A 288,358-nucleotide genomic window follows, 5' to 3' on the forward strand; every position below is an offset into this window, starting at 1 on the left:
TGAGTAACAGAGTCAGTGACAGTGTGAGTGACAGTGAGTAACAGAGTGAGTAACAGAGTCAGTGACAGAGTCAGTGACAGAGTGAGTAACAGAGTGAGTAACAGAGTCAGTGACAGAGTGAGTAACAGAGTGAGTAACAGAGTCAGTGACAGTGTGAGTGACAGTGAGTAACAGAGTGAGTAACAGTGTGAGTGACAGAGTCAGTGACAGTGTTTGAGATTTGAGCCATGCATATCAGCAACTTGAGTTAGATGAGGCTTCCCGAGGTTATGTTGCGATAAACACACAAAAAGGTTTGTTTCAGTATATGCGCCGACCCTTTGATGTGTTGTCAGCATGTGCTATTTTACAGAGAACAATGGAAAGTCTATTGCAAGGTCTGCCACAAGTTGCAGTATATCTGGTTGATGTTTTGATAACTGGATTGTCAGCAGCTGAGCATCTGGCTAACTTAGAGAAGGTGCTACAGAAATGTCAAGAAGGCTGGAGTACACCCCAAGAAGGAGAAATGTCCTTTACAAGCCACTGTAGTAGCCTGTCTGGGATACCACGTAGATGCAGAAGGATTAGACTTTATGGAAGACAAAATCAGGGACATAATGGAGGCATCGGCCCCCAGGAACACACCTTACCTCAATCATTCATAGGAATGGAAAATTACTCTGGCCTTTTCTACCAAATTTGTCGCCATTATTGGCCCCTTTGCCTGTGCTATGAAAGAAGCACCAGTGTTGGGTTTGGAAGATGCACCAGAGCGAAACTTCATTGGTACATTTATCTCGCTTATTGGTGCATTTTGGCCTGTTTTAGGCAATGGTGTCAACCTGTGATGCCTCTCCATATGGCCTTGGTCAGTGTTGTCAGATCAAAATGACCTGTCGGATATGTCTCTAGAACCCTCCCAGAGACTGAAAAAGATTACTCTCAGGTTGAAAAAGAAGGCTTGTCAATGGTATATGGGGTAAAGAGGTTCCACCAGTATGTATATGGGAGACACTTTATGGATAGCAAACCACTCTTGGGTCTTATTAAAGAAGATAAAGATTATTCCACCAATTGCATCAGCAAGAATTCAGCCTTGGCCGTTAATTCTGTGTGCCTACGAATATACATTGAAGCACACATTCTGAATGTTCATGTGCTCAGTCACCTGTCTTTACCAGAGAGGGTAGCCCCCACTGCAAGAAATTGTTACGGTGCTGAGTTTCTTGGGCGTGTTGGCAGTTTCGGGGCAGCAACTCAGGTATTGGGCCTGCAGGAATCCACTGTTACTCAGTATCGCAGGATACTGAGAGCATGGGCCCGGCGAGCCAGTTACTGAAGAGATGACATCATATTGTATACGAAAGGATGAGTTAAGCTGCGAAGAGGGCATCATACTTTGAGGAGCCAGAGCGGTCGTCCCTGTACCAGGAAGGTCTGTGCCCCAGCAGGCAGCTCTGCCACCTGAAACCATGTAGCCAGCAGGGTACGGTGTTAACTGGCCCGGCAGTGAAGTACCGAGCCAGCCTATGACAGGCCCGTCTGTTATCCTCATGGAAACGGATGGCGCCGAGTTACCAGCTCCTGAGGAGATGCCGGGTATGGTGGCTTCTGCAGCAAGCACCCCAGTGGGAGCACCCCCGACAGAGGAGTTACCTCCCTCCGCTAGAAATCGGAAGCCACCCGAAAGACTGCTGGATTGAGTGCATGTGTTTAGTGTTCTAGTTATTGGGGACTAAGCTTGGGGGCTGGTGTAGCACACTGGGCTAAATCGCTGTTTTTTAAAGCAGGCCAGCAGCACGGTTCGATTCCCGTACCAGCCTCCCCGAACAGGCGCCGGAATGTGGCGACTAGGGGCTTTTCACAGTAACTTCATTTGAAGCATACTCGTGACAATAAGTGATTTTCATTTCAAGTAATTTGATTATTACCAATGTACAAAAGAAGTGAAGAGAGGGAGGGATGTGGTGTTTGTCCGCTTTAAGGGGCGGGCAATCTGCCGAGAGGGCCAGGTAAACAATCAGGGACCAGGGTGGGAATCCGAGTAAATGGGGGGGGGGGGGGGGGGTTTGTGTCTCAGTTCGATCCTGGAAGCTGATTCACAGCGATGAGGCCACCAGCTTCTGCAGTGTAGTTATATGTAAACAAATATTGCAGTTGTTATTTACCTAACCAGTGAACGGGAAACATTACATTTTATATCGAGTGTCTGGAATCAGCACATTGGGCTGGATCCACCATTTCTGAGACTAAGTGTTGGCGCCAGTGCCGACCCGTCACCGATCCTGGGACCGGTGAGGGACTAGCAGCCGTGCCGAGTAAAACTCCCGGCTCCCATGGCCAAAATGGCTGGAGAATGGCCGATTCCGTGGCTGCGTACGGCGGTGACCTGCTGCGCTCGCGCCGTAAACATAGCGCCGGCCGTGCGCGAACCCGACCTGCCTTATACTGCCCCCCTTGGCCAGCCTCTGGCCACCCCCCCACCAGTCCCGCCAGCCCTCGCGGAAGCCCCCCTCCCCCCCGGGCCAGCAGCACGGCTCCCGTCCCGACTGTGGCGGCGCCACAGCCGCCACGCTGGATTCCCGATTGCTGAGACCACAAGTGAACCTTGCCGATGGGACCTTGGCCCATCGGGGGGGGGGGGGCGGTGAATCGCGGGGGCCCCCGAGAATAGAGGGTCAGGCTCGCTAATAATATGCCAATGGTGCTTAAAAGCCGCGCACCGAGAGATGCATTTACGCCATTTTCGGGGTGTCGGAGGTTGGCGCCAAACCAGGGCCGACCGGAAATTTTCTCCTCCCAATCGTGTTTCGTGATTCTGCCGTCGGCCGATGGTGCATCCGCCCAATGTGTCTGAGGTGCTCACCGTTTACTGAGTCAGTCGAAGAGCGCACCCACCCCCTGCGGGTTTCCCGTCGGCATCGGGTGGCCACAATGGGAAATCCCATTGGCAGGGGGCAGGAACGGAGACTCTCGCTGCTGGCGAGGGTGCGCTTCCCAGGAAAACGCGGCTGGCAGATCGGAGAAATCCCCCCTCTCACCTCAGCCCTTCGTCGCCGTTTAAAAAAAAATGAAAACACATTGTCTCAAAGATCTACCACTTAAACTTAACTCTTTTCCAAATGGCCTCTGTGGAATGAAACAGTCATTACCGATGTGGACTGACTTTTCCATCCATTGCAGAACTTTCCAAGCTGATGTAAAGAACCTTTTTTCAACAAAATACCAGTGCAGGTGCGAAACTCTGATTCACACACACAAGCTGCTGTTTGAACTGTTTATCGTGACTGTTCATGGCCCCAATGCTGGCAAATCTCCTGATAATGAAAAACCACTTCAGCCATTCATCACTGCTGTAGAAAGAAGCACTTCTTAACTAAACAGTGATGTTAGCAGTGGTGGGAATGCTTTACAAAGCAATGCTGTGAAATTGTGAAATAGCCCCACTGATGAAAATTCTTGAAAAACATTTCGAAGGCTATTAAGTTAATTTTGTTTCTAAGTTCCATAAATTTGCGGGTAAAGAACAAAACTATTCCAGTCATGGTAATATTTCCTACTTTGTGGTGAACAATAGTACAAAGAAACAAAAGACTTGCATTGATGTGCAGGTTAGGTGAACTGGCCACAATGAATTGCCCCTTAGAGTCCAAAGGGTGGTGCTATGGGGAGTGGGCCCGGGGGGGGGGGGCTCTTTCAGAGGGTCAATCAAGACTCAATGGGCCAAATGGTTTCCCTCTGCACTGTACGAATTCAATGAGATTTCTACATAGTGAGCAGCATTCTCCGATCCTGCGGTGATGTCCACAGATCCGTCTGGTCTCTGCACTGCCCGGTGGGGGGCTTGCCGTGCAGCGTAAAGCCCGGTGGGGGGCTTGCCGTGCAGCGTAAAGCCCGGTGGGGGGCTTGCCGTGCAGCGTAAAGCCCGGTGGGGGGCTTGCCGTGCAGCGTAAAGCCCGGTGGGGGGCTTGCCGTGCAGCGTAAAGCCCGGTGGGGGGCTTGCCGTGCAGCGTAAAGCCCCCGGCTTTACCTGCGGACACGGCTGAAGAATGGCTGGGTCCGTGGCCGCACAAGTGCACGGCGGCCACCTGCTGCGGTTGCACCGTACAACATGGCGCTGGCCGCGCGCAACCCAGCATGCCAGATAGTGCCCCCCTGTAACCCTCCGCGCCACCCCCGGACCATCCCCCACCAGTTCCCCCAGCCCCTGCCGAAGGCCCCCTGCCAGCGGAACTGTGGCAGCGCTGGACACAGTGCACAGCCCAAACGCGAGTTCCCTGAACGGCGAGAGCACACGCGAGCGATGCCGTTGGGGACTCAGTCCATCGGGGACGGAGCATCAGGGAAGGGCCTCAGGTGACGTCCTGAGACTGTCCATATGGAGTGCGACGCACCCCTCAAGTATGCCGTTTTTGAGGGGGCGGAGGATCACAAAAACGGCACTGCCCCCGATTCCGGCGTAAACGGGGATTCTCCGGCCGAACGCCGAATGCAATTTCAGCGGCGGTGATCGGAAAATACAGCCCCGTGTCTTTGACAACCACAGAACATCTCAGCTACTGAAGTACTACAGGAAATGTGGACATTTATTTTTCTGTCCCTCTGATCCCCGGCTGCTTAATGTAATAATAAGAAGAAGAATCTTTATTGCCACAATTCAGCTCACATTAACACTGCAATGAAGTTACTGTGAAAAGCCCCTAGTCGCCACACTCCGGTGCCTGTTCGGGTACACAGAGGGAGAATTCAGAATGTCCAAATCACCCAACAGCACGTCTTTCGGGACTTGTAGGAGGAAACCGGAGCATCCGGAGGAAACCCACGCAGACACGGGGAGAAGGTGCAGACTCCACACAGGCAGTGACCCAAGCCGGGAATCGAACCTGGGACCCTGGAGCTGTGAAGCAACAGTGCTAACTGCTATGCTACAGTGCCGCCCTTGATTTTGGATTCACATGAGCACTGTCATGGGAGGTGGGTTTAGGATTGAACTTGGTTTCAGAAGTGCAATGTTGTGTCTTGAACTGAATTCATATGAGCAATTCCACAGGTTCCAGTTATAAACTGATCTTGCATTCATATGAGCAATATCACTGGGGATGTTTAGCAAAGAGTATAAAGCCTGACTCTCTTTTGCTCACTCTGAGTAAGGCACCCTGCTGCTTCTCGTGGCATATCCCTCCTCCTGTCTTCTGTGGTAATGCCCTGACTCAGCTCATTATTTTCATATCTTGTCATTCTTACCTTCTAATTGTGTTTGTGTCTCACTGTGCAGCTTTGTACCAGCTATGAACTATCGCTACAAAGAGCTGTCACTCTGATGCATGCGAATTAATCCAAGCATTTCCAATATTGCGACACCACTTAAACAAAAATAATTTATTGGCAAATCATATTGTGTGAGATAGTGTTACTGAACACTGACTGCTGACTATGACGTGTTGGCTGTAGTCCAATATTTACAGTAATTGTGTCTGGTGCAGAGCCCACGGAATATTAAATACTGTGGTCTTTGTTGACCAAATTGCAAAGTAAAATAATTGATCAGGGGTGGGTCATATTAGAACAGGCCAGGGAGTTGCTGACTGCTTCACTTTGTTATGGCCTGTGGAAGTGGGGGGTGGTGGGATGGGGGTAGAATTAAAACAACAAAGTCTGAAGAGATGGCAAATCTAAGAGAGGTGAACGAAGATTTTTTATATTACCATTGATGGAACCATCAATTCAGCGAACACGTGTAGTTGGATCTGAACAGAGGCTTTAATACACTTACAATAGAGCCAGCCTATTCATCGTTGAACTTCAGATGAAAATGGCAGGCTGGCTCTAAGGCACTGATCTTTATACATCGGTCCCAGGGGGAGGAGTCCTGGGTGGAGCCAAGGGAGGAGCCCAGTACAAACTCTCACGTACTCCCAGAGCGACTCCCCCTGGTGGTCAGATAGTGCAACTGCACTTACAATGGGTAGATAACGAACATATATACATGGAGTGATATTGGCAACTATATATAGTGTGAATCACATTCTACACAACCATCTTGTCATCGCTGTCGAAATTCCATGCCGAGTGCCGCCGATGTGCACGATCCTCTAAAGTTTCAGGACATAGCAAGAGTGGATGCCCTGGTTGTTGGCGTTCTGGTTGAACTAGTCTTTAATGTTGTCTATCTGCTTCCTTCGCTGCGGGCCACTCGCACGTCTTCTGTAACCTTTCTGGTGGTGAATCGGCACTCCAACACTTTTGCACAGCTAATATGCCCAGAGAACTCCCCTTTTGATAGTTACTGCATATACTTGTGTAAAAGTTGTGTAAAAGTTGATAGTTACTGCATATACTTGTGTAAAAGTTGTGTAAAAGTTGATAGTTACTGCATATACTTGTGTAAAAGTTGTGTAAAAGTTGATAGTTACTGCATATACTTGTGTAAAAGTTGTGTAAAAGTTGATAGTTACTGCATATACTTGTGTAAAAGTTGTGTAAAAGTTGATAGTTACTGCATATACTTGTGTAAAAGTTGTGTAAAAGTTGATAGTTACTGCATATACTTGTGTAAAAGTTGTGTAAAAGTTGATAGTTACTGCATATACTTGTGTAAAAGTTGTGTAAAAGTTGATAGTTACTGCATATACTTGTGTAAAAGTTGTGTAAAAGTTGATAGTTACTGCATATACTTGTGTAAAAGTTGTGTAAAAGTTGATAGTTACTGCATATACTTGTGTAAAAGTTGTGTAAAAGTTGATAGTTACTGCATATACTTGTGTAAAAGTTGTGTAAAAGTTGATAGTTACTGCATATACTTGTGTAAAAGTTGTGTAAAAGTTGATAGTTACTGCATATACTTGTGTAAAAGTTGTGTAAAAGTTGATAGTTACTGCATATACTTGTGTAAAAGTTGTGTAAAAGTTGACAGTTACTGCATATACTTGTGTAAAAGTTGACCCGACTTTCCCAAGGACAACGTCCAACAATCTCAGATAGAAAATATCAGTCTCGAGATCTTAATAATTTGATTTTATTGTAAATGTGTAAATACTGATGAAAATCAACACCCCAGTGAGTAAATGCTGAAACATGTGTGTTTATGTTTAAGTTCTGTTTATATTTATTAAAGGTTATGAATGGAAAACAGTGTTGTGATTATTAAAAGTGCCAGACAATTAATATGGATTCTTTATTGGTGTTTGTGTTACTTATTCCACTGCAATGGCCTATTCTTTGTTATTTAATTTGTGCCTAAATCAAGGAGGATGTCAAAGCCTCAGTAACATTACCCATCCGGTAAAGGGCCCGGTGACTTTTAGCGCTATAGATTGGTCTCAAAAAATTGATTCTTAAACATGTGTATATGCCGATTTATTGCAGGGCTAATGGTTCTAAACTTCAGAATTTTGCAGATAAACAAATGTGAACAAAGCTTCTTTGGATATCTTTAGATTGACACTTGTTCACAAATTGGCAGCCGCTCGGTGACTGGTGCTCCAGTACATGGGGTTGGAAAAGTTAGTCTGCAGCTGCAGCAGGTGATTCGGAAGGTAACCGGAGCATGGCGGGGGGAATGGAACATAAAAGTTTGGATGTCTCACTGGAGTTGCACAGGACATTGGTGCGACCACATCCGGAGCCCCGTGTACAGTTTTAGCTCTCCCTATTTCAGAAAGTCAGAAGTCTTACAACTAGGTGAAAGTCCTAAAGGTTTGTTTCAAACACTAGCTTTCTGAGCACTGCTCCTTCCTCAGCTTCACTTCCTCTTGATTCACCTGAGGAAGGAGCTGCGCTCCGAAAGCTCGTGTTTGAAACAAACCTGTTGGACTTTAACCTGGTGTTGTCAGACTTCTTACTGTGCTCACCCCAGTCCAACGCTGGCATCTCTACATCATTGGAGTTTAGATTGAGGGGTGATCTTATTGAAACATAAAAGATCCTGTAGGGATGTAGGATGAGAGGATGTTTCCCCCGGTGGGTCAGGCTAGAATAAGGGGACGCAGTTTATAAATGAGGGGTCTCCCAGTACAAAAGGTGAGAATTCTCTTCCTCTGAGAGTCATGAGATTTTAGAACTCCTTTCCCCAGAGAGCGGCGGAGACAGGGTCACTGAACATTTTTAAGGCCGAGGTAGGTAGATTCTGCTCCGACAAGGGTGTCAAAGGGCATAGGGGAGTTTGATAGGAAAGTGCAGTTCAGACCACAATCAGATCAGCCACAATCTTATCAAATGGTGGAGCAGGCTCGAAGGGCCGAATGGCCCACTCCTGCTCCTCATTCAGATGATCACATGGAGAATGGAATTGACCCAGGAAAAGGTCAAGAGGGAGTGAAAAAGTCAAGGATCATTGAAGAAACAATTAGATGCAGCAACGAAGGGTTTTTCTGGGTAATTGTGTTATTTAGTAACCCTGCCAACAATTCCCTGCCTCCTCCAGGCATCGTCTGAGACTGAAGCAGACAGTTCCAAACCTCGCACTCCGATTTGATCATCAGCTGAAAGGTCAGCCCCATATACGGCTGAATTGCGCCTCTGTACCCTTGCCCGTCGCTGCTCTGGCCTCTGCACACCTACTCCTGAAACCCTCCTGCATGCGTTTCTCCAGACTGGGCTATTCCAGCACTCTCCTGGCGGACTCTCAGCTTCCATCCTCCAAAGACTTGAGCTCAACCCAAATTCTGGTGCCTGTGTCCGAACCAGCACCAAGTCCCATTCACCCACGATGCTTTGTGCACGCTGACTTCAAAAGTGTTTCTCAGTCTGGCATCAGCTCGATTTAGAAATTTCCTGTCCTTGCTTTCAAATCCCTCAAATATTTTCAAATGGCCTCGCCTCTCCCTATCTCTGTAATCGCAGTGTGATAGCCCTCAGGAGGACCGTGGGGAGATTATTGACTGATCTCCTCAGGGGTTTGTAGGGTTCCTGCGGTGAGCGGGCGGTGAGCGGGCGGAGACCCGCCCTGCTGGGTGGGGCTTGTTGGTGGGATCTTTAAATGCAGCTCCCTGCCCCGACTGGCAGTTCCCCATAGTCCAGTGAGCCACGGCAGTGGCTTCATTTTCAGTTTCAAATAAACCAGTGTTATAATCTCCAGGGGACCCACGGGGACGACCTGATTGACCTCCCTGTGGGACAGGTGGAGTACGAGCTCCTCCGCAGAGGGACGGAGGCCCAATAGTCGGCTCATTAATTCCCGAGATAAAAGCTGTCCCGGGAAGGAACCGGCACATTCGGGTGGTCCTGGCTGGGACTTGGACTGTTGCTTGGTCGCTGTATTTCCTTTTTCAAAAAATAAATTTAGAGTACCCAATTCATTTTTTCCAAATAAGGGGCAATTCAGTGTGGCCAATTCACCTGCCCTGCACATCTTTGGGTTGTGTGTTCAAAACCCACACAAACACGGGGAGAATGTGCAAACTCTACACAGACAGTGACCCAGAGCCAGGATCGAACCTGGGACCTCGGCGCCGTGAGACAGCAGTGCTAGCCACTGTGCCACCGTGCTGCCCTTGGTCGCTGTATTTACTAACTGTGAGTTGGAAATAAACTACTTGTGACTCACCTTTTTGGGGCTTCTTGTTGACTGCAGTAACCAGTTTGGCCTTTCACCCCCACGCCTTTCACTGACTCTGCTAGCCCCACAATGCTCCGAGATATCTGATCTCTTGCAGCTCCCTGGGTTTTAACCATTCCACTATTAGTGGCCATCAGCTGCCAAGACCCTAAGCTCTGAAATTCCCTCCCTAAACCTCCCCGAGTCTCTCTTTGCCTTTTGGATGTTCCTTACAACCTGCCCCTTTGACCAAGCTTTTGGCCTTTTTCCTTAATATGTCCTCGCAGTAGCTTGGTGACCGCTAATGCTACAATGAAGCAACTAGCCACATTTCACTGTGTTAAAGGTGCTATATAAGTCCATCTGTAGAAATGCAAGCTGCTCTTGCTCTTGTGGTGCAGAGGGCCGCATTCCGGCCTCTGAGCCAGTCATGTTGAGTTCCAGTCCTACCCCAGGACCTGAAGGAAGGTGTGTTCTAATGAACCTAAAAATCTTTCCACTCTTCGCCAATGGAGGGTGTCACACTGGGAGAGAATCCCTGGTCTGCTGTGTGATGTAAAGCAATTTGGAGCCTCGACTGTCATTATCCATAGAATCCCTACAGTGCAGAAGGAGGCCATTTGGTCCGTCAAGTGCACCAATCCTCTGAAAGAGCACCCTGCCAAAGCCCACGCCCTCTGCCCTATCCATCCTTCTGTCAGGAAAAAGATACAAAAGTTTGAGGTCAGGTACCAACCGACCCAACTTCTTCCCTGGTGCCATCAGACTTTTGAATGGACCTACCTCGTATTGAGTTGATCTTTTCTCTTTTCTCTAGGCTGTTGCTATAACTGTAACATTATATTCTGCAGTCTCTCCTTCCTTCCCTATGTACGATGATGTGGAGATGCCTGCGTTGGACTGGGGTGGGCACAGTAAGAAGTACCAGGTTAAAGTCCAACAGGTTTGTTTCAAACACTAACTTTCGGAACAGTGCTCCTTCCTCAGGGGAAGGAGAAATACATACATACGGTAGCACAGTGGTTAGCACAATTGCTTCACAGCTCCAGGGTCCCAGGTTCGATTCCCAGCTTGGGTCACTGTCTGTGCAGAGTCTGCATGTTCTCCCCGTGTCTGCGTGGGTTTCCTCCGGGAGCTCCGGTTTCCTCCCACAGTCCAAAAATGTGCAGGTTAGGTGGATTGGCCATGATAAATTGCCCTTAGTGACCAAAATTGCCCTTAGTGTTGGGTGGGGTTACTAGGTTATGGGGATAGGGTGGAGGTGTGGGCTTGGGGGTATGGGTGTATGGGTGTATGGGAGGTATGGGTGCTCTTTCTAGGAGCTGGTGCAGACTCGATGGGCTGAATGGCCTCCTTCTGCACTGTAAATTCTATGATAATATATGACCCTGGCGCTGTGAAGCAACAGTGTTAACAATCGTACTGCCCTGTCCTAACCCTGGACTATAACATGTAAACGTGTACGTTACTGCGGCAACTGGGACTCCCTGAGTGAACAATAACACATTCCACCAGCCAGATACATCTGATAGCCAAATGGCGATGGGCTGAATGGCCTCTGCTCCTGCTCACTGGAAGCAGCAGCTGGGGTTTGATTGACACGGTGTAGGGGCGGGGCCCACTGAGATGGGCGGGGCCAGGCCGGTGGGCGGAGTTTATGACGAGTGAGGGGGCGGGGCCCGATCGCAGGTCGCGGGGTCCGGGCCAGGAGGCGGGGCCCGGATCCCAGGCTCTGTGGGCGGGTCCCGGATGTTGGGGGCGGGGCCCATGCTCTGGGGCGGGGCAGGAGGCGGGGCCCAGTCTCTGGGGGCGGGTCCCGGATGCTGAGGGCGGGGTCCAGGCTCTGGGGCAGGGGGCGGGACAGGGGGCGGAGCTCTGTCCGTCGCCTCTCGCTGTTAATAAAGTTGGAGCGGTTTGAATTGCCCTCTTGCCAAGATGGCGGACTATGACCTGACGATGCGGATCGCCAATTTCCTGGACCGGCACCTGGTCTTCCCGTTGCTCGAGTTCCTCTCGGTCAAAGAGGTAAAGCCTCGGGCCTCCCCCCGCGCTCGCACACACCGGCCGGGGGAGCCGGCAGCGGCCGCCAGCCCGGGCCTCTCAGCGCCCCGCACGTGAGCTAGGCCCGAGCCTGGGCCTGGAGTGAGCCGCCGGGCCTCGGCTTGGTGCCCTCGCGGTCGCACCCTCCGCGGGAGTCCCGCTCTGGAGGGAGGCTCCGAGCGTGGGGGACACTTCAGTCCAACTTCCACTCCCCCCTCTGCATTTCTGTAGCGCCTGTCTCCCAGCTGATGTCCCAAACGCTTCGCCGGAGTGGAGCCGCTGCTGCTTTTCCCACATCACAACAACCAGGTTTACACACGGAAAACTCCCCAAACAGCAGAGTGATCCTTACTGAGTTATAATTCAGGGATAAAAGCAAATTACTGCGGATGCTGGAATCTGAAACAGCAACAGAAAATGCTGGACAATCTCGGCAGGTCTGAGCCTCTGTGGAGAGGGAAGGGAGTGAGCTTCCAGTCTGGATAACTCTTTGTCAAAGCTTCAACAGTCACCCAGACTGGAAACATTTGCTTCATTCCCTCTCCGCAGATGCTCAGAGTGGCTGAGATCGTCCAGCATTTTCTGATTTTTTACTTGCGTGATGGTGACTGAGGGATAAATGTTGGCCAGGGTGCTGGGGAGAACTCAAAACATGTGCCATGGAATCTTTTACATCCACTGAACATGGGCCTTGTTTTTCATTTGTAAGATGGCACCTCTGGCAATGCAGGGCTTCCTCAGTACATCGCAGAGATGGTGCCTTACTGGGGTTTTATTAAAATTGAATGCGGCACCACACCGTTGAATACTCTGCTAAACTCGGTTGATACAAGTTGTATTGGTTGTAGCTTTAAACTTTACAGGATGGTGGGACACAGCAGCAAGATTAGGTGCTTGGGTTGTTCCATTCTGACAATTTATATAGCGCTGTTAATTTTTGAAACACTCAAGGCACTTCAAGGGTGGCATGGTAGTACAGTGGTTAGCACTTCCTTCACAGCGCCCAGGTCCAAGGTTTGTTTCCCGCTTGAGACACTGTGTGGAAGTCTGCACGTTCTCCCAGTGTCTGTGTGGGTTTCTTCCGGGTGCTCTGGTTTCCTCCCACAAGTCCCGAAAGATGTGCTGTTCGGTGAATTGGACATTCTGAATTCTCCCTCTGTGTACCTCGAATGTGACGACATTGCAGTGTTAATGTAAGCCTACTTGTGACAATAATAAAGATTATTAGATTAGTATTACTACTATAAAACTAGCGAAGATACTGAGCTTCATTACGGTGTACTTGGTCAGGAGACTGAAAGTTTGGTCGCAGAAGTGTGATAAAGAGAGGGGTAAAGAGGCGGAGGTGTGCATAGAGGCATTTCCTGACCTTGGGGCCGAGGCAACTGAAGGCACAGTCACCTTTTCTTGAGTGCCTTGGAATTGAGAATGACTCTGGTTTGATGGGTTGTGAGATGACTGAAAAATCCAGTGTGCGGTCTGCAGACTAAAAGTAATAATCTTTATTACTTTTGTTTTAAGTATGTTTTTACCATGTTTTAAACACATGGCGCCGTTGAAAGGGGAGCGTAATGGTAAGCTGCTCCACAGGTGATCGCGGGGTTAGGTTTGCCATACTCACCACTTTGAGGATCTGTGACATATAATAATCTTTATTATTGTCACAAGTAGGCTTACATTATCATTGCAATGAAGTTACTGTCAAAATCCCCTAGTCGCCACATTCCGGCGCCTGTTCGGGTACACAGAGGGAGAATTCAGAATGTCCAATTCACCTAACAGCACGTCTTTCGGGACTTGTGGGAGGAAACCGGAGCACCGGAGGAAACCCACGCAGTCGTGGGGAGAACGTGCAGGCTCCGCAGACAGTGACCCAAGTGGGAATCGAACCTGGGATCCTCGCGCTGTGAAGCAACAATGCTAACCACGGTGCTACCATGACTACCAAATGCGGGGCAAGTGGTGCTCGGAGGGGCAGGTAGATGGGTTGCTAGGAGTTTTGTGCGCTCTCTCCTCGACTTTGCCTGAGTGTGTTCCGAGCAAAGTTTCTCTGTATTTGGTGTCTTCCGGAATGAACATCTTCGATTTTGGTTGGTCCCAAGCCAGGGTTTGAGTTGGCTGGGATGTTTTTACTCTTCAGGGAAGCTTTGTGGACATTCCTCAATCATTTCCTTATCATCCTGGGAGTCTCCTGCTGCGACCAAGTTCCAAGTAGAGAAGTTGCTTCAAGCATCTCGTGTCAGGCATATGATTACATGTCCTGTCCAGCAGAACTGGTTTCATGTCTTTAATTTGAAAAGTGTCCCCAAAAGTCTCTGGATGTTGGGGGTCAGTTGAAATTTTCAAGACAAAGATCAATTGATTTTTGTTGGGTGAGTGTATCCGAGTTTATGGAGCAAATGTGGGTAAAGGGAATTGAGGTGCATGTTCGACATAATCCAGCTGAATGGTGGAGGTAGGCGTGAGAGGCTGATCATAATAATAAGAATAACAAGTTGTCAGCAATTACAGCACATATCCATGTATATTTATGATTTCTTGATCATGGCAGTGTCTGCTGGTAAAGCAGTTGGGTTGTATGGGATACCTGGCTTTGAATCCAGGAACTCCACAAACCTTGATAAATCACTGTTAGGCCTCATTTAGAGTATCCTTTACGAAGGATGTCAAGGCCCCTGAGAGGGCATAGAGGAGGAGATTTTCCAGAATAATACCAGGGATGAGGGATTTGAGGGAGAGGCGAGAAGCTATTTTTCTTGGAGCAGAAAAGGTTGACACAAGATCTTCCAAATTTTGAAAGGCTTTGATAGAGGAAGGAGGGAGAAATGGTTTCCTCTGTTAAGTGGATTGATAACCAGAGACTAGATTTAAACAGTAGAACGAGAAGGGAAACAAGATGTTTCTTCACATTGTGAAGACTAATTTGAGCTCAATTCTATTGCTGCCATTAAGAGCAGTATATCATTTTTGCCTGTAAAAGGGAGTGTATGGTCCATGGTAGTAACTACTTGCTCATTGCCTTAAGCTTTGCTGAAGTGACTAAAATAGTTATACAGTTCAATAGGTTTCCAGTAGGCCTCTGCTACCTCACCCAGGTGCCCATAGGCCCCAAGTGTTGGCATGCTATTTGTGGGGAAAATCTCACCTTGACTGAGGTCTGAGCAGTGATTTATTAAGGTTTATAAAATTCTTGTATGGAATATCCCAATTTACAAAGCACCCCATACAATTGACCTGCCGTATCAACTTACCCCGCTATCTTCAAGGACGTGCAAATGTCCATTTTTCATCCTCCCCCACCCTCATTCAATCCCGTGCCCGAACAACAGGGAGCATGGATCATGGATTGGCTGTCAGGAATGGGATGCTGAGCTGGTTTTTTTGTCCTCTTTTTGATTGGAGTGCCTCCAAGTTAACAATTTGACTGCGCTATCTGCTGCCTACCTGAATTCACTTAATCAGCCACTGATTCCTGGCGCTATGCTGCATTTGAGGTTTGCTTTGCCCACTCATCATCCGTTTTGGAAGTTGACAAATTTTGATCAAATGATGTATAGTTTCTGGGTTGACAAATTGATTATTAAGGTGGCTGGGCATCGTACTTGAGCAATGGTCTTACCAGAGTGGCAGGTGAAGTTTGAAGAATTCAGCACTAACATTTGGCACGTTTTGATTTCAGATTTACAATGAAAAGGAACTACTCCAAGGGAAATTGGACCTTCTTAGTGACACAAACATGGTTGACTTTGCAATGGACGTGTACAAGAACTTGTACCCTGATAAAGAAATTCCACAAGGTGAGTGGTATTTAATAGGTTGTGAAATTCAGGATTTAGGAAGTCAAATCTTTACAGCTCACAAGCAGTGGTTTAATGAATGAAAGCCATTCATAACCTGCCCCCTGCAGAAACATACTTGCGTGGATCAGTAGCATTTATTCCACAAGGGTTGTATTTGGGTTAGATTTGTGCATCTAGCTTAACTCTTAACTTTGCAGCTATGCAAAGATGAATTAGCCATTGTACAACCACTTCCACACGGTGAATGGAATATATTTAATGCAACGTTGTATAAATCTGCGATACTTCTTGCACCAGTTGCAGCAACCACTTTCCAACTTCAGAAGGAATAGGAAAAATGGGACATACATGCTGGAGAAGGAAACTGAACTATGTGACCAGCTTTGGAGATGACTAACTGAGCAGTACAGCATTTGGAGGCACTAATGCAGATGTAGGCATGTGTCAACCATTCAGGCGGTTGCTTTGCCCTCAATAAATGGCTGGTCCGTGAGCCATGAACCTTATGCCAACGTTGTCCTCCACTCGGCATTTTTTCACAAACCTTGTTGGAATACTGCTTGCAATGCTATTCTGTTTGGGCTTCATTTCATTGCCTTGCGACCACATGCCCATTCCATTCTTGAATGACTGCAGAGAATGGGTACAGAGACTATATTGTAAAGAGTTCACTCGCTCAAAAGCCGACAGTCTGGAGATGGCTCCCAGTATGCATCACCTGAATTATTTCCAGTCATAGTGTTAGCCTGAACACTAGAATCTTGCCATCATGGTGCCACTCAGTAACCTCACTGTAGATGAGGGAAGATTCAATATAACCTTGCACCATTTGCTGAGGAGACAGTATTCGTTATGTGAGGTGAAAATCTCAGTCACTTCGGAACACAAGGAAACTGTTCACTGTTCGAAGCTCTTCCACCATTCCATTAAGATCAAATCTGATCCGTATCTCAAATCTATGTAGCCTGTTGCTCCATACTCCTCAATTTCTCAGAAGAGATGGTGGTGCAGTGGTAACGTCACTGGACTTTTAATCCACAGACGCATTGATGCTCTGGGTTCAAACCTCATCATGGAAGCTGGTGAAATTTAAATTCATTGAATGGACTATGGAATCTCAGGAATGGTGACCATGGAACAATCATCGATTGTTTTACAAATAAACCACCTGAATCACTTCTCTCACCGTCCTTACCCCGTCTGGCCTGTTCCAGACCAACAGCACTGTGGTCGACTCGGAATAGCGAACCAGTCAGTTCAAGGGCAGTTAGGGATGGGCAATTAAGCTCTGCTTGCAATGCCTACATCCCACGAAAGAGTTAAAAAAAAAATCCCCTTAACACATCTTATCAATTTCATTGGAGGACACTTTGCGAGCCCCACATGTTATTTCAATGAACCGACAGGCTTATTGGGATAATTTGCAGATGAACCCAAACGGAGTAGCTGTTTGTCAGTATGTTTAACATAACGCTGCAGACGTTGGGCCCATTTGATAGCTAAGCGTTTACTGCTCAGTTTCTGCTCTGAAATGCACCCCCTCCCCCCCCATACCTCCCCAAGCCACCTCCCTAGAAGACTGCTCTGTCTGTGGATTGACGAGGGGTTTCCTTTACTGATTAGATATTTGAAGCCTATTGGTGGATGGAGGAAACGTATTGGATTGGGAATGTAAAAGAACATCTCGGATTTTTTGGGAGAAATATTCTATTTAAGGCATTTTCACGTATACACACAAAAAATCAGAAACAAAACAACTCAATAAACAACCCCCCCTTTGCTGTCCCCTCAATCCTACTGAAAGAAATTAATAAACAGCTTCCACCTCCAGGTGAACCCCTCTTCCGATCCTCTCAAAGTGGACTTGACCTTCTCCAGCTTCATGAATTCTGCCAGGTCGCTCACCCACAACCCCGCTTTCGGCGGCTTCGAGTCCCACCACTTCAGCAAAATCTGTCTCTGGGTTGTCAGGGAGGCAAAGGCGAATACATCGGCCTCATCGGCCCTCTTATGAAGCATCTCCATTTGTTGTGTAGATAACTTGTATTAGAAAGAAAAAGCTTATATTTATCTTGCACCACCAGATGTCTCAAAAGTATTTTCCAGCCGATTAAGTACTTTTGAATTGAAGTCATCAACATCCTGGGGGCTGCCATTAACTAGAAGCTGAACCGGACCAACCATATAAACACTGTGACTACAAGAGCAGGTCAGAGGCTGGGAATTCTGCAGCAGGCAACTCATCTCCTGATCCTCAAAGCCTGCCAACCATCAACAAGGCACAAGTTAGGAGTGTCATGGAATACTCTCCACTTGCCCGGATGAGTCCAGCTGCCAACAACATTGAAGTCCAACACCATCAGCTCACTTGATTGGCACCCCATTCCCCTTCAATATTTACTTATTCCACCACCGACACACAAAGACAGCAGTGTGTACCATCTAACCAGTGTTTAGCAAACTTATTTTCCCGTGTCCTACTTTTCCCCACTGGCTGACCTTCGGTACCCATGCCAGCTGACCTTCACGACACACGCCAATGTGTTCGCTTTAATGCAAAAAAGGGCAGCATGGTGGCACAGTGGTTAGCACTTCTGCCTCACGGCACTGAGGCTCCAGGTTCGATCCAGCTCTGGGTCACTGACGTGTGGAGTTTGCACATTCTCCCCGTGTTTCCTTGGGTTTCAGCCCAACAACCCAAAGATATGCAGAGGAGATGGATTGGCCATGCTAAATTGCCCCTTAATTAGAAAAAACAAATTGGGTACTCTAAATCTATTTTTTTTAAAAACTTTATACAGAAGGGGAGCATGCTTGGTCCTCATACTTTCTGTTGAATCAGGTTCAAAGGAGGAGAGGGCAATGTGCATCTCGGGTGCAGACTTCAGCCAGTTCCTTTGTGCCGTCTTCATCATTCTGAAAATAGAAAATCCAACCTCGCATATGTAGGTCATCGTGAAGGGCAATTGCAACAAAATACATGTTTTACTCAGCACAGGATACTCCTGGGAGACGCTACTCCAGAATGCTGACAGCCTCATGGGTTTTTGCCATGTTTTTAATGTATCACAGGTCTGGTACAGCAGCGTAGTCTTTTAATTTGGAGTCAGCTGTAAGTTAATAACTGACTCTGGGGTCTCAACTACAAAAGGACTTTTTCACCCACCACTTCTCTTTCAAAATCTGAAGCATCTCCTCTCATTTGCCAGTACTTCCCTGTATATAACACACATGGGCTTTGCATCCTTATTTGCATTGGCACAATTGACAAACCCATACCTCAAGAAATCATCATTATCCTGCTTTGTTCCCGAGTTGGAAAGTTGTGACCAGTGGTGTTCCACAGGGAGCGGTGCTTGGGCCTCTGTTATTTGTAGTATACATAAACGGTTTGGAGGAAAATGTAGCCGGTCTGATTTGTAAGTTCATGGATGACGCAAAGGTTGATGGAGTGAAAATGAAAATCGCTTATTGTCACGAGTCGGCTTCAAATGAAGTTACTGTGAAAAGCCCCGAGTCGCCACATTCCGGCGCCTGTTCGGGGAGGCTGGTACGGGAATTGAACCATGCTGCTGACCTGCCTTGGTCTGCTTTCAAAGCTAGCAATTTAGCCCTGTGCTAAACCAGTCCCTCAAATAGTCGCAAATAGTGTTGAGGATTGTCAGCAGATACAGCAGGACATAGATAGGTTGGAGACTTGGACAGAGAAATGGCAAATGGACTTTAATCCGACAAATGTGAAGTTATGGATTTTGGTAGGTCTAACATAGAAGAGAAATATACAATAAATGGCAAAACTCTTAGGAATATTGAAAGTCTGAGAGATCTGGGCGTTCAGGTCTACAGATCTTTGAAAGTGGCAACACAAGTGGACAAGGTAGTCATGAAAGCATATGGAATGCTTGCCTTCATTGGATGGGGCATTGAGTATAAAAACTGGCAATGAAAAGCTGCGGTTGTATAGAACCTTGGTAAGGCCGCACTTGGAATATTACGCACAATGCTGTTTACCACACTACCAGAAGGATGTGAAGGCTTTGGAGAGGGGGCAGAGGAGGTTTACCAGGGTGTTGCCTGTCTGGAGTGTTTTTTTTTGAAGTAATTTTTATTGAAAATTTTTAATTTTATACAAAATTGACACACCTTAGTAAAATACCGAAAATAACAATAATATTAACAATCATATACATTCGCCCCACCTCCATGAACAACACAGCATTTTAACAACAATGCAAATTAACACACTATAAAGTTACAGAGTAGACACTACAATAGTGCCCCCCCCCCCCCCCCCCCCCCCCTCCTCCCCCGGGTTGCTGCTGCTATTGACCAAGTTACCTATCTCTGACCCAGGAAGTCCAGAAAAGGCTGCCATCGTTAATAGAACCCTTGTATTGATCCTCTCAGGGCAAGTTTGACCTTTTCCAATTTTATAAATCCCGCCATGTCACTGATCCAGGTCTCCACGCTTGGGGGCCTTTCATCCTTCCACTGTAACAGAATCCTTCGGCGGGCTACTAGGGACGCAAAGGCCAGGACACCGGCCTCTTTCGCCTCCTGCACTCCCGGCTCTACCGCAACTCCAAAGATCGCGAGTCCCCACCCTGGTTTGACCCTGGATCCAACCACCCTCGTCACCGTCTCCGCCAGCCCCTTCCAGAATTCCTCCAGTGCTGGGCATGCCCAGAACATATGGGCGTGGTTCGCTGGACTCCCCGAACATCTGGGATAGGTGCTATCCTCCCCCCCAAAGAATTTACTCATCCTGGTCCCGGACATGTGGGCCCGGTGCAGCACCTTAAATTGGATGAGACTAAACCTCGCACATGAGGAGGAAGAATTAACTCTCTCCAAGGCATCCACTGACGACTCCTCCACCTCCTGCATTACCTTATAGATGTCAGACACCTTCCCCTCTCCGACCCACACCCCCGAGAGCACTCTGTCCATCGTCCCCTGCGAGGGCAGCAAAGTGAATCCCTCTACCTGTCGCCTAGCAAACGCCTTTACCTGCAGGTATCTGAACATGTTCCCGTGGGGAAGGCCAAATTTATCTTCCAGTTCCCCCAGGCCCGCAAACCTCCCGCCAATAAACAGGTCCCTCAATTTGCTGATGCCCGCCCTTTGCCACCCCCTAAATCCCCCATCCGTGTTCCCCGGGATGAACCGATGGTTGCCACCCAGTGGAGCCTCCATCGAGCCCCCTGTTTCCCCCCGATGCCGTCTCCACTGTCCCCAGATTCTTAGGGTCGCCGCCACCACCGGGCTCGTGGTAAACCTCTTAGGGGGGAGCGGCAACGGTGCCGTTGCCATGGCACCCAGGCTCGTACCTCTACATGACGCCATCTTCATTCTTTTCCACGCCGTCCCTCCATCACCCATTTACGCACCATTGACACATTGGCTGCCCAATAGTACCCCAGAAGGTTGGGCAGCGCCAGCCCACCTCTATCCCTTCCTCGCTCCAGGAACACCCTCTTCACTCTCCGAGTCCCATGTGCCCACACAAAGCTCAAAATACTGCTAGTCACTCTCCTAAAGAAGGCCCTGGGGATAAATATGGGCAGGCACTGAAAGAGGAACAAGAACCTCGGAAGCACCGTCATTTTGACGGACTGTACTCTCCCTGCCAACGACAATGGCAGCATGTCCCACCTCTTGAACTCCTCCTCCATCTGATCTACAAGTCTGGTGAAGTTATGCTTGTGAAGAGTCCCCCAGTCCCTGGCCACCTGCACCCCCAGGTACCTAAAGCTCTCCCCTGCCCGCCTAAGCGTGAGCCTACCAATTCCTTCCTCCTGGTCTCCAGGGTGCACCACAAACACCTCGCTCTTGCCTAAATTTAATTTATAACCTGAAAAGGTCCCAAACTCAGCTAGCATCTCCATCACTCCCGGCATCCCTCCCACCGGGTCCGCCACATACAGTAACAGGTCGTCGGCATACAACGACACCCTATGTTCCTCTCCACCTCGCACCAAGCCTTTCCACCTCTCTGAATCTCTCAACGCCATCGCCAGCGGCTTGATTGCCAGTGCAAACAACAAGGGGGATGGGGGCAACCCTGCCTGGTCCCTCGGTAAAGCTGGAAGTACTCCGACCTCCTCCTATTTGTGGCCACGCACGCCATCGGGGCCTCATATAGCAGCCTTGCCCATCTAATGAACCCTTCACCAAATCCAAACCTCTCCAACACCTCCCATAGGTACCCCCACTCCACTCTATCGAAGGCCTTCTCCACATCCAGCGCCACCAGTATCTCTGCCTCCCCCTCAATCGCCGGCATCATGATGACATTCAGCAATCTCCGCACATTCGTGTTCAGCTGCCTTCCCTTCACAAAACCTGTCTGGTCCTCGTGCACAACCACCTGTCTGGAGTGTTAGCTGTGCGGAGAGGCTGAATAGACTCGGAGCGTTTTGACATTGAGGGTACGTGCTCTCTGCTGCCGCTTCTGGCCAGAAGACTCCATGCAGCCTCTTATTTTCATTTAAGCGGCCGCCATTCTCAATGTAAAAGCCTGAAGTGACCGATGGCCGCTTCTCCTGCGATCGAGACCACCGAGGAAACGTCACGACTAATCGCCCCACGGCCTTCCTGACATCCGCATGTCTGGGACCTCATTTTGAAAAACCCTGATCTACAAGATGCATTGCAGCAACTCACCAAGGCTCCTTTGTTAGCACTTTCAAAAGTGATCTCTACCATATAGGACGAGGGCAGCAGACGCAAGTCCCCCTCCAAGACACACCATCCTAACTTGGAAATATATCACCGTTCCTTCACTGTCATTTGGGTTGGAATCCTGGAACTCACTTTTTAACAGCACAAACAGGTGTTCCAACACCACATGTACTTCAGCGGCTCAGGAAGACAGCTCACCACTAACTAGCTCATGGTCAATTAGGGATGGCAATAAACGCTGGCCTAGTCTGCAACGTCCACATCGCATAAACCAAGAAATAAAAAAGTCACTGTTTCAATATAGAAACTTCAGTCAGCTTGGACACAGCAAGATCCAAAGAACAGCAATGTGATAATGATCAGTAACTTGCGTTTGGGGTATGGTTGAGCTAATAAATATTGTCCAGGACTTCAAGGCACACTTCACTGCTCTTCAAACAATACAATGAGATCCACCTGGCATCTACCACTACAGCTGTAGATACTGAGGGAGATCTGCAGTGAATTTCTCCATTTCATGGTGATTCTGGAATCCATTCTCTGTGCACAGTGGGGAAGGTCCTCACCCAGTATCCATGGTGGACACTTCCACACTGAATTTGTTTTTGCTCCCGTCTCAAACCTCCCCAAGCTGAAGAGCTGTGTGGTATTCGCTGTGGTTCCCCAGCTTGTTGTTCCAATGCTACTTGCTGCTCCGTGGTTTTCTTCCTGTCGCTGAATTACTGTGGACATAGAACATAGAACAGTACAGCACAGAACAGGCCCTTCGGCCCTCGATGTTGTGCCGAGCAATGATCACCCTACTCAAACCCACGTATCCACCCTATACCCGTAACCCAACATCCCCCCCCTTAACCTTACTTTTTAGGACACTACGGGCAATTTAGCATGGCCAATCCACCTAACCCGCACATCTTTGGACTGTGGGAGGAAACCGGAGCACCCGGAGGAAACCCACGCACACACGGGGAGGACGTGCAGACTCCGCACAGACAGTGACCCAGCCGGGAAATGAACCTGGGACCCTGGAGCTGTGAAGCATTTATGCTAACCACTATGCTACCGTGCTGCCCCCCATGTGCCAGATTTTAATTCTTGGAGGCTGTGGTTGTAATTTGAGCTGCACCCTTCCCCTATGCCTGCATTCTGTGTCTGGCTTTATGGAGATGAATTCCAGTTCTAGTTGTGGACGACTGCCTTTAAGAAGCACATAATGGCTTTGTTTTCCCCATTCTTCATTTGATGGCCTGGTCTGCCGATCAGTAGCTTCTATGTATCAGGGCCCTTGTTGTAGTGTTTAATTCTCATCATTGCTGCTGCTTGAAGATGGCAGAATGTAAAGGTATTCAGCATAAAATATCCAACCGTAAAAGTGGATAATAAGCTCCAGAAGCCTTTTTTATTTGAGTCAATAAGTGCATTTCGAGATGCTGCCAGCAGTTCGAAGCAGAATTGACCCCTCACTTGACTTGGCTACACAGTCATAGAAGCACTGTAGTAAAATATTTCCATGTTCCAAGGAATAGTGAAAACCAGGAAGATGTGCATGAGTCACACATATAAAGATGTGCAATTTCTAGACGTCTGGCCTCGATACCTCCACACCGGGAAGGGGGCTTTTTATAATGTTTCGCACAAAGTAGATTTAAAAATGTGCCAGTTGAGTGCGGGCGGTGGGAGGGGGTGGGGGGGGGGGGGGGGGGGGTTTGTTACGTGTTGCTGCAGTTGGCTATTGTATTTTGGTGATTATGTATATATTTAAAGTGCCTTTATTGAGATTATTATTGTTTTTCCAAAAAAAAAGTGTCACTTGAGAAACCTTCCAAAGCACTATTTGTCCTGGTTGGCTCTTCATAATTTGCTTCTTCATGCGAGGAATTGTAATTGAATCTTTTTAATTAGCTATAAAGAAATGAGATATGCCTTCCTGCTGCGTCTCGTGCCCCCTGCGCCTCCTGCCGAGCCTCGTGCCCCCTGCCCCGCCTCGTGCCCCCTGCCCCGCCTCGTGCCCCCTGCCCCGCCTCGTGCCCCCTGCCCCGCCTCGTGCCCCCTGCCCCGCCTCGCCCCCCACCCCGCCTCGCCCCCCACCCCGCCTCGCCCCCCCGCCCCGCCTCGCCCCCCCACCCCGCCTCGCCCCCCGCCCCGCCTCGCCCCCCCGCCGCGCCTCGCCCACCCGCCGCGCCTCGCCCACCCGCTGCGCCTCGCCCCCCCCTGCTGCGCCTCACCCCCACCTGCTGCGCCTCGCCGCCCCCTGCTGCGCCTTGCCGCCCCCTGCTGCGCCTCGCGCCCCCTGCCCTGCCTTGCGCCCCCTGCCCTGCCTTGCGCCCCCTGCCCCGCCTTGCGCCCCGCCCCGCCTTGCGCCCCCTGCCCCGCCTTGCGCCCCCTGCCCCGCCTTGCGCCCCCTGCCGGACCTCGCGCCCCCTGCCGGACCTCGCGCCCTCTGCCGGACCTCGCGCCCCCTGCCGGACCTCGCGCCCCCTGCCGGGCCTCCCGCCCCCTGCCGGGCCTCCCCGCCCCCTGCCGGGAAGCCTACCCGCCACCCTGCCGGCCTCCCGCCCCCTGCCTGGCCTCCCGCCCCCGGGTGCCGGGCCTCCCGCCCCCGCCGGCCTCCCGCCCCCTGCCGGGCCTCACCGCCCCCTGGCCGGGTCTCCCCGTCCCCCCCGGCTGCCGGCCCTCCCGCCCGCTTAGACCCGCAACCCTGCCGCCGCCTCGCGCTCCCCTGCCCCGCCTCGCGCCCCCTCCCCACTCGCGCACCCATGCCCCGCCTCGCGCCCCCTGCCGCCGCCTCGCGCTCCCCTGCCCCGCCTCGCGCACACCTGCCCCGCCTCGCGCCCCCTGCCCGCCGTCGCGCCCCCTGCCCCGCCTGCGCCCCTGCACCGGCCTCGCGCCCCGGCCCCGACTCTCCCCCCTGCCCCGCCTCGCCCCCTGCCCACGCCGCGCGCCCCCTGCCCCGCCTCGCGCCCCCTGCCCCGCCTCGCGCCCCCTGCCCCGCCTCGCGCCCCCTGCCCCGCCTCGCGCCCCCTGCCCCGCCTCGCGCCCCCTGCCCCGCCTCGCGCCCCCTCCGCGCCTCGCATGCCCATAGCACAGCCCAAACACTTTCAACCAATTTTTGTGAAGTATTTCCGTTTGGAAGGCAGCTCACCACCAGTTTCTCAAGGGCATTTGGGGATTAGCAATGAATGCTGGCCTCGCCAGTTAAGCCCAAATCCCATGAATGAATTTTACAAATCACTGTTGTTGTAGTGTTTTGCATGGATATTGAGAGGAGGGGAGAGCTTCACCTAGAAATAAGTTTTCTTTCTGTGTCCCCAAATAGCTACAATTTGTGACTAATCTTTAAACAGAGCCCAGGGGACGTTAACACTTGTTAATTTGAAGACCTTGCCTTGTGTAAGTGCACATTTGAGTGAAACTGCTCTGTTTGAATCCTCAGCTCTGAGGGAGAAGCGAACCACCGTGGTTGCTCAGCTGAAGCAGCTCCAGTCTGAAACTGAACCAATTGTAAAGATGTTTGAGGATCCAGAAACGACAAGGCAAATGCAATCAACCAGGTAGGCAGCCATGAGATCACATTGCACACAAGGAATCGGAAGCACAAATGTTTTCTGTTATTATTTATCTTGCCTTCAGTTGCATAGAGAAATGAAGTTAGATGCGGGCCAGATTTCTGATCTGGTTTTAAACACATGGCACCGTTGAAAGGGGAGCGTAATGGTAAGCTGCTCCACAGGTGATCGCGGGGTTAGGTTTGCCATACTCAACACTTTGAGGATCTGTGACACATAATAATCTTTATTATTGTCACAAGTAGGCTTACATTAAAACTGCAATTAAGTTACTGTGAAAATCCCCTAGTCGCCACATTCTGGCGCCTGTTCGGGTACACAGAGGGAGAATTCAGAATGTCCAATTTACCAAACAGCACGTCTTTCGGGACCTGTGGGAGGAAACCGGAGCAGCCGGAGGAAACCCACGCAGACACGGGGAGAACGTGCAGACTCCGCACAGACAGTGACCTAAGCCGGGAATCGACCACTGTGCTACCGTGCCGCCTCGTACTTTTTAAAAAAAATATATAAATTTAGAGTACCCAATTCATTTTTTTCAATTAAGGGGCAATTTAGCGTGGCCAATCCACCTACCCTGCAAATCTTTGGTTGTGGGGGTGAAACCCACGCAAACACGGGGAGAATGTGCAAACTCCACACCGTGGCCCAGAGCCGGTATCGAACCTGGGACCTCGGTACCGTGAGAACCACTGTGCCGCCGTGCTGCCCTTAAATGTACTTTTGTACATGCCTGATATTTAGCAGTAGATAATCAAGAATGAAAACTGGAAAGGGCGATGCAGTGTTAAGCATTGCTGCTTCATGGTGTTGAGGATCTGGGTTCAATCCCGACCCATGGTCAATGTCCATGTGGAGTTTGCACCTTCTCCCCGTGTCTGCATGTGTTTCAACCCCACAATCCAAAAACATGTGCAGGCTAGGTGGATTGGCCACACTAAATTGCCCCTAAATTGGGAAAAAAGAATTGGGGACTTTAGATTAAAACAAAGAGTGAAAACTGGGGCAGAAAATTGATTACAGGTGCGAAAAATGCTTTCTGATTTGCTGATTGGTGGAGTGCTGCATTCTGCATTTACCCTTTGTGTCACAAATCCACATGTGCAAATAGTACCCCTCATCTATTTAACTCTTCCACTGCCAGAAAGGATTTTATCTGTCTCGATTCTGATGGTTGTTGGGAGATGCTGAGGGGGGGTATAGATGCTTGTCCCAGGCACAGTTGATGTGTGCTTGTTTGCCAGTGTAAGGAGTAAAGCATATGTGACTGACTATCCAGGCAAATTAAATTTATTTTTATTGAGCATGTAATATGACGTGCGATATATCCACCGTTCTCTCCGTCTATAAATAACCATGATCTGCAACAATCATCATTTCTGTAAATTGCAAACTGTTCAATACACGTTTTTTGGTTAAAAAGAAATAAACCACTGTTTGCTCTGATATCCTAATATAGTCTATTCAATAGAATTTGAATGATTTTGTTTTTAATTCTTCAGTTACATGAATTGGCTTAAATAAAATATTGAATTAATCTCTGTGAGAAGCAATGTAATCATAAGAATGAAGCCAGTGATAGCCAGTTAGTCGCCCGGCACAGAAGGAGCCCATTGAGTCCATCCTGGCGCTACAGAGCAATCCAGTCAGTCCCATTCTCTCAGCTCTGTCCTCATAACCCTGCAGGTTTACTTTGCTCAAGTGTCCATCCGACTTCCTTTCAGAATCATCTCTCCTTCCACCACCCTCGAGGGCAGCGAATTCCAGGTCATTACCACTCGCTGTGTCAAAGAAGTTTCCTTCGTATCCACTTTACAACTCTGTGCTGAAACCTCAAATCTGTGTCCCTTAGTCCTTGTACCAGCAGCTGATGGGAACAGATTTCCTTTATCTGTCAAAGCTAAATCTGTCATAATTTGTCCCCAAAACACCGCATCTCTGAAACCATTCTGATAAATCTCAAGGATCATCGCATCCTTTCGAAGGTATGGTGACCAAAAAAGGGCATGGTAGTCTTTGTGGCCTAACCAGAGCTTTGTGAAGCTTCACCATAATTTCCCTGCTTTTGTATTCGATGCTTTGCTCATTGCTCTCAATACGTCGTGCCACTTTGAAAGATCAATGGCTGCCCAGGTCCCTCTCTCCCCGCACCTTGATCTGTATTGCCACTAGTTACTCCTTTTGCTCAAATGTATCACCTCGAGCTTCTCTGTATTCAATCTACCCGCCATTGTTCTCCCCATTCTACTAGTCTATCAATGTCCAGTTTCAATTGATTGGTATTATTCTCACTGTTTTCCGGCAAGTTTGGAATTCATCAAGGCTCCCTTGGGCAGCACGTTCCAAACTCATGACTGCCATCATCTAGAAGGACAGGCAGCAGACACATGGGATCACCACCACCCTGGAGGTTCTCCAAGTCTCACACCACCCTGATTTGGAAATATATCGCCGTTCCTTCATTGTTGCTGCGTCAAAATCCTGGAGCTTCCTTCCTGACAGCACTACGGGTGTACCTACACCACGTAGACTGCAGCGGTTCATCAATACGGCGAGCCATGACCGTCTCGAGGGCAATTAGGGATGGGCAACAAATGCGGCCTAACCAGCGACTTCCAGATCCTTAAATGAGTGAATAAAGAAAATTTTGAAATTTTACTCTGTATTCCAATAGAGATCAAAATATATATATATTTTAATAAACATTTTGAGGTTTTTTTTTGGCATTGTAACAACAGCAATATAAACAATGTACATGAGACTATAAACATAGTGCAAATACCACCTCCCTCCCTAACAGGTCCCACCATTAATTAATCCCCTAATCTACGCCAACCTACCCCCCTTTCCTCTGCTGACGATTAATTTTCAGCGAAAAAGTCGATGAATGGTTGCCACCTCCGAGCGAACTCCAACAGTGACCCTCTCAGTGCGAACTTGATTTTCTCCAAGCCGAGAAAGCTAGCCATGTCCGATAGCCAGGTCTCCGACTTCTGGGGCTTTGAGTCCCTCCAAGCTAATAGTATCCCTCTCCGGGCTACCAGGGAAGCAAAGGCCAGAACGTCTGCCTCTTTCTCCTGGATTCCCGGATCTTGCGACATCTTGAAAAACGCCACCTCTGGACTTTTTGATACCTTGGACATGACATCAACAAACCCCTGCCAAAATCCCCGTAGCTTTGGACATGCCCAGAACATGTGGACATGGTTCGCTGGTCCTCCCGCACATTTCTTCCACCCCAAAGAATCTGCTCATCCGGGCAGATGTGAGCCCAGTGGAACGACCTTAAATTGTATCAGGCTGAACCTGGCATATGTTGCAGTCGCATTGACTCTACTCTACGTGTCCGCCCAAAGGCCCTCCTCTATCTCACCTCCCAATTCCTCCTCCCACTTGCATTTCAGCTCCTTGGTCTGCATCTCCTCTGATCCCATAAGTTCCTTGTAAATGTCCGAGATGCTCCCTTCTCCTACCCACCCTCTGGAAACTACCCTGTCCTGAATCCCGCTTAGTGGTAGGAGCGGGAAGGTTGACACCTGTTTACGTAGGAAGTCCCGCAGCTGCAGATACCTGAATTTGTTTCCCCTCGCCAACCCAAAATTCTCCTCCAGCGCCCTCGTACTCTGAAAGCTCCCCTCTATAAGCAAGTCCCCCATCCTCTCAATCCCTGCTCGCCGACATATTCGGAAACCCCATCCATACTCCCCGGGACAAACCGGTGATTATCGCTGATTGGGGACGAGACCGATGCTCCCACTGCTCCCACATGTCTCCTCCATTGCCCCCAGACTCTCAGGGCTGCCACCACCACGGGACTGGTGGAGTACCATGCCGGCGGGAACGGCAGAGCCGCAGTTACCAACGCCTCCAAACTGGTGCCCTTGCATGAAGCCGCCAAGATCAAAATATATTGATGTTTTTTTTTAAAAAGCAACTTGTGGCTCGAAAACAGATTGCAATGTTTGATCAATAGCCTTGCATGACAGCCGCTAAGAATTGGAGCATTTTCTGAGCCTAGACATTTTGCCTGTTGTTTTTCAGTGTAAGACAGGTAATTAAATTGATGTCCACACAATCTCTAATCCTTTTAGAACTAATGAACTGACATTTGTTCAATTATTCCACCTCCTCGCCAAACACGCAAATTTGGTTTCCACATTATAATAATCTTTGGTTTCAGGCTACTCAGCTATGAGGTGTGCACGAGGTTGGAATGAAGTATATTATAGGATCTTGGCGTATGCATATCTCTGGTTTGCACAGGGCTACAGAGCTGCCTTTTAAAGCAGACCAAGGCAGGCCAGCAGCACGGTTCAATTCCTGTTCCAGCCTCCCCGAACAGGTGCTGGAATGTGGCGACTAGGGGCTTTTCACAGTAACTTCATTTGAAGCCTACTTGTGACAATAAGCGATTTTCATTAATTTCATTTCCTTTCCTGGGTGAGCGTGTTGAGAAGTGGGGAGTACAGATTTGAAGCTTACCACTTTGAAGTCACAATCACAGACCTGCCCCTGTGCTACATACCACCAACTACTGAAACTCATTCTTTTAAACTTCAAGTCACTGAGTACAAGCTTGTTAATAGTTCTCCTGTTGCTCATTTTGAGTAATCATGCTGTAAAATATTTCTAACTGCAGAGCTTTTAAGCTAATTGGCAAAATAAGCAGTTGGGGCAAGATGAGGAGCATTATTTTTAACCCAGCGAGTTGTCGTGATCTGGAAAGTATAGCTCGAGGATGGTGGAAGCAAATTAAATTGTAACTTTCAAAAGGGAATTAGATATATAAGAGAAAAGAAAACTTAGCAGGACTGTGGCAAAAGAGCAGGCAATGGGGTGAGGGTTGCCAACTCCGGCCAAACATGTTCTGGGTGAAGTTGATGGAAGTGACTTCACCGAAACTTGTTAAGGTATCGCCAGCCGTTTTGGGGTGAGGGGGCGACTTTTCAAAACTAGCAGGTCACCCTCCGACTTGATTGAGGAACTCATTCGGCATCTGAAAACTATCCATCCAATAGAATGAATTTGGACCCTGCTAGATTCAAAAAGTAGAGAAAATAATGGTTATTCGCTGCATTAAACAGATGTGAGCCTTAAATACTGAAACTTTACAGATGCACATTGTCCTTTTCTGATCATGTTCCTGTTGACATTGCTCATCATCTCATTTTCTTTTAATTTATTTTTTGCGTGATTCAGTTTCTTTTACATTCTCTAAAGCCCTACATGGGCGGCACAGTAGCACAGTGGTTAGCACTATTGCTTCACAGCGGGCAGGGTCCCAGGTTTCCTCCCACAAGTCCCGAAAGGTGTGCTGTCAGATGAATTGGACATTGTGAATTCTCCCTCAGTGTACCCGAACAGGCGCCGGAGTGTGGCGACTAGAGGCGGTTCACAGTAACTTCATTGCGGTGTTAATGTAAGCCTACTTGTGACTATAAAGATTATTATTATTACATGTCTGCGCACACTCAAAACCCTGCTGAGGTCAAAGCTCCATGAATACATTAAAAGTGGAAAGTAAATCATGGGCGGCAAAGATTTTATTGATCGCGTAGTAAACCTAAAATCGCCACAATTCATGCCAGTGCACAGAGGTACTTGCACATTGGTAACTGAAACTCAGTGAAGAAAGTATGGGTTTCTAACCGGCATCCACTCGGGAAGGAACAATGTATGTTTCTGTGCACATGCGCAATCGATGCAGCATGCTTCAAATTGATTTGGAGAATGTGTCTGTGTGACACACTTGCCAAGAACTGAGAATGTTGGAAATGCACGATATTTGTACTGAGAAAACGGCATTCCAATCCCCCGGAATGCTCTCTTTGGCCACCGGGAGATTGATGCTGATTCCAGTAGACTCCATGCGATTCTGGGAGGACTGACAACCGTACACAGGACTAATTGGGTCACTCTTTCATGGTGCCTGCACAGGCATGACGGGGCTGAATAGTTTCCTTCTGTATTGTAAACTTTTATGGCAGTGTTAAGTTTTCAATCTGTAAATCTGCTAAAAATGTGCCCGCTTTATGAGGAATTGTCACTCTGCACTATCTTGATCAAAACCATTTTAAGGGTGAGTGGAGTCAGAAGCTTCATACGTGCAGTATCTGTGGTTAAAATCTGGCCAATGGAGTGGAGCTAATTTGATTTACTCAAGCAAAATTGTTCCATTTATCACATTTAAAACATGTGATTTTTTTTTAATGAAACAATTTTATTAATCTCCATCTGGAGAGTGTTTCAAACGCTGATAGTTTGTCCTTTAACTATCTGCTGTTCAGTTGTGACCCTGCACATCATTAATTGATGTTTCCAATTATGAGTATTGCTACTAAATGATTCTCGCATGTAGCCAAATGGCACAAAAATTATATATGTAATTTTTTATAATTATATTCGGCGTAACTTTACCGATACATTAAAGGAAGTATTTCATTGAAGTCCTGGCTCTGTGAGGTACCACCAGATTGTAGAGCTTAAGGGGATCAAATGAGAGGCTTTGGTTGTATGTTTGCAGATCAAAGTTGGAGGACAGTCTCTGTGCAAGGTGTCATTAATAGATTTGACAAGCCACATCAAATGCAGGGCAGTGAACAGCCCAGAGTATTTTCGGCGAGAGGGGTTGCAATTAGAACTAACGGTTGACTGAGCACGAGGGGGCCACAGACAAATGGGTCTTGTCCTGACTTCTTCAGTAATTGAAGACAGTCTTTGTGTGTTTTTCAAAAACAAATGTCATAGATTGTCCAGTGACTTTGACAAGATGATTTTCCTGCTTCCCTCGCTATCTGTTTCGAGTGGAATAAGTGAGCCTGTGCTATTTGGGAAATTTCTTTCAAAGACATGCATGGTTCCAGTTGCACTGCTGTAAGCCTGTTGGTGTGCCTGGCTGCAGGTAGGCTGCAAGGTGACCTCTGTGATTTCTCGCCAAATCTCAGCAGGTCTGGCAGCATCTGTAGGGAGAGTAAAGAGCTAAAGTTTCGAGACCAGATGACCCTTTATCAAAGCTAAAGACAGAAAAAGTGGGAAATGTTTATACTGTGGAGTGAGAATGAAAGATGAGTCATAGCCACAGAAACCCAGGGAAACCGGGTGCTAATGGCCACAGATACCAAGGGGAAAGAGTGTTAATGGCAGTCCCCAGAGGACAAAAGGTGTGAAAGGCCAAACAGCAGAGAAACTAACATCAGAGGGTAAACTGTGACAGATGTAGATAGGGGCTGGTTTAGCACACTGGGCTAAATTGCTGGCTTTTAAAAGCAGACGGAGGCAGGCCAGCAGCACGGTTCAATTCCCGTACCAGCCTCTCCGAACAGGCTGGTGACTAGGGGCTTTTCACAGTAACTTCATTGAAGCCTACTCGTGACAATAAGCAATTTTCATTTCATTTTTCATGTGGGGGGAGGGGAAGGGGAAGCAAAGGGGAGAAAGGGATAAGATGGGGAGGGGGGTTAAATATATATAAAGAAAGAAATGGTAAAAGACAGTTAAAGTGAAATGGGATGAAAACAAATGGGTTGAGGTGTGGTAGAGCTAATCATCCGAAGTTGTTCAATTCTATGTTTAGGCCGGCAGGCTGTAGCGTGCCTACCCGGAAGATGAGATGTTGTTCCTCCAGTTTGCGTTGAGCTTCACTGGAACATTGCAGCAGGCCAAGAACAGCCATGTGGGGATGGGAGCAGGGTCTTTTGTTACAATGGCAAGCAACAGGAAGGTCAGGATCCTGAATGCGCACAGACCGAAGATGCTCAGCAAAGCGATCCCCCAGTCTGCGTTTGGTCTCTCCGATATAGAGGAGACCACATTGGGAGTAGCGAATGCAGTGGACCAGATTGAAAGAGGTGCAAGTGAAATGCTGCTTAACCTGGAATGAGTGTTTTGGGCCTGGGATGTTAAGCATGGAAGAGGTAAAGGGGCAGGCGTTACACTTTTTGCAATTGCATGGGAAGGTGCCATGGGTGATGGGAGAGGATTTGGGTGTGGTGGAGGAGCAGTGATTTCTCAGTCTGACCAGATCCTGTTCTCAATCTTATCAGAGGAAATAGAGGTTAGGAATTACAGTGTCAATCAACCTATCCCATGCTCATGTGTCCAGGAGTGGTGCTGGAATTGAGTGGTTCCTTTCAGTTCTATACTCGTTTTGGTTGACTGCAGACAAATTGGGTTCTTCCTGACAGTCAGCCAATTTCGTAAAATAGGAATATAATGGGAGAGGAGTGGACTCTAAAAAGAAGGATGAAACAATCCGGGAGAAGGGTGAAGTGAAAGGGCAAATGTATTGGGAAATGGGATAAAATGAATGAAACTAACTGGGTGGCAAGTGCATTAGAAAGCAAAGCAAATAACCCCTGGACACAGATCATTGACATTCTCATGACTGAGATTGGCAGCTTTTTAAAATAAATTTTTATTAAAGTTTTCATTTTATTAAACACAAATAAACAAATCCATACAAAACAATACCATTTAAAAACCCCTACCTTTGAGAAGAAAAAAGAAACCCCTGATCCCCTTATTAATCATGAAGTCCCCTTATTCATCAAGAACACCAGATTTGTGTTTGAGGTGCTGTTACCTACAGGGCTACAGACCCAAGAGCTGGAAGGTGGAATTAGACAGAATAGTTCATTCTGAGAACATAAGAACTAGGAGCAGGAGCAGAGAATTTAGCCTCTCGAGCCTGCTCCACTGTTCAATACCGTCATGGCTGATCTCATCCTGGCTTCAACTCCACCGTCCTGCCCGTTCTCCGTAACCCTTCAATCCATTATCAATTAGATCTATTAGCCTAACTCCTCAAATTTACTCACTGTAATCCCAGCATCCACCGCACTCTGGTGTAGCGAATTCCACAGATTCACAACCCTTTGGGAGAAGTAGTTTCTCCTCAACTCCATTTTAAATTTGCTGCTACTTATCCTGAGACGATGATCTCTTGTTCTAGAATGCCCCACCTCTCGTTCTAGAATGCCCCACAAGAGGAAGCATCCGCTCAATGTCTACTTTATCCATACCTTTTATCAAAAGCACCTCAATTTGATCTCCCCTCATTCTTCTAAACTCAAGAGAGTATCAGCCTAAACTGTTAAATCCCCCCTGTACAACAAACCCCTCATCTCTGCAATCAACCTAATGAACCTCCTCTGAACTGCCTCCAGTGCCACTACATCTTTCCCTCAGCTTTTGGTGTCTCAACGTATTGTCATAGCCATTCTGTATATGGCACATTCCAGCGCATCGATTAATCTGCTTGCCTTTAATGCACTCGCATCAATGTTTTACACTGTCCAATTTATTTGGCTGTAACTCATTTTAAAGACAATCAAAATGAAGTTTTCTGAAAGGTGCTCCCATCTCTTAAAGTGGACAGTGGTAGCTGGGAGCGGAATGAAGCTCCGCTTTATGAAGAGATATCCAAACTTGAAAAGCAACGAGTAAATAAAAGGTAAAGTTAGGAGAAACAATGGGAGGAATGGAGAGCTGACAAATGACTGGTGATCATTTATTAAAATACTCTTCTTAACTTAAAGTATCTTGTATGCTTATTTTAATATTTCTGGTTTTGTTCGGAAATAAAGTTGCGATTTGAGTAGTTTTATTAAATTAATAATCTTTGGTTCCAGCTCACGCACTGTAATGCAGAAATTTACATAGTAAATTTAGCAATATAGGATGTCTTTGAACGTGCTAGCAATCCAAGGGTCAGGTCCTGTGTGTGTGTAATATTCTTGGAAATTGTCTGGCCATAACTGGTTTTATTTGGATGTAAGCCCATTAGAATCTGGTTTGAGACTTCCCATTTGCTTCACTTGTTCCGGTTCTAAAAGATGGGAAGCTTTGCTGCCATCACTGGGAGCTGAATGCAAGCCCATTCCCAAAGGTCAACCATTAACCCTTTGTACATGGCAGTCTGTATGGTACATGTCTCTGAACTCGCTGCTGAGGAGGTGGTGGAAGCAGGGACGATAGTGACGTTTAAGGGGCATCTTGACAAATACATGAATAGGATGGGAATCGAGGGATACGGACCCAGGAAGTGTAGAAGATTTTAGTTTAGACGGGCAGCATGGTCAGCACAGGGTTTTTAAAGGTTAATGGGGGGGGCTGTTGAGTTACTTACTGGTATAGGGTGGATACGTTGACTTGAGTAGCGTGATCATTGCTCAGCACAACGTCGAGGGCCGAAGGGCCTGTTCTGTGCTGTACTGTTCTATGTTCTATATGAGGCGCCCAGAATCATAACCGGGTGAAGTAATTATTTTACTTAATATACTATGCGGCCCTTTAAAATTGTGAATTTCTGAATGTGGCCCTTGCACGGAAAAGTTTGCCCACCCCTGCCATATGCCTTCTTAACCACCTTATAGACCTGTTCTGCTGCCTTCAGGGATGTGTGGACGCAATCCAAAGATTCCTCTGTACTTCCTAGCGTCCTACCTTTCATTGTGTATTCCCATGCCTGGTTAGTTTTCCCGATGTTTACCAAGAGAAAATGGCTCTGTCTGCCTCACACTGCACAGCAGGAAACAAGACATTTCAGATCATGATGTATTTCAATTAAACATTGTCACATGTATTGTCTTGCTTTCTATTCAATTTGGTTTGTTTTTAGCTTTAAAACAGTGGCACTACTTCACTTTAAAACACTTGAGGTGTTCCTTTATTTGCCCATTCCAGTACACAATCTTCCAATTTTTTCAAAAACATCGTTTTATGGATGACTTGCTCAACAAAATGTGGTTTGATTGATCAGTACCTGGATAGTGCTGCTGTGTCTGAAATGAAATCTGTGGACAGTTGAGTTGTCTCAGTGTGTGCTTGGGGTGGGGGGCGGCATTGCATCAAAGCACAGCTATTTAAATTTATATCATAAGTTGGGAGGAGGAACAGATTGTGCTGTTGGGAGAAATGAATATGAAGCTCTTCAGTGCCTGTTTTGATTATTAAAATCATAGCTGGACTGAAATTAAAGCATTCTGTTTTTTAGTATGAAGTGGTAGTGAAATTGGTTTTGAATAGTTAATGGGTTTGACACTGAGAGTGTGCTGAGTTTAACTTACCCTATTCAATTAAATGATTTATGGCTGCAGCCTTGGTTCGTGGCTCCATCTCTGCTGATAGTCTACTCCCTCACGTGGCCTGATTTGGCAGCTCCTCCAAGCCAGTTCTCTTGCTGATGTGCTGAGTGCTCGTTTCAACATGTAAGAAATAAATGATATGCTGAAGCACGCGTTTCTTCAATACCTGATTTTAAAAGAATTGATGTGATTTCCTCCTTCATTTGTGTTGAAATCACTTTTTGGACTGGTGTGTAAAATTCCAGATCCACCATGAATTGTCCTGCAGGTCAGTTAGTTCATTATAGATATTACTTCAAAAAGCCCGGTGATAATGACATTACAAGCTGTTCACTAACATTTTCCAGTTCGGCACCAGAAATATCCTCCGTTGATGTCTTCAAATCTGAATTTGAATTTAGTGCTTCCTGTGTGGAGCTGTACAGGATACAAAATCGAAGGCTTGAAAGAGTTAGCTACAGCTTTCATTAAAAGCCACTGCCGCAAGTTCTGGATTTACTTAGCCAAGTCTTTGAAGGGTAGAGTGCTGTTAACAGTGACAGTTTGGTGATTCAGTTTAGGAAGTCAGAGCAGAAGATTAGCTGCTGCAGCCCGAGTTGAGAATATTGTGCCGTACTTTCCAACTCCATAAATGTCTAATTCAAAAAGATTACGGGTGTAGAAATGTTCTTCAAAAAGACAGAGTCTGAACTTAAGGGTGTAAGTTCTGACTGTGAAGGGGCAATCTATTCAAAACTGTCATGTGCTAATACTTAACCTGCACTTTTGAATGTCGTGGCCTTTTATATAAAATGTACAGAATATTGTGCTGCATACAGTTGAAAAGGTTTGGGGTTTCACGGAATGCAAAGCTGAGAGGGAACTCCAGGCAGTAGATGGAAGCTCAGCCTCACTGTACCCCCAGCTCCCCCAGTGTAGCTGCCAACTATTAGCGACAGATATCTGTCCTGCCAGATAAATTAATGGTTCTCTTGAACTAAGTCTGTCCCAACTTTTTTTCAATTTTACTCATTTAAAATGTAACTTTCTGCTTTGGCTTAATTTGTAACGGTGATGTGGTATTATCGACATTTAATATTTTCATGGCTCCACGAGGTTTCTGTTTGACAACCTTTTTTTCTACACCGTAGTGCTTGAACCTTTTTCCTTGCAAATCCCCACCCTTATTCTTGTTGCTGTTTCTCTTGCACCTCTCCGGTGCAAATGTTCATCTTGTGAGGAAGTTTTGTACATCGCTTCCGAATATGCTCTGCCCAGTGTATTGTAAAACCTTGGTGGATGTATTTCATGGAGGACAGGATGCAGTTTGTATCTCGAAGTTTGTATCTCGAAGTGTTATATTTACTGTGCCTCCTGGCTCCCTTTCAAAACATCCTTCACCAGTTCAGTTTGTATTAGTTATATGTTGCTATTTGCACTTGATCACTATCCTGTGTAACATTGTGTTGTTATATTTGCCATTGCCTGAGAGATTTCTACCAGTAATCTAGCCATTTTCTGTTTTGTTGCAACATCTGCCATTTCTGCTCTTCCTATGTATGTTGTTTGCACATTTGATGAGTTAACACGCATAAATCCACGTTTCACTACTCTGAAAAGCTTCACTGTAACTTTATAGTTCTCGCATATGTTTTCTTATTTTAAAAAAATATTTTATTCAGGTATTTTCATAAAACAAACCAAAGCAGAAGCAAATTCGTACAAAATAAATAAGCAACATCCACCTGCCCACCATCACCCCCTCTCTCCTTCTCTCTCTCTCTCTCTCTCTCGCTCCAACCCCCCTCAATCCTCCTTAAAGAAGACAACAAACTTCTTCCACCTCCGAGCGAACCCATCAGCCGACCCCCTCAGGATGAACTTGACCTTCTCCAGCCTCAGGAATTCTTCCAGGTCGCTCACCCACAACCCCACTTTTGGTGGCTCCGAGTCTCGCCACCCAAGCAAGATCCGTCTCCAGGCTATCAGGGCGGCAAAGGCCAAAACGCCAGCCTCTCTCGCCCCTCGGACTCCCGGGTCTTCAGACAGCCCAAATATCGCCACTTCTGGACCCGGGGCCACTGTCAACCCCAACACCTCAGACGTTACATTCGCAAAGCCATGCCAGAACCCCTTCATTTTTGACATGCCCAAAACATGTGGACGTGATTCACGGGCCTTCCCAGTCACACCTATCTTCTGCCCCCTCAGAAAACATGCTCATACCTGCAACCGTCATCTGTGCCCTGTGAATTACCTTAAACTGAATGAGGCTTAGCCTCGAACATGACTAGGATGCATTCACCCTCCGCAGGGTCTCAGCCCGTGTACCAGTCTCCACCTCCCCACCCAGCTCCTCCTCCCACTTCCACTTTATATTCCCCACTGGAGTCCTCCCAATCCATCAGCTCCTAGTAGACCTTGGGACACCTTCACATCCCCTAACTCCTCCTTCGACAGCACTTTATCCTGCAACCCCAAGAGCGGTAACCCATGAAAGGACGGCACCTCTCTCCTCACAAAATCCCGAACCTGCAAGTACGTAAAACCGTTCCCCCTGGGCGGCCCATACTCTTCTTCCAGATCCTCCACATAAACAGGTGTCCAAACCATTTGATTCCCACCTGCCGCCAACCCTGAAACATCTCATTCAGTTACCGCGCCCCCTGCCGGTGCATACCTATGATTGTCACAAATCTGTGCCCACACCGAGGCACCCTCCAGTCCCAAATGCTGCCTCCGCTGCCACCACCACACCCTCAAGGCCAACACCACCATCGGGCACACGGAGTGTCTGGCCAGTTACAACAGCAGAGGCACTGTCAACTCGATCCCTTACAAGAAGCTGCTTTCATCTGCCCCCACATCAACCCACCCCCACTATCTATTTCCTGACCATGGCAATGTTCGCTGTCCATTAGAAGTTCCTTAAATTCGGCTCTCCCCCCCCCCCCCCCCCCCCCCAACGCGCGCGGGGTCTTCCCAGCCCACACGAACCCAGAAATCAGCGAATTGACCTTTTTAAAGAACGACTCTGGGTCAAAGATCGGGAGATTGAAATACCGATGGCGGCATCGTAATTTTCGCTGTCGGCGCCGGTCCTGCCAGCGACAGCAGCAGCACATCCCACTACTTAAAATGCCCCTTCACCTGCTCCACCAGCCAAGTCAAATTCAACTTCAGCTGCACCCAACCCCGCCTCACCCAAAACTCTTATTTTTTAATCAATAAATCCATTTCCATTGTCTTCCTCTATATTTCTTTTAATTGGAAGCCATTCATGTGGACCTTAAATTACTGAAAATCCAAGTAAGCCCTTTTTGACAGACTGCACTGCAAAACACTCACCTTCCCGTACCAACCTCCCCGGACAGGCGCCGGAATGTGGCGACTAGGGGCTTTTCACAGTAACTTCATTGAAGCCTACTTGTGACAATAAGCGATTTTCATTCTAATTCAATTTTGTTTGTTAAATGTATTTATTGTCAGAATAATTTCAATTGCTCTACCTATTAGATTTGATGCCCTATTAAAATATAGTGCTGCATTCACTTGTATCCAATTATGCAGGAAGCCTGCTTGTGTCAAATGATTCTGATGTGACAATAGCACGTACCCTACAAATGTCCTTCCCAATCTGCTACAGATCACTAAAATAGCTTTTAATCTTAAATTTCCCGAGCTTATTAACAGCCTTTGTTTTTGTTGGCAACTGAAAGACAATGCTTTCCAACCTCTGAGTTCTTGGAATGCATGAAGGATATTCAGTTACAAGTCCAATTGCAAAATATTGCGGATGCGAGAAATACTTAATGCTGTTGTCAACCTTGGTGGGGCAAAACTCATCTTGCTAATTGCTATTACCCCCGAGAGCAAGAAAAACCTTCCCTTTAAACAAATTGCGTTTGAAGTATTCATTAGAAAGAGAATCAAACATTGTTGCCTCACTGGGAATGTCGTTCTTGTTAGAAGCATCATTCACAGCACAATAATGGCACCTTTTGGGCATTGTGCGTCTGAGCATTACAGTGTCAGTCCATGTTTCCTTTTGCTCAAGAATGCCGCATACTCCATTGTCCAGTTACGTTCAGCACATTGTCCATCCAGTTCATTGTGGTTACATATTGCAGGAGAGAAACTGAATGGTCATGATGTTAGTCTTCCAGTGACAAAATATAGGAAGCAAAGGGTAATATGTAATAGTTTGAGCCTCGGCGGGGGATGGAGAAACTAAACAACATGGCAAACAAGTGCTTGAATGATGCAGTACAGTCAGATGATTGGATGAAGCACTAGAACTTGATGCTATTGCAAGGTACCAATACACTATACCCATTGCAAAATCTCAGCTAACTGTTGAATTCTGTACAGTTGCCAATAAAGCTCTGAACCGTTTGGTGCAGATCTCAACTAAAACGTGCTCGGAAACCGATTGAGCATCCCGTAAATGCAGCGGCGAAAAATCTTTTTTCCTCAAATTTTCTTTCCCCCTGGCCTTTCATTGTAAAGAAGTACATTTGCAAGGAATCAGCATGCGATGAGCAGGGTTCGGGATAAAATGTGTTCATCAACTTCAACTCGTGGGCAGATAGTCACATGCTGAACAGGTGGTCCTCATTTCCTTTTTCATGTTTAGAAGATATTTATAAATTACATACTGGGATGCATATGGACCAAACTCCTTACAATGTAGAGATTCTAAAACAAATAATAGAACGATGACAGCTATTTTATGTATGGCAACCAGTTGTGCCCATCCGGTTGTTCTTGCTGTCGTTAAAGGGTAATTGGGTGCCTTAAGCTGCTTGGGCGTTTGAAGTTAAGTCCTTGTATAATTGTGCTTCAGCTAAGGAGCAATGCCACAAGGTTGAAGTAAATTGACTTTGAACTTTAATGGGTGTTCTAGAGTTATTGCACTGACGATGCCTGACTGTATGGAGCTCTCTAATTAATATAAATTATAACTTATTCACAATTGGTTGCTGGTTGATTAGCATAAGTTAAGGAAAATGTAATTTCCCATAGTGATGTTAATAGAAAGATGTGATTTTTTTTTTGAATAAATAAGCCTGGTTAAATGCTTCAAGTTGAAACATAATTGAGTCAATCTTCCAAGTGGATCAGAAGTTTAAACAAATAAATATGGTCGTTTGAACAAATCTGTACTTGGGCAAGTGTTCATAAAGCTGTTGAGGATGAGGGCTAAAGTAGCATGGCCCTATTAGGTTACATTTTCTTTGCTAGTACATGCCAGTGCATATACTGAAATCAGGGTAACTAGAGATTTATTTGCATCTTTGCAATGAGGCCAAGTGATATTTTCAACTTCTTGTCTAGTTTAATTTTACTTTAAACTCCCTAATTCAGTGCAACATCAATTTTTCACTGGCTTATTTGGTCTATTAAAAATTTAATTTGAGTGTTTTTCACAATCCTGGCCTCTTGAGCATATCCATATTTCTGCAGCCAAGCAATTATCTCGTCACGTAGCTCAGTTCAAAATTTTGTTTGGGCTGAAGAGTTGAACGAGGAGAAGTTTTATGAAAACTGAAATAGCGAACCTTATTTGAAATCGGTTTAGAATAAGGGGCGGCGCAGTGGTTAGCACTGCTGCCTCACGGCACCGAGCTCTCGGGTTCGATTCCAGCTCTGGTTCACTGTCGGTGTGGAGTTTGCACATTCTCCCCTGTGTCTGCGTGGGTTTCAGCCCACAACCCAAAGATGTGCAGGGTAGGTGGATTGGTCACACTAAATTGCCCCTTCATTGGAAAAAAATGAATTGGGTACACTAGATTAGAAAAAAAGAAAGAAATGGGTTTAGAATGATGTCTTGTTACCATCATTACACTGCACAAAATCATGGATTCAGTTGTCTTTGGCTTCAAATGTGTCACGTCTGCAGGGTAAACACTTGCCAACCTATTGTTTAAATCCATATGAAGTGAAAATAGCTTCCAAAAAAAATTACTGAAGCCATTAGAATTTGGATGACCACACCCACATGTTCTGGGCCTGTCCCAAACTTGCTGGGTTCTGGGCAGCCTCCTCCGAGGCAGCCTCCCCCCGAGGCAGCCTCCCCCCGAGGCAGCCCCCCCCGAGGCAGCCTCCCCCCGAGGCAGCCTCCCCCGAGGCAGCCTCCCCCGAGGCAGCCTCCCCCGAGGCAGCCTCCCCCGAGGCAGCCTCCCCCGAGGCAGCCTCCCCCGAGGCAGCCTCCCCCGAGGCAGCCTCCCCCGAGGCAGCCTCCCCCGAGGCAGCCTCCCCCGAGGCAATGTCGAAGGTTGTGGGGGGGTGAGGGTGAAGCCATGCCCAATAGTGGCAATCTTCGGGATATCGGAGCAGCCAGACCTACACGTGGGGAAGGGGGGCCAACGCTCTTGCTTTTGCTTCCCTAATGGCACGCTGCAGAATCCTGCTCGGCTGGACAGCACCACCCACAGCTGCAGACTGGCTCGCTGACCTTTCGGAATGTCTCCAACTGGAGAAGATTAAGTATGCCATCCGAGGGTGGGAGGAAGGCTTCGTGGATACTTGGGGGCAGTTTGTTGGCTTGTTCCCAAACCTATTCCAGGCCAGCAACAAGGAGTAAGTTGAGAATAAAAAACCAAGAAGATCTGTAACCAAAGGACTGTGCAACCCGGAGGGAGCGTGGGGGGGGGGGGGGGGAGAGATATGGAAGGAGGGTGGGGAAACCGCAAAAGAGAAGAGGGGGGAGGGGGTAAACCCTCTTTCCCTGAAGATAAAGCAAAACACAGCTGAAGGGAGGGAGTGTGGGGGGGTGGGGGTGGGGGGGGGGGGGGGGAGAGGGGAGGGGGGAGGGGGGAGGGAAGGGAGAGTGTGAAGGAACTATAGACCGATTCAGAGGGCAGCGAAATGTCTGTAGGGTCAATTAAACAAAAGACAAAATAAACCTTTCTGTGCAATAAAGTAAATTAGCACGGGTGAGAAAAATGTGATGTGTATATATACACAATTGTTTATGAATATGAGAAATTGCCAATAAAAAGATTTAAAAAAAAAGAAGTTGGATGGGAAAGCTCCAAGACCTGGAGTTATACCCAGTGCAAAGGAAGATGGGTGTTGGAGGTCAATCATCTCAGTCCCAAGAGTTCCTTTGGGCAGTGTCCTGGGCCTAATTGTCTTCAGGTGCTTCCTCAATGACTTTCCTTCCATTGTACGGTCAGAAGTGGGGATGTTCGCTGATTACAGTGTCCAGGTCCACCACTTGGACTACAGCAGTTCAATGAGGGGGTTCACCACCATCACCTTCCGAGAGCAATATTTTGACATGGGCAATGAATACTGGTCTTGTTGGTGACATCAGCGTTTTCTCCTTGCACCTGAAAGACCAGACTTAAAAGAAAAACACAGTTCTGGAAAAGGAAATTCAGAATCTTAGTGACAATACTGCCCATTTCATGTTCTGATAGTTCACATGTGCGAAGCCCTGTGTAGATCTGCCTTTCAGGCTGGAGTTCTCAATTTTCAGTACTTCTGTGAATACAAGGAATTTTTATCCGCTGTGGGAAAAGTTTGTGAGAGAGGTGTTTTGCCCTGCTCTTGCAATAGTCAATATACCAAGAGAGCAAGCCAAAAACTTAGAATTAACAGAAACATATGAAGCAAAATTCTGGATAGATATAATTGCAAATGTCTGTTGTGCACGTGTAGCTGTCAGTCACAATTACTTTTTTGTACGCTGCAGATAAAATCATAATAAAAGAGGAAATGCACTTAAGGTTGCGGATTATTTGAGTAATAGATGAATGCATTCACAGGAAGGTTGCCAATTTGAACCCTGAGTTAACCAAGGGATCGATTGGATTGTTGGCCCAGGTGCCTCCCGGTCAGGGAAGCCAAAGTTGTCGGCAATTCTTGTTGCTGACCATCCCCTCCTGCATTGGTGGAAGCTGGCTGGGGGCATGATGAGTTCAGTCAAATTACATTTTCTGCACAAGGTTTTACAGAACAAATAGTATTGAAGTGACAATTGAGAAGACAATTATTCAGTTGTATGGTTTGCACCGAAGCTGTCAGAAGGTGGCACGGTAGCACAGTGGTTAGCACTGTTGCTTTCCAGCTCCAGGGTCCTGGGTTTGATTCCCGGCTTGGGTCACTGTCTGGGCGAAGTCTGCACGTTCTACCCGTGTCTGCGTGGGTTTCCTCCGGGTGCTCCAGTTTCCTCCCACGAGTCCCGAAAGATGTGCTATTGGGTGAATTGGACATTCTGAATTCTCCCTCCGTGTACCCGAACAGGTGCTGGAATGTGGCGACTAGGGGATTTTCAGTAACCTCTTTGCAGTGTTAATGTAAGCCTACTTGTGACAATATTAAAGATTATTATTATGTGCTGAAGAAGATAAAAGGGAACAAAAATGATTTGTAAAGGTTTTCATGATTCTTTATCCAAACAGATTTGACCTCTTTAGTCCTCATAGTCATACAGCACAGAAAAGGCCCTTTTGCCTATCGCGTCTGCGATGGTCAAAAACAGCTACCTAACTATTCTCAACCCATTTCCCAGCACTTGCCCCATAGCTTTGTATGTCTTGTTATCGCAAGTGCACACCAAAATACTTCTTAAATGTTTTAAGGGCCGATGCCTCCACCACCCTTTCAGGCAGCGGCAGCGAGTTCCAGACTTCCACCACCCTCTGGGCAAAAACGGTTTTCGCACATCCCCTCTGAACCTCCTGCCCCTTATCTTAAATCTATGCCCCTTGGTCACTGATCTTTCCACCAAGGGGCAAAGTTTCTTCCTGTCTACTCCATCTATGCCCTTCAAGATTTCATACATCCCAACCAAGTCTCCTCTGACCAAGGGAAACAATCATCTCTCTTCATAACAAACACACTTCAGCCCAGACAACATCCTGGTAAATCTCCTCTGCACCCTTTCCAGTGCGATCACATCCCTCCTATACTGTGGATTCCAGACACAATACTCTAGCTGTGGCTGAACCAACGTTTTATACAGTTGCAACATAACCTCCCTGCTCTTAAACTCTTTGCCTTGGCTAATAAAGGCAAGTGTACCATACTGTATTCACCTGCTGTGCTACCTTGAGGGACCAGTGTACATGCACACCAAGGTACCTCTGATCCTTGTGCTTTCCAGGGTCCTGTCGCTTATCATGTATTCCCTTGCCTTGTTTGTCCTACTCAAATACATCATCTCACACTTATCCAGGTTTAATTCCATTTGTCACTGATCAGCTCATCTGACCAGCTCATCTATATTCTCCTGTAATCGAAGGCTATCCTCCTCACTGTTTACCACCCCACCAATTTTCATATCATCCGCAAACTTGCTGATTGACCTTCCTACATTCGTATCTAAATCATTTATATAAACCATAAATAGAAAGGGCCCCAACACTGATCCTTGCGGAACCCCACTGGACAAAGACTTCCAGTCAGAAAAACACCCCTCGACCATCACCCTCTGCTTGCTGTCGCTCAACCAACTTTGGATCCAATTTGCCAAATTTCCTAGGATCCCATGGGTTCTTCTTCCGCTATCAGTCTCCCATGTGGGACTTTATCAAAATCCTTGTTGAAGTCCAAGTAGATGACGTCAAATGCATTTCCCTCATCTACACACCAGGTCACCTCTTCGAAAAATTCAATCCAGTTGGTCAGACACGACCTCCCCTTAACAAAACCATGCTGACTGTTCCTGATTAATCCCTGTCCCTCCAAATGCAAATTTATTCTGTCTCTCAGAATTGCTTCCAGTAGTTTCCCCACCACTGTGGTTAGACTGACTGTCCTGTAGTTTCCTGATTTATCCCTTCCTCCCTTCTTGAATAATGGTGCCACATTGGCTATCCTCCAGTCCTCTAGCACCTCTCCTTGGCCAGAGAGGAATTGAAAATTATTGCCAGAGCCCCTGCTATTTCCTCCCTTGCTTCACTCAACAGCCTGGGATACATTTCATTTGGCCCTGGAGATTTGTCTACTTTTAAACCTGCCAGACCACTCTGAACCTCTCGGTCTATGTTAATCTCTTCAATTTTATTCCAGTCCGTCTCCCTGATTTCTATACCCACACCGTCCCTCTCACGAGTGGACACTGACGTGAAGTATTCATTTAGAACTCTACATACATCCTCCGACTCCACAGGCAAATTACCACTGTGGTCCTTAATAGGCCCACTCGTTTCCCTAGTTATCCTTTTACCCGTAATATACTCGTAAAACAACTTGGGATTTTCTTTTATTTTACTGCCAGTATCCTTTCATGTCCCCTTTTTGTTCTCCTAATTTCCTTTTTAAGTTTCCTCTTGCACATTCCATATGCCTCTAGGGCTTCTGCTGTTTTACAAAGAACAAAGAAAAGTACAGCACAGGAACAGGCCCTTCGGCCCTCCAAGCCTGTGCCGACCATGCTGCCCGTCTAAACTAAAATCTTCTCCATCCTGGGTCCGTATCCCTTTTATGTATTTGCCCCTTAAATGTCACTATAGTCCCTGCTTCCACCACCACCTCCGGCAGCGAGTTCCAGGCACCCACTACCCTCTGTGTAAAAAGACTTGCCTCGAACATCTCCTCTTAAACAGCATGGTAGCATTGTGGATAGCACAATCGCTTCACAGCTCCAGGGTCCCAGGTTCGATTCCGGCTTGGATCACTGTCTGTGCGGAGTCTGCACATCCTCCCCGTGTGTGCGTGGGTTTCCTCCGGGTGCTCCGGTTTCCTCCCACAGTCCAAAGATGTGCGGGTTAGGTGGATTGGCCATGATAAATTGCCCGTAGTGTCCAAAATTGCCCTTCGTGTTGGGTGGGGTTACTGAGTTATGGGGATAGGGTGGAGGTTTTGACCTTGGGTAGGGGGTAGGATGCTCTTTCCAAGAGCCGGTGCAGACTCGATGGGCCGAATGGCCTTCCTCTGCACTGTAAATTCTATGTCTATGTCTATATGTAAACCTTGCTCCTCACACCTTAAACCTATGCCCACTTGTAATTGACCCCTCTACCCTCGGGAAAAGCCTCTGACTATCCACTCTGTCTATGCCCCTCATAATTTTGTAGACCTCTATTAGGTCGCCCCTCAACCTCTGTCGTTCCAGTGAGAGCAAACCGAGTTTATTCAACTGCTCCATAGCAAATGCCCTCCATACCAGGCAACATCCTGGTAAATCTCTTCTGCCACCCTCTCTAAAGCCTCCATATCCTTCTGGTAGTGTGGCGATCAGAATTGAACACTATTCTCCAAGTGTGGCCTAACTCAGGTTCTATACAGCTGCAACATGACTTGCCAATTCTTATACTCAATGCCCTGGCCAATGAAGGCAAGCATGCATATGCCTTCTTGACTACCTTCTCCACCTGCGTTGCCCCTTTCGGTGACCTGTGGACCTGTACACCTAGATCTCTCTGACTTTCAATAGTCTTGAAGGTTCGACCATTCACTGTATATTCCCTACCTGTATTAGACCTTCCAAAATACATACCTCACATTTGTCCGGATTAAACTCCATCCGGAGTTTTGAGCCCTCGATATCTGCCATAAGCCTCCCTTTTTCTCCTTATTCAACGCTGCATATCCCTCAAAATCCAGGGTTCACTGGATTTGTTGGTCCTACCCTTTTTCCTGATTGAATGTGTTCCACTGTTCTGTCACAGATTTACCTCAAAGTGTCTGCTCCCAGTCCACACTGACCAAATCATATCTGATCTTATTAAAATTGGCCCTCCCCCAGTTTAGAATTTTGATCTCAGGCCCATCTTTGTCCTTCTCCATAACAATCTTGAACCTAACAGAGTTATGATCACTGCCTGCAAAGTGCTCCCCCACTGATAGTTCAACCACTTACACGGCTTCGTTACCTAAAAACTGGCTTAAAAGGTTCTCTTGGATGCATTTGAAGAATTCTGCTCCCTCTGTACCTTTCATGCTATGACTACCCCAGTTAATGTCCGAGAAGGTGAAATCCCCCACTATCACTACCCTATTACTTTAACACTTATCTGAAATCTGCCTACATATCTGCTCTTCTGTTTCGCTCGGACTGTTAGGGGACCTATAGAACACTCCCAGCAATGTGATGCTCCTTTTTGGTATTTATGTTATACGCATATGGCTTTCGTTGAAGAGCCTTCTAAGATGTCGGCTCTCCTTACTGCTGTAATTAATTCCCTGATTAAAATTGTGTCACCCCTCCTCTTTTACCTCCTTCCCTGTCTCGCCTGAGGGCCAATCCTGCCCCTCTCAACCATGTCTCAGTGACAGCAATGACATCATACCCCTATGTTTTAACTTGTGCCCTCAATTCATCTGCTTTGGTTGTCAGACTTATTGCATTAAAATAAATACCATCCCATCGTGCCAAACTCCCTTGTGACTTAACTGGTCTAGACATTCTATGCCTTTCAGATTCCCTTGATGTCTCTTCTAATTTTGGCTTATTTTCCCCTGTTTCCCTAATTTTTCCCCATTGGCTAATGGGGGAAACATGATTTAAAAGAAAAATTGGTCAAGTCCTAATTTACCCCTGGATGCTTCACCACTTCCTTATACCCAACATGCCTAGCTTTTGAAAGCAAATTTAAGGTGGAAAATGAGATGCATTATCGTATTTTTATGAGTGGACAGAGATCACAGGTGTACAGTGTTGACCAAAATGCTCATGCTCCTGCCACAAGTTTCCCTTGACAAAGGATTGACCTCTTCAGTTCGAAACATATTTCTGCGTGTTGGAAGCCTGTTTATTCTACATCCATACACATTGTATGATTGCACACATTTAGTTGTTTTGCAGGATTGGCTGGAGTTCAACAGACTGCCAGCCAAAGCATACTTTCATAGTTAACCCAAATGTGGTGCAATAATGAAAAACAGACCATTATGTTTTGATTTGAGAAAACTTAAATGTCGATTTGGGCTGATTTGAAATGGCATCAGTCTCTAATCCGTCTTGGCATTTGTGAATATATGCATGCACATGTACAGGGTGAGTATATGGTGAGCTTGTTCTAGTTTCCATCTGCACATATCCAGTATAGGATAATAGTCAATTCCAAAAACTGTTGATTAATGCACTATTCTTGGTACCAATGAAATATTGCACGTTTTTGCACCACCTTTTTGTTCCTTTAAACATTCCAGGACATGTTTCCTGCAACATCCTTCAATTGTAAATAATTGTTAAATGAATGTGTGCTTTCAATCACTTAAAATCTTTATTTTCTAAATAGGGACGGACGCATGCTGTTTGATTATCTAGCAGAAAAGCATGGGGTAAGTTGGCATACGTTAATTATTGTAGATATTTAATTATTGAGTTCAGAATGATTTTGTCGTTCAGCTGTTATGGAATGATGGAATTGTTCAAACAATGGATTAGCGCTCCTCACCTTAGGCTTTCCCCAAGCCTCTGCCGGATGTTTAAAAAAAAATTAATTTGCGGGATGTGGGCGTCGCTGGTTCGGCCAGCATTTATTGCCCATTCCTAGTTGTCCTTCAGAAGATATTGGCGAGTTGCCTTCTGGAACCACTGCAGTTCTTCAGGTGTCGGTTCACCCAGAGTGCTGTTAGGGCAGAAGTTCCAGGGGTTTGCCCCAGCGACAGTGAAGGAATGGGGATATATTTCCACGTCAGGGTAGTGAGTGACTTGGAAGGGAACCTGTTTGCCCAGGCTTAATTTTTAATGGTGCCAGTCAATTATTTTGTCACAAACTACCTCACTAGTTTCAAATAATTCACCTTAAATATATTTTCGGATGAAATGGAACTTGACTTGATGTAACAAAGCTGCTCAATTGTTGAATCTTTAAAACTGATGAAGAATAGTTATTCCCAAAATTACACATCCTTGGTATAATTTACATCAAATTGTATCATTTGTGTTAATTCTCCAGTAAGAAAGATAGCATCATAAATTGAAAAGTCTTTCTTCCCTCCAGCTTAGTTTAAAAACAATCTTTCTTCTTTGAAGTTTCGCCAGGAATATTTGGACACCTTGTACCGATATGCTAAATTCCAGTATGAGTGTGGCAATTATTCGGGAGCAGCAGAATATCTCTACTTTTTCAGAGTTTTGGTGAGTACCGTTTCCTACAGGTAAATGATGCTTGGTGCTTGAATGTCTGGAGGCTCTGATCAGGTCTTGTTGCCCATGATTAGGAGTATGTTTTTTCTTACAATAATATTTATTATTGTCACAAGTAGGCTTACATTAACACTGCAATAAAGTTACTGTGAAAATCTGTCGCCTGTTCGGGTACACAGACGGAGAATTCAGAATGTCCAAATTACCTAACAGCACATCTTTCCTGGGTTCGATTTCCAGTTTGGGTCCATGTCTGTGTGGAGTCGACACGTTCTCCCCGTGGCTGCGTGGGTTTCCTCCGGGTGCTCCGGTTTTCTCCCACAAGTCCCGAAAGACTTGTTAGGCGAATTGGACATTCTGAATTCTCCCTCTGTGTACCCGAACAGGAATGTGGCGACGAGGGGATTTTCACAGTAACTTCATTGCCGTGTTAATGTAAGCCTACTTGTGATACGAATAAAGATTATTATTATTACTAACATTACAACAGCAACGACACTGCAAAGGCTGTAAAACACTTTAGAGCATCCTGGGGTCATGAAAGGCACTATAGAAATGCATGCTGTCTCAAAATATTTGTTTCCAAATTGATGGGAAGCAGGAGCGAGTGTGAAGTGTGTATAATGGGGTGGGGGGGGGAAAGAGGAGAGAGGAGGGTGTGATGGGGCCTCCCGTAAGAAATGTATATGCAAAATATCCAAGCACTGCTCTGGGTATAAGCAGTAACAACATTCCACATGAGGCAGAAAGTCAGCATAAATGGTAAATACAGACAAAGTCTTGACACCTGATCGGACACTTGAGAACTTTCAGTGCTTCTGGAGGATTGAAGTCAATGCCAGTGTGATGTAATACAATCCTGGATGTGAACCAGAATTTATAATGTAATAATTTGAAATAGAAGCTTGAAATATGTTTCTGAGGAATTGAAAATTGATTTCTCTCTTGACTTTCTGCATCAAATGACTTCAGCTCTCTTTTGTGGACAAGAGTAAATTTAGATGGAGAAATAAAATCTAATGTAAATAACGTTTTTCTTGGGACCACGTTATTATGGGGTGGGGAAGTGGGGGAGGCGGTTTGTGTAAGTGTAAACATCAACCTCTTGTGAATATAACACTGTTGGTTGATTAATGAGTCTGTCACTTTAGAATGACTCGAGTAAATGCTGGAAGCCATGATCTCTATAAAACTTTATAGGCATACCCACTGAAAATTCGTCATTGCATTAATTCATCTGCAATAGAATGGTTTTACCTGCATCCCGTGTACATAATTGCAGTGAAGGTCCTCCTGAGGTTGCTGTTCGTGTTAGTGTCTTCCAATCTCCATCCCTGAGGCATTTTTTAGGAAGATGAATGCGGTGATCTCGGGTTTTATATGGGCCGGGAAAGCCCAGAGGGCAAAGATTGTCCTTCTTGAGCGGGACGCGGGGAGGGGGGCTTGACCCTTCCAAACTTTATTAATTCTACTGGACAGCTAATCTATCGATGGTTAGGAAATGGGTAGTGGGGGAGGGGTCGGTGTGGGAGCAAGTGGAGGCGGTGTCTTGAAAGGGCACAAGTCTGAAGGCTGTTCTCACTGGCTCGGTACTCCACAAGCCCCGTGGTAGTGGCAGCCCTGAGAGTGTGGGGCCAATAGACGAAGCACATGAGACTGGAGGGGGCGTCGGTGTGGTCACCAATCTGTGATAACCACTGGTTTGCTCCAGGGAGACTGGACGGGGAGTTCAGGAGCAGTCAGCAGGCAGAGATTGAGAGATTTGGGGCTCTCTTCATTGAGGAGGGTTTCCCGAGCTTGGAGGAGCTAGAGGAGGAGTTCGAGTTGCCAGCGGGGAATGGTTTCCGGTACTTGCAAGTGCGGGATTTTGTCCGGAGGCAGGTCCCGGTTTTCCCTCGCCTCCCACTAAGGGGGTTGCAGGATAAGATGATAAAAACAGGAGTTGGGGAGGGGAGGGTCTCGGAAATATATGAGGAACTTTTGGAGTGGGAAGGGGTTCTATTTGGGGAGATGAAGAGGAAGTGGGAGGAAGAGCTGGGAGGGGAGTTGAAAGTCGAGTTATGTGAGAAGGCCCTGAGGAGAGTCAACGCATCCTGAACGTGTGCCAGGCTTAGCCTGATCCAATTTAAGGTGGTCCACAGGGCTCATAAGACTGTGGCCCGGTTGAGCAGGTGGAGGACAGTTGTGGGAGGTACGGGGTAAGCCCAGCGAATCATGTACATATTTTCTGGGCGTGTCCGAGGCTGAGGTTTTTATGGCAGGGATTTCCAGATGTCATGTCAGAGGTGGGTGACTCCGAGTCCAGAGGTGGCAATATTTGGAGTGCTGGAAGATCCCAGGGTGGGGGGGGGGGGGGGGGGGGGAGGAGAGAGGCTGATGTTTTGGCCTTTGCTTCCCTGGTGGCCAGAGATGGATTTTGCTGGGATGGAGGGACTCAGAGCCTCCAAAGTCAGGGGTTTGGGTCAGTGACATGGCAGGGTTTCTTAGGCTAGAGAAAATTAAGTTCACCTTAAGGGGTTCACTGCAGGGGTTCGCTCCCTGAGAGGGGTGGGGGGGAAAGGGGAGGCATGGAAGTGACAATTAAGGGCAGGGAATCTAATGTATGGGTTGTTAGGGCCTAGGGCTGGGGGGAGTTGGGTATGTTATTGTGGGGTTTCTGTGTGTGTTGGATCTCTTTGTTTAAAATGTTAAAATTATAAATGCCTCAATAAAATGTTTTCTAAAAAAAAAAAATAATTGCTATGAAGTTGGGGGTAAGCTACTTGTGTGATTGCTGTGTTTTGGTGAAATCTTAACAGCACAAAGCAGAGTTTGTCAGTTATCTGCCTTGGTGTTCAAGTTCAGAAAGACAAATGTATCAATAATTAGTCATGAGCAGCATCTTTTTCTTTGTGTTTTTCCAATTTTATTGACTTGACGTGCGCATTGCCACTGATTGCATCTGTGGAGTATTGTACAGCTTGCTATATTTAAAGTCACTGTGCTGAACTAATCATTTGCTAATTCACGGCAGGAAAGGCAATATCAGTAGTTTAAGAAACAAATACACAAAAGAAACTGTAAGGCTTTAATTTGTCGAAACCAAGTCCCTCTGGCGCAGTGCCATGTGGAGCCCTGCAGCCGTTAATCAAGAAAAGTTAAAACGTTTTGTAAAAGTTTGGGTTCTGAATGTGCTAAATTATGTTGTGTCACAGGCAGGTTGAAACGCACAGTAGTGAAATTTAATTCCAGCAATCTGGCCAGCACTTAATAAGCTTTTTACTGATCAATCAGAATTACCGCGTGACCCCCCCCCCCCAAACTGCTATCTTGCACTGGAAAAGCAAACCGATGGGACTGTCGCCGATGCTGGCTTTGGGTAGTTTCCACGTTTCAGCGATTGTTTGGTTTGCCCCACCAGTTATGTAAGGGAACAAGCTCATTAAGTTGAAATAATTTACAGCATTTTCTTTCCTTTTCAACAGGTTCCTTCCACTGACCGGAACGCCCTGAGTTCACTCTGGGGGAAACTAGCATCAGAGATTCTGATGCAGAACTGGGAAGCTGCGATGGAGGATCTAACACGACTCAAAGAAACCATTGATAACAATGTAAGCACCTATCACGTGTTGCATACTTTCTCCCAAGGTTCAGTTTAGTCAATTTATGGTAGCATAGAATCCCTACAGTGCAGAAGGAGGCCGTTCGGCCCATTGAATCTGCAACCATCGTCTGAAAGAGCACCCCACTTGGGTCCATTCTATCCCCGTAACCCCACTTAATTTTGGTTACTAAGGGGCAATTTAGCATGGCCAATCCACCTAACCTACACATCTTTGGACTGTGGGAGGAAATGGGAGCACCCGGAGGAAACCCACGCAGACACGGGGAGAAAATGAGCAGTTTTCAAATTACAAAATGAGTGTATCAATATGCTCAGTATCTTGAGTGTGTCTCATGCAAATGGAGTTATAAAATAGATTTAACCTGCAGATTAAAAGCTTGTTTCATTTCTTTCTCCTAGTCTGTCAGTTCTCCACTTCAATCTCTTCAACAGAGGACATGGTTAATCCACTGGTCACTCTTTGTCTTCTTCAATCATCCAAAGGGCAGAGACAATATCATTGACCTCTTCCTCTATCAGGCACAGTAAGTATCCCACGCATGCGCACGCACTATTTTTCATTGTTAAACTTTGCACGCTACAACGTTTAGCACTCCAGCAATGGAAGCACCCTTGTGGGGGATCTAGAAACAGACAGCACGGTTTAAAAATAAGGAATTTCGAATTTAAAATGGAGATGAAGCGGAATTCCTTCTCTCAAGCGGGTTGTTAGTCTTTGGAATTCTCTTTTACAGGAAACGGAGGAGGCTGGCTCATTGAATATATTTGAGGCTGAATTAGACAGATTTCTGATCGACAAGGCAGTGAGGGTTCTGTGGGGGAGACAGGAAAGTGGATTTAAGGCCACAATCAGATCACGCATCATTTTACCGAATGTCGGGGCATGCTTGAGGAGCGAATGGCCTACTATCATTCCTGTTTATTATGTACTTACGAAGACTGAAAGTCATGCTTATTCCTTTCTTGTTATTAACATGTTCTCTAGTTTTCCATTGCAGCTTGGTGCTTTTTCACCCAGGAACTGAAAGACTATTATGTTGGCCATAACACTTGTCATGTGGCCATGTATTGTTTTGTAAAATTGTATTGAAGTCTGGGAAAAGTGGTTCAGCACCAAGTATGTTAATCGTAGTCACAGTAGCTTATAACTTGCAGCATCTGCAATTTGAGGCCTTGCAAGCGTTATGAGCTTCAGCGCTTGTAAACATTGGTTTGTTATTGGGATCGTGGCTGGTTTGTTAGACTCTTAATGGGGGAATATTTCAAATCGAGTCACAATTGTTAATGGAGCTCCCTTTTCTAAATATCCTCTTTTTAAAAAAAATAATTTTTATTAAGATTTTCAAAAAATATCAAAAACAGAAAATAACACCAAGAAAACAGTATTAACAACAAAAAAGAGAAAAAACACAATAACCCCCAAAACCAAACCCCCCCCCCCCCCGCCCCCCCAGCCACCCAGCCACTACAAAAAGAAGAAATAGGCAAGCACCCGGCATATTCAATAAACACATGTACACACTTCTCGCTCTCCTCCTCCCCCCCCCCGGGTTGCTGCTGCTGCTGCCGCTAGCCTCTTTCCCTACCGTTCTGCCAGGAAGTCCAGGAAAGGCTGCCACCGCCTAAAAAAACCCCTGTACTGATCCCCTCAGGACAAATTTCACCCTCTCCAATTTGATGAACCCCGCCATATCATTGATCCAGGCCTCCATGCTTGGGGGCCTCACATCCTTCCATTGAAGCAAAATCCTCCGCCGGGCTACTAGGGACGCAAAGGCCAGAACACCAGCCTCTTTTGCCTCCTGCACTCCCGGCTCCACTGCAACCCCAAAAATTGCGAGTCCCCAGCCTGGCTTGACCCTGGATCCTACCACCCTCGACACCGTCCTTGCTACCCACTTCCAAAATTCCCCCAGCGCTGGGCATGCCCAGAACATATGGGCATGGTTCGCTGGGCTCCCCGAGCACCTAGCACACCTGTCCTCGCCCCGAAAAACCTACTCATCCTCGTCCCGATCATGTGGGCCCTATGTAGCACCTTGAACTGTATGAGGCTAAGCCTCGCACAGGAAGAGGAGAAATTCACTCTCTCCAGGGCATCCGCCCACATCCCCTCCTCGATCACCTCACCCAGCTCCTCTTCCCATTTACCCTTCAGTTCCTCCACCGAGGCCTCATCCACCTCCTGCATGACGTGGTACACGTCCGAAATCCTCCCTCCTCCAACCCAGACCCCCGCGAGCACCCTGTTCCGTACCCCACGTGGGGGCAGCAGAGGGAACCCCTCCACCTGCCGCCTGGCAAACGCCCGAACCTGCATGTACCTAAACATGTTCCCCGGGGGGAGCCCAAACTTCCCCTCTAACTCACTCAGGCTCGCAAACCTCCCATCCACAAACAGGTCCCTCAACATCCTAATACCTACCCTGTGCCAGCCAAGAAACCCGCCATCGATGCACCCTGGTACAAACCGGTGGTTCCCCTGTATCGGGGACTCCATCGAGCCCCCAAACTCCCCCCTATACCGTCTCCATTGCCCCCAGATTTTGAGGGTAGCCGCAACCACTGGGCTCATGGTATACCTCGTTGGAGGGAGCGGCAACGGCGCCGTTACCAGCGCCTCCAGGCTCGTGCCCACACAGGACGCCATCTCCATCCTCTTCCATGCTGCCCCTGCCCCGTCCATTACCCACTTATGCACCATCGCTGCGTTGGCAGCCCAATAGTACCCACAGAGCTAACCCTGCCCCCCCTCCAACAACACCCTTCTCACCCTCAGAGTCCCATGCACCCATACAAATCCCGTAATACTCCTGTTGACCCTCCTAAAAAGGCCTTTGGGATAAGGATGGGGAGGCACTGGAACAGGAACAAAAACCTCAGGAGCACCGTCATCTTGACTGACTGCACCCTGCCCGCCAGCGACAGCGGCAACATGTCCCATCTTTTAAACTCCTCCTCCATTTGCTCCACCAGCCTAGTGAGGTTAAGTTTGTGTAGGGCCCCCCAGCTCCTAGCCACCTGGACTCCCAGGTACCTAAAGCTCCTCCCCGCCCTTTTTAGTGGGAGCCTACCAATCTCCTCCTCTTGATCCCCCGGGTGCACGACGAACAGCTCACTCTTACCCAGGTTGAGCTTGTACCCTGAAAAGCCCCTAAATTCCCTAAGAATCTTCATCACCTCCGGCATTCCCCCCACTGGGTCCGCCACATATAGCAACAAGTCATCTGCGTATAGTGACACTCGGTGCTCCTCCCCACCCCGCACCAGACCCCTCCAATTCCTCGACTCCCTCAACGCCATGGCCAGGGGCTCAATTGCCAACGCAAAGAGCAAGGGGACAGGAGACACCCCTGTCTCGTCCCCCAGTACAACCAAAAGTACTCCGATCTCCTCCTATTCGTGGCAACGCTCGCCATCGGGGCCTCATATAACAGCCTCACCCAACTGACAAACCCCTCCCTGAACCCAAACCTTTCCAGCATATCCCACAAGTACCCCCACTCAACCCTATCAAAGGCCTTCTCCGCGTCTAATGCTACCACTATCTCTGCCTCCCCTTCTACCGCCGGCATCATTATAACATTCAGAAGCCTACGTATATTGGTGTTCAGCTGCCTTCCCTTCACAAACCCCGTCTGGTCCTCATGAACGACCCCCGGCACACAGTCCTCTATCCTTGTGGCTAAGATCTTCGGCAACAGCTTGGCATCCACATTTAACAATGAGATTGGCCTATATGATCCACACTGCAGGGGGTCCTTGTCCCGTTTAAGGATCAAGGAAATCAACGCCCGTGACATAGACCCCCCGTCTCCCTTGCCTCGTTGAAGGTCCTAACCAACAGGGGTCCCAGCAGGTCTGCGTACATTTTGTAAAATTCGACCGGGAACCCATCCGGCCCCGGCGCCTTTCCTGACTGCATGCTGCCTATCCCTTTGACCAGCTCCTCCAGCTCAATCGGCGCCCCAGCCCCTCCACCTGCCCCTCCTCAACCTTCGGAAATCTCAGCCTGTCCAAAAAGCGCCCCATTCCCCCCCCCCAACCCCACCCCCACCCCCACCACCGGGGGCTCGGACCGGTACAATTCCCCATAAAAGTCCCTGAAGACCCCATTAATGTCCACCCCCCTTCGCACCACATTTGTTCCCCTATCCGTCACTCCACCAATCTCCCTGGCCACGTCCCGCTTACGGAGCTTATGCGCCAGCATCCTACCCGCCTTCTCCCCATATTCGTACACCGCTCCCTGTGCCTTCCTCCACTGAGCTTCCACCTTTCTGGTGGTCAGCAAGTCGAACTTGGCCTGAAGGTTACGCCGCTCCCTCAGCAATCCCTCCTCCGGAGCCTCCGCGTATCTCCTGTCCACCCTCACCATCTCCCCCACCAACCTCTCCCGTTTCTAAATATCCTCACAAGTCCAAATTTTATAGTGATGATTTAGATGTAAACCCGAAATCTAGCTTGCTACATTCCCTTTATTGAGCTGCTAAGATTTTAACAGTTTAATGAAAATCAATCAGCTGACATCCTCGTGGTGACTTGTGAGAATTGCAGATTTCTGCAAGTGGCACCAGCTGGCAAGCCATGCAGTCGTGGAGCTCTGTAATAATCATGCATCAAGCGGCAGCAACTAATGTGATAAACGTCCAGGATAGAAAAAAAATCAGGAGAAGGAAGAAGGCTGTTGGAGCTGATCAGAAAACAGTTGGAAGGGATGGTCTACGAGCAGAGTTTCCATAGTTGTCATCCAACAGAGCGGTTTAGAAACTAAAGTCATGGAATTGGATCAGGTACTTGTCCAAAGTGTCCCCAGTGTGCATACCGTGCCATTTTAAATTCACAAATTTGTTTGAAGTTACTGGGCACATGTGCCTGGCGTAAAATGTCGACTCCTGATTTAAGAGTACAAAGTGAAAATATTTGGATTTTAGATTGCAGTTTGAAATTGTCTTCAATTGTTTGGTAAATTTAGTGAAGCTGGGATGGAATGTGTTTTTAAACTTTTTTTTGTCATGTTACTTTAAACTATATCCAGATCTTCAATCAGCTTGCCCTGCTGGTTGGAAGCAGTGCTTCCAATAAATGTTGAATTTTACTGGGTGTATTTGTGGCCCAGTACATTATCTATAAATGGGTTGTTGCTGATCGATTATATGAAGTGGGAGTTATATGAAATGAAAATCGCTTATTGTCACGAGTAGGCTTCAATGAAGTTACTGTGAAAAGCCCCTAGTCGCCACATTCCAGTGCCTGTTCGGGGAGGCTGGTACGGGAATTGAACCGTGCTGGTGGCCTGCCTTGGTCTGCTTTAAAAGCGAGCGATTTAGCCCAGTGTGCTAAACCAGCCCCTATGAGTTATGAGGGATTGTCGGCATTTTTCCATCTACGCAAGCTGATGGAGGTGCCCCAAGTCAAATCCGTTGGGGACAGGATCGCCTCGTGCACTTTTGCTGGTTGCCGGAGACACCAATCCACAAGAAGCCACAAATGGGGTGTTTGAGGTGGTTATTCACTGCCAATGTGAGTTGTTGTTTTGATGTTGGTGCCTGTTCCCAAGCAGCTGTAGCTGCTGAACATCATGGTGTTTGCACATCTGCTCTCGGGTAATTTCGCCATTGCCGGTCAGCTAATATTTCTCCCCCAATATCCCCATATCCCTCGATGTCTTTGACATCCGGGACCACAGTGATTTCTGTCTTGATCATGTTCCACACCCCTCTGAGGTAGAGAATTCCACATGTTCATCACCCTCTGGGTGAAGAAATTTCCTCCTCTGTCTTAAATGACCTACCCCTTATTCTGACACTGTCCCTGGTTCTGGACACACCAGCCAGGGGGAACATCCTATCCACATCTACCCTATCACGCCCTGTAAGAATTTTGCAGCTGTTCTTGTGATTTTTGTCCTTTCGCAGGATGCCCGCTATGAGGGATAGTTTATGGCATAGATGTACTAAATGGTAGGTTGTGATAGGTACAAATGGTAGATACAAAATAGAACTTTTGGAGAATTATGACAAGTTGCATGTTGGTTGGCAGAGTTTGAAATTTTGCGGGAGGTTATGAGCATAATTATACTGCTATGATTATACTGAGGCTGCACTGAATGTGAATTGTTCACATACACAGGAAGACCTAGCCAACATTCAAGCTTGGACTGAAGTGACCAAAAGTATTTGTGACACACAATGCCAGGCAATGACTATCTCCAACAAGAGGGCATAACGACCTCTCCTTAACATTCTTGAACTGCTGCAGTATGTTTAGGTACACTCACTGATCTGTTCGTGGAGGAACAGCAATGTAATTCCAGCCAGGATGCTGTGACTTGGAGGGGATCTTACAGGTGATACTGTTCCCATGCCGTTGCTAGCCTTGTAGCTGTTAAGGGTCAAGAGTTGGAAAGCTTCTGTCAAAGGATCCTTGGTGAGTTGCTGCAGTGATACGCACTGCTACCACGTGTGTCGGTGCTGATGGGAATGGATGTTGAAGGTGGTGAATAGGGTACCATTCAAGCGGGGCTGCTTTGTCCTGTGCTCTGAGCAGTTTCCAACTTGAAAGATTAGAAGTTTGCTTGTTTCAAAGCCAGATAAAAAAGAATATTTGAGAAGCCTGATTGATAATTGCTGAATGAGCAACATGCAAGCAGGGGCCTAAATCATATAATTCTTTGGTGTGCAGAGCTTCTGCAGTTTCAAATTAATTGTCCATCTTCAGGCAGTGTGAATGTATGCGCATGGCCTGCGTATCTGATTGTTGAAAGGGATCTGTTGGTCTTCAGTTAATCAAGATTTTATCGAGGACATGTGGGAAGCTTTCTAATGTAGACCACATGAGTGCTAAACGCCTACTGCAGTGCATGGTGTGGATGAATCCTGTTCAAATTACAAGATGTCCTGCCTGTTGCAGGCTGTTCTAATTTGCCCTTGAGAGTGTGTCACTGATTCTTAATTGCTCCCCCGTTTCCTGCAGTGCTCTTTTGGTAAAGAAAATTGCTTGCTTATTTTATCTCCACTTTTGGCTCTCAGGAGGTGTTCTTTTTTTGTGTGTGCTTGGCCTGTGGCATTTTAAATGCCACTGCTCTGTGCTCGTTAAAATGGAATTGAATTAAGTCGTAATGATCTTGTAGCTGTTTCATGTAATCAGTGAGGTTGGATCGAGTGCATTGCTGGGTCCAGGGCTTCTGCTTACAAGCTGGTAATGTGTAGTTTTGTTAAAAAGACATTGTCCCCATCTGGCTCTTTCCGGGACTCTACCAAAAACATTTTGAGCATGCGGGGGGCGGGGGGGGGGGGGGGACTTTTTAAAGCTCCTACAGTGAAGTTTCTGCAAAACATTTTCTGGTGCACACTGATTCTAGTTACAGTCGTTTGCTCATACAGGACTTAATTATTACTTGGGGGAAAAAAGGATACATTTTTTGTGGAAGGTTTTGGTCTTGCACTTATCAAGACAATGTAAGGGAAAAACAGTTTATTCTGTATGAGAAGAGAATGCTGATTGTTTGGCAAGTGGGCTCTGATTAGTAGAAGCATTGCTCTAGAGACTGCACCCATTAGTGACTGCCAGCTAACTGCCCTGCGTTGTTTGAAATTTAAACCAAGCAGCTTTGACTCTTGATTGGTCATGGCATTGTTCTGAGGGCTGAACCAGTGAAATGCTGTCACTTTCTGTCAGCTGAAGCAAGCACAATGCACATACGTGTGCCTTCTGTCTGCAAAAAAACAGAGCCCTGTGTGTTGATAATATATGTAGCTTCCAGGACACACCGCAAGCCTGATTGACCATCTTAAACTGGCTATCAGTGTAATTCTCAGCACACAGAGGTTTATTTGGCAAATGTTGTCTAATCGCGGAATCACATCTGAAGATTTGTAAGCATTGGCTGGTTGTGTAGGGTCTATACTTTGCCCATTGAGACGAGTGGAAGGGACGTGCAGTTTGATACGATCCGCCAGTCTTTGGGATGTATGATCTACATACCCAGAATCTCTCTGACACTGAAATTCACACACCATATTACTCTTGTGTGACAGACGGGATGTCTTTTTGGCTTGACGGCAGCATCCTGTTAGTGGTGAATATCACTCGTGCTGCTGCATAGTAGCAGTGTGAAACAGCTAGCTTCACCTGTTGCTCAACTATTTGTGTTAGTTTACCCTTCCAGTGTAATCTGAGGTAGACTGAGCACATTTCAGAGCCAAAGTGACAGCCTTCTGTCTGTTGACGGGTTTGAGGTATGTAGCACAAAGTGATCAGGGAGCCATTATCCTGCTTTGATCTCTATTTCAGCATCAAGCTGTACATGGTGAACAAATGGATCGGGTCCTATTTACGAGGTCGCTAATAAGGCCAATCTTATATTGCGTGGAACTGTAAGAATCCCAAGCCTGTATTGATCAGTGAAGGTGGGCTTGCGATAGACTGTGGTAAAGAACCCCTGGCAGATTTCTCATACGTCAAGGAAAGTGAGTTCATTTGACTGCTCCATTTCAAATGTGAATTTGAGCGCAGGATGGAGCCCATTACGGCACGTGAGGAAATTATTACCTGCTGCTGTGGATTCAAATGCAGAAGACTTATCATCCACATTTCGGAAATTAGCAAAAGGTAGGAGGCTAGTTGTCATTCCGTTGGAAGACTTGTTTCTCATGAAACCCAACAAAGATGTTGGCGAGATTTCCCTTGCATCGCATTTTTGTGAATGCATTGAAGAGTGCAAGGCAAAAACTTTGCCAAAAATGCTTCTCCTTTCCAGCAATAATTCTAGCTTGTAAAAAAGTGTGTGCTGTGCAAAAACTATTTGTTCTCCTTAAACACAGCACAAGAAGTAGGAGTAGACCACATGACCCATCGCGTCTGCTCCACCATTCAATAGAATCAGGGATGATCTTGGGCCTCATTCCACTTTACCGCCTGCTCCCCATATCTGATAATTCCCTGAGGCACCAAAAGTATGTCTGCCCCCGCCCCAGCCTTAAATATGTTCAATGATAGAACATCCACAACCTTCTGGGTTAGAGAATTCCAAAGATTCACAAGCGTTTGAGTGAAGAAATTTCTCCTAATCTCAGTCCGAAATGATCGGCCCCTTCATCTTGAGGCTGGTTTTGATTTCCCGATCAGTGGAAACAATCTCTCAGCATCCACCCTGTCAAACCCTTTCACAATCTTGTAGATCACCTCTCATTCTTCTCGACTTCAGAGAATATAATCCCAAATTACTCAGCCTCTCATCATAAAACAACTCCCTCATCCTAGTGAATCTTCACCTTATCACCTCCAATGCAAGTGTTTTCGTTCTTAAATGTGGAGATCAAACTGCACAAAGTATTCCAGATATAATCTCGCCAAATCCTGTACAACAGTGTTCCTCTTCTCTAACCCCTTTGCAATAAAAGCCAACATGCATGCTTTTTGCCAATTGCTTGCCACATCTGCATGTTAACTTCCTGTGTTCCTTGTACAAGCACACTAAATCTCTTTGAACATCAACACTTACAAGTTTCACACCTTTGAAAAAAAATTCTGTTTTTCTATTCTTGCGACCAAACTGAATAACGTCACACTCAACGTTATACTCCATCTCCCATCTTGTTGCCCACTCACTTAACCTGTCTATATCTCTTTGCAAACTCTGTGTGCTCCCCACAGCTTACCTTCCCACCTGGCTTGGTACTATCAAGAAAGTTTGATACATTACTCTCCGTCTCTGCAACCAAGTCATTAATATAGATTGTAAATCGCTGAGGCCCTTGAATTGATCCTTGTGGAGAGATTTAAAGGGAGATTTAATAGAAACATTCAGAATTGAGAGAATTTGAAATATTATAGGAGCAACTGTTTCTATTGGGAAATGGACCAGATGTGGAATATTTCAGAAATTTGGCAATAGAACCTGAGGGAGACGTGGAAATTTTGTTATTTGCAGCGAGTTGTTATTGTCTGGAATGCACTGCCTGAAAGGTGCTGAAAGTAGACTCAATAGGAACTTTCAAAAGGAAATTGAATCAATACCTGAAAAGGCAAGAATTTACAGGATTTTTAGAAAAGAGCAGCAAAGAGTGGGACCCAATTGAACAGCTCTCGCAAAGAGCTGGCACAAGGACGATAGGCTGAACTGTCCCTGTGCTGCATGATTCTAATATTACAAAAGATCAGTCTACCCAGAAGAGATGTGAATTCTCAAGAATCAGAAGAAAGAAATCATATTTTGGTTGACATTTTCAGAGCATCATAATACCAGATAAGTGGGATTGAAATGTAAATGAAATGAAAATCGCTTATTGTCACGAGTAGGCTTCAATGAAGTTACTGTGAAAAGCCCCTCGTCGCCACATTCCGGCGCCTGTTCGGGGAGGCTGGTACGGCAATTAATGCTGGCCTACCGTAGTCTGCTTTAAAAACCAGCGATTTAGCCCAATGTGCTAAACCAGCCCCAGTTGGATGACAAACGGGTTCAATATTCCGAAATGGAGTAAAACCAGAGTCAAATCAATTTGTTTAACTTCCACGGTGGGGATTGTGCTTGGGGACATTGTGTTGGGTATCACAGAGTATAACTCCTCCTGCTTGTGAAGTAAAATTGAGCATTTGAAGTAGTCAAACCTTACTCTAAACCTTTTACCTTTGGCTTGTCTGAGAATGATTTGGAAAAACAACCGCTTAATTTGAGTGGCGGAGAAGACTATTGGGGAAATCTGGCCAGACCCAGACCCCATAGGGCCCTAAAGCTGATGCAATTGCCTGAGAATTGCCCTGAGAGGTGGTTCTCCCAAGCTGGGTGATTGCTTCACAATGCGCAGTAACAGCTACGCGTTTCTCTCTTAGGACTATTAATTCAAACTGCAGGCTTGTCCAAAAAAATAAAAAACTAGGAATAGAAAAGTTCTGAAAGGGTGTACCAGGATGCACAATCAAATGTATAGTATACCGAGTCTTGCTGTGAAACGTCATTTGTTATGGTATTAATGATTACAACCGTTGTCAACATTAGATCTTTTGATTCCTGAGAAAGTAAAACCAGTGGCCAAAACGATGCACGAAAATTGAAGAAATTTTCCTCTCAGCTAATTAGTTTCAAGTGTGCTGGAAATTTGCCCAGGATTTGTGATGTACCAGTGGGAGAATGGGCAAGATGTGTGTGTGTGTGTAGCCGTGCAGTGTATTAATTAGACTCTCCCGGTATATTGGTTCAGTTGTTAAGGTGAGAAGTGACACAAATTTTGAGACCTTTGTACATTTGAGTGCATATTCAGGGAGGTTCTGAGGCTGTTGGGCAGCACGGTAGCACAGTGGTTAGCACTGTGGCTTTACAGCGTCAGGGTCCCAGGTTCGATTCCCCACTGGGTCACTGACTGTGCGGAGTCTGCACGTTCTCCCCGTGTGCGCGTGCGTTTCTTCCGGCAGCTCCGGTTTCCTCCCATAGTCCAAAAGACGTGTAGGTTAGGTGGATTGGCCATTATAAGTTGCCCTTAGTGACCAAAAAAAAGGTTTGATGGGGTTATTGGGTTACGGGGATAGGGTGGAAGTGAGGGCTTAAGTGGGTTGGTGCAGACTTGATGGGCCGAATGGCTTCCTTCTGCACAATGTTCTATGTTGTACCTTTAGATGTACTGATATATTAGTTTTATATTGGTAAAAGGGTCCAGTAGTTCCATTGCTCCAAACCTGCCCCAAATGTGTGAATAGTAGAGGAACTGCAAAGTGCGAGAGGCTGTGCACTTTTGCTGAGGGCTTCCCTTTAAGTTGGATGATGGTTGAGTGTTTGGTTGTCCTCTCTAAATACCTCCATATTTTAGGGAAGGATCATCCATGTTCTATTCTGGTGTCATGTCTAATTGCAGCTTGGAGGTGATGGGCAATTTGAAGTGGCAGGTTGTTTTCCCTGTGTGGGCCCATGACTGCTCTGCAGTATTCTTTGTTCGTTGGTGAGTTGAGTAAACCCCCACCCCCAAGCCTTACGGTATCTCTCTGAAGCTTATGCATAGAATATCTACAAGCGAGCCTCATGGTGCTTTTGCCCTGTTTTCTTTTCCTTGAAGGCTGTAATTCTTTGGGTGCCTCTCCGGAATCACTGAGGTGGGATGAGCAACTCATTTTGTAGAATGCCATGGGCTCGGATCAGAAGCATATCCGAGAGTTATAGCCTCGCTGTTCTCTTGCAGATTTAGTTGAATGAGTTCTGTGGGTATTGCTGATTTATTCTGTGTCAACATAAGATGAAATCTTTGTGTTAGAATTTAGTTGGCTTTAATTATATGAAAAGCAGATTGTGCTTTTGATGAAGTTTAAATTTGGTAAGTTTCCTTGATGTAAATAGCAGTATTGCTGCTTCGTTTGAAGCGTTTGGTCCACTCCATTGTTTAGGACTGTCTTTTTGATGTCGGTATGTGAAATGTTTGTATCTTCCTGTTGATGGGATATTTCCGTTTTAAACATTTCCTGTCTCTATGCATGAGTTCTGATTGGAGAAACCCTGAAGCAATGCTGATTGGATGGTCTCACACTGATGAAACAAGTCATGTGGTTAACAACAATCAATCACATTCTCACTCCGTTCGCAGTCAAGCTCGCCTTTTCAGCTTTTAGCCTTGAGTTCTGGAGCAGAGTCTGACTGGAATCAAAAAGATTCACCCTGTTTCTCTCCCCACAGATGCTGGCAGACATGCTGATTTTTTCCAGCACTTTTTGTTTTTAACTGAGATCTCTGGCATCTGCAGTAGTTTGTTTTCATTTCTCTATCAGTCCCTGACCTTCGTCCGAGAAAACATAATGTGCAACAAAGGGATTGCCAGCTCTGCAAGCAAGTGCTGAGACCATGCTGCCTAAGACCAGCCTTTAGTGCTGCCCCTAACTCCCACCCATTCGAGACATTGAACCCAGTCTGCCTCTTTCAGGTACACTCTTTTACAACTGGCGACGAGACCTTCACAGGTCCTCGCATCTCTCTTTGGATAATGTTGGAGAAAATCAACATGCCTGAGTCCCGTGGAGTTTGTCTGGGAACCTCGTGGTTGAACAAGTTGTAAATATCTGGATTTAAACTCTGGAAGGGATGCTGTCGAGGAATTTTTCTTTAGGAATTCTTTCAATACCAATTTAACTAAATGAGAGTCCCCACAAAAGGCTACGTTTCAAGAGGTCAGCCTTGCTGTGCGATAGCAAGAACTTTCAATTCTTGCATAAGGAGTGGCAGCTTGCATTTCTATAATGTAGGAAGTAACATAAGGCACTTCACAGAAGCACAATCAATCATAAGTTGACACTGAAAGGAAGGAGGAGATTCTAGAATATGGAACTGAAAGGAAGGAGCAGATTCTAGAATATGGAACTGAAAAAGGAGGAAATACTAGAACGTGGAACTGAAAGGAAGGAGGTGATATTGAACATGGAACTGAAAGGGAGGAGGAGATTCTAGAACATGGAACTGAAAGGAAGGAGGAGATACTAGAACATAGAACTGAAAGGAAGGAGGAGATTCTAGAACATGGAACTGAAAGGAAGGAGGAGATACTAGAACATAGAACTGAAAGGAAGGAGGAGATTCTAGAACATAGAACTGAAAGGAAGGAGGAGATACTAGAACATGGAACTGAAAGGAAGGGGGAGATACTAGAACATGGAACTGAAAGGAAGGAGGAGATTCTAGAACATGGAACTGAAAGGAAGGGGAGATTCTAGAACATTGAACTGAAAGGAAGCAGGAGATTCTAGACCATTGAACTGAAATGAAGGAGCAGATTCTAGAATATGGAACTGAAAGGGAGGAGGAGATTCTAGAACGTGGAACTGAAAGGGAGGAGGAGATACTAGAACATGGAACTGAAGGGAAAGAGGAGATACTAGAACATGGAACTGAAAGGAAAGAGGAGATACTAGAACATGGAACTGAAGGGAAAGAGGAGATACTAGAACATGGAACTGAAAGGAAAGAGGAGATACTAGAACATGGAACTGAAGGGAAAGAGGAGATACTAGAACATGCAACTGAAAGGAAAGAGGAAATACTAGAACATGGAACTGAAAGAGAGGAGGAGATTCTAGAACATGGAACTGAAAAGGAGGAGGAGATTCTAGAACATGGAACTGAAAGGAAGGAGCTACTAGAACATTGAACTGAAAAAGGAGGAAATACTAGAACCTAGAACTGAAAGGAAGGAGGTGATATTGAACATGGAACTGAAAGGAAGGAGGAGATTCTAGAACATGGAACTGAAGGGAAAGAGGAGATACTAGAACATGGAACTGAAAGGAAAGAGGAGATACTAAAACGTGGAACAGAACGGAAGGATGAGATTCTAGAACATGGAACTGAAAGCTTGGGCTGAGGTATGTTTTGGAGATTTTCTTTTCCAAGAAGGAAGAGGGGAGTTGGATTTAGGACAGTTTTAGGGAATTATTGGATGGTGGATGGTTGCCAGTAATGGGCTGAAGGCAATGAGAATCGGAAGAAAGCAAATTCCCAAGAGGTTGTAGCCTGGAGATCAGAGATAGGGAGGGGATTGGCCATAGAGCGATTTGAACATGATATAAGTTTTAAAAGCAAAGCATTTGTGGACCGAGAGTCAGTGGGGGTCAGCGAGCGAAAGGGTGATGGCGAATGGAATGCGGCTTCTACTGCACCCCAATGCCCTCTTCTGACCCCCTCAGAGCGAACTTAATCTTCTCCAGCCGCAGAAAGTCGTACAATCCCCCTGCCTGGCTTCCACCCCTGATGGTGCCTCTCACCTCCAATTCAAAAGGATCCTTCACCAGGCAATCAGGGAGGTGAAGGCCAGCAGTTCCGGCTCTTCCCGAAACCCCAAAGATTGCCACTCAGCCCCCGCTATCCTACACAGTGTCCCGATCACCGCCTCTCAAAAGCTCTCCAGCTTCTCGTAGCCCCAGAACATGTGAGCAGGATTTGCTGGCCCCCGCCCACACTTCTCAGACCCATCTGTCACCCCTTTGAAGAACCCACTCATCCTTGCCCGAGTCATATGCACCACCTTGAACTGAATCAAGCTCATCCTCGTGCAGGAAGAGGTTGAGTTAATGAACCCCATTTCTAACTATGCAGACATGGCCTACAGATATACATAGAAGGTAGGAGCAGGAGGAGGCCTTTTGGCACTTCGAGCCTGCTCTGCCATTTATCACGATCATGGCTGATCATCCAACTCAATAGCCCAATCCCCCTTTCTCCCCATAGCCTTTGATCCCATTCTCCCCAAGTGCTATATCCAGCCGCATGTTAATATATTCAATGGTTTAGCATCAACTACTTCCTGTGGTAATGTATTCCACAGGCTCACCACTCTTTGGGTGAAGAAATGTCTCCTCATCTCTGTCTGAAATGGTTTACCCTGAATCCTCAGACTGTGACCCCTGGTTCTGGACATACCCATCATTGGGAACATCTTCCCTGCATCTACCCTGTCTAGTCATGTTAGAATTTTATAAGTCTCTTGTTAAATATTGTCTTTGAGGAATATTTTAGTCATTGTGTTTCATACGTTATCCAAGTGAATCTATTACTTGGTGAGCATTTGGTCTGTATGTTGATGGACATGAAGATCTTTGATATTCTGTGGGATGCTTGTTAAATTTGGTAAATTGCTACAAATGAATCCATTGCTAATCTGAGGCAGTACATCCCATTGATGTGTAGAGTGGGTGAAGCTTCAGGCTTGTAGGGCACCGGGCCACTACAGGAGCTGTTGCTAAACTATGCAGTGGAATCAATGGCTATTCAAGGTGGTTAGTCTGTGGAGGGGTGCAGTGCTATTGTTGAGGAGGAGGTGCTCATTAATTTTTTTTGGTTAATCTTTTACAGGGTGTGGACGTCAATGGCTAAGCCAGCATTTATTGCCCATTCCTAATTGCCTTTGAAAGGTCGTGGTCATGGGTTGCCTTCTGGAGTCAGTGGGTGACATGGTGGCATAGTGGTTAGCACTGCTGCCTCACAGCGCTCGGGACCTGGGTTCAATTCCGGCCTTGGGTGACTGTGTGGAGTTTGCACTTTCCGCATCTGCGTGGGTTTCCTCCCACATTCCAAAGATGTACAGATTAGGTAGATTGGCCGTGCTAAATTTCCCCTTTGTGTCCAAAGATGTACAGGTTGGGTGGGGTTGCAGGGATAGGGTGGGTGCTCTTTCAGAGGGTTGGTGCAGACTCAATGGGCAGAATGGCCACCTTCTGCACTGTAGGAATTCTATGGATTCTGTGTACTGCTGTCCATGTGGTGTAGGTACACCCACAGTACTGTTAGGGAGGGGGTTCTAGAAGGGTTTTAGAAGGTACTGTCTAAGGGTCATTGGTCAGTTCCTGCAGTGCATCTTGCAGATGGTACACACGGCTGCCACTGTGCGACGATGGTGGAGGGAGTGAATGTTTGTGGATGGGTTCCTAATCAAGCGGGGCTACTTTGTCCTGAATGGTGTCAAATTCTGAGAGTGTTGTTGGAGCTGCACTCATCCAGGCCAGTGGAAAGTATTCCATCACACTCCTGAGCTGTGTCACGTAGATTATGGGCAGGCTTTGCGGAGTTAGGAGGTGTCGCAGCAGGATTCCTATCCTCTGATCTGTTCTTGTGGCCACAGTATTTATATGTCTGTCCAGTTCGGTTTCTGGGCAATGGTAACTCCCCCAGGATGTTGATAGTGAGGGATTCAGTGATGGTAATGACATTGAATGTCAGTGGGAGGCAGTTACGTTCTCTCTCGTTGGAGATGGTCCTTTCTTGGCATAGCTGTTATTTGCCATTTATCAGTCCCAGCCTGAATGTTGTGCAGGTCTTTCTGCATTTGGATATGAACTGCTTCAGGTACTGAGGAATTTTGACTGTTGCTGAAAATTGTGCAATCAACAACAAACATTCTCACTTCTGATCTTATGATGGAGGAATCGCCATCGAGTCAACTGAAGAGGTCTGTGCTGGGAACACTGCCCTGAGGAACTCCATCAGCTATGCTGTTGATGTGAGCACTTTGGTTGTTCAGGTGCAATGTAGTAATGTTGCACCTGCATATTTTTGGCCTGCAGCATTTTGATATACTTCAAGTTATCATTTAGTTTTTAAAAATGTTATACAGTTCAGGATGCAAATAGCAGAGAGGAACTGAATGTCATTGTTCTTGTCTCGGTTTCGCAATTATGAAATGAGCAGGAATTCTCTGATTTTCATCTCCTGAATAATTAAGGGAGAGACACAATAACTTTTATTTAGCATATTTAACATTCCAAGGGGCTTCACTGGAGCATTATAAAAGAAAGTGTGATGCTGTGCCACAAAGGGAGACATTGGGTCCGAAGACTTGGTCAAAGAGAGGTTCTGAGGAGTATCTGGAAGGAGGAAGGAGAGGTATGGTGAGGGAATTCCAGGGCCCAGGCAACCGAAGGTGTGGTCACTAGTGATGGAGCAGTTACAATCAGGGGTGTATTAGAGCGCAGGTCTCCTGGAGGGTTCTGGGGCTGGCTGAGGTTACAGAGATAGGGTGGGGTGAGGCCATCGAGGGACCTTGATAAAGATGTTCCCTGAACGGAAGCCAGGGTAGATCAACGAGCACAGGGGTGGTAGGAGTATGGGTCTTGGCATGAGTAGAGATACGGGCAGCAGAGTTTTGGATGACCACATGTTTATGGAGGATAGAATATGGGTGATCATTCAGGAGTGTGTTGGAATAGTCCAGTCCTGAGGTAACAAAGGCATAGATCAAGGTTTCAACAGCTGTGAATTTTGTGGTCAATGAATTTAAACATTGAGTTGGTGAAAAGGAAACGTTTTATTTCTACTCAGCAGCAAAAAGATCAAAAGGCATCTGAGGTTTTATCCTTAATGTGCTGCTCAAATATAGATCACAATATTAGAACGAGGATTTGGCAATTTGAAGGAGGAGGTTGTGATGGTAAAATTAAGATGAGAACGGACGGGAGGATTCTTGAGTGGGGCATAAACATCGGCCTGGACTGATTGGGCTGATGTTTCCCTGCCATGTTCCTATTTAATCAGTGGTGCATCGCGCCCTTGCTGGTTGTTTGAATGAGCTTCCCGTTCAATCCCACTTCCTTGCTTTTCCACCATAGCCGTGCAGTTTTCTACCCTCCAAGTATTTATTCAATTTTCTTTTCAGAAATTACTGTTTGGTGAATAGATGAGAGGAAATAAATGGTCTGGGGGGGGGGGGGGGGGGGGAGTCTCGGCATACTGAATATCAGGTTAATATGAAGTACATATTGTCTTTGTTGCTGCCAGTTTTGGGGACCTGTGGATTGATCCCCCTTTATGATCTCCAATTTTTGCGTTTAAGAAGGTAAAATGGATTAACTTGTGGACTTATCATAAGAATATCAAATTATTCAAACAACTTAGGCAGTGACTCTGAAAATTTCCAATTGGGGCTGGTCTGATGTGTAAAGGTATATCAAGGGATAAATTATTCAATTTGATCACTTCAATGTTTGTAGTTTTAAAAAGAAAATACAGGATTCATGCACGTTTCAATTAATTGATGAAGATTGCAAAGGAAGTTTCAATGGACAGTGGATTTGAAGAGTGTTCCACTTAATTTTCTTCAGCTAAAAAAAGGACGGTGCTGGAGTTTGCCATCTTCGCAATATTTTATAATTCATTAATAAAGCTATACATAACTGATGGACAAATAGTTTTCTCACTTGCATTGCAAAGATGCAAGAAGTAGTGCTTTTGATTTCAACTATCATTTATATAAAATAGGTTGAGAGAGCAGACTGCAGTGTTGCTATTGGTTGCACTCTTACCTTTGAGTCACAAGGTTCTGGGCCTAGTATCACCCCAGGGCTTGAGTGCAAAAATGAAGTCTGATGCTCCAGTGCAGCACTGAGGGGGTGCTGCACTATTGGGAGATTGCTGTCTTTCAGACAAATTCAAACCAAAACCTCATCTGCCTATTTGGGTGGATGTAAAAGATCCCGTGCCATTACTTCAGAGAACAGGGGACTTAACCCCAGTGTCCTGGCCAATGTTTATCTGCTCAGTTAACATCACACAAAAATAGATCAGCTCGTCATTATCACATTACTTGTTTGTGGGAACTTGCTGTGTCTATGTTAGCTATCCCGCTTCCTACATCACAACAGTAACTGCACAGCAAGAATTCCATTGGCTGTGAAGTGCTTTGAACCGTCCAGTGCTCATGAACAGTGCCATGTAACTGCAATTCCTTGATCCCCATTCTATCATGGGTCGGATTTCCAAAATATATATTTGGGCGATGAACAGTTACAAGTGTCATCAATTTTTGTTGTAATTAAGTTTTGCTGGAGCAGTAAGGCTGCTGCCATTAATATTGAACCCATTCACTTGCTGTTTCAGCCTGGTCTAATCGTCAGTGGCCGGGGAATATGATTATCCCAAGCTGAACAGTGTTCGAGGTCTCTGACATTGATCAGAATACTACACAATTTTTTGCTTTCAATATTAGACCCCAATGATCGGACTTAAGGTGTGTGTGTGTCCTTTCTATTTAAAAAAAAAAAATGGCAATTATATTAATTTCCATGTTTTGATTTAAATATGAAAGAAGATGAAACTTGGAACTGTATTATTCTTCGATTTATTTCATGCCTTTATGGCTGCAAAGCATTTCCAGGCTCTTCGTAGAAGTGGAAGCAATGGCATAGATGGCAGGGTAAAGGAGGGAAGCATTAATCAGGGTGACCGAAAACTGTAATCAAGTTGTTGGGGTAAGGGAATGGTCCTAAATCAGGAGATTTTGGTGGTGGGGTGGTTACAGGCAATGTTTTGTAGACAGCAGTGTGGTGTTAAGGGGGAATGAGGGGTTCTGCTTGCAGGCCAGGGGCATTGAAAGGGGATTATGTAACTCTGGCTGTCCTTGACCTGTTTATGTGCTGTCATTGCATTTCAATGCCAAAAAGTCTGTGCTGCTAGAGTGGCTGCATTATCACCTGATTCGACTTCTGTGTCTCATGCAAGGAATGCATTCGAGGTTTGATACTGAGACTCAAGATAGTGATTTGACGGTAAAGTAATACCTGAGAGTAGGCATTAAAAGCTGAGTGAAACCAGCTTCAAAGGCAATTAGTGGCAGTGAACAGTCCACAGCTGACCTGTAATGTAGGTACTAATATGATAGTTGATGTATTTGTAATTGAATACAGTACTAGTTGGATATTATGTCATATCTTTAGCTAGAGACTTGGGTCAAACTTATACATGAACTTTTCATTTGGACTCTGTTGAGATTTTCGAATCCGTTTTCTCACTACAATATTGTACTAGAAATAGATGCAATAAGTGCGTCATTTAGGTTATAATATTGATGTTCTTCCAGTGTACAAAGTATGTGGTTTAGATAATGTGTCTGAGCTAACATCACTTGAGTGCAGGTTCAGTGCAATGACTTAGATGTCAAGAAATTTGTTAATGTAAAAAAAATATATATAAAAGAGGTCAGTTATTCAGGTTCCTTCAGCTGACATTGAATGGACATAGTTCTGAGCATTATGGGCTGATGTGGTTCTTGGTTCTAGTTCTATAATCCCATTTCAATGCTGCTGGTTTGGAAGGAGAACCCTCACATTTTCCTCAATCTCATTGTAACCCCAAGCTGTTCCTAATAAAACAGTACCTGTGATTTCAGGCTTTTGGAATTCCAGCTCTTCTGTCAAAAACATGACCGGCTGAGTGTCTTCGACGGCAGATGCCATATTCTGTTTTTGGGGTTAATTAATTCTTCGAGTCAGACATGGGTACAACCACTATGCCAAACTGACCACCCATTTCTCAAGTGAACTTTACTGATCAGTGTAAAGAACCTGCCAAGGAGAAACGAAACCAGAAATTTGCTAACGGCTCTGCTTTAAGCTTTTTAGCTGACTGATAGGACAAGCTTTTTTTTTCCAGATACTTTAATAAATGGTGTTGGAGAGCAAGAAAATTGTCTTTTGCATCACGTTTGATTCCCTGCCACCCCAGCCCCAAGGTCCTCTACGTCCAATGCGAAATATCTCACTTCAGCATGTAGACAGCATGGGTGTACAGCTGAGAATTGCTGCTGGTTTGGTATTCTCAACTGTAATACTCTGTGGAATTTACAGCATTTTCTCTGGGTGGTAGCAGAAGTTGTTCCTCTGAGATTTCTGGTTAAAGTGCTGCTCAGCCTCGAATGGTTCAGGAATTTAAAAAAAAGTTTGTATATCTTAGTATATTTGGTATATATGTGTATATGTATATACAGTAAAACGGGATAATTGGTAAAGTGCAGTGTCTGAGGAGAATCATAGTTTTCAGTTTAAAAACTGCAGGTTTAAGTAGGAACAAAGCATGAGGGGTTGGGGGGGGGGGGGGGGGGTCCCCCACTCTCCTAAACTTACTCCTGTTGTGTGGATTAAACCCCACCAAAGTTCATGTGTTTCGCACGCATCCGTGAATCAAAAGCTTGCTCTCGACGATTGTGGAGTAATAATGTCCCGTAAAAGTGCAGGCTTTTGAAACATCAATCAAAACACTTGGGGCACAAGTGGATGATTGCAATCTTGGTGGGAAATGTGTAGCTTTCTCCTTCAATTAAATTTTGCTTCAATAATTTTTCTCATAAAACGATCAGTTCGAAATTAAAAATTGGCAGCTGCAAAAAAAATTTAGATGAAGGTCAGTATTTTCACTGTGGAGTGTGGTACTGTTGTTACATCAATGGGGGAAATACTATCAAAAGTCTGTCCTGGGCATTTACACAACATGATGGAACAATTTGGCTTTGTTGACTGCGGAGTTTTGAATGGAAGAGATGGTGGGCGAAATGTTTTAAATGTCAATAATTGGCAAATAGCAAAAGAACAACTATTCTAGAACATTCTGACTCGGCCTGTAAGGGAGAAGAAAATTGACCCTGTCAGTGAGAAATAACATTTAGTACGCAAGTTCTGTATTTTCTTTTCTGTGCGAACATCATGTGTTGCGCATTATATACACACAGGCTTTCGTTGGGATTGTAGGGTGATAAAGTCGTACCATATTTAGCTTTACCAGAGCCAAGCTAATCGCATATTCTGCAGGGGCAGTACAAATTGTCACCAAAAATTGTAACTTGAAGCTGTAGTGACTGTACCACATATACATTGTTGCTGGATCTCCAGAATGGAAGTGTGGCTTTATTCAAAAAGTAAAATCCCGCAGGCACTAGAAATTTGAAACAAAAGCAGAAAATGCTGGGAATATTGAAGATGAGGCAAAATTGTTCCCGCTAGCAAGGGGGTTGGTAATGAGATTTAAACGAAAATAATTGGGCTGAAGGACTAGAGGCAAGATAAGATATTTTTTACCCATTGAGTGAGTTGTTGTGATCTGGAAGATGCTGCCTGTAAGGGCAGTGGGAGCTGATTCAATAATAACGTTCAAAAGGGAATTGAATCGACACTTGGCAGAACAAATGTGTCGGACCACAGGGAAAGCGCCAGGCTGAGTGGGACTAATTGGGTAGCTCTTTCATAGGGCTGCAGGATGGGCTGAATGGCCTTCAGTGCTGCATCATTCACTGAATGGGGCAGGCAATGAGGTTGAAAGAAAGTAGCAGAGTTGGTTTTTCAGATAATCCTGGAGTCTAATCCGTTTTGGGAAAGGATCCACAGCTGAAGCATAAACTCGCACTGCTTTCCTAATTCCACTGCCAGGTGAGGAAAGGTGATTTTTACAAACTTGAAGGCTGTTGTGGAACAAATGAAGAATTCAGAAGTTATGTTTGGTCATGATTCCATGTTAGTAACCACGTACTACAACAGTGTGCACTTGGGTTTGTCAGGTGTTCCTGATGTGGAGTCCTGTGTGGCAGTACCGTGTGGCAGCACGGTAGCACAAGTAGATAGCACTGTGGCTTCACAGCGCCAGGGTCCCAGGTTCGATTCCCTGCTGGGTCATTAACTGTGCGGAGTCTGCATGTTCTCCCCATGTCTGCGTGGGTTTCCTCCGGGTGCTCCGGTTTCCTTCCACAGTCCAAAGCTGTGCAGGTTAGGTGGAGTGGCCATGATAAATTGCCCTTAGTGACCAAAAAGGTTAGGAGGGGTTATTGGGTTACGAGGATAGGGTGGAAGTGGGGGCTTTAGTGGGTCGGTGCAGACTCGATGGGCCGAATGACCACCTGCACTGTATGTTCTATGTTCTTTTCTCACTGTGCTTTGTGCTGTATCATAAATTCCATTTTGAAGCAACCAATACATTAGGCAAGTCTACAGTTGCTTAAAATGAAAGCTAGTGACAGTGGGAGGGTTGGGTATAAATATTTTGGTGCCACTCATGTACAATGTACTAATCCTGGCCGGTTAAGACTTTTGTTATTTATGGGAGGAAAGAGCAGACTATTTGCGATGAGTAAGGCTTGTTTTTGTAAAGGACTCCTCCTGGCAGGTTGCCAATGGATCAGCATTGATCAAATACACATTGAGGTTGGAGCATTCCATCTACTGCTCAGCTGTTACATGTGGAGCGGCCTTGGAACTGTAGTCAGAGCTCTTGAATCCTGAGGATACCATTAATTCTGTTTCACAGTGTGAACTTGCAGGGGACAATTTGGGTATCTATGAGAAAGGCAGAGTGGGCTGTATGTAGAACAGGGAACTTGAGAAAAATCTGAGAGTGCCACTGTACAACTTGTTCATTAAAAGGAACTTCTGCAGTGTCTGCTGACTTTAGAAACTTGCAGCACAGGAGAAAGCCATTCGACCCATCACACCTGTGCCGGCAGCAGGGGCTGTGCCGGCAGCAAGGGGCTGTGCCGGCAGCAAGGGGCTGTGCCGGCAGCAAGGGGCTGTGCCGGCAGCAAGGGGCTGTGCCGGCAGCAAGGGGCTGTGCCGGCAGCAAGGGGCTGTGCCGGCAGCAAGGGGCTGTGCCGGCAGCAAGGGGCTGTGCCGGCAGCAAGGGGCTGTGCCGGCAGCAAGGGGCTGTGCCGGCAGCAAGGGGCTGTGCCGGCAGCAAGGGGCTGTGCCGCTGCTCTGTGCCGGCAGCAGGGGCTGTGCCGTCTAGTTCCACTTTACAGCTCTTGCTCCGTTATCCTTCGCATTACCAGGTTTCTGTTTTAAACACCCTGAGGATTTGTACCTTTACATTCCTTCCAGGAAGTGGGTTCCAGACCCCACACCACCCTCTGGGTGAAAAGATTCCACTGAACTGCCCTCTAACCCCCCTGCCAATTACTTGAAATTTCAGGTTTGTTGACCTCTCGGCTTAGGGAAATAGGGTCCTTCCTATGTATTGGGTTCCTCGTAGTTTTATGCGCTTCAATTACATTTCCCCTCACCTTTTTCCATTCGAAGGAAAGTATGCTCTTTCCTGGTAACTCCATTCCGGGCAAGAGCCTCGATTTGCTGCTCTGTAGCCACTCTGCTGTGATCACACCCTTCCAGTGAAGAGGTGACTAAAACTGCCCATCTGCGCTAACTCAAATTTCTTGTTCTCTATTGCTGGAAATATTTCACGATGATGAATATATTTAACACTGCTGCGAATGAGCGTGCCCCAAATCTCTGGTAATAGGCACACGCTCTGCTTCGGGTCCTCCCAAACTGCTGATATGAAGTTAACCTGTGTCACTGAGTCAGAGAGAGAAAGTTGGACTAATTGCTAAAATATTATTCTTGGATTACTGGCTGAGAAAGGTCTGCATTGCAAGAGGAAATTAGGCCCATTTCAGCACCTGAGTGAATTATGGAAATTAGCATGTTAATGTGGTTTTTGAAGTACATTTATTCTGTGGTCTGTGTCCATAACTAACAGTGCTATGGTTACACATGTTGGTCTCTGGTGTATTTATTTTTACCATTTGCCCTCATTAGGCTGTTTCTCCTACTATTTACCACATCCTTCCTCAGTTGAGCCGGGAAGGAGTGGCTGAAGTGAACAGCTCACAGTGCAGCTGGGTCATTGATGTGTGAGGCACCCTTTGTGTGGGGTAGGAGTGACTCCACAAGTCTCCATTCTGTGCACATTGTGCAGTTCACAGTTTTTCATCTAGTAACCCCAAGATTGATGTTGTTTGCCTGTGCATTCCAAACAAGTCTAATGACCGTCAGGTGAACCTGGGTCAGTGGCCCTGTGAATTTCACTTCATTAAAAAAAATAATTGGCGGTGTCCCTGTGATGTACTTGAAGCCTGGAGTCTTGTGAGCAGATCTGTGGGGAGGCGGTGGCATAGTGGTATCATCACTAGTAATGAGGTTCAAATCCTGCCAATGCAGATGGTGAAATTTGAATTCAATAAAAATCTGGAATTGAAAGTCGAACGATGACATTGAAACCATTGTTGTAAAAACCCATCTGATTCAGTGATGTTCTTTAGGGAAGGAAATCTGCCGTCCTTACCTGGTCTGGCCTACATGTGACTCCAGACCCACAGCAATGTGGTTGACTCTTGACTGCCCCCTCAAGGGCAATTAGGGCTGGGCAATAAATGCTGGCACAGAAACGGGACATAAAATTGATTTATCTTTATCTTCCTCTCTAGATATCTGAATGCCATTCAGACGATGTGTCCACACATCCTTCGTTACCTCACCACAGCAGTCATCACCAACAAGGATGTGCGAAAACGCAGACAGGTCCTGAAAGACTTGGTGAAGGTCATCCAGCAAGTAAGTTCTGCTCATTCATTCCTTCTTCACACACAATTCCCTCACTTTTCCAGTGGCTGCAAACAGTGAACTCCTTCTGTTTCCCCTGATCCTCGTCCCTCCCTTTTGAAATCCAAGCTTATCGCTGCCTGATGATAGTTTGCAACTCCAAACATTCTGAGTCGCCTTAGTGCTCTCGTGCACAGTAGCTCAATAAAAACATTATTCAGAATTGTAGCCAGCTGCAATCTTGGGCAATGATATTTCTTCAGATAATGACGCTCCTAGTTATTGGACAAAAAGATATCGCAGTGTTGTCAGAAGTCGCTGTTTTTTTGCCTGACTTGTACTCAAGAACCAGCTGTTGCACAAACTGCATTAGCCTGGCAAAAAGCACTCCATTAGAGAAAATCTGTCAATGCAACGTAAGGCACTTCAGTGATGTACTGAGTCAAAGTCCTGAGTAGTCATGTAACTGGAGGCTGAGAGATGGGCTTTAAGGACAGTCTTAAAAAGCCGGGGCCCTCATGCTCTCTCTTCATTCACCTTTAGAATCTCGGAATCTGTCTATTTCCGTCTTAACTGTATTCATGACTTGGCCACCATAGCCTTCAGAGAAAGCCACAGGTTCGCCACCCTCGGTGAAGACATTTCTCCCCATTTCAGTCTTAAATGGCTTTCCCTGCATCCTGATATTGTGACCCCATATTCTAGACCCCCCAGCCAGAGGAGACAACGTTGCTGCATCCAGTGTGTCCGGCCCTGTCAGAATTCTATCATTTTCAAGCTCACATTTATCCACATTATACTGCATCTGCCATATATATAAATCACCTTGAAGCCTCTTAACGTCCTCCTCACCACTGACATTCCCACCGAATTTTGTGTCATCAGCAAACTTGGAAATATTACTTTTGATTCCCTTATCCAAATCATTGATGCATATTATGAATAGCTGGGGCCCAAGCACTGATCCCACTAGTCTCTGCCTGCCACCTCGAAAAAAAAACCATTTATTCCTTCTCCCTGTTTCCTAGCTGCTACCGATTCTTAATCCATGCCAATATTTTATCCCCCCCCCCCCCCCCAAAACCCTTGTGCTTTAATTTTACGACTAACTAACCTCGTAAGGGGACTTCATCAAATGCTTTCTGAAAATACAAATACATCACTTCCACTAGTTCACCCATATCAATTCTACTAGTTACGTCCTCATCCAACATGATTCTTCTTTCATAAATCCACGTTGACTTTGTCTAATCCTGTTGATATTTTCTCAGTGTCCCGTTATGACATCCCTCATAACGGCTCTAGCATCTTCCCTGATGGTAGGCTAACTGGTCTGTAATTCCCTCTGGTGTCCCTCCATTTATTAAGTAGCAGGGTTAGCCTCCAATCTGCGGGATTGTTCCAGAATCGAGAGAATTTTGAAAGATTAAAACTGGTTTATCTGCTATTTCCATGGTCACCACCCTTAGTACCCTGGGGTGAAGATTATCAAGCCCTGGGGATTTATCCACTTTCTAATCGTCATCGCTTGGTCAGGTGGGGCTATTTAATTTCTGGAACAGCCAGTATTGGGGAAATGAGATGTGGCCATACTTAAAATGCAACAGATGTAACCTGAAAACTTTGCAGGGGCATTCCTTCTGTATGTCTGCTTTGAAACATTTGGAACAAAGAACAAAGTGTAGATTTCGGAATTCAAGAATTTTGTGTCTCAACAAAATATCCCGCTGAGTATTGTACTTAAAACCACATTGCCATTCTCAAAATAAGTAGCTGGCATATTAGAAGAATAATGGCGTTTCTCTCGTCCCCAGTGGAGATGCATGAATATTTTAAATTTCTTTTACGACTGAAGATACAGAATACATCTCTGGTGAGAAATGGGGGCCCTCCTTTGAAAAGGAAGGATGTTTAATCCCAGAAGACAAACTGATCTCCGCATTTCAAGTGTGAAATTCCATTTCTCTCCTTGCTTTCTGATGCTGCAGCTTTTGCGGAGCCTTCAAGCAACTCTTAGGGATGGTGTAGTAGAACAGTGCAGCAATAAGAGAGCCAGAAGACTTATGCCCTTCGTTGTGATCTTGGGGATGACCTTGTTTCAATGTTTATTGCCCAGTCACTAACTACAGGGAGGAATTTCATACGATTCATGCCCCATCCAACCCCTGACACATTTGACAAAGAGTCATCCAAACTCAACGTCGTTCCTATTTCTCGCCACAGATGGTGTCAAGCCTGCTGAGATTGTCCAGTATTTTATGCTTTTGCCCCTAATACATTCCCTGCCTATCCCCATCACATCTCAACCCACCCACCTTGTTCTGTTTCTGGCCTGTTAATTACCTTCCTCCTTTAGCAATCCCTGAATTGCCAATTTAAACCCGTGTTTATTACCGAGTTATCCAAAGTGTTACTGTTCCTCAATTCTTCTGCTCTTTTGTTTTGTGATTTATAGAAAAAGATTGAGGTTGTTGAATGTTTTTGATATTTTCATCATAACCAGGCAGTATATCATCTGCAACATGCCTTCTTGTCTGTGGTGTAAGGGCAGCACGGTAGCACAAGTGGATAGCACTGTGGCTTCAGAGCGCCAGGGTCCCGGGTTCGATTCCCCGCTGGGTCACTGTCTGTGCGGAGTCTGCATGTTCTCCCATTGTCTGCGTGGGTTTCCTCCGGGTGCTCCGGTTTCTTCCCATAGTCCAAAGACGTGCAGGTTAGGTGGATTGGCCATGCCAAATTGCCCTTAGTGACCAAAAAGGTTAGGACGGGTTACGGGGATGGGGTGGAAGTGAGGGCTTAAGTGGGTCGGTGCAGACTCGATGCGCCGAATGCCCGTCTTTGCACTGTATGTTCTATGTGTACCTAGATCATATGATAAGCTGAGAGTTATCATCTTGTGGGATGCTCTGAATGTTTCCAAGTGACTCATGAAAAAAAAAAAGAAAATCGCTTTATTGTCACGAGTAGGCTTCAATTAAGTTACTGTGAAAAGCCCCTAGTCGCCACATTCCGGCGCCTGTCCGGGGAGGCTGGTACGGGAATCGAACCGTGCTGCTGGCCTGCTTGGTCTGCTTTAAAAGCCAGTGATTTAGCCCAGTGAGCTAAACCAGCCCCATGCCCACTGGCTAAAACTAATGGTGAAATGTATTTACAGCTTAAATTATACTAATGGAACAATGCAGGGAGTATAAAGCAAAAATAAATTTGATGAATAAGGAGATTAATGCGCTTTGTTATTTCTTGTGCAGTTTAATAAGCGGTCGGACTTTTAGATCAAAGTATTCAGTAGATCTGACCGATGCATTGTTGATCATGGGTGATCTGAAATGTTCAGCATGTCAGTCCATTGTGATGCCCCAGCCAGATATAAAGCCTATTGTAGCAGTAATACATCTGTAATGGCCACAATGGCGAGGAGTACTGTCCATTGTGCCAGTGAACTCGTGTTCACACATGATCAGGACCGTTCATACTTGCTAAAACCTGCACGATACATAATTTAACTAGCAATTTAAAACATGCCAAAATGAATCAATTTGGCATCTAGAACATAGAACATTACAGCGCAGTACAGGCCCTTCGGCCCTCGATGTTGCGCCGACCCGTGAAACCATCTGAAGCCTATCTGACCTCCACAATTCCATTTTCATCCATATGTCTATCCAGTGACCACTTAAATGCCCTTAAAGTTGGCGAGTCTACTACTGTTGCAGGCAGGGCGTTCCACACTCCTACTACTCTCTGAGTAAAGAAACTGCCTCCGACATCTGTCCTATATCTACCAGCCCTCAATTTAAAGCTATGTCCCCTCGTGTTGGTCATCACCATCCAAGGAAAGAGACTCTCACTGTCCACCCTATCTAACCCTCTGACTATCTTATATGTCTCTATTAAGTCATCTCTCAGCCTTCTCCTCTCTAACGAAAACAACCTCAAGTCCCTGAGCCTTTCCTCGTAAGACCTTCCCTCCATACCAGGCAACATCCTAGTAAATCTCCTCTGAACCCTTTCCAAAGCTTCCACATCCTTCCTATAATGTGGTGACCAGAACTGCACGCAGTACTCCAGGAGCGGCCGCACCAGAGTTATGTACAGCTGCAGCATGACCATGTGGCTCCGAAACTCAATCCCCCTACTGATAAAGGCTAGCACACCATATGCCTTCTTAACAGCCCTATTAACCTGGGTGGCAACTTTCAGGGATTTATGTACCTGGATGCCGAGATCTCTCTGTTCATCTACACTACCAAGAATCTTGCCATTAGACCAGTACTCTGCATTCCTGTTACTCCTTCCAAAGTGAACCACCTCACACTTTTCCGCATTAAACTCCATCTGCCACCTCTCAGCCCAGATCTGCAGCTTATCTATGTCCCTCTGTATCCTATAACATCCTTCAGCACTATCCACAACTCCACCGACCTTCGTGTAATCTGCAAATTTACTAACCCATCCTTCTACACCCTCTTCCAGGTCATTTATAAAAATGACAAACAGCAGTGGCCCCAAAACAGATCCTTGTGGTACACCACTAGTAACTGAATTCCAGGATGAACATTTGCCATCAACCACCACCCTCTGTCTTGTTTCAGCTAGCCAATTACTGATCCAAACCGCTAAATCACCTTCAATCACATACTTCCTTATTTTCTGCAATAGCCTACCGTGGGGAACCTTATCCAACGCCTTACTGAAATCCATATACACCACATCAACCGCTTTACCCTCATCCACCTGTTTGGTCACCTTCTCAAAAAACTCAATAAGGTTTGTGAGGCATGACCTACCCTTCACAAAACTGTGTTGACTATCGCTAATCAACTTGTTCTTTTCAAGATGATTATAAACCCTATCTCTTATAACCTTTTCCAACATTTTACCCACAACCAAAGTAAGGCTCACAGGTCTATAATTACCAGGGTTGTCTCTACTCCCCTTCTTGAACAAGGGGACAACATTTGCTATCCTCCAGTCTTCCGGCATTATTCCTGTCGACAAAGACGACATAAAGATCAAGGACAAAGGCTCTGCAATCTCCTCCCTGGCTTCCCAGAGAATCCTAGGATAAATCCCATCTGGCCCAGGGGACTTATCTATTTTTACACTTTCCAAAATTGCTAACACCTCTTCCTTTTGAACCTCAATTCCATCTAGCCTGGTCGACTGAACCTGCGTATTCTCCTCGACAACATTGTCTTTCTTCAGTGTAAACACTTGACGAAAAATATCCATTTAACGCTTCCCCTATCTCCTCTGATTCCACACACAACTTTCCACTACTATCCTTGATTGGCCCTAATCTTACTCTAGTCATTCTTTTGTTCCTGATATACCTATAGAAAGCCTTAGGGGTTTCCTTGATCCTATCCGCCAATGACTTTTCGTGTCCTCTCCTTGCTCTTCTTAACTCTCCCTTTAGGTCCTTCCTGGCTAACTTGTAACTCTCAAGTGCCCTAACTGAGCCTTCATGTCTCATCCTAACATAAGCCTTCTTCTTACTCTTGACAAGTGCTTCAACTTCCTTAGTAAACCACAGTTCCCTTGCTCGACAACTTCCTCCCTGCCTGACAGGTACATACTTATCAAGGACACGCAGTAGCTGTTCCTTGAACAAGCTCCACATTTTGATTGTACCCATCCCCTGCAGTTTCCTTCCCCATCCTATACATCCTAAATCTTGCCGAATAGCATCGTAATTGCCTTTCCCCCAGCTATAATTATTGCCTTGCGGTATATACCTATCCCTGCTCATTGCTAAAGTAAACATAACCGAATTGTGATCACTATCACCAAGGTGCTCACCTACATCTAAATCTAACACCTGGCCGGGTTCATTACCCAGTACCAAATCCAATGTGGCCTCGCCCCTTGTTGGCCTGTCTACATACTGTGTCAGAAAACCCTCCTGCACACACTGCACAAAAACTGACCCATCTATAGTACTCGAACTATAGTATTTCCAGTCAATATTTGGAAAGTTAAAGTCCCCCATAACAACTACCCTGTTACTCTCGCTCCTGTCGAAAATCATCTTTGCGATCCTTTCCTCTACATCTCTGGAATAATTCGGAGGTCTATAGACAACTCCCAACAGGGTGACCTCTCCTCTACTGTTCCTAACCTCGGCCCATACTACCTCAGTAGACGAGTCCTCAAACGTCCTTTCTACCGCCATAATACTGTCCTTGATTAACAATGCCACCCCCCCCCCCCCCCCCCACCCCCCCCCCGCCTTTACCATCTTCTCTGTTCTTACAGAAACATCTAAATCCTGGAACCTGCAACAGCCATTCTCTTACCCTATTGACTCTCTATCTCCATTTTACAAATGCATGAGGAAATTCAAGCTATTTCATAACTGGAGGAAACAACATAGAGAAATCTTCCCATTTTGTCTCAAATCTTTGTTGCAATATGAAAAGCATCCGGTATAGCTGTAAGAACTAGATTGGATTTAGTAGCTGAGATACCGTTTCTTGTCCAAGCATTCTCCCTGACCTATTGCTTGCAGTAGCTAGTGGAAAGAGTTGGTCGTGAAGCAGAGATATATGGATGAGTACAAAAGTGAGAGAGAAATGAGAACTCGGCAGTCCGGGCCTAAAGTTGGCTATCATGATGCAGCTGGTAGTGTTGCTTTCTTAAGTATGGAAGAAATTAAGGAAGCTTGCTGTGATTTTAAACCTTAAAAGTTAAGCATTAGGCATTTGCTTATCTAAAGGGGAAGGTGAAAAGTCTTTTAATTTAGTTTGCACTCCAGAAAGCTTTGTTATACTCAGGCATTCAGTGGTATCGAGATTGCCAGGAGTTTATTGTACTGGATTGATTTCAGGTACCCCGGCAAGTGTCACACAGCAGAGTATTCTATAATGGAGATATCCTGTTTGAAAAGCGATTGCGAGAAGGTTGATCTGTTGAATTATGTTTTGTGCAGTTTCATCTTCAAGATTAAAGCTAGGGTATGGTTTGATTGCTCTTTGGATTGAAGATATCCTGTATTTGTATTGTTATGCAATAGTGAACATGGAAGAGGTTGAAGGACCCGTTTTCTGAATGTTAGTAATGCTACTTGCAGAACATAGCATTTTCAATTAATTTCCCAATTGCCAGACCTGTGCCTTTGAGTCTTGGTGACATTGCTTTCATTACATGCCTATCAAGCTTTATATTATGTGCAGATAGTATATCAGAAATGGCGAAAGGGTTAGAAAACAATACTGTCTGCGTTAGTCAATCTGTTCTGCAGCAACTAAAGTATTAAATTATTTGGGTAATATTACAAGAAATAATGTGTCCTCATTACATCACTTGTGTTATTGTGCTGATCCCCTGTAACATCACACTTCTGTCCTTCACCTTCATCTGATGCAGTATTCATCAGCCGTTTGTTAGATCATTCTCCCAATATTTTCCAGTTTAAAATGTGGCTTTGAATCCCATATGTTTAAAATATTTGACCACGATGCCTCGATTGGCTGACAAGTTAAGAACACATACATGTGATTTTATGTGGACTATGCAACCTTTTTTGCCCTCTTTGCCTTTAAATTGATGTGTGTCATTTAAATCCAATTAATCCCAAACCTTTAAACCTGACCACTTTCATGCCTTAATGCAATTTGTATAGTGACTACATTTTTAGAAATTGCAACATATTGCATGGCCCACCTGCAGCCCAAACTGAGAGCTCTATAAGCAAACCAAGCATTGGATTGCTGCCATGTGGTGTTTATTATCATCTGCAGCCATTTCGTTTGTAATCAGTCCAGAAATTGTGATAGCCTTACTGGATTATTGTGATAATTGTTGTGATAGTCTGACTGGAACCTGTTTTTAAATTGCTTTTGCATTTGCAAACCCAGCAATAATCTTAGCATAGTTATATTGGTATGCTTGTACCTTCTGTTTTTAACATATGAAGGGGCTGGTTTAGCTCACTCGGCTAAATCGCTGGCTTTTGAAGCAGGCCAGCAGCATGGTTCGATTCCCGTACCAGCCTCCCCGGACAGGCGCCGGAATGTGGCGACTAGGGGCTTTTCACAGTAACTTCATTGAAGCCTACTCGTGACAATAAGCGATTTACATTTCATTTCATATGAATAGGTGAGCAAGCTCACCTGGTGTCACTGTGGATAAATACATTGATGATAGAGGCTGAACTCAACAAGTGGGATCTTCTGTTTGATCCCAGCTCCGCTCTGTTAGTTGAAGTCCAGAAAGTCACATTCTGCTGGATAGGCAAGAGAGAAATTTGAGCCAAGGATCCTGGCGCTGATTGCTGTCCAGTGACACTAGCTGAAGAGCACACGCCTGTAGGCATAGGACGCAGGTGTTATGCTTTTGTGCTTTCTAACTTCATAAGTCTTGGGCGCCCATGCTTCCCAAGGACATGCTTAAAAGTGCCCACTTGATAAAGGGTTGCTGGTGCCAATGGAACCAAGTCAAATGGGTTGTTGCCTTGAGGAGGAAGTTGAGGTTGAGTGTAGCAAGAAACCCGAGAACAATTGAATCATTGTCAAAATGACAATCTCGAGAGAGAGAGAGAGAGAGAGAGAGAGAGAAATACGACCATGAGCATTTGACGTTGAAATCTACCTAACTCATTTTTAGCAACCTGGAGAACTGAATGTTAACTTTCTGTTTAATGTGAAAGTTTAGGATACAAGATATAGTAGTCTTTTAACAAGGGTGGAATAGGTTAGATACCAAATTACATTTAAGCAATTGCTAATTCAGTTAAGTGTTTTTGGTCAAGTGGATCTGTGAAATTCGTTGTTTATGTGAGTTTTCTCAACCTATTTTCCATCAGCCACTAAATGGCACAAATCCACCTGGGAAGGGGCCTCACGGTAGCATGGTGGTTAGCATCAATGCTTCACAGCTCCAGGGTCCCAGGTTCGATTCCCGGCTGGGTCACTGTCTGTGTGGAGTCTGCACGTCCTCCCCGCGTGTGCGTGGGTTTCCTCCGGGTGCTCCGGTTTCCTCCCACAGTCCAAAGATGTGCGGGTTAGGTGGATTGGCCATGCTAAATTGCCCGTAGTGTAAGGTTAATGGGGGGATTGTTGGGTTATGGGTATACGGGTTACGTGGGTTTAAGTAGGGTGATCATTGCTCGGCACAACATCGAGGGCCGAAGGGCCTGTTCTGTGCTGTACTGTTCTATGTTCTATGTTCTATGTTAAGTGTATTAGAATTCCAATCCATGAATTACTATTGAAGCCCAACTCTGATTGATGAACCGGTTCCATCCTTGGGCACTGCATTTGGCACCAACCTCCAGACTCGACCAGCACTTGGTGGAAGGTGTGGTTGCACTGGCCTGCTATTCATCCTTAAATTTAATAATAATAATAAAGCTGATACAAAAACACACAGTTGGGAGAGGATATTGAATGAAGTTTGCTGCAGTGCTGTTTCTTGTGGCTCTATTCTCTTTAACTCAAACTATTTTCAGGTCTCAGACTGGAGTTCGTTTTTTGGACATTACTGTTTCCACAGACATGGAGAAAGTGTCACTGATTTTTATTGCCAGAAAAAGTGCGGCTAAGTTAAATGTTCCAAGTCCAGTTCTTCTTGGATTTGCTGTTTCTAACTTCTGAGCACCGCTGATTCAATGTAGATCGTATGCAAGATAAAAACTTTCTATTCTCCCAAGTGCAGTATTTAGTTGGTCATATGATTTTGTTCCCAGATGAAAGGAGAAAATGCAAATCTGAAATGAAAGCGAGAGTAAATTTGGAAATCAGCAATTGGTCAGTCAGCACCGGCTGAGAAAAAACACAGATTCTGATGTTCCGCATGTGCACCCTTTATTGGACAAGCAGCATTGCAATTCTCCAGGGTGTCATTAACCCATCCATTCTGCTTCAGTTGCATCGTCAATTAAAGTCCCTGTATCATTACTGTGGCTGTAGAGTGTTGGTATTGATGGTTAAAAATCTAGCACCACCAAATGCCCACTCCTGCCACCTACACCCCCTACTCCCCCCAGTGCTCTTTGGTATGCTGTTGTAAGGGTCCTTCCTGTTGATTTCTTCTCCAACAACTTTACTTTGCTGTCATCATTTTGATCAAGGATGCTTAATGAGCATATACCTTTTCCGTCAAGCAAAGAAGAAAGGAATTCAAAAGTTAGAAAAGAGAACATTGTGCTAGCTTTGGAGCAACAGAACTCAGACTTTGTGGCACCCAAGAGATGGGGTGGGACTTGATTGGATTGGTTGGCTGGTGGCCAATGAATTGGCCAAAAGGTGTATTCTGCCCAGTAACAGGTGGTGATTGGATCCTTCCTCTTGCTCATGCTGTCTCTCTCGCCTCTCTCTTTTTCTCTCGCTCTCTCTCACTCGCTCTTGCTCTCTTTCCCCTACTCTCGTGCTCGCTCTCTCTCGTGGCTCTCCCTCTCGCGCTCTCTTTTCGTCTCTTTCCCTCTCTCTTGCTCTCTCTCGCGCTCGCTCTCTCTCGCGCTCGCTCTCTCTTTCCTCTCCCCCCTAAAACAAAGACTCAACTTTTATTTATTACTTTCACCCTCTTTTCCCCTTTGTCGCGTGTGTATTGAGGGTGAGGGCAAGTTAAAGTGGAGGATTAGGATTTAGATAACAGTTGACCAGTTGTATTTGCTGCATATTTATTTATAGTTCTTGTTACAAATAAAAAGTAATTGTGTTTAAATTTACAAACCCTCATTTACAATTATTGTGCAGCCAAGTGCATGGTAGCACAGTGGTTAGCACAGTTGCTTCACAGCTCCAGGGTCCCAGGTTCGATTCCTGGCTTGGGTCTCTGTCTGTGTGGAGTCTGCACGTTCTCCCCGTGTCTGCGTGGGTTTCCTCCGGGTGCTCCGGTTTCCTACCACAGGTCCTGAAAGACGTGTTGTTAGCTGAATTGGACATTCTGAATTCGGCCTGAATTGCCGGAATGTGGCAACTAGGGGATTTTCACAGTAGCTTCCTTGCTGTGTTAATATAAGCCTACTTGGGACAATAATAAAGATTATTATTATTAAGACTGAATTTTCTAGGATTTATTGGTTAATTTAATTGTGTTGCGACTCAGGGTATGGGGGGCTGGAATTGACCGTTCCTTAGCCCGGGGTGTCGTAACGCTGGACCCTGCTTTGATCTATGTTCTATAAAGCCTTGCTTGTTCCCACTTGAGCCCAAGCTCTCTGGACTTGAGTTTGTGTTGCTTTGTTTTTTGGGGGGTGGTATTTGTCAGGCAAACCAAAACCATGTGAGTTTCTTAAACACGTGTTGGACATTTCAGCCTAGCTATGTCAGAGTATAGATTTTGGCTTGGTTTTATGAAAAAACACTCATGGAATTGTTTAGCAATTACTTTGTCAGCTTAATTCAATTTAGCTATTTTATAATTTATGTTTTTATCCGATGTCAAAAGTAAAAGTTGACATGTTTTTTAAAAACGCATTTTCAAGACTAAATAAAAGTTTTAAAATGTTTTTAAATTTGGCATTTGTTCACTTCCTTGGATTATAACATCCTTGCTATGGAATATACTTAAACTGCTTTCTGATACTTTTTTATTTCTTTGCCTTGCACTTAAAAGGGAGTATTGTACTCAACAGTTGTCTGACTTATTGTAATATAGGAACTATGATCTCACTCTCTGCAATGAGTATTGATGGAAATTTTATCCTTTGGTGCCTATTAAACATCCAAGCGTGTTGCTTTAGTGTGTCAGACACAATCGCTGTTGTTTGTAACTACTTGAGCAGTCCACTTTCCTTTTCCCTGACTCATTCCAATCAGCTGCTGACTAACATTGTACGGAAGGGGTGACTTTTTGGACAAGTCTAGCATGAATCAGGACCTTTTATTAGTATATTTTTTTTGCAAATAACGCATCAAAATACTTCACAGCAGAACAAGTATTACTGCAAATGTAAGAACAAGCAACACAGGATAACTTCAGAACAACAGGCTTTTTTTTCAATGTTTAAAAAAAATAAATTTAGAGTACCCAATTATTTTTTTTCCAATTAAGGGGGAATTTAGCGTGGCCAATCCACTGACCTTGCACATCTTTGGGTTGTGGGGGTAAAACCCACGCAAAAATGGGGAGAATATGCAAACTCCAAACGGACAGTGACCCGGTGCCGGGATCGAACCCAGGTCCTCAGCACCGAGATACAGCAGTGCTAGCCACTGTGCTACCGTGCCGCCCTCAGAACAATAGACATTATCAACTAGTGCCTCTTGTTTAAATACAAGATCATTCAGAACGTGGAGGTTAGAGGATAAGACCATATAAATACGATAGGAAATTACCTCAGGCTGCACACCTTTATGGCGAAATCAAGACTAACAAATGGCTGATGGGAATTTTTGCAGGACTAGGTCAGACAGGAGCAGTGCTCCGAAAGCTCGTGTTTGAAACAAACCTGTTGGACTTTAACCTGGTGTTGTAAGACTTCTTACCTAGGTCAGACAAAGCAGAGCATATAAATTTGCGACAGGGGACCGCAGTTTATGGAATTCACCAGACTTGGAATTGATCACAAATGTCAGGAACTTCATAGGAATACACTTCATAATTAAATTATGCCAGTTTTGAATTGAAGAATGCTTGTTGCTGATCGAGGAACAGAGGACATTGTTATGGCCTGCAAAAGTTAGGATGTTAAACAGCCTTTCTTCATTCTCCTATCTGCAAGACCCAGCATTAGGAACAAAGGGTCAAATTCCCGTGTCAAATATCCTCTCAAGCTTCTTAACTAACACTGGACCAATAGGACTGAACTTTAACACAGTCCAAACATGGTGTATATAATCACCTTCGGCTACGAGGCACTTTAGGCACATTGGGGATACAGCAGAATCAAACCTGTGTCTCAATCGCGGCGTGATGTGCAAACACTGCAGTACCTTGAACTGAGTCTCCTTCATTCTGTTACATACCAAACCTTTATTGGCATAATCCCATATACTTCCCCATGGCTCCTCATCAATATGAGTTGCCACATCTTTTTCCCAAGACTGCCAAGTACCCAATGCACTAACATCGGATCTCGAACACAAGGTATCATGAAACTTGCGAACTAACTGTTTCAGCACCACATAAATCAGGATTTTTCCCACTGGGCAAATCGAGGAGTTAAGACACGTGATTGGCTTATTCAGATAAAGTCTCGAGTTGCAGGTACTTAAAAAAGGAATGCCTCAATATGGCAAGTTGTTGACATAGCTACACAAAGGATGACAGGGAAGCAACACTGAACATATTTCCCAACCTACTAATGCCTCTATCTCCTCCAAGGATTGAATCCATGGTCTGTAAGACCTGGTGGCAGGCCCAGGCTGCCCTGAATGGGAGAAAGAGTGGGTTAGTTTAGATCTTCCTTCTAGTTGACTTCTGCTCCCTCTTGAGTATCAATAATAATTTCACACCTAGCAGAACCTGTCCCCATAAAACAATGAGATATGCAAAGGGTAAATCGACTGGTCTGCTTCAATATTGAGCCAAATGGAGGCAGGGCCCTTCCTAACCCAATCCCTTATAAGCCTAACATTCTTTTTTTTTTTTTTTTTTAATTTTTTTATTGGAATTTTTTGCAGAAAATATAACAAAAAGTATAGCAAAAAGCGGTAATATGCAACTTACAGCCCCATAACACCCACAATTCCCCCCATACCGTAACATCACATGTATCACATTCCCCCACCCCCCCCCCCCAAACAAGAGAACTTAACCATAAATTAAAATTAGATAAATCAAATTTAAATAAAATAAGCTAACATAATCAACGCCCCCCCCCCCCCCCCCCCCCCCCCCCCCGGGTTGCTGCTGCTACTGTCCCAGTACCCTATCGTTGAGCCAGAAAGTCGAGGAAAGGTTGCCACCGTTTAAAGAACCCTTGCACCGATCCTCTCAGGGCGAATTTAACCTTCTCAAGCTTAATAAAGCCCGCCATGTCATTGATCCAGGTCTCCACGCTTGGGGGCCTCGCGTCCTTCCACTGTAGCAAAATCCTTCGCCGGGCTACTAGGGACGCAAAGGCCAGCACACCGGCCTCTTTCGCCTCCTGCACTCCCGGCTCTACCCCAACCCCAAAGATCGCGAGTCCCCATCCTGGCTTGACCCTGGATCCCACCACCCTTGACACCGTCCTCGCCACCCCCTTCCAGAACTCCTCCAATGCCGGGCATGCCCAGAACATATGGGCATGGTTCGCTGGACTCCCCGAGCACCTGGCACACCTATCTTCACCCCCAAAGAACCTATTCATCCTCGTCCCAGTCATGTGGGCCCTATGCAGCACCTTGAATTGGATGAGGCTAAGCCGCGCACACGAGGAGGAAGAATTTACCCTCTCCAGGGCATCAGCCCATGTCCCGTCTTCGATCTGTTCCCCCAGTTCCCCCTCCCACTTCGTTTTCAGCTCCTCTACTGACGCCTCTTCCTTCTCCTGCATAAGCTTGTAGATATCGGATATCTTCCCCTCCCCGACCCAGACCCCCGAGAGCACCCTGTCACTCACCCCCTTCGCGGGGAGCGCAGGGAATCCCTCCACCTGCCGTCTAGCAAATGCCTTTACCTGCAGATATCTAAACATGTTTCCCGGCGGGAGCCCAAATTTCTCTTCCAACTCCCCCAGGCTCGCAAACCTTCCGTCGATAAACAGGTCCTTCAGCTGTCTAATGCCCGCTCTATACCATCCCCGAAATCCCCCATCCATGTTCCCCGGGACGAACCTATGGTTCCCCCTTAACGGAGCCTCCATCGAGCCCCCCACTTCTCCCCTATGTCGCCTCCACTGCCCCCAAATCTTGAGGGTAGCCGCCACCACCGGACTCGTGGTATACCTCGTGGGAGGGAGCGGCCACGGCGCCGTTACCAGGGCCCCCAGGCTTGTATCCCCACAGGACACTCTCTCCATCCGTTTCCATGCTGCCCCCTCCCCCTCCATCACCCACTTACGCACCATCGACACGTTGGCCGCCCAGTAATACCCCGAGAGGTTGGGCAACGCCAGCCCCCCCCCATCCCTACTCCGCTCCAAGAAGACCCTCTTCACCCTTGGGGTGCCATGCGCCCAAACAAATCCCATGATGCTGCTGGTCACTCTTTTAAAAAAGGCCCTAGGGATAAAGATGGGCAAGCACTGGAAGAGGAACAAGAACCTCGGGAGAACCGTCATTTTGACGGATTGCACTCTGCCCGCCAGCGATAGCGGCACCATGTCCCACCTTTTAAATTCCTCCTCCATCTGTTCCACTAGTCTGGTGAAGTTAAGCTTATGAAGAGCCCCCCAACTCCTGGCCACCTGCACCCCCAGGTACCTGAAACTCTTCACTGCCCTCCTGAAGGGGAGCCTCCCAATTCCCTCCTCCTGATCTCCCGGGTGCACTACAAATACCTCGCTCTTTCCTAAGTTCAGCTTATAGCCCGAGAAGCCCCCAAATTCCGCTAACAGTTCCATCACCCCCGGCATTCCCCCCTCTGGGTCCGCCACATATAACAGCAGGTCGTCTGCATACAGCGATACCCGGTGCTCCTCCCCCCCCCGCACCAGACCCCTCCACTTCCCTGACTCCCTCAACGCCATGGCCAGCGGTTCAATCGCCAGTGCAAAGAGCAGGGGGGACAGGGGACACCCCTGCCTGGTCCCACGATAAAGCCTAAAATACTCCGATCTCCTTCCATTTGTGACTACACTCGCCATCGGCGCCGCGTAAAGCAGCCTCACCCATTTGATGAATCCCTCCCCAAATCCAAACCTCTCCAGCACCTCCCATAGGTACCCCCATTCAACTCTATCAAACGCCTTCTCTGCATCCAGCGCCACCACTATCTCCGCCTCCCCCTCCACTGCCGGCATCATGATAACATTGAGCAGTCTCCGCACATTCGTGTTGAGCTGCCGCCCCTTGACAAACCCTGTCTGATCTTCATGAATTACCTCTGGCACACAATCCTCTATCCTGGTAGCCAGGATCTTCGCCAGCAACTTAGCGTCTACGTTAAGGAGTGAAATAGGCCTATATGATCCGCACTGCAAGGGGTCCTTATCCCGTTTTAGGATCAAAGAGATCAGTGCCCGCGACATCGTCGGGGGCAAAGCCCCCCCCTCCCACGCCTCATTGAAAGTTCGCACCAGCAGGGGACCCACCAGGTCCGCATATTTTTTGTAAAATTCTGCCGGGAACCCGTCCGGCCCCGGGGCCTTACCTGACTGCATTTGCCCGATCCCCCTGACTAGCTCCTCCAACTCTATCGGCGCCCCCAGCCCCTCAACCAGCCTCTCTTGAACCCTTGGGAAACATAGCCTGTTCATGAAGCTCTCCATCCCCTCTCTCCCCCTCGGAGGTTCCGACCGGTACAATCCCTCGTAAAAGTCCCTAAAGACCCCGTTTACTTCTGTCCCCTTCTGCACTACATTTCCACCCCCATCCTTCACTCCCCCAATTTCCCTAGCCGCATCTCGCCTACGGAGCTGATGCGCCAACATCCTGCTCGCCTTCTCTCCATACTCATATACCGCACCCTGCGCCCTCCTCCACTGTGTCTCCGCCTTTCTGGTGGTCAGCAAGTCAAAATTGGCCTGCAACCTGCGCCGTTCTCCCAGCAACCCTTCCTCCGGTGCCTCCGCATATCTCCTGTCCACCTCCAGAAGCTCTCCCACCAGTCTCTCCCTCTCCTTCCTCTCCTTCCTTTCCCTGTGGGCCCGGATGGAGATCAGCTCCCCCCGGATCACTGCTTTCAGAGCCTCCCAGACCATCCCCACCTGGACCTCCCCCGTATCATTGATAACCAGATACCCCTCAATGCTTCTCCGAACCCTCTTACACACCTCCTCCTCCGCCAGCATCCCCACATCCAGGCGCCAGAGCGGGCGCTGGTCCCGCGCCTCCCCCATCTCCAGATCAATCCAGTGCGGGGCATGGTCCGAAATCGCTATGGCCGAATACTCGGCATCCTGCACCCTCGGGATCAACCCCCTGCTCAGGACAAAAAAGTCTATCCGGGAATAAACCCTATGGACGTGAGAGAAAAAGGAATACTCCCGCGCTCTCGGTCTCCCAAACCTCCAGGGATCCACCCCTCCCATCTGGTCCATGTATCCCCTCAGCACTTTGGCCGCCGCCGGTCTCCTACCCGTCCTTGAACTGGACCGGTCCAGTGTGGGATCCAGCACTGTGTTAAAATCTCCCCCCATGATCAGGCCCCCTGCCTCCAGGTCCGGGACGCGGCCCAACAAGCGCCTCATGAAGCCAGCATCATCCCAATTCGGGGCATATACGTTCACCAGCACCACCTTCTCTCCCTGCAGCCTACCCCTCACCATGATATATCTGCCCTCCTTGTCCGACACCACCTCAGCCGCCTCAAACGCCACCCTCTTCCCCACTAGAATCGCCACCCCCCGGTTCTTTGCGTCCAATCCTGAATGATAAACCTGCCCCACCCACCCCTTCCTCAGACGGACCTGGTCCGCCACCTTCAGGTGGGTCTCCTGGAGCATAGCCACGTCCGCCTTCAACCCCCTTAGATGGGAGACCACCCTGGTTCTCTTAACCGGCCCGTTCAGCCCCCTCACGTTCCAGGTAATCAGCCGGATCAGAGGGCAACCCGCCCAGCTCCCCTGCCGACTAGCCATAGCTTGGCAGATGTTCGCCCCAGGCCAGCATACCCCGCTCGACCCGTTCCCCATGGCGATAGCGCCTCTCCTCTTCCCCCCCGGCCCTCATCGGCTCCTTCCTAGTCGTTCCAGCAGCAACCCGGTATCCCCCCCCACCCCCCTCCCCCCCCCAGGCTAGGACCCCTCCTAGCCGCGACGCACCCTCCATGGTACTTCCGTGAGTCAGCTGACTTCTGCTGACCCCGGCAGCTCCCGCCAAAACCTATCCCCTCCCGGCTTGGGGTCATCCCCCTCTTGCCACACCTCCTTGGCATTATTGCAGCGCGGGAAAAAAGACCCGTAGAGGCCCCGCCCCCACCGCAAGCTCCACCCCCCGCCCCGCAGCGCGGGAAACCAGAGGAAAGCCCGCGCTTTCACAATGCCACACCCCATCCTTCTGACGCAGTTCCCCAAAATCCAGTTTCCCCTCAATCCCCAGCCCCGTACAGAAGAGAACATATAGAACACAAACCCCCAACACTCCCCACCTACCCCACAACCATACCCAACAGACAAACCCACCCGTAAACAGAGCAAAAAGAAAACCAGCATACATAACACACATTTCGAAGTTGAAAAAGTTGAAACAGTTGGAACAAAACAGCCACAGCGGAAACAACGCCGGCCAAAGTATGTTCCCAGGCCCTAGTTCAAGTCCAGCTTCTCCGCCTGTACAAAGGCCCACGCCTCCTCCGGGAACTCGAAGTAATGGTGCCGGTCCTTGTATGTCACCCACAGGCGCGCAGGCTGCAGCATTCCAAACCTGACCTGCTTAGCATGAAGCACCGCCTTCGTCCGGTTGAACCTGGCCCGCCGCTTAGCCACCTCCGCACTCCAGTCCTGGTAGATCCTCACTACCGAATTCTCCCATTTACTGCTCCTCTCTTTCTTGGCCCAGCGCAGCACACACTCCCGGTCACTGAATCGGTGGAACCGCACCAGCACCGCCCTCGGGGGCTCATCTGCCTTGGGCCTCCTGGCCATCACTCTGTGCGCTCCCTCGAGCTCCAGGGGCAAATGGAAGGACCCTGCTCCCATCAACGAGCTCAACAACGTGGTCACATACGCCGGGAGATCCGACCCCTCCAGCCCCTCCGCCAGGCCCAGGATCCTCAGATTCTTTCGCCTCGTGCGAACGTCCAGCTCCTCCAAGCGGTCCTGCCACTTTTTATGAAGTGCCTCGTGCAACTCCACTTTCCCAACGAGGACCACGGCCTCCTCCTCTCTTTCAACGGCCTGCCGCTGCAACTCCCGAATAGACTCCTCCTGTGCCGCCTGGGTCCCAAGCAGCTTGGTCGCAGTTGCATTCATGGAGTCCAGCAGCTCAGCCTTCAGCTCAGCAAAACAACGTAGGAGCGAGGCCTGTTGCTCCTGCGCCCACTTCCACCAGTCCTCGGGTGTTGCGCCGGCCGCCATTTTGTTTTTCTTCCCACGTTTTTTTTGGGGCGTTTCTGCAGCCTTTTTCACCATATAGTGTGGGGCAAGTTCTTCCAGGCACCTTCCCCCACCGGGATATGTAGCAACAGCACTGTTTGGGGCCCTCAAAACGGCCCAAAAGCCCTTAAATAGCGGGGAGCGCCGGCCGCCATTTTGTTTTTTTTTCACCCGTTTTTTGGGGGGCGTTACTGCAGCCTTTTTCACCAGATAATGTGGGGCAAGTTCTTCCAGGCACCTTCCCCCACTAGGATGTGTAGAAACAGCGCCGTTTGGGGCCCTCAAAACGGCCCAAAAGTCCCTAAATAGCAGGAGTGCCGGCCGCCATTTTGTTTTTCTTCCCCCGTTTTTTTGGGGGAGTTACTGCAGCCTTTTTCTTCTTCCCACTCCAGGTGAGCACCATATAGTGTGGGGCAAGTTCTTCCAGGCACCTTCCCCCACCGGGATGCGTAGAAACAGCTCCGTTTGGGGCCCTCGAAACGGCCCAAAAGTCCCTAAATAGCAGGAGCTGCCGAATGTGTGGCTTAGCTCCGCATAGCCGCAACTGGAAGTCTCCCTTATAAGCCTAACATGAGAGGCTAATTTGTATCATCTAATATTTGGATACCCAAAGCCCCCATGGAACTTGGGAGTGAAATGAAAAATGAAATGAAAATTGCTTATTGTCACAAGGAGGCTTCAAATGAAGTTACTGTGAAAAGCACCTAGTCGCCACATTCTGGCGCCTGTTCGGGGAGGCTGGTACGGGAAGTTGCAGCTTGGCGGACTTTAGATGAGGCTTCTTATTCCAAATAAACTAATCATTCCATTAATCTCCTTTAACACTCCAGCAGACAACAAAATTGGCAACATCTGCAAGGGATACAGCAATCTAGGCAACTTTCACCTTAACTAAAGCAATCCTACCCGGCCATGATAACGGCAGGGACGACCCAACAGGTCAAATCCCACCGTGTCAATGCAATCAACTGAGGGAAGTTTTAAAAAAAAATAATCTTATTTGCAAACAAGTATCAAAGCGCGTTACGACAAATAAACACTCGGGAAACATACTTCCCAGCAATCAACTATACAGTATGTACAAATTTTTCCCCCTTTCTCATCCCCTCGTTCCCGCAACGAAACAGCTCCTCAAACACGGTCACAAACATCCCCTACCTTTTCTCAAACCCCTCTGCAGCGCCCCTTAACCCATACTTTATCTTCTCTAATCGCAGGATGTCGTACAGGTTACCCAACCAAGTCGCTACCCCCGATGGTGATGCCGACCGCCACGCCAGTAAAATTCGCTGCTGTGCAAACAGAGAGACAAAGGCCACGAAATCGGCCTTCCTCCTCTCCATGAGCTCTGGCTTCTCTGAAACCCCAAATCTCGCCATCAAAGGGTTCGGATCCTCCACCTCCAACTGAGGGAAGTTGGCCCCATAGATTTTTGAAAGGGGGGTAATTTCAACACCCAAATATGTAAACCGCAATGGGGGCCACGTAATGAAAAAATTGACAAGACGGGGGAGGTCCACCCGTTAACTCTCTCACCGGCTTGGCTTCCGACTTTGTAAAATGAATCTTATAAACCAGAGAAGGCACTAATTTATAATAGCGAGGACTGAAACATCCAACTTTGACACAAACAGTAGCACATTGTCAGCATAAAGCGTGATCTTGTACTGCTACTCCCCACTGCTCAACCCTGATATCAGGGGGTCCTGCCTATAGCCACCGCTAGTGGCTCTATGGCCTGCACAAACAAGGGGAACGGGGAGCCTCCTGGCCTTGTCACTCTCTGAAGGCTAAAGTTCTCAGATCTAAGGCCATTTGTGTGCACTGCTGCTAAGAACCTACAGCACCTGAATCCAGTGTTCAATGCCCAACCCAATCTCAACAGTGTGTAAATTAGATATTTCCATTGCTCTCGATCAAAGGCTTTATCTGTGTCCGAGGAGATCATCAACCCATCCAACGCCTGGTTCTGTAAAGCTTGGATCGCATTCAGCAACGATCTGACATTACTAGAAAAGTGACCCTTTATGAACCCAGTCTGATCCTCCTGAATGATCAGTGGAAGAATTCTGCCTTGAAAATCAGGGAGATATTTGCCTCCCGAAGTATTGTGGTAACAGACTTGCTTTGAAGGATGACCGTACGTACCAACCAGTGGCACTATTAGCAGGACCTTAAATTCCCTGTAACACTCACACCCAAAGCAATCTGACCCAGGGGCTTCACCTGTCTGAAACTCCTCACTTCTTGAGATTTGGAGTATTAAGGGCCAGACAGCGATCCTCCAAAGCCCGAGGGAGCTCGAGGCAATAAAAAAAGCTCGTCAACTTGCCCATACTTGTCAACACTTCACCAGACTGGCCCAATTGACTTAATTCAGCATAAAACCCCTACATGTCCTATTAATATCTTTGGTTTTCATTAACCTATCACCCCTAGAGTTTCAGATAGAGAGGATAGAATCAGCCCTCTTCTTTGTCATAATGCTAAAGAGTTAGGGGAAGAAAAAAATCAACTTTGCCATTCTGTAGTTAAAAGTAACTTTGCTGAACTTTATAAATTGTTTAGAATTTGAAGTGTTGGTAATAGCCAACAATTAATTTGTGTGAGTTTTTACTGTAAGAACAGCCTGTTAATTAATCTCAATGAGTTTCTTATGAACTAAATCAATTGATTTATTTTGTCCTTAATAGGTCTGAAAAAGAATCAATTATATTCAAAAGAACCTTGTACCATGCAACGTGTGACATGCCAAGTGCAATATTTCGATACTGCTCTCTAGTTTTGGAAGTTTAGTCTAAAGTCTGCTTAGGAACATATAGGATTACCACTGGTAAATCTAAGTAATTTCTTGGTTAACCACTTCTTTTTCCAAGTGCCTCCTCAAATCAATTCATTTCTCAATTGTTTTTTTCAGGAATCTTATACTTACAAGGACCCCATTACAGAATTTGTGGAATGCCTATATGTGAATTTTGATTTTGATGGTGCTCAGAAGAAGTTGCGAGAGTGTGAATCGGTGAGTTGTTTCTTTCAGTGTTTGTTGCACGGTTAATCTTGCGTACATACTGCACAATTCTGACCACTACCATGAAAATTTTGCTGTTGACAATAATGTATCCTGTTTAAAAATTGCATCTTTCAATGACAATACAAAAGTTGTTTTTTTGGATTCAGGAAATGCATTAACTCACCTTTAGCTTTCTTTTCTCTAACTCTCCCAAATGATTTGGCTGTGGTGCCAGTGGCTGTACTTGCCAGACACATAGAATCCCTGCAGTGCAGAAGGAGGCCATTCAGCCCATTGAGTCTGACCCGATCCACCAAAAGAGCACCTTACCTAGGCCCAAGTCCCCACCCTATCCCTGTAACCCCACATAACCTTTTGGACACTAAGGGGCAATTTATCATGGCCAATCCACCTAACCTACACATCTTTGGACTGTGGGAGGAAACCGGAGCACCCGGAGGAAACCCACGCAGACGGGGGGGGAGAAAGTGCAAACTCCACACAGACAGTCACCCGAGGCCTGAATCCTGGGTTTATGGGACGTAATTCCTTCAGTTTTATGGTAATGCAAGTTAATTGTCAGCTTAATTGATAAACCCGTTGTCATCAGTTCCTTAAATCAAAATAAATTTCACGCACTATTTGATACATGAGAATTCTTTGGTAGAAGGTTAGACTGCCTCACAGAGCCTAGCGGTGAAACGTACCTTCCAATGCAAAGGAAAAGATTGCACTTCGGTTTACTGGGCCTGGTAATGGCTGCACTGGGGTTTACTGGGCCTGGTAATGGCTGCACTGGGGTTTATTGGGCCCGGTAATGGCTGCACTGGGCTCTACTGGGCCCGGTAATGGCTGCACTGGGCTCTACTGGGCCCGGTAATGGCTGCACTGGGCTTTACTGTCCCCGGTAATGGCTGCACTGGGGTTTACTGAGCCCGGTAATGGCTGCACTGGGGTTTATTGGGCCTGGTAATGGCTGCACTGGGGTTTACTGGGCCCGGTAATGGCTGCACTGGGGTTTACTGGGCCCGGTAATGGCTGCACTGGGGTTTACTGGGCCCGGTAATGGCTGCACTGGGGTTCACTGGGCCCGGCAATGGCTGCACTGGGGTTCACTGGGCCCGGCAATGGCTGCACTGGGGTTTATTGGACCCAGTAATGGCTGCACTGGGGTTTATTGGGCCCGGTAATGGCTGTACTGGGCCCGGTAATGGCTGCACTGGGGTTCACTGGGCCCGGCAATGGCTGCACTGGGGTTTACTGGGCCCGGTAATTGTTTGCACTGGGGTTTTCTGGGCCCCGTAATGGCTGCACTGGGGTTTTCTGGGCCCCGTAATGGCTGCACTGGGGTTTTCTGGGCCTGGTAATGGCTGCACTGGAGTTTACTGGGCCCGGTAATGGCTGCACTGGGGTTTACTGGGCCCGGTAATGGCTGCACTGGGGTTTTCTGGGCCTGGCAATGGCTACACTGGGGTTTACTGAGCCTGGTAATGGCTGCACTGGGGTTTATTGAGCCTGGTAATGGCTGCACTGGGGTTTATTGAGCCTGGTAATGGCTGTACTGGGGTTTACTGGGCCCCGTAATGGCTGCACTGGGGTTTATTGGGCCCGGTAATGGCTGCACTGGGGTTTACCTCCAAATTGTCACTCTCATTTTCAGTATGACATTGTTTATGTGCAGGCTTTTGGGTGAGGAATTTAACTGGGGCCCTTCAGCCCTCTGAAATGCCCTTAATTATAATCTAGCCCATCCCTCACTGTGTGCTTGTTTGGGATCGTTCTTGTCTGGATGAGAGCTGAAATTTAGCACTGGGAATTTTTGAATTATGATTGGAATGCAGTAAAAGCTGGCATAATTCATCCAGACAATATTTAAAGAAAGCCATACTTGAGATTGGGTATTGCTGGCAGTGTTGTTAGTGATTGTCCATCCCTGGCTGGTTCTCCGGAGGTGCTGGCGGGCTGCCTTTTTCAACCGCAGTCATTCATCTGGAGTAGGTGAAGCAATATTTCACAAGGTGGGGGGGGGCCTTTGGTTAATGAATATCTTGGTTATTGAAAGTCATTGGAATTTGATTTTGCAAATGGCAGGCTCAGAAGCGTAGTCACCAGTGCCATAATGACTGTGAATAAGATCAAAAGAAAGACAGTTTATAAAAAAGATTCTTATGCCAGTAAATAAAGCCCCAGGCAGTTCTGCTTTTAATGCTTTTGAGTGCTGAGTTTATGGATTGTTAAGAATTTTTGGTTTTCCAAAAGTGCAGAGCCAACGCTGAGTGAAAAGAATGTGATTCCACGGACTCCAATCACTGATACCTAAATATTTAAATATAGCGGGGCAGCACGGTAGCATTGTGGATAGCACAATGGCTTCACAGCTCCAGGGTCCCAGGTTCGATTCCGGCTTGGGTCACTGTCTGTGCGGAGTCTGCACATCCTCCCGGTGTGTGCGTGGGTTTCCTCCGGGTGCTCCGGTTTCCTCCCACAGTCCAAAGATGTTCAGGTTAGGTGGATTGGCCAGGAGGACAAACCAACTGCCATGATAAATTGCCCTTAGTGTTGGGTGGGGTTACTGGGTTATTGGGATAGGGTGGAGGTGTTGACCTTGGGTAGGGTGCTCTTTCCAAGAGCCGGTGCTGACTCGATGGGCCTAATGGCCTCCTTCTGCACTGTAAAATTCTATGATATTGAATAAGATGCAAGGAACCAAGCTCGTGCTGGGACTGCCATACCAGCCAATAACCTTTGCTACAATCTGCAGCTTGTAATTCCAACTACAAAGCATAACATTTAACACGTCTCATCCACAAGTCACACCAGTAAGAAATAAAAACTTCAGAATAGTCACGTTTTGCTGTCACCTCCGAAACAATATTGGCTTGCAAACCAAATGAGTGTGTTCTCTGGCTGTGGCAAGTGTGGTAGTTTTAAGGGCCTCAGAGGTGACACCAGGAGGCAGATCGTTGAGTTATTGAGATAGGCTAGAAAGCTGAATTTATTCTCGTTAGGGCAGGAAAAAGATGCAATGTTTGCAAAAATAATGAAGGAAACTTGTATTTGTTTTGCTTGATGAAACCATTCGAACAGATTGTGAGCCGAGGATAAGCTTCACATACTTGTGCACTGAATTAGTCTAAAATTGAGTGTGTTCCTCTTCTGCAAGGAGTCAAAAAATGGGCTGGTGATTGGCCCATTTTAAACCATCAAACCTAATCGGAGACATCACAGTCACTTCATTGCGATGTAAGCCTACTTGTGACAATAAAGATTATTATTAGTGTGCTGTTTCAAGGCAGTTGTTTTGTCCTCCTGGCCAATGAATGGAGCCATGCAACGTAACCACAATGTCGCTGGAGTGATCTTGCAAAGGTTTATAACCTGGAGGTGACTTACCACCAGTGGTCTGATTTAAGTGATTTGAATCACATAATATGGTCCCCAAAACACAGGTTCAAATCCTGAAATTATGAGTGTCACTGACACGGTTGGCACATATTTGCCCTCCGGAAGCGCGCTCCAATTTTTTTGGATCTAATTATGATAACTCTGCTATCAAGATGTCAAAATAACATACCTAATTTAATGGCCAGAATGGTTTAGAAAAATGTGCAATAATCATTACAAACTTGCTGAAAAGAAATTGGGAATTAAAAAAGTGTATATTTCTCCCATTCTCTTGACTTCATTATGCTCCAATAAAAAGGCTGAGATTTTTTTTTTGACCACTGCGCTGGTTCTGAAATTCCATTATTCCCAAACGCTGGGAAGTTTGGTTGCTTTTCTATCTTGTTGTTTGTTTCTGCGCAGGTCATGCAGACTGGCCATGTTTCCATTACTCAGCACATCACTCACTTTGTGGTTACGCACAGGCACAGGTGTTCCGATTTAGGCTGTTGTCGAATAAATCCTAACAGCGCTAAGAAAGAATGGAGAAAATAATGACAGATGCTGGAAATGTGAAACAGAAAGTCCGCTTAGCCTCTGGAAAGAGTTGATGAATTGATGTTTGGAGTGTGGATGCTTTTGCCAGCACAGTTCAGCCTGCCCCGCTGAGTGTCTCTGTGACATTAAGAAGAAGCCTTTCCAAATCCTTTCCGACCCTTCAGAACCGTGAAGTTCAAAAAGACTAAACTGAAACTGATGAATTTAGTTGCCAGTTGCCTGGGCATGGTGGGTAGGGTCATAGCTGAGAAGCTCCTGTGTATAATAGATGGGTTGTGGAGCAGCAAAAAGTTAGTTTGGGGGGATGAGTGGGAGTGATGAATACAATGTCATGAGTTGCAATGCCCAAGTGAATGTTACCCATTTGAACCATTGCTTTAACTACCGTGACCGAACTGATCAAGAGTATCCTTCCTATATCCCCACTGTCATTCCCCCTCCCCTTACCACACAAAGTAAAGTCTGCAGTGCTGGGGTGTGATCTGTTCTCAATGACATTTTAAAAGTTCTCTATTTTTTCCCCAATAAGCATAAGCTACACAGCAGTAAGTCTACTAAAGTTCGCTGCTTTTAAAAAAAATTTAGACGGTGATACGTAACCCTGTATGGTCCTAAATAGATGGCAAGTTGGAGCCTTTTCGTCGGCTGTTTCATTTGTGAATAGTGCAAATCCTGATGTCTGGGTTTGCTCATTTTCTTCGCGTCCACGTGCATCACAACACATTGTCGTGACGAACTCACCCCAGTGAGCAACTCCCAACAAACCTGACTTGGCTGTTGTACTTGGCTGGACAAATTGATCAAGTTAAAAAGCCTGTTCCAAGCTCGACGACAGGATCACGACGATCCAGCCTGCTGGGCGACAAGTCCTGGCTGCTGGAGTATCAAACTCTGGTTCGTTCCTGCCACAAAGGCACCTTCGTGTCCAACCTGGCATAGCAGTACCCCTTCCACTGCCATGGCCCAACATAAATAGTGCAGGAGTGTGCGATGTGTTCATGGCAGCAGTGCTGTTGGAGACTGGTATTTTTCAAGTAGCAATGGCATAAATGTGGCTGGCACAGAGTTTGTGGGGAAACGATTGCATGGTCTAGGAGACATGGATGGAGGGAATGGTGACAGTCGGGAGGTGGCAGAGGAGAAATCTGAGGTTTTGAATCATCAACATGCAGTGTACAACAGGAATATAGTGAAAGCCGAGAGTCGCTTTTCTCCATTTGAGCATACAATGGCCCTGCACATCCAAACAGTAAATTCAAGCAATATGCCAATTATACTTGCTGCAAGTTGAATTATTTAAGTGCTGCAGCAGTAAATTGGGTGTTTGAGCACTTTACACAGCTGGTTCGTATTAAAGGCTGCATCGTAGTGGAATAGTTCTAGTAAATGTTAAAGTTAAATATTTTGTGCCATAATTGTATTGTGCTACATTGTGTTACATTATATCACAGGCTCGTAAAATACACCCAGCCAAATATTTTCTTCCATTTAATATGTACAGGCTGCTGTTTTGGCATATGCTGCTGTATCATACGATGTGCAAGTAATGGTGCACTTGTTTTACTACCATAAGTAAGCTTTTGGAGGGATTGGTACAAATGGGATGTCAGCCAGCAGGGAGAGATACAAATGCCGTAATTTCATCTCTTGTCAAATGGCATCGTCATCAAAGTGGTTTTAGAAACCCAAATAGAACTGGATTTTGGTCTTAAACTTAACACCATGTATTTATTGTCTAGTTTAATTTTTATTGGAAAATGACATTTACTGTTCTTGTACTCCAGTGACCTTGAACTCGGTCCAACTCCTGTGTACCTCTTTTGGTTTGATATTTTAGCCTATTTCCAGCTGCCAGGTGTCAGTTTAATGTGCTTTAAGGTTATTATTGGATATATGGATGCTTTGTTTTAGATCTTGTGATCAGCAAACAGTCAATGTACCTGTTTTGTCAGTTTCTCTGAATTGTTTTACCTGGTTACTACCGTTTGTGAGAAAACATTGCTCATTGAAACCCGAGTTTGTCAGCTGGTTAACTCTGGGTACATTTTGGTGGAGTATTCCACTTTAACTACGTACAGTGGTCTCTGGCGCTCATGTAAAGAAATGCCCCATCTTTGGTCTTGCTTTCATTGCATCATGAGATTGTAACTGTTTTATCCCCCTCTGCTCTTCACTTGTTTGTTCCAGTTGAATCTTTTGATTGCTTGCTGGGATACGGTTTCGTAAGTAAAATCAGAAAATACTGGAAACCACTGCAGCACTTAAATAATTCAATTTGCAGCGTCTATAATTGGCAGATTGCTTGGATTTACTGTTGGATGTTCAAGGCCTCTGTGTTCTCAAGTGCAGAAAAGTGACTCAGCTTTCAGTATATTTCTCTTGCAAAACATATGCTGGTGACTCAAAGCCTCAGATTTCTCCTCTCAACCTTCACTCCACTCTCCCCATTCATTGCATCAGTTCTCCCAGTCCCGGGAATCACTTTTCCACAAACTTTGCATCATTCGCCAATCCCATTGCTACTCAAAAAATGCTGGAATATGTGGGCGCAGTGCCACGGTCATGTCTAGCAGGTCAGGCAGCATCTACGAAGAAAACTAGGTAGAATTAATGTTTCAGGCCGAGTTTCTTTGAGATCATCTGTAAAATCAAAGACCTAAAATGTTGATCCTCCCCTCCTCTTCTCTGATGCTGCCTGACCTGCTGAGTATTTCCCTTGCTTCCTGCTTTTAATTCAGTTTTCCAGCATCTGCAGTATTTTCTTTCCTGTTTTGTAGTTTGTGTCGTGTGTACCGGTACTTTATCCAACTGGTCATCCTTCATATGTATTTATGCAGCCAACCCGTTATGTCCGTACAGAAGTGCATCCAGCAACCAACACTGAAGCCATAATGTCGCCCACTCCCCCTTTGTTCAACACAGACCTGCTGATTCCAGTTGTAACACCCCTACTACTACCGGACTGAGGTCAGCCAGGTCAGAACCTAGAACCGTCATCAGGTGAATGAAGAGGTGGGTTCCACAGACACATATATAGACAAATTCAGTGATGCAAGATGGACTTTGAATGCAAATCTTTGCAGGTAATTAAGTCTTTACAGGTCCAGACTAGAGAGAGGTTATTATTGAATATAACCTGGTAAAACCTAGGTTAAAGAGGTGTGAATTGTCTCAAGCCAGGACAGTTGGTAGGATTTCGCATGCCCAGGCTAGATGATGCGTGGGAGGGGGTGGGGGGTGAATGTAATGCGACATGAATCCAAGGTCCTGGTTGAGGCCGTACTCATGTGTGCGGAACTTGGCTATAAGTTTCTGCTCGGCGATTCTGCGTTGTCGCGCGTCCTGAAGGCCGCCTTGGAGAACGTTTACCCGAAGATCAGAGGCTGAATGCCCTTGACTGCTGAAGTGTTCCCCGACTGGAAGGGAACATTCCTGCCTGGCAAATGTCGCGCGATGTCTGTTCATCTGTTGTCGCAGCATCTGCATGGTCTTGTCAATGTACCACGCCTCAGGAAAGTGGTACATTGGCGAGACCATGCAGACACTGCGGCAACGGATGAACGGACATCACACGACGTTCGCCAGGCAGGAATGTTACCTTCCAGTCAGGGAACACTTCAGCAGTCAAGGGCATTCAGCCTTTGATCTTCGGGTAAACGTTCCCCAAGGCGGCCTTCAGGACGCACGACAATGCAAAATTGCTGAGCGAAACTGATAGCCAAGTTCCGCACACATGAATATGGCCTCAACCGGGGCCTTGGATTGATGTTGCATTACATTCATCCCCCACCATCTGGCCTGGGCTTGCGAAATCCGACCAACTGTCCTGGCTTGAGACAATTTACACCTCTTTAACCTGTGATTATCCCCCTCTCCAGTCGCTCTGTTTGGACCTGTAAAGACTTAATTACCCGCAAAGACTCCCATTCAAAGTACAATTGTGCATCATTGAATTTGTCTATATATGTGTTTGTGGAGCCCACCTCTTCATTCACCTGAGGAAGAAGCTGCCCTCTGAAAGCTAGTGATTCAAAATAAACCTGTTGAACTTTAACCTGGTGTTGTAAGAGTTCTCACTGTGCCCATACCAGTCTAACGCCGGCATCTCTACATCAGAGAACCTTCATGGCAGCTGTGAGCTGGTACAGTTCAGTGTATAGAACTTTTCCTTCAAGTTCTAAAGTGATTTATGAGGTTTGGACTATTCTATTCAGCATTTCTCCATTACAGATGTAAGAGGGCAAAGTTAAATTAGCAAACAAGGTTTGCAAGCGTTCAAAACAGATTGTGTTTGGTCTTGGTAGACACTTGCCAGGTCTACACGTAAATTTGTGTGTCAGTCATGGCTCAGTTAGTAGCACTTTCACCTCTTGAGTCTGACGTTGGAGATTTGAACGTCGCTCCAGGATTTGCGCACATAAATCTAGGCTGGTGTTCCAGTGTAGATGTTAAGAAATTGGAGTGCTGCACTGCTGGAGGATACATTTTGTCGATGAGAAAATAAACCAAGGCCTCGTATGCACCCTCGGCTGAATATAAAAGGTTCTTTGTCGCTATTTTGAAGAAGGGCAGGGCCTAAGATTATCCTTCTGTCAACATCACTTAAACAGATGGTCTGGTCATTGTCACATTTCTGTTTATGGGATGTTGCTGTGTGTAAATGGATTGCTCTGTTTCCCAGCGTTACAACATTGACTAAATGCCAAAAATTATTCTTTGGGTGTAAAGTGTTTTGGGACATTCTGAGGTCATGAAAGGTGCTATAGAAATACAAGACCTCTTTCACACTCAATCTGTTGTAGAAATATTTCCTTGCCCCATCCAAGAACAATTTGCATCGATATAGCATCTTAACACGGTGGCACAGTGGCTAGCACTGCTGTCTCACGGCGCCGAGGTCCCAGGTTCGATCCCGGCTCTGGGTCACTGTCCGTGTGGAGTTTGCACATTCTCCCCGTGTTTGCGTGGGTTACGCCCCCCCCCCCCCCCTCCAAAAAAAAATATGTGCAAGGTAGGTGGATTGGCCACGTTAAATTGCCTCATAATTAGAAAATTTGAATTGGGTACCCTAAAGTTATTTTTAAAAAGATATAGCGTCTTAACATAAAGTAACACGAGCATTATGAAATGATATTTAACAGCCAACGACAGGTCTAAGGAGCATCGTAAAGGAGGAGTGTCGTGGGGGAGGTTTGAGGATGGGACCCCAAAGCTTGAAGGACAAGGTAGCTGAAGACACAACTGTCTATGGTGGAGCAAATCAAATCCCGCATGGTCAATAGACCAGAATTGGGGCAATGGAACACAGCGAGTCTTTTGTTTTCTGTTAAAAGTCATTTAGGTTTAATATTCCTGCCAGAAGTCGAGTTTGCAGAATGAGAATCTTGGCATTTTGGAAGCAGGGCAGAAATTTCACAGCAGGAATAAAATGTTTTTGTGAAACATATGGAGGCAATAATTAAATTTTCTCTCCATGCCTGACTTAAGTCATATATTCCTCTATTTGGTAACTAAATGTGTGGAGTCCAACCAGCATTAATGTTTTAAGGCCATATTGATTTGTGCTCCCGGCATATTGTGTTTCAAGCTTTCCATATAATATTCAATTCTGTTTTTCAAATTACCTTCATGTGATTGTGTTGCGGTGCAATTTTTGAACTGTTAACAACCTTATTGCAAGTACGAACTTTCAGCTACTCAATCTCCTATTGTAATGAGCAAAAGCAGTTGAGAGCAGATATCTTAATCTGAACAAGGTTCACGGGCAGGAAGAGTTGAATTGCAATTTTCTCAAGTTCTCATTTGTATTTTATTCTGATGTTTAGATTATTGTTATAAATTCCAGAATCCATATTTTTAATGGGAACAATCTCTGCAAACTTGCCAGCCTCTTTAGAACCCAGAGCCATGAAGCTAAAGCCAAAACAAGCAGGGCACTCTGCTGTGTTCAGAGGGCAGTTTATTGTAAAACCAAATATCCAACAAAGATCGATGCCAATGCCTGTGTTCCACACCAGTCTCTTCCCATCCTAGTTCCCGTCTTTGCAGGAACACATCATCTATTTATCTCTCCCTCATGCTTATCTAACTTCCTCTGAAATGAGCCTGTGCTATTTGCCTTGCGTAATGCTGCCTCTAATGTGTGCATGTGCTTGGCCTTGCAGCAGTTGTGAAGGTACCAGGCACGATGTTCACCAGCTGTCCATTTTAGACCTTTACATTTGAGATGCATTGGAGTAAACATGGTATATGACAAAGAAAATTGAGGGATAATTGGCCTCACTTAACCATGTGGTAGTAAGTTTCACACTCTCACCTGTCTTGACTTTCCACTGGATTTATTAGTGTGCATCTTTACAGTCCCTAGCTCCTCTGATCAAGGGCATTCAGCCTCTGATCTCCGGGTAAGCGTTCTACAAGGTGGTCTTCAGGACACATGACAACACAGAATTGCTGAGCAAAAACTTATAGCTAAATTCCGCACGCATGAGTGCGGCCTCAACCGGGATCTTGGATTCATGTCGCATTACATGAATCCCCCACCATCTGGCCTGGACTTGCAAAATCGTACCAACTGTCCTGGCTTGAGACAATTCACACCTCTTTAACCTGGGATCACCCCCTATCTCTGCTTCTGTAATGATTTGATTACCTGCAAATGCTTGCATTCCAAGCATTGTCTGGCATCTCTGATTTTGTCTTTGTAAATGTTTCTGGAACATACCCCTGCATTCACCTGAGGAAGGAGCTGCGCTCCGAAAGCTCGTGTTTGAAACAAACCTGTTGGACTTTAACCTGGTGTTGTAAGACTTCTTATTTTGGAGATCACTGACACTGTCCTGCAAATGCTGGTGCCTTTTTTGAATGCGTTTACCGATATATGTAAAGGTTTTGTCAGGATTGAGCTGTCTGCTAAAGTGTGGAGAGTTGACCACGTATTCAGCTCTTTTTAATAATTGGAAACTTGGAACTTAAAAAAAAAATTCAGGAGATCTAAACCTTTTGAAACTCATTGGACCATTTGCACATATGATACTGTTATCAATTCCTGTTGATTTTGTGCCTCGAGTGAGATAGGCAGTGCAAAATTGTTTCGCAAAATGCCATACTGCCAAATCTCCTCCCATGTTGGAGCAGTTTGGGTGAGACACTGAAGAGCTGCCAGCACCTGTGGAAAATCACTCCGCACAATAATAATAATCTTTTGTCACAAGTAGGCTTGCATTAACACTGCAATGAAGTTACTGTGAAAATCCCCTAGTCGCCACATTCCGGCGCCTGTTCGGGTACACAGGGAGAATTCAGAATGTCCAATTTACCTCATAAGCGCGTCTTTCGTGATTTGTGGGAGGAAACTGGAGCACCCGGAGAAAACCCACGCAGACACGTGGAGAACGTGCAGACTCCGCACAGAGAGTGACCCAAGCCGGGAATCGAACCTGGGACCCTTGCGCTGTGAAGCAACAGTGTAACCACTGTGCTGCCGTGTCGCCCGAGGAGGATAGAGTGGGAAAAGCACCGTTTTCCTGATTGTTTTCTTTCCAACTGCAGAAAGATGGGATATATTTTGTACTTCCGCAATCACTGAATGCCCAATGATATCATATACTGGTGATGCACAGATAACATAGCATAAGATTAGGGGAAAAGAAGCTGATCTTAATTATTAAACTATCTATACAATACTTCTGTTTGCTTCCTAAGAATAGTTGCCATGTGGCAGATAATGTGATTATCCCCAGAAACAAGTCTATTTAATCTTGAATACACAGTCTGAGAAAACATGTAACTGGAATGTATGGTAAATCAAGAAAGTGATTGATGCATTTTTCTATTTTAATTCAATGTAATTGTCGCTCTAACTTATAGTGAATTGAGCTGATTTTAATTATGATAGTAGTTAATTATTATGCTGACGAAAGATGAAAGGGGAAATAATAATGGGGCTGTTTAGCTCACAAGGCTAATCGCTGGCTTTGAAAGCAGACCAAGGCAAGCCAGCAGCACGGTTCGATTCCCGTAACAGCCTCCCCGAACAGGCGCGGAATGTGGCGACTAGGGGCTTTTCACAGTAACTTCATTTGAAGTCTACTCGTGAAAATAAGCGATTTTCATTTTCATTTTCATAATGCTTTCATGATTCTCCTTTTCTAAAATTGGCTGAAAGAGCTGAGTGAATCAGGTAGATTAATGGTTGTTTCCGAGATTCTTTGTGGTGTTTGTAAGCAGATTACTAAAGTTCAATGTGGCAAATGATCATTATGTAGTGGGGTGTTTGATTCACATCTGTGCCTTCATGTGGGGTGAGCAGTATTTTATGGGCATATCAGAGCCTCTATTCACTTAGACAATATCGTGCTTCTATTCAGTTTCCAAAAAAATAAATGGCCTCTATGAGCAAGCATCTAATTTTTGTTATGAAAGTACTTTAAAGGCTTTGACTGTTTAAGCGTTTGGGTATTTTAATGAATCATCTTTGTCTGACTACAGAGTAATGTCGTTACAATTATACCCTTTGCACACAATGTTAATTGTTGACAGCTATTCATTCATGAGCTGCAGTTCAGTAGTGCGCACGCTCTGGTCTATTTATGGATCATTTAAACCAAAGATGTTTGGGAGTAATTATCCAAAATTAGACCCAAAAATATGAAATGAGATATTTGTACGTGTCAGACCCAGAGGCGGCCATTCCATCCATTGAACTTTCTCTTCCACATTAGTCATGGCTTATCTACCTCTTCCTCCCAACTCCCTGCCCTTCATATCCTTGAAGATCATCGCCACCCAAATCAGTATCCAACTATATTGTCAGAATCTCGGGTGGTGCCGCAACCATGGCATAATGTGGCATTACATCCTACATTCATGGATCCTCCTTTCTTGGGCCTAATCTCTTATCTTAAAAGTCGCAGTTGAGTTCATGGCATCGCATCTGTGGGTCAAGCTGGGATGCAAGAGAGAGGATAATTTGAGCGAGATGTGCAGATGTAATTCTGTGTTTAAAGTCACAAGTTCTGCCCTTATTTTTCTAAGTAACTGGATTTAATATTTATAATTAGAGTGAAAGTGACAGTACTTTGCAAATCGCAGCGGTAGAGTTGACGGAGTTGGAACATGCTATGTGAGCTGAAAGTGCCTTCACGGGCAGGTGGATGTAATTACTGTCTGACTAGTTTACAGCTGCAATGTCAGGTGATGAATGGAGGTCTGGCATGGGCACTATTTCTTGATCTTGTGAAACAACTCCATTTCACTTTCCAATACCTGCCGGTTAGCTACCATGATGTGGAATTTTTTTCCTCCGTCACGCTGTGAAGTTCATCGCTGTTGAGGGACACAATGACAGTATAATGTCTGCTGCTAAATTACCCGGAAATCTAGAGTTACGATGCATCTGACTGGGCTCCAGCACTCGTGGCCCTGATGCCATTGTTTGAAATGGCAGGGGTCATTACTTTGCCCGTTGGTTCTCAACTGATAATCGCAGGTGTAAATCGAAGATTCGGCCTTCCATATGCTCATGTCCTCTTCCAGATAGTTGCAAATTGTGATTAAAATGTTTTTCATGATTCTCATGGCTCTACACCCCATCCTCTGTAACTGCACCCCTGGCTCCTCCCTTCAAGTCCTGTAGCCAACAATAGCAGGAGTGAGGAATTGAGGGAGCTGGAGTGAAGCCAGGGTGAGGGAGGGAAGAGAAATGGAGGATCTGGGGCAAGGGTGTATAAATCTCCAAGGGACAGACCCCAACAAACATTTACTGTTCCAAAAGTTTTAAAGCCTGCCTTAAATGTTTGGAAATATTTTTAAAATAATTAATTTGGCTGAAGATTGGCCTTGAGAGGAATGTCTTTAGTTTGCTATTGGGAGGCATGGCTTCACCTGCAGTACGACGTGCTGGAGACCCTTGCTGCTTGGTCTTGATGATGGGTCCCTCCTGCAGGAAAAAGCAGTCTTCACATCAGCCCGCAGAAAAGGTAAGTATGGATTTCTCTGGACAGTCAGTGCCGAGCGATGTGTCATTGCTGCTCAGAGCATAATCCAGGCCATTGACTGGTACAGCTGAGCTCCTAAGTCTTTTTGTTCTTCTACTACCCTACTTACACAGTATTCCCATTACACATGTGGTAATGCAAAAAGGCACCTGTGATCTACAAGCTTACTCACTTTGCGACTTTGTTCTTTCTTTGACCATTCATTATACCTTCCAGCCCACCATCGGCACATTTGCTCACGATCCTCACTTTTTTTTCAAATTCACTTGATTTAGATTTGCAGTGAGAAGCTAGGCCTCAGCACCACCTGAATTTGCTGGTCAATTAGTATTTACTTTAACTGGTTCTGGTGGAGGCGCTGCAACATCTTGCATTTGCACCTCCCAGTTCCTTAACCTGTAGCACAGAAAGTCTAATCTGTAAATTATTGACAACCCCTACCACTGTCCTTTTCAAAGCAGGCATTGTCCATACTGTAGAGATTGGAGTTGCAGCACCAGTCCCTATTTGTCCAATGTTCAGCACTTCCCTTGTCAGCATCTAAACTTTAACCAACCTGTTCACGGCACCAGCCTTTCGGCTGTCAGTCCACCGGGTGGGAAAGGTTGTTTTTGGGGCCAGTTTACCTCAGTTGGCTGGAGAGCTGGTTCGTGATGCTGAGCGAGGCCAGAAGCCCGGGTCCAATTCCCGTACTGGCTGAGGTTATTCATGAAGGCCTCACCTTCTCAACCCTGCCCCTCGCCTGAGGTGTGGTGACCCTCAGGTTAAATCACCGCCAGTCAGCTACCCCCCCCCCCCCCCCCCCCCTTCAAAGGGGAAAGCAGCCTATGGTCATCTGGGACTATGGCGACTGTGCTGTTATGCTTACTAAAGTTGTTTTCAGTTGCTTACTGTTGACTCATTGCAACTGCCCAGAATTAAAACTTGGAGTTAAATGGCACATGGCCACCTCTTGCTGTAACCAATTCACATTGCAACTCACTGCACTATTTCCCCAGTTGACCATTTGAACATCAAGGGACTCTGAAAAGCTGCTGTGGTTTTCCATTGTAGGTTCAGCACTAATTGGAGGACAGCGCTGTGACTAAAATATCCCTCAGCAACACTTCACAGAGTGATGCAGTGAAACAAACTACTGGTGCAGCAGCATTCTGGAATAACCAGTTCAATAGTGGCCGCACCTTCCCAAGGAGAAAGTGCCTGACTGTTATTGGATGCATGGGTGGCCCTTGCTTCCTGCTTTCTGATCAGTTAGGGAGCAGCTGAGTCTTGAATCCAGGGCCAGCTGGTTGCTGCAGCAGTTGCTATTGAAGTCAGCAGACATTCTTGCCTAACTTGCTGTCACTTTTAATTCCGAAATGTCTTGAGCAGTGCTGGTAAGCTAAGCACTTGCTGACAGAACCTGCTCTTGCTCCTGGGTTGGGAGATGGAAGAACAATGCTTTACAACAGACCACCAATCAAAATTAAACTGTCAAAGATACAAAACTGACACAGGCTGATTTGCTGTTACAGGGAAAGGATTTCCGGCACAGCCTGTGATTTTAGGCACGTTCAGCTGTGTCAAATCACTTGCTGAACCCAACAGAGCATCGGGTAAGTGTTTCACTTGAAAAGAAACATGTTTGGAGTGTGGTACCAAAGTATGTTCTACTTTGGCTCTCGGTGTTACTTCAGTTGAAAGTTTAATTTGGAATCCTTTGATAGTGACTGCTGGATTTACCCCATATTTAAAAAATAGACAAAATAGTACCGTATGCCAACTGTGGCACAGTTAGTAGCCCTCTTGCCTTTGAGTCACAAGGTTCTCAGTCTCCCTTCCAGGGCTGACAAAAGGCTGACAACTCCAATGCCGTTTTAAAAAAAAGTATTTTTATTGAAGTTTTCCCATTTTAACAAACAACAAAACCACAGGAATGGTACAGATCAACAAAAGTGTTTCAACTGAATTAGATACAGAATGTGACAGGAGAGCAGCTGTATAGGACCGTGGGTCACATTTGGAATATTGTGTTCAATTCGGGTCGCCACACTACCAGAAGGATTTGGAGGCTTTGGAGAGGGTACAGAAGAGGTTTACCAACATGATACTGGGCTGGTGGGCAGCACGTGGCGCGGTGGTTCGCCCTGGGACTACGGCGCTGAGGACCCAGGTTTGAATCCCGGCCCTGGGTCACTGTCTGTGTGGAGTTTGCACATTCTCCCCGTGTCTGTGTGGATTTCACCCCCACAACCCAAAGATGTGCAGGTTAGGTGGATTGGCCACGCTAAATTGCCCCTTAATTGGAATAAAAAATAATTGGGTACTCTAAATTTATATTAAAAAAAACTGTTGCCTGGTCTGGGGGTGTTAGTTATGAGGAGAGGTTAGATAAACTAGGATTGTTTTCACTGGAACCACGGATAGTGGTTTACAAATTAGGAGGGGCATGGAAAGAGTGGCGAGTCAGATTCTTTTTGCCAGGGTCGAAATGTCAATTGCGAGGAGACATAGGTTTAATGTGTGAGGGGCAATTTTTAGAGGGGATGTGTGAGGCAGATTTTTTTACACAGAGTATACACTGAACTCGCTGCCAGCGGAGGTGGTAGAAGCCGATACGATGGTGATGATTAAGAGGCATCTTGATGAATACATGAACAGAGGGATACGGACCCCGGAAGCGTAGAAAGGTTTAGCTGTGGAGGGCTGAAGGTCCTGTTCCTGTGCTGTACGGTTCTTTGTTCAATGTGGTTGACATACCATCCAGCCAGCCCCTCTCTTCACTAACCGCACGAGTGCATTGCACCAGCCCCACCGACACTGGAAAAATCATGTCAACCGTAACCAAGGAGAACACACTGTCAAAGAGAGGAAGAATTGTCCAGACACTCGTTAATTGGAGTCTAGGCAGGGGTGGGGCCCCCCCAATATGATGATGGGAACCCCCCCTTAACCCAACAGACCAAATCAGGACCCGCAACAGCACACTGGGCATTCGATAAAGAGAAGAGCCCCCCACCCCCTGCAGGGGAGGAATGCCCTAATTTAAAAAAAAAAATTTAGAGTACCCAATTAGTTTTATTTTTATTCCAATTAAGGGGCAATTTAGTATGGCCAATCCACCTACCCGACACATCTTTGGGTTGTGGGGGTGAAACCCATGTAGACACGAGGAGAATGTGCAAATTCCACACGGACAGTGACCCGGGGCCGGGATCGAACCTGCGTCCTCGGCGCTGTGAGGCAGCAGCGCTAACCACTGCGCCACCGTGCCGGCCGGAACGCCCGAATTAAAGATTATCAGGCACAGACTGGCACTGTATGCCATTGCAAGGGGAATACTAGGGTTGGAGCAGCCATGCCTCAACTGAATCAAAGACACTGCCTCCCCATGGAAGACCCGCTACAACAAGGAGGGCACTCGGGAAGCCACTAGGTAAGACCACGTGGAAGAGGGCAACTCACTCCTCCAACAAGCCTGCCATCATCCTGATGTCGACAGCATGGCTGAGGTGTATGCCTGCTTGCCAGTATATCCAGCATTACAGGCTGGGCCTCACTCCAGCCACCTCCAACTACCTGCATTAAAGGAGGATTCTCCCATCACCAAAATCCAACCAGGATCATCCAGGGATGTAGTGCAAGACATATGGGCTTTGAGGCATTTTAGATGTCATGGCTGTGAAAAGTGCTGTGAAAAGTCTTTTTTTTAAATTTAGACTTGGCTTTATAGTGAAACACTGGAATACTATAACAAAATGGTAATTATTTATTCTGTGCATGATGCATTGAGTCATTAGGTACTCGGGCCTGTTTCCATCAAGTTACTTATTCTATTATCCTGTGTCCTCTAGCTAATGTGTGATCATTTCTTCCTCTGAGACTGGACCCGTATTCTCTTGAGTTTAGAAGAAAGAGGCAACCTCATTGAAACATCAATTTTTACAGGGGTCTATAGTGTAGTTGCAGGAAGGAAATTTCCCTGGTTTCCCTGTTGGTGGGAGGGGGCTCTAGAATCAGGGGACACAGTCTCAGAATAAGGGGTGGGCCATTTAGGACTGAGATAAGGAGGAATCGGGCAGCATGGTAGCATTGTGGATAGCACAATTGCTTCACAGCTCCAGGGTCCCAGGTTCGATTCCGGCTTGGGTCACTGTCTGTGCGGAGTCTGCACGTCCTGCCCATGTGTGCTTGGGTTTCCTCCGGGTGCTCCGGTTTCCTCCCACAGTCCAAAGATGTGCAGGTTAGGTGGATTGGCCATGATAAATTGTCCTTAGTGTTGGGTGGGGTTACTGGGTTGTGGGGATAGGATGGAGGTGTTGACCGTGGGTGGGGTGCTCTTTCTGGGGGCCGGTGCAGACTCGATGGGCCGAATGGCCTCCTTCTGCACTGCAAATTCTATGAATTTCTTCAGTCAGAGGGTGGTGAATCTTTGGGATTCTCTGCCCCAGAGGCTGTGGTGGCTCAGTCATTAATTATGTTCAAAGCAGAAGTCGATCAATTTCTAGATATTAAAGAGGTCAAGGGATTAGGGGTAGTGCAGGAAAATGGCATTAGGTAAATGATTATCCATGCTCTAGGTGAATGGTGGAGCAGGCTTGAGGGGCTGAATGGCCTATTGCTCTTTGTTCCCATGTTCCGAAGTGTGAAACTTGTTTTTCATCTTCGCCTCTGTTGTGTAAAACAAAAGTCTGCTGAGAGCTGCTTTGTCAATTGTTTGTTTGTGGCCTGGGTAAATGGTGATAAAAGCAACCACCATTCTTATTTTCTCCAGTTAAACCAATGGACTTTCCAAATCAGGGGGTTGAGAAAAGTTTGCTGCCGTGCTGGGACTGTAGATAGCACTGTCGAAGGGTAGAGTTGGTGCAAATGGCCTCATTCTGCACTGTAGGGATTCTATGCTATGAATAAATTATGATTGGTGCTGCAGGGGCAGTGTTTGCCTTGGTGGATCTCCGGCACTAAGGTTCACTTGGGGGTGGGGGGAGAGCTATCATTTTAGCAGGTGGTACACTACTGACTTAACCTTGTGTCACATTCACGCCTGTACAATTGTACCAAAACTCATTCATAAGGTCATGTAAAAAAAATACTTGACAAATGATAAGTGGTAGATGGCACTGATGGAAAGCTTTAGCATTTTCTGAGTAAGCAAATTTGCTTGCATTTTTAATTTTCTACCTCGATTCATATAGATATAGTGCATCAATACATGAATGTCTTTGGAACGCTACCTTGCACCTGGCTCCTTCCATAAATGTGATCAGCGTGTTTTAGCAAAATCTGAGTGGTTGCATGCTGTGCCACTGAGGCAGGCTCTCCATTCGAAAGCAAAATGCTCCAAACATCATGATGGTTGGCCAGTAGCTGTGGAGAGGACTGGTCAGGTGAGTTTGCATTTCCCAACCTCTTCAAAGCTTCTTCCAATTTGAAAAAGAGCTGCACTTGAAAGACAAATTCTTGTCCTCTCTGGTGTTTCAGCATTTTCTGTTTCTGTGGATAGTGATGTTATCTTTGCCACCAGAGTTCTTTCTGATGAATTTCAGATTTGTGTTCTTCACCCTTGACCATTCGAGTCCTGCCTGAGCTGCAGAGGCCATGATGAATTGCTCGAGTGCTTTGGGTGCACTTGCACCACCTGCTTCCACTTGTCCCATTTCACTACTCAATACCTGGATTCTGTCATTACTATGTTATTTCCTAATACCAGAGCACAGAAACATCAAACTGATGTAGTCTCCTCAAGGCAGGTCCATTGACCAGTTGTGCTGATGACTGGCGAACAACATGGCCATAAACGAAGCTCTTGGACTCTTGAATAAAGCTATCCAGAATCTCCTGCTAGTGCGCAGCAGTCACTCTCCTAAGCACGATTGGTAATGCTTCTTTTGAACCTTACTTCCCTGAAAAATCTATCCAGAAAGGTGGCTAATTGGATAAGATGGTTTTGATGCTCGAGACACCATTCCTAAAAGAGTTTTACTGGGCCCTCTGGGCTAATTTTGTCCATGTGGAAGTAACAAACTGTGACTTCAGCTAGTGCAGTCCGTCAGTCTTTGGTGATGACTTCTTTGACCTCAACAGTAAACATGAAATGCTGCTCTGTTTTTGCCGAAATTTCTACTCTTGCCAATTTTATTAGGGGCTGAGATGGCGCCGTGCCCCGGGCACCTGGCATCGTGCACCTGGCATCGTGCACCTGGCATCGTGCCCCGTGCACCTGGCCCCGTGCACCTGGCCCCGTGCACCTGGCCCCGGGCACCTGGCCCCGTGCACCTGGCATCGAGCCCCGTGCACCTGGCATCATGCACCTGGCATCGTGCCCCGTGCACCTGGCCCCGTGCACCTGGCCCCGGGCACCTGGCCCCGTGCACCTGGCATCGAGCCCCGTGCACCTGGCATCGTACACCTGGCCCCGGGCACCTGGCATCGTGCACCTGGCACCTGGCCCCGTGCACCTGACCCCTGGCACCTGGCATCGTGCACCTGGCCCCGGGCACCTAACCCCGTGCACCTGGCCCCGTGCACCTGGCATCGTGCACCTGGCATCGTGCACCTGGCCCCGTGCACCTGGCTCCTGGCACCTGGCCCCGTGCACCTGGCATCGTGCACCGGGCACCTGGCATCGTGCACTTGGCCACCTGGCCCCGGGCACCTGGCATCGTGCACCTGGCCACCTGGCCCCGGGCACCTGGCCCCGGGCACCTGACATCGTGCACCTGGCACCTGGCCCCGTGCACCTGGCATCGTGCACCTGGCATCGTGCACCTGGCATCGTGCACCGGGCACCTGGCATCGTGCACCTGGCACCTGGCCCCGTGCACCTGACCCCTGGCACCTGGCATCGTGCACCTGGCCCCGGGCACCTAACCCCTGGCACCTGGCCCCGTGCACCTGGCCCCGTGCACCTGGCATCGTGCACCTGGCCCCGTGCACCTGGCCCCGTGCACCTGGCATCGTGCACCTGGCCCCGTGCACCTGGCTCCGGGCACCTGGCCCCGTGCACCTGGCATCGTGCACCTGGCCCCAGGCACCTGGCATCGTGCACTTGGCCACCTGGCCCCGGGCACCTGGCATCGTGCACCTGGCCACCTGGCCCCGGGCACCTGGCCCCGGGCACCTGGCATCGTGCACCTGGTACCTGGCCCCGTGCACCTGGCATCGTGCACCTGGCATCGTGCACCTGGCACCTGGCATCGTGCACCTGGCACCTGGCACCTGCCCCCTGGCATCGTGCAACTGGCATCGTGCACCTGGCCCCGGGCACCTGGCATCGTGCACCTGGCCACCTGGCCCCGGGCACCTGGCATCGTGCACCTGGCTCCGGGCACCTGGCCCCGGGCACCTGGCATCGTGCACCTGGCCCCGGGCACCTGGCATCGTGCACCTGGCACCTGGCCCCGTGCACCTGGCATCGTGCACCTGGCACCGTGCACCTGGCACCTGGCATCTGGCCCCGTGCACCTGGCATCGTGCACCTGGCCTAAAATCAGCCTAGGTCACTGCAGAAATCCGAGAATAGGATTTGAACCCTTAACCGTCTGCCTTCGAGACACGAGTGTTCCTCTCTGAGCCATGGCTGAAGCTTATACATAGGAACGGAGCAGAACCCCTTCAGTAAGATTACTGAGCAGCCAGGCACTGGGCCATGACTTCACCTGAGGATGTTGAATTGGTATCGGGAATTAAATGTTAAATTACGGATAGTCCCTGAGGGCTGAGCACGCCACCTGGGATCTTGCTTTGTAAGTCCAACATGCCCAGGTTGACAACATCATTATTCAATTTTTACGACAGTACAGTGCCTGTGCATTAGTGTCACGTTGGTATTTAACTTTTGTTCAATTTAAGTGTTTTGCAATGGTAAGATATAACACGTGTTGAGTTTGATCAAATCTGACGCCGAGCATATGGGCTGCACTCCCTGTTTAGATATTTCACTTGTTTATCAGTCCGTTTTGGTGATGATTCCCTGTGTTAACAACAGTTTGGTTTCCGTCAGCATCAACTTTTATTGAACACAGCCCACGACGGCACTGCAAAGAAATGATTAAAAGATGTAAATTTTGCATTTAATCTCAACAATAACCCAAGGAAAGAAGTCCCATGCGTTGTTTTCGAGCTTTGGAGATCTGCTTACAAATTTGTTTTTGCTTTGTTGCTCGAACTATTCACAATATACATTAGTGATTTGGCTAAGAGGACCAAATGGAATATTTCTAAGTTTGCTGATAACACAAAACTTGGTGGGAATGTGAGTGGTGAGGACGACGTTAAGAGGCTTCATGGTGATTTCGACAAGTTGAGTGTGGGTAAATACATGACACATGCAGTATAATGTGGATACATTGGGTGGCATGGTGGCACAGTGGTTAGCACTGTTGCTTCACAGTGCCAGGGACCAGCGTTCGATTCCCGGCTTGGGTCACTGTGTGGAATCTGTACGTTTTCCCCGTGTCTGCGTGGGTTTCCTCCGGGTGCTCCGGTTTCCTCCCACAAGTCCTGAAAGACGTGCTGTTAGGTGATTTGGGTGATTCTGAATTCTCCCTTTGTGTACCCAACTGCATGGCAACTCGGGGATTTTCACAGTAATTTCATTGCAGTGTTAATATAAGCCGATTTGTGACACTAATAAAAATTATAAATGTGAAGCTATCCACTTCGGATGGAGAAACAGAATGGCAAAGTATTATTTAAATGGTGATAGGTTGGAAAACATTGAAATTTCCTGGGTGTTTTATACACGTGTCACTGAAAGCAAGTACAGCAAGCAGTTAGAAAGGCAAATTGTATGTTGGCCTTCATTGCAAGTGGACGTGAGTACAGGAGTACGGGTGTCTTACTGCAGCTGTGCAGAGCCTTGGTGAGACCACACCTGGAATAGTGTGGACAATTTCCAGAGAGGGAGTGATTCCTGGGATGGCAGGATTGTTCTACGAGGAGAGATTTGGTTGATTGGGCCGGTATTCACTGGAATTTAGAAGAATAAGAGGGGATCTAATTGAAACGTGTACAATTCTGACACAGCTGGACAGACTGAATGCTGGGATGTTGCTTCTTCTGGCTGGGGGTGGGGGATAGAGACTGTGATGAGGAGAGGTTTCTAGACTCCAAAGGAGTCCGGGTGTTTGGGGAGAGTGCTGGAGTATGGTGCTGTGATGGAGGATCACCCACTTTCTGTTGAATGACAGCCAGCTCAAAGGGCTGAATGACCTACTCCTAATTTTGTTTCTGTTGAGTTCTTGCTGATTTCCACTTTGTGCCTCCAACACACTGCAGTGCCCAGAAACCTTTGATCAACCATGTTGATCCTATGTGAAACGTTCATTATTTTTCCCTGATGTTGTCCAGTGAGCATCATTTACTTAAAAGTTCATTTAGATATATTGCAGCCTGGGACAACTACAGCAAGAGCGGGTTTTAGAAAGTAAAGGGGCGCTATCTTGCTAGTTTAATATGAGGATTGAACATTTTCTATTTCATCTCCATTCCCATTCCAGGTACTTGTGAATGACTTTTTCTTGGTGGCCTGCCTTGAGGACTTCATAGAAAATGCCCGACTCTTCATCTTTGAGACGTTTTGCCGCATTCATCAGTGCATCAGCATCAGGTACAAACATTTCCCAATTTCTCAATTTGTGCTGCAGCAGCTTCTTAGAAACGAGCATCTTGTGGCAAACTAAACATTTGAGGGGTTCAGAGGTGATTCCTTGGAAACGGGTCCCATCCGGATCCAAGGCTGGGAAGTCTACTAGCTCCAGAGTGAAGAGATCAGATATGGTTTACAATTAACTTGACGTGTGGTAGTGCTCTTGAAATCGTCTGTGTATAAATTTTGTGTTCAGGTTAATCTTAGCTCCCAATATTTGCATACAGCTGTGATTGTTAGTTCTGTTCAAACCTTGTTTTAATATCTATTTCCAACTTGGGGATTGAGTGGAATTTTGGAGTTTGAGAGAATTCATGGCTTGGATTTGAAGTGAGGGCCATGTGCTGATTCCCTGCTCTTTGATGCACCTGCCCTTTATTTGCTGTCTTGATATTGTTTGATATGAGTATGCGTTTGAATGAAATATGCTGTTTCAGTTACTTCTTGGCTCCCTTTTCCCCTGAAGCTGATTTAAGAGATCAGCTGGCACATGTGTGAAGTTGTTCTCTAACCAGTAAAATGCTTGAAATTGATGATTGCGTGACTTTCATGGTATTTGATGGAGTGCATTTTGGATGTTCTTGTCTTCCTAGTTTGAGTTGAAAATATTTTCTTGTAATTTGGCCTTTCAAGTTAGGAGTTTCCATAAATACAATCTGTTCAGCAAGTACAGATTCCCTTTGCCGCTGCAGTAGATTGTACTCAGTTACTCATGATCAGAATGGGTCGCACCATGCTCTAATAAGAGGTGTAAATATGTGTACATCCTAGCTAACTTTGATATAATTAAACCTTGTAACCTGTAATACCCAAGAAAACCAAATCTGATCTCGAAACTCTTTGTGACTTGGTGATCAGGACGTCTTGATACAGAATCAAATGTTACAACCACTATGCAGCCCAGTTTAACCGAAGCATACTTCTCTCCTCCTCACCATGTGAGAATTAGAGAATAGTTAAATAATTGTATTTAAACCCCCAACTCTGGGAGGCAGGGTGGCGCAGTGGTTAGCACTGCTGCCTACGGTGCTGAGGACCGGGGTTCGATCCCGGCTCAGGGTCACTGTCCGTGTGGAGTTTGCGCATTGTTCCTGTGTTGGCGTGAGTTTCACCCCCACAGCCCGAAGATGTGCAGAGTAGGTGGCTTTGGCCACGGCAAATTGCCCCTTAATTAGAAAAAAATACTTGGGTACTCTCAATTTATCAAAAAAGGAAAAAAACAACTGCATACCTGAAAAGAATGGTGCATATCTCTGGCTTACTATTTACCCCTTTTAGAAGGGATAATGAAGATGTTTCAAACGAAAATGTGGGGGAGCGTGGGAATCAATCTATGTTCTAAATGTTGGAATTTTGCAGAATTGTCCTTTAATGCAGCTGCCCCTTGTTTCCCGCTGATGTAATTTGTGGCGGGCATGCATTTGAATGAAATGAGACTACTGTTTGAATCCTGTAGGCTCTATTTTTACTTGGAACTGATTAAGAAGTGTGGCTGCTTCCAATGTGCTTGTGACTTATTTGTATTAGTTGGTGTAATACAGTTGCTGGTCTGGTTCAATATTGGAAGCAGATTTCCTGAACTTAACTATGTTCTACAGCACAGGATGCATGCAGTATTTGAAGTCTTTTAAGTAGTGACTATTAAGCTAATGCTAAACATACACGTGGAGTCACAACTATAAATTGCCTGATGATACAAATAAAAGTGGATTTGATCTCCCTTGTTGACCATTTTCCTCGGGCAGAAAGCATTTCAATTCTAAAATGTTAGGAGCAAGATATAAAAATGGGAAGCTTCAAACTTAATAAAAGTCTGAATGATTTGTTTGGAAGCAAGTGGGTGACAATATGACTAGATAGGATAAAATTATGTGCATTGCTAACCACACAGTTGCGGGGGAGGATTGAGGGAAAGGGGGGGATGGTGAGGACTGACATTTCCGAAAGAGAAAACAGCCAAGAAAATTGTCACAAGATTGAATAGAAAAGAGTCTCTTCTGTTCTGCACAGCACTCTGTGCAGCCTTTCACAGCCATTGAGACGAATCCGAGCAAACGGATTATTTTAATTTTACACAGGTGATCCAAGCCCTGTGATGTCTGTGTCCATGCGCCTGAGATGATCATTGTATCCTGTTTGTTAATAAAAGTTGGAGGTACCAGTGGAAAGATTTCTGCTCTTAGTCTGTCGCGCTTGGAATTGCTGGAGTAAGGAAGCAGTAGCATGCTTTTCAGGATTGGATTAAAATTTCTGACGGCTTATTTATTCCTTTGGATTGTTACAGGTGTCAGCCAGCACCTATGTCCAGTAATTGGGTAAATATGTAAATGGCCCATGGGCATGGTTAGAAGAGCTTTTACTGAACTTGCACAACTGTGGTCAGCTGAGCAATCCTCGCTTCAGAGGTATCTTTTTGGAAAGATTTGGAATAGATGGGGTTCTTGAGATATTTAGCGATGATGGAGTTCCCACTTTGTGATGGTGTCCATCGGAAGGATAAGATTTTCAGTCTTTCTTATGCCTCACAATGCAGATGAGCCTGAGCTGGTCACGATGTTTTATTGCGAATAATTGGCTGTCTGACCAATAAGAGTCTTACGCCTTGTGTTTAACCAAACCTGCCTGGGACATTTTGGGACTGGAATTCTGAATTATGTCCCATCCATCTTTCAATTCCAGCTGTTCTCTTCAGGCACATTTAAGTTAAAATCAGCGTCTAATTGTTTGATGTGGAAGTTTTGTCGATTGAAAATCGGGTGCGAATTTCATGGTGCAGGTTTGAAAAGGCCAGCATTAGCATCAGATGAAGTCAAGGCACTGGAGAGTGTGCACAAACCTTCAAACAACTGACCGTACCAAGAAGCACCTGCCCGGCCTGTGGCAGAGTCTGCAGATTGTGTTGGATTTACCAACCACCTCTGAACTGGAGCGACAGCAAGTCATCCTTGATCCTGAGGGACTGTAAGAGCAGATGAAGAGAGAAGACAAAGGATTTTGCATATGGCATTATTTACAGCTTGGTTTGTGCCTAGGGCGTGGGAGCAATGTTTTAACTGTTCACCTGGCCTGTCTCTTTATGACCACAGTTGGGTTCGCAGTAGGAATCCAGATAGTTGCTTGTAAATTGATGAAAGCAATTAGGGCTCAATTGTGGGTTCCTGGGCAGAAGGTTCATTTAAAGGGATGGTTTTCTGTCTATAATAGTGAGTGATGAAAGTGCATAAGCTTAAAGCCTTTGTGTAGATATTAACAGGTCCTTCTTTAGCACATTCCAGTATGTATCCAGGACGTCATTGCAAAGGAAAGAAGAGGGATCCACACTTGTAAGAAATCTCTTAAAACAATGGCATTTTGTTTGGACCCTGGAAATTTAATTGTGTTTCCTTATCCGATGAATTTGGATAAATAACAGTTAATTCTCCAGCCGTTTAACTTAAGATTTTATAAGATGCTAAGAAAGATAGAAAATTGAGACCTTCCCAGCCAACATTTGAAAAGTACCTTGTGTTGCAAACTGCTGCAAATGGCAATTTTTTTTAGCAGTGAATGACCTCTTCTTGAACTGGAAGAAATGGCGTTTTATAAGACCTGCTTTGTGCTGTTCTGCAGAGACCACAAGGACACTATTAGTCATTTATTTTCCCAGAGTTAAATGAATGAATACATAACATAAAGTTTTAGTCTCACGTAATTGTATGTTTCTGATGTTAATGTGTGTTTGTGAATATCTGTGCACCAGGCATTGACTGCATTGAGTAAGTTAGGTGTTGGCAGAACCTGATTGCGACAGTATATTGGATGGTGTATATCATGCAGCACCTCCGCAATTTTGACAGCTGGGATTTCGATAATCTTGCCCTGATGGTCGTTGACTAGTGCTGAATTGTAAACGGCAAGTTAAGGGATTACATTAAGAACTGTAAATGAGCACATTCTCCTGTGTCTGCGTGGGTCTCACCCCCACAACCCAAAGTTGCGTAGGGTAGATGGATTGGCCACGCTAAATTGTCCCTTAATTGGGGGGGAAACATTGGGTACTTTAAATTTATATTTTTAAAAAATCTGTAAATGAACCGCACAAAAAAAAAGTTGTACACAGTGGGTGCAAGCAAGCAGGGTTTTGAACAATTTGGAATAGATTGAGGACCAAGTTGTTTTGAGTCTTAATGAATTAACTCAACTTCAAGTGGTATTCCTCAACATCAGTTCGTAGCCAGGGGTTGAGTGCACATTGTGACAGTTGACAGAAGTGTGCAGGCAAAAATAGTGCATGTTGGAAATAAGGTTAGGGTGTAGGAAGTGTGTTCCACACACAATCTCCAATAGTACATGGTTTTTGATGGTCCACATTGTCCTGTTTGGCCGGTGGGTTGATTTGTTGGCGGAGTCTGATGCACCTGGAGACACTCGGGGCACATGAAGGACGAGACTGCGCAATTCATGCAGCTGTGGTGGCAGGGCAGCGATCTAAAACAACAGTGGAAGAGCAGGAGAGCCCAACAACAAAGTTACTCTAGCTGGAGGCGTCGGAGGGAAAAGTAGAGAAGGGTCGTGTGGGAGGCAGGGTCAGTGGCTTGGGCGAGGGACAGGAGGGAGTTGGTGGAGAAATGAAACTGCAGCTGGTGAGGGGAGCCCAAGAAGGGTTACCCTTGCGGGAGGGATTGGAAAAGGTGACAGGCAGAGGAAGCAGGGGAGGATGGAATAGGATGACGATTTAAACAAGAACTGTTGCAATAAGGATACTAAATTCATTATAAATGCTTTGCAGATGTCTGCCTATTTTTAGAATATGTACATTGATAAAGCATGTAAACCATCTGCCTCGAAATTCTCAAATAGTTGCCCTTATTGCCAACATGTTCATTGCAGAAGTCCAGTAAATAAGTTTCTCTTGCCTGATGAACATCTTCCACTCATAATTTCAAAAGTTTACAGAAATTCTCAGATAACCCAGAATGGAAAATGGAAAAATGACCACTTCCTCTCCTCATTTTGCACATTCTTTCCTCTGTTCTTTCTCTAGCTAATAAATTTATATGAATACTTCTATTCCCTGCTCCGAAAACAGCCTGAAAGAATGCTTTAATGTTCTGTGTCCTCCTGCAGTGCTTCTAAAATGATGACAGTGTAATACTGACACATCCAGGGATTGAAACGTTTTTGGGTGTTACCGAATATCATAATTTATAGGATGGACTGTATAGGCATCATTCAAATCTGAATTCAAGTTTTAATTCAGCATACTACTGAAATTTCATTGACAAAGATCAAGATTAGCAACATATGCAAGTCTCCTTTTTAAAGCAGCACAGTACAGCTTTAAGAATCCTGCCATTACTGTGTCTCAGAGGCTTGCTTTTTGTAAAGGCAATCGTATTTTTTCTGTTTTGCTTTCTGGGTTATCAGTGAATTGCTGTCAACTTGTTAGCTTAGCCGTGGGAGATTTCCAGTCGACACATGCGTGTGTTTGTGGAAGGCCTTTTCTGGTTCACATTAATTTAGCACATGAAAATAAATCATTTCGAAGGGCTGCGATATAATTCTGTCTTTAATGAGCTTCTGTTAGCACTGATTTGGACATCTGGTTCATTTCTTCAGAGTAAAACCTGGTCTTGAACAGAAACACTCAGCATCTGAAACATGGTTTCTCCGCATTGATAACACCCTGTTAATCAAACAGTGCTGTGAGAAAATCAAGGAGAACTATTTTAGTTGTTTTATCTTCGCTACTTTCCACACTCAGCTATCTTTGCACATTTTCACAAGTCTTTAACCTTGTGAGTCAAGTTTGTTTGGTATGGACTAGTGGTCTACTATGTCCTACACAACTAGAAAACAAATCTGTTTACTTTTGCTTGACAGCTAAATGCTGGTAAGAGCTTTTAGGAGAGCCGCTTGCTATTTAGGTGCTGCCGCAGGATCCTTTAACCATTCAACTGGGCAGGTAAAGTGCACCTCCTTTTATCAGGAGAGAAGGATGCCACCTCCAGCTGTGCGGCATTCTCTCAGTGCAGCTCTAAAGATTACATCCTCGGACCTCAGAGAGACGCACAAATCCCTGTTGGGAAAGTAAGCCGGCTACCATAGAAGCAAAGGGACTTATGGGCTGTGTCGTGCATTTGAGATTTTGCTTTCAAAGTAAGCATTGAATTTTCAGTTGTTCCATGGAGCACCTTGCTCTTTGTACTGTGAAGGGTACTTGAAATATCATACTGCAGTTATCAGCGAGCTGACCCTGGTCCTGCCAATCATCTCATCGATATGGAAAGCCTTGTGCACTTGTGTGTCCATATTCTTTCTTTTAATTATTGTGAGAAATAACAGTCGGTTCGAGTACAAGGATTGCTCAAATCTCAAGGCTTGCTGAATAAATTTACTTCCTTGTAAGGAGGTAAAGTGTTTGTTGTGATACAATATTCATTTGAGCTATGGAAGGCTGTCATGTTTTCTGCACAGGGGTGAATTCTCAAGAAGCTGGCTAGATAGTGTACTGTTGACCCACAGGGCTTGCGGTGAAATAGGCGATAACACTTTGGCTCTATATCGAGAGGTATACAGATATATTCTTCTATCGCATGGTGCAATGATTGCTGTCATGTGGCTTTGATGTAATCGGCTGATAATTCTGTGGTAAATTTTAGACACCCTTGTGTGAATATGTTCAAGTTTAGCAGGAAAGCTGAGGAAAGTGAGCATTTTATCATAGAACCCCTTTGAACTTGGTGAAAATTCTGCTTTATAATTACAGCACGTAATGGAGCCTAAAGCTCCGTGGTTTGCTATTCATTTATTGTTAGCACAGCTTAAATTGCAGCAAATCTTGCAAGGCCATGTGAATAAATGTTTTTAAAAGGGCGGGGGGGGGCTTAAGCTAGGCACTGCAAAGCTGCAGTATGGAAAGAAACAAAGATTTATTTTATGCTGCAGACACTTCCCACACTTGAATGATATTTTGTGATCAGTGCAAGTTGATATGAAAGCATCCTAAAGGGAACGGGGTAATTGCTAAAATGATGCCATCACAAGTCCAGAAGAAAACACTATTACCCCTTATTATCGGCCGAAAGAAACACCGGCAGTTTGACAATCCGCTGGGTTCAGTGTTAAGCCTCATGGAATTTGGTCCTGTTTATATCGAGTGGAAAATCTGTATTCCCAAAACTAACACTATCTGGTCCTAATAGGGCTGTTCAGAAAATGGAGACCTCCAGCCCATGAGAAACCAGTGCTGACAAGTTTGTGAGCATGGTTTGGCATGAGTGCCAAAGTTGGGGTACCCTAGCTGTCCATCTGCAAAACTTGGTCACCCCTTCCTCATTAACATTGATCAGCCTGGAATGGTTGGGCCATTAGAGCTTTGGGGTTGTTGGTCTGACTCTGCTGCAGTGATTCAAGTCATTGAAAAGATGATAAAAGCATGTTTGTTGTGAATCTTTGGTATGGGATGCAGACGGAGTTGTAATTTTGAACCTTGTGCCTTGCTACAACTGGTGCTGTTGTTTGTCCCCAACAACACTGACTTGCATTTATATAGAGTCTCTCAATGTAGTAAAAAGCCCCAAGGTGCTTAATTGAAGTGTAATCCGATAAAAAATGAGGCTAAAAACGTTGTTAAAGAGAGAGATTTTAAGAAGCATCCTTCAGGAGAAGTTCAGGAGGGAATTGCAGAACTTCAGGCCGAGGTAGCTTAAGATATGCCTGGATACGCTGCAGTTTTAGTGGAAATGCTGCTAAGATTCTGAATTGCTTCACAACTTACACACTTTAGCCCTGGAAGTTTGTATTTGTGCCCGAGCGAGTGTGCTGTTCCACATGTTTGTCGTTTCCCAAAATTGCTGCAGTGTTGCCAGTTACTAAATTTAAAAGGTATGAGGTATTCCTTGATTGTTTACTGTTGGTACTCAAAATGTCATCATACGTATGGTCTGTGAAAGAGATTTAAAAAGAAAATAAATTCCATGTAAGTTTATGCTTGAGCAACTTTGGGTTGGCTATTGTGGATATGGCTGGCAAAATGCAGTCATTCATAGCTCAAATTCAGCTACCTGATCAGGAACAAGAGTAGGCCATTCAACCCTCAGAGTGTGCTCCACCATTCAATAAGATCATTGCCGTGCTGTGTGAGGGTCCTTCCTGTTTATTCCCCTGTTTCCCCTTTTGTTTATTTTTGCCGTTACATTTTTGATCTGTGAATGATTAGTGGATTAATCGACTCATTCTAGCCTTCGTAAGGTGTGCTCGGTACACCACTTTCAGCTGGAAGAGACTCAGCCTCGCACAGGACCAGGTCGAGTTCACCCTCCTCAGCGCCTCAATCCCAATCTCTTCCTCTAAGTACGGACCCAGCTCCTCCGTCCATTTTGCCTCAACAGAGCCTGTCTCCTCCCCCATCATCCGCTGGTATATACCCAACATGCTGGCCACCTACCAACCAGAGCAGATAAGATCCTCTTGAGCAAGGTAGAAAGTTGCTTCATTAGAAAGGCTGAAAAGTACTTTTTGACCAAGCAGCCCACCAGGGATAGTGAGACACCATCCCATCTTTGCAAGTGCACTTTGACTATTGCCACCAGATTAGTATAATTTAACCTCCGGAGTTTCCCCCAGTCCCTTTCTATCGGGACACCCAAATACCGAAAGTGACTTCCAGCTAAGCGGAACGGCACTCTCGTAAACCCCTCGACCCACCTCATCAACCCAATCGCCAAGTATTTACTCTTTCCTGTATTTATCCTGTAACCAGAAAAGGCCCCCAAACGCTCCAAGATTCCCATAATGTTATCTGTTGACTCCTCCGGATCCCTCACAGATAATAGTAAGTTGAGGGCGTAGAGCGAGATCCTGTGTTCCAGCCCACCTCCAACTATTCTTCCCCATGTATTCGAGGACCTCAAGGCCATGGCTAGTGGCTCTATCGCTCGCGCAATCAGCAAACGGGACATCAAACATCTCTGGATGGTACCCCGGTAAAGACGAAAGAGGTCGGAGATCACTTTGTTCGTGCAAACACTGGCAAATGAGGCTGTACACAACAGTTGGACCCACAGTACAAGGCCCGACCCAAATCCAAATGTTACTAAAACCGCAAACAGATAATCCCATTCTACCTGGTTGAATGCCTTCCTGGCGTTGAGCGAGATTATGACCTCCGGGACCCTCCCCTCCCCTGGAATAAGCACCGCATTCAACAGTCGTCTCACGTTCGCTGTCAGCCTTCGCCCCTGATGCAACCCATTTGACCTTTCCCCACCATTTCTGGCAGACGAGGTTCAAGTCTGAACAGCAACACCTTAGCTAACAGCTTCGCTTCCACATTTAAGAGGGCGATTGGACGATATGACCCACAGCCTAAGGGCCTTGTCTTTTTTCAAGAGCAGCAAAATCGATGCCTACCTCAGTGTCTGTCACAAAGCGCTTTTCTCCAAGGAGTCCCTAAACATCCCGAACAATAGACGAGCTAATAGATCCATGAATTTTTTATAAAATTCCACCGGAGGCCCGTCAGGCCCTGGTCCCTTCTCCGACTGCATTAGTTACATCTGCTTGACCTCATCCAACTCCAGCAGAGTTTCAAGGTCCTCGTGCAATTCCACCTCCACCTTGAGACACTCCAACCTTTTTTTTAGAATAAATTTAGAGTACCCAATTATTTTGTTTTCCAATTAAGGGCCAATTTAGCGTGGGTAATCCACCTCCCCTGTACATCTTTGGGTTGTGGGGGTGAAACCCACGTAAACACTGGGAGAATGAGCAAACTCACATTGACAGTGACCCAGGGCCTGGATCGAACCTGGGGTCCTCAGCACCACGAGGTAGCAGTGCTAACCACTGCACCGTGCCACCTTAGGGCACTCCATCTCCCCCAGGAATTGCATTATATCTTTCCTATCCATCCCGTGGAGATTCCGACCTGTATAGGTTTTTGTAAAAATGCTTGGATAGCTCATTTACCTTTTCCTGATCTGAGACCAGCACCCCCATCCTGTGTCCTAATCTGGGTAATCTCCCTCTCGGCCTCCTTTTCCTCAGTTTAAAAAATATATATTTTTAATAAAGTATTTGCAAAATTTTTATAACAATAACAAAAGCAATAATAATAACATAAACAACAACATGGTAAAATAGACATTTCCCACCCAACCCCTTCTGTGCATCCCTCAACCATATTGCACCTACCGCACCCACACCGCCCCTCCCCCTCGGATTGCTGCATCTGCTGACATTTTAATTTTCCCCGAGAAAGTCGACGAATGGCTGCCACCTCCGAGAGCACCCCAGCATTGACCCTCTCAAGGAAACTTTATTTTCTCCAGCCTGACAAACCCAGCCATGTCATTGTCCCAAGTCTCCACACTCGGGGGCTTTGAGTCCCTCCACATTAAAAGGATCCGTATCCGGGCTACCTGGGAGGCAAAGGCCAGAACGTCGGCCTCTTTCACCCCCTGAATCCCGGATCTTCTGACACTCCAAAGATCGCTACCTCCGGACTCGGTACCACCCGCGTGTCTGGCACCCTGGACATTGCCTTAGCAAAACCCTGCCAAAACCCTCTAAGCTTCGGACATGCCCAAAACATGTGGACATGGTTTGCTGGGCTTCCCGCACACCTCGCACATCGATCTTCTACCCCGAAAAACTTGCTCATCCTCGCCGCTGTCATGTGAGCCCGGTGCACCACTTTAAACTGTATTAGACTGAGCCTGGCAGATGATGAGGAGGAATTAAACCTGCTTAGGGCGCCCACAGACCCGCCTCTAACTCTCAACCTAACTCCTCCTCCCACTTGCCCCTCAGTTCCTCCACCGGGGTTTCCTCCGCCTCCAACAACTCCTGACAGACATCTGACACCTTCCCCTCCCCCACCCAGGTCCCAGAGACTGATCTATCCTGTATCCCCCGTGGCGGCAACAGCGGGAAAGCCAACACCTGTTTCCTCAGAAAGTCCCGCACTTGCGGATATCTGACCCCATTCCCCGGCGGCATCTTGAAGTTATCCTCCAGCGCCTTCAGACTGGGAAAACTCCCGTCAATGAATAGACCTTCCACCACTCTAATTCCTGCTCTCTGCCAGCTCCGAAACCCGGCATCTATCCTGCCTGGTGCGAACCTGTGGTTATTGCAAACCGGGTTGAGACTGACACACCCTCCACCTTCTTATACCCATTGCCCCCAGATCCTCAATGCTGCCACCACCACCGGGCAAGTGGAGTAAGGGGCCAGCGAGAACGGCGGAGGTGCCGTTACCAATGCTCCCAAACTGGTGCCTTTGCATGACGCTGACTCCAACTGCTCCCATGCCGACCCCTCCCCCATTACCCACTTCCTAATTATCGCTATATTCGCTGCCCAGTAGTAGTTGCAGAAGTTCTGTAGTGCCAACCTGCCCTTCCCTCGACTGCGCTCCAACAACATTTTCTTTACTCGCAGGGTTTTATTCGCCCACACAAAGCCCGAGATAATCTTGTTCACCCGCTTGAAAAAGGCCTTGGGGATGAAGATGCTCCTTTTCCTCAGTTGATATGCCAAACAGTTGATATGCTAAGAGCCATATTCGTAAATAGCTCCTTTAGCTGGCCTCCACTGTCGTACTGCCCTATCAGCAGTGAACAGAGTAAACTGCGTTTGCAGCTTTTTCCTCTCCACGAATAGTCCTTGGGATGGGTGTCACAATCTACCGCTATCATATTGTTTACTAGTTTTCCCCACTCCCTTCTTGTCTCCAGTTCTACATGGGCCATAAAAGATAAATTTCTCTAATTGCAACCTCCAGTGGTTCCCACAGTACCACGAGAGAGACCTACCCATTGTCACTGTTCAAAATATAATCCTGGGTAGCCCAAGATCCTTGTACAGAATCCAATGTTCGCCAGCAGACCCACATCCAGCCACCACCCCTGCCGATGCCCCCTGCCCATCCCCAACCCCACATCCACCCAATGTTGGGGTATGGTCAGAAATGACTACTGCTGAGTACTCCAATTTCTTCACCCCTGCCATTAATGATCGGCTTGTGGCAAAATAATCAATCCTGGAATAAACATTGTTTGCTGAGGGTGACTGAACCGCCAAGGGTCCGTCTCTCTGTTTAAGCCCTAAACTGAGGAAAGCCCCCCCCCCCCCACCGCACCTCAACAACTACTAAGCCCATAAAGAAGGAAAATCATTTTTAAAAAAGAACAGCGGAAACGAGCCCATCCAAACACCCCCACCATTAGCCCAACTCAACTGGTAACAACATGAACAATAAAAGCTGTAAAATATGAATATCCCAACCACTCACCAGCAACCCTCAAGCCGTGTCTAGACCACAATCTTTTTTTAAGATTGTACTTTTTCCAAACATGTAAAAAAAACAGCAACATGTACAAACACTCTCCATAAACTCACAGTCCACAGTTTGTACAATTTCTCCCCTTTTTACCCCCCTCTTGCCCTTCCCCCGCCCACGACGAACAGTTCCTCAAACATCGTCATGAACAAACCCCCCATGTCTCAAAGCCCTCCACTGACCCCCTTTTCCAACCGGTCCGGAGAAAGTTGTCCCCCAGAACCCCAAGCCAGGCTGCCGTCCCGGTGACCTATCCGGCCCCCAGTTCAGCAAGATCCGCAGTTAGAGTGGCGAAGGCCACAACATTCACCCCCTTCTCCTCCAGCAGCTCTGGCATTTCCGACACCCAAGGATCACCACCATTGGGTCCAGCCTGACCTCCACCGCCACAATCTTCTCTAGTGTCCCAAACACCGCTTCACAGTACCTCTCCAACTTCTCGCAACCCAAAATCAGGTGTGCATGATTCGCTGGCCCCCGCCCACACTTCTCGCACCCATTGGCCACCCCTTGGAAGAACCCACTCATCCTCGCCTGGGTCATATGCATCCTGTGCGCCACCTTAAACTGGATCAAGCTTGTCCTCGCGCAGGAGGAGGTTGAATTCACCCTATGCATCGCCTCGTACCACAGTCCCCAGCCTATTTTCCCACCCTCCCATCTGATCCTGTCCCTCACCAACTCGCTCTCCCAACCACACGCAAATGTTCCCAATTCTACCCTCCCTCAATTCATCCAGAGCAGCAGTTGCTCTAACAGGATGTATTCCAGCAATCTGGGAAACGTTCCCCACTCCTTTCGCACAAAGTCCCTTGCCTGCATATATCTCTAATAGCTCGGAGGCAGATCTTGCTCGGGAGGAGGGTATCGGTGCCGCTTACGGCGTTGGCATAGCTAGGGGAATTGTCGGAATTCCTGCATTTGTACATCATTCGGAGATGGCGAAGCGGTTCTATTCGAGGTGGATGCCGTTCATTGCCTTTTGTTTTCTTTTTTAAAAATTTAAAGTACCCAATTTATCTTTTTCCAATTAAGGGGCAATTTAGCGTGGCCAATCCACTTACCCTGCACATCTTTGGGTTGTGGGGGCGAAACCCACCCAAACACGGGGAGAATGTGCAAACTCCACACGGACCCGGAGCCGGGATCAAACCTGGGACCTCGGCGCCGTGGGGCACAGGGCTAACCATCGCGCTGCCCTCATTGCCGCCTTTAAGGAACAGCTTATCATTAGCAAATAGTGGGGGATGGGGGGGGTTCTTTGTTAATCCTGGTTAGGTGGGGCTGTGTGGGGAAATATTTTTATAAAAGTTGTGTAAATTTGCTAGACTATTCTGTGTGCTGTGATTGAAACATTTTTCTGAATTTGGATATTGAAAAAGAAAAGAATGATTGGTTAATTCTCCTGTGCTGTGGCTGCAGTGTATCTGGGGCTGGAATTGACCGCGTTTGCCCGCTGCTGCTCCATTTCCCTTGAAAGTCATGATGTATATTGAACTCGCCTTGAAAGTTTAATGCAACACCCACAGGAGGAGAGTGTTCCATATTTGCACTCTGCCCTTGTGTGAATTCGTGATTTTACTCCTGGGAGGCCTGGCCCGAATTATTGTGCCCTTTTTTCCCTGGATTTCCCATGAGAGGAATTAGTTTCCCCTCCAACTACCCGATGGAATCCTCCATCATTTTACTCACAGTCAATTCGATCACCCCGTGATAATTCTGTGCTCCAGAATGTAGGTTTATGCTTCTAGCCTCACAGTCTGCTCCTTGTAGCCTCTGAATATTGCTACATTCTGCAGTGTACCCCTTCCAGTGCTTGTGTATCTTCACTGAGAGGCAGTGCGCATAATTGAACATCATGCTCCCAGTGAGGCCAGGCCAAGGCTGGGTACACCTGAAGCAGAACTGCTTCTGCTGCACATTCCAATAGTCTTGAGATTAAAATCAATGTTCGATTGGCCTTTTCGCTGGGTTTTTGTACCCGTGCACTAGCTCTTGCATGGACACCTAAATAGTTTCTAGCCTCACTGTTATGAAATCACTCTGATTCGTTTGCCAAAGTGAATGACCTCACATTTACCCGCATTGATCTAATTTACACAATTGTGCCCACTCACTGTCAAAGTCCCTTTGTGACATCCTGCTCCCGCATGCCCTGCTTGGAGTGTCCCGCAGCTTAATGGCATCTGCAAAGCTGGATATTCAGCGTTCCATATTTCATTCTTCCTGTGTCTAAGTCATTGGTAAATATGGTTCAAGGTTGAGGCCACCGTTCGGATCTGTGGGGAATACCAGTTATCACATTCTGGCATCTCAATTGGGAAATTGGGATGATTGGGAAAGTGCTGTTCGCTACACTGCAGTCTGGTCCCCTCGCTGCTTCACCATAATGTCATAGAATTTACAGTGCAGAAGGAGGCCATTCGGCTCATCGAGTCTGCACCGGCTCTTGGAAAGGGCACCCTACCCAAGCCCATACCTCCACCCTATCCCCATAACCCAGTAACCCCACCTAACACTAAGGGCAATTTGGACCCTGAGGGCAATTTAGCCTGGCCAATTCACCTAACCTGCACATCTTTGGACTGTGGGAGGAAACCCACGCAGACACGGGGAGAACGTGCAGACTCCACACAGACAGTGACCCAAGCCGGGATTCGAACCTCGGACCATGGAGCTGTGAAGCATTTGTGCTATCCACAATGCTACCGTGCTGCCCTTGTAATCTTCTGTGTACAATTGATTGAGAAATTGAGTTCCTTTTCAAGATCATAAGATTTTTTTTAATGTTTCTGGGAATTGTATTTACATTTTTAAAAACATTTTTGAGAGAAATTATTGCTGGAAGCAAGGTTTTTTAAATTAATTCATGGGATGTGGCCGTTGTTGGCCAGGCTAGCATCCCTAATTAGGCCCATCCCTAATTGCTCTCAAATTGCTCTCCAAGTGTGGGGAGCCACTTTCTTGGATACAGCTGTGTCTTGTGAGGCCATTGCAGAGGACAGTTAAGAGTTAATCGCATTGCTGTGGGTCTGGAGTCACCTGTAGGCCAGACCGGGTAAGGACGGCAGATTCCCTTCCCTAAAGGACATCAGTGAACTAGATGGGTTTTCTGACAGTCTGGTAGTTTCATGGTCACCATCCCGAGACTATCATTATAATTCCAACATTTATTTAATTACCTGTGTTAGAATATCTCAGCTGACGTGGTGGGATCTGAGGTTATGGTTTCCTAATATTCGACATGGCCTGTGGATTACAGTCAGGCATCGAAACCACTGTCCTTTGTGCAAAAATCTCAAGATTTTGCCCGTCAGGCTTACTAGAACTTAGTTTGAAAGAATGCCCAATGGATATAATTTATTTTGATTTAGGGAAAATATTTGATACAAGTTCTCTACATCAGAGTTATGAAGATAATGGGTTAAACAGCTGGCTTGTAATGCAGAACAAGGCCAGCAGCGCAGATTCAATTCCTGTACCAGCCTCCCCGAACAGGCGCCAGAATGTGGCAACTAGTGGCTTTTCACAGTAATTTCTTTGAAGCCTACTTGTGACAATAAGCAATTATTATTATTATTATTATTATTATGCCACTTGTACCAGTGCGGAATAATTGATCAGAAATTAAGCAAAATAAATCCTAGAATCTCTACAGTGCACAAAGAGGCCATTCGGCCCATTGAGTCTGCGCCGGCCCTTGGCAAGAGCACCGTACCTAGGCCCACGCCCCACCCTAGCCCCATGCCCCACCCTATCCCCATAACCTAGTAAACTCATCGCTTCTCGGCCTTTTGGTTGGCTTTTTGGAGCAGGCAAGGAGCTGGATTAGGGGTTTGCCCCTGTCTGAGCTCTGGCTTTGTAACTCAGAAACTCATCTAACCTTTTAACATGAGGGGACATTTTAGCATGGAAAATTCAACTAACCTGCACATTTTTGGACTGTGGGAGAAAACCGGAGCACCCGGAGGAAACCCACGCAGACACGGGGAGAAAGTGCAAACACCACACAGACAGTCAGCCAAGGCTGGAATTGGACCTGGGACCCTGGTGCTGTGAGGCAGCAGTTAAATAGAATTTACAGTGCAGAAGGAGGCCATTTGGCCCATCGAGTCTGCACCGGCTTTTGGAAAGAGCACCCCACCCAAGATCAACACCTCCACCCTATCCCCATAACCCAGTAACCCCACCCAACACTAAGGGCAATTTTGGACAATAAGGGCAATTTTATCATGGCCAATCCACCTAACCTGCACATCTTTGGACTGTGGGAGGAAACCGGAGCACCCGGAAGAAACCCACGCAGACGCGGGGAGGATGTGCAGACTCCGCACAGACAGTGAACCAAGCCGGAATCGAACCTGGGACCCTGGAGCTGTGAAGCATTTGTGCTATCCACAATGCTACCCTGCTGACCACTGTGCTACCCTGTGGATGCTGGAATCTGAAATAAGAACAGAGGACGCTGGGTATTCTCAGCAGGTCTGCCAGCATTTCCCAGGAGAGAAACCGAGTTCTGGACTGTTTCGAGTGGTGGACGTTTTGTTGGAGCTGAAAGTCAGGGTCTGATGAAGGATCTGTGATTCAAGTCATTAACTCTGTTTCTCCTCTTGAGAGATGCTGGCAGACCTGCTGAGGTCTCCCAGCATCCTCTTGTGCTCAGAAGAAATTTGTTGGATTAGAGCAGTGTTTCTGCACGCTGGTCAATATGAAGACCTTTAAATTACTTTCTGCTGAAGGAGTACTCAGCAGTAAATATCTTTCAGTAGAATACTCTCCTTTCAAAAGCTCATTATCCCCATTATCCTTCACTTCCCCCTCGCTCCCGGTTGGTTTGCCTGTTGAACCCCCCTGACTATAAATTACCATTTTCCTTCGCTTGTCCATCTTTGTAAGCAGGCAGTAAAACCAGCTGCGTGCACAGAGACATACTGACATTGGTAGCTCAGGTGACAGTCCCTCACATGACATTCAGGAACTAGCAGGCCAGACTCGTCTCCACTTAGCTTCAGGACCCTGAGTTTGCAGAAACTTGTACATCAAATGTTGATTAAGCCTGTGGTTCGTCGTCTGCCCTACCCTCAAAGGACCCAGGTCCCCTCCCCAAAGTGCCCACCAACAGATGGGGGAGAATGATCAGACTGCTGTTTCAGTGATGAAGCTTGACCACTCATAGCATTGGGATTGCTAAATAGTGTCCTAGCTACAGCAGAAGTTATTTTTTAAAAAATAAATTTAGAGTACTCAATTCTTTTTGTTTTCCCAATTAAGGGGCAATTTAGCATGGCTACTCCACCTACCCTGCACATCTTTTAGGTTGTGGGGGTGAAACCCACGCAAACACGGGGAGAATGTGCAAACTCCACACGGACAGTGACCCGGGGCCAGGATCGATCCTGGGACCTCCACACCGCGAGGCAGCAGTGTTAACCACTGACCACCATGCCGTCCCTCAGCAGAAGCTATCTGACTTGCACTTAAATGGAGAAAGGGGACAGCACTGCTTCCATAAACAGTGTAGTTAGTTAAATGCTTTGAGTAAGAAAGTAATTGTTTTAATATGGCTTTTAAGGAATTGTGTAAATATGCCAAGGAGCACAGTATTCTCCAGTCCATAGCACAGATTTGAGAGCTGTTCTGTGATCACGCTAATATGCTTAATTGCAAATAAAATTGTTCTTTTTCTGGCAGGCATTATAATCAGATTAAGTGCCTTTTAAAACTTAGGAGAGCTGTGTGGTTGAAATGAACACATCCCTTGAGTTTATAACTTAGCCCAAACATATCAGCAGGCTTTAATGTGGAAGCAGATTCAGAGGGTGGGGGTGGAATATAAACGCAATCCCACAAAAATTTTTATTGTGAGATGGAAAATGAAGTAGGCTACCATGCATTGAGGCTGAATATTGGCACATGCTGAACCATAGATCATTCAACATCATGATTCTCAGAAGCAGATTTCATACCTCAACCCCAGCAATAAAATATGGTAAGCCAAGAAATGTGTTGGCCTCGGAGCTGAGCTGAACCTGCTGGTCATTCAAAGATATCTCTGGATGATCCTAAAGTTATTGTTGCCATTAACTGTCAGTTGTACTTTGGTGGGCGAGGAACTGGGTATTTATTCATTTAACTCCATTGGTAGCCGCCGATCAATCAATTATTTCATTGCCAAGATTCCTTTGGATTTACTCCCACTTTGTGGGTCTTCCCAAAACTCAGCTAGATCATTCATTCTGAGGGAAAAAATAATCTGCAAACAGAATGACGCCTGCTGTTAGCTGCTCGAGAGGCATTGCTGGCATCTGTGGGTGCCAAGGCTGAAGACAGATTTGCTGTTGCATAGGAGGTTCAGATCCAAAAACCCGTCTAAAATTAACCCCGCCCGTGCAAATCTAGAATTATTAGATGGAGGGATTATTGCATGTCCCTGGCAAGCTTGGAGTTTTTAAAGAATAACTTCAGACATTCCTAATTTTGTTTCGGACTGGAGAAACTTTGTCAAATGCCCCCAAAATGATTTACCATCTTTCCCCTTTCTCCGTCAATTTGTCCACAGTTTCACTGTTTGTCAGGCCCGTCTCCACAAATTGGCTACTGCATTTACCTACAGATCTGATCCATTGGCCTTCGGAAACCTGAGGTCTGGCACCATCTGTGGAGAGAGAAAGAGCGTAAACGTTTCTAGTCCAATATTACTCCACTCAGCTGATACTATCCTCTCTCCACAGAGACTGTCAGACCTGCTGAGATTGTCCAGCATTTTCTAATCCCCCACCACGCCCTCACATTCCAGCATCCACAGTAATTGCTTGAATATTTGAGCTGTTACTGTTGGGCCTGTGATCTCGATACTTGTTCACATACACTGTGCCTGTAATGTTGAACCTACCTGTGCATCTATTGGTGGGATATTGAGAAAGAAAGCAATGTGTGTATGCCTGTTTTCTGACTTTTGAAACTCCTTTATTTCCTTCAGTTACTGAATGAAGAACATTTACCTTTAGCTGGGTGGTAGTACAGAGCCCGAGTGTTTGCTGAAAAAAGAGACATGCTGTCAAAACTTTGTGACTTGCAGTCACCAGGACAGAGTTGGAATACTATCAAATTTCAATGGGAACAGCAACTCGTGCTGCATGAGTCCCTCTGCCCTGGGGCTGTGGCCACTTTACTTACCAGCAAACAGTTACCCTCTAGTACATTTTTGATGACAATGCCTTGACTGATCCAAGTCATTGTGCTGCTCTATCTTTATTTATTCATTGGCTATAGGTGTCTCTGGCTAGACCAGCATTTGTTACCCACCCCCAATTGTCCTCGAGAAGGTGGTGGTGAGATGCCGCCTTGAATCGCTGCAGCCCATGTGGTGTAGGTACATCCACTATGCTGTTAGGGAGGGAGCTCCAGTTGCTGACAAGCGTTTACTTTCAGTAAGCAATACTTTAACTTTACTCAAAACATCCCAAGAGGTTAGCACAATTAGCGACTTTTGGGGGGGGGGGGGGGGGGGGGGGGGGGGGGGGGGGGTGCAATGACTTCTACAGATTAAGGCTTTATGAAGACATTTCTTCCTCTTTTTATACCGTGAGGATTCTGCCATAGGTCACAGTTTGTGAAGTGCAATGCATGTGCGATTGTAATTGGCTAGCCCACTGGTTTTGCAATATTTTCATCAGAACACACGGCTCCAAAACATGGGGCATGTCTGGCACACTCCAACCAATACTGTTAATGTGTAATTGTTAAAAGTTACTTGTTTCTCAGGGAATCACTTCTGAAGCATTAAAGCACTTAAATTGCTGTCCTTTTCATGTTTAACTGTTCAAATGTGGCCTTTGAAAGAAGGAGCTTGCATTTATTCAGTGCCTTTTCCATCCTTCGAACGCCCCAAGTGCTTTACAGCTAGTCCTGATCTATAATGTAAACCAATGCGACTGCCACTGTGAGTGATATCGGAGATTTAGGAAACATCGGGAGGGATGAGACGAGAATGATTCCTAGCTTGAAAACCCTTTGTTGCTTGGGCCTGAGCTGGGTCTATTTACTACAGATCAGTGCAGACTCTGAAGTGATCTGATAGAGATCTGTGAAAGAATTAAAGAGCTGAATTGTAGCCTGTTGAATGGATCATTTTAAATGATCTATTCAAATTGTGGCAGGGGGTGGGTGAGGCAGCGGTCTAGGAGGGAACATGCTTTTAAGCTGTGTAGAAATGAAAATAGACTGGACTTTGGGGAATTCTTTTCCCAGAGAGTAGTGACCTTTAGTGGTATGTTACCTGCTGGGTCCTGACTCCGCCTTTAAGAGGGAGCTGGGCAAGTTGGCTGGGCCAATAATTTCACGATATAGAAATTAAGTGGGTTAGCAGAGAAAGGTCCCCATGGTCACTGCAAACTCCTGAGATTTTTATCCCTGTATTAATGCTGGGATTTTTACATTTTTCTTGCTTCTCTTGGGTGATGATGTGGAAGCGATGGAGTGGAAAGTATTTAGTCCTGAATACGGGGTGAGCATAGAGGACCAGCATGTTTGTCATTTTGAGTGCCTATTTCCCAGTACCAAGGAAATGAATGACCAGATTGCCTGTGTCAGTCAGTATTGGGCGAGGGATAAGTGGTGGGCAGGATGCTGGGAATACTCCAGACTTTCTGTATGCACACATGTTCTTGATCAAGTTTACTCTTGTGAATTTTTCGCACTTCCCATAAAATCACAGAGCTCACTGATGTCTTCCGTTAAAATTCAGCTTTACTTATCCATGCTGTAGAATTTGAGTGTGTATTTAAAAGCACGATGACGCTTCATAATTGGGCCTGTTGGTTTCAGTTTGGTGCGTGCAGCAGCAGAGTTAATTGCGATGAGAAAGTTACTCGACTTCTGAAGAAATTTAATTGCAGGAAGTAGTGGGGAAAGTGCAAGGTTCTTGGTCTGTGGCTTTAGTGCGTGCTATTTACTGGCAGGTAAACGTAGACTGCTGCTGCAGGAGAATGCCAGGAGTTCCTTGAGACTTGCAGTTGATGGTAGACTGGGATTTATGTGTCCCTGAAACTAGCCACACAGCAGCAGGATATGCAACAAGTTTATTGAAAAACCACGGGAAGCACCATCTGCATTTGTGATGCTTACTCAAAGGAATGCATCTTGGATTTTTCTAAAGGAATAAAAATGACACACCTCAGTTTAGGCAGCGAATGTGGTGGAGACTGGCCTTTGAGTCTGGACTTTAATGGTACCAGTCAGAGCATTGACCACTGCAGGTCACATTTACAAAGCATTCAAATCTCTCTGATCTCTGCTTGTCCCTTCAGGGTCAAAGTGATATAGCAAATTGAATATCTTAACAATGCAATTACTAGGAAGCATTCCTCGAGACCGATTTTTCACTGTGGTTCATTTTGCGTAGCATACGAGAAAACTGGGGTTGCCAAGTTTAGAGTGAACCCTCCTCTGGTGTTGTCTCGTTACCTGTTTCAAGCAGAATGCTGCAGAAAGTTGGTGCTGGCTGTTTTCATAACATACCAAGCAGCCAGCGACGAGTGTGAAGGGCTGCTGGACCTGAACTGATTAAACTCCCAGAACCAGTCCAGAGTGTGTGGATAAAACTTGGAATTTTTATTAATGTTTTCCGTTTCCCCATAGTAAGGGAGTGAATAATAGTTCCCGGTGACCATTAATAGAAGTTGCTGACATCTGATTTATGGTATACAACTAAAGCAGCTGCCCTATGGCTCCCCTGCAAGTAAAAACACTCTTAACGTGTTTTTCATCAACAGAAAGCAACATGCGAAAGCTCCTGCCTGGTTCCAGTACTCCACCTCATTAATGGGGCTCTTGTAAATGTTGAGGGCTGGTGTTTGGGTTTTATAAACAGCGATAGAGAATGCGCACACAACAAAGTAATGGGAAATTTGTAACACCTGATATTATTCAGGCAAATGTGCTGTGCAGTGCTTTGGGCATCCCAGTGTGAAAAGACTGTTTTAAATTCATACAGAGGATAAAGCCCAGACTCATCAACTCCATACTCCCACAATGCCTTGATCCACTGCAATTTGTACACCACCACAACCAGTCCACAGCAGACACCAACGCCCTGGCCCTACACTCATCCCTGGAGCATCTGGACAACAAGGACTCCTACGTCAGACTCCTATTCATTGACTACAGCTCCGCCTTCAACACCATAATCCCAGCCAAGCTCATATCAAAGCTCACCAAAACCGAGGACTTGGCTCTTCCCTCTGCAACTGGATCCTCGACTTCCTGACCCACGGACCATTATCAGTAAGAATAAACAACAACACCTCTTCGACGATAGACCTCGATACCGGGACCCCGCAAGGCTGCGTACTCAGCCCCCTACTGTACTCCCTATATACACACACGACTGTGTGGCAAACTTTGGCTCCAATTCCATCAAGTTTGTTGATGACACGACTGTAGCGGATCAGATCTCTGGAACTAGAAACCATTGTAATAAAAACCCATCTGGGTCACTAATGTCCTTCAGGAAGGAAATCTGCCGTCCTTACCCGGTCTGGCCAACACGTGACTCCAGATTGACAGCAACATGCGTGACTCTGAACTGCCCCTCAAGGGCCTGAACAAATAAAATAAAAAATTAAATTTGTCGCTGAAGGAGGAAAGAGATTAGGAGAAATTTCTCTGGACGGTGAATTTGATGTGAAATGTTTTGCTCAGTGAGTGGTTACGGTAGAGATCACTGCACCTTTTCAAGTAAAGTTAGATAAATATTTGAAAGAATGGACAGTTGAAACAGGGCAACAAGAAAAGTTTGGGATTGGTCCACCAAGCAAGCCTCTCCCTCCCCTCGCGCCTCTCCCCTCCCCTTGCGCCTTTCCCCTCCCCCTCGCGCCTTTCCCCTCCCCCTCGCGCCTTTCCCCTCCCCCTCGCGCCTTTCCCCTCCCCCTCGCGCCTTTCCCCTCCCCCTCGTGCCTTCCCCCCCCCTCGCGCCTTTCCCCTCCCCCTCGCGCCTTTCCCCTCCCCCTCGCGCCTTTCCCCTCCCCCTCGCGCCTTTCCCCTCCCCCTCGCGCCTTTCCCCTCCCCCTCGCGCCTTTCCCCTCCCCCTCGCGCCTTTCCCCTCCCCCTCGCGCCTTTCCCCTCCCCCTCGCGCCTTTCCCCTCCCCCTCGCGCCTTTCCCCTCCCCTCGCGCCTTTCCCCTCCCCTCGCGCCTCTCCCCTCCCCCTCGCGCCTTTCCCCTCCCCCTCGCGCCTTTCCCTCCCCCTCGCGCCTTTCCCCTCCCCCTCGCGCCCTTCCCCTCCCCCTCGCTCCCTTCCCCTCCCCCTCGCGCCCTTCCCCTCCCCCTCGCGCCCTTCCCCTCCCCCTCGCGCCCTTCCCCTCCCCCTCGCGCCCTTCCCCTCCCCCTCGCGCCCTTCCCCTCCCCCTCGCGCCCTTCCCCTCCCCCTCGCGCCCTTCCCCTGCCCCTCGCGCCTTTCCCCTGCCCCTCGCGCCTCTCCTCTCCTTCTTGCGCCTCTCCCCTCCCCTCGCGCCTTTCCCCTCCCCCTCGCGCCTCTCCCCTCCCCTCGCGCCTCTCCCCTCCCCCTCGCGCCTCTCCCCTCCCCCGCGCGCCTCTCCCCTCCCCCTCGCGCCTCTCCCCTCCCCCTCGCGCCTCTCCCCTCCCCCTCGCGCCTCTCCCCTCCCCCTCGCGCCTCTCCCCTCCCCTCGCGCCTCTCCCCTCCCCCTCGCGCCTCTCCCCTCCCCCTCGCGCCTCTCCCCTCCCCTCGCGCCTCTCCCCTCCCGTCGAGCCCCTCCCCCGTGCCTCCCCCTCGCGCCTTTCCCCTCCCCCTCGCGCCTTTCCCCTCCCCCTCGCGCCTTTCCCCTCCCCCTCGCGCCTTTTCCCTCCCCCTCGCGCCTTTTCCTCCCCGCGCGCCTTTTCCCTCCCCCTCGCGCCTTTTCCCTCCCCCTCGCGCCTTTTCCCTCCCCCTCGCGCCTTTTCCCTCCCCTCGCGCCTTTCCCCTCCCCCTCGCGCCTTTCCCCTCCCCCTCGCAGCCTTTCCCCTCCCCCTCGCCCCTTTCCCCTCCCCCTCGCCCCTTTCCCCTCCCCCTCGCCCCTTTCCCCTCCCCCTCGCGCCTCTCCCCTCCCCCTCGCGCCTCTCCCCTCCCCCTCGCGCCTCTCCCCTCCCCCTCGCGCCTCTCCCCATCCCCTCGCGCCTCTCCCCTCCCCTCGACCCCTCCCCTTGTGCTCTCCCCCCCCTCGTGCGTCCTCCCCTCCCCCTCGCCCCTCTCCCCACCCCCTCGCACCTCTCCCCACCCCGTCGCACCTCTCCCCACCCCCTCTGCTCCTCTCCCCACCCCCTCGCTCCTCTCCCCTCCCCCTCGCTCCTCTCCCCTCCCCGCGCCTCTCCCCTCCCCCTCGCGCCTCCCCCACCCCCTCGCTCCCTCTCCCCTCCCCTCGAGCCCCTCCCCTTGTGCGTCTCCCCCCCCCTGCGTGCTCGCCCTCCCCCGCGCACCTCTCCACCCACCCCCTCGCACCTCTCCCCACCCCGTCGCACCTCTCCCCCCCCCCCTCTTCCTCTCCCCACCCCCTCGCTCCTCTCCCCTCCCCCTCGCTCCTCTCCCCTCCCGCGCCTCTCCCCACCCCCTCGCTCCTCTCCCCACCCCCTCGCTCCTCTCCCCTCCCCGCGCCTTTCCCCTCCCCCTCGCCCCTTTCCCCTCCCCCTCGCGCCTCTCCCCTCCCCCTCGCGCCTCTCCCCTCCCCCTCGCGCCTCTCCCCATCCCCTCGCGCCTCTCCCCTCCCCTCGAGCCCCTCCCCTTGTGCGTCTCCCCCTCCTCGTGCGTCTCCCCTCCCCCTCGCACCTCTCCCCACCCCCTCGCACCTCTCCCCACCCCGTCGCACCTCTCCCCACCCCCCTCGCTCCTCTCCCCACCCCCTCGCTCCTCTCCCCTCCCCCTCGCTCCTCTCCCCTCCCCGCCCTCTCCCCTCCCCCTCGCGCCTCTCCCCATCCCCTCGCGCCTCTCCCCTCCCCTCGAGCCCCTCCCCTTGTGCGTCTCCCCCCCCCTCGTGCGTCTCCCCTCCCCCTCGCGCCTCTCCCCACCCCCTCGCACCTCTCCCCACCCCGTCGCACCTCTCCCCACCCCGTCGCACCTCTCCCCACACCCCCTCGCTCCTCTCCCCACCCCCTCGCACCTCTCCCCACCCCGTCGCACCTCTCCCCCCCCCTCGCTCCTCTCCCCACCCCCCCTCGCTCCTCTCCCCTCCCCGCGCCTCTCCCCCTCCCCCTCGCGCCTCTCCCCCCTCGCGCCCCTCCCCCTCGCGCCCTCCCCCTCGCGCCCCTCCCTCCCCATCGTGCCTCTCCCCTCCCCATCGTGCCTCTCCCCTCCCCCTCGCGCCCTTTCCCCTCCCCCTCGCGCCTTTTCCCTCCCCCTCGCGCCTTTTCCCCTCCCCTCGCGCCTTTCCCCCCCCCCTCCGCGCCTTCCCCCCCCCCTCGCGCCTTTCCCCTCCCCCTCGCGCCTTTTCCCCTCCCCCTCGCGCCTTTCCCCTCCCCTCGCGCCTTTCCCCTCCCCCTCGCGCCTTTCCCTCCCCCTCGCGCCTTTCTTCCCCTTCCCCCTCCCCTCGCGCCTTTCCCCTCCCCCTCGCTCCTTTCCCCTCCCCACGCGCCTTTCCCTCCCCCTCGCGCCTTTCCCTCCCCCTCGCGCCTTTCCCCTCCCCCTCGCGCCTTTCCCCTCCCCCTCGCGCCTTGTCCCCTCCCCCTCGCGACTTTCCCCTCCCCCTCGCGCCTTTCCCCTCCCCCTCGCGCCTTTCTCCCCTCCCCCTCGCGCCTTTCCCCTCCCCCCTCGCGCCTTTCCCCTCCCCCTCGCGCCTTTCCCTCCCCTCCGCCCTCCCCCTCGCGCCTTCCCCTCCCCTCGCGCCCTCCCCTCCCCCTCGCCCTTCTCCCCCCCTCGCGCCCTCTCCCCCTCGCCCCTTCCCCTCCCCCTCGTTGCCTCTCCCCCATCCCCTCGTGCCTCTCCCCTCCCCTCGAGCCCCTCCCCTTGTGCGTCTCCCCCCCCTCGTGCGTCTCCCCTCCCCCTCGCACCTCTCCCCACCCCGTCGCACCTCTCCCCACCCCCTCGCTCCTCTCCCCACCCCCTCGCTCCTCCCCCCCCCCCCTCGCTCCTCTCCCCTCCCCGCGCCTCTCCCCTCCCCCTCGCGCCTCTCCCCCCTCGCGCCCCTCCCCCTCGCGCCTCTCCCCTCCCCCTCCCCCTCGCGCCTCTCCCCTCCCCCTCGCGCCTCTCCCCCTCCCCCTCGCGCCTCTCCCCTCCCCCTCGCGCCTCTCCCCTCCCCTCGCGCCTCTCCCCTCCCCCTCGCGCCTCTCCCCTCCCCCTCGCGCCTCTCCCCTCCCCCTCCCCCTCGCGCCTCACTCTCGCGCCTCACTCCCTCTCCCTCGAGCCTCTCCCTCGTGCCCACCCCGGCACTGCCCCTCTCCTTCCCATGATGCTCCTCCTGTTTCTTTCTCACCTCTGCCCATTGTCTCCAAGTTCATCATATCCACAATCCCACTAAATTCCTTATCACCCAGATTCCTCCCTGATCCCATGCTAGCTGACATTGTAAATGATCTCCTTTCGTCTGAGACTGTCTCCCTTCATTTCAAAGCTACTGTGACTTCTCTTTAGTTCCCACATCACTTTTTTTTAAAATACACTTTTTTAACTCTGGTATTCTCATTATGTGTTTTGGTGGTTAGCTGGTATTACCAGTCACACAAACACTAACCTGGGCAAGTAGAAGTGTTAGTCCAACAATACTTAAACTTAAACATTAACCATCTGTTGGTCGAGATCATTTTGTTTTACATACCTATTGTTGCAATTCACATGTGGCAAGTTTGCGATTTTGTTTGTGAGGAAGTAACGAGCTAAAATCCTATTCATTGGAGTGCTCTTGGTTTTATCCTTTGATTATACAATTAAAGGTTTTTCATTTGCGAGGACAAGGTGAAGACCTCTAACCACTTGTGTGGAGCCATAAATTATGGAATTGTCTGGTTTAAGATGTTCTTCTTTTCTTCATTGCAGTATGCTCGCAGAGAAACTGAATATGACTCCTGAAGAAGCAGAGAGATGGATTGTCAACTTAATCCGAAATGCACGGCTGGATGCAAAAATAGATTCAAAACTGGTGAGAGGTTTTGTGTTTGGATTGTGTGTTTGGCCCGGGCAAAATGTGATGTATCGTCAGCAAATGCTGGAGTTACGAAGGCTGAGAGTTCTGACCTGAACTGAGTATTTGAACTTGTGGCATTCGCCTCCAGAAGATTCCTCAGCTGCTGATCCCTCTGTTAACTACAAGTAGGACATTTTATTAACACACAGGGGGACAACATTTACAGAGGCTGTTTACTGTCGGCAGCATACTGCTGTGTGGCAGGGTGGCCACAGTATATACCAACCAGCTGCATTTATATAGCACCCTTAAAGTCTTCATATCACCCAAGGCCTTTCAGAGAAGTGCCATCAGTGTGCGATTAGTGTTTTTCATCTTCTGTCAGTCCACAGCAAAACTTTTGTTTTCCGACACGAGAAAAGGTTAAACCGTAAAACTGCGCGGAGATGCTTTATGAGTTAGGAGCGCAGGAAGTGGGGGCAGGAGGAGGTGAAGCAGCCCCTCTTACCAGCTCCTCTATTCAATAAGACCATCGTGGAACTTCTGTATTGACTCTACTATCCCACCCTATCCACATTTCCCTTGATTCACCTCTCGATATACTCGGGGACTGAGCATCTGCAACTCTCTCTAGCAACAAAATCACAAGCCTCTGAGTGGCAATGTTTCTCCTTAGTTCAGTCCAAAATAGCCGACCCCCCCCCCTATCGTAAGAACTATGAGCAGGAGTCGGCCATCTGGCCCTCCGAGCCTGCTCCGCCATTCAATGAGATCATGGCTGATCTCCCCCTGTGTGCGTGGGTTTCCTCCGGGTGCTCCGGTTTCCTCCCACAGTCCGGAGATGTGCGGGTTGGGTGGATTGGCCATGCTAAATTGCCCGTAGTGTCCTAATAAATGTAAGGTTAAGGGGGGGGTTGTTGGGTTACGGGTATAGGGTGGATATGTGGGTTTGAGTAGGGTGATCATGGCTCGGCACAACATTGAGGGCCGAAGGGCCTGTTCTGTGCTGTACTGTTCTATGTTCTATGTTTTGTGGACTCAGCTCCACTTTCTGGCCCGAACACCATAACCCTTTATTCTCCAAAAAACTATCTATCTTTATATTGAAAACATTTAATGAAGGAGCCTCAACTGCTTCACTGGGCAAGGAATTCCATAGATTCAGAACCCTTTGGGTGAAGAAGTTCCTCCTAAATCCAGTCCTAAATCTACTTCCACTTATTTTGAGGCTATGCCCCCTAGTTCTGCTTTCACCCGCCAGTGGAAACAACCTGCCCGCATCTATCCTATCTATTCCCTTCATAATTTTATATGTTTCTATAAGATCCCCCCGCATCCTTCTAAATGCCATCCGAGTACAGTCCCAGTCTACTCAACCTCTCCTCGTAATCCAACCCCCTCAGCTCTGGGATTATAATCGTGAATCTCCTCTGTACACCCTCCAGTGCCACTACGTCCTTTCTCAGGTAAGGAGATGCCGGCGTTGGACTGGGGTGAGTACAGTAAGAAGTCTTTTAACACCAGGTTAAAGTCCAACAGGTTTGTTTCAAATCACTAGCTTTTGGAGCACCTGTTTCACCTGAGGAAGGAGAAGTGCTCCGAAAGCTAGTGATTTGAAACAAACCTGTAGGACTTTAACCTGGTGTTGTAAGACTTCTCACTGTCCTTTCTCAGTTAATGGGGTATAATGCGGGGAAGTGTGAAATTAGTGACTTTGGGAGCAATAATGGAAAAGCAGAATGAGACCAGTAAACATTGCTGTTCCAAATGATCCTGAGACATTGGCCCAAGTCTCAATACTCCAACCAGGCAAAGTTACTTCTCAGCTTCTATCCTGTGTGGTCTCACCAATGCCATATAGAATTGCAGCAATAGAGGCTAATATACCTTTCCTCATTTCTTCCTATGAGTCTGATTCACATACAAGGACTCCCAAATTCCATTTGGAAAATCAATGTTTACTGGACTCATTCTGCTTTTCCATTGTTCCTCCCAAAGTCGCTAATTTCAGACTTCCCTGTATTAGACTACCATTTGCCAACTTCTTCACCAACCAGTTAAATAGTCTGTGTTCTTTTGCAATGTCTCTGCAGCCTCCTCACGATTTACTTTTCCACCTAGTTTTATATTGACAGAAAACTTGGGAATGCTGCGTTTGGTTCCTTTATCTAAGGAACTGATGTAGTTTGTAAATAGTGAGAGTCGAGCCCTGATCCTTGTGGCTCTCCATTAGTTGCACCTTGCCATCCGAGAAATGATCCATTTATTCCTACTCTGTTTCCTGTCGGTTACTCCATGCTGATCCTTAACCCCAATCTTGTGAGCCTCCATCTTGTGTTATTTCCTTACGACTTCCGAAGGAACAGATTGCAACAGCACCACTTTTCATCGCTTCCTCGTCCTAAGCCACCTATGCAGTTTCAATCGTCTTATTTGTGGCTCTCATCAATAGCTGTGAGAGTGCATTGCATTTTTATTTCAGCTGACTTGTCATCAACTCTCCTTCATTTTCCTCAATCTCTCTGATGACAGTAGTGTTGAGTGTTATCCAGCACAATTTGGGAAAACTGGGGAAATAATATAGGTTTGCACTTTTGGAAAGAGTGGGGGTGGAAAGAAGAGTGAAGACTTTCCATCAGATTGGTGGCTAGTGTTGAGATAACCATGTGACCTGAACTGATGTCGAAATAACGAGATTACCCTTTTCAATGCCATGGACTCCCAAATTTAACCGCAATGAGTTTCCAAGCACACAATCCACATCATCATTAAGACTGCCTATTTCTACCTCGGCAGCATTGTCCAACTTACTCTCTGCCTCAGCCGATCTGCTGCTTAAACCCTCATCCATATCTTTCTGGTCTTTAGACGTGACTATTCCAGTGCATTTCTGACTGACCTTCCGGGTTCTACCAAAGACTGGAGGTCGTCCAAAACTCTTGTTACCTGGATCCCAAATTACACACATCAAACCACTGTACTTGCTGATGTCTGTTGGCTAGTGGCTAACCAATGCCTCAATTTACAAATCCTGATCGTTGTTTTCAAATCCCTCCATGGCCTCACCACGTCCGATCTCTAACATCCTGTAGCCGTACAAATCTCCACGGTTATTGTGCATCTCCAAACCTGGCTGCTTGAACATCCCGGATTTTAGTCATTCTACCACTTGGCAGCCGTGCCTTCAGTTGCCAAGGCCCCAAATTCTTGAATTCGCTCCCTATACCTCAGCTTCTTCAAGGCGGTCCTAAAACATACCACTCTAACCGGGCTTTTTGTTGTCTCCTTGTGTAGTTCAGTGTCAAATTTTGTTTAACTACTTTCCTGTGAAGCACCTCGGGGTATTGTATGACATTAAAGATATTTTATAAATATAAACTCACCATTAAATAATTTGTTACAGTGGAGGCTAACATATTAAAGCCGTTGGGTGCCCCATATTGAAAGGATAGGTTTTGCTTTGTGACCTTTGTACAGAAAGCAAAGGTCCCTGCAGTGCCGAGGAGCATTGCCAGGTTCAGCCTCCATTTTAGTTGAGTGGGCCATCAAACCAAACATTAGCAAACCGAGGCTTTCACACACGCTTGATTCCGTGTTTGAGATTAGAACAGAAATATGAACTAATTTCTCTGTCCGCAGATGCTTTTCTTCCAAGTTGTTAAAATCCCTCGACCAACTTTGGTTCCTTTTAGTACACTGCATCAAATTATGAGCAAACCGCTGAATATTTCCAGTGATCGTAACAACCATTTTTTATTTGTAGGGCCACGTCGTCATGGGAAACAATGCTGTGTCACCCTATCAACAGGTTATCGAGAAAACAAAGAGCCTCTCTTTTCGGAGTCAGATGTTAGCGATGAACATCGAAAAGAAAATGAATCAAAACAACAGGACAGAGGTGAGCGCTGTTATCTGCTTTGAACATAGCAGGGCCCACAAAAAGCACCTATATTGAGCTGACGTACAGCCGGAAGAGCAAAGGCTCTGCTATGTTACACTAAATTTGGTAAATTGCAGTTAGTTACCTACCCGTCTTAAACTCGAGGTTTGACCCCATTTTGTGACCTCTAATATATTAGCATTTTTGGAGAGTGTTAGATTTTTTGGGGGCACTCGGTGAATTATGCGATATGGGGATAGTGGTAGGAGATGGGATTAAGGTAGAACATCCATGATCTGATTGAAGTTGGAGCAGGTTCGAGGAGCTGGATGGTTTACTCCTCCCATTTCTTACGTTCACAACTGCGAATATTTGTAGACCACAAAACATCCAGCATAATAGTTACAAATAACAACTAATGTAAGAATAAGTGTCATTTTAAAATTGTCTTCAAGGCCCTGGCCAGCCTTCCAGTTATGCTGAGTCCATTGTCAAAATTATGCAGCAGGAAGAGTAAAGGCTTTGGTATATTACACTTCAGTTTGGGAATAGAGTGAAGTAAATTGCCACAAATCTAAACTTGGTCCTTTGAATTTACAAATGGCATGTAATGCCAGTAAGCAGATTTTAGATTTGTCTTATTCTCACTCGAGCAAGAACCAGATGACCTTGTATTCCTAAAGAATTGGATAAAGGGTCTTAAACAATTTGCAACACAACACAACAACTAGTGAATTTTAATTCTTCTTGCCATTTACATTTCTCGGTTCATCAGTTGAAGCTTTTTACTTGTACCCATTTTGTATTTAGAAAATCAGTGGAAGGGCAAAATTTAGTCTGATGTTATACTCTCTCGTGCGCATGGAGTGGCCGTAGTATTTCACTCCTGGGAGGCGGATTGGAGAGAAATGAACTACCACTGGGGCATGAGGACACTGCAGGTGGAAACTTTCAATTTCAGCGATACAAATTTGCCCCCCTTTTTGATCGATGCAGGGTTTTTTTTAAGAGCCCGCACGGTTCAGTGAGTTGTTTTCCTCTGCCTCCATTAGGGTAGCATGGTGGTTAGCATAAATGCTTCACAGCTCCAGGGTCCCAGGTTCGATTCCCGGCTGGGTCACTGTCTGTGCGGAGTCTGCACGTCCTCCCCGTGTGTGCGTGGGTTTCCTCCGGGTGCTCCGGTTTCCTCCCACAGTCCAAAGATGTGCGGGTTAGGTGGATTGGCCATGCTAAATTGCCCGTAGTGTCCTAAAAAGTAAGGTTAAGGGGGGGGTTGTTGGGTTACAGGTATAGGGTGGATACATGGGTTTGAGTAGGGTGATCATTGCTCGGCACAACATTGAGGGCCGAACGGCCTGTTCTGTGCTGTACTGTTCTAAGTTCTAAGTTCATCCAGAAAAGTTACCACTCTTTTTTTCTTTCTTCCTTTTCATTTGGCTATTGATAATGCATCTAGAGGTTAAAGCCTCTGGAAACCTGTAGCGTTATTTACCTAAAGATTTTCCAGAAATGCTGAGCTCAGTGCACCTCTCTGGCCATATTAGCAGTTACTGGTTGTGTCTGGTTCCAATAAGCAGCAACAAAGCTGAGTTTCATAGTTATGTAAAGTTGAATTTGCTGTGATTGGATGTGCAATGCAAAATGAAGTAAGTGTCGCTATAGAAAGTTCATCCAAGTTACTTGGGGGAAAGAGGGCTCCTTATGTTGCGTGTTAAAATGGAAATTAGAATGTGCTTACATTTTAATGAACGTTAATATCTTTGGTCTGCCTATTTAGTGGAGCTGTATCCGCACCCGTTTCAGTTTAGCAAATCTGATGGGACAGTGACAAGATTCCACGCCAGTGAGGATAGAGAATTGGCCGTGATTGATTAAACACTGGTGTCAGACTGTTGTTTTCCTTCTCGTTGTTCTCTGTCATGACGGGAATATAGCACGGGGTTCAAGAAAGCATGTGAACAAGCTGTGCGTCCACAAAACAACCTCCAGCTGTGCTGAGAAGGAACACACTTTGCCACGTATTTTTCCAGTGCAGCCAAAAAGGGGCATTGCTCAACTGCACATCCGAAGAGCTTGTAAATACAGCTCTTATCCGTTTGTTCAATCTTCGCAAGCCAATCAGAAGGCTGACATCCGAAAGCAAGGCAGTACCCTGCAACACTATCTGTTATATAAGCGTGGACTTTCCACAAGGAAGGACTTTCCTTCATTTTACTTCATTCCTTCCTCAGTATTGTATACGGTTTGTCTCTTTTTGCAGCCATTTTTGAGTGTTTCTGAAGTTTTGTTCAGTGCTTTCGACTTCTATCCGGTCATCAGTATTAACTTCAAATTGCAGATCATACTTTGTGCCTCATTTATTGAGACAGAGAGAGAAATGTTAATATTCTTGACCTTTCTTTCCGGTTTGAAATTCAGTTGCGTTGTGTATTTGACAGAGCTTGGTGATGCCAGCTTGGTGATGCTTGCTCAAATTCTTGGCTCTGTTCAGAATGCACCTAAAAAAGAAACAGAAAATCCTCAGCAATTTGCTTTGCTTCCTGATAGCCGAGGGGTATCGTGATCCGCCTTTCCAGAAGGCGCTAAATAACATCCTAGGCTTCAAATTCCAGATAAATTGATGAAATGTTAAATAATAATAATCATAATAATCTTTATTAGTGTCACAAATAGGCTTACATTAACACTGCAATGAAGTTACTGTGAAAAGCCCCTAGAAGCCACATTCCGGCGCCTGTTTGGGTACACAGAGGGAGAATTCAGAATGTCCAACTTACCTAACAGCACGTCTTTCGGAACTTGTGGGAGGAAACCCACACAGACACGGGGAGAACGTGCAGACTCCGCACAGACAGTGACCCAGCCGGGAATCGAACCTGGGTCCCTGGCACTGTGAAGCAACAGTGCTAACCCCTGCTACCGTGCCAACCAAAGAACAAACAGTACCATTTTTACAGTAATCCTTAAGCTTGTCCATATTCTTAAGAGATAAAAAATAATAGTCTGGACAGCTAAGCTAAGAAGCTGATACTTATCTCAATATTTATGGGTGCTGTTTGACCTGATTTATTTCTGAATTAAACAAAATCCCTTTCTTCTGAATAAAAATGGAAAACTGACTAGAACCAGATTCAAGCGAGCATTTTATTTTATCTTAAAACTACTAATTTAACCATAAATGAACAAACCTCATGATGCTTGTATTTGAATTGAGTGGCTTGGTCTCTCCCCCCCCCCCCCCCCCCCCCCCCCCCCCCCCCCCCCACCCTTAGAGGTCAAAGAATGCTGTACCTGTGCGGACTGTGACGTTAATTTATTTTGATGTTTTGGTGCAGATGAAGTGTGTCTATTGAATGTTGTCGCAAGTATGGCTCTGTGTTCACTTTGAAGCAGCTAAATGATTCAACCCAAACGTTTTCTCCTCTATTGTTAACTCTGCCCTTTTCGTGTAATTGAGAAAATACATTCGTAAAAATCTCAAATCTGCAATTTCCAGGAGTGTCTGTTGCTCCTCAACCCAAGAGGATATAGATGTGTAGATCATGGCCCGAGGGCACGTCGCCCATTGTGTGTACCCATTCGCCTCAGAGCGGTGATCAATTTGTTTTTGGTTTCACACTTTAATCATGTTTCTGTTTCTTGCCCATTGAAGAATCTTGTATCACATGTTTTGTAGTCCAGACAAGGAAAGGCCCATGTGCACTAACCTCATTTTTTTTTAAACTGCATCTGTCCTCCACTTCTTGCCCAACACTTAGAAAAAGAACACACAAATACATTCGGGTAATGTCAGAAATACCTCTTCAAAGCACCAAAGACGATGAGTGAGGCTTTGATTATTAGCCAAACTCTTACTTTCATTTTGCTGTAAGTTCTGCTCTTTCCCGGGCATGAGGCCAGTGCCAATTTGTGACCCATTTGGCAACGATTCTTGACATCATGAAATTAGTATTTTGTCAAAAACCTAATTTCTTGTAAAGGGGCTGTGCTGTCACACGTGGCGTTGGGTTATGTATTTATGTTATGTAGCTGCAGGCACACAAGTCAGTAATATGTATCGGGTAGGCAGCTTTAATCTCTGCTCTATACTTTGTGAGGACTGCACTATCCGAATGTGGCGACTAGGGGCTTTTCACAGTAATTTCATTTGAAGCCAACCTGTGACAATAAACGATTTTCATTTCATTTCATCTTCAAAATATTCCATTCGAATAAAAGGCTTGAACTCTAGGCCATGCAACTGTTTTCCATAGAATGGTCTTCAATATTTAGAGTTTAGAATACTTTTCTCTCAGTATTGCTCTGCTCATAATCCTTTCTCAAATAACTGGGTTGCCAAGAACCTGATTGAAGTTTTGCGCCCTGAGCAGTCTTTGCAGAAATATTAATTGAGTGGCGCAGTTAGCCTGCTCGATAGGGTACCAGTGGACGAGGTCACTTGGATGGTTTCTCTTTAACAAGTTTGTTTATTGGGGAAATGAATAGTGCAAGCAGGCAGCACGGTGGCGCAGTGGGTTAGCCCTGCTGCCTCACGGCGCCGAGGCCCCAGGTTCGATCCCGGCTCTGGGTCACTGTCCGTGTCGAGTTTGCACCTTCTCCCCCTGTCTGCGTGGGTTTCGTCTCCACAACCCAAAAGATGTGCCGGGTAGGTGGATTGGCCACACTAAATTTCCCCTTAATTGGAAAAAACCGAATTGGGTACTCTAAATTTATATATAAAATAAAACAAAATTTAAAATGAACAGTGCAAGTTGGTAACTTTCTCGGAAAAAGAGGAGGCCATTCATCTGTTTGAGCCTGTCCTGCTAGTCACGCAGTCCGTGGTTAATATGCATCTCAACTCCACCACCCAACTCTACTACTGTTATTCTTGCCTCTGGGAGGAGGAAAATGAATGAGAGTTATATACCGTGCCTCTTTCAGAGGCCACCTTGCTTTGTAATGACGGCTGCACTTCATTTTAGGACATGCTAATGTCACAAAAGACGCTGTGGAAATCTATGATCTATTTCTTCTCTCATCTAGTGACAAGTTGCAGAGTTGGATGGACGAGGTGGAAAGGGGTTGCTTGCCCTTGGTCATAGGCAGATAAACAGTTGCAGCTGCTATTTCAGCAGCTCAGTTGATAGTGCAGTTTTACAAAGGGCTCATTTCAATGTATCGGTCTTGGCTGTGATGTTATGACCACTTGGGGAGATTGGATCTCAAGGAAGTAGTTATACTCAAACTAACCATGTATCTTGCTGGGACTGACCGTGGCAATTTCATAAAAAAATACGCCAGGTTTAAACACCTCTCATCACCCCCTGCTCCCTTTAATAATAATAATCGCTTATTGTCACAAGTAGGCTTCAGTGAAGTTACTGTGAAAAGCCCCTAGTTGCCACATTCCAGCGCCTGTTCGGGGAGGCCAGTATGGGAATTGAACCCGCGCTGCTGCCTTGTTCTGCATTGCAAGCCAGCTGTTTAGCCCACTGTGCTAAACCAGCCCCGATAATTAGATAATGACGTTTACTCCTTCAGTGATCATATACCTTGATATTGGATGATACAGTATGTTTTGGGGGGAGTTGGCCAGGAGTCCCTAAGGAAACTTCTGAATATTAAAGATGTGGGAAGGATGAACATTCTGGTGCTGAGCCTCAATGGAAATTAATTTTCCTTCTCTCTGTTTTCTTGTCTTATTGTTTGAGACATTTCAGACGCCACTTCCAAGTCTCACACCATCCTCACCTGGAATTACGTTAAAATTTTGACCCAGTGATGGCAGAGGAACTCCCTCCTTAACCACACTGAGCATCTTCACCCCACACTGAGCTCACCATCTCGAGGGCAGCTAAGCTTGGGCAATAAATGCCAGCCTTACCAGCGGTGCGCGTATTCGGACGGTACCCCGTCACCTACAATTGAAAGTGACCCTTCTAAACCAACTTGTCATGATTCTTCTGTGCCTGCCTGATGTCTCTTTCATGTCCTTTGGTATAAATCAAAGAATTATCTTGAGACTGTAGTGTGGTACTGGATGTAAGAGATCCGGACCTGTATTGTAAGCTTTTAACAGACACTCTTGACACTGATTAGAATGTAATACTGACATTCCAGATCCACAACTTGTGTAATTTTACAGCACACAACCTCAAGCAGTTGTTTTGTTTTGCGCCTCCCCTGAATGTTTGCAATTGTGCCAGATGTGTCAGCTTGTAAAAATAGTCGCCCTGCTCTTAAATTACTGCATTTTAGTACCAAGGAAGTATTGAACGTCGTTAAGAAATGGGTTTCATGCATCACTTTGCTTTAATATGGGGATTTCTAGATTGAAAACAGCCAAGAAGTGAGTACGCCCCGCTCAATCTTACTGCATTCCCCTTGTATCTCACATTGATTCTAATATTACTCCATTTCCTGAAGCATTAATACTGATGAGAAAATCTTCACCGACTTATTTGTGTTCGTGTCTTAGACCTCTGGGTGGGGGGGGGCAATATCTCAGGAACTCTGTAGAAACCTGCAGTGCAGAAAGAGGCCATTCAGCCCATCATACCTGCACTGGCCCTTGAAGTAATTATTGATTCCCCTGCCCTTTTTCCCTCAACCCTATAAATGTTTATTTTTCAAGTAATCACCCAATGATAAGTTAGTGTTGAGTCTGCTTCAAATGCATTCCAAATCATCAGAGCTCGCTGTGTAAAATTGTAAAATAAAATTGTCATCTTTCCATTCCACCATTTTCTGGCATTCAGCCTTATCCTGGAACTTTTTACTATGGAATATTACAGGTTTAGAGGAGCGATGGTTGAATTTAAAAAGTAAATGGAGTGATTGGACTCGGCTGATTTACATAAGTTATTTGAGGTGGGTAGGAATGGTCGGGAGTATGACTATAAAATCGTTAGATCAACAGATTGGTTATTTGACAAGTAGTGTTTCTCTTTGCCGAGCCAGAGCTCTCTGGAATAGATTACTGAAGCATGTGATGGAGCATGCAATCGCTGACATTCCATTAAAAGACAGCTTGTTATGATCTTCAGAGAACACTTACAGTTGCTGGTTAGCTGGGGTTATTGCAGTTTGCTTCATCGGCAAGAGTCCATGGGGGATTTTCTTCCTTCCTTCTGAACTGGTCAGTAGTTTATCTCCTGTCTTTATTTGTTAATGCAAAATACTGCAAATGCTGAAAATCTGAAATACAAATAGTACTCAGGCCAGGAAGCAACTGTGGAGAATTTCCGACCAAATTGGAAGATGTTTGAGATGAGCAAATCTCCGACGTGTTCTTTGGCCGCGCGTTAAAGTGTAGAATGGAATTGGGTGTCAGCGGCCCACTCACGATGGATTTCATCCTTCCCTACCACCTCGGCTGAAATCCTGGTTTGTTCATATCCATCTGCTTGTTAGATACCCAAGTTCTTTTTGTGGGGTTATCCAGGAGAAACATCAGAAAGATGGATTCAAAAAGCCACCTTGGGAATGAAGGTCCCATCTACAGAGAAGCCAAGAGAGGTGGATGTGGGACAATTAGCCAAGTGGTGGTCAGAGAGAGGGAGAGAGAGAATGCCTAATTGAGAGATGAGTGAGCAGATTGTACGGAGGCTGATTGCGAGTGAATACAGAGGCGCTGAGTGAGGTTCGGGAAGAGGAACAAAGTTCAGTGGAACTTGGGGCAAAATATTTTTTTTTTTAATGGGGTGAGGAAGCGACTACTGCTCCCAAAAGCATTGAAGGTAATTGAGTGATTGTAACTATCTGAATCTACTGGAAATAAGTTTTTTTCACTCCAAAGTGCAAGGTGAAGGTGCCATATAAAAAAGATAGAGGCACTGGAAAAGGTGCAAAAGAGATTTCCTCGAGCTGCAAGGATATAATTATGGGTAAAGATTGAGCAGGCTGGAAGACTGTTCTCATGCGAAGTGAAGACTGATTGGTTACCTAATAAAGGCCGTAAGGATTATGGAAGATTTTGATAATGGACAGTGCTTCCTCTTGTGAGGAAGGGCAACACTAGATGCCATCAATACACCATCATCTGCAAGTTCCCCTCCGAGCCACGCACCACCCTGACTGGGAAATATATCGGCCGCTCCTTCACTGTCACTGGGTCAAAATCCTGGCACTGCCTCTCTAACAGCACTGTAGGTATACCTACACCACAGGGGCTGCAGCGGTTCAAGAAGCTCACCACCACCTTTTCAAGGGGCAATTAGGGATGGGCTATAAATGCTGGCCCAGCCAGCGACACCCACATCCTGTGAGTGAATAAAAAAATAAGACGGTCAGTAATAAAACCAGTCGGGAATTCGGGAGAACCAACTTCACCCAGAGAGTGATGAGAATGTGGAACTCGCTCCCACAGGTTGGTGAACAGTGTCGATACATTTCGAGGGAAGCGAGAGAAAGGGATAGGACAATGCTGACGGGGTGAGATAAAGGGGCAATGGGGCCAGTTCAAGTGGAGCATAAATGGTAGCACGAACTGATTGGGCTGAATGGCCCATTTCTAAATTCCACGTAATACGCCCATGAAAGGATCGTTACTCATGATTAAAGACTTGAAGAGCGAAGAAGTATGGTCAGCTCTCCGTGTTTATACTTGTGCAAATTGAAACTTGTTTAGTTGTTACATGGTTGATGGTGGGTATGGAGGTGTGGACCTTTTTCCTCATGAAGGTTTATAAGCTCCGTACCTAGTGCATTTTTAGATTCCAGACAGTGACGTTTATTAACAAGTTAGAACTAAACCTCTCTGAAAGACCACTGCGAGCATGTGGTAGTAATTTTGCACTTGTTGTGATTGCTACATCAGTCCTGCAACAGCTGGTTCGCTGAGCAGTGTTCCTAACCTTTGACAGAGTGCAAAGACCCTTTTGTATATTGTAAATTTTACTGAAATGAGCAGTTTTCCTCGGCTTTAACAGTGCTGTGCGCTGACTTAATTCATGCAGTGTATGGGTGCTACCTGATCAGAGCAATATTGACCAAGTGTAGTGGAACGGTTGGGGTGGTTTATGGCATTGTGTGAAGAAGCACTGGTTAAAGCTAACATGGGAATAGTACAATGAAAACATCCTTACAATCCAAATCTGAACTTTTGATGAAGAAGTTGGGACTATTCTGAATTGGGTTTAGTTAAATATTTATCCGTTGTATGCGGTGATTGTACTGTGAAAGATTTTACATTTATTTCTGCCAGTCTCATTTTTGGTCCATTCTAATTGAATTTCTGTCTGTGATGGAGATTGAAAGTAGTGGAGTGACACAGACTGTTGGCATAATTCCGGCCTGGAATTCTTACATACATGCAATCTCATACTGAGTGTCCTCTGCTGCTGTTGCACCATGATGAAACTCTGGCCATTCGGCCACTCAGTCCAAGGTCAATCATTGCCATTAATCAATAATCTTTATTGTCACCAGTAGGCTTAAATTAACACTGCGCTTGTTCGGGTACACAGAGGGAGAATTCAGAATTCTCAGCTGGTACGGGAATTGAACCCGCGCTGCTGGCCTTGTTCTGCATCACAAACCAGCTGTCCAGCCCACTGAGCTAAACCAGCCACCTTTTTTTTAAACCTGGCCTCTGTCGAATTGTGCCTGTGGAACCAAAATCTCCCAACTTGTGTAGGCCACAGAATGCATTTCCAGACCAACTCATTAGAAATGTGAATTCTACAAGTGTGTAATATTTCAGGTGAAATGTATTCCATTTACAAAACAGCGACATCACTCTGAATACCATCGTGTGAAGGGCCCGCCTTCTCAACCCTGCCCCTCGCCTGAGGTATGGTGATCCTCAGGTTAAATCACCACCAGTCAGCTCTCTTTCCCCCCCCCCCCCCCCCCCCCCCCCCCCCCCCCCCCCCCCCCCCCCCCAAGGGGAAAGCAGCCTATGGTGACTTTACTGTCATGAACAGAGGGTTTGTTCATGGCACCCACACAGCGTTGATGGAAATTATGTTGGAATAAATTGTGTGTAGGTTTCTGTTGCTATCCAGTATTTCTGCTTGCTTCAAGCTGCTTTACCTCCAGTTTTGGGATTTTACTGACTGGTCTACCCAGATTTCCCAAGGCCACACAGCTGCCAGCTCTGTGATCGTGGCTTTCTGCAATTGCAACTCTGGGAACAGTTACAAATTGCCCAGCGGAGTTGCCTTTAGCTCCGACAGGGGATCAGACACGAGTTAGATGAGCTGTTTCAGTTAACCAGCAAGGTCATCCCAAATGGTGGATGATTGTCGCTGTGCAGGAAAATTTGCCCCGCTTAAAATTATTCAGAATTAGTTTGTAAAGCCAATATTCTGCCAGGCCAGTGTTGTGGAGGAATTTAAATGCTACCAGGGCAGGGGTTAAATTTATTTCTTCACTTTGATTAATTTAATTCATTTCTGTTTCGATGTGTTAGGTGCAAGTCTTTTGGGGAACATTGCCTCATTGAGGGGAAGAACGCACAGTTTTGTGGGGAGCAAACTCTTGGGGCTGTAGTCCAGCTTGTGTCTCGCCAATGCTGTATTAAATTGCAGAATGCATTTTTTAAAAGTTTACAGGAACATGGTGGGTGAGTGAGTAAAGATACAGTTCAGCATGATCTGACTGAACGGTGGAACAAGCTCGCCGTGCTGAATGGTCACCTCCTGGTCCTCGGGCTAAAAACTGTGGCCACTTGGTGCCACAGCCAGGTGATTTGTCCCATTTCAGCAGGACTTTGCAGAATAGTTTGGTTCCGTTGGTAAGCTGTAAAAAGTGTTTGAATTCCCATTTTAGGAGGCCGAGAAACAGTCTGATGGAGTTCAGCTAAAAGCACTTGAAATTATGATGCTTCGCACTTCAGATACTTAATAATTTAGTTGTTTACGGGCATCTGTTTTTTTTTGGAACTCTGTGGCAGTATTAAACATAGAGTAATGGCTCCTCGGCATTAAATGGGGCACAGATTTCCTTATTCAGTAAGCTACAATTGGAGTCTAGAAGCATGACAGACAAGGTCTTAAACACTGAATATGTTCAATTAACAAGACGCCAATGCTTATCTTGTGCTAAATAAACCTGCTGCGTTTTTCCTAATAGATTTGATTTCACTCTTGTTTTGCAGGCTCCCAACTGGACCACGACAGACTCTGGTTTTTACTGAAGGAAATTACAAATCTCTGCAGATTGAAGATCAGATCAGAGTTGTTTTAAGTTCCATCTTTAACAACTCTTTTTTTTAACAACGTGGACTTTGTCACATTTTGGAATCCATATCAGTGGATAAAATAAAATGTCAACTTTAAAACATTGCAATCTCTTGTTCTTTATTTAAGGGCTATTTGTAGTTCTGTCGATCTGTTATCACTCAATAAAACTTGCTCTCGTAGTGTTAGCATTCCCCGGGAAATCACTGTTGTATTAAGTAGCGGTTATTGGATAGGCACATAGGGCACACCAGAATGACAGGGAGTGGGATAGCTTGATCTTGGTTTCGGACAATGCTCGGCACAACATCGAGGGCCGAAGGGCCTGTTCTGTGCTGTACTGTTCTATGTTCTATAAGTGAGTGATGTTCTGCTAATTGCAAAAGCTGATGAATTGCACCTTGTGAGCATCAAGAGTTGGTAGAATGTGTCTTCTTCAAGATCAAGTGTGTGAAAAATGTATGGTTGGCTACTCTTAAAATATGGCTTTAGGCAGGAATTCAGGAGCAAAAGCAATTTAGCAATTCAGGTGATCTTAAAGGTCTGTAAGCGAAGTGCATAGTTTCAGTGAATAAACACAGCAGCTGTTACCTAGTGCTTCCTTCGCAAAGTCACAGTTTCCTATTAAGCAATCAACTACTGTATTCACATTGCTCACCAGTCTGCTGGTACAGTGGGGAGTCTTATCAGCATTAACATGCTCTGACCTATCATCCGAAAAGTAATTATCTCCAGAGTTTCCTTTTGTGTTAATGTGGCTCCTCAGTTGGTCGTACTCTTGACTGTGAGTCAGATGATTGAGATCAAATGTTCTCACTCCAGAGACTTGAGCACAAAATTCTGGCTGAAACTCCCAATGCCATTCCAAGGGGGTGCAACACTGCCAGAGGTGCCGTCGTTTGGACCATGTTAAACAGAGGCCTATCTTCTTGGCTGGATGTTAAATTATACTGAAGAAGAACAGGGGAGTTCTGCCTGGCATCCTGGTTAATATTTATCCCTCAAGGTCAGTCAAACAGATGATCTGATCGTTATCTCTGGGGAATGGGCAGACATGCGGCAGGGAAGTGTGAAGTGATGTATTTTGGTAGGAGGGACAATATAAAGTAAAGATGTCATTCTAAAGGTGATGCAGTAGCAGAGGGACCGATAATAGATAGAGAGAGGCATAGAATGAGGAAATGATGTTGAACATGTATAAAGCACCTGAGTATTGCGCCAAGTTCTGGGCAGTATGCTTAGGAAGGATGTGGAGACATTTGAGGGTTCCGGAAAGAATTCCGAGCCGGTTTCCAAGGATAGGAGAATTCATTTACGTGGGCAGGTTGGAGGTCATTGTACGGTTCCACAGAAGGAATGGACCATGGAGCATCAGGACAGAAAATGGGACGGTCACATCATCAGGATCTACTAGGATGTTGGTGCTGAACTGGCAAGGAAGAGGGCAGCGTTCAACAAGGCCAAAGTCGCTCTGTATCGGGGGGGGGGGAGACCTTTGGTAACCTACGAGTCGAAGGACTATTTTGTGGCACTGGAAGAGGCGGATGCCTTTGTTTAAAAAAAAAAGGTGGGCTCGGTTTGAGTTAATTGTGTGTTCTTGTGAGGGTTTTGATTGTTGAGGGGAGAAAGGGGTGTTGGAGTGCTTTGTATATATGTGCTGGTATTTTTTTTGTTCTTGGGTGGGATGATTGTTTTACATGGTGGTGGGGCGTTTAATGTTACGAGGGATGTTGGTACATGTATTATGGTTGTTACAGGAAATTTATAGCTCCTGGTGGGAAAATGATTTTCGAAGGGGTTTTGTTTTACTCTGTGTCCTCGGGGCGGGCAGTAGTTTTTCTTTTGTTTATTCCCTGGATGGGGTTATCCTGCTCACAGTGAAGTCAGCGAGCTAACAGGAGCCAGGTGGTGGGAGTAGCTGCAGCTTTTCATACCAATTTAGTTTGGGATAATGAGCTTAGTGTTTTGTTGGGGGTAGGTGGGAGGGGGGGTATTGTTTGTTTTCATATTACCAATATGAAAATTTGGGAGGGATTTGGGGGCGGGGTGGGGGGTGAGGGTTAGTTTGCTGATGATTGGCTTGCTGGTGGGTTTAGTGACCACCTTGGGTGGACCTTGTGCCTGTACTCTCTGGGTAGTTGCTTGACATTCCCTTTTAGTGGAAATGGCGCCTCCGTGGGGGAGGGGGGGAGCCCCCAATTTGGTTGGTCACCTGGAATGCAAGGAGGTTGGGTGGCCCGGTGAAAAGTTTGAGGGCATTTGTTCACCTGAACAGTTTGAATTCTGATGTGTTTTTGCAGGAGACTTATTGGGGGTGAGGGAGCAGAACCGGTTGAGGAAGGGGTGGATGAATCAGGTATTTGATTCGAGCTTCGACAGTAAGGCTGGGGTGTGGTGATTTTGATCAATAAACTGCTTTTCTCAGTTGCCAAAACCATGGCGGACACCATGTTTTCTGCCATTGAGGAATATGTCAGGTTTAATAAGAAAGAGTCTGTCTCGCGCTATTATGGGAAGACCGTAAGGTGGTTATTAGAGGGGAGATAATCTATAAGGCACATATGGAAAGGACTGTGTGGGGTGGAGAGGCAGAGGCTGGTGGATTCTGTCCTTGAGGTGGACCCGCAGTACTCGCTTGACCCTACCCCGGAGTTGCTGGCGAGCAAGCAAAAGCTGCAGACAGTTTAGACGGCCGTCAACAGGTAAGCCATTTACCTTTTGTACAGGTCCCACCCTTATTGACCCCCTGCTCTAATCTAAACTACCCCCCCCGGTCGACTGGCAATTAATTTTCCGCGAAGACGTTGATGAATAGTTGCCACCTCCGGGTGATCCCTAACAGTGATCCTCAAGGCAAACTTGATTTTCTCCAAACAGAGAAAGCTAGCCATGTCCGATAGCCAGGTCTCCGACTTCGGGGGCTTTGAGTCCCTCCAAGCTAATAGTATCTGTTTCCGGGCTACCAGGGAAGCAAAGGCCAGAACATCTGCCTCTTTCTCCTCCTGGATTCCCGGGTCTTTTGACACCGAAAATCACCACCTCTGGTCTCAGCGCCACCCTTGTTTTTAACACCATGGACATGACATCCGCAAACCCTGCCAAAATCTCCTAAGCTTTGGACATGTCCAAACATGTGGACATGGTTCGCTGGTCCTCCCGCGCATTTTGCGCACCTGTCTTCCACCCCAAAGAATCTGCTCATCCGGGCCACTGTCACGTGAGCCCGATGAACAATCTTAAATTGTATCAGGCTGAGCCTGGCACATGTTGCGGACGCGTTGACTCTACTCAACATGTCCACCCATACACCATCCTCTATCTCTCCTCCCAGCTCCTCCTCCCACTTGCGTTTCAGCTCCTCGGTCTGCATCTCCTCCGACCCCGTCAGCTCCTTATAAATGTCAAGACGCTCCCTTCTCCTACCCATCTTCTGGAAACGACCCTGTCCTGAACCCCCCTCAGCGGTAGGAGCGGGATGGTTGACATCTGTTTACGTAGGAAGTCCCGCACCTGCAGATACCCGAATTTGTTTCCCCTCGCCAACCCAAACTTCTCCTCCAGCGCCCTCATACTCTGAAAGCTTCCCTCTATGAACATATCCCCCATCCTCTCGATTCCTGCTCTCCGCCATATCCGGAACACCCCGACCATACTCCTCGGGGCAAACTGGTGATTATCACAGATTGGGACCCAGACCGATGCTCCCTCTGCTCCCACATGCCTCCTCCATTGGCCCCAAACTCTCGGGGCCACCACCACCACTGGACTGGTGGAGTACCGTGCCGGTGGGAACGGCAGAGGCACCCAGACTGGTGCCCTTACATGAAGCCACCTCCGTATGCACCCACGCCGACCCCTCCCCCACCACCCACTTCCTGATCATGGCTATATTAGCCACCCAGTAATAGTTGCTAAAATTTGGCAGCGCCCGCCCGCCCTCTCCCCGATTCCGCTCAAGCATTACCTTCCTTACTTGCGGAGTCTTGCCCGCCCAGTCGAAGCCCGTGATCACTGTTGACCCGCTTTAAAAAGGACCGCGGAATAAAGATGGGTTGACACTAAAATACAAATAGGAATCTCGGGAGGACCGTCACCTTCACCGTCTGCACCCTCCCAGCCAGAGACAACGGAAGCACGTCCCATCTCCGAAAATCGTCCTTCATTTGGTCCACTAGCCAGGCCAGATTCAATTTATGCAGCCGGTCCCATCCCCGCACCACTTGGATGCCTAGGAACCTGAAGCTTCCCTCTACTAACCTAAACGGCAGCTCTCCCAGTCGCCTCTCCTGTCCCCTCGGCTGGACCACAAACATCTCACTCTTTCCCATATTAAGCTTATACCCCGAAAACCGGGCAAATTCCCCTAGAATCCTCATGATTTCTTCCATCCCCTCTGTTGGGTCCGAAACGTACAGAAGCAGATCATCCACATAGAGTGAAACCCTGTGCTCCACCCCCCTCCCCCCTGGACCAGTCCTCTCCAGCCCCTTGAGGCTCTCAGAGCAATTGCCAACAGCTCTATAGCCAGCGCAAACAACAATGGGGAGAGGGGGCATTCCTGTCTCATCCCTTGGTGAAGTCTAAAATAGTCCGATGTTGTCTGATTCGTCCGTATACTTGCCACAGGAGCCTGATACAGCAACGTGACCCAGTCAATAAAGCCCGGCCGGAATCCGAATCGTCCCAGTACCTCCCACAGATAATCCCATTCTACCTGATCGAAGGCCTTTTCCGCATCCATTGCGATCACTACCTCCACCTCCCTACCTTCCAGGGGCATCATGATCACATTTAACAGCCGTCTTACATTGGCCACCAACTGCCTACCCTTAACAAACCCCGTCTGCTCTTCCCCAATAACGTCCGGAACACAATCCTTGATCCTGGAGGACAAAATTTTGGCCAGCAACTTGGCATCTGCATTCAACAGGGATATCGGCCTGCCGGACCCACACAGCTCCGGGTTCTTATCCCGCTTCAGAATCAGCGAGATCGTGGCCTGAGACATCATGGGGGGCAGTTCCCCTCTCTCCCTTGCCTCATTGAACATCCTCAACTACACCGACCCCAATATCCCCGAGAACGTTTTATAAAACTCCACTGGGTAGTAACATCCATTTTAAACGGTTATATTGTTAAAAATGAAAAGCCTTCAATAAAAATGCATATTTTTAAACGTTCACTGCTCCGAGGGGAACAATCCCAGATTCTCTGGTGCTTCACTCTTGTAAATCAATGGCTGATTATATCCAAATGTGCCAAAGGAGTAACTGAAACCAGCCACACAGAGCAAAAGGCCAAATTGTGTGGATGCTGGATATCTGGCAGATGGAGTTTAATGCGGAAAAGTGTGAGGTGGTTCACTTTGGAAGGAGTAACAGGAATGCAGAGTACTGGGCTAATGGCAAGATTCTTGGTAGTGTAGATGAACAGAGAGATCTCGGCATCCAGGTACATAAATCCCTGAAAGTTGCCACCCAGGTTAATAGGGCTGTTAAGAAGGCATATGGTGTGCTAGCCTTTATAAGCAGGGGCATTGAGTTTCGGAGCCACATGGTCATGCTGCAGCTGTACATAACTCTGGTGCGGCCACACCTGGAGTACTGCGTGCAGTTCTGGTCACCACATTATAGGAAGGATGTGGAAGCTTTGGAAAGGGTTCAGAGGAGATTTACTAGGATGTTGCCTGGTATGGAGGGAAGGTCTTACGAGCAAAGGCTCAGGGAATTGAGGTTGTTTTCGTTAGAGAGGAGAAGGCTGAGAGGTGACTTAATAGAGACATATAAGATAGTCAGAGGGTTAGATAGGGTGGACAGTGAGAGTCTTTTTCCTCGGATGGTGGTGACCAACACGAGGGGACATAGCTTTAAATTGAGGGGTGAGAGATATAGGACAGATGTCAGAGGCAGTTTCTTTACTCAGAGAGTAGTAGGGGTGTGGAACGCCCTGCCTGCAATAGTAGTAGACTCGCCAACTTTAAGGGTATTTAAGTGGTCACTGGATAGACATATGGATGAAAATGGAATAGTGTAGGTCAGATAGGCTTCAGATGGTTTCACAGGTCGGCGCAACATCGAGGGCCGAAGGGCCCGTACTGCGCTGTAGTGTTCTATGTTCTATCTGGAGTATAAACGGATGCTGGAAATCCTCAGCGAGTGAGTCAGCACCTGTAGAGAGGGGAGGACAAGATGAGCGACCTGCCAGCGATAGGGAGGAACAGGGTTGGGGAAATGGGGTGGGGGATTGGGTAGATAATTAAATGATGGCCCTCATTTTGGACGTTGCTTCCACGCTTCAGGAAGTATATCAGAGGGTGGGGAGGAGGTTGACCTGAATTGTTCCAGGGATGAGGGGCTTCAGTTACAGGGAAAAGTTGGGATTGTTCTCCCCTGAGCAGAGAAAGTGGAGATTTAATCAGGTGTGCAAAATAATGGAGGGTTTTAATAAGAGTGAAAAGGGAGAACTCTTTCCAGTGGCAACAGGGCCGGGGTGGGGGTCAGAAGTCACGGGTCTAAGAACCAGAGGGGAGATGAGGAATTTATTCCACTTGGTGTTGCCCAGGATTGGGCTGGAATTGCTAGGAATTGAAGGTAAATCTCCAGAATACTGCTGCAATTTGCAGATAAAAGAAAAGCCTTTCATTTATTTTTTTTGTCTGCAAGTTATAAAAAGATTAGAGGATGACAGGCTGAGGAAGCTCCTTTTGGTTGCTGCACTGACGGTGTAAAATCATCCAGTTGTGTAATGAATCTTTTCATTTTCTGATTGACCGTGGAGAGGTGCTTGGGGGGGGGGGGGGGGGGTGGTTTGAGGGTGGGTGTACGAGGGGAGGTGATGGCGCAGGGGTAAAGTCACTGGGCTAGTAATCCTCTGGAGACCTGGCTTTAGATCTCACCAGGGCAGATGGTGAAATATGAGTTCAGTAATACCCTTTAGGGAAGGGAATCTGCCGTCCTTACCCGGTCTGGCCTACATGTGACTCCAGACCCACGCTGCAATGTGGTTGACTCTGAAATGGCTGTGAGCGAGCCACTCAGTCTGAGGATGGGTCCACAAATGCCGGCCCAGCCAGCCACGCCCATATCCCAACAGTAGGTGGGTGTGGGGCTGTTGGAGACAGGAGGACATGCAATGAAAACTCCAGGAACACATTCCAGTTGAGTTGGCGACTCAACGTGCACTTCCTGGAAGGGTGGTGGACACAGATTCAGTGGTAACTTTCAAAAGGGAACATTTGAAATGATCTGTGGGAATGTGGAGAAAGCAGGCGAGTGGAATGATAGGGGGAGCTCCTTCAAAGAGCCAAGGCACTTGCGATGGCCCAGATAGCCTCCTGTGCCGATTGATTCTGTGAACCTAGGTATGGCGAGTGATAAACAATATAGTTGAAGCAGAATTGTGGGACTTATTGTTTGATGTTAAGATACAAGAAGAATAAGAATAAGCTTTCATGATCTGAAGCACTTCACCTTGTTCATGACTTCCCTTAAGTTTTATTTGCTGAGAGTGTTGCCTTCGCCCACTCAGAAGCAATGACTGTAGGTCTGAATGGAGGACTCTGCATCTTGCCAACATAGTTTGGAAAATCGGTGCCCTGCCAGCCTGTGATGGTACGAGTACGCCACACTCTGCCATAAGGCTTTGTTCAAATCAAACAGATTGGGATCTGTATAAATACACATAGAACACCACCTTGTCATTTGGCAGCTGCACACATTAGATGCAAAGGGATCGATCAATTGTTCAGGGAACTGATCTCACCCTGTCAGCAGTCGATGCGATGACATGGGAACTGGCACAATCGAAGGTGCACGAAAATGTCAAAGGGATGTTTCCACCCCCCCCCCCCCCCCCCCTCCCCCGATTGGGACAAGTCAAATTAGGAGTAACGATCTCCGAATAGGACGTTGGCCAGTTAGGATTCAGATGAGGAGTGTTGTGAATCTTTGGAATGATCTACCCCTGAGTGATGTGGATGGACAATTGTTGAGTATACTGAAGATTGAGATTGATAGACTTCTGTCTCCAAAGGGATAACAGGATATGGGAATCAGGTGGGAAATGGAACTGAACTGGAAGATCTGATTGAGTGACGGAGACTGGGAAGTGTCAAATAGCTGTCACCAGTTCTTATATCTTGCATTCTCAAGGGAATGCAAAATAAAATCATACAATCATTCAACCATGGGCAGCACGGTAGCACAGTGGTTAGCACAATTGCTTCACAGGTCCAGGGTCCCAGGTTTGATTCCCGGCTTGGGTCATTGTCTGTGTGAAGTCTGCAAGTTCTCCCCGTGTCGGCGTGGGTTTCTTCCGGGTGCTCCGGTTTCCTCCCACAGTCCAAAGATGTGCAGGTTAGGTGGATTGGCCATGCTAAAATTGCCCTTAGTGTCCGAAATTGCCTTTAGTGTGGGTGGGGTTACTGGGTTACAGGTGGAGGTGTGGGGTTGGGTATGGTGCTCTTTCCAAGAGCCGGTGCAGACTCGATGGGCCGAATGGCCTCCTTCTGCATTGTAAATTCTATGAAACCCTTTGAACCATACAGACATTCCGGTCAATCTGCTATGTATCTCGACTGTGGTCTTTTTTCCACCAATTGGTTCTGTTGCGTATCCTTGTGTTGAGTGAGGCAGTTTTGGTCGATTATAGAAATAGATACGTTTTACAAGACCTTCCCTGACCTCTGCAAGATTCCCCCTGAACACTTTGCAGCCGATTAATTCATTCTGAAGCGTGGTCACTGTTGCAAGGAACGCAACAGCCAATTTTAAGCACAGCAGGATCCCACAGACAGCGATGATCTGTTTTTGTGATGGTGGTTGAGGGACAGATATACTGGGAGAATTCGCGTGGCCTGATTCTACCCTGTGCCATGGGATCATTTCTCTCCACCTGAGGGGCCACAATGGATATTCAGTCTGTGAAATGGCAGCACCCTCTGATGGTGCAGCATTCCTGTACAAGTAGGTTTTGTACAATTCGGCGCCCAGAGAAACAGAAAGATGCAAATACACTTGGCTGAGGAAGGAAAGATGTTAGGGGAAAAAAACAAGAATTGGGTTGTGATTCATTATTCTTGCTAATTCGATGGAACATGTGTGATCGATCTGTGTAGTTTTATACTGTCGTAAAGCCCCTTTAAGAGACACTCCACACCTCAAAGAACAATTGCCATTAATATTGCCTGTAAAAGGAGTGAGTTCGTTTGAATTTGCTCTTTTCTTAAGTCTGGAACATTACTCAATTCTGATGCATGACTTTTACCAGATGACTGATAAATACCAAAGAGCGGGGAAGAAACTGACTTTAACGCATTGTTTTTACCCTTGTTGGTAAAGCGTTTTAATATTAATCCCTTAAAGGATATAACTCAACACTGAATCAACATATAGTAACGAGTATAAGATTGAAATAGGCAACTCTCACTGACACTTACTTGATTTGATCTTTGGAATACTGTCATGATGTAGGAGGCCAAAGAAAACAGTGTACTTTAGAAATACAGTAACAGGCACAGCACACAGCTCATGGTACGGAATAGGATTCGCTGACCTCTTTGCTCTCCCTTGATTCAAATCATTTACCATTTAACATTGCGGCTGAATTATGATTCCCCAAATCACGTAAAGGGCCTTTGCCTGTGTGAGTGATAGTGAACCCTTAGCACTAAAGAGGCTGTTTTTAATCAAACGAACCTTTGAAATTATGCATATTATCTCATATATTTACATCAAGGACTTGACCATTGTAATTCTTCTCAAATACTTTTCATATTTTTGCATCATCTAAGAATGGTCTGCTTCCCATAAATCGTTTACCCCCTGGAGATAAATCCTGACAGCTATCGTTTATAATCCTAATTGAGATGACACGCACCACATTCTATTCACCATTTTACTTTCAGCTTGCCAAACAAATTTGAATATTGTTTTAATAGATTACACTGAGGAATATCAATATCGCAGTCACGCTGTGGGATTGCAGATGAGTGGCACAAAAATGGGCTTGTAATTTAAAAAGAAAATCTGGATACACTTAACTAAGTAAATTTACTTTGGCACCAGTTTGCATTTTACTAAACTCCTTCCCAGAGATGTCATGTTATACTGTAATGGCTTTAGAAATAAGTAATGGAATCATCGATACAGCAGATAGGGATAATGAATAATTTATTTCGCTCTCAACTAATATGTTTATATCAACCTGATATTCTAAATCCATTAAAACTTAACTGTCACTTCACCCTGCTTGAAGGAGCAAGAAATTCTCAAATCTAGAAATTAATAGCTATTCTTATGGAATCTCACAAGAATACACACAACACAGAAGAAGCATCTTTGGCCCAATATGTCTGTCCTGGCCCTTTCAAAGGGTAATCCACTTTGTCTCACATCCCTATTCTTTTCTCATTATCTGTACGATTTTAAAGTGTTTATTCAATTCCCCTTCAAAGGTAACTATTGTGTCTGTACCGACCACTCCCGCAAGCAGCTTTCTACACATCCTCACCACTTGGTGCATGTTTCCTCCTGTCATCTCTGGTTCTTTTACCAATGACTCTAACTTTATAGTCACCGACCCTTCAGCCACTGGAACCAGTTTATCTCCATTTACTTGGTCTAAACCAGTCACGATTTTGAACAGCTCTATCAAATATCCTCTTAGCCTTCTCTGCTCCAAGGAGATCGTTCCCAGCCTCTCTAGTCTATCCACCTAACGGGAATCCCTCACCTCCAGAACCATTCTGGAGTAAATCCCTCTGCACCCTCTCCAGAGGAAATCTTCAAGCTCTCCTCATGCCCCCCTCCAGCTGGAGCAGAACGAGTATTACGCCCAGGCTTAGGCTAACGTCCTGGCTTAGCCGTGATGCCATGTGTTTTGTTAATCTGTTCTGCCAACTTCAATGGTTTGTGGGCAAACACTTGAGTCTCTCTTGAGCTTACACCCCCTTTAGAATTGTAACATTTATCAGATATTGTCTCTCCTCCTCCTACCCCTAAATGTGCCAACCAGAACATTTTATGCTTTGCATTTCATCTGCTGTGTTTGTCCATTCCACCAGCCTTTACTATTAAAGTCCAGACTGAGTAACCTTTATAAACACTTCACCTGACAGCTAGTGGGCAGCACGGTAACACAGTGGTTAGCACTGTTGCTTCACAGCGCCAGGATCCCAGGTTCGATTCCTGGCTTGGGTCACTGTTTGTGAGGAGTCTGCACGTTCTCCCCGTGTCTGCGTGGGTTTCCTCCGGCTGCTCCAGTTTCCTCCCACAAGTCCAAAGATGTGCGGGTTAGGTGGATTGGCCATGCTAAATTGCCCGTAGAGTCCTAAAAAGTAAGGTTAAGGGGGGGTTGTTGGGTTACGGGTATAGGGTGGATACGTGGGTTTGAGTAGGGTGATCATGGCTCGGCACAACATCGAGGGCTTAAGGGCCTGTTCTGTGCTGTACTGTTCTATGTTCTATGTTCTAAGTCGCGAAAATGTGCTATTAGGTAATTTGGACAGTCTGAATTCTCCCTCCGTGTACCCGAACAGGCGCCAGAATGTGGCGACTAGGGGCTTTTCACAGTAACTTCATTGCAGTGATAATGTAAGCCTACTTGTGACAATAATAAAGATTATTAAAAGATTATTAGTCTATAATTAGGTTAATGAAAGAAAAACTTGCATTCTGATAGGACCTTCCATGATCTTCCGATGTTCCAAAGTACTTTACACCAATGAAGATCGGCCGATGGTATTTTAGGGACAGGTTTTGTCCTGAAATCTACCAAGTCAACTTTTCAGAATAATTTCCATGAATAATTAATTAAATGAGGGCCACTAATTATCATGTGCAATCTGCCTGGAGCAGTTTTTCAGACACTCAGTCATCAATCTCAATATTTTTCAATGATTATGTTCAGTGTCATTAGCACAGTTGTATTTGTTGCTAATTCAGAAATAAGGAAGCAGTTGGAAAGGTTATGATTCCTGCAAATTGTTTAGATACTCCTTAGTTACTCCTCGAAGCCAACTTGCATGGAAAAGGTCAAAACACACCATAAGTAACAAACTAGAATCATAGAATCCCTACAGTGCACAAGGAGGCCATTCAGCCCATTAGGTCTGCACCGACCCTTTGAAAGAACACCCGACCTAGACTAATTTCCCCACCCTGACACTGTAACCCCACCGAACCTGCACATCCCTGGATACTAAGGGGCAATTTATCATGAAGATCCACTTAACCTGCACATCTTTGGACTGTGGGAGGAAACCGGAGCACCCGGAGTAAACCCACGCAGACACTGGGAGAACATGCAGACTCTGCACAGACAGTGATCCAGGTCCCTGGCACTGTGAGACAGCAGTGTTAACCCGGGTCCCTGGCACTGTGAGACAGCAGTGTTAACCCGGGTCCCTAGCACTGTGAGACAGCAGTGTTAACCCGGGTCCCTGGCACTGTGAGACAGCAGTGTTAACCCAGGTCCCTGGCACTGTGAGACAGCAGTGCTAACCTGGGTCCCTGGCACTGTGAGGCAGCAGTGTTAACCCGGGTCCCTGGCACTGTGAGACAGCTGTAATAACCCGGGTCCCTGGCACTGTGAGGCAGCTGTATTAACCCGGGTCCCTGGCACTGTGAGGCAGCAGTGTTAATCCAGGTCCCTGGCGCTGAGAGGCAGCAGTGTTAACCTGGGTCCCTGGCACTGTGAGACAGCAGTGTTAACCCGGGTCCCTGGCACTGTGAGACAGCAGTGTTGACCTGGGTCCCTGGCACTGTGAGACAGCAGTGTTAACCAGGGTCCCTGGTGCTGAGAGGCAGTAGTGTTAACCCAGGTCCCTGGCACTATGAGACAGCAGTGTTAACCCGGGTCCCTGGCGCTGTGAGACAGCAGTGTTAACCCGGGTCCCTGGCGCTGTGAGACAGCAGTGCTAACCCGGGTCTCTGGCACTGTGAGACAGCAGTGTTAACCCAAGTCCCTTGCACTGTGAGACAGCAGTGTTAACCCGGGTCCCTGGCACTGTGAGACAGCAGTGTTAGCCCGGGTCCCTGGCACTGTGAGACAGCAGTGTTAACCCGGGTCCCTGGCACTGTGAGACAGCAGTGTTAACCCAGGTCCCTGGCACTGTGAGGCAGCAGTGTTAACCCGTGTCCCTGGCACTGTGAGGCAGCAGTGTTAACCCGGGTCCCTGGCACTGTGAGACAGCAGTGTTAACCCGGGTCCCTGGCACTGTGAGACAGCAGTGTTAACCCGGGTCCCTAGCACTGTGAGACAGCAGTGTTAACCCGGGTCCCTGGCACTGTGAGACAGCAGTGTTAACCCAGGTCCCTGGCACTGTGAGACAGCAGTGCTAACCTGGGTCCCTGGCACTGTGAGGCAGCAGTGTTAACCCGGGTCCCTGGCACTGTGAGACAGCTGTAATAACCCGGGTCCCTGGCACTGTGAGGCAGCTGTATTAACCCGGGTCCCTGGCACTGTGAGGCAGCAGTGTTAATCCAGGTCCCTGGCGCTGAGAGGCAGCAGTGTTAACCTGGGTCCCTGGCACTGTGAGACAGCAGTGTTAACCCGGGTCCCTGGCACTGTGAGACAGCAGTGTTGACCTGGGTCCCTGGCACTGTGAGACAGCAGTGTTAACCAGGGTCCCTGGTGCTGAGAGGCAGTAGTGTTAACCCAGGTCCCTGGCACTATGAGACAGCAGTGTTAACCCGAGTCCCTGGCACTGTGAGACAGCAGTGTTGACCTGGGTCCCTGGCACTGTGAGACAGCAGTGTTAACCCGGGCCCCTGGCACTGTGAGACAGCAGTGTTAACCCGGGTCTCTGGCGCTGTGAGCCATAAGAACATAAGAACATAAGAACATAAGAACTAGGAGCAGGAGTCGGCCATCTGGCCCCTCGAGCCTGCTCCGCCATTCAATTAGATTATGGCTGATCTTTTGTGGACTCAGCTCCACTTTCCGGCCCGAACACCATAACCCTTAATCCCTTTATTCTTCAAAAAACTATCTATCTTTACCTTAAAAACATGTAATGAAGGTGCCTCAACTGCTTCACTCGGGAAGGAATTCCATAGATTCACAACCCTTTGGGTGAAGAAGTTCCTCCTAAACTCAGTCCTAAATCTACTTCCCCTTATTTTGAGGCTATGTCCGCTAGTTCTGCTTTCATCCGCCAGTGGGAACAACCTGCCCGCATCTATCCTATCTATTCCCTTCATAATTTTAAATGTTTCTATAAGATCCCCCCTCATCCTTCTAAATTCCAACGAGTACAGTCCCAGTCTACTCAACCTCTCCTCATAATCCAACCCCTTCAGATCTGGGATTAACCTAGTGAATCTCCTCTGCACGCCCTCCAGCGCCAGTACGTCCTTTCTCAAGTAAGGAGACCAAAACTGAACACAATACTCCAGGTGTGGCCTCACTAACACCTTATACAATTGCAACATAACCTCCCTAGTCTTAAACTCCATCCCTCTAGCAATGAAGGACAAAATTCCATTTGCCTTCTTAATCACCTGTTGCACTTGTAAACCAACCTTCTGTGACTCATGCACTAGCACACCCAAGTCTCTCTGAACAGCGGCATGCTTTAATATTTTATCATTTAAATAATAATCCCGTTTGCTGTTATTCCTACCAAAATGGATAACCTCACATTTGTCAACATTGTATTCCATCTGCCAGACCCTAGCCCATTCACTTAACCTATCCAAATCCCTCTGCAGACTTCCAGTATCCTCTGCACTTTTCGCTTTACCACTCATCTTAGTGTCATCTGCAAACTTGGACACATTGCCCTTGGTCCCCAACTCCAAATCATCTATGTAAATTGTGAACAATTGTGGGCCCAACACGGATCCCTGAGGGACACCACTAGCTACTGATTGCCAACCAGAGAAACACCCATTTATCCCAACTCTTTGCTTTCTATTAATTAACCAATCCTCTATCCATGCTACTACTTTACCCTTAAAGCCATGCATCTTTATCTTATGCAGCAACCTTTTGTGTGGCACCTTGTTAAAGGCTTTCTGGAAATCCAGATATACCACATCCATCGGCTCCCCGTTATCTACTGCACTGGTAATGTCCTCAAAAAATTCCACTAAATTAGTTAGGCGTGACCTGCCCTTTACGAACCCATGCTGCGTCTGCCCAATGGGACAATTTCTATCCAGATGCCTCGCAATTTCTTCCTTGATGATAGATTCCAGCATCTTCCCTACTACCGAAGTTAAGCTCACTGGCCTATAATTTCCTGCTTTCTGCCTACCTCCTTTTTTAAACAGTGGCGTCACGTTTGCTAATTTCCAATCCACCGGGACCACCCCAGAGTCTAGTGAATTTTGGTAAATTATCACTAGTGCATCTGCAATTTCCCTAGCCATCTCTTTTAGCACTCTGGGATGCATTCCATCAGGGCCAGGAGACTTGTCTACCTTTAGCCCCATTAGCTTGCCCATCACTCCCTCCTTAGTGATAACAATCCTCTCAAAGTCCTCACCTGTCATAGCCTCATTTCTATCAGTCGCTGGCATGTTATTTGTGTCTTCCACTGTGAAGACCGACCCAAAAAACTTGTTCAGTTCCTCAGCCATTTCCTCATTTCCCATTATTAAAACACCCTTCTCGTTCTCTAAAGGACCAATATTTACCTTAGCCACTCTTTTTTGTTTTATATATTTGTAAAAACTTTTACTGTCTGTTTTTATAGACAGCAGTGTTAACCCGGGATCTGGCACTGTGAGACAGCAGTGTTAAACCGGGTCCCTGGCACAGTGAGACAGCAGTGTTAAACCGGGTCCCTGGTGCTGTGAGACAGCAGTGTTGACCCGGGTCCCTGGCACTGTGAGACAGCAGTGTTGACCCGGGTCCCTGGCACTGTGAGACAGCAGTGTTAACCCGGGTCCCTGGCACTGTGAGATAGCAGTGTTAACCCGGGTCCCTGGCACTGTGAGACAGCAGTGTTAACCCGGGTCCCTGGCGCTGTGAGGCAGCAGTGCTAACCCGGGTCCCTGGCACTGTGAGACAGCAGTGTTAACCCGGGTCCCTGGCACTGTGAGACAGCAGTGTTAACCCGGGTCCCTGGCACTGTGAGACAGCAGTGTTAACCCGGGTCCCTGGCACTGTGAGACAGCAGTGATAACCCGGGTCCCTGGCACTGTGAGACAGCAGTGTTAACCCTGGTCCCTGGCACTGTGAGGCAGCAGTGTTAACCCGGCTCCCTGGCACTGTGAGACAGCAGTGTTAACCTGGGTCCCTTGCTCTGTGAGACAGCAGTGTTAACCCGGGACCCTGGCACTGTAAGACAGCAGTGTTAACCCGGGTCCCTGGCACTGTGAGACAGCAGTGTTAACCCTGGTTCCTGGCACTGTGAGACAGCAGTGTTAACCCTGGTCCCTGGCACTGTGAGACAGCAGTGTTAACCCGGCTCCCTGGCACTGTGAGACAGCAGTGTTAACCGGGTCCCTTGCTCTGTGAGACAGCAGTGTTAACCCGGATCCCTGGCACTGTGAGACAGCAGTGTTAACCCGGGTCCCTGGCACTGTGAGACAGCAGTGTTAACCCGGGTCCCTGGCACTGTGAGACAGCAGTGTTAACCCGGGTCCCTGGCACTGTGAGACAGCAGTGTTAACCCGGGTCCCTGGCACTGTGAGACAGCAGTGTTAACCCGGGTCCCTGGCACTGTGAGACAGCAGTGTTAACCCGGGTCCCTGGCACTGTGAGACAGCAGTGTTAACCCGGGTCCCTGGCACTGTGAGACAGCAGTGTTAACCCGGGTCCCTGGCACTGTGAGACAGCAGTGTTAACCCGGGTCCCTGGCACTGTGAGACAGCAGTGTTAACCCGGGTCCCTGGCACTGTGAGACAGCAGTGTTAACCCGGGTCCCTGGCACTGTGAGACAGCAGTGTTAACCCGGGTCCCTGGCACTGTGAGACAGCAGTGTTAACCCGGGTCCCTGGCACTGTGAGACAGCAGTGTTAACCCGGGTCCCTGGCACTGTGAGACTGCAGTGTTAACCCGGGTCCCTGGCACTGTGAGACTGCAGTGTTAACCCATGGAATGTGGGGTCGAGGTTACAATCAGATCAGCCAGGATCGTATTGAATGGCGGGGCTGGCTCGAGGGGCCGAGTGGCCTAATCCTGTTACAGGTTTGTATGTTTTATATGTTCATATGTAAACATTTTCTCTACAATCTGCAATTTGCAGCAATGTTTTGCAATGATGCGCCAGATAATAGCTGGGACCAGAGTGACTGGGAAAACCTATCTGAAGTATGATGCCTGTTACACCTGCTATTTGTCAGAATTGAACATGAAAGCTCTGGTAATTAATCCACTGCATGTTATGACATTGAGTCTGAATCTTGCACCCTGCAATGCTGTCCCATTTACCCGTTATCTACCCAACTATTCTACCTGTGGTGTCAAGATTTAATTTTTAAAATTGCATCAAATGGTGTATACATTATCAAAAAAGATTTTTGCTGATTACTTAAGGACAGCAACACATTGGAAATCTTGGATGGCGTTGCATAAACCATGTTGGTTTGCTTTTGCCATTTGTCACATTGCCTGAACCTTGTTACATGTTTGAAGTGTGTTGTTGGGTATTTTTCAACGCAGGAACTACAGAAATTGCCTCTTGTTTTGCCTGGAGGGGAAGCAGGGTTTGCTGGTGTCTCCAAGATTGAAGATTGAGGGAAAGGTGGGGAGAGGAAGATGAACGAAGGTGGTCTCCTTCTATGCTGTTTATTTTCTGATTCTGTAATCACATTAACTGAGTTGTGACCCTGTGGCTGAGTGAACAGCACTCTCACTGACACCCCCACTGACACCCCCCCCCCCCCCCCCCCACCCGTCAGGCAGATATGAAGATCTTGTAGCACTATGTGAAGACAATATGTGAAGACAATATGTGAAGACAGTGAAGACAATATGTGAAGACAATATGTGAAGACAGTGAAGACAATATGTGAAGATATATGTGAAGACAGTGAAGACAATATGTGAAGACAATCAGATATTCTGGGACAGTACTGAGGGAGTGCTGCACTGCCTTCCAGATTAGACATTAAACTCAGGCTCTACTTCCGTGCATGTAAAATAAACTATGGCATTTTTTTTGCAAGGGGGGGGGGGGGGGGGTGGATTAAGAGTGGGGGGGGGGGGGGGGGTCTCCCGGGTGTCTTAGCCAATATTTATCCCTCAATCAACACCGCAAAAAAAAGATTATAGTTGGTCGTTATTGCATTGCTGTGTGTGGGATCTTGCTGTGCACAAATTAGCGGACGCATTTCCCACATTTCAACAGTGACTACACTTCAAAAACACTTCATTGGACGTAAAGCACTTTGAGGCATCTGGTGGAAAGTTCAATATAAGTTTTTGGTGCTCTTGATTTGCTATTTTTTTTAGAAGTAAGTGACCATTCTGTGCTTTGGGGGGTAGTGTGGAGTAAAGGGTTAACACCAAGAGCAGCCGATACTGCTGTAACCGCTGATGTATCCATGATACAGCCGGCACATGATGAAGCGACGGCGATCTGGTGGGAAGGAGAAATACAACCCGGTGTGCAGTTACTGAGACGTTTATAGATCTGTAAATAAAACTTAGCAATAAGAGCCTGTTGTGGCATTCTTAGGGTAGCACGCAAACAAGGAAGAAACCCCATCTAGATCGCAAACCCAAGACAAAAGAGACACAACCACAGAACCTGGCTGTGATAAGCTGATACTTGGTCTCCTGAGAGTACAGAAGGACTGATGGGTTGGTGTGTGGGGTAATCATGGATTTCCCACAGCCCAGCGATTGGTCCTAATTCATCAAGAGATGGTCAAACCTGCTTTCAACTGTTGACATACAAAATATACAGTTCAGGCAATGTGACTGTCAGACAGAGAGAGAGCGTTCCCCAGATTAAGCGTTTGAATTCTGTGGAATCCTTTGGATTTATCCAGCATCGGTTCATCTGGAAACACCAACCCTGGAGTGTTGACATTTCAGTATAAATCCGGTATTTGAGTTTAATAGACCACCTTGTCAGCCTCATTCGTTCGAAAATAGCCATCCAGCATTCTCTGCATAGCTGAACTAATTCTTCCAGCGGTGTTGTCTGTGAGCAGGCATACACGCTAAAACTGAACAGGTTATAAATTATTACATTAATTGCAAATGTCAATGCTGACTTTTTGTAGATCTGGGCCTGGGACTTCACAATTTAACATAACGGCATTCAGGTCTTATCTGTCCAGAGTTAAGGAGGTAAATCATGATCAGCAGAGGAGAAGCCAGTGCAAACATGGAAAGAGATGCTGATAGAATACAGATGGAAAATGCTGAGAAGGAAAAATGGTGATGCCAATTAATTTGGCTTGGATTTCAAGGGACATAAGACAAGGATGAGGCCATTCAGCACCCCCCCCCCCCCCCCCCCAAGACTGTATTACCATAACCGTAGATCATAGTTGGTCTGTATTCTAACTCCATTTAGTCGGTTGCATATGTTCCGAGATATCTTTACCCAACAATGACCTATTGATCTCGCACCTGAAGGCTCCAGCTGACCGTCAGCACTCAGAATCTTTCAGGAGCGAGGGCTCCATGTTTGCGTTCCCGCTTTTTTCGAGGAAGTGCTTCCTGACATCCTGCCTGGACGACCTGGCTCAGGTTTTGGGATTATTCTGGATTCCCGCAGCAAAGCAAATAATTTCCCTGTCTTGACCCTATCAAATCAAAGGGGCCTCACGGTAGCATGGTGGTTAGCATCAATGCTTCACAGCTCCAGGGTCCCAGGTTCGATTCCCGGCTGGGTCACTGTCTGTGTGGAGTCTGCACGTCCTCCCCGTGTGTGCGTGGGTTTCCTCCGGGTGTTCCGGTTTCCTCCCACAGTCCAAAGATGTGCGGGTTAGGTGGATTGGCCATGCTAAATTGCCCGTAGTGTAAGGTTAATGGGATTGTTGGGTTACGGGTATACGGGTTACGTGGGATTAAGTGGGGTGATCATTGCTCGGCACAACATCGAGGGCCGAAGGGCCTGTTCTGTGCTGTACTGTTCTAAAAAAAAAAAAAAAAAAAATCCCTGCATCAAATCATCCCTCATCCATCTGATGCCAAGGAAATGCCAGCACAGTTTATGCAATCTGTACTCATAATTAAAGCCCTGAATCATTCCAGTGAATCCACTTGATAATAATAATCTTTATTAGTGTCACAAGTAGGCTTACATTAACACTGCAATGAAGTTACTGTGAAAAGCCCCTAGTCGCCACATTCCGGCGCCTGTTCGGGTCACATTCAGAATGTCCAATTCACCTGACAGCACGTCTTTCGGGACTTGTGGGAGGAAACTGGAGCACCCGGAGGAAACCCACGCAGACACGGGGAGAACGTGCATGTCATGATAAGCAGACACACACATAATGATATATAGGGAGGCACAGACAAGCAGCTAATGGACACAGAGAACAGGACATGACCAATAAGCAGGCAGGACACTCAGGGGTGGGATCTGACTATAAAGGACACAAGGCATTGACACTCCATTTCTTTCCACTGATGAACATCTAGAGCATGGGTGGGCAAACTACGGCCCGCGGGCCGCATGCAGCCCGCCAAAAGTCTTTATGCGGCCCACCAAGGTCAAGTCATAAAAAAAAAAATTTTTTTTTAAATTAAAAAATTGTTTTTTTTATAAGGTTAATGGGGGGGGGGGGGGGCTGTTGGGTTACTGGTATAGGGTGGATACGTTGACTTGAGTAGGGTGATCATTGCTCGGCACAACATCGAGGGCCGAAGGGCCTGTTCTGTGCTGTACTGTTCTATGTTCTATATGAGGCGCCCAGAATCATAACCGGGTGAAGCGCCATTTTTGAAAAGTAGAGAAAAAGAGGGCTAAAGGCAGGATGCCGCCGGGGGAAGCGCTGAGGTATATGCCGCACGCTAATTGGTTACAACCGGGACTATTAATTAATATACTATGCGGCCCTTTAAAATTGTGAATTTCTGAATGTGGCCCTCGCACGGAAAAGTTTGCCCACCCCTGACCTAGAGAGTCAGTCAAGGTTGTTGTTACAATCTCACACCTCCACCACATGGCTAAGAGCTAGTCTGGTTCAGTCAGACAGAGTAACCACACTTAAGTTAGCAGAGAGTCGAACTCATAGAGAACTGTGGTTGCTGTTCAATAAACGTGATTGAACTAACTTCAAGCTCTGGAGTATCTTTTTGAACTGAGCTGCATCCAGTTGCAGCCAGTGTTATACCAGTGTTCCTAACATGACATGGTACCAGGTGTGGAGTATGTCGTGTTAGGTACACTGGTATAAAGTTCCATGTATAAAGCAAGGCTGTAGTGAGGTCAGGAGCTGAGTGACCCTGGTGGAACCCAAACTGAGCGTCTGTGAGCAGGTTATTGCTGAGTAAGTGTCATTGATGTACAACCCCTTCCATCACTTCGCTGATGATGCAGAGTAGTGTTATGGGCCAGGGTTTAAAGAACCCCAAAGTGTATCATGGAGTTCACCTGACCCATAACTTTAATAGATTGTGGTATGGGGAGCACACGGCCCACTCTACAGGTGTGGTACAGCAGAAATGGAAAAGTATTTTTTAAAGCAAAACAATGTTTATTCTATGAACTCAAGTTAACCTTTTTAAAACATACAGTGAACATCTTAGCAACCATTAATTCAAATACAACCCCCAAAGAATACAACACTAAGTAATCCTTAATAACTTCCCAAATAACATCCAGAAGACAAAATAAACACCTTTCAACAGAAGCACACTAGGTTTACATTCACTACTGAGAACATTTATAATTCTGAATTCATCAAATGATCACAGATAGTATTTTCATGGCAGAGAGATCTAACCTGCTCTGTCTGGCTTCAGCTCCAACACTGAAAACAAAACTAAAGCACACCCTGTAGCAAACAGCCTAAAACAAAAGTAAAAAACTGGCAGACAGCCCAGCTCCATCCACTCTCTGACATCACTGCAGAAGTAAACACCCATTTCTTAAAGGTACTCTCACTATAGATATTTATATACACACCCATTTATAAACCCATTTCTTAATGTACTCTCACATGACACCTCCCCTAAGGAAAAAAACCCTTCAACTTCAAGATAGTTTCATTTTTCACCTTTTCACTATCCTTTAAGGAATGCACACAATAAATATACATGTTTGTTTAAATAAAACACACGCAAACAGGTACAATAATATAGTCCATTTTTGTTCTTCTTCCTTCAACTGAAATCCTTCCTGATTGACAGTCTCTTTGAACAAGAAGGACTCTGCACGATCCGTCCATTTCTCTACGCCTCGGTATTTCTCTTTAAAGTCATACTTTAGTTCAATCTGATCGCAGAGTCCCTTGCAATTCTCCAACACAGAAACATTGGTTATGACAGTTTTCAGGCCGTCAAATGCCTGTTGAAAGTCTGTTGTCCACTGGAATTTTCGTCGTTTCTTCAGTAAGTTCAGTAGTGGAGCAATCACACTACAAAACCTTTGCACAAATGTTCGATCAAATCCATTCATGCCAAGAAATCGCATTATTTCCCTTTGTCTTGAGGGTATCGGATCTCCTCAAGGAAAGTGACTTGGGCTTTTCCAAATTCACTTTTGGCTCACTTTACCACCAAACCCGCCTCCTGAAGTCAATTGAATAACTCCATCAGATGTTTCAAATGTTCTGTCCCTGTCTGGCTGAAAATGACCAGATCATCGATGTATACCGCACAATTGGGTAATCCTGAAACAATTTTGTTAGTGAACCGTTGAAATGTGGCTGGTGCGTTTTTCATGCCAAATGGCATAACTTTGAATTGGTATATACCATCTGGAATCACAAAAGCTGAAATCTTCTTCGTCCTTTCAGATAAAGGTACCTACCAGTAACCTTTAAATAAATCCAGTTTGAAAATAAAAGCTGATTGTCCCACTTTCTCAATGCAATAGGGATAGGACGAGAGTCCGTTCTTGTAACTGCATTAACCTTTCTATAGTCCACATGCAACTGTTGGGTACCATCTGGTTTTGGTACCATCACTATGGGTGAGCTCCATTGGCTGCAACCCACTTCAATTATGCATTTTTAAGCATACTCTCAATCGCTTTGTTAACCTGCACTAATTTTAAAGGGTTAAGTCACTATGGATGTTGTTTGATTGGAACAGCATTTCCCACATCTACATCATGTATAGCCATTTTAGTACTTCCCAATTTATCTCCACAAACTTGCCCATGTGATATCAATAACTCTTTCAGGACAGTCCGTTTTTCCTCTGGAAGGTAACTCAACAATTTATCCCAATTTTTAAGAACATCTCATTTTCTTGAGGTACGTCAAATTCAGTCATCTGGATTTGGTTCGACACTTTGAGTTAGAATCATTAAGACCTCCTCCTTTTTCTCTCCTTCCCTTTCAAAGTAACTTTTAAGCATATTCACATGACACACTCAGTGAGTTTTCCTTCTATCCGGCGTTTTTACCACAAAATTCACCTCACTTAATTTCCTTTCAATCTGATAAGGTCCACAAAACCTTGCTTTTAAAGGTTCACCTACCACTGGTAACAATACTAAAACTTTATCTCCACTGGCAAAACTACGAACTTTGGATTTCTTGTACACTACCCGTTTCATCACATTGTGTGCAACTTTCAAATGTTGCCCAGCCAATTCACCTGTTCCATTTAATCGTTCCCTAAAATTTGATACGTAATCCAATAATGTAAGTTCTGATTTCTCTCGCACCAATTTTTCCTTAATCAATTTAATGGTCCTCTTACCTCATGACCAAAAATTGGTTCAAAAGGAGTACATTTGGTTGACTCATTAGGTGCATCCCTAATTGCAAACAGTACGAATGGAATTCCTTTATCCCAATCCTCTGGATAATTGTGACAATAAGCCCTCAACATTGTCTTTAATGTCCAATGCCACCTTTTTAACACTCCCTACGATTCTGGATGGTATGCAGTTGGTTTAAATTGTTTTATTCCTAAGCTATCCATAATGTCTTTTAATAACCTGAAGGTAAAATTTGATCCTTGATCCGATTGTATTTCTCTGGGTAGTCCATATATAGTAAAAAATTTAAGTAACTCCTCCACAATCTTTTTAGCTGTAATATTACAAACTGGAATGGCCTCTGGAAATCTAGTAGACACATCCATTATAGTCAAAATATATTGATTCCCACTTTTTGTTTTTGGAAGCGGTCCTACGCAATAAATTAGGACCCTTGTAAAAGGTTCCTCAAATGCTGGAATGGGTATTAAGGGCGCTGGTTTTATCACTGCTTGAGGTTTCCCTATCACTTGACATGTGTGACATGATTGACAAAATTTAACTACATCTTTAAGTAGTCCAGGCCAATAAAAATATTTTTGTATTTTAGCTTGAGTTATCCTTATTCCCAAATGACCTCCCACTGGTACCTCATGTGCAACTCGCAACACCTCCTTTCTATACCCTACCGGCAATACTACTTGATGAACTTCTGCCCATTTTCCATCCGGCTGCATATGTACAGGTCTCCATTTTCTCATCAAGACATCACTTTTACGGTAATAACATTCTGGTATACACTCAGATTCCTCTTCCGTGTATGTTTTCTGATACATCTGTTTTATTTCTACATCCTTCTGTTGTAACTCCGCCACTTTTCCTGAACTAAAAATATCTGCCTCATCCGCCACCTGTTCTTGTTCTTTTTTCAACCATCTGATCAAAAATCGTTTCTGATAATTGCACTTCAACTTCATCTTCACTCTTTGATTTCTTCTCTTGTCTTAACCTGCGACTTTGCAAACTTATTACTACACAATCTGGATAAATTCCAGGATATTTATCCTTCAACACTTCAGTTGTCTCGTTCTCCACTGGCTTATCAACCACCGTAGGCATTACCCCCACCTGCGACCCAGCTATATCATTACCCAAGATAAACTGTATTCCTGGACAAGATCATTTATCTATTACAAAAGGAAAAATGCTGGAAAATCTCAGCAAGTCTGGCAGTATTTGTAGGGAGAGAAAAAAGCTAACGTTTCGAGTCCGATGACTCTTTGTCAAAGCTAACAGACAGAGAAAGTGGGAAATATTTATACTGTGGAGTGAGAATGAAAGATGAGTCATAGCCACAGGAACCCAGCAATGACTCATCTTTCATTCTCACTCCACAGTATAAATATTTCCCACTTTCTCTGTCTGTTAGCTTTGACAAAGAGTCATCAGACTCGAAACGTTAACTCTTTTCTCTCCCTACAGATGCTGCCAGACTTGCTGAGATTTTCCAGCATTTTCCCTTTTGTTTCAGATTCCAGCATCCACAGTAACTTGCTTTTATCCAGTAGTTTATCTATTACTCCTACTACCTCTTCACCACTCTTCACTGGACTTTCCAATCTTACTTTATATAATTGAACATTACTCATCTCATCCTGAATTCTACATATTACCACCTTTTCTGGCAACATTCTTTCCAAACTACATAAATCCTCATCTCTTACCATTAAGGATTGACTAGCTCCCGTATCTCTTAAAATTGTGACTTCTTTACCTGCTCCTCCTGATACACATGAGTAAACTTTACCCACACATGTAAATTCTTTAAAGAGATCTGGCACCTTCTTATCGATCACCTATTGATCCGTCTGTACAATCTTTTGCACCTCCGTTGCTTCCCTTGGGCTTTCCTTTACCACTTTAACAAACCCCACTGTCTTATCCTGTTTTACCACATCAGCCTTCCCAGTGCTTTTCTTCAACCACCAACACTGTGACTTTACATGGCCTAGTTTATTACAGTGAAAACATTTGAAACTTTTCATTTCTTTTCCACCCTCCTGGATTTTAAAAAAAAATCTGAGCTGCACTCTCCTTATTGTCTCCCATCAGATCATCTTTGCCTCCACCACTTGAATATTTCTCATGTCCCCAGTTTCTATCCCTCACAGGCTGAAACTGATGTCAGAAACCAAGCTTTGATTTATGAACTAATTCATAATCATCTGCCATTTCTGCTGCTAATCTCGCAGTTTTAACCCTCTGCTCTTCCACATAAGTTCTCACTACATCAGGAATTGAACTTTTAAACTCTTCCAAAAGTATAATGTCTCTGAGAGCTTCATACATTTGGTCTATTTTCAAATCTCTTATCCACCTCTCAAAATTACTCTGTTTGATCCTTTCAAACTCCATGTATGTTTGACCAAATTCTTTCCTTAAATTTCTAAATCTTTGTCTGTAGGCTTCAGGCACTAGTTCATATGTACCTAAGATGGATTTTTTCACCTCCTCATACGTCCCAGATACCTCCTCCAGTAGTGATGCAAACACTTCACTAGCTCTACCTACCAGCTTTGTTTGAATCAGCAATACCCACATGTCCTGTGGCCATTTCATTTGTGTAGCCACCTTCTCAAATGAAATGAAAAAGGCTTCTACCTCCTTCTCGTCAAATCTTGGCAATGCTTGGACATATTTAAATAGATCCCCACCAAGCCTTCGACTATGAAGCTCTTTCTCATTATCCTCATCACTATCATCCAACTGTATCTTTCCTTTTACGCCTGCCAATTTTAACTGACTCATTTTTCATGGCCATTTTCTGAAGTTCAAACAGTCTCTCTTTATCTTTTCCCTGATCTGCATCTCCCTTTCTCTTTCTTTTTATTCTGCTAGGGCTATTCTTTCTTTTGTCCTTTCTTCTGGGGCTGGTTTAGCTCACTGGGCTAAATCGCTGGCTTTTAAAGCAGACCAAGCAGGCCAGCAGCACGGTTCGATTCCTGTACCAGCCTCCCCGGACAGGCGCCGGAATGTGGCGACTAGGGGCTTTTCACAGTAACTTCATTGAAGCCTACTCATGACAATAAGCAATTTTCATTTTTTCATTTTTCATTTCTTCTCTCTCCTTTTCTTTTTCCTCTCTCTCTTTCTTTTTCCTCTTTATTTCTTTCTCTCTCTTTCTTTTTCCTCTCTCTCGTATTCAAGCTGCTTTAATTCTTTCTCATGTTCCATTTGTTTAATTTGTAACGAATATTTGCCTTTTCCAATGAGTCAAACTGTATCTCAGGCAACTTTAAATGCTGAGCCACCACCATAATTACCTCATCTTTTCGCATTTTGTCAGGTAATGTTAACTGCAATGTAATTGCCCAATCTAACAGTCTGCTTTTAGTCTCTGTCCGTAAGGTACTGTGTGTGACCGTCTCCACCCCCAAAAACGTCAGAGCCTCTGAAAGAGCCATTGTCCACAACACACTCCCCACTTAAACTAGAATACCACACCTGAAAGGCAACCACAATATGCTCATCCCTCACTGTCTTTAATTTCACTAAGCCAATCCAATAGATAGACTTTTATCCCCCTCAAGCCCAAAATTTGTTATGGGCCAGGGTTTAGAGAACCCCAAAGTTTATCATGGAGTTCACCCGACCAACAACTTTTAATAGATTGTGGTATGGGGAGCACACGGCCCACTCTACATGGGTGGTACAGCAGAAATGGAAAAGTATTTTTTAAAGCAAAACAATGTTTATTCTATGAACTTAAGTTAACCTTTTTTAAAAATACCGTGAACATCTTAGCAACCATTAATTCAAATACAACCCCCAAAGAATACAACACTAAGTAATCCTTAATAACTTCCCAAACAACATCCAGAAGACAAAAGCAACACCTTTTAACAGAAGCACATCAGGTTTACATTCACTACTGAGGACATTTATAATTCTGAATTCACCAAATGATCAAGGGATAGTCTTTCCATGGCAGAGAGATCAACAGTACACCTGCTCTGTCTGGCTTCAGCTCCAACACTGAAAATGAAACTAAAACACACCCTGCAGCAAACAACCTAAAACGAAAGTAAAAAGCTGACAGACAGCCCAGCTCCACCCACTCTCTGACATCACTGCAGTAGTAAACACCCATTTCTTAAAGGTACTCTCATCTGACAGTAGACTGATGGTAATTGGCTGGGTTGGATTTGTCCTGTTTCTTGCACACAGTACACACCTGGGCAGTGTTGCACGTTGCTGGGTAGATGCCAGTGTTGAAGTTGTGCTGGAGCAGCTTGGCTAGGGGTGCTGAAAGTTCTGGAGCACAAGCCCTTGTTTTAATCCTGGGTCTGTGAACGCAGCTCCAGATTAATCGAAACCTGATCCGTGTACACACGGTTCCAGATTTGTTAATGACAAAAGTTAAGTACAGATCGATATTAAATCGGTTTTTATTTAATGATATGTATTGTGAGTGACAATGATGCTGGACCCATAAGAGTTTCTAACTCTGTCTGCTTAAAGGTCAGTAACTTTCAAAAGTTGGTTGGCTGATGGGGGGGGGGGGGGGGGTGAGGGGGTTAATCTGTGATGGTTCTGTGCCCCCTGTGGAAGTGCAGGATTTGAGGAGGTGGCTTTGGGAGACAGGGATGAAGAGGGGGCTGGTTGCTGTGTGTGTGTGTGTGAGAGAGAGGATCTGTGAATGATTCAGGCGGTAGGACCCCGCGGAAAGCGAAGGGAATGTCAGAGAGGAGTTGGTGTGAGACGGGAGCACAGCACCCCCTGGAAGTCCTCAGTCTATTTTGCACCTTGTAAAATAAAAAGAGGAGCTTTTCTCTCCCCCCCCCCCCCCCCCCCGGCCACTTGTCTGAGGTGCTGCCACAGTTCCCAGCGTCATCCGTGGAGCGGTTACAAGAGGGAGGGTCAGAGAGATTCTCATGTTGTGCAGTGGGAAGGTAGCTGTGGGATTGCAGCCTGGAGCCCTGACAGATCAGCAAGTGGACACACCGAGGCAGCAATTAGAGCAACTTCACAGTCCATGGGATCATGTCCTTGTATCTGTCACCCACGCCTCATCTTTACTGGCTGATGTGAGCAGCATTGAGAAGGTGTACCTCACCCCCACACCCACCCCTCCACCACCCAACCCCCAGGTAAATCAAATCAAACTGATTTATTGACTCGATTGCAATAGATTTTTTAAATTTCCTCTCTCTCTCCCCTCCTGTCGTTTTCTTTTTTTAATGTGTGATTTAATCCCACCCCCAAGTATCTGTTTCGGTGCAACAGTGTGTGGGGTGGGGAGGGGTGTTGTCTGATTGATGTATTTGCTGGGGAGGTGGGTGAGCTGTGTCTCTGGAAGCAGTTTGTTAATGATGTGCCTGCTGGCTGGGGTTTGCTGGCCACGCTGAGAGTTTGGGTGTGTGTGTGTGTGTTTCAATGTGATTACTGATAGCTGCTGATCTTCTTTCCTTGTCTAGAGGCTGATTGAGCTCCTGTCGCTCTGAAGATGTGGAGGTGGCAAGTGGGCAGATTGCTGACTCCCCGCTGCCCTGTGTGAGGGTGAACCCTGCCCCTACCTCTGTCCCTATCTCTGTCCCTGTCTCTGACTCTGTCCCCACTCCCTGACTCTGTCCCTGTCTCTGTCCCTACATCTGTCCCTATCTCTGTCCCTATCTCTGTCCCTGTCTCTGACTCAGTCCCCACTCCCTGACTGTCTCTGTTCCTGTCGCTGTCTCTATCTCCTTTTCCGCCCCTATCTCTCTCTCAATCTCTATCTCTGTCCCTGGCTCTGTCTCTCTCTCTGTCTCTATTTCTGTCTCTCTCTCTGTTCATTTCTCTGTCTCTGTCTCTACCCCTCTGGCCAGCGGAGCTGGTGCACTGTGGAAACTCCCCTCTCCCCCCTCAATCTCCTCACCTTCCTCACCCCCTCTCCCCCTCTCCCCCTCACCCTCCACACCCCCTCTCCCCCTCACCCTCCTCACCCCCTCACCCCCTCAATCTCCTCACTCGCCTCACCCCCTCACTTCCCACACACCCCTCACCCCCTCAATCTCCTCACCCCCTCACCCCTCTCCCCCTCACCCCCTCCCCTCCTCACCCCCTCACCCCCTCTCCCCTCAATCTCCTCACCCCCTCACCCTTCTCACCCCCTCTCCCCCTCACCCTCCTCACCCCCTCACCCTCCTCACCCCCTCTCCGCCCTCACCCCCTCAATCTCCTCACCCTCCTCCCCCCTCTCCCCCCTCACCACCTCTCCCCCTCAATCTCCTCACCCCCTCACCCCCTCTCCCCCCTCACCCTCCTCACCCCCCTCACTCCCCTCAGTTATTGCTGCCATTCTGATTTGGACCCTCCCTGGAGCGCAGAGGGAGCGAGCCCGCGGTGCACAGTCCGATCCCACTGCACAGATGCATTTTCGACTTTTCCCAGTGGCGCTGGTGTTGCTGAACTGTATGGAGAGTGTTCAGAGCGGCAACCCCCGGGGCAGGAGGAACAGGAGAGGTTAGTACCGGTACCGGGAGCGGGGGGGGGGGGGGGGGGGCACCCAGTCTAAAGCCAGCCTGACTGGACCAACACCCCAAACCTGGGCAACTTTCCTTAACAAAGGTCGGCGATTATAAATCAAAAAGGGTATTTTTCCCGAACGAATCCGGGTAGATGGTGTGTGTGAGGGTTTGTGTGTGTGGGTTTGTGTGTGAGAGGGTTTGCGTGTGTTTGTGTTTGTGTGTGTTTGTGTGTGTGAGGGTTTGTGTGTGTGGGTTTGTGTGTGAGAGGGTTTGTGTGTGAGAGGGTTTTCGTGTGTGAGGGCTTGTGTGTGTTTGTGTGTGAGGGTTTGTGTATGAGAGGGTTTGTGTGTGTGAGGGTTTGCGTGTGTGTGTGTGAGGGTTTGTGTGTGTTTGTGTGTGAGGGCTTGTGTGTGAGAGGGTTTGTGTGGGTTTGTGTGTGAGGGTTTGTATGCATTTGTGTGTGAGGGTTTGTGTGTGTGAGGGTTTGTGTGTGTTTGTATGTGAGGGTTTGTGTGTGTTTGTGTGTGTGAGGGTTTGTGTGTGTGAGGGTTTGTGTGTGAGGGTTTGTGCATGTGAGGGTTTGTGTGTGTTTGTGTGTGAGGGTTTGTGTGTGTTTGTGTGTGTGAGGGTTTGTGTGTGAGAGGGTTTGTGTGTGTGAGGGTTTGCGTGTGTGAGGGTTTGTGTGTGTTTGTGTGTGAGGGTTTCTGTGTGTTTGTGTGTGAGGGTTTGTATGTGTTTGTGTGTGTGAGGATTTGTGTGTGAGGGTTTGTGTGTGTGAGGGTTTGTGTGTGTGAGGGTTTGCGTGTGTGTGTGTGTGAGGGTGTGTGTGTGTTTGTGTGTGTGAGGGTTTGTATGTGTGTGTGTGAGGGTTTGTGTGTGAGGGTTTGTGTATGTGTGTGAGGGTTTGTGTGTGAGGGTTTGTGTGTGTGAGGGTTTGTGTGTGTGAGGGTTTGTCTGTGAGGGTTTGTGTGTGTCTGTGTGAGACTCTTACTGTGTGTGTGTCTTTGAGACTGCGTGTGTGTCTGTGTGAGACTCATTCTGTGTATGTGAGAGAGTCTGACTGTGTGTGTGAGACACAGACTGTGTGTATGTGTGTCTGTGAGAATATGTGTGTGAGAGAGAGACTCTGACTTTGTGTGTGAGTGTGTGCGTGTGAGATTCTGACTGTGTGTGTGACTCTGAGTGTGTGTGTGACTCTGACTTTGCGTGTGCGTGTGTATGTGAGATTCTGACTGTGTGTGTGTGTCTTTGAGACTCTGATTGTGCGTGTGTGCGTATGTGAGACTGTGTGTGTGTCTGTGTGAGACTCTGACTGTATGTATGTGAGACTCTGACTATCTGTGTGTGTGAGTCAGTCTGTGTGTGAGACAGTGTGTGAGAGTCTGACTGTGTGTGTGAGACACTGACTGTGTGTGTATGTGTGTCTGTGAGACTCTGACTGTGTGTGTCTGTGTGAATCTCTGACTGTGTGTGTATGTGAGACTCTGTGTCTGTGTATATGTTCGAGACTGTGTGTGTGTCTGTGAGACTCTGACTGTGTGTGCACGTGTGAGACTCTGACTGTGCCTGTGTCTGTGAGACTCTGACTATGTGTGTGTGAGAGAGTCTGACAGTGTGTGAGTCTGACTGTGTGTGAGAGAGACACTGATTGTGTGTGTGTGTCTGTGTGAACCTATGTGTGTGTGTGTATGTGAGACTCTGACTGTGTATGTGAGACTCTGACTGTGTGTCTGTTATGAATGTGAGACTCAGACTGTGTGTGTGTATATGAGACTCTGACTGTGTGTGTGTGTGTGAGACTCTGACTGTGTGTGTGTATGTGAGACTCTGACTGTGTGTGTGTGTGAAACTCTGACTGTGTGTGTATGTGTGACTCTGACTGTGTGTGTATGTGAGACCCTGACTGTGTGTGTGTATGTGAGACTCTGACTGTGTGTGTGTGTTAATGTGAGACTCTGACTGTGTGTGTGTGTGTGTGAGACTCTGACTGTGTGTGTGTGTGTATGTATGACTCTGACTGTGTGTATGTGTGTGTGTGAAACTCTGACTGTGTGTGTATGTGTGACTCTGACTGTGTGTGTATGTGAGACCCTGACTGTGTGTGTGTGTGTGTGTGTGAAACTCTGACTGTGTGTGTATGTGTGACTCTGACTGTGTGTGTATGTGAGACCCTGACTGTGTGTGTGTGTGTATGTGAGACTCTGACTGTGTGTGTGTGTATGTGAGACTCTGACTGTGTGTGTGTGTGTATGTATGACTCTGACTGTGTGTATGTGTGTGTGTGTGTGTATGTGAGACTCTGTGTATGTGTGAGACTGTGTGTGTGGGAGAGTCTGACCGTGTGTGTGTGTGTATGTGTTACTCTGACTGTGTGTGTCTCTGTGAGACTCTGGCTGTGCATGTGTGTATGTGAGCCTCTGTGTGTGTGTGTATGTGAGAGGCTGACTGTGTGTGTGTGTATGTGAGCCTCTGACTGTGTGTGTGTGTCTGTGTGAGCCTCTGACTGTGTGTGTGTGTCTGTGTGAGCCTCTGACTATGTGTGTGTGAGACTCTGTGCATATGTGAGACTCTGTGTGTGTCTGTGCGGGACTCTGACTGTGAGACTCTGACTGTCTGTGTGTGTGAGAATCTGACTGTGTGTGTGAGAGACACTGACTGTGTGTGTATGTGTGTCTGTGAGACTCTGACTGTGTGTGTGTGAGACACTGACTGTGTGTGTATGTGTGTCTGTGAGACTCTGACTGTGTGTGTGAGAGACACTGACTGTGTGTGTATGTGTGTCTGTGAGACTCTGACTGTGTGTGTGTCTGTGAATTTCTGACTGTGTGTATGTGAGACTCTTACTCTGTGTGTGTGAGAGAGAGAGTCTGACTGTGTGTGTGTATGTGAGACTGTGTGTGTGTGTGTATGTGAGAGAGACTCTGACTGTGTGTGTATGTGAGACTCTGTATGTGTGAGACTGTGTGTGTGTGAGGAAGTCTGACTGTGTGTGAGAGCCTGACTGTGTGTGTGTCTGTTTGAGACTCTGACTGTGTGTGTGTGCCTGTGTGAGACTCGGACTGTGTGTGTGTGTGTGTGAGACTCTGACTGTGTGTGTGAGACTCGGACTGTGTGTGTGTGTCTGTTTGAGACTCTGTGTGTGTGTCTGTGAGACTCTGACTGTGTGTGTGTGTGTGTGAGACTCTGACTGTGTGTGAGGCTCTGACTGTGTGTGTGTGTGTGTGAGACTCTGACTGTGTGTGTGAGGCTCTGACTGTGTGTGTGTGAGACTCTGACTGTGTGTCTGTGAGACTCTCACCGTGTGTGTGTGTATGTGAGACTCTGACTGTGTGTGTCTGTGAGACTCTGACTGTGTGTGTGTGTATGTGAGACTCTGACTGTGTGTGTCTGTGAGACTCTGACTGTGTGTGTGTGTATGTGAGACTCTGTGTGTCTGTGTGTGTATGTGAGAGTGTGACTGTGTGTATGTGTGTATGTGAGTCTCTGACTGTGTGTGTGCCTGTCTGAGACTCTGACTGTGTCTGTGTGTCTGTGAGACTCTGATTGTGTGTCTGTGAGACTTTCACTGTGTGTGTGTGTGTGTGAGACTCTGACTGTGTCTGTGTGTCTGTGAGACTCTGATTGTGTGTGTGAGACTCTGACTGTGTGTCTGTGAGACTTTCACTGTGTGTGTGTGTGTGTGTGAGACTCTGACTGTGTGTGCGTGAGACTCTGACTGTGTGTGTGTGACTGTGAGACTGTGACTGTATGTATGTGTCTGTGAGATTCTGACTTTGATTCACAGAATCCTAGAATTCTTGCAGCACAGAAGGAGGCCGTTCGGCCCATTGAGTATGTACCAGCCCCCTGAAAGAGCACCCTACCCTTGCCCACTCCCCCGCCCTATCGCCATGACCCAACCTAATGTTTGCACACTAAGGGGCAATTTAGTGTGGGCAATCCACCCAACCTGCACCTCTTTTGCCTGTGGGAGCAAACCACAGTCATGGGACGTGTGGGTGGGCTGGGCTGGGGCAGTGAGGGTGGAAGGCGGTGGTTTTGGACGGTGATTTGGGAGGGTCGGGTCAATGGTATTGGGGAAGTTCAGATGAGCACGTGATCATCAGAAACAGAAACCAAGGAAAAGAGCGAATATGCCGGGTCGGGATTATCATTTTCAGAATCTGTCAATGATTCCGAGAGTTCCGAGGACTGTCTGACCCGAGCTGCAGAGGGTTGGGGCCGGAAACACAGCAGTGCGGGGGGGGAGGGTGTGCGGGGGCGAAGGCACAGCGGGAGTAGGGGTGTGGGGGGGCACAGTGGGGAGTGGGGGTACAGGGTGGGGGACACAGTGGGGAGTGGGGGTACGGGGTGTGGACACAGTGGGGAGTGGGGGTACGGGGCGGCACAGTGGGGAGTGGGGTTACCGTGTACGGGGTGGGGGGCACAGCAGGGAGTGGGGTTACGGGGTGGGGGCACAGCGGGGAGTGGGGTTACGGGATACAGGGTGGGGGGCACAGCGGGGCGTGGGGTTACGGGGAACGGGGTGGGGGGCACAGCGGGGAGTGGGGTTACGGGGTGGGGGCACAGCAGGGAGCGGGGTTATGGGGTACGGGGTGGGGGGCACAGCGGGGAGTGGGGTTACGGGGTACGGGGTGGGGGGCACAGCGGGGAGTGGGGTTATGGGGTACGGGGTGGGGGGCACAGCGGGGAGTGGGGTTACGGAGTACGGGGTGGGGGGCACAAAGGGGCATGGGGTTACGGGGTTACGGGGTGGGGGGCACAGCGGGGAGCGCGGTTATGGGGTACGGGGTGGGGGCACAGCGGGGAGTGGGGTTATGGGGTATGGGGTGGGGGGCACAGCGGGGAGTGGGGTTATGGGGTACGGGGCACAGCGGGGAGTGGGGTTACGGGGTGGGGGGCACAGCGGGGAGCGGGGTTATGGGGTACGGGGCACAGCGGGGAGTGGGGTTACGTGGTATGGGGTGGGGGGCACAGCGGGGAGTGGGGTTACGGGGTACGGGGTGGGGGGGCACAGCGGGGAGTGGGGGTATGGGGGGGCACAGTGGGGAGTGGGGTTACCGTGTATGGGGTGGGGGGCACAGTGGGGAGTGGGGTTATGGGGTGGGGGCACAGCGGTGAGTGGGGTTACAGGGTACGGGGTGGGGGGCACAGCGGGGAGTGGGGTTACGGGGTACGGGGTGGGGGTATAGCGGGGCGTGGGGTTATGGGGTATGGGGTGGGGGGCACAGTGGGGAGTGGGGTTACGGGGTGGGGCACAGTGGGGAGCGGGGTTATGGGGTACGGGGTGGGGGGCACAGCGGGGAGTGGGGTTACGGGGTACGGGATGGGGGCACAGCGGGGAGTGGGGTTACGGGGTGGGGGCACAGCGGGCAGCGGGGTTATGGGGTACGGGGCACAGTGGGGAGTGGGGTTACGGGGTACGGGGTGGGGGGCACAGCGGGGAGTGGGGTTACGGGGTACGGGGCACAGCAGGGAGTGGGGTTACGGGGTATGGGGTGGGGGGCACAGCGGGGAGTGGGGTTATGGGGTACGGGGTGGGGGGCACAGCGGGGAGTGGGGTTATGGGGTACGGGGTGTGGGCACAGCGGGGAGTGGGGTTACGGGGTACGGGGTGGGGGGCACAGCGGGGAGTGGGGTTATGGGGTACGGGGTGGGGGGCACAGCGGGGAGTGGGGTTACAGGGTATGGGGTGGGGGGCACAGCGGACACAATCTCATTCAGATTGTCATAAAAAACTGATTAATTAAGAAATCTGTTGTCCTCATCTGGTCTGATATAAATCTGAACCAGACCTACACTCAATGTTCACAACCCTTAACTGGCTTATTCAGCCCAACGTTAGAATTAAATTGCCCGATGGTCTAAGGCAGATCTCCAGCATCTGAGAGTTGGGCAACATTTCTTTACAAAGTGTCTTCATCTGTACATTAGTCTGAAGGTAGCTGTGCACCCAGAGGGCTCTCCTACCCACAGCTCCTGCTGCCAGGCTTGGGGTCTGGAACCTGGGGTCACCTGTCGCTGTTACTGCTGTAACCACTTGTTAAATGCCTGAAGGTGCTTCACTGGAGCACCTGTCCAAGATATTTAACACTGAATGGATTATTGGGACAGGTGACCAATAGGTGATTGAAAAGGTTCATGTTTAAGGTGAAGATACAGAAGTTTCGAGAACATTCTGCGGCTTAGGGCTGGCAGGGGTGATAAGGTGAGGAGGGGTGAGATAAGGAAGGGGTTTAAAAACCAGGATAAGAATGGTTCAATTTGAAGCATTATCTGGTTGGGAGCTGGTGTAGGTCAGTGAACACGGACGTGACAGTTCAGTGGGATTTGCAGCAAGATAGGGGTACCAGCCTTAGAGATTTGGAAGTTTGTGGTGGAAGGCAGCCCAGGACTACGTTAGGATGTTCAAGCCCAGAGGTAACAAAGGAATGAGTGAGAGTTTGAACAGCAGATGTATTGAGGAAGGGGTGAAGTCAGGAAGTGTCACCAAGGTGGAAGTAGGCAGACTCAGCGATGCTGCGGCCATGTGGTCAGAAGCTGCTATAATCGTCTCCGATCTTCTTGTTTCTCAGATGCTGAGAATGTAGCAGATTGAATACAACGTGAAATGATCCATTTGGGAAGAGCTGTTTTCCTGCAGCTCCTTCATTTCCATAGCTCCTGTCACATCTTCCGGATGTCCCAAAGGGCAGTGTTTGATCATGTTTCACAGCCAATGAAATCACTTTGAAGTGTGGTCACTGTTGTAATGGGGGAAAGGCGGCAGTCAATTTAGCCACAGCAAGATCCCACACACAGCAATCTGATAATGACCCAGATAGTCTGTGATGTTGGAGGGTTAAATATTGACCAGGACGTGGGGGTAACTCACATGCTCTTTTTAACACAGTGCTGCGGAACCTCTCCTGTCCTCCTGGGGTGGGGACTTAGATTAAAGATTCATCTGGAGAGTTCCAATGACACTTTGGCAGGAAGAATAGAAACATCAGAGTTGATAAAGATGGGGAGGGACAATGGGAATATCGGCATTCAGAAGGAGGTGGGTGTCTGTGTACACGAATCACCGGAAAGTTAACAAGTGATCCAGAAAACAAATTGTGCGGGATTCTCCAGCCGGCCAATGGGGTTTCCCATTGCGGGCATTCCCACACCGTGGGGAAATTCCCCAGCAATGGATGCGCTGCCGGCGCCATGGGAAATGCTGCCAGCTGAGGATTCAGCCAGATGTATATTTCTCTTTATTGCGAAGGGGTTTAGAGAGAGGACGTCTCTTTCTGGAGGTGTACTTTGAGACAGCACCTGGAGATTTGGACCGTCTGAGAGGGAGCAACACAGGGTCACCACACTGTTCCCTGCGATGGCAGGATTGCCTTGAGAGGTTGAGTAGAATTAACTTGTGTTCCCTGGAGTTTGGAAGAGAGGAGATCTGATTGAAACAAATTAGAATGTTTGACGGGGTAGATTCTGGCAGGTCCTTCCCTCTTGACTGCAGTGATTGGAACGAGGGGCAATTTCAGAATAAGGGGGGTCAACCATTTAAATAAGTGTCAGGACTGAGATTTCTTCATTGGAAGAATTTGTGAAGCTGGAATGGAGAGTTCTGGATGGGCAGTCTTTGAGCATGTTCAAGTTTGGAAAGATTTGGCAAGGGGCTGAGAGATTGGATCTGAGAGAGTCAGTCTGGTGTGAGCTGGATCCTCCAGTCTAGAATAATGGTTGGTGAAACGGATTATGTATGCGAAGGAGGGGCTGTGCTATGTCCTGTGGGGGACGGGGGTGGGGGGATTGAGTGTTGTGCCCTCTGGGGGTGGGGGGGGGGGGGGGGTTGAGTGCTGTGCCCTCTAGGGGTGGGGGGGGGGGGGGGGGGGTTGAGTGCTCTGCCCTCCAGGGCCCAGGGGGTGGGAGGGGTTTTTGATCGTACACCCAGTGCTCAGCATGTCTGACCATTGCAGCCAATGGAATACAGTCAGAAGAGTAAAGGACAGGAGGCAGGATGAGACGTCCAGATTGTTGGCCTCTGGTTAGATTTCAGCCCAGCCAATGTGATCCAGGGAGTTCCCAGAGCTGGAACTGGTGCAGAGAAGAGTATTCATTGTGAAGCTGATGGTATTGAAAATAGTTTCTACAGCGAAGGAGCAAACAGTGTCAAATTGTAGAGGAAGTTTTGAGCACATTGGGGCCAGATTGTGGTTACAATAATTCCCATTTGGTGTTTGACCAGAGTTGCTCCTTCCCACATTCCTTCTTTCTGGATTTGTATGGTTACGAACTCCAATCTCTCCTGTGGTTGTGTGAGTAGATGGTGTAATGTTAAACTGTGTTTTAATGTCATCCTGAACCAATGGCTTCAAAATGAACAAAGATTTCGAAAATGTTATTTATCAAAACTGTTTGTGCATTTCTTTTTTTTTAATGCCAGCTGGGAAGTAAAACTTTAATTTTACACTCCTCGGGTTAAGCTGGATAATTGCAGCAGAATTCAAGGCACAACTATACGATATACAACTCTGGTATACAACTCTATGGTGCACACCTTTATGATGTTCAACTCTCTGGTGTACAACTCTATGATGTACAACTCTATGGTGTACAACTCTATGGTGTACAACTCTATGGTGTACAACTCTATGGTGTACAATTCTATGGTGTACAACTCTATGGTGTACAACTCTATGGTGTACAATTCTATGATGTACAACTCTATGATGTACAACTCTATGGTGTACAACTCTATGATGTACAACTCTATGATGTACAACACTATGGTGTACAACTCTATGATGTACAACTCTATGATGTACAACACTATGGTGTACAACACTATGATGTACAACTCTATGATGTACAACACTATGGTGTACAACTCTATGATGTACAACTCTATGATGTACAACACTATGGTGTACAACACTATGGTGTACAACTCTACGGTGTACAACTCTATGATGTAGAACTCTATGGTGTACAACTCTATGATGTACAACTCTATGATGTACAACTCTATGATGTACAACACTATGGTGTACAACTCTATGATGTACAACTCTATGATGTACAACACTATGGTGTACAACACTATGATGTACAACTCTATGACGTACAACTCTATGATGTACAACACTATGATGTACAACTCTATGATGTATAACTCTATGATGTACAACACTATGATGTACAACTCTATGATGTACAACTCTACAATGTACATTCTACGGTGTACAACTCTATGCTGTACAACTCTATGATGTACACCTCTATGCTGTACAACTCTATGCTGTACAACTCTATGATGTACAACTCTATGATATACAACTCTATGGTGCCTTCTTCATGTCTGAGGGGAGAAAGTGCAGTGATTTATTGGGAATCTTCTGAGCTGTGTTTTTGCATTGATGAAGCCGTTAATATTGGAAGAGTGAGGGAGACTGTGTGAGATTTTGATTCAAAGACAACTATAGTGTGACTCCCTAAGTGGTGATTTTAAACACACTCAGTGGGGATATTGTGCTGTATTGCTGTTGTGCTGAATGTAATGTGGCTGGACAGATTAAATGAATGAAGTGCAGTGGTTTAACGAGCATTCCGTTCCAGCTTATATACTTCCCATAGTTTGATCCCCAAAAGGGTGAAACTGAAGTTATGCTTCAGTTGTCGATATATCACCTACCCCTTTTGATAAGTGTGTAACACAGACTGAAATTAAATAGCCTGCGGATTTGTCAGCAAACAATTCACTAATGGACTGTGACATTTCCACCTGCTCATCGGATATATTAAACTTAAATCCTGTCGAACATTCTTTACGCCAGATTGATTGCATCTTGTAGGAAATATTTTAAAACCCGAGGTCAAGGTTCTGTACTTTTGAAATAAATGCTACTAATCAGAGTACTTCAGGATATTGTCTCTAGGAGGCAGTGTTTCTTGTACAATAAACGTCCGTGTGACCACTCCATGCTAGTCTGAAACTTTAATGCAATTAGTACACATTTAAAAAAAGATTCAATTGGTAGCACTTCTCAACATGGACTCTGATTTACTTTGGCAATCTGACATCGAAATGTAAAATTGTTTTTTCAAGATTTTAAATTAAGGAGTTTGCGGTGGATCAAATATTGGGTCCTAATTGGTTTGAAACTTGTGTATATTTAACAACATGCAAACTATTTTGAATACCTTTTTTTCCCTCTAGTGGTTGGCTTTATTGCGATCAGTAGGACTCACTCTGGGGTCACAAAGCTGTGGTTTCGAGTCCCACACGAGAGACTTGAGTACATCATTCAGGCTGACACTCCCAGTGCAGCACTGATGAGCTGCTTAGTGTCCAATGGTGAGGCACTGACCTATGGAGTTAGTGTTTGACCAATGCAGCAGGTTTGGTGAGATATGCTCGGCCGTGAGAGTATATAGTCAGACAAATATTCAACCACTTTTCAACTGCCTAAAGATTGTCTTTAACACGGTCAGAATGGTTTCTCATGGGCAAATGAGTGTCTAGACGGCAGCAGTCCCAACAAATTGATGGGACGATTATTGGGACTGGTGTCCGACAGAACCGGCCGTGACAAAGCCCCATCTGTGCAGGACATTTGAAAATGGAATAGTGATTGAAGGCCTTGAGGAACCAGTTCAATAAACAGAAATGAACACTGTTTTTGCATCCATTCCCAGAAGATTACGGGTTAGTGAATGAAGTTTGTGCCAAATCCCTGATTTTAATTAAAATAATTGATGTGGGCATCATTGGCAAGGTTAATTACTTATTGACAACTCTTGGTTGCTTTGAGAAGATGGCGGTGAGTGTTAAATAGAATGAATGGTTGACTAGACCACTTCAGAGAGCAGTTTCGAGTCACTCATGTTTGTGAATGACGGGAGTCAGACAGGCCCAGACTGACCAAGGATATTGGATTTCGTCCCCTAAAGGATATTTGTGAACCACTTGGGGTTTTCTGACAGTCCAATAGCTTCACGGCCACTTTTACTGAGACCAGCTTCCAGATTCAAATTCCCAAAATGCCACAGTGAGCTTTGAACTTACATTTCTTTGAGTTACTGCTCTGTGTGGGAGGAGGGGAGGGGGAGGGATGAAGACAGTCTGTGGCTTGGAGACAGTTGCCAAGAACGGGTTTCTTTCCCGGCTGCTGTTCTTAGGTTCCTTCCCAGTTCTTTCCCAGTACACTTGTAGATTTGGTTCCCAAACTCGATAAGGAGAGACTTTTCCACAACACCTTACCGGACCTTAGGACGTCCCAACGCACTTTACGGTCAATGTGGTACTTTTCGAAATGCAGTCAGTCAGGATGTTAAGAAGGTGTAGGGTTCGGCTTCAGGTGGCGGCTATGAAGGAGTAGGTCGCACATTTGGTGGCTCCCGCTCGGGTCGGACTGTTGGACCTTTTCCCCCGATTTTTTACCGGACTTGATTTGGAAAAGTGATGGTAGAGATAATTGTTGATTGGATCCCCACATCGGTGCATGGAGAGGAGGACTAGAAGTGCTCGCAAAGGAAGAAGCAGACGAACAGAGAAGGCCTGGGCTGAAGCTGCAGCAGGAGACAGCATGGCAGACGACCGGAGTCCTGGCTTGTCGACCCAGCGGTCAACGGAGCAGCTGATGCAGTTTATCCAGGAAGGCTTCGGCAAGCAGAAGCAGGAATGCTTGGACCCAATTAAGGAATCAGTTGCGCGGCTGGAGCTCAGATTGGATGCCCAAGATCGGGCGATCCAGAAAGTAGAGAAGGCGCTGGCTGAGCAGGAGGAACATCAAACTGCGGTGGAGTTGGAGGTGGGGATGCTGAGAGACCAGCAGAAGAAGCTCCCGGAGAAGGTGGAGGACCGAGAGAATAGGTCCCGCTGGCAGAACTTGAGAATCGTTGGGCTCCCGGAGGGGTCCGAAGGAGCGGACGCTGGGGCAGACATAGCGGGCATGTTCGAGAATTTGCTGGGGGATGGGAGGTTCTCGAGACCCTTGGAGGTGGACAGGGCTCACAGAGCGCTCGGGAGGAAGCCACGAGTGGGGTACCCCCTGAGGGCAATGGTGGTGAGATTCCACAGGTATTTGAATGAGGAGCGTATTTTACAGTGGGCGAAGCAGACACGGAGCTGTAAGTGGGACAACAGCATCCTGCGGATCTATCAAGATCTGAGTGTGGAGGTGTCCAGGAGAAGAGTGGTGTTCAATCAGATAAAGTCGACCCTTTTAAAGAAAAATGTGAAGTTTGGACTGCTGTATCCGGCCCGTCTCCGGGTCACATATGAGGAGCAACGTTTTTATTTCGAGTTGCCTGAGGAAGCGATGGATTTCGCGAGAAGGAAAGGACTGGTGGCGGATTGAGGACTTTGAACTTTGCTGCAACGTTCACGTTTTCAAACAAAGTTTCTTGTTTTTCGTTCGTTGGACGTTATTTGTAATGCCTTCTGTATTGATTTGGGGGCAGTTGCAGAGCTGAGTGAGTAAAGTTTACATTTGCACTGATGGGGGATAGAGGTGTGCTTGTTTCGATGCTGGATCTTCTGTTTGATCTTTTCTTTGTTTACTGTTTTTTTTTCTGAGGCAATTGTGATGAGACTGTTTTTTTGTTTGAATGTGTGTATATGAGCGGGGGGGGGGGGGGGGGGGGGCGGGGGGAACAATATGTTGGAGAATGTCTGGCACCAGGGGCGGGGGCCACCAAGCTAGCTGGGCGGTGTAGCTCACAGAAGCGCAGTGGGGGGTGAGCAGATGTTAGGCTTATCGAAGTGGTTGAGTTACATTGTGCTGTTTCCAGGGGGTGAGGGGGAAAAATGTTCTGCTGACGAGGGAGGGACTTTTGCTGAGGGACAGAGAGGAGGTCAGGGGCGGAGGTGCCTGGGGGCGGGCCAGTGGAGGCTTGGGGGGTGGAGACTGGCCCAAGAAAGGTGATAGCTGATCAGGGAAGGGGGGGAGTAATGAGCCCCCCAACTAGGCTGATCACCTGGAATGTTAAATGGGCCGGTTAAGAGGGCACGCGTGTTCGCGCACTTGAGAGGATTGAAGGCGTACGTGGTAATTCTACAGGAGACGCACCTTAGAGTAGCAGACCAGATTAGATTAAGGAAGGGACGGGTCGGACAGGTTTTTCACTCGGTCCTGGATTCGAAAACTAGAGGGGTCGCGATCCTGATTAATAAGCGAGTGGCGTTTGAAGTGAGAAGAAGGGAAGAATAGTTACGGATGTGGGAGGCCGGTACATTATGGTCAGTGGGAAACTGGAGGGGGTGCAGGTGGTGTTAGTAAATGTGTATGCACCAAATTGGGATGATGTGGAGTTTATAACGAGGATGCCGGGGAAGATACCGGATCTGGATTCGCACAGGTTGGTCATGGGAGGGGACTTCAACACAGTTATTGACCCTGGGTTAGACCGGTCGAGTTCAAAGACGGGTAGAGTGCCAGCAATGGCAAAGGAGCTAAAGGGATTCATGGAACAGATGGAGGGGGTGGACCAGTGGAGATTTGGGCAGCCGAGGGTGAAGGAGTTCTCCTTCTACTCACACGTATAAAGTGTACTCCCGGATCGATTTCTTTATTCTGAGCAGGGCTCTACTGACGGGGCTGTGGACACGGCATATTCGACGATTACAATCTCAGACCATGCTCCGCACTGGGTTGACCAGGTTAGTAAAGACAGTAACCAGCGCCCGCAATGGAGGTTAGATGTGGGACTTTTGGCTGACGAAGGGGTGTGCGAGCAGTTGAGGAAATGTATTCAGAACTACCTGCAGGTCAACGACACGGGAGAAATTTCAGCAGCGATGGTCTGGGAAGCACTGAAGGCGGTGGTCAGAGGGAAGCTGATCTCGATACGGGCCCATAGGGAGAAGGTGGACAGGGCAGAGACGGACCGACTGGTAAAGGAGATACTGTACTACAGATCTGTAGGAGGTATGCGGAGACACCAGAGGCAGGGCTTTTTAGGGAACGGCGGAGACTACAGGCGGAGTTTGGCTTGTTAACCACAGGGAGGACGGTGGAGCAGCTGCGAAAGGCGAGGGGGGCGATCTATGAGCATGGAGAGAAGGCCAGCAGAATGCTTGCACAGCAGCTTAGAAAGAGGGAGGCAGCCAGGGAGACAGGGAAAGTAAAGGATAAACCTGGTTGGAGATTCAGCAGGGGTGGGTAAGGCGTTTAAGGAGTTTGACAGTAGGCTGTATAGGTCGGAACCCCCAGCTGGGCCGGAGAAGATGAGGCACTTCCTAGGGGGCTCAATTTCCCGAATGGACGGGGAGCTGGTAGAAGGGCTGGGGGCCCCGATAGGGTTGGAAGAGATAGCGGAAGGTCTGAAGGCCATGCAGTCAGGTAAAGCCCCGGTACCCAGTGGAGTTCTATAAAAGGTTCTCTGGGATATTGGGGCCGCTGTTGATGAGGACATTCAGTGAGGCAAGGGAAAGAGGGGTGCTGCCCCCGACGATGTCAGAGGCCATGATTTCATTGATTCTGAAGCAGGACAAGGACCCGGAGCTGTGTGGGTCCTACAAGCCGATATCCCTGTTGAATGTGGATGCCAAACTGCTGGCAAAAATCTTGTCCTTTAGGATTGAGGATTGTGTTCCGGACGTTATTGGGGAGGACCAGACGGGGTTTGTTAAGGGCAGGCAGTTGGTGGCCAATGTAAGAAGGTTGTTAAATGTGATCATGATGCCCCCGGAAGGTAGGGAGGTAAAGGTAGTGGTCGCAATGGATGCAGAAAAGGCTTTTGATTGAGTAGAATGGGAATATCTGTGGGAGGTACTGGGATGGTTCGGATTTGGGCGGGGCTTTATTGACTGGGTCAGGTTGCTGTATCAGGCTCCTGTCATGAATAGGACAACATTGGACTATTTTGGGCTGCATCGGGGGACAAGACAGGGATACCCCCTCTCCCCACTGTTGTTCGCATTAGACATAGAGCTGCTGAAGCGCAAGTGGGAGGAGGAGCTGGGAGGAGAGGTAGGGGATGGTCTATGGGCAGACGCGTTGAGTAGCGTCAACACGTCCGCAACATGTGCCAGGCTCAGCCTGATACAATTCAAGGTCTTTCACCGGGCACACGTGACAGTGGCCCAGATGAGCAGATTCGTTGGGGTGGCAGACAGGTGCCCAGAACGTGCGGGAGGACCAGCGAACCATGTCCACATGTTCTGGACATGCCCAAAGCTGAGGGGTTTCTTTTTTTTTTAAAATAATTTTTATTCAAATTTTTCAATAACAAATTTTCTCCCAACAGTAAAGTAAACAAGGTGTGGAACTAAACAGAAAAATAATTATTCGCGTCCCTCCAGTTACTAGAGATGCAAAGGCCAGGGTACCGGCCTCTCTCGCCTCCTGCACTCCCAGCTCCGATGCTACCCCAAAGATCGCGAGCCCCCAGCCCGGCTCCACCCTGGACCCGACCACCTTGGACAAAGTCCCCGCCACCCCTTCCAAAACCCCTCCAACGCCGGACACGCCCAGAACATGTGGGTGTGGTTCACCAGGCCTCCCGAACACCTCCCACACCTGTCCTCCCCCCCAAAGAACCGGCTCATCCTGGCCCCAGTCATGTGCGCCCTATGCAGCACTTTCAGCTGAATTAAGCTGAGCCGTGCGCAAGAAGAGGACGAGTTCACCCTCCCCAGGACATCCGCCCACGTCCCCTCATCAATCTCCTCCCCTAGCTCCTCCTCCCACTTCGCTTTCAGCTCCTCCACCACGGCCTCCTCCTCTTCCTGCACCATCTGATAAATCGCCGGGATCCTCCCCTCACCGACCTACGTCCCCGAGAGCACCCTATCCTGCACCCCCCTAGGCGGCAGCAGCGGGAACTCCGCCACCTGCTGCTTAACAAACGCCCTAATCTGCATATACCTGAAAGCATTCCCGGGGGGGAGGCCCCACTTCCCCTCCAACTCCTCTAAAGTCGCAAACTTCCCATCGAGGAAAAGGTCCCCCATCCGCCTGATGCCTGCCCTATGCCAACTCAAAAACCCACCATCCATTCTCCCTGGTGCAAACCGGTGATTGCCCCGTATCATGGCCCCACACTGAGGCCTTCACTTCCCCCAATGCCGTCTCCACTGTCCCCAAATTGTGAGGGGAGCCACCACTACCGGACTCGTAGAATACCTTGCCGGGGGGAGCGGAAGCAGGGCCGTCACCAGTGCCTCCAAACTCGTACCCACACAGGACGCCACCTCCAGCCTCTTCCATGCGGCACCCTCCCCCTCCGTCACCTACCTGCCCAGCAATACCCACACAGGTTAGGCAACGCCAAGCTGCCTACCTCCCTGCCTCGTTCCAGGAATACCCTCCTCACTCTCGGGGTCTTCCACGCCCACACAAATCCCAGAATAGTCTTGTTAACCCTCTTTAAAAAAGCCTTCGGGATCAATATGGGGAGGCACTGGAAGAGAAACAAGAACCTCAGGGGCACCGTCATCTTAACTGATTGGACCCTACCCGCCAAAGAGAGTGGCAGCGCATCCCACCTCTTAAACTCCTCCTCCATCTGCTCCACCAGCCTCGAAAAGTTTAGCCTATGCAGGGCCCCCCAGCTCCTAGCTATCTGGACCCCAAGATATCTAAAGCTCCTCTCCGCCCTCTTCAACGGGAGCTCTCCTATCTCCCTCTCCTGATCCCCCGGGTGCAGCACGAACAGCTCACTCTTCCCCAGGCTGAGCTTATAGCCCGAAAAATCCCCAAACTCCCCAAGTATCTTCAGCACCTCTGGCATCCCCCCCGCCGGATCCAGCAATGTACAGCAGCAAATCATCCTGCGTACAGCAACAGTCAGTGTGTCCCTCCACCCCCCCCCCCCCCCCCCGTCCCCCCCGCACAATCCCCCTCCAGTTCTTCGAATCCCTCAGCGCCATGGCCAAGGGCTCAATCGCTAACGCGAAGAGCAGGGGAGACAAGGGGCACCCCTGCCTCGTCCCCCGGGGCAACCGAAAGTCATCCGACCTCCTCCCATTCGTCACCACACTCGCTACCGGGGAGCTGTACAGCAGCCGCACCCGGCTAATGAACCCCTCACCAAACCCAAACCTCCTCAGCACTTCCCACAGGTAGCTCCACTCCACCCTGTCAAAGGCCTTCTCCGCATCCATCGATGCTACTATCTCCGCCTCCCCAGCCGCCGACACCATCATCATAACATTAAGAAGCTGCCGTACATTGACATTCAGCTGCCTCCCCTTCACAAACCCCGTTTGGTCCTCATGGATAACCATCGGGACCACATCTTCCACCCTCCTGGACAGTATCTTAGCCAACAACTTTGCATCCACGTGAGGAGCGAAATCGGCCTGTCAGACCCACACTGGAGGGGGTCCTTATCCCGCTTCAGGATCAGTGAGATTATTGCTCTAGACAGCGTCAGGGGCAAAGCCCCCCCCTCCCTTCCCTTGCCTCATCCAGGGTCCTCACAAGCAGCGGGCCCAGCAGATCTGAAAACTTCTTATAAAACTCCACCGGGAACCCGTCAGGTCCCGGTGCTTTCCCTGTCTGCATGCTCTCCAGCGCCTCCATCAGCTCCTCCAACTCGATTGGGGCCCCCAGACCCTCCACCCGCTCATCCTCTACTCTTGGGAACTCCAGCCTATCCAGAAAGCGATCCATCCCGCCCCCATTCCCTAGTGGGCACCGCCCGGTACAGCCCCTCGTAAAAGGATCTGAACACCCCATTAATGTCCCTGCCACTCCGCACCAAGTTCCCTCCTGCATCTATGACTCCCCCTATCTCTCTCGCTGCCTCCCAAATGCGGAGCGTGGTCAGATATGGCTATCGCCGAATACTCTGCCCCCACCACTCTCGGGATTAGCGCCCTGCTGAGAACAAAAAAGTCAATCCGGGAATAAGCCTTGTGGACATGGGAGAAAAAGGAGAACTCCCTACCCCCCCCCCCCCCCCCCCCCCCCACCCCCCCCCACTCCCCCCCCCCCCCCCCCCCCGGCTTCCAAAACCTCCAAGGGTCTACCCCTCCCATCTGATCCATGAACCCCCTCAGCACCGAGGCCGCTGCCGTCCTCTTGCCCATCCTAGACTTCGAACGATCCAGAGCTGGATCCAACACAGTATTAAAGTCCCCTCCCAAGATCAAACCCCCCGTCTCCAGGTCCGGGATCCGGCTCAACATTCGCCGCATGAAGCCCGCATCGTCCCAGTTGGGGGCGTACACATTGACCAGAACCACCCGCTCCAAGCCTACCACTCACCATTACGTATCTACCTGCACTGTCCGCCACCACACTCGACGCAACAAACTTGCCAACTAAGATCGCCACCCCTCGATTCTTCGCATCAAGCTCCGAGTGAAACACCTGCCCCACCCAACCTCTTCTCCTCACTTGATCTGCCACCTTAAGGTGCGTCTCCTGGAGCATAGTCATGTCCGCTCCCAGCCCCTTCAGGTGCGCCAAGACCCGAGCTTAGGGGATTTTGGCAGGGGTTTGCGGATGTCATGTCCACGGTGTTAAAAACAAGGGTGGCGCTGAGTCCAGAGGTGGCAGTTTTCGGGGTGTCGGAAGACCTGGGAATCCAGGAGGAGAAAGAGGCTCCTTTGAAAGAGGCTACCAGGGAAGCCTTTGCTTCCCTGGTAGCGGAGACGGATACTATTAGCTTGGAGGGACTCAAAGCCCCCGAAGTCGGAGACCTGGCTATCAGACATGGCTAGCTTTCTCTGTCTGGAGAAAATCAGGTTTGCCTTGAGAGGGTCACTGTTAGGGATCACCCGGAGGGGGCAACCGTTCGTCAACGTCTTCGCGGAAAATTAATCGTCAGCAGAAGGGGGGAGGGTTAGTTTAGCTAAGAGTAGGGGGTTAATAAAGGTGGGACCTGTAAGGGAGGGAGACGGCTTTTGCACTATGGTTATAGTTTCATGTACATTGTTTGCTTTGTTGTTGTTGTAAAACCAAAAATACCTCAATAAAACGTTTATTAAAAAAAAGGTGTATTGTGTTGGCTTTCATTGAGGGATTGAGTTTAAGAGCCGCGAGGTTTTGCTGCAGTTTTATGAAACTCTAGTTAGACCACACTTGGAATATTGTGTCCAGTTCTGGTCGCCTCATTATAGGAAGGATGTGGATGCTTTGGAAAGGGTACAGAGGAGATTTACCAGGATGCTGCCTGGACTGGAGGGCATGTCTTATGAAGAAAGGTTGAGGGAGCTAGGGCTTTTCTCACTGGAGCGAAGAAGGCAGAGAGGTGACTTGATAGAGGTGTACAAGGTGATGAGAGGCACGGAGAGAGTGGATAGCCAGAGACTTTTCCCCAGGGTGGAAATGGCTGTCATGAGGGGACATAATTTTAAGGAGACTGGAGGAAGGTATAGGGGACCTGGGAGGGTGCAGCAGTCCCTTAGTACTGCACTGGACGGAACTGCCAGCTGTGTCCCATTCCAGATACCTGAACCCACAGTCACCTGATTCCAAGATGAGAGTGCTGTGCACTGCGCTGCACGCTGAAGAATCTTCCTGGGTGAGCTGCAGCCTGGAGGCCTGTCCAGTTAACGAGAATCAGGCAGATTGGGGCCTGACCCTAACCCTAACCCTAACCCTAACCCAGAACTGTCTGCTTTGGAGGGGGTGGAAGTCTTAGCCAAATGAGAGATTTTAATCCATCCCATGGTGTTAGTTCTATTTTTGTGGTAAAAAATCGCATTCAGGTATTCAAATATCTGGAACGGGACAAGGCTGGTTGTCTCGTCCAGCGCAATATAGAACAAGTGACTAAAATCTTGATCAGGGATACGCTTTATGGGCCCTTTTCAAAGGCAGGATGAAAGGTGGTCAGGCAGATTCCTCTTTGCCGTGTGCAGTAGCCACCAATTAGGCCGGGCAAGTTTCTGCAGCGGCTAAATGGAACTCCCTGAGCCCTCTGCTGAGTTTTGCCAGGGGGCTCTCTCCATGGACATGAGTCATTGATTGGGGGGGAGGGGGGCACCCTGGGGAGGGGGGGCACCCCAGCCACAGTCCGGGCTCCCTATTAGGTCCCATTGACGCTGACACGCTACACAAGGACCCCATCCCCGTGCAGAATCGGTTGAGCGGTTGTTGGTGTGGAGGTTGAAGCCGGCTGGGTGGGTTGTGGGACCTGTGATGAGGAAGTGGTTTGAAATCGCTGTCTGTTGGTTCTATTCCTGCTGCCAAAGGACCTCCACTGTTGTCTTATATAACAAAATGTATTCAGCCAAAATTCTTCATTGTACACAAACAACAACATTACAATAACTACCCAATCACACAAACCTCCTCTCCCCTCCCCCCTGACCGTGAGAGAAAAAAGGAAGATAAAAAAGCCAAACCTTAAACAAAATACAGAACCAGCAACCCCTTTCCCCATCTCCCCGCCCCCTAACAGTTAATGGGGTAACCAGCTCCCTGGAAAAGGAGGTGAAGGACAGTCACCTCGAGTAAACCCTTCCACCGACCTCCTCATGGTGCACTTCATCGTCTCAAGGTGCAATAACTCCATCAGGCCCCCCAGCCAGGCCGAGGCCCCAGTCTGTACCGGGGGACACTCTTAACCAAACATATAAGGAGGTGAAGCTGACCCTGTGGACAGCCGTACGCCACACACCCACCTCAAAAACCCAACCCAGTTCACCCTCCCATTTCCTCTTTACCTCCTCCAACCACGCCTGCTCCATCGCCAACATCTGCCCATAGACCTCCAAAATCCTGTCCTCCGTTAAATTAGCCAAGGACAGAGCTGCTATGATGGTCTTAGCCTTGAAAGCTGGTGTGATGGGAGGGGAGCAGTAGGTGGATTGGTAAGGTGCTTGCATAGCGGCGGGCTTGGATTAATGTAAACTTTCTCCAGGAGCTTTCTTGTTGCTAGCTCTCTGATCAGGGGGATGATACACACTGTTATGTTGAGCTGGGTATTGACAAGATTGGTTTGGGATGAGCTGTACCAGATTGGTACACTCTGCAGACGATGGCAAGAGCTGAGATCCTTAAGGTCGGAGCATCTGCACCCCACGAAGAGCCGGCAAGTTTGCTGAGGAGGTTGTTTCGCGGTTTGGTCTTTGCTGCTGTCTGGCTCAGATGTTTTTTTGTTTCACGGCGTTCAGTCAAAGGTAACACCAAGATAAACGGGATGTTGTTTGTGGCTCAGTCTCTTGCCATTCACAGAGACGTTGTTCCCTCTTGGTGCTGCCACTGTGGAGGTGGAATAGACTTGAGACTGTGCTGCTGCTGTGCTGCTGCTGTGCTGCTGCTGTGCTGCTGCTGTGTTGCTGCTGCTGCTGTGCTGCTGCTGCTGCTGCTGCTGTGCTGCTGCTGCGCTGCTGCTGTGCTGCTGCTGTGCAGCTGCTGTGCTGCTGTACTGCTGCTGTGCTGCTGCTGTGCTGCTGCTGTGCTGCTGCTGTGCTGCTGTACTGCTGCTGTGCTGCTGCTGTGCTGCTGCTGTGCTGCTGCTGCGCTGCTGTGCTGCTGCTGCGCTGCTGCTGTGCTGCTGCTGCGCTGCTGCTGCTGTGCTGTTGCTGTGCTGCTGCTGTGCTGCTGCTGTGCTGCTGCTGTGCTGCTGCTGTGCTGCTGCTGTGTTGCTGCTGTGTTGCTGCGCTGCTGCTGTGCTGCTGCTGTGTTGCTGCGCTGCTGCAGTGCTGCTGCTGTGCTGCTGCTGCTGTGCTGCTGCTGCGCTGCTGCTGTACAGCTGCTGTGCTGTTGCTGTGCTGCTGCTGTGCTGCTGCTGTGCTGCTGCTGTGCTGCTGCTGTGCAGCTGCTGTGCTGCTGCTGTGCTGCTGCTGTGCAGCTGCTGTGCTGCTGCTGTGCTGCTGCTGTGCTGCTGCTGTGCAGCTGCTGCTGTGCAGCTGCTGCTGTGCTGCTGCTGTGCTGCTGCTGTGCAGCTGCTGCTGTGCTGCTGCGCTGCTGTTGTGTTGCTGCGCTGCTGCTGCGCTGCTGCTGCGCTGCTGCTGCGCTGCTGCTGTTGCTGTGCTGCTGCTGTGCTGCTGCTGTGCTGCTGCTGTGCTGCTGCTGTGCTGCTGCTGCGCTGCTGCTGTTGCTGTGCTGCTGCTGTGCTGCTGCTGTGCTGCTGCTGTGCTGCTGCTGCGCTGCTGCTGTTGCTGTGCTGCTGCTGTGCTGCTGCTGTGCTGCTGCTGTGCTGCTGCTGCGCTGCTGCTGTTGCTGTGCTGCTGCTGTGCTGCTGCTGTGCTGCTGCTGTGCTGCTGCTGTGCTGCTGCTGCTGCTGTTGCTGTGCTGCTGCTGCTGCTGCTGCTGTGCTGCTGCTGCTGCTGCGCTGCTGCTGTTGCTGTGCTGCTGCTGTGCTGCTGCTGTGCAGATGATACCATGTCTGGCCAGAGTTGGCCAGCTTTGCAGCATCCTTCTTTCGTGTTGCCTCTGGCCAAGAAAATGTCTGAGCCGAGGTATTGTCAGCAATGGACGAACACCGGAGACACATCATTTAGAGATTGAAAAGAGCCGGAGTGAGAGCTGGGGAAATCCGGTTGGATTGTTTCCTCCAGGCACTTGTCTCATCGTCCAAGGTCAGCCTGAACTCAGAGTAATAACTCAATGGCATCAGTAAGGCACCGAGGGAGGAGATTTTGACAATGAGATCAGTGTGCCCTTGTTGTACACCGCAGTGAGATTGAGACAGAGAGGGCCTGTTTTGAGGTTATTTTCAGATCCATTGTCAATAAAGGTTGTCAGGGCAAGGAGATGATTGCATGTGCTTCGTCCTCGCCAAAAGCCAGCTTGTTCCGCTTTTAAGATTCCTGTCCCCCCCCCCGGGGGATTTAGCAAGATTGAGAGAAAAATTGGAGTCTTCTTGGCTCTAGGATCTGTTGATGATGGAGTGAAAGGAGTGTGAGAGGCCAGAGCTGAAGGAGCAACGAGTGGTTGGAGGAGGTAAATACTCAGGTCAGGGTGAGGCGGTGAGGAATTGGAGCGTGAGTTACTATTTTATATTGGTCCCTTGTGTGGCCTGAGACAACCTTGTGAGGGAGCTATGGGATGCAAGGCAGACCGATATTGCATCTCCAAGCTCCGTATCTTATGTTGATGGCATTGTTAGTACCCAACTTTCCCAGGCTCTGGTGCAGCCATTACCTTTTTGCAAGTGTTGCCGGTCGACCTGCCTGGGAGTCACCCCTGCTTCACACATCACCTTGAACCAGTCAGACAGGATGGTGGATATCCTGAGGGTGAAGATACTTTCTTGCATCCAGAAGCTCAGCTACTGTCCAGGTCACCTGATCTTTCCCCCTGCCCACTGACTGACCAGAGACCTGCATTGAAGAAAGATTTTGGAATTAAATATTCTGTCTCAAATAGAGAGAGCTTGGGCGGAATGCCCTGTTCCTGAGGGCACGCTTTTCCCGAAAGGACTCGAAACGTTGGCTCTTTTCTCTCCCTCCAGATGCTGCCGGACCTGCTGAGATGTTCCAGCATTTTCTCTTTGGTTTCAGATTCCAGCATCCGCAGTAATTTGCTTTTATCTCGTCTTCTTTACCTTCATTTCTATTCTGTCATCTTGGGAGTGCTGGATTTGTTTGTTCTACCTTTCCCTTTCGAGGGAATATTCCTTGACTGTGCCCTAATCATCTCTTCTTTGAAGGTAGCCCCTTGTTCAGCTACTGTTTTCCCAGTCAAGTTGTTTGTCCCTGATGCAATCTTACGCCATTGAAGTTGTCTTTCCCCTAGTCAGGCAGATGGTGATACTATGAGTGGCACAGTGGGAATGCCATTGGACCAGTTATCCACAGGCCTAGGCTAATGCTCTTGTGAAGACATGGGTTCAAATTGCACTATGGCAGCTGGTGCAATTTAAATTCTTCAATGAATCTGAAATTTTACAAATCCACCTGGTTCACTAATGGGGGAGGAAATCTGTCATCCTCACCTGGTCTGGCCTACATGTTAAGCGGGGTTACTGGGTTACGGGGATATGGCGGGCGGTGTGGGCTTGGGTAGGATGCTCTTTCCAAGGGCCGGTGCAGACCCGATGGGCCAAATGGCCTCCTTCTGCACTGTAAATTCTATGATTCTCTTCTATGTGACTCTGTGGTTGACTCTGGCTAAACAAGCCCATTAGTTGTATCAAAAGGCCATAAGACGTAGCAGCAGAATTAGGCCATTCGGCCCATTGAGTCTGCTCTGCCATTCAGTCAGATCGTGACTGATCTGATGTCATAATCTTCATCTCCACTTTCCCGTCTTATCCCCATAACCCTCGATCCCCTCACTGATTAACAATCTATCTCAGCCTTGAACATACTTAACGACCCGGCCTCTACAGCTCTCTGCGGTAAAGAATTCCACAGATCAAAATGAGGCTGAGCAGGTGACCCAGCATCAACCTGGCCCCCCACAGCCCAGTCAACCCCGCAAAGCCCACCTTGGTAACATTTGGGGTTTTGCTCCAAAACTGGGAGAGCTGTCCCACGCACTAGTCAATCAATAGCCTGACATAGTCACACTCACAGAATCACAGCTTCCAGACAATGTCCCAGACATTGTTCCTGGGTATATCTGACAGGACAGATTCACTCCGAGATGGCACAGTGGTCCCATGGCATCATCTAGATCAGGAAAACCCCTGCCACATGCCACCCCTCACTTTCCTTAGCTGATGAGTCAGTGCTTATCACAAAGGGCACAGAATGTACTCTGGGTGGGGACTTCAATGTTCATCACCAAGAGTGGCTTGTTAGTACCATATTGGCAAAGCCCTATAGGACATAACTGCTGGACCGGGATTGTGACACGTGGGGAGGAAATCAATAAGAGGGAAAGTCTTCCACGACCTTGTCTTCACCAATCTACTTGTCGTAGATACATTCCAATTAAGGGGCAGTTTAGGGAGGCCAACTCCAAAACTGGAGTCAATGGAAATTGGGGAAAACTCTCCGCTGGTTGGAGTCATACCTGACACAAAGGAAGATGGTTGTGGTGGTTGGAGGTCAATCATCTCAATTCCAGGACATCACTGCAGGAGTTCCTCAGCGTAGTGCCCTCGGCCCAACCATCTTCAGCTGCTTTATTAATGACCTCCCTTCCATCATAAGGTAGAAGTGAAGATGTTTGCTGCTGATTGTTGAACACCACTCATGGCTCCTTCGATCTTGAAACTGTCCATGTCCCCCATGAAGCAAGACCCAGACAACATTTGGGCTCGGGTTGCTAAGTAGCAAGTCACATCCATGCCAGGCTGTGACCATCTCGTCTGACAGGAGAATTCACCCACCTTCCCTGGACATTCAATGACATTACCATTGCTGAAACTCTACCTCCCCCTCCTCCCTCTCTCCCCTCGACCCACTTCAATATCCTGGGGAGGGGTGGGTACCATTGACTAGAAACCAAACTGGACTAGCTGTGACTACAAGAGCAGGTCAAAGGCTGGGAATTCTACCAGGAAGATCTTACCTCCCGACTCCCCAAAGCCTATCCAGCACCTACAAGGCGGGAGTCAGGATGGTGATGGCTACCCTGGGTAACTGCAGCTATAAAATAGCCAAAGTTTCACTATGACAGCATTAGTCGGTTACCTTGGTTGGGGCCGGGGGAGGCTGTATGGTGGGGGGCTTTATCTTGGGGGCAGAATAATTGTCTTGCACTACAGAAACAAAATGGCAATAATTTCCACATGTATTTCCACATAATGCTTCACAGCTCCAGGGTCCCAGGTTCGATTCCCGGCTGGGTCACTGTCTGTGTGGAGTCTGCACGTCCTCCCCGTGTGTGCGTGGGTTTCCTCCGGGTGCTCCGGTTTCCTCCCACAGTCCAAAGATGTGCGGGTTAGGTGGATTGGCCATGCTAAATTGCCCGTAGTGTAAGGTTAATGGGGGGATTGTTGGGTTATGGGTATACGGGTTAAGAGGGTTTAAGTAGGGTGATCATTGTTCGGCACAACATCGAGGGCCGAAGGGCCTGTTCTGTGCTGTACTGTTCTATGTTCTATGTTCTATGTAAGTTTGAGCCCAATGCAGATGCTGATCTCTCTGCCTTTCTCTAACCCTTCGAGGTCTCCCTCAGTCCAATGTGCATATTCTATAGTTGCATCATTTTCTAACTTCTGTTAATAATCGAGCTGACACAGCAGGACACCCCTGTCATCATCGGTCTGCTATTGTGTTTTGTTGTAAACCCTCCTTCCCTCCTCTGCACGCGGTGCGATCGGGTCCTTGGAAAAAAAACTCTTGGCAGAAATGGTTACGCTGGGGGAAATAGCTTTGTTTTTGGCGTGCCAGCGAAGCTAGTGATGGAACCCTCTCCCTCTCGCTCGCTGCTGTGCATCACCCACTTCAATCTCGCACATTTGGACAGGAATTAAGATCGAGAAACTGGAACCACACTAACTTGGCAGCTGTGCTTCTTGTAAAAATATTGTTTCAAGTCGAAGTGAGTTTTATGCTGTCATGTTCAGCATTGGCGGAAAGTAATTCCTGGCTTGGCGCCAGCGTTAAATTTGTGGTGGGCAAATTGAGTATCAGATTGTGAATTGGCACTGACGGTGAGTGTGGGAATGGCCTGTGGGTCAAACTGCTTCCCCCTGGCTTGTTGGGCTTGATTCCAGATTCTGGGTGTCAGACTGCGATTATATGAACTTGTGTTTGCAGCAAATACTGACCTTGTAGTAAGTGTGAGTGCATTCTCAGAGAGGTGTGTATGTGTGCGTGTATGTGTGTGTCTGAGTGTGTGTGTGAATGTGTGACTCTGTGTGTGTCTGCGTGTGTGTGTGTGTCTGAGTGTGTGTGTGTGTGAATGTGTGACTCTGTGTGTGTCTGCGTGTGTGTGTGTGAGTGAGTATGTGTGTCTGTGAGTGTGTGTATGTGTGTGCCGGTGAGTGTGTGTTGTGTTTGCGTGTCTGTGTGTGTGTGTGAGTCAGTGTGTGTGTGTGTCCGTGATAGTGAGTGAGTGTGAGTCAGTCTGTATGTCTGTGTCTGTGATATTGAGTGTGTGTGATTGTGTGTGTCTGTGATAGTCAGTGAGTGTGTGAGATTGAGTGTGTGTCTGTGATAGTGAGTGAGTGTGTGTGTGTGTCTGTGATAGTGAGTGAGTGTGTGAGATTGAGTGTGTGTCTGTGATAGTGAGTGAGTGTGTGTGTGTGTCTGTGATAGTGAGTGTGTGAGTGTGTGTGCATCTGAAGCTCATCACTTCCTGTCCCACTATATTGCAGAGCTAACTTCCAGAAATGATCCTTTCAAACTCTCTAAGATGTGTGTTTGAGGTCTGATAAGGTGGTCAGATGTTTTAAGTTCCATTCATTCCTTTGCTCCCCAGTCGTGAGCTCCCATCTTCCTCAGGTTTCTCTCCCATCTTCCCTCACCTCCAGCCCCCACCCCCCCCCCCCCCCCCTTCCACCTCCTCCTCGCTGGACCCTCTTCCCACCAATCCAGCCTCCCCCTCTTGGCCCCCACGTTAATCCAACAGCTTTCTCTCTTCAGGGGCCGGGGTCTTCAGGGGTTGGGGCCCACCCTCCCCTACCCTCCCCTACCCTCCCCCACCCTCCCTCCTTTAAACTCTGTTATGACCCTTCCTCACAGAACACAATCCGTGACCCCTCTGTCCCTGCAAACTGCCACCCCACCTCCAGCCTCTCCCACCATCCCAGACTCCCAGAGTGTGTTCTCACATCCCAAATTCTTTTACACAACTCCATGTTTGAATCCCTCCAATCAGGTTCCTGCCCCTGTCACGGTACCGAAACAGCTCTGGTCAAAGTCACAACAACATCCAGTCTGTGTCTGTGACAAAGGGGAACTTTCCCTCCTCGGCATTCTCGCCTGCCTTTCTGAATGGCCGACTGCCCCATCCTCCTCCAACATGGTCCCACCGTCACCCAGCTGGGAGGGACTGCTTTCACCCGGAGCCATTCAACAGAATCACAGCCAGACAGAGGCAGGTTTACACTGAAACGCACCAGGGCCTCTGCATAGGGCACTGACCAATGTGGCGGCGTTGAGGGGGGGGGGGGGGGGGGGGGGGGGGCTGGTAGCTGTGGGCAGTTCTCGGGCACCAGTCAGTGTTGTGTTATGTAGTTTGGAATAACACAGGCTGCCACTTGGTGCAGTTTTAAGTAAAAGATGCTCCAGACTTTGAAATGGGTTCAACGTGCTTATTGAACTATTAGCGCAGTTCTCAATGTGTTTGACTCTCTGTTAATCTAACTGTAGTAACTCAGTCTAACTGAACCAGCCTTGCTCTAAGCCACGTGCTGGGTGTGATGCTGAGGGTACACCCTGTCTCACTCTGTAGATGTTGGTGTGTGGAAAGAGGCGGGGTGTGAGTGCCTCATACCTTTTATAGTGAGATAGCACCCCTGAGTGTCCTGATTGCTCATTGGTCGTGTCCTATTCTAAGTGTTCATTAGCTGCATGTTTGCATATCATGACAGTCAGAACCTCATAGCTCTGCATTTTCTGATTGGCTCATTGTTGAGCCAATCAGCAGGCAATGCTGAGCGGCTTCAGACTCTGGTCGGTCGAGTCCCATTAGACCGGGGTAACACTAATCCAGAATGGTTAGGTCACTCAGAGGGAGAGAGGCAGCAGGGAGAGGGAGAGGGAGAGGGAGAGGCCACTCGGAGGGAGGCAGAGGTCACTCGGAGGGAGAGAGGCAGCAGGGAGAGGGAGAGGCCACTCGGAGGGAGGCAGAGGTCACTCAATGGGAGAGAGGCAGCAGGGAGAGGGAGAGGCCACTCGGAGGGAGGCAGAGGTCACTCGGAGGGAGAGAGGCAGCAGGGAGAGGGAGAGGCCACTCGGAGGGAGGCAGAGGTCACTCAATGGGAGAGAGGCAGCAGGGAGAGGGAGAGGGAGAGGTCACTCGGAGGGAGGCAGAGGTCACTCGGAGGGAGGCAGAGGTCACTCGGAGGGAGGCAGAGGTCACTCGGAGGGAGAGAGGCAGCAGGGAGAGGGAGAGGTCACTCGGAGGGAGAGAGGCAGCAGGGCGAGGGAGAGGGAGAGGCCACTCGGAGGGAGGCAGAGGTCACTCGGAGGGAGGCAGAGGTCACTCGGAGGGAGGTAGAGGTCACTCGGAGGGAGAGAGGCAGCAGGGAGAGGGAGAGGTCACTCGGAGGGAGAGAGGCAGCAGGGAGAGGGAGAGGGAGAGGCCACTCGGAGGGAGGCAGAGGTCACTCGGAGGGAGAGAGGCAGCAGGGAGAGGGAGAGGGAGAGGCCACTCGGAGGGAGGCAGAGGTCACTCGGAGGGAGAGAGGCAGCAGGGAGAGGGAGAGGCCACTCGGAGGGAGGCAGAGGTCACTCAATGGGAGAGAGGCAGCAGGGAGAGGGAGAGGCCACTCGGAGGGAGGCAGAGGTCACTCAATGGGAGAGAGGCAGCAGGGAGAGGGAGAGGCCACTCGGAGGGAGGCAGAGGTCACTCGGAGGGAGAGAGGCAGCAGGGAGAGGGAGATCTCCTGAGTTTTTGCGAGAGGAGCAGCAGTTCTCTCGATCTGGACCCGGTGCAGTGGAGGGCAGGCCATTGTCGGGCAGCCAGCAGCGAGGCAGGTTGTCGAGTGCAGTGAGATGTGAAGCCCCGGTGATCGAGGGGAGTGGCAAGGCGGCTCGAGCCCCGGGCCAGGGCTGAGGAGAGCTGGGCAAGTGATGCCAGAGCTAGGTAGCCTGAGCCAGCAGCAGGGTGAGGTTGTTGCGGAGAGCAGGGGCCACTTGATCACATGGGCGGGATTCTCCGTTAGCCGATTCCAAAATCGGGAAAGGCGATCGGGCGGAGAATCGGTTCCGACGCCAAAATCGCGGCCGGCGCCGATTTGAAGCCAAATCGCAATTCTCCATCACACCGACAGCAGGGTCAATCCGTTCCAGAACACATGTACAGTAAACACCGTTTGCCCATCATTAGAGGGCCCGGCCAGGTATTCTCCGGGGCCTCCGCGATTCTCCGGCTCCGATGGGCCGAGTTCCCGGTGGCGCGGTTCACTTGTGCTTTTAAACATCGTGAAACCGACGCGGCAGCTGCTGAGGGAGAGAGAGGGGGGGGGGGGGGGTACGGACCGTGTCCAACATTGCCATAGTCTGCTGCCAGTTGTGCAGCTGGCTGGGCGGGGGGGGGGGGGGGGGGGGGGGGGCGGGGGGGGGCTTCTGCCAGGGCTGGGGGCAGTAGTGAGGGGTGGGGGGAGGTGGGCTATGGGGTCAGGGTGGACGGGCAGGGAGCACCATTGCTGCAAACGGCAAGGTAGCCAAGCAGCTGTTCACACCGCTGACAGCCCACTGTGAATGTAGGGTCACAGATAGTACGGGTGTCTCCCCCCCCCCCCCCCCCCAGGCCACTCCCCTGGGTCCCTCTGGCCCCAGCCGACCCATCAGCTGTATGGGCGCGCTCCAGCACAACCAGTGCCATCTTGTTGGTTGGGTTGAGTGTGTGTGGGGAGTGTAATGTGGGTGTGAGGCTGGGATGAGTGTGTGTGGGGAGTGTAATGTGGGTGTGAGGCTGGGATGAGTGTGTGTGGGGAGTGTAATGTGTGTGTGAGGCTGGGATGAGTGTGTGTGGGGAGTGTAATGTGTGTGTGCGGCTGGGATGAGTGTGTGTGGGGAGTGTAATGTGTGTGTGCGGCTGGGATGAGTGTGTGTGGGGAGTGTAATGTGGGTGTGAGGCTGGGATGAGTGTGTGTGGGGAGTGTAATGTGGGTGTGAGGCTGGGATGAGTGTGTGTGGGGAGTGTAATGTGTGTGTGCGGCTGGGATGAGTGTGTGTGGGGAGTGTAATGTGTGTGTGCGGCTGGGATGAGTGTGTGTGGGGAGTGTAATGTGTGTGTGCGGCTGGGATGAGTGTGTGTGGGGAGTGTAATGTGTGTGTGCAGCTGGGATGAGTGTGTGTGGGGAGTGTAATGTGTGTGTGGGGCTGGGATGAGTGTGTGTGGGGAGTGTAATGTGTGTGTGAGGCTGGGATGAGTGTGTGTGGGGAGTGTAATGTGTGTGTGCGGCTGGGATGAGTGTGTGTGGGGAGTGTAATGTGTGTGTGCGGCTGGGATGAGTGTGTGTGGGGAGTGTAATGTGTGTGTGGGGCTGGGATGAGTGTGTGTGGGGAGTGTAATGTGTGTGTGCGGCTGGGATGAGTGTGTGTGGGGAGTGTAATGTGGGTGTGCGGCTGGGATGAGTGTGTGTGGGGAGTGTAATGTGTGTGTGTGGCTGGGATGAGTGTGTGTGGGGAGTGTAATGTGGGTGTGAGGCTGGGATGAGTGTGTGTGGGGAGTGTAATGTGGGTGTGAGGCTGGGATGAGTGTGTGTGGGGAGTGTAATGTGTGTGTGCGGCTGGGATGAGTGTGTGTGGGGAGTGTAATGTGTGTGTGCGGCTGGGATGAGTGTGTGTGGGGAGTGTAATGTGTGTGTGGGGCTGGGATGAGTGTGTGTGGGGAGTGTAATGTGTGTGTGCGGCTGGGATGAGTGTGTGTGGTGAGTGTAATGTGTGTGTGGCTGGGATGAGTGTGTGTGGGGAGTGTAATGTGTGTGTGCGGCTGGGATGAGTGTGTGTGGGGAGTGTAATGTGTGTGTGCGGCTGGGATGAGTGTGTGTGGGGAGTGTAATGTGTGTGTGCGGCTGGGATGAGTGTGTGTGGGGAGTGTAATGTGTGTGTGGGGCTGGGATGAGTGTGTGTGGGGAGTGTAATGTGTGTGTGAGGCTGGGATGAGTGTGTGTGGGGAGTGTAATGTGTGTGTGCGGCTGGGATGAGTGTGTGTGGGGAGTGTAATGTGTGTGTGCGGCTGGGATGAGTGTGTGTGGGGAGTGTAATGTGTGTGTGGGGCTGGGATGAGTGTGTGTGGGGAGTGTAATGTGTGTGTGCGGCTGGGATGAGTGTGTGTGGGGAGTGTAATGTGGGTGTGCGACTGGGATGAGTGTGTGTGGGGAGTGTAATGTGTGTGTGTGGCTGGGATGAGTGTGTGTGGGGAGTGTAATGTGTGTGTGCGGCTGGGATGTGTGTGTGTGGGGAGTGTAATGTGTATGTGCGGCTGGGATGAGTGTGTGTGGGGAGTGTAATGTGTGTGTGCGGCTGGGATGAGTGTGTGTGGGGAGTGTAATGTGTGTGTGCGGCTGGGGTAAGTGTGTGTGGGGAGTGTAATGTGTGTGTGTGGCTGGGATGAGTGTGTGTGGGGAGTGTAATGTGTGAGTGCGGCTGGGATGAGGGTGTGTGGGGAGTGTAATGTGTGTGTGCGGCTGGGATGAGTGTGTGTGGGGAGTGTAATGTGTGTGTGCGGCTGGGATGAGTGTGTGTGGGGAGTGTAATGTGTGTGTGAGGCTGGGATGAGTGTGTGTGGGGACTGTAATGTGTGTGTGTGGCTGGGATGAGTGTGTGTGGGGAGTGTAATGTGTGTGTGTGGCTGGGGTAAGTGTGTGTGGGGAGTGTAATGTGTGTGTGTGGCTGGGATGAGTGTGTGTGGGGAGCGTAATGTGTGTGTGAGGCTGGGATGAGTGTGTGTGGGGAGTGTAATGTGTGTGTGCGGCTGGGATGAGTGTGTGTGGGGAGTGTAATGTGTGTGTGCAGCTGCAGCTTGTCAGCCTCCCGAGTGTCAATCCCAAACCCGGAGAATCCGACACCGTTTCTCATTGGAATGGATTGTGTTCCACGTGGCGCCGGTGCGAGCCCTTCAATGGTAACGGAATCGGACCCGGTGCGGCACCGGTTTTTCTGTTGTAAAAGTCCACGGATTCTGTGTTGGCGTCAACACAGTCTCTGAAACGGAAAACCCCGACCCATATCTTTCAAACTTTAAACTTCCATCCATGCCAAACTTTCGCCAGATTAAAGTTCAGCCCTTGGTCCCATAACACTCTCATTGGAATCAGCATTACTGTTTGAATGATATGGCAGCACATGAAGTGTGACAAAAAAATTCTGGCGAGAACCAGGGTATTAAATTCTAATAAACACAGTAGTGATTCTGTACAATGTGGAGATGCCTTACAGATTAAGCCCCTCTTGAACAATTATATTTTCATAACTCAGTAATAGTGAAATCTGCCACCTTCAGAGTCTTTGCCGTCCTCTCGTATCGATGAATTTGTGCTTGTAGTTATAGAAAGTGTAATGGAGCGTAAAGGTGTCTGTGTGAAAGTTCACATTGTGTCCAACTGACTGCCGACATAAACATTACCAACACACAGAAAAACACCAACGCTAAGGAACATTGAGGGGGGGGGGTGTGATGTCATTGGAGGGGTGTGACATCATTGGAGAGGGGTATGATGTCATTGGGAGAGGATGTGATGTCATTGGGGGACATGCAATGTATTTGGGGGAGGGTGAGATGTAATTGGGACGGCCGTAATATCATTAGGGATGGTGTGATATTATTAGGGAGAGGGCTGTATTGTCATTGGGCGAGAGTGCGTGTCATTGTGGGAAAGGCACAATCTTATTGGGGAGGTATGTGATGTCAATGGGGGGTGGGCGTGATGTCATTGGGAAGGGGTGTGATGTCATTGAAGAGGGGCATAATGTCATTGACGGAGGGTGTTATGTCTTTGGGAGAGTGGTGTGATGTCACTGATGGAGGGTGTTATGTCATTGACGGATGGTGTGATGTCATTACCAGAGGGTGTGATTTCATTAGGGAGGGTATGATGTCATTGGGGGAGGGTGCAATGTAATTGGGGAAAGATGTGTTGTCATTGGGAGAGCGTGCGTGTCATTGGGGAGGGAGCCTTGATGTCATTGGGGGAGATGCATGATATTATTGGGGAGGGTTGTGATGCCGTGATGCCATTGGGCCGAAAGGTGTGACATCATTGTGGAGGGGCGTGATGTAATTGGGGAGAGTGAGATGTCATTGGGATGGTGTGATGACATTGGGGAAGGGTGTGATGTCATTGGGGAGGGTGTGATGTACTTGGGGAAGGGGTGTGATGTCATTGGGGGAGGGTGTGATGTAATTGGAGAGGGTTTTATGTCATTGGTGAAGGGTGTGACGTAATTGAGGGAGGGCGTGATGTCATTGGGGGAGGGTGTGAGGTCATTGGGGGAGGATGTGATGTCATTGGGGAGGGTGATGTCACTTGGGAGGGTGTGATGTCATTGTAGAGGGTGTGAGCTCATTGGGGAGAGTGCGATGTCATTGGGGGAGGGGTGTGGTTTCATTGGGGAGGGTGTGATGTCATTGGGGAGGGTGTGATGTCATTGGGGAGGGTGTGATGTCATTGGGGAGGGTGTGATGTCATTGGCTGGGCCAGCTTTTATTGTGGATATCTAATTGATTTCAGGAAAGTGCAGTCTGTGTGGTATAGGTGCACCCACAGTGCACATTTTCATCAGCGGTTTGATTAAACTGAGTGTTTTGCTGGACGAGTCAACCACGTCATTGTGGGTCTGGAGTCACGTGTAGGCCAGACGGGGTAAGGACGGCAGATTTCCTTCCCTAAAGGACATTAGTGAACCAGATGGGTTTTTATGATCATTTTGAATGAGACTGGTATTTTATTCCAGATTTATTTTTGTAATTTATATTTTACCAATTGCTATGATGAGATTTGAACTGTTATATCCGGAATATTGCTCCTGTAACCCCACAATGCGACACCCTCTGTGTTTCTGTCCCCAGTGGTGGTGGCTCTGTAACCTGGGTCTGGCTCACTCTGTTTTTGTACCAGGATCTAGCCGATACCCTGGCTTGACAAGGCATCTCGTTATCCCAACGTTGAACTCTGCAGATTTTTATCATTACAAATGTTGGTCTGTGAGAAAGCTCTCGCCAAAAAAAAAGTTCAAAGGGGTTTATCAGAAACTGATATGAAGTAGAGTTTCGCAGCTTCTTGTTACAATGGTATGTTTTAGTTCTAATCTGAGTTGCTCGCCCAAGACCTGAGTCGTAAACCTAATTCTCAAATCCTAAAATCCTTCTTAATTCTGGGTAACATTGCAAATCACTGCGACATGTTCAGATTTCACAAGTATGTGTTAGGATTTGCAGTAAGTAACTGTGAGTGGAGAGAAACATGCTTAAAGTATCAACTCGACATATCTGCGCTTGCTTTGTTACTTAAACAGTAGACAAAGGCTCAAACAAACTGTCTTGCTTGTCTTTGCGTTAACGTGTGTTAATACTTTGAAATTGTGACAGTTTTCCATACTTAGACGATATTGCATGTGTAAAACATTGTGAGAGTTTGGGAAGTTAAATATGTGAATGATTTATGATGGGAAGATGAGATGCTAAGTCCCCTTTGGAGAACGTGGGTATGTGAGACCACCCCATTACGTGACTTTGGAGAGGCTGCCGTGCCCTATCTTTGAGATGTCTTCTTGTTTCCCTTTTGTCACCCTGGCAATTGTTTGGGGGTAACTGTGGATGAGTAACGACCTTTTTGAGTGGGTGTGACGCTCAAGGTTGAAGCTTTACAGTATAGGTTGGTCAGCAGGGGTCTCTGATAAATTTGTGGTCTCTCGGCTGCATTTTTTAAATTTGGAAAGATACTTGTTGAGATCTTAATGGGACCTGAACCATGGAATGAACTGCATCTGAAAAGTGTGAGAGGTGGTATATGTTCCCCACCATCATTTTAAACAGTAATGTGAACAAACTGTCCTATTTATTCAAGGTTCGTATAAGTGAACAGATTGGTTCTTTTGTGTAGAAGTCAACATTTGAGTGTTGCACTTTTATTTCCTCCATTACAATAACTACATATCAAAACAAACTGACATAAAAGCAAAATGCTGGATAACTCAACAGGTCTGGCAGCATCCGCAGAGAAACAGAGTTAACGGATTGGGTCCGTGCAACTCTTCAGAACTGAACAGAGTGACAGCTCAGCGCGGCTAATCCACCTAACCTGCACATCTTTGGACTGTGGGAGGAAACTGGAGCACCCGGAGGAAACCCACACACACACGGGGAGGATGTGCAGACTCCGCACAGACACCCGAGGCCGGAATTGACCCCGAGGCAGCAGTGCTAACCGCTGTGCCACTGTGCCACCCGGGTCCCTGGTGCTGAGAGGCAGCAGTGCTAACCACTGTGCCACTGTGCTGCCCGGGTCCCTGGCACTGAGAGGCAGCAGTGCTAACCGCTGTGCCACTGTGCTGCCCGGGTCCCTGGCACTGAGAGGCAGCAGTGCTAACCGCTGTGCCACTGTGCCACCCGGGTCCCTGGTGCTGAGAGGCAGCAGTGCTAATTGCTGTGCCACTGTGCCGCCCGGGTCCCTGGCGCTGAGAGGCAGCAGTGCTAACCGCTGTGCCACTGTGCTGCCCGGGTCCCTGGCACTGAGAGGCAGCAGTGCTAACCACTGTGCCACTGTGCCACCCGGGTCCCTGGCGCTGAGAGGCAGCAGTGCTAACCGTTGTTGGAAAGGGAGGTGTGTGGTCAGGTGGAGCAAAAAGGGAAAGTGTGGGATGGGTTAGAGGGCAAGGAAGATTAAATATGCAAGATGTCAAGGGAACAAAAGATCACTTGAGGGAAAAATGTGGTTGTTTAAGCGAGTTTTAGTTAACACCTTATCAACATCAGGGGAGAAATGGGAAGCAATGAAGTTGGACACGGTGAAGCAAGCAAACGGAATCCCTGTTGGAGAGGAGCACAATGTCAAGACATATGTTTAAAAATATTTTTATTCAAATTCTCAACATTTAAATATTTTAACAAGAATACACAATCACCACCCACCAAACCCCCCCCCCCCCCCCCCCCCCCCCCCACGCCCCACCCCTACCCCTGATAGCAACCGGGTCTCCCAAATGTTAAACAGCCCAATCTCAGAACAAGTTTCACCTTCTCCAGACACAGGAACTCCATTCAGTCCCCCAGCCACACACCGAGGCACTGGGGGGGTAAAGCTGATCTCCACCCCAACAGAACCCGTCTGTCAGTAATCAATGAGGCGATGGCTAAGACCTCTGCCCCGCTGCCATTTGCTGCTCTGGTAGGTCTGACACCCCCAATATGACCCCAGGGGACCCGGCTCCAGTCCCACATGCAGGACCTTGGACATGGGGCTGAAAAACCACCCCCAAAATTTCTCCAACTCGAAGCAGGACCAGAACGTGCGGACATGATTGGCTGAGTCCCTTCCACACCGTTTGCAACTATCCCCATCCCCTCAAACAGCTGACTTATCCTCGCCCTCGCTAAGTGTGCCCTATACACCAACTCCAGCCTCGCACACGAGGTCGAGGCATTGACCCTTCACAGCACTTTGCACCATAATCCTTCTTCCAGCACCATCCCCAACTCTTCCCCCCACTTGGCCTTAATCCCTTCCATGTTCTTTCCTGTGTAAATGCCCCAAACATTCCCACAGCTTCTCACAGACAGAATTTCCCCCAAAACTGGGTGCCAAGGGGCTAAAAAAGACAGTGCTCTGGCAGGAGCCACCAAACACGTAGCTTCCACCTCAACGTTATTCCCGGAGGTTCCCAGCTGAGTGTCATACTGAGGGGGTGCTGTTGGAGGTGCTTTTTGGACATGTGAATGTGAAAAGATCCAACAGCAACTATTTGAAGAGCAAGGGAGTTCTCCTGGTGCCTTGGTCAATATTTATCCATCAACCAACTAAAACAGGGCAGCACCGCGGCACAGTGGTTAGCACTGCTACCTCACAGCTCCAGGGTCCCAGGTTCAATTCCGGCCTCTGGTGACTGTCTGTGCGGAGTCTGCACTTTCTCCCCGTGTCTGCGTGGGTTTCCTCCGGATGCTCCGGTTTCCTCCCACAGTCCAAAGATGTGCAGTTAGGTGGATTGGCCATGCTAAATTGCCCCTTAGTGTCCAAAGGTTAGGAATAGAGATCGGGCTGGGGATTGGGCCTGGGTAGGGTGCCCTTTCGGAGGGTTGGTGCAGACGCGATGGGCCAAATGGTCTCCTTCTGCACTGTAGCAATTCTATGATCATCTAGTCATAATCAGATTGCTGTTTGTGAGATCTTGCTGTGCACACATTGCCTGTTGCGTTTCCTCCATCACAGCAGCACTTTGCTGTGTTCTGAGGCTGTGAAAGGTGCTGTGGAAATGCCAGTCTGTTGTATCCTTCGGCTTTCTCACTCGATTGCCCTTGTCCTGAGATCGTCCCGGGAGCACGGAGACAAACTTGCCAGAAAATATTACTGCTCTCTCTCCCCCAACCACTGTGAGAGGCCGGTCCACTTTTAATCACTTGGCTGTCTTGTAACCCCATCTGGTCAGGTGTGCTGAAGGCGGACTGCGGACTTCTGAATTACTCATGTTGGATGTGTTGATGTACGTATTTAGAGTGGGTTGTTGTCAGTGTGTGATCAGCAAATAACTCTCACGCATGAATGTAACGGTAAAGTCTCAACGTGCTTTGACAGCTGAGCTTTTTCAAGATTCCTTTCATGCTTTGAACAGGCTTTGTTCAATTCCTCATGTAAATTGCTGTCCCTTTAATGGCCAATAACAAATAAATGACATTTCCCCCAGGGGGGTCACAGTACAATAGCCTTTTGCTTGGTATAATCCGAGTCTTATTTAGTGAAATAATATTAGTCTGTGCTACTTAAACATTGGGGCTTTAAGGGCAAATAAGAAAAATATTTAAGGAGATGAACTGAATGTGTTTGAATATAAACACTGCCACCTGACCAGGATCAGTGTTGCTGACACTTGACTTGATCTGGAGTTTATACTTGGGATTTTTTCCTGTTTGAGCATCTGCTGATGTTCCTCTGCTTTTTTAACCGTTGGTTACTGGCCTTCACACCTCCCTCCCACCAGCCGCGTTTGCTCTCGATGTACAAGTTAATCTTTTCTAAAAAGAAGTTGCTTTATTTTCTTTCTAACTCTAATTTTAAATTGCCCTGCTTGATTCTCTGATCCTTTAAAAAAAAATCCTGACTGTGTTTAAATATGAAACCTGACAGATACCCCCTTTGACTTCAGCTGAATCAGTTTATCTCTGTTTTCCAGTAATTCAGTATTTGGGGGACTCCCTCGGACTACCTCGACACGATGGGGTAACTATAATCTCATCATTGCTGATCAGAAAAGCCTTTCTTACTGAGCCTCACTTCTGATAATAGACCGCTGTCACATGGATACTAGTTAATGGAGATCCTGAGCTGATTTGAGATCCTGGGCTTGTATTTAAGTGTAAAAATCAGCAAAAAAACCCAATATTGAACTTGATAAAACCGCCAGTTGGTCTTTCTTTGTATCAACTATCATTATTTGGCAATCCATCAGAGTCAACATGGTTTTAGGAAGGGTAAATTGTGTTTGATTAATTTGCTAGAGTTCTTCAAAGATGTAACAAGCCAAGTGGATAATGGGGGTCCTGTAGATGTATCTGGTCTTCTGGAAGGTATTTGATAAGGCACCTCACAAAAGTGGGGTGATTCTCCGAGCCCCGCGCTGGGCCGGAGCAACCGCGCCACGATGCCGGAGCACGATTCTCTGAGGTGCGGAGAATCGGCACCATTTGCGCCGGCGAATTTTGGCACGGTGCTGGCTGCGGGCTGCTGCAATTGGCGGGGCTGCCGATTCTCCGGCCCAGATGGGCCGAGCGGCCGCTCCGACACGACAGAGTCCCGCGGCGCTGTTGACCCCTGGTCGCTGCCAGCGGGAACTCTGCGGGAACGCTCAGGGGGGACGGCCTGTGGGGCGGGGCCTCCGATGGGGTTTGGCCCACGATCGAGGCCCACCAATCAGCGGCCGGCCTCTCTGTCAGCGGGCCTCCTTTCCTCCGCCGGCAATGTTATAGCCCTGCGCCATTTTTGTGCAGGGCGGCCTGTGGGAGGACGGCCACTGTGCATACGCTAGTTGGCGCCTGCCCAACTGTGCATGCGCGGGACCCAAGGCATTGCGTCTTTTACGTGGCGCCGGGTCTCCAACGCCGCGCCGAGGCCCCGCCCCCGCAAATCACGCCACGCCCCTGCCAGCCCCAGGGAGGCCCCAGAATGGGGGTCTGGGAACGGTCGCTGACCCCGGAGTAAAACACTCCGGTTTTTACTCCGGCATCGGCACTTAGACCCCCGTTGGGAGAATCCTGTCCAAGGTTAATACGCAAGGTAAGATAGCATGGGTTTAGTGATAATATATTAGCTTGAATAAAGACTGGCTAATTGACAGGAAGCAGAGAGTCAGGATAAATGGGTCTTTTTCTAGTTGGCAAGATGTAACTAGTGGGGCGCCATAGGGTTCGGTCCTCTGGCCCCAACTATTTACAATCTATATTTCGTCAGTATTCACTCAGGAAAAAGATAATGTTGTGGAGGAGAATGCTGAGACCCAGGCTATTAGAATAGATGGCATTGGAGGGGAAGAGATCCGATATCTACAAGCTTATGCAGGAGGTGGAAGAGGCGTCAGTAGAGGAGCTGAAAGCTAAGTGGGAGGGGGAACTGGGCGAACAGATCGAAGACGGGACATGGGCTGATGCCCTGGAGAGGGTAAATTATTCCTCCTCGTGTGCGCGGCTTAGCCTCATCCAATTCAAGGTGCTGCATAGGGCCCACATGACTGGGACGAGGATGAGTAGGTTCTTTGGGGGTGAAGACAGGTGTGTCAGGTGCTCGGGGAGTCCAGCGAACCATGCCCATATGTTCTGGGCATGCCCGGCACTGGAGGAGTTCTGGAAGGGGGTGGCGAGGACGGTGTCAAGGGTGGTGGGATCCAGGGTCAAGCCAGGATGGGGACTCGCGATCTTTGGGGTTGGGGTAGAGCCGGGAGTGCAGGAGGCGAAAGAGGCCGGTGTGCTGGCCTTTGCGTCCCTAGTAGCCCGGTGAAGGATTTTGCTACAGTGGAAGGACGCGAGGCCCCCAAGCGTGGAGACCTGGATCAATGACATGGCGGGCTTCATTAAGCTTGAGAAGGTTAAATTCGCCCTGAGAGGATCGGTACAAGGATTCTTTAGGCGGTGCAACCTTTCCTCGACTTTCTGGCTCAACGATAGGGTACTGGGACAGTAGCAGCAGCAAACCGGGGGGGTGGGGGGGGGGGGGGGGGGGGGGGGACGTTGATTATGTTTGCTTATTTTATTTAAATTTGATTTATTTAATTTTAATTTATGGTTAAGTTCTCTTGTTGGGGGGGGGGTGGGGGGAGTGTGATACATGTGATGTTACGGTATGGGGGGAATTGTGGGTGTTATGGGGCTGTTAGTTGCATATTACTGCTTGTTGCTATACTTGTTGTTATATTTTTATATTTTCTGTAAAAAATTCCAATAAAAATTATTAAAAAAAAAAAGAATAGATGGCATTGAGGTGCGTAGGGAAGAAGTGTTGGCAATTCTGGACAAGGTGAAAATAGATAAGTCCCCGGGGCCTGATGGGATTTATCCTAGGATTCTCTGGGAAGCCAGGGAAGAGATTGCTGAGCCTTTGGCTTTGATTTTTATGTCATCATTGGCTACAGGAATAGTGCCAGAAGACTGGAGGATAGTAAATGTGGTCCCTTTGTTCAAGAAGGGGAGTAGAGATAACCCCGGTAACTATAGGCCGGTGAGCCTCACGTCTGTTGTGGGTAAAGTCTTGGAGAGGATTATAAGAGATACGATTTATAATCATCTAGATAGGAATAATATGATTAGGGATAGTCAGCATGGTTTTGTGAAGGGTAGGTCATGCCTCACAAACCTTATCGAGTTCTTTGAGAAGGTGACTGAACAGGTGGACGAGGGTAGAGCAGTTGATGTGGTGTATATGGATTTCAGTAAAGCGTTTGATAAGGTTCCCCACGGTCGGCTATTGCAGAAAATACGGAGGCTGGGGATTGAGGGTGATTTAGAGATGTGGCTCAGAAATTGGCTAGTTGAAAGAAGACAGAGGGTGGTGGTTGATGGGAAATGTTCAGAATGGAGTTCAGTTACGAGTGGCGTACCACAAGGATCTGTTCTGGGGCCGTTGCTGTTTGTCATTTTTATAAATGACCTAGAGGAGGGCGCAGAAGGTTGGGTGAGTAAATTTGCAGACGACACTAAAGCCGGTGGAGTTGTAGACAGTGCGGAAGGATGTTGCAGGTTACAGAGGGACATAGATAAGCTGCAGAGCTGGGCTGAGAGGTGGCAAATGGAGTTTAATGTAGAGAAGTGTGAGGTGATTCACTTTGGAAAGAATAACAGGAATGCGGAATATTTGGCTAATGGTAAAATTCTTGGTAGTGTGGATGAGCAGAGGGATCTCGGTGTCCATGTACATAGATCCCTGAAAGTTGCCACTCAGGTTGATAGGGTTGTGAAGAAGGCCTATGGTGTGTTGGCCTTTATTGGTAGAGGGATTGAGTTCCGGAGCCATGAGGTCATGTTGCAGCTGTACAAAACTCTGGTACGGCCGCATTTGGAGTATTGCGTACAGTTCTGGTCGCCTCATTATAGGAAGGATGTGGGAGCTTTGGAACGGGTGCAGAGGAGATTCACCAGGATGTTGCCTGGTATGGAGGGAAAATCTTATGAGGAAAGGCTGAGGGACTTGAGGTTGTTTTCGTTAGAGAGAAGAAGGTTAAGAGGTGACTTAATAGAGGCATACAAAATGATCAGAGGGTTAGATAGGGTGGACAGTGAGAGCCTTCTCCCGCGGATGGAGGTGGCTAGCACGAGGGGACATAGCCTTAAATTGAGGGGTAATAGATATAGGACAGAGGTCAGAGGTAGGTTTTTTACGCAAAGAGTGGTGAGGCCGTGGAATGCCCTACCTGCAACAGTAGTGAACTCTCCAACATTGAGGGCATTTAAAAGTTTATTGGATAAGCATATGGATGATAAGGGCATAGTGTAGGTTAGATGGCCTTTTGTTTTTGACTTCCCATGTCGGTGCAACATCATGGGCCGAAGGGCCTGTACTGCGCTGTATCATTCTATGTTACATAGAATTTACAGTGCGAAGGAGGTCATTCGGCCCATCGAGTCTGCACCGGCTCTTGGAAAGAGCACCCTACCCAAGGTTAACACCTCCACCCTGTCCCCATAACCCAGTACACCACCCAACACTAAGGGCAATTTTGGACACTAAGGGCAATTTATCATGGCCAATCCACCTAACCTGCACATCTTTGGACTGTGGGAGGAAACCGGAGTACCCGGAGGAAACCCACGCACACACGGGGAGGATGTGCAGACTCCACACAGACAGCGACCCAAGCCGGAATCGAACCTGGGACCCTGGAGCTGTGAAGCGATTGTGCTATCCACAATGCTACCATGCTGCCATGTTCTATGTTCTATATTAATGATTTGGATGTAGGAACAGAAGGTTCTATAGTCAAATTTGCAGATGGCACTAGAATAGGTGGGATAGTAAGTTGCAGTGAAGAAATAAGAAATAGATAGGTTTGGTGAGTGGCCCAAAATTTGGCAGGTGCTCAACCATTTTGGTCGGAAAAGTGGAAAAACATATTATCTAAATGGAGAGAACCTTCAGAGTGCTCGGTGCAGAGGGATCTGGGTGTACTTGTGCATGAATCACAGAAAACTAGTATGTAGCTATAGCAGGCAATAAGCAAAGCGAATGGGATTTTGACCTTTCTAGCTAAAGGTATAGAGTATAATATAGGGAAGCTTTGCTGCAACTGTACAGGCATCGGTCAGACCACACCTGGAGGACTGTGTACAGTTTTGGTCCCCTTATTTGAGGAGGGATGTAGTTGCATTAGAGGCAGTTCAAGGGAGGTTCACTAGATTGATTCCAGAGATGAGGGTTTGTCGTATGAGAGGAGATCTAATTGAGGTATATAAGATGATATAAAGTATTGACAAAGTAGACATAGAGTGGATGCTTCCTCTTGTGGAACATTCTAGATCGAGAGGTCGTAGTTTTAGGATAAGGGGCAGCAGATTTAGAACAGAAATGAGAAGAAACTACTTCTCTCAAAGCGTTGTGAGTCTGTGGAATTCACTAATTCAGAATGCAGTGGATGCCGGGACATTGAGTAAATTTAAAGAGACAGATTTTCAATTAGTGATGGGTTGAAGCGTTATGGAGAACGGGCAGGAAAGTGGAGTTGAGGACAGGATGGGGTCAGCCGTGATTGTATTGAATGGCGGAGTGGGCTCGAGGGGCTGAATTGCTGACTCCTGCTCCCAGTTCTTATGTTCTCGTGTTCTTCAGAATGGAAATGGTGGCTGGGTTTACAATGCAGGTTGTTGTGTGAGCTTTCTAATGAAGGTGATATTTTCATGGTTGGAAAATACAAATAATGAGTGAGCATTTGTATTGTGTTAGCTCTCATGGTGCTTTTTGCATTATTCACCGTGATTCACCTCACTGCTAACCTAATCTTATGGAGTGATGAGTCGCATTTACCAAGCTTATCTTGTTATCTATACTGGCAGTGTCGATACCTTTCAGCTGGTGACAGGGAGGAATTAGAGTGATTTATCCGCACAATCCTTGGAATTGCTAGTACAACCGACATCATTAAACAAAGCAAATGATTTATATAAAAGCACCTTGTAGCTTTGGTCTTATTCTCCGGATTATTGATCAAATTGCCGACAATGAACAGCAAAATTCTACTTTGATGTAACCATTAAGGGACTGGATCTTTGACAATGCTGATAAGGATAAACCACCAACTCAATGTCAACCAAAGACTGTTAGAAACAGACAGCAGGTAAATCCTCACCGGCGGAGGTAATTGACACATTTGTGGTTTGGGTGTGGTGGAATTCTGTTTGGAATTCTGATGCACATCTGAACCTAAACAGGGCCATTCACCCCACACTGACCTGCTGAGTGTTTCCAGAAACGTCCGGGGCTGGATTCTCCGTTCCAGCGGCTAAGTGCCGGCTGAAACTGAGAATTTTCAGGCACTTTGCGACCCCAAAATCGCCGCCAGATTTCATCGATTCCAGGACCGGGGAGGGGCTAGCAGCGACGCCAGGTGAAACTCCCGGCTTCCGTGCCAAAAATGACCGGAGAATGGCCGGGGCCCATGGCCGCGCATGCGCACGGCGACAACCTGCAGCAGTCGTGCGTAAAACTGGCGCCGGCCGTGCGCAGACCCATCTCACCAAATTCGGCCGCACAGGCCACCCCCTGGCCATGTCTCAGCAGTCCCCCCAGGAAGCAACCCCACCCCCAACCAGCAGCCGCCACGGCAGGTTCCAAACCACACGTCAACCGCACAGTCGGGGGCGGAGCATTGCAGGGGGGGGGAGGGGAGCCTTCCAATGACGTGCCAAAGCCATTCCAACGGTGTGCGGCGTGATGATGCCATTTCGGAGGGGGCGGAGTCTTCAAAACCAGCATCTAACCGGCACCGCCCCCGGTTTGTTTGTCGGAGGGGATTCTCTGCCAGATCGCCAATTATGATATCGGCGTCAGGCAGCGGAGAATTCCACCCTCGTCTTTCATTCACATTCTGGACTGTAACAATTCTGTGATTCTCCTTCTGAATGAGACTACGCAATGAAGATGTTATCATTGACACAACTTACAGCTTCAAACTATAGATTCTGAGATTCGAATCTCCATTTCTCCGAACTTTGTAATGCTGCTTTTCATTCAGGTTGTGTCATTGATTCACATGAAAGGTAAATGAAGATGAAAATGCCGGGTTTGAATAGTGAGAGGCTTGATCTCCTTTGGTATGAAGCATGTGGACCTTTTGTGAGGCTGGTGAAATAACTGGGGCAGGAGGTACGGATGGGATAATGACTATTTTGTAATTTAATAGATTTGAGACATGGTAAACTGTCAGCCAAAATTACAACTCTCCATGATTTAATTAAAAGATATAGTGAGACTAATTAGCTGGAAATCCTTTGAACATTTTATTCTCGGCTGTAATGTCTTATTTAATTGTCGGAGTCCAAGTGGATGGAAACATGCGTTTGTGTTTTTTGAGATCTTCACCCTGAAGATGGATGCAGGGTGGAGGGGGTAGGGGGTGTGATAGAAGTTGGGGTGGAACGAGACTAATGTTCAGCATGGAGCAGTCGGGCCGAATGGCCTGCATTGTAAACTCTATGTAATTCAGTCTTCATTTTTAAAATCTGATCTTGTCTTTTTTATATTTCTATTATAAATTCCTATGTCAACATTTGTTACGGAAACTTCTGATGATAAATATGTCACGTTGCAACTGTGTCCCCCCTTTTACAATAGCTGATTTTGCTAGGCTGCCTCTCCGTCTCAGAGTTAAGGTTACATTTTCAGTTCAATACTGGTTCCAGGGGCTGGGATTTGGGGTTTTTGTTTATTAAGTTGTTTGTATTTAATGTGAAGGACTAGTCTAGAGGGTCCCAGGTTCGATTCCCGGCTGGGTCACTATCTGTGCGGAGTCTGCACATCCTCCCCGTGTGTGCGTGGGTTTCCTCCGGGTGCTCCGGTTTCCTCCCACAGTCCAAAGATGTGCAGGTTAGGTGGATTGGCCGTGATAAATTGCCCTTAGTGTCCAAAATTGCCCTTAGTGTTGGGTGGGGTTACTGGGTTATGGGGATAGGGTGGAGGTGTTAACCTTGGGTGGGGTGCTCTTTCCAAGAGCCGGTGCAGACTCGATGGGCCGAATGGCCTCCTTCTGCACTGTAGATTCTATGATCAATATCACGCTGCGCAGTGGGTCTGAGGGATGGAGTGCTGCACGGTGTGAGGGAGGGAGGGCTGCACGGTGTGAGGGAGGGAGGGCTGCACTGTGTGAGGGAGGGAATGCTGCACTGTGTGAGGGAGGGAGGGCTGCACTGTGTGAGGGAGGGAGTGCTGCACTGTGTGAGGGAGGGAGGGCTGCACTGTGTGAGGGAGGGAGTGCTGCACGGTGTGAGGGAGGGAGTGCTGCACTGTGTGAGGGAGGGAGGGCTGCACTGTGTGAGGGAGGGAGTGCTGCACTGTGTGAGGGAGGGAGGGCTGCACTGTGTGAGGGAGGGAGGGCTGCACTGTGTGAGGGAGGGAATGCTGCACTGTGTGAGGGAGGGAGGGCTGCACTGTGTGAGGGAGGGAGTGCTGCACTGTGTGAGGGAGGGAGGGCTGCACTGTGTGAGGGAGGGAGGGCTGCACTGTGTGAGGGAGGGAATGCTGCACTGTGTGAGGGAGGGAGGGCTGCACGGTGTGAGGGAGGGAGTGCTGCACTGTGTGAGGGAGGGAGGGAGGGCTGCACGGTGTGAGGGAGGGAGTGCTGCACTGTGTGAGGGAGGGAATGCTGCACTGTGTGAGGGAGGGAGGGCTGCACTGTGTGAGGGAGGGAGTGCTGCACTGTGTGAGGGAGGGAGTGCTGCACTGTGTGAGGGAGGGAGTGCTGCACTCCGTGAGGGAGGGAATGCTGCACTGTGTGAGGGAGGGAGGGCTGCACTGTGTGAGGGAGGGAGGGCTGCACCGTGTGAGGGATGGAGTGCTGCACTGTGTGAGGGATGGAGTGCTGCACTGTGTGAGGGAGGGAATGCTGCACTGTGTGAGGGAGGGAGGGCTGCACTGTGTGAGGGAGGGAGGGCTGCACTGTGTGAGGGAGGGAGGGCGGCACGGTGTGAGGGAGGGAGGGCTGCACTGTGTGAGGGAGGGAGGGCTGCACTGTGTGAGGGAGGGAATGCTGCACTGTGTGAGGGAGGGAGGGCTGCACGGTGTGAGGGAGGGAGGGAATGCTGCACTGTGTGAGGGAGGGAGGGCTGCACTGTGTGAGGGAGGGAGGGCTGCACTGTGTGAGGGAGGGAGGGCTGCACTGTGTGAGGGAGGGAGGGCTGCACTGTGTGAGGGAGGGAGGGCTGCACTGTGTGAGGGAGGGAGTGCTGCACTGTGTGAGGGAGGGAGGGCTGCACTGTGTGAGGGAGGGAGGGCTGCACTGTGTGAGGGAGGGAATGCTGCACTGTGTGAGGGAGGGAGTGCTGCACTGTGTGAGGGAGGGAGGGCTGCACTGTGTGAGGGAGGGAATGCTGCACTGTGTGAGGGAGGGAGTGCTGCACTGTGTGAGGGAGGGAGGGCTGCACTGTGTGAGGGAGGGAGTGCTGCACTGTGTGAGGGAGGGAGTGCTGCACTGTGTGAGGGAGGGAGGGCTGCACGGTGTGAGGGAATGAGTGCTACACGGTGTGAGGGAGGGAGTGCTGCACTGTGTGAGGGAGGGAATGCTGCACTGTGTGAGGGAGGGAATGCTGCACTGTGTGAGGGAGGGAGTGCTACACTGTGTGAGGGAGGGCTGCACTGTGTGAGGGAGGGAATGCTGCACTGTGTGAGGGAGGGCTGCACTGTGTGAGGGAGGGAGTGCTGCACTGTGTGAGGGAGGGAGTGCTGCACGGTGTGAGGGAGGGAATGCTGCACTGTGTGAGGGAGGGAGGGAGGGCTGCACTGTGTGAGGGAGGGAGGGCTGCACTCCGTGAGGGAGGGAATGCTGCACTGTGTGAGGGAGGGAATGCTGCACTGTGTGAGGGAGGGAGGGAGGGCTGCACTGTGTGAGGGAGGGAGGGCTGCACTCCGTGAGGGAGGGAATGCTGCACTGTGTGAGGGAGGGAGGGCTGCACTCCGTGAGGGAGGGAATGCTGCACTGTGTGAGGGAGGGAATGCTGCACTGTGTGAGGGAGGGCTGCACTGTGTGAGGGAGGGAGGGCTGCACGGTGTGAGGGAGGGAATGCTGCACGGTGTGAGGGAGGGAGTGCTGCACTGTGTGAGGGAGGGAGGGCTGCACAGTGTGAGGGAGGGAGGGCTGCACTGTGTGAGGGAGGGAGTGCTGCACTGTGTGAGGGAGGGAGTGCTGCACTGTGTGAGGGAGGGAGTGCTGCACTGTGTGAGGGAGGGAGGGCTGCACTGTGTGAGGGAGGGAGTGCTGCACTGTGTGAGGGAGGGAGGGCTGCACTGTGTGAGGGAGGGAGGGCTGCACTGTGTGAGGGAGGGAGTGCTGCACTGTGTGAGGGAGGGAGGGAATGCTGCACTGTGTGAGGGAGGGAGGGCTGCACTGTGTGAGGGAGGGAATGCTGCACTGTGTGAGGGAGGGAATGCTGCACTGTGTGAGGGAGGGAGGGCTGCACTGTGTGAGGGAGGGAGGGCTGCACTGTGTGAGGGAGGGAGGGCTGCACTGTGCGAGGGAGGGAATGCTGCACTGTGTGAGGGAGGGAGGGCTACACGGTGTGAGGGAGGGAGGGCTGCACTGTGTGAGGGAGGGAGGGCTGCACTGTGTGAGGGAGGGAGTGCTGCACTGTGTGAGGGAGGGAATGCTGCACTGTGTGAGGGAGGGAATGCTGCACTGTGTGAGGGAGGGAGGGCTGCACTGTGTGAGGGAGGGAGGGCTGCACTGTGTGAGGGAGGGAATGCTGCACTGTGTGAGGGAGGGAATGCTGCACTGTGTGAGGGAGGGAGTGCTGCACTGTGTGAGGGAGGGAATGCTGCACTGTGTGAGGGAGGGAATGCTGCACTGTGTGAGGGAGGGAGGGAATGCTGCACTGTCTGAGGGAGGGAGGGCTGCACGGTGTGAGGGAGGGAGGGCTGCACGGTGTGAGGGAGGGAGGGCTGCACTGTGTGAGGGAGGGAGGGCTGCACTGTGGGAGGGAATGCTGCACTGTGTGAGGGAGGGAATGCTGCACTGTGTGAGGGAGGGAGGGCTGCACGGTGTGAGGGAGGGAGGGCTGCACGGTGTGAGGGAGGGAGGGCTGCACGGTGTGAGGGAGGGAGGGCTGCACAGTGTGAGGGAGGGAGGGCTACACGGTGTGAGGGAGGGAGGGCTACACGGTGTGAGGGAGGGAGGGCTGCACTGTGTGAGGGAGGGAGGGCTGCACTGTGTGAGGGAGGGAGGGCTGCACTGTGTGAGGGAGGGAGTGCGGCACGGTGTGAGGGAGGGAGGGCTGCACTGTGTGAGGGAGGGAGGGCTGCACTGTGTGAGGGAGGGAATGCTGCACTGTGTGTTGGAGGGAATGCTGCACTGTGTGAGGGAGGGAGGGCTGCACTGTGCGAGGGAGGGAGGGCTGCACTGTGCGAGGGAGGGAGGGCTGCACTGTGTGAGGGAGGGAGGGCTGCACTGTGTGAGGGAGGGAATGCTGCACTGTGTGAGGGAGGGAATGCTGCACTGTGTGAGGGAGGGAGTGCTGCACTGTGTGAGGGAGGGAGTGCTGCACGGTGTGAGGGAGGGAGGGCTGCACTGTGTGAGGGAGGGAATGCTGCACTGTGAGGGAGGGAGGGCTGCACTGTGTGAGGGAGGGAATGCTGCACTGTGTGAGGGAGGGAATGCTGCACTGTGTGAGGGAGGGAGTGCCGCACTGTGTGAGGGAGGGAGGGAGGGCTGCACGGTGTGAGGGAGGGAATGCGGCACTGTGTGAGGGAGGGAGGGCTGCACTCCGTGAGGGAGGGAGTGCTGCACTGTGTGAGGGAGGGAGGGAGGGCTGCACGGTGTGAGGGAGGGAATGCGGCACTGTGTGAGGGAGGGAGGGCTGCACTGTGTGAGGGAGGGAGGGCTGCACTCCGTGAGGGAGGGAATGCTGCACTGTGTGAGGGAGGGAGTGCGGCACTGTGTGAGGGAGGGAATGCTGCACTGTGTGAGGGAGGGAATGCTGCACTGTGTGAGGGAGGGAGGGCTGCACTCCGTGAGGGAGGGAATGCTGCACTGTGTGAGGGAGGGAGGGCTGCACTCCGTGAGGGAGGGAATGCTGCACTGTGTGAGGGAGGGAGGGCTGCACTGTGTGAGGGAGGGAATGCTGCACTGTGTGAGGGAGGGAGGGCTGCACTGTGTGAGGGAGGGAGTGGTGCACTGTGTGAGGGAGGGAGTGGTGCACTGTGTGAGGGAGGGAGGGCTGCACTGTGTGAGGGAGGGAGTGCTGCACTGTGTGAGGGAGGGAGGGCTGCACTGTGTGAGGGAGGGAGTGCTGCACTGTGTGAGGGAGGGAATGCTGCACTGTGTGAGGGAGGGAGGGCTACACGGTGTGAGGGAGGGAGGGCTGCACTGTGTGAGGGAGGGAGGGCTGCACTGTGTGAGGGAGGGAGTGCTGCACTGTGTGAGGGAGGGAGGGCTGCACTGTGTGAGGGAGGGAATGCTGCAATGTGTGAGGGAGGGAATGCTGCACTGTGTGAGGGAGGGAGGGCTGCACTGTGTGAGGGAGGGAATGCTGCACTGTGTGAGGGAGGGAATGCTGCACTGTGCGAGGGAGGGAGGGCTGCACTGTGTGAGGGAGGGAGGGCTGCACTGTGTGAGGGAGGGAGTGCTGCACTGTGTGAGGGAGTGCTGCACTGTGTGAGGGAGGGAATGCTGCACTGTGTGAGGGAGGAAGGGCTGCACTCCGTGAGGGAGGGAATGCTGCACTGTGTGAGGGAGGGAGGGCTGCACTCCGTGAGGGAGGGAATGCTGCACTGTGTGAGGGAGGGAGGGCTGCACTGTGTGAGGGAGGGAATGCTGCACTGTGTGAGGGAGGGAGGGCTGCACTGTGTGAGGGAGGGAGTGGTGCACTGTGTGAGGGAGGGAGTGGTGCACTGTGTGAGGGAGGGAGGGCTGCACTGTGTGAGGGAGGGAGTGCTGCACTGTGTGAGGGAGGGAGGGCTGCACTGTGTGAGGGAGGGAGTGCTGCACTGTGTGAGGGAGGGAATGCTGCACTGTGTGAGGGAGGGAGGGCTACACGGTGTGAGGGAGGGAGGGCTGCACTGTGTGAGGGAGGGAGGGCTGCACTGTGTGAGGGAGGGAGTGCTGCACTGTGTGAGGGAGGGAGGGCTGCACTGTGTGAGGGAGGGAATGCTGCAATGTGTGAGGGAGGGAATGCTGCACTGTGTGAGGGAGGGAGGGCTGCACTGTGTGAGGGAGGGAATGCTGCACTGTGTGAGGGAGGGAATGCTGCACTGTGCGAGGGAGGGAGGGCTGCACTGTGTGAGGGAGGGAGGGCTGCACTGTGTGAGGGAGGGAGTGCTGCACTGTGTGAGGGAGTGCTGCACTGTGTGAGGGAGGGAGTGCTGCACTGTGCGAGGGAGGGAGGGCTGCACTGTGTGAGGGAGGGAGGGCTGCACTGTGTGAGGGAGGGAGTGCTGCACTGTGTGAGGGAGTGCTGCACTGTGTGAGGGAGGGAGTGCTGCACTGTGTGAGGGAGGGAGTGGTGCACTGTGTGAGGGAGGGAGTGCTGCACTGTGTGAGGGAGGGAGTGCTGCACTGTGTGAAGTGCTATCTCTTAGTTGAGATGTTAATCTGATGCCCCATCCCCCTGCTCGGGAGCGTGTCGAGGCTCCAGTGGCACTGTTTGGCAGATGAGTGGAGTGTTCTCACCGGTGCTCTGGCAAAATTTATCCCTCAGCATCACAGAAACATGTTACCTTGGCCGTTACCACGTTACTGTTGGTGGGAAGTTGCTGAGTGTGGATTGACTGTTGTGTATCGTTCAAGGCAACACTGGCTGCACTTCAAGCACTTCATTGCTCATGATGGTCTTTGAGATTCTCGTGGTCAATGCAAAGTGCTCTATTAATGCAAGTGTGTCTTTTTTTTCATTTATTGCAAGTTCACAGTCTTGTGAAGTGAAACCTGCTGAGACAGTGATGCCTCTATTTGCCCATTGTAACTGTGTGTTAAGAACATATTTACCACCACCCTTATTGCGGACCTAATAGCACCTCCAATAGATTGTGAGTGAGATGTTGGACGTATAGTTAGCCCCGGCCATCTTTCCTTATCCAATTTATCCTTGATCCAACATTAGACTGCTTACCATAGGATAGTGCTAGGATGGGGGATTGTCCCCATCAACACAGCTTGATGGGAGTGATAGGACATTTCATTGCTCTAGGGTTTTGAATGAAGAAGAAGCTCTATCAAAGTGGATAGACCTCACCTGAACTGAACATGGATTAATGTCCTTGGGGAGAAAGTCTACAAACCAGCAAGATTGCGGATAGTGAAAAATCTGTATTTTAATTCCAGAATTCTACAATTCTAAGATTGTAAAATAGAAACTGGCATGTTGTTATAGCGTGGGCGCACATACTGTACAAAACACAAGATACCATTCGCTCATAAGGAATTTGGTAAATATGTTTTGGGTTCATTTATTAGGACAAGGGACATTGGATTGGATTGGATTGGATTTGTTTATTGTCACGTGTATCGAGGTACAGTGAAAAGTATTTTTCTGCAAGCAGCTCAACAGATCATTCAGTACATGGGAAGAAAGGGAATTGAACAGAATTCAAGAAAATACATGAGAATACATAATAGGGCAACACAATATATATATACAATGTACTACATAAGCATTGGCATCGGATGAAGCAGACATGGGTGTAGTGTTAATGAGGACAGTCCATAAAAGGACATGAGAGCAGTTCCACATAGATAGAAATCTTGCAGTCATCCGAGTTGTTCGTGTGTGCTCCACAAAACACAAAAGTGAAACCAAGAGTGGATCACATGACACATTTCCCTTCTAGTGAGGTAGTGCTGCCATTAAAGGCACCTTTCAATAGAAACATGGATGGAAGGTGGCAGAATAGTGGAAGTGAAAAGTTTTATTAGAAATAAGCAATATGGCAGGGCAGCAGCCAGGAAAGTAGAGTTTGGAAAGCATCAAGCAAATGATTTCTTTACACCAATGTAAGGTGTAACTTGCAGTTTTATCAGCAGCTACAGCGAATGGAGTACTGATACTTTGGAAGTGCAGACCTTGCAGTCGCATGCATGGTCAATTCCCGCAAAGAGCAATGCTCAAATGGCCCAGATAATAGGTTGATTTGAGGGATGAATATTTGCCAGGACAGAGGAGAGCTCATTGCTGCTGCCGCTCTTCAAAATGCTGCCCCACAGTCTTTGACATTTCACCTGAGTGGAGGAGACGGGTCTTGCTTTGTCCCATCCAAGAGACCAGGGGTGGGACTTTCCTCCCCCTCCGCGGCGTGTGCTGTAGCCAGTGGTGGGACGTCCTGGTCCTGCTGTTGTCAACGGGGTTTCCTGTTGAATGCACCCCTTGCACGGCGGGGTTGGGCCGTCAACGGGACTGTAAGACCTCGCCAGTGGGAATGGCCAGGAAATCCCACCCAACATTGCCGACCGTGCAGCACTCCCTCAGCACGGCAGTGGGGTGTTAGCCTAGACTGTCCAATAGAACGTAAACTCCTACTGTGGACTCAAGGGCAATCCATTCAGACACATTCAACATGTAGTTACGCCGTATCATGGTCCAGTACGTTTGCTGGTAGTTTTAAAACTTCCCATCATGGAATCCATGAAGTACCTTAATACCAAAGTGCTGTTTGTGGTCCGTGTAATACTTGTAGCCAGAGGGGCCTTCACAATGTAGTCGGATCTGAAATGTATTTTTGTCAATGGTGAAGGTTACCAGTTGCCAAACAACCTAGTGGTGGAAATGTCGCTTTGGCAAGTTCCTAATGGCCCTTCTTTGTTTCAACCTGCAATTTTTTATTGACTTTAAGTGGTGACACTCATCAAAAAAGTTTAAAAAGATAGAAGGTCTTAAAATGATAACTAGGAGTAGATTGAGTTGTCAATTTGAACGGGAATCAGGAAACATTTCTTTGCACACAGAGTTGTGATCAGAGTGGCAGAAATTTGGAATTCTGTCTCTATCCTCAACCAAAAAGAAAGGCTGCAATGCTGAGGGTCAGTTGAAATTTGTCAGATCAAGGTTAATAGTTTTGTTGGGCTGTTGATGTATATGGAATAAAGGTGAGAAGATGGAGTTGAGATACAGATCAGCTGTGGTTTAATTAAATGCCCTCCTCTTCTGACCATGATAGGGGTCGACACAGTCTATTGTCGACTGTGGTGGTGTCTCTGGTGAAGTTTAATCCTGGAGATATTCATGGCTACGTCAGAGGGTCAGTACTGAGGGAGTGCCGCACTGTCAGAGGGTCAGTACTGAGGGAGAGCCGCACTGTCAGAGGGTCAGTACTGAGTGCCGCACTGTCAGATGGTCAGTGCTGAGGGAGTGCCGCACTGTCAGAGGGTCAGTACTGAGGGAGTGCCGCACTGTCAGAGGGTCAGTACTGAGGGAGTGCTGCACTGTCAGAGGGTCAGTGCTGAGGGAGTGCTGCACTGTCAGAGTGTCAGTACTGAGGGAGTGCTGCACTGTCAGAGGGTCAGCACTGAGGGAATGCTGCACAGTCAGAGGGTTAGTACTGAGGGAGTGCTGCACTGTCAGAGGGTCAGTACTGAGGGAGTGCCCCACTGTCAGAGGGTCAGTGCTGAGGGAGTGCTGCACTGTCAGAGGGTCAGTGCTGAGGGAGTGCCGCACTGTCAGAGGGTCAGTACTGAGGGAGTGCCGCACTGTCAGAGGGTCAATACTGAGGGAGTGCCGCACTGTCAGAGGGTCAATACTGAGGGAGTGCCGCACTGTCAGAGGGTCAGTACTGAGGGAGTGCTGCACTGTCAGAGGGTCAGTACTGAGGGAGTGCCGCACTGTCAGAGGGTCAGTACTGAGGGAGTGCTGCACTGTCAGAGGGTCAGTACTGAGGGAGTGCTGCACTGTCAGAGGGTCAGTACTGAGGGAGTGCCTCACTGTCAGAGGGTCAGTACTGAGGGGGTGGCGCACTGTCAGAGGGTCAGTACTGAGGGAGTGCTGCACTGTCAGAGGGTCAGTACTGAGGGAGCGCTGCACTGTCAGAGGGTCAGTACTGAGGGAGTGCTGCACTGTCAGAGGGTCAGTACTGAGGGAGTGCCGCACTGTCAGAGGGTCAGTACTGAGGGAGTGCCTCACTGTCAGAGGGTCAGTACTGAGGGAGTGCCGCACTGTCAGAGGGTCAGTACTGAGGGAGCGCCGCACTGTCAGAGGGTCAGTACTGAGGGAGTGCCGCACTGTCAGAGGGTCAGTACTGAGGGGGTGGCGCACTGTCAGAGGGTCAGTACTGAGGGAGTGCCGCACTGTCAGAAGGTCAGTACTGAGGGAGCGCCGCACTGTCAGAGGGTCAGTACTGAGGGAGTGCCGCACTGTCAGAGGGTCAGTACTGAGGGGGTGGCGCACTGTCAGAGGGTCAGTACTGAGGGAGTGCCGCACTGTCAGAGGGTCAGTACTGAGGGAGTGCCGCACTGTCAGAGGGTCAGTACTGAGGGGGTGGCGCACTGACAGAGGGTCAGTACTGAGGGAGTGCTGCACTGTCAGAGGGTCTGTACTGAGGGAGTGCCGCACTGTCAGAGGGTCAGTACTGAGGGAGTGCCGCACTGTCAGAGGGTCAGTACTGAGAGAGTGCCGCACTGTGAGAGGGTCAGTACTGAGGGAGTGCCGCACTGTGAGAGGGTCAGTACTGAGGGAGTGCCGCACTGTCAGAGGGTCAGTACTGAGGGAGTGCTGCACTGTCAGAGGGTCAGTACTGAGGGAGTGCCCCACTGTCAGAGGGTCAGTACTGAGGGAGTGCTGCACTGTCAGAGGGTCAGTACTGAGGGAGTGCCGCACTGTCAGAGGGTCAGTACTGAGGGAGTGCTGCACTGTCAGAGGGTCAGTACTGAGGGAATGCCGCACTGTCAGAGGGTCAGTACTGAGGGAGTGCCGCACTGTCAGAGGGTCAGTACTGAGGCTGTGCCGCACTGTCAGAGGGTCAGTACTGAGGGAGTGCCGCACTGTCAGAGGGTCAGTACTGAGGGAGTGCCGCACTGTCAGAGGGTCAGTACTGAGGGAGTGCCGCACTGTCAGAGGGTCAGTACTGAGGGAGTGGGCAGCACGGTGGCCTAGTGGTTAGCACAACCGCCTCACGGCGCTGAGGTCCCAGGTTCGATCCCGGCTCTGGGTCACTGTCCGTGTGGAGTTTGCACATTCTCCCCGTGTCTGCGTGGGTTTCGCCCTCACAACCCAAAAATGTGCAGAGTAGGTGGATTGGCCACGCTAAATTGCCCCTTAATTGGAAAAAATAATTGGGTAATCTAAATTTTAAAAAAAAAATTTAAAAAAAAAAAAGTACTGAGGGAGTGCCGCACTGTGAGAGGGTCAGTACTGAGGGAGCGCTGCACTGTCAGAGGGTCAGTACTGAGGGAGTGCTGCGCTGTCAGAGGGTCAGTACTGAGGGAGTGCCGCACTGTCAGAGGGTCAGTGCTGAGGGAGTGCCACACTGTCAGAGGGTCAGTACTGAGGGAGTGCCGCACTGTCAGAGGGTCAGTACTGAGGGAGTGCCGCACTGTCAGAGAGCCAGTTTAATGTGTTGTTGCATTGAAGTCGCTGAGGAAATTAGGATGTGAGATATGAATGTTGTGACTAAGTCGTCTGTAAATAGATCCGGGGCCATGCATAATATTTGCTTCATGTAATGGCAATCCGTGCAGAGAATGCAAAATATATTGTCGGAAATAACTCCTCAAATGTCAGGGCTGTCTTGGACTTTTTGATAAACTTTTTTTTAACCCTCCCCTAATGCAACTCAGTTTCAGCTTCAAGGGCATTTTGGATTGAGACAAGAAGGTGGCTGAAATAAAAATCTATTTCAACTTGTTCCAAGAATAGTTGTGCGTCAAGAATCCAACTTTGTTTTTACTCTATTGATTTAAAGTTTTGAGAGTATTGAAGCTTTGGACTTGGCAGGCAGCTGATCAGTTGGAAGGTTGTGAGCGCCGTGTATCTGTGCTCGCTGAAGTTTAATTATATTCAAATTGGACAATCGGGGAGACCTGCCGTTGACTGAGTCGGAGGTTTCATTCCAATACGATAAACCTCGATCCGGGGGCTGTGTAGAGGTGTGGGCACAGGAAGCTGTACCATGGATATCTTGTTCAAAACCTTAACTTGGGATGATTTAGCGTTATTTCGGCTGGCCTATATTAAAGCAGATATTAAAGCTTGCTTGAGATTAGCTCCCCTCTGCTACATTTCAAACTGTACTCCATGTATGCTCATGTAAATTGATAGTGTGTTTGATCATTTTAGGTCCCAGCTCTCCTCCTAGAACCACAGAATATCTCCTGTGGGAGACAGTGATGAGAAATTATTGATTCATTGTAATACGAAAATGAAGTTTATAGTGATTTAATAGAAACTGCAATCTTTTAATATCCTTCCTGATTCCGAGAAGGACTTTTAAAAATCTTGCCAGTGATTCAGGGCAGCACGGTAGCATTGTGGATAGCACAATTGCTTCACAGCTCCAGGGTCCCAGTTTCGATTCCGGCTTGGGTCACTGTCGGTGAGGAGTCTGCACATCCTCCCCGTGTCTGCGTGGGTTTCCTCTGGGTGCTCCGGTTTCCTCCCACAGTCCAAAGATGTGCAGGTTAGGTGGATGGGCCATGATAAATTGCCCTGAGTGTCCAAAATTGCCCTTAGTGTTGGGTGGGGTTACTGGGTTATGGGGATAGGGTGGAGGTGTTGACCTTTGGTAGGGTGCTCTTTCCAAGAGCCGGTGCAAACTTGATGGGCCGAATGGCCTCCTTCTGCACTGTAAATTCTATGATAATCTATGATTAACCATTAACCAGGGGCTGGTTTAGCTCACTGGGCTAAATCTCTGGCTTTTAAAGCAGACCAAGCAGGCCAGCAGCACGGTTCGATTCCCGTACCAGCCTCCCCGGACAGGCGCCGGAATGTGGCGACTAGGGGCTTTTCACAGTAACTTAATTGAAGCCTACTCGTGACAATAAGCGATTTTCATTTCATTTTTATGTTTCTGTTGAATTCGCCAAAGCAGTGCGCATGGTCAGCCTGCCAATCATGTCCACATGTTCTGGGCATGTCCGAAGCTTGGGAGATTATGGCAGGGGCTTGCCGATGTCATGTCAGACGTACTAAAGGTAAGGGTGGCCCCAGGTCCAGAGGTAGCGATTTTTGGTGTGTCAGAAGAGCCGGGAGTTCAGGGGGAGAGAGAGGCCGATGTCTTGGCCTTTGCCTCCCTGGTAGCCCGGAGACGGATCCTATTAGCGTGGAGGGACTTGGAACCCCAGACGTTGGGGGTGTGGGTTAGTGACATGGCTGTCTTTCTTAGGCTTGAGAAGATCAGGTTTGCCCCGAGGGGATCGATGCTAGGGTTTTCCCGGAGATGGCAGCTGTTTATTGACTCCTTTGGTAAGGGTGGGGGGAGTTGGGTAAGGTGGGGATAGGTTGGGGGGGGGGGGGGGGGGAGTTGTTATTGGGGTGTTGTTTATGTAAGCCATGTTGGCTGGGTTTTGTTTTCTCAATTGCCTGGGAGACCACCCCCCCACAAAGTGCCATTACACGACGAGACCATTAGATCCTTCTCAACGTTTCAGGCTGTTGACCATTTATCAGAGCTTAGATCTGGGTTTGATTGTGTCCTTTCCTTTTTAATGCTCGCCTGTCTCATTTTAATAGTCTGTCCTATTTAATGGTATGCTTCATATTTTAATTTATTGAATTTATAAGTCCCCGCGATATCCGCGCTCCACAAATTCTGGCATCTTGTGAAATCCGTCTCACTCGTGCCTCAGAGTGCATGGCTGGGCCCAAGCTCCGGAACTCCTTCCCTACACCTCTCCATCTCTCCGCATCACATTCCCGCTCTTAAGACACTTCCTGAATCATCCCCCTTGACCAAGTTTTTGGTTACCTTATTTATATCTCCTCATGTGGCTGAGTGTCTTGTTTGTTAACGCTTCTGTGAAGCAGCTTACATATGAACATACAAATTAAGAGCAGGAGTGGGCCACTCAACCCTTCGACCTTGCTCCGCCATTCAATAAGATCCTGGCTGATCTGATTGGAACCTCAACCGCACATTCCTGCCCACCCCCGATAACCTTTCACCCCCTTGTTAATCAAGAATCTCTCTCGCTCTGCCTTAAAAATATTCAAAGATTCTGCTTCCACCGCCCTTTGAGGACGGGAGTTCCCGAGACTCAGACACTCAAACGATTTTGTCTCACCTGTCTGAATAAGTGACCCCTTATTTTTAAACATTGACCCCTAGTTCTAGATTGTCTGACAAGCGGAGACATCCTCTCTACGTCCAGCCTGTCAATACACCCTCAGGAGCGTAATGGGTGTTTCATTGTGTTAAAGGTGCTGTATAAATTTAAATTGTTGTAGATTAGTGACCACAATACCTGGTAACTACCCATATACTCGCGAGGAGAGTTGGTCATTGGAACTGGTTACTGTAAAGAAAAACAGGGACTTGTATTTCAATCGGTCTTTCGCAAACTCGACATCCAAAATCGCTTTGCAGCCAATAGAGTACTTTAGTCGCTGTTTCATTGAACGGCCAAAATTACACACAGCAAGATCCCACAAACAGTAATGTGATAATGACCAGATTTTTTTGAAGTGATTTTTGGTTGAGGAATAAATATTGGGCCCGGACGCTGGGGGAAGCTCTCCAGTTCTTCTTTTACAGCCATACCACAGGACCATTGACATCCACCTCAGACATTTCTGTTTATAATGGACGGAATTCTCCCCAGAAATGACTTAGGGGTCGATTCTCCAAGTCCGTTGGATCAGCCGATTTAAATGTGCTAATATAGATCACTACCGGGGAACGCTGACTGCAGTGGGCCGGGAGCATCAGGCACTGTTTGGCTCCCAGTCCAAACCCCATTTAGGAACTCTCCCGCTATTCTCCCGACAGCAGGATTTGGGTCGGGCGCAACGCGGCCATAGAATCGTCCTCAATGTCTCACCTAAAAGACCACCCCCTTCAACAAAGTGAGCTTCCAACGTTGGGAAAGGTGGCTCTGGAGAGGATGGAGCGCATCAGTGGGAGAGAACACAAGAGAAAACGAAGGAGTTCTCAGGAGGGAGGAGGAGGTCAGGTTGCTGGTGAATATTGTCATAATATACACCAATATATCATGGCGCAGACACACACTGATGGACACACACGGGGACCAATCAACATGTACAAACACCGCAGCCAATCACCAGTTAGAATACACACACTATAAAGGCAGAGGGCACCACGGTTCCCGCTCATTCTGGGTGCTGCCTCTGAGTGTAACAGGAACTTATTCAGCCCAGCACAGACTTACACCACGTGCTGAGAGAATCAACTGGTTCAGACAAGGCTTAGGTCTCTAGTTCAAGTTAGCATTATTTAGACCCACAGTCATCGTGTGTTAGTTAGTTAGAAGTAGTTAATAAAATTGAGTTGAACCTTCATCTGTGTTGGAAGTGTCTGTCCATCTCTCAAGCCTACACAAGCCAACACATCAAATATCATCAAGGAAAGAGTTTGGTCATTCTCGAAAGCATGAGAACTTTCTGAAGGAGGCGCTTGAAGGAAAATTAGAGGGATGCAGATCAAGAGGGAGGAAGAGAATGATGTTTGACAACGGAAATAAGAAAAGCAGAAAAACACGAGGAGTGGAGAAACAAGCAGAGGATGTGCCCATGGGCAGGTCACTGCCACTAGTGGTGAACTGAGTAGAATCCGGTCTATATTCCCTGGCGTTTGGAAGAATGAGCAGCGACCTCATTGAAACACCCAGAATTCTGGGGCGTGACCATGAGAACATTAGAACATTACAGCGCAGTACAGGCCCTTCGGCCCTCGATGTTGCGCTGACCTGTGAAAGGTAGAGGCTGGGACGATGTATCCTCTGGCTGGAGAATCGAGAACACCATCAAAACCATATCAAATTGGCATTAATCCCATTGCTTGTGTGAGGTCACAGTTGGTTGCTGTATTTCCGAGTTACAGCAGAAATTAAAGTACTTAATTGGTTACGAGGTACATTGGGATGTGATGTCAGTGCATTTTTTTAAACTGAGAAATAATTATGTTTATTTGACCCAAATAAACAATGAGCGTTTTTTAAAATGTGGATTCCTGTTGCCTGAATTTTTTGGCTTTGCTTTCTAAAAGTATCCAGCGTGTAAGATTGGAAAAGTACTTGCTATTGTCTTCAGTAAATTGAGAGCTGCCACCTTGTAAGCAGGCACCCTGGTCTATAGCCTTGTTCTCATTGTCCCAGTCTCATTTATTCCTTATATGTTTGACACTTCGTATTTTTCCAGAATCTTCCAGTTGGTGCCGGAGATTCTCTATGTTGGGAATTACATAATGCAATTATCGATCGGATTGCACTGTGATTTGATACCAGCAGTTAGTTTTGGTATCTATGACAACCAAGTTGTTTCCTCTACTGATTTGATTATTTTTTTCAAACCTCAAGCATTATAAAGTCTGCTCCAGGCTGAAACCTCTTACATTTATTGGGTGTCGGACAATTACCGTTTTTCACTGAATCCAGCTGGATTCAAGTCTGTGTGTGTTAGGCTGTCATTGGCAATCTGAGAGGTGCTTTGGGACTCAGGGACCTTCATAAGGGAAAGGATTGAGGGCATTCTGCCAGCAAGCTTGCCCTGCTGTTCAATAAGATCATTGGCTGATTGCCGATCTGAGCTCCAGCCGGCTGCATTATCACACCATCCTTCAGTTCCCTTCGAGGTTAATAGATTTTATGAGCTCGCTGTGGTAGCATTCCAAAGATTCAGCACCCAATGAATGAAGACATTTCTCCTCATCTCAGTCCTGAAACGGTCGACCCCTTATTCTGAGACTGCGTTCTGGATTTGCCAGCCTGGGAAAGCATGGTCACAGCCTCCAACCAGTCCAGCCCCTTCAGAAGTTTGAATATTTCAATTAAATCACCTCTCGTTCTTCTTAGCTGCAGGGAATATGGGTCTACTCAATTCCTCCTGGTGGGATACTCCTAATGATCCAGCCTTCGGGACAGGGAACTCCAGAGATTCCCCACCTTCTGCCAGAAGCAATTTCAATGCACCTCAGTTTTAAATAACAGGCCCTTTATCTTGTCACTATGTCCCCTTGTTCGACACTCTCCCAATAGTGAAAACATCGCACCATCTGCCCTGTTAAGCCCCCTCAGGATCTTATACGTTTGAACAAGGTCACCCCTCACTCTTCTAATCTCTAAGGAATACAGACCCAGATTATTTAGTCTCCCTTGCTAGGACAACCCTCTTATCCCAGGAATTAGCCTGGTGAATCTCCTTTGCACTGCCTCCAATGTTATTATACCTTTTTTTAGGTAAGGAACCAAACCTGAGGCTTCACCAACACCCTGTACAATTGCACAAAACCCTCCCTATTTTAAAACTCCAACTCCTTTATAATAAAGAGCAAAACGGCGTTTGCCTTTTTTGGATTTTCACAGTAACTTCATGGCATAATGTAAACCTATTTGTGACATTAATTAGGATTATTATTATTACTGTTATTACTACTTGTTGTGCCTGCTAGCTTTTTGTGATTCATGCGCTAGAACACCTAGATCCCTCTGTATGTCACTCACCTGCAGTCTCTCTCCATTCAGATAATAATCTCAATGGCGAGAGTGTAGGGGCTGGTTTAGCACACTGGGCTAAATCACTGGCTTTGCAAGCAGACCAAAGCAGGCCATCATGGTTCGATTCCCGTACCAGCCTCCCCGAACAGGCGCCGGAATGTGGCGACTAGGGGCTTTTCACAGTAACTTCATTTGAAGCCTACTCGTGACAATAAGCGATTTTCATTTCATTTTCAATCTGCCTTTTGATTCCTCCCACTGAAGTACATGACCTCACACTTCCCCACATTGAACTCCGTTTGCCAGGTTTTCGCCCAGTCACCCAATCTATCTATATCCCATTGCAGAATCACAATATCCTCATCACAACACGCTCTTCCACCTATTTTCGTATCATCGACAAATTTGGAAACTTTACATTCTGTTCCTTCCTCCAGGTCATTCAAGTAAATGGTGAACAATTGCGGGCCAAGAACTGACCCCTGCGGTACTCCACTAGCCACATCTTTCCACTCCGTAAAGGATCCATTCATTCCAACTCTGTGTTTTTGATGTGATAGCCAGTTTTTAATCCATGCTAACACACTTCCCCAATTCCATGGGCTTTTACTTTATGCACCAGCCTCCTCTGCGGCACCTTGTCAAATGCCTTTTGGAAATCTAAATACACTATGGGCATGATTTAACTTGCAAAAAAACAGAGTCCCGTTTTGGGCGCGTATAGCGGGGTGCGTCATGGCACTTGCAGCACCGAGTATGACCACGCTATCAAACGGGACTCTGTCGGTTTATTTGGCCTCGCTGATGAACTCCCTGCTGAGGCTGCCCTTATCTTAGTTTCCTCCACAGACAAACTGAGATCGCCCATGGAGGAAGAGATTGGGGCGCCATCTTTAAATGCCGCTCTGATCTCTCGACCCCCGCTCGGACACCAGACCACCCCCATTGCCCCAACTTATTTCTCAGGAGGTTCCTCGAGCCTCCCCTCACCCCACCTGCTCAGGGCAGGGCATCCCCTGGCCTGAGCCCTGCCAGTCTAACAGTGCCACCCAGGCACCCTGGCAGTGCCAAGGTGCCCAGGTGCCAGCAGGAGTGCCCAACCACCCGGGGGCCTCCAATGGCCTGGGAGACTCCACACTCCCAGGTGCCACCATGCCTAGCCCAGGTTTATGTGCTCCAGTACTAAACAACGCCATGGCAAGGTCTCCCAGGCATGGGCGTTAGTTCCCAGACCTTGGGAGAATCGGGTGCAGACATATTTAAATGAATGCGATGGCTCATTTAAATATTTTAATCTGGATCACGCCCAGTGAGGACTGCTCACGAGATTTAAAGGTCGGGTGTGATGAGGCCATTCGATCGCGTCCTACATCTACAGCTTCCCCTCTATCTATTCTCCCTATTACATCTTCAAAGAATTCCAGCAAATTTGTCAAACATGATATATCTTTCATAAAGCCATGTTGACGAGGTTTGGTTATATTCGGCTTTCCTAAATGATTAGCTATTTTCTCTTTGATTATTGACTCCAGCATCTTGCCAATGATAGTTGTTAAACTAACTGGCCTGTAGTTCCCTGCCCTCTGCCATGCTCCCTTTTTGAACAAGGAAGTCACATTGGCTGTTTTGCAATCTTCCCGTATGCTCCTGGAATTTAACCGGCCACTTCCATTAAAACCCTAGCGTGCAGTTCATCTGGTCCTGGCGGCTTGTCCGCCTTTAGCCCCCTTGAGTTTGGGTGACTCTTTCTCAAAGCCTTGACAAAGAGTTACCCAGACTCAAAACGTCAGCTCCGTTTTCCCTCGACAGACGCTGTTAGACCTGCTGAGATTGTCCAGCATTTCCTGTTTTTGTTGTTGAAATAACGATGAGCTTGTGACTCCATTAAGTCTGGCTTAACCCTCTGTATTTCCAAGATAAATTTACATTTGGGGAAATAACGTGTCCTTGTAATTTCTTTATAAACTATTTAGACATGGTTTAAATCAGTGAGTGTAGACCGAGTTTCAGGGGACAATGTGGCTACTTAAAAGGGTCACGTGACGGGAGTGCGGGAGTGCGGGAATTCTCCCGGGATCTCAGGCAGAGTGGAAGTCTGTAGGAGCTGCTCAGAACACTGAACGAAGTATTGTTCTAAGTTCCTGGTTGCCATAGAAATCCAACCCGTCTGCAGTGAGTTTAGAATTTATTTGATGTTTACCGTTTCAATACAATGAACGGAATCGCATTTGAAACATTTATCCTGGAATTTCCAGGGATGCTACACTGCTCTTCAAACTTGCTTCCTCTTTCGTGGAATTTGGTGCCTCAATCCGATGTACCTTTAATATTTTATTGGGGAAAAATTATCTGCAGTCTTCGGACCCATTTGTCATTTTTCAATGTCAGGTGGTGTGTCCAATTGAATTCTTCTTCGACTTTTCTGTAGCAACTGATTGGCTTGTTTGGTTATTTTAGCGGTGATACGACCATCAATTCACTCAAAGACACGAGTAGAAGCAAACCGAGGTTTTAATCGGCTTAGAACAGCGCCTGCCTGCGACTGGTACAATACTGTGAACCTCCTACAGGTCAACTGCTCTTTATACTTCCTTTCAAGGGGAGGAGCCGTGGGCGGAGCCCGAACGTGCTCCAACATATCCCCCTGTGGGTGAAGCCACACAATGGCCCATTGGTGGAACCCACAATGTCAACAACATAACATAGCTGTAACACAATGGCAGAACATGATACTAATACACTGGTGAATTACTAGTACTATACATTCACCACAAGCTAGCAGTTGTGAATCAGCCATATTGCTGTGGGTCTGGAGTCACCTATAGGCCAGAGCAAGTAAGGACGGAAGATTTCCTTCGCCAAAGAACGTAGCTAATCTGACTATTGATAACAATCCAGTAATTCCATGGTCGCCCTTTCTGATACTAGATATAAAGTGGCTGGGTTAATGGTTTACTTCAGAGTTCTCCAGCAGCGTTCTTATGCTGGGGGTGTGGCCATGCCGGGGAAGTACTCCTGCGCTACCGACACAGCGCTTCCTGTGTACCGGTCATCACAATTTACACATGAAGGTGCAGCCTAAACGAGATGTTCCAGGTTAATTAAGAAAGGAACTAGATTTAAATCCTTTAGCTGTTGTGGGAATGCTGGGATTTGAGCACCAGTCCTGTGACATAACTGCTAAGACGTGCTTGTTAAGTGAATTGGACATTCTGAATTCTCAATCCGTGTACCCGAACAGGTGCCGGAGTGTGGCGTCCTGGGCATACCGTCTACGGGCTTTTCACAGTAACTTCATTGCAGTGTTAATGATAAAGATTGTTATTATTAAAGGTGGAGCTGTTTTGCAATTTGCCGCTTTCTTTTGAATGAATGGTGCTGGGGGGTGGGGGGGGGGGGGGGGGGGGGGGGGGGGGGGGGCGGTTTGTCAGCAGTAAACACAGAGCAGCCAGCGTTCAGTAACCAGTGCTGAGAGCGGAAAATCTGAAGTTTTTTCACCTAAAACAATGGTGCCTGAGATTATTGCAGGTTGGTACAGATGGTTTAATCTTCAGATGCATTTGTTCCTCTGTCAGAGAATCGCTATTACCAAGAGATCTCATTTTCACTGTCTGCTTTGCACAAACCTTTAAGATATTAGATGTCATGTTTGAATTTGAGTTGTTGCCATCTCGGACTCTGGTTTTTGTACTCATCTAGCCTCGTTCATCCCTCACTCTGATCCACCCCTGCCGGCTGAGTTTTCAGTTGTCTGGGGCCCTTAACTCTGGAATTAACCCCCCCCCCCCCCCCCCACCCTCCCCTCTCGAAACTCCTTTTTAGCAATCTCCTTAAAACCCAAGTCTCTGACCCAGCTTTTGGTCACCTGTCCCCATATCTCCTTAACATGGCGCAGTATCAAATTTTGTTTGATTTACACTGCTTTTTATCTCAACGTGTGTTCAGGAATGTATGATTCTGCTTTCAGCTTTGAGAATTGCAGATGTCCAACCAACAGCTTTTGATGTGTTCTCAAGAAAAATGGACAGGTTTTTAAAAAGAAAGAAATTAAATATTGGATTTGAAGTGTGACTGGACAGCTTGATGCCTAAATCATTCCCATTTTTGCTGAATTGGGGTCACCTTTTCTGTGTTTTATGGGGGTTGAAGGAATGATTTAACATTTTGTACAAACAGCGGGGTATGTGTTGCAACAAGGTTCCTGATCAGAGACAAAGCAGATGTAAAATTTTGGACAGTTGATCTGAGATGTAACTTTGCTGCTTTGAGATAATGGCTATTCTATGGTAGAAAAAAATTATTTCCTGCCCTCGACACAGAGTTAACTTTCTGATTGGCTATGTTTGCTTCAGTTAATTGTGGATGATCAACCATAATTCAGACTCAAGCGAAACAGCAAACTGTCCAGATGCTGCCTTGTCAAATACGTCGGCTCGATTGTAATGATGGGACTGTTTTCTTTTGAAACACCAGTTGTGAAAGGTAAAACATTAAAGTCAAAACATAGGTGGCACTGCAGCACAGTGGTTAGCACTGTTGCTTCAGGGTCCCACGTTCGATTCCCGACGTGTGTCACTCTGTGCGGAGTCTGCACGTTCTCCCCGTGTCTGCATGGGTTTCCTCCGGATGCTCCGGTTTCCTCCCACAAATCCCAAAAGCCGTGCTTGTTAGGTGAATTGGACATTCTGAATTCTCCCTCCGTGTACCCGAACAGGCGCCGGAATGTGGCGACTAGGGGATTTTCACAGTAACTTCATTGCAGTGTTAATGTAAGCCTACTTGTGACAATAAAGATAATTATTAGCATTCCTCACAGATAATGCATGTTGGAGAACTTTTTTCGGGCTAAGTGCGGAGAAAGGTTCCCCTCACCCAATCAGCAACAACACACACACACTCCACTGTCTTGCGCCGAACCAGCGTGCGCAAATATCATCTCTTGCCTTGCACTCCTAGCTCACGGGTACGCACTAGTTTCTTGATTTATCAAGGACCAGGTGCTGGAAGGTGGGATTAGAGTGGACGGCTAGGTTTGTTCCTCTTGTTTTTAGCCGGCGTGCACAAGATGGATTAAATTCTGTGCGTAACTCCAGTGGGCCGCTCGGTGAGGAATTTGCCAGATTGTTTTTTCTGATGGGTACAAGAAATAACGACAGCAGAATTAAATCCAGTTAGCTTCTTTTGCTGAAGCGTTTACCTCAGATTCTTAGCCAATGGCAGTACTGTAGTGTTGTTGAATATTGCTCATTGTGCTGACCACGGTAGCACAGTGGTTAGCACTGTTGCTTCACAGCTCCAGGGTCCCAGGTTCGATTCCCGGCTTGGGTCACTGTCTGTGTGGAGTTTGCACGTTCTCCCCGTGCCTGCGTGGGTTTCCTCCGGGTGCTCCGGTTTCCTCTCACAGTCCAAAGATGTGCAGGTTAGGTGGAATGGCCATGATCAATTGCCCTTAGTGTCCAAAAAAGGTTAGGTGGGGTTACGGGGGTAGGGTGGAGGTGCGGGATTGGGTGGGGTGCCCTTTCCAAAGGCCAGTGCAGACTCGATGGGCCAAAGGGTCTCCTTCTACACTGTAAATTCTATCATTCTATGATTCACCTGGCGTTTTTTAGGCTATTCCTGTTGCTCTCCTTGTCCTCTTCAGCTTATTTGTTCCCATGATCCTTTGGCTCCTGGGGACCAGTCTAAATTGGCAGTTCTCTCTAATGTTTTTCAAAGACGTTCCCTGGCAAAGGGAATGTGATTAGAATTCCTTTATTTGGTGGCAAAGTAGTTGGTGATTCGTTTCAGTTTGGATATTTAGACTGATGACTTCATTGTTAACTACGATGTAAATCCTTCAATTTGAATCCGCAAGGGATGCTTTTAAATTTGTTTTTGTACAAAGCACTTGACAGCTAACGCAATAAGACCCACTCAGAGATCTGAGTATATATTCCCCATTGACACAGCACTGCCAAACTCGGAGTGCTGCACTGCTGGAGGTGCTGGTACAAGTTGACCGACGCTCTCTTGGGTGAACGTAAAACATGTTGTGACATTATTGAAAGAAGAGCTGAAGAATGCTTCCCAGTATAAATTTATTCCTCAATTAGCAGCACAAAATGATCTAATCATTACCACTTTGTTGTCTGTGGGAGCTTGCTGTGCACAAGTGGGTTGACCCGTTTCCTAAATTATAACGGTGACTACACACCAAACGTGAGTAAGGTTGTGAGTCCCAGATGACCATAGGCTGCTTTCCCCTTTGAGGGGGTGAGTTGACTGGTGGTTTTACCCCAGGAGCAGGTTTGAGAAGGCGGGGCCTCAGCCGGTACGGAGAATTGAACCCTCGCTGCTGGCCTCGCTCTGCATCACGAACCAGCTGTCCAGCCAACTGAGCTAAACCGGCCCCACTGGCTGGGCCAGCCTTTATTGTCCATTCCTAATTTCCCTCGAACTGAGTGGTTTGCTGGGCCATTTCAGAAGACATCTAAGAGTCAACCACATTGGTGTGGGTCTGGAGTCACATGTAGGCCAGACTGGGTAAGGACGGCAGATTTCCTTCCCCGAAGGACATTAGTGAACCAGATGGGTTTTTACGACAATTGACAATGGTTTCCTGGTCATTATTAGGCTCTTAATTCCAGCTGTTTATTGAATCCAAATGTCACCATCTGCAGTGGTGGGATTTAAACCTGGATACCCAGCGCATTACCCTGGGTGTCTGGATTACTAGCCCAGTGACAATACCATACACCACTGCCTCCCCTCCACAAGAGAAACGAGCCCCGCCCTTCCTGAGAATTGTATCCTCTCAATTATGGTCTTATTTATGGGGAGAAGGCAGGAGAATGGGAATGAGAAAATATCAGCCATGATGGAATGGCGGAGCAGACTCGATGGGCCGAGTGGCCTAATCCTGCTCCTATGTCTTATGGCCTTATGGTAATTCTGATCAACTTCTCGGACATTTCCTCTGCGTTCTCCTCCAGTAGTCCCATATCTTTGCAAATGCGAAGAGTCGATCTGAGTCTACGCACTAACCTATGGTAGATCTGGAGTCTGGCTGCTGTTTTATCATTGACCAGATGCATTCGCTTTCTCTCTCTGCATTCCAACCATCGGCAAGCCTGTCAAATCATACCCGCACATTGACCAATTAGCGATGGCATGCAGTAACTGCTGATGTTAAAATAATATATGACCTTGTGAAGGTAGGAAATGGATGGAGGAGTTGTTGCTGAGCAGTGATTCAAACAATCAAGAGCTCCTCTTTCCTCTGTTGTATGATCTCTGGTTGGGCATTTGGGACACACGGGGGTTTTCACCTGCCCAAAATGGAATCTTGTGGCATTTGTTTGGATGTGTTAAGTTTTGCCTCGATGTCGTATCCGTGTGAACCTTGTGTTGGCTTTTTTGCACGACGAGTAGTTAGGGTCGGGAGTGCGCCACCTGCCAGTGTGGTGGAGACAGAGTCAATCATGACTTTCAAAAGGGAATCGGGATTATTAACCTTTGGGGGATGAACTTCACAGGCCGCGGGGACAATTTTGGGGGAAGAGGGACCAGCTGAGTTGCTCATGCAGAGGGCTGGCAAGGACATGGGGTGGGGGGGGGGGGGGGGGTGCTGAATGGCATCTTCTTGCACACCCTGACCATTCTGTGATTCTGTTTATCTTTTTCTACAGCAAACTCTGGGCCATACCCAATCTGCAAGGGCTGCCTGTTGTGTTCGAAAGACAATGGGTGTCTTAGCTGCCAACAGAAATTATTCTTCTTCCTTCGAAGGCAAGGGATGCGTCAGTATGGAGAGTGCCTGCACTCCTGCCCATCGGGGTACTACGGGGTCCGTGCCCCTGAAATGAACAGATGTGCAAGTAGGTCCCACTTTGCGGTATTTTACCTGCGGGTCAGTGGTAAGGAGGAGCGGGGGGGGGGGGGGGGGGGGGGGGGGGCTGATTTCTTCCCTGATTGCTACCCGTCACATTAAATTTGTACAACATAAATGGAGCTTTTTATTCAGGAAGGAAATAGTTCCGATGCTGGAAATCAGAAATATATGGATAAAGCTCAGTAGGCCAGGCAGCATCTGCGACGAGCGAAACATTCCAGCTCAATCATCTCATTTTTAATGCGTCCTTATCCCGTTCGGATAAGTCTTTGGCAAAGCATTTAAAAAGATCCAGTGATCATTATACGAGGAATTGAGTCTGCAAATTCAGATTTATTTTCTCCATCAATAGCTGCTTTGATATTTTGATCTGAGATGTCCAGGTTTTGGCCAGTTGATGGATGCTGCCGCTCTTCAGCGAGTTAACTTTCTGAAGTTATTTGCCAGTTTCCTTTCTCTGATGAATTAAGAAATGAAATATCTTGTTCTGATGGGCAATGCGTTATGCTGTGTGTTTTATCGATGTGATTTATCTTGTTGTGTGATGTGTTTTGAAGTTTTCTGGTGTTTTACAAAGGCCGCAGCCCTCTTTACAATTAGTCACTTATCAGCTTTCGCTGCCATGTAATCTCGAGGACTGGTTTAAATCACCTGAAGGAATTGAAAGGAATGTTCCAGATTTATTTTCCTCCCATTTCCTTTTTCTGTGTTTGTTTTCCCCCCGATGTGTGTCACTCATTCCCTCCCTCTCTCTCTTTTTCTCTCTCTCTCCCTTCTCTTTACCTCTCTCTCGCCCACGCAGGAGCATGAGGCCCATCAAGCCCGATCAACACTATCATAGCCTTGACTCCGCACATTCTCCCTATTGCTTCCATGAGGGTTAAGAAACAAAATAAGTCACCCTGGTTCTGCCTCCCGTGTCTGCTCCCAGTAATCTCACTTTGTCTGATCTGTCTCCTCCATTTGACAGTGAATTCCAAACAACTAACTCACTTGGCTAATAAATGATTCATTTAAGTTCCATTGAAAATATTTATTTTTTTTGCCAAATTATACTGTCTTAATCCCGTGCCAGAACTTTCTGTTGAAGCTGATGTGACCACTCTTGACTTTTGGAGCTTGTCTTTCCTCCACTCCCAGCCCCCTCCATGCCAAACCTAAAATGTTTCACTGAAATGCACGTGAAAGACACCCCTGGATTTCTGAGGGACAGATTAAAATCATTCCCTCCCTGCAAATCTGACGCGTGAATGTGACCACGCATGCCGGGATTGTTACACAGACAGTTCTGATGTCTCACACCACAAAAACAAAACAAAGTGATAGAACAAAGCATTGGTAAATTTCTATTCTTACCACTCTGCATTTCTATAGCACCTTACAGCCAGAGAAATAATTTTGAAATACAGTCCCTGTTGTGGTGTAGAAAACACCACGTCAGTTTTCACACAGCAAGATTCCGCCGATGGCAATGAGATAATGAGCAGTTAGTCGGATTTTGTGATGTTGATCGAGGGAATACGTGGTGGCTGGGACACCAGAGAGAACTCCCCTCCTCCTCTTCAAAATGATGCTCTGGGATCTTTTACATCCATCTGAGAGGGTGGACAAGGCCTCAGTTTAACATCACATCCTAAAGCCAGCACCTCAGACAGTGCAGCACTCCCTCAGTCCTGCATTGGAAAGTCAGCCTAGACTTGTACATCCTTCTCCCTGGAATTTGAACCCCAACCCTCCTACTCGCTGATACCTATCATAACACCCTGGTGGCTGGAGCAGCAATAATAAGCATAAACCCTTTGGCTTCTTTTGTTTAAAAATAACCAAGTATGTGGAATTTGCCCAGTATCTAGTTCATGGTTCATGCTAATATTTCAGAGGTAATTTTTAAACTCTGGGAAGATTAATAATTTAATTGTAGAAAATAGGAACTTAAAGCAGCTTTAAATCTATTACACTGAATAGGTTGGAACCATGTTCACTTGAAGGGTTAACAGCGAGAAAGGTAAGCTGCGAAAACAGCAAGCGGGCTTCTTCAGCTGGAAGGCTGTAGAGATGGGGTCCACGCTGCTTGCAAGGAAGTGCTGTCCAGAGAGATGTTTTTGAGAGTTAGAGCTAGATTAGTTTAAAAGTCAACCCTAAAGGCTGCACCTTCATGGGGATGGGTTGAGCTTGAGAAGGTTGTCTGGTTTACAATTTATCTGTGTTGGCTGGGAGAGGAGGTTGGTGGCAGTTTGGACCTCCTGTGGCTTGAGGAACTGCTGGTAGATTCCAAGCAGTTCGAGCTCAGAGAAGTCTTGGGAAGCTGAGAAGGTGATGGAGGGGTCACTGGTTCCCCTACTGAAGAGGGTTAGGACTCCAGAGGAAGCTCTGGGAGCCATTCATAGCTTCGTACAGTTGGGTCACTGGAGATTGGAGAAAACTAAGCACAGTGCCAGCGTAGTGAAGCAGAGAGTCTGTCACAGAGTTGGAATTGTGCTGGAATTGTGCTGGTGATTAGAGGGAGACGTGCAGCTTTATGATTATCATGGAATGCAGTTATTGAACCATTCGGAGGTGAGCAATCATTGTGACAGACCGAATTGAGGCATTTTATGAGGGACTAAATGTTTGAATGTTAATCCCTCTTGAGGGCGAGAGTGCTTTAATATGATTTTGTGATTCACAGTGGTCACTGGCATCTGGGTGAATTGCTGAGAAATCCATGGGATCTGTCTTGGTCGCATCTGCCGTTAAATGTGCAATGAGGTGTATTTGACCACAGTTTACTGGTTACTTCATATTTACCCCATCTTAATTCTGAATGTTAGAGTGTCAAATAGATTGGTAACTTTGTTTAGTAAAGTTTACTTTGTTTAAAACTGTGGAATTTGGTGGTTTTATTCTCTTGGGGATTTTGAACTTTGTCGACTTTAAACAAAAAGGTTACTGACCTCTAACCGAGTTGTAATGGTATAGATTACAGCCTTTACAAATCTGTTGCTTATTTTAAATTTCAACAACAATGAAAATAAAGGACGAGATCTAATGGCCTCATCGTGCCCGATTCGGGGTGAGATGTGGTCAGTAAATTTCGCGAGAGGCTTCTCACGAGATTTATGACGCTTGTTACACCTTGCAAGCCCTAACGAGATTTCGCAAGGCGTCGCAATCTGAATCTCACCCTCACTGGGCGTGAACCAGATTTGCATATCCAAGTGAGTAGTTAGGCTGACTTGAATCTGTATATTCCGGAGTTACCCAAGGCCTCACCTTGGGACTCTAAACTGGGTGTTTGGTACTGGTCTCTACAAATGTGGACCAGCTATAATAGTATATAGAGGGGTCTGCCAGGCAATTGAGTGGGGTTCTGGGCAGTGGGGTACCCAGACACCCATAATGCCAACTGGGCGCTGTCAGCCTGGCACCCTTGCAGTGCCATCTGGGCACCCCTGGGTGCCACCCAGGCAATGCCAGGGTGCTGAGGCAGCACTGTCAGATTGGCAGGGGCAATGATGCCCAGGCGGCACATTGTCCGTGCCAGGGATCGGGCCTGGAGTGCTCTGCTCTTATGAAGTACGGTGCGGGGGGCTCGATCACCCCCGATTGGTAAGTTGGGACATGGGGGGGGGGTTATCCGGAGGCCGCGATGGGCCGTTGAGAGATAGGGGCGCCATTTCTAAATGAGCTGAGCTTGTTAGTGCAGGAGCTGAGTCTAAGGGCAGCCTTGGTGGGGTTGTTCCTGGCGCTGCAAGCTTTGAGAAACACACCGCTAAGCGCACCCAAAGCGGGGCTCTTTTATTCCCCCCATTAAATCGTGTCCAAAATGTATTTCTCCTTTGTGAAATTACCCAGATTTTTGAGATCAGTTTTAAGACGCCCTTGGGGGGGGGAAAAATATAGGTTTGAAATTGGGAATAAATTAAAACCAGGTTTAACCCCGCCTTATAATCTAATTGGTGTTTAAGCAACATGTTACTGTTGAGCTCACAGTCGGAGTGCTCACTCACCATCGTGTAGTATTGAGTCTTTATTACATAAACATTGAGGTGGACAGAAGTTCCTGGCAGCAATTAAGTGGGCCAATTACTGAAGAGGATGTGAGGGCAGAGGGTCTTTTCAGGAAAATCAGGGAGATTTAATCCATCAGCCACCACAACTGATCTTGAATATTTCACACAAAGTGTGAAGTTGTAAAGCTGCCCAGACATTTGCTGCACACAGCAGAGGCTTTATCATTAAGCTGAAGGAGTGTTGAGTTGGAGAAACCTTACAGCAATTTGCATTTTATTGTTGGCAGGATTATATCCTGGGGCAAGTATTTTTTTTCCGATTGCATTGTAATTCTGTGGGCTTCTTCTTCACAAGTTGTATTTTCACTGAGTTCTACATTGAAAACACTTGTTAAAGTGCCGTTTTCCTGGATTTACTTTGTGTGTTTGTTCAACCCAATTCCTCACCTTCCTGGAGATTTGTTGAAATCTTGGCTTTAAAGCTAGTTTTGAAGAACAAAGGGAAGTTCAGCGCAGGAAGAAACCCATCGGCCCTCCAAGCCTGTGCCAAAAACCTTTGTATCTATTATGGTGCCAAATACCCTGTTTAGCACAGGGCTAAATCGCTGGCTTTGAAAGCAGACCAAGCAGGCCAGCAGCACGGTTCGATTCCCGTAACAGCCTCCCCGAACAGGCGCCAGAATGTGGCGACTAGGGGCCTTTCACAGTAACTTCATTTGAAGCCTACTCGTGACAATGAGCGATTTTCATTTCATTTTCATTTCAATACCCGATTCAAAAAGTCTGAACTGAGCTAATCCCCTGGACGAAATGCGGATTTCTGCACCATTCTCCGATTCGCCGCTATTTCAGCACACCGATCATTTCACTGTGTCTCTTGGAGCAGATCAGTGTGCCGTTTCAAAGTTAAAAGTTAACTTTTAAACACTACTCCAACTTGCATTTGCCTAGCGCCTTTTATTCTTGCAAATTGTCTTGAGGCATTTCCAAATTGGGAGAGAAGGTTTTGACAGCCATTTAAAGAAGACATTAACACAGGTGATGAAAGGTTTGGCTTTGAGGACAGAGGGTTAGGGAAGGAAATCCGGAGCTGAAAACCACCTGGCATTTAATGAAATCAGAATGGAGGCCACAGCCTGACGCCTGTTAAGCGCCAGAGTTTAGAAAACTTAAAGTATATTATGGAGTTCACATGACCTCTAACTGTTTATTGATTTTGGCTGGGATGAGCACAAGAGCCTGCTTTTCAGGTGTTTTTCTTTGGACTTCTCAGGCATTTTAAATCAAAAAACAAGCTTTATTATAAGAATTTAGTTAACATTTGTATAAACACACACAGCATAAATATCCCACACAGCGACAGTAATTTATGTATAACCCGTAATGAATTCCCCATGAACTGTTCCAATTTAAGAACAAAATCCAAGTAAAACCAGAAACCCCTTTTCAAAGGTGTGGCCCAACACACGGCACTCTGACTGGTATAAGACTTGTTAGTGATACTCTGTCCCCTTTCCAAACAGCAGGTTTGAATTCCTTCCAGAAAACAATTATCTCTTTTAAGTTATCAAGTAATCTGGAAACAGCTTTTAAAATGAAGAGAGAGACACTTCTTCCAACCTGTGCAGTTCAATCCAGTCCAAACTCAAAGTGAAAGTAAAACTCAGAGCCACAGCCCAGCTCCACCCACACAATGACTTCACTGAAGCCATGTGATAAGACAAAAACCTTTCTTAAAGAGACACTCCCATGGCACGTCGTTCAGCACTGGTCCCCACAAGCAGGGTCCAGGCGGAATGGCACTTGGGGGAGTCTCCCAGGGGATCGGAGGCCCCCAGGTTGTCAGCCTATGGGCAGGGTGGCACCCTATCACTGTTGGTGGCACCTGTGCACCTTAGCACTGCCAGCCTGGCACCATGGCAGTGTCGCCCTGATAGTGACACCTAAGTGCCAACCTGGCACTACCAGGGTGCCCAAGAACCACTGTCAGGCTGGAAAGGGCACTGCCAGTGTGCAAGGATGGCATTCTGCCTGCGCTGGGGATCGTGACTGGGGGTGCCCTGCCCGTGTGAGGTGGGGTGCTTGGGGGCCACGAGGACCCCCTTATAGATGGGTTAGGGCATGGGGGGAGTGACTGGGGGTTGCTTCGGGGGGTTGGGGGTCGAGAGGTCGGGGTGCCTTTTAAATATGGCCTCCCGATCTCTCCCTCCACTGAGGAATAGCAACAGAGTTCCGTTAGATAGCTGGGTTGTTCATAGCGCTTGAAGAGCTGGGAATGGCCTCGCTAATCCCATCCAGAATTGACTCTGATATTGTTTGGTTAGATTGCGCCTCCTGTCTGCCCTCAGACGTGATTCATTATTTGAAGATCCGAGAATTCTCCCTGATTTACTGACCAAAATGTATCCCTTAACCAAAACTGATCAACACGTCATTATCCCATTGACATTAGTGGGATCTTGCTGTGTGACATTTGGCTGCTGCACTTGCTACATTTTCAACGGTGATGACACTTCACTAATGGACTGGGAATCACTTTGGGATGTTGGAGGTGATGAACAATAGTGTGGCCCTTTGTCATATCTGTGGCTCTTGCCATCTATCTATTTTTTTAAATTCAAAGTACCCAATTCTTATTTATTCCAATTAAGGGGCAATTCAGTGTGGCCAATCCACCTACCCTGCACATCTGTACAAAGTATCATGGTTAGAAAGAATATGGGCGGATGGTCAGGATTCTGCAATAATGGGGCTAAGTCCACACGCCGTCATGAAAACTGGCGCCAACCACTCCACCGGCGGCAACGGCCCCCCGAAAGTGAGGAATTCTCCACTTTCTTGGGGGCTAGGTTGATGCCGGAGTGGTTCCCGCAACTCCAGCTGGCGCCGAAGGGCCGCGCGAGTTCGCGTATGCGCGGACCGGCAGGCGTATTTCTGCACATGCGCAGAACGGCCGGCGTATTTCCCTTCGTAAGTGGATCATTGACGGCCCCCGGGCAATATGGCGTAGCCCTACAGGGGCACACCGTGGGGCCCCCTCCAGGGTCGAATCCCCCCCCCCTCTCCCCCGCACCCTCATCTGCCAGGTCTCGCCGTGCGTGAGATGAATAATTCACGCCGCTGGACTAAGCAAAACTGGACGGCAACTCAGCCCATCGGGGGCCGGAGGGTCAACGGCCCCCAACCGGTGTGGCGGGAATCCCGCCGGCCAGAGAATAGGGCAGCCGGCATCGGGGCGGGATTCGCGCCTCTCCGGTAAAGGAATCGACAGCAAGAAGGAGACATGGGGATAGGTAACCGATAGCTTGGTGAGAAAAGTAGATTCTCGATGACGATTCAGCCAAGTTAAGGCGAGTCATTGCTGAAGGAATAAGCAGAAAGTTCAGAGAAAGGATTGTATTGGGGATTGATAGGACTGAGAAATCAGAAATTGTTAGAGAGGGAATCATGGATGTGTAGGTAGTTAGGGACTGGCATCGGAGGAAAGGCAGTACAATCGGGCAGGAACAGATTAGGACTGAACTCTTTCTGTATCTTGGGGAGGGTAGAAGCAAAAGGACTGACAACATTGATGGTGGGTGGGGGTGAAGTTAGGCAATTTGGACATTTTGAGTTCTCCCTCTGTGTACCCGAACAGGCGCCGGAATGTGTGGACTAAGGGCTTTTCACAGCAACTTCATTGCAGTGTTAATGTAAGCCTACTTGTGACACTAAAGATTATTATATTATAAAGCTGCCAGCAGTCCAGAAAATAATAATAGTTAATAATAGTAATAGTTAAGAATAATAATAGCTCAGCTGCAACCACCCTTTTTTTGGAGACAATCAGTCCACTTGGATCAGCTTTCATTGTTGTCTAAGTTGGAGAACGGAACTAGTGCTTGAGGAAGTACTGTGTTCACCAAATTCCCCTATCCTGTCACGCTGACCTACATTGCTCCCAGTCTTCCAGATGCTCTCTAAAGAAATTCTCACCCTTGTAATCAAGTCCCTCCAAGGCATCACTGCTCCTTATCTCTGTAACCTCATACTAACCCTCGGTCTCTGCGCTCCTCCAATCCTGGTGTCTTGTGCCTCCCATCGTTTCTTCCCTGCCAGCCGTGCCTTTAGTGGTCTGGATCCTATGCTCTGGAAGCCCCACCCCAAACCCCTCTTTTTTTACCCCCTGCCCTCTTTAATTTTCTCCTGCTTTCAAACCTTATTCTTTCACCAAGCCTTTGGTCAAGCACCCGTGCTGATATCAGCGCGGGTGATTCAGTGCCAATTTGGCTGGACAATGCACCTGTGAGGAGATTGGATCTCACATTTTGAAGATCTGAATGCTCATTGTTGAATCTGGAAATTACCTCGTGGAGTTTTTTTAAACAGATAAATTGCAATACCCGTCTTTACTTTGATGGTTTTAAATTGCCATTGGTCGTAAAGAATTTCAGCCTCGCCTTGTGAGCGTTTAATACGATGTAGCAGCAAGTGCACAACTCCTAATACAAAATGAATTATATATGATTGGAAATGTGCAGGAGATGCCAGCTGACTGCAGCTGCTTCCCATTTCAGTACCTGGTGAGTCTTTTGGTCGGCAGGTCATGTTACAGTTGTATAAGACTTTGGTTAGGCCACATTTGGAATACTGCGTACAGTTCTGGTCGCCACATTACCAGAAGGATGTGGATGCTTTGGAGAAGGTGCAGAGGAGGTTCACCAGGATGTTGCCTGGTATGGAGGGCGCTAGCTATGAAGAAAGGTTGAGTAAATTAGGATTGTTTTCGTTAGAAAGACGGAGGTTGAGGGAGGACCTGATTGAGGTCTACAAAATCATGAGAGGTATAGACAGGGTGGATAGCAAGACGCTTTCTCCCAGAGTGGAGGACTCAATTACTAGGGGTCACGAGTTCAAGGTGAGAGGGGAAAAGTTTAAGGGAGATATGCGTGGAAAGTTCTTTACGCAGAGGGTGGTGGGTGCCTGGAATGCATTGCCGGCGGAGGTGGTAGAGGCGGGCACGATAGCGTCATTTCAGATTTATCTGGACAGATACATGAACGGGCAGGGAGCAGAGGGATACAGATCCTTAGAAAATAGGTGACAGTTTTAGATAGAGGATCTGGATCGGCGCAGGCTGGGAGGGCCGAAGGGCCTGTACCTGTGCTGCAATTTTTCTTTGTTCTTTGTTCTTTGTTGGTTTCCTTCAGATTGTCTGCAAGGAAACCTTCACATTGTGAAAACTCAAATGTTGCAGCGAGATTTGCAAGCGCGCTTTCTAACAAATTTCTTTTCCCTTTGCTTCTTTTAATTTCCAGGATGTAAAATAGAGAATTGTGATACATGTTTCAGCAAAGACTTTTGTACAAAGTGCAAAGCTGGCTTCTACTTACACAAAGGTCGATGTTTTGAAGAATGCCCTGAAGGGTTTGTACTATGTCAGGAGCACATGGAATGTGTGGGTAAGTGATTTTATGTAACACCCCTTCGAGAGGGGGTGGTGTCTGTTTCAAGCAGTTGATTCCGTTTGAGATTATTAATACCGCTTGTCCAGTTTGATAAATTAAATTGTGTTTTCTTGTGATTTGTGCGTGTGTGTGAGAGAGAGAGAGTAAATGTGTGTTGCCGACTTGCCGAAATCAGATCATTAGTCCATACAGTGATTGTGACATACACTTGTTGTGATTCAGATTTTTTTTGATGTTGCCAGCAGTGTACACATTTGTACAGAGAATTTGTCAGAAAAAGTTGCAGCAGGCAGATTGAGCATCTGTAACAGATAACGCAGGCACTACCTTTGCCTTCTCACATGGTTGCAGATTAATGAGCTGCGGTGCATTGCTGTCTAACTGATATTTGTGCACAGTTGTGTTTTCTTTCACTATATTCAATCCCTAATTATGTTTGTTTGTGTTGTGAGTTCAGATGACTGCGAGGTTGGACCATGGAGCAATTGGGGAACGTGTATAAAAAACAACAAGACATGTGGCTACAAATGGGGCCTCGAAACCAGGACACGACAGATTGTGAAAAAGCCAGCAAAGGACACGATACCCTGTCCTACTATTGCAGAATCCCGGAGGTGTAAAATGGCAAAAAGACACTGTCCAGGAGGTAAGACACTCTCACCGAAAACCTACAAATCTTTCATACTGTGCGATACCTGACAGTTTAATGGCAATAATTGTGAAGAGTGCTCAGCACCATCCGCCACCCCTTGACATTCAATGTCATTACCATCGCTGAATCTCCCGCTGTCAACATCCTGGGGCTTACCATTGGTCAGAAACTGAACTGGACCCAGACATATAAATACTGTGACAACCAGGGCAGGTCAGAGGCTGCGAATCCTGTGGAGAGTAACTCATCTCCTGATCCCCCCCAAAGCCTGTCCACCATCTACAAGGCACAAGTTAGGAGTGTAATGATATACTCTCCACTTGCCTGGATGAGAGCAGCTCCAACAACACTCAAGAAGCTCAACACCATCCAAGACAAAGCATCCCCGCTTGATTGCTCCCCCTTCCACAAACATTCACTCCCTCCCCCACCGTCGCACAGTGGCAGCCGTGTGTACCATCTACAAGATGCACTGCAGTAACTCACCAACGTTCCTCAGGGTGAACCTTCCAAACCCACGACTGCTACCATCTAGAAGGACAAGAGCAGCAGACACATGGGAACCCCTCCACCTGGAGGTTCCCCTCCAAGTCACTCACCAGCCTGGAAATATATTGGCCGTTGCTGGGTCAAAATCCTTCACTGTTGCTGGGTCAAAATCCCGGAATTCTCTCTCTGACAGCACTGTGGATGTACCTACACCTCATGGACTGCAGCGGTTCAAGAAAGCAGTTCGCCATCACCTTCTGAAGAGCAATTAGAGATGGGCAATGAATTGTGGTTTTGTCAGTGCCACGCAATGTCCTTTGAATGAATTAATTTTTAAAAATCACTTTGTGTATTTATCCTGCAACTTTGCGAAGACTCAGTTTAAAGATGCACTGAGTCACTGGGCATTTTCATTTTTTTGTGCTTTATCTCTTGAAATGAAATGAAAATCGCCTATTGTCACAAGTAGGCTTCAAATGAAGTTACTGTGAAAATCCCCTAGTCGCCGCATTCCGGCACCTGTTCAGGGAGGCTGGTACGGGAATTGAACCGTGCTGCTGGCCTGCCTGGGTCTGCTTTCAAAGCCAGCGATTTAGCCCTGTGCTAAATCAGCCCCCAGGTGTTGGCCATGTGGATTTAGAATCTGGTGGCTGGGAAGTAGGTGCTGGTTGGTTGATTTCGACTTGGTTCCTGACAGTGCTGGGCCGCCTTCAGGTGGAATCTGTGATCTTTGTCCTTGGTGTTCGCTGGCCGGGCATAGCTCAATGTGGGGGCTGAGTTCATGGGAATCTCAGGTGGCTGGAATCGAGTAAAACCCCAAAACTACTTCATTGTCCTAGGCACATGCTAAGGAAAGCAGTTGACAAATAAACATGAAGTTTGTTCAACCCCTGGCATTCGGAAGTACCGTTCTCTGCTGTCCCTTATTGATTGCAGAGAGAGAGAGAGAGAGAGATCCCAACTACTACGAGTACCTCCCAAATGTGCAGAAGTGACTGGCAGCTGACATGTGTACCTGGCGTCAGTTGAACTTTGACTGTCGGGTGTTTCATAAGAGTTTCTGAACATCAGTTTGTTCGAGACCAGGCGAGCATAGACCTTGGGGAACGATATGGGATTTTAATAAAGAGTTAATGAACTGTGTGCTCATGGAGGTGGGATGTCTGCACAAACATATTGAAATTGTTACAGCTTCTCATTCTCAATTTCACCGACGTCACAAAGCAAAGACTTTCATTTCTATAGCGCCTTTCATAACGACAGGAAGTGCTTCGCGCCCAATGAAACGTTTTTGATGTGTAATTTGTGCACAGTGAGATCCCACAAACTGACTGTGATCACTCCAAGATGTTGGTGGAGGGATGAATATTGAGCAGGACACCGGGGAGAAGCCTTCTGTTCGTCTTGAGGTGGTGCCGTGATTTACATTCACCTGAGGGAGGAGCTGGGGTCTTAGTTTAATGTTTGATTGGAAAATGTCTTGTGATGTTTTTCTAGGTCAGAGAGTTTGTTAGAAATGCAAATTCGACCCCTTTAATTGTACTTTGAGTGTAGAATTGCCTTGAGTGTGTTTCTGTTGCTACCCACTTTGTAAACAGAGTTTTCTTACCTTGAAGCTGAAAGCAGTTTTGATGTTGTTTCTGGATTTGCAAGAATACTGAGCAAGATGTAATATTCCAGATTTTAAAAAACATCCCAGACATTTGAGAAAAACATATTCCATCTGCCTACAGATACCACCAGGTACATCTCCACAACATTCCTGTGCAGTAAACTCTTGTCCAAATGCATGTGTCCCACTCTCTCTCCTCTCTTACCCCCTTCTCCCTCCCCCCCTCCTGTTCCTTCCTTCCATCTCCCCCACCCTTTCCTGTTCCCCCCCTCCCCCCCTCTCCTTTGCTGTTCCTTCCCTCCCTCCCCCCTCTCCAACACGTCCAGTGGGGAATATATGGCACTTCTCCTGCAGATCGCATCATCCATTACACCATTTGGAAATAATTTGAAATCATTTGTCATCATCTTGAAATGTAGCCAAAACAAGTGCCTGCTGTGTGGACCATAGGCGCTGGGGGTTTTAATAAAAAATGAGAAGGCCATTGGGAAATATTGTAAGCTGTGTGTAGATTTAACCAGCGAATGATCAAACTGTGGTGGATGGGGTTGGATGCTGGCAAATGTGAAGTCATCCACTATTGAACCTAGAACAGGCGATTTTCACAAATGGTGAAAATCTAAAAACATTGTAAGCGCAAAGAATCATAGAATTTACAATGCAGAAGGAGGCCATTCAGCCCATCGAGTCTGCACTGGCCCTTGGAAAGAGCACCCCACTTAAGCCCATGCCTCCACCTTATCCCAATAATGCACCCAGCCTTTTTGGACACTAAGGGCAATTTATCACGGCCAATCCACCTAACCTTCACATCTTTGGACTGTGGGGGGAAACCGGAGCACCCGGAGGAAACCCACGCACACACTGGGAGGATGTGCAGACTCCGCACAGACAGTGACCCAAGCCGGAATCGAACCTGGGACCCTGGAGCTGTGAAGCAACTGTGCGAACCACTGTGCTTCCGTGCTGTCCTAATTCTTGGGGGGTTCAGGTACGCACATCTTCCGGATGCCATTACCAGGTACAGAAAGTAACCCAAAAGGCTGATGGACAGTTGGCATTTATACTGAGAGTAGAATTTAATGAGAAAGAACATAGAACATAGTCACACAGGAGCTGTACAAAGCTCTGGTTACACCACAGCTAGTGAGACGTTCTGGGCATCGCACCTGAGGAAGGATAGGCTGGCCTTGGGGAGGATTTCCCAGAATGATACCCGGACTTCAAGGGTTCAATTGAGGAAAAATTAAACACATTAGGGTTGTACTGAAATTTACAAGATTAATGGGTGATTTGACCAAAGTTTCAGATATTAAGGGGAACAGTTAGTGGAGAAAAAGATAAACTATTTCTAGTTGGGAAATGTAGGATAAAGGGGCAATGCCTTTGAAATTAGAGTCAGACCTTTCAGGAGTGAAATTGGGCAAGACTTTTACACAAAAAAAGGGTGGAGTGGCACGGTGGCACAGTGGTTAGCACTGCTGCCTCACAGCGCCAAGGTCCCAGGATCAATTCCAGCCGAGGGTGACTGTGTGTGTGGAGATTCCACTTTCTCCCCGTGTCTACGTGGGTTTCCTCCGGGTGCTCCGGTTTCCTCCCACAGTCCAAAGATGTGCAGGTTAGGTGGATTAATCATGATCAATGCTCGATTTACAGGCATTAGGTTGGGCAATGGGCTGAGGTAGGGTGCTCTTTTGGAGGGACGGTGCAGAGCCGATGGGCCGAGTGGCCTCCTTCTGCACTGATCCTATGGAGAAGTTTGAATTTCTCTTCTAGAGACTGTTACCTTCTGGTGCGTTGCAATAATTGAGTCAATGCACTAGAGAATGTCTAGTTTGTGACTGGTTAAAGATTTATTACATTACAATAATGTGGGAAAGACAATAATACTACTACTGCTAAACTATGAACTGTTGATAACTAAAATATGAGAGCTAAGACAAAACACAACTATCCACGATGGTTCCTAACCCCAGACTCCTCGAGGCAGCAGTATCACGTGGTACATCTCTAATGCCACCTGCTGGTTGGAGGTCTGACATGTTAACAAAGAGAATTGCTTATGCATATCAGTACATCCTTTAGAGTTTAACAAAATTAACATACATCATTTAAATCAAATATCATACAAATGATATGCATAACATAACAATTCCAATAATTTACATTTTCAGTGTCCATTACAGATTCAGTCTGCCTGGCTTCTTTCGTTGTCTGGTGGACCTTCTAAGCTGTTGTTGATTCGCTGAATCTGGTGGGCATTCTAGTGGTACTGACAATGTTTCTGGTGGAATTACCTCACTGTGTCCATCTTAGAACATAGAACATAGAACGATACAGCGCAGTACAGGCCCTTCGGCCCTCGATGTTGCACCGACATGGAAAAAAACTAAAGGCCATCTAACCTACACTATGCCCTTATCATCCATATGCTTATCCAATAAACTTTTAAATGCCCTCAATGTTGGCGAGTTCACTACTGTTGCAGGTAGGGCATTCCACGGCCTCACCACTCTTTGCGTAAAAAACCCACCTCTGACCTCTGTCCTATATCTATTACCCCTCAATTTAAGGCTATGTCCCCTCATGCTAGCCACCTCCATCCGCGGGAGAAGGCTCTCGCTGTCCACCCTATCTAACCCTCTGATCATTTTGTATGCCTCTATTAAGTCACCTCTTAACCTTCTTCTCTCTAACGAAAACAACCTCAAGTCCATCAGCCTTTCCTCATAAGATTTTCCCTCCATACCAGGCAACATCCTGGTAAATCTCCTCTGCACCCGTTCCAAAGCTTCCACGTCCTTCCTATAATGAGGCGACCAGAACTGTGCGCAATACTCCAAATGCGGCCGTACCAGAGTTTTGTACAACTGCAACATGACCTCATGGCTCCGGAACTCAATCCCTCTACCAATAAAGGCCAACACACCATAGGCCTTCTTCACAACCCTATCAACCTGGGTGGCAACTTTCAGGGATCTATGCACATGGACACCGAGATCCCTCTGCTCATCCACACTACCAAGAATTTTACCATTAGCCAAATATTCCGCATTCCTGTTATTCTTTCCAAAGTGAATCACCTCACACTTGTCCACATTAAACTCCATTTGCCACCTCTCAGCCCAGCTCTGCAGCTTATCTATGTCCCTCTGTAACCTGCAACATCCTTCCGCACTGTCTACAACTCCACCGACTTTAGTGTCGTCTGCAAATTTACTCACCCATCCTTCTGCGCCCTCCTCTAGGTCATTTATAAAAATGACAAACAGCAACGGCCCCAGAACAGATCCTTGTGGTACGCCACTCGTAACTGAACTCCATTCTGAACATTTCCCATCAACCACCACCCTCTGTCTTCTTTCAACTAGCCAATTTCTGATCCACATCTCTAAATCACCCTCAATCCCCAGCCTCCGTATTTTCTGCAATAGCCGACCGTGGGGAACCTTATCAAATGCTTTACTGAAATCCATATACACCACATCAACTGCTCTACCCTCGTCTACCTGTTCAGTCACCTTCTCAAAGAACTCGATAAGGTTTGTGAGGCATGACCTACCCTTCACAAAACCATGCTGACTATCCCTAATCATATTATTCCTATCTAGATGATTATAAATCGTATCTTTTATAATCCTCTCCAAGACCTTACCCACCACAGACGTTAGGCTCACCGGCCTATAGTTACCGGGGTTATCTCTACTCCCCTTCTTGAACAAAGGGACCACATTTGCTATCCTCCAGTCCTCTGGCACTATTCCTGTAGCCAATGATGACCTAAATATCAAAGCCAAAGGCTCAGCAATCTCTTCCCTGGCTTCCCAGAGAATCCTAGGATAAATCCCATCCGGCCCCGGGGACTTATCTATTTTCACCTTGTCCAGAATTGCCAACACTTCTTCCCTACGCACCTCAATGCCATCTATTCTAATAGCCTGGGTCTCAGCATTCTCCTCCACAATATTATCTTTTTCTTGAGTGAATACTGACGAAAAGTATTCATTGAGTATCTCGCTTATCTCCTCAGCCTCCACACACAACTTCCCACCACTGTCCTTGACTGGCCCTACTCTTACCCTAGTCATTCTTTTATTCCTGACATACCTATAGAAAGCTTTTGGGTTTTCCTTGATCCTACCTGCCAAAGACTTCTCATGTCCCCTCCTTGCTCGTCTCAGCTCTCTCTTTAGATCCTTCCTCGCTTCCTTGTAACTATCAAGCGCCCCAACTGAAACTTCACGCCTCATCTTCACATAGGCCTCCTTCTTCCTCTTAACAAGAGATTCCACTTCTTTGGTAAACCACGGTTCCCTCGCTCGACCCCTTCCTCCCTGCCTGACTGGTACGTACTTATCAAGAACATGCAATAGCTGTTCCTTGAAGAAGCTCCACATATCCAGTGTGCCCAACCCTTGCAGCCTACTTCTCCAACCAACACCTCCTAAGTCATGTCTAATGGCATCATAATTGCCCTTCCTCCAGCTATAACTCTTGCCCTGCGGGGTATACTTATCCCTTTCCATCACTAACATAAAGGTCACCGAATTGTGGTCACTGTTTCCAAAGTGCTCACCTACCTCCAGATCTAACACCTGGCCTGGTTCATTACCCAAAACCAAATCCAATGTGGCCTCGCCTCTTGTTGGCCTGTCAACATATTGTGTCAGGAAACCCTCCTGCACACATTGTACAAAGAACGACCCATCTAATGTACTCGAACTATATCTTTTCCAGTCAATATTTGGAAAGTTAAAGTCTCCCATAACAACTACCCTGTTACTTTCACTCTTTTCCAGAATCATCTTCGCCATCCTTTCCTCTACATCCCTAGAACTATTAGGTGGCCTATAGAAAGCTCCCAACAGGGTGACCTCTCCTTTCCTGTTTCTAACCTCAGCCCATACTACCTCAGAAGAAGAGTCCCCATCTAGCATCCTTTCCTCCACCGTAATACTGTCCTTGACTAGCAGCGCCACACCTCCCCCTCTTTTGCCCCCTTCTCTGAGCTTACTAAAACACCTAAACCCCGGAACCTGCAACAACCATTCCTGTCCCTGCTCTATCCATGTCTCTGAAATGGCCACAACGTCGAAGTCCCAGGTACCAACCCATGCTGCCAGTTCCCCTACCTTATTTCGTATACTCCTGGCATTGAAGTAGACACACTTCAAACCACCGACCTGAACACTGGCGCCCTCCTGCGAAGTCAAATCTGTGCTCCTGACCTCTATACTCTCAATCTCCCGTACCCAAAAACTACAATCCAGGTTCCCATGCCCCTGCTGAATTAGTTTAAACCCCCCCAAAGAGCACTAACAAATCTCCCCCCCAGGATATTGGTGCCCCTCAGGTTCAGATGTAGACCATCCTGTCTATAGAGGTCCCACCTTCCCCAGAAAGAGCCCCAGTTATCCAGAAATCTGAATCCCTCCCGCCTGCACCATCCCTGTAGCAATCTTCAGATTGTTCACTTTCTTCTTGTTCAGGTTGTGTTGGTTTGGTTAGACAGAAACTGTCACATACATCATCTGCTGACAGTGAAGTAACAGGTTGTTGAATCTTTAACAAAGCTCTCCTGCTCCTCCTGAGTACTTGTCCTTGTTCTGTGATGACTGTATATGACTTTAGACCTCTCTTTTGCATGACTTTCGCACATTTTGCCAGCCATCAGCATCTTCCACCCTGACTGTGTCATTTTGTTCTAAAGGTTGTAGATACCTGGTTGACCTGTCAGAGTATCTCCTCTGCTTCTTCTTTTGGGGCTTCAGTTGATTTGCTATTTTACGACTGGTTGGCTGATTCGAAAGATATGGCAACGTTGTTCTTATCTTCCTATTCATCAATAACTGAGACAGTGATAAACCATTGCGCAACCATTTGTGGGCAACATGGTAGCACAATGGCCTCACAGCGCCAGGGTCCCAAGTTCAATTCCCAGCTTGGGTCACTGTCTGTGCGGAGTCTGCACGTTCTCCCCGTGTGTGCGTGGGTTTCCTCCGGGTGCTCCGGTTTCCTCCCACAGACCAAAGACGGGCAGGTTAGGTGGATTGGCCATGATAAATTGCCACTTAGTGTCCAGAAAGGTTAGGAGGGGTTATTGAGTTACGGGCATAGGGTGGAAGTGAGGGCTTAAGTGGGTCGGTGCAGACTTGATAGGCTGAATGGTCTCCTTTTGCACTGTATGTTTTATGTTCAACAGTGATGCTTGCTAACTGAGCAATTCCATATAAGGATCATCCTGGCTGTCCATTGATTTATTCAGTAACTGATTCACAATTTGTACACCTTTCTCTGCCTATCCATTTGACTGTCGGTATAAAGAACAGGATGTGATTATAGAACATAGAACAGTACAGCACAGAACAGGCCCTTCGGCCCTCGATGTTGTGCCGAATAATGATCACCGTACTTAAACCCACGTAACCCGTATACCCGTAACCCAACAATCCCCCCATTAACCTTACACTATGGGCAATTTAGCATGGCCAATCCACCTAACTTGCACATCTTTGGACTGTGGGAGGAAACCGGAGCACCCGGAGGAAACCCACACAGACAGGGGGAGGACGTGCAGACTCCACACAGACAGTGACCCAGCCGGGAATCGAACCTGGGACCCTGGAGCTGTGAAGCATTTATGCTAACCACCATGCTACCGTGAGGCCCCACTTTGTTTGAAATCGTACTTCTGCGCAAATTCCCTTCATTCCTGCCAACTGAAAGATGGACTATTGTCACTGACGACAACCTGTGGAATGTTATGACGAGCAAAGATAGCCTTAGTATGCGTGATGACGCACCTGGCTGACAAGCTGGATAACTGTGCCACTTCAAGAAAGTTTGGGAAGTCGTCTATCACCAACAAATATTCCTTTCCTTTGAGATAAAACCAGTCTATCCCTGCTTTCTGCCATGGAAGTGACGGCCATCTTCATCGGTTCCTTCACTTGTCTATGTTGGAATTTTTGACATGTTGCGCACTCATCTGCCATCCTTTGACTGTCCTTGTTGACCCCTGGCCAATATACTGCGTCGTGTGCCATTCTTTCACACTTTGCAAATCTGAGGTGGCCCTCATGAATTTT

At 47.7% G+C, this 288,358-nt stretch overlaps 2 protein-coding genes across 2 annotated transcripts in view; both read left to right on the plus strand.

Annotated features, from left to right (window-relative positions):
- Window positions 1-11,367: 11,367 nt before the first annotated feature.
- On the plus strand, window positions 11,368-168,136 carry LOC119972857 (eukaryotic translation initiation factor 3 subunit E). The gene is made up of 13 exons (XM_038810363.1): window positions 11,368-11,542; window positions 15,237-15,354; window positions 25,475-25,592; window positions 49,867-49,909; window positions 50,607-50,711; window positions 54,185-54,310; window positions 54,724-54,848; window positions 79,800-79,926; window positions 101,898-101,999; window positions 125,410-125,519; window positions 152,901-153,003; window positions 156,752-156,886; window positions 167,952-168,136. Exons 1-13 carry the CDS (start codon window positions 11,453-11,455, stop codon window positions 167,988-167,990), a joined length of 1,341 nt encoding a protein of 446 aa, XP_038666291.1. The 5' UTR covers window positions 11,368-11,452; the 3' UTR covers window positions 167,991-168,136.
- Window positions 168,137-198,115: 29,979 nt separating this feature from the next.
- The window catches only part of rspo2 (R-spondin 2), a 150,397-nt gene continuing 60,154 nt past the window's right edge, over window positions 198,116-288,358 (plus strand). Inside the window, exons 1-4 of the mRNA XM_038810364.1 lie at window positions 198,116-198,325; window positions 268,876-269,064; window positions 278,368-278,511; window positions 278,975-279,163. Of these exons, the coding sequence (XP_038666292.1) occupies window positions 198,232-198,325; window positions 268,876-269,064; window positions 278,368-278,511; window positions 278,975-279,163 (616 nt within the window). The 5' untranslated portion in view covers window positions 198,116-198,231. The remainder of the gene's footprint in view (window positions 198,326-268,875; window positions 269,065-278,367; window positions 278,512-278,974; window positions 279,164-288,358) is intronic.

The sequence above is a fragment of the Scyliorhinus canicula genome, chromosome 10 (assembly GCF_902713615.1).
Source record: "Scyliorhinus canicula chromosome 10, sScyCan1.1, whole genome shotgun sequence".
In the NCBI taxonomy this organism is placed as follows: Eukaryota; Metazoa; Chordata; class Chondrichthyes; order Carcharhiniformes; family Scyliorhinidae; genus Scyliorhinus; species Scyliorhinus canicula.

Bases quoted from the DNA above. Each gene is read 5' to 3' on its own strand.
- LOC119972857 (XM_038810363.1), top strand. From the start codon at position 11,453: ATGGCGGACTATGACCTGACGATGCGGATCGCCAATTTCCTGGACCGG. The intron at 15,355-25,474 runs GTGAGTGGTATT...TTGAATCCTCAG, and splicing joins TGATAAAGAAATTCCACAAG to CTCTGAGGGAGAAGCGAACC. The intron at 54,849-79,799 runs GTAAGTATCCCA...CTTCCTCTCTAG, and splicing joins CTCTTCCTCTATCAGGCACA to ATATCTGAATGCCATTCAGA.